General features: G+C 46.7%; 2 protein-coding genes across 2 annotated transcripts in view; both read left to right on the top strand.

Annotated features, from left to right (window-relative positions):
• Nucleotides 1-23,103: 23,103 nt before the first annotated feature.
• Nucleotides 23,104-142,691, top strand: LOC119383339 (peroxidase). The gene is made up of 16 exons (XM_037651417.2): nucleotides 23,104-23,363; nucleotides 93,039-93,227; nucleotides 95,146-95,234; nucleotides 97,020-97,122; nucleotides 98,524-98,741; nucleotides 103,753-103,923; nucleotides 109,990-110,157; nucleotides 111,261-111,362; nucleotides 115,164-115,286; nucleotides 116,990-117,231; nucleotides 118,726-118,858; nucleotides 123,341-123,468; nucleotides 124,636-124,838; nucleotides 139,359-139,528; nucleotides 140,885-140,993; nucleotides 142,308-142,691. The coding sequence occupies exons 1-16, from the start codon at nucleotides 23,305-23,307 to the stop codon at nucleotides 142,399-142,401; spliced, it is 2,301 nt and encodes a 766-aa protein (XP_037507345.1). The 5' UTR covers nucleotides 23,104-23,304; the 3' UTR covers nucleotides 142,402-142,691.
• Nucleotides 142,692-261,303: 118,612 nt separating this feature from the next.
• The window catches only part of LOC119383338 (peroxidase-like), a 193,382-nt gene continuing 189,965 nt past the window's right edge, over nucleotides 261,304-264,720 (top strand). Inside the window, 1 exon segment of the mRNA XM_049412480.1 lies at nucleotides 261,304-261,663. Within this exon segment, the coding sequence (XP_049268437.1) occupies nucleotides 261,653-261,663 (11 nt within the window). The 5' untranslated portion in view covers nucleotides 261,304-261,652.

Here is a 264,720-nt window from a genome sequence, read left to right as displayed (position 1 = left end):
GGGAAAGGATTGCGTTCTGAAGACTTCCGCCATGCCAAGAGCTTCTTTGTATCCTTGTGTACACAGCTGATGACTTTCTCCGACCCACGCCACGTCGACCATTGTAGGCGCTTTACACACACTGACAGTTTGGCGAACCGGAACAATCATTCCTTCCTCGTGCGGCTGCGTAACGCTCGGGCCGTACACGCTGACTTTCAGATACGCCCTGCTTTCAGATTCGGACGCGGGATGGCACAGGAGTCATCCTAGCGTGAGTTCAAAAGCGCCGCACACCTGGCGACAGCACGTACAGAACTCAGAACGCGAGCGCCTGACCTATACGGCGACTATGACTGAAGAATTTATAGCACAGAGCTCACTAAAGGAGGGTACGTGGTAGTTGTGCCATGCTTCCTACTAGCATACGAGTCCATGGCGTCATATTTGCGAGCGTGAGCACGAATCCAGGAATTATAAAGATAGGTCCGGGGTACAGTCAGGGTGGCACATAGGAGGCCGACTTTTTGGTGCCGTCAGGTCAAACCGCCTTGTCTGATGGATGAGTAGGGAATTCGCAGACTCGCACTAACGCGGGACACTCTCTATAAGCGTGTCACGTCTTGTCGTAGCGTGCTTCAGAACGCGTTTACGCCAAATAATAAGACTAAAAAATAATATACGGCTTATACCCTCTGTAGTACGCTCAAAGGAAAAATGAAACCGCATGCTATATTTCTGTTTTCATCGACTTACCTGTTTAAACACCGCGCTTTGCGCTAAACACCCCGGAACAGAGCGAGCGGTCGCGTTTACGGCATTCAGACCACTTGATACCAGCGTTTTCCTGAAGGAAAACGCTCCCAATCTTTCTTTTCGACGGCAATGTCGCCGAAAAGAGGGCGTCACCCAAATGTAGACCTTCTCTGCACTCACGACCAAATTTATAACCACTGTTGAAGAAATATGCGACAGTAAATGCGCGCATGCTGGAGCTAGCAGTATTTACCTTGCCTCGTCTCTCGTATAAGGTACGTGTCTCTGCACTTCACGCCCTTCGCTGGTATTTGAAAGCACGCGTAGTTTAGGGTTTTCTTTCAAGTGACTAAACGTCGTCGCGCGCGTATGAGCAAAATGAACGAGTCCCATTTTTTTCGACCTTCATACGTAGGAAAGGGTCACGTTTGTAAAGGGAGGACATGTCTATCTAGGCCGCGTGTACGTCCGAGTTAAGGTGTTTGCCACTTGTATTTCAATAGGTAATGACTTGTATTAGTAGATGCCACTGATACACCGTCACCACTATCACCAACAACAACTTCGACGACGACGACCACAAGAAACTCAACACTTCCTCAGTATTCGAACAACGCATACTTCAGAAATGCGTTTATAGAGATATTTTCCTTTACTGATGATTTTGAGAAGCTCGCGCGTTCAAGAGAGAGAGAGAGAGAGAAGTAAAAGCAAAGAAAATATTGACCAGAAACCATTTCTGCTTTGCTACCCTGAACTAGGGAAGAGCAATGGTAGTGAAAAATGAGAGAAAGAAGGAAAGAAAGAACAATGCAGAACTGTCCCTGTGTAAGCTGTCACACAGTACAATTCAAAGGCATTCAGCTCATTTAAACATAAAAAAAAGTTGAAACCCTGGCTCCTGCGACATTTCTTCTTCGAGAAAGCGTTCTAACGTGCTTTTCCTTTTTTCTTTTTTTTAACCGCTAGATGCAATGGCGTTGATTGGCTCCCAGCGCAAACCGGGCCTTCCCGTCTCACCATAGGCTCTGTTACAGGTGTGCTTGAAATGTGAGTCTTTTCTAGCGTTTGTATCCAGGGTCAGAATGCACATCTACGCCTGCAGCGTTGGTGTGTGCGCTGGCGACGTCTTCAGCGTGCGCATAGAGAGTAGGTATTAAATTTGGTTCACCTAATTCACGGGCACGCTGAAAGAAATGGAAAAGGTAATATTGATTTGCTTCACATAAAGTGGTGCCTAGGGATCGCAATGTTTTTAACTTTAAGGCGTATTCCTGGATACGACGTACACTGCTCCAAACACCGTCTCCGAGCGCTAATGACGAGTGACAGCAGTGGCAATTAGCTGAACGCGTGGTCAGACACGAGTTTACGAAGAGGTATTCTGATAGTTGGCTCGCGTGTCACCGCTATTCGTTTTTATGACCTTGAAAACGCGAACAGACCTCAAAAGTATTTCGTTTGATCTACCTTTCGAAAGACGCGAGATCGGCTGAACTGGATGAAAATCAAAACGTGCAGATAACCCCAAAATCTGCGTCTAATCACGTCGAGATGTCTCATTACAGTTTTTTTCTGGCACGCGCAAGTGGGTACAGTAGGACCGATCTTAGACTCGAAGAATTACGCCGCATGTCAAAAAGTGACACTTCCATTTGCCTTTAAGTTTGTCCCTCAACTCATCTGAGGCACCATCCGTGGTGAGTGTAAAGCGGAACCCGTTTGCTGTGTCTTCATTGGATAAAGGTGACCCAGTAAAGTTAATGTCGCTGCCGCCAAGTAAGTAGACCCCATGTATCCATGTCAGTTGCCGAGTTGCATATCGCGCAACTTGCATGGATACTTGCGTGTATTGACCACAGATCACACGAGACGTCACTTGCCAGTAAGAACAGGGTACACACCTTCGTTATACCGTAGTGCTTGTGTCCAGAGACTTCGTTTCAACAAGTTCATTACACTTGATTCTGTGTTAGAATGTGAGTGACGTACACAGTTTATTCTAGGTTTCCTAGATACGTTTGTGTTTTCGTTTACGGCTGAACCAACTGGCCAAACACCATTCGCGGGTACCGAGTTATCGCACAAATTCGACGCTTTTTTTTTTGTTTCGACTCCATGCCTTCTACATCTGCGTCACGAAGAAAAAAATCACAGCATATCCACGGAGTGAATGATGATGAGTGGGCGAAGCTGCGGAGGTTCATCGGTAAACCGTGAATCTTCCGTGAATTCTGCCCAGTACATCATCACCAACGTGAGATCGGGCGCGTTTATACTAAAGGTTCGATGAGTTATGACGACTTGCAGCTCACTTTAATTTTACATGTACGCTGTGAATTTTCATTGTTTAGAAAACTATTGCTTTAGAAAACATCTGGCGTCTTTCGTTAAGCAGCTGGCGTCTTTTCGTTTTGCTTTAGAAACATCTGGCGTTCTTTCGTTTTGCTTTTAGAAAACATCTGGCGTCTTTCGTTGGTTTATTTCGTCAATCAACGGCGTTTTGAACAAAATTTTTATTGTTTAATCGCGCACAGGAGAAAGCTCACGAGGCACTACCTTGGAGGTAAACAATGGCTGCTAATGGGAATGAGAGACAGAAGAAGTCGGCTTTTAGCTAACACTTACACTTCTACTTCTACTAACGTTTCCTACTGGAACATGCCAATGGCTGCTAATGGGGAATGAGAGACACAAGAATTCGGCTTTTAGTTAACGCGCACGCTGCGAATTTTTTATTGTTCAACAACGCACAGGAAAAATCTCCCACCGGCACCACGTTGGAGGTCAAGATCTGGTACTAGCGTTACGACTGGTTACGCACTACTACGAGGGACGAACGGGTGCCGCCTTAAGGAGCTTCGCCCCTAAAACTCTTTACCTCCTCTCCCGTCTCTACCGCAAAGCACACAGCGACGTTACACCTTGAAACCCATCTAGCCATGGTTCGAATCTAATGTTATCTTGCTCTCAACAGAAAAAAAGCTTTTAGCATCTTTCACATGAAATTTAGTTTTAAAAACTGTGAATATTGTTTATAGAATTTATAGCTGTATATAAAATAAAATATGTTTATATTTTCTGTGTGTCCCGTTTGTTTGTCCCCCTAGTTCGTTCCCTGGGACGCTGAGCTGCATAAAGTAGCGCTGCCTATGTTTTCCTAGCAGTAAGCACTTGTAATAGCTGGGGCATATTATACATACCTTAAGTTCTCCGCAGCTACCTAACTACTTGAAACGGATTCGATAATATGTGCATTTTTAGTTTGTCACGCATTGGCCACTGGCAAACAGACACAATGGTGCACGCTTTAACGATGTCGTCGCTTTGCATCGCTCTGTCGCGTTTCTGCCATTTTCCTCCTTAACTTCCGGCAGCACTGTTTCTCCTACTTGCGCTGTGCCCTGACGCCCGATGGCTTCGATGCGACGAGCATCACCACCTGTTAGCGTCAGTAGTCTCAAGTCGTAGCTGCAGTGCGCGATAGTGGCGATTCGGAGCGAGTGTTCATCCTTCGGTAGATTGCCCTCTACAAAGTGCTTATTAACTTTTCCCGAGTTCGCGCCAAGTGGGACACTCTATGGTAATCGCAGTCATATTGCTTGAATTATCAGGTATAGGCATTTTCTCCGGTTTACACGACACCAAATCTTCCTCTGAGTTGACACGGGCCTGACGGTGGTTCCATTTTCCACGTAGCCGCATTTTGTCACACATTACTTCGTCCACCACACGGCAATCTCAATGGCTCGGTTGTGTCTTATCGAGATCGAGATACGATCTCGGAATAGGCGGAAATGTCTTCGCGCTTATCTGATCTGCTCTCACAGTACGCCCAATTATTTTATTTCCTTAATATAACATTAGCAGGAGGTCTCTACGCTATATCGAGTAGAAACTGCATGTGCAGGTGACTCTTTCATTGTTCCTGAAGTCGGGCGCACGACTGACGACATCTCGCCTAATGTTCGCGATAGTTCGACTTTCCTCCGGCATACGATGCGATCGGCACGAAGGAAAACTTTTCAAAGTCTGCTTCGTTTTTAGATGCACGCGCGATTGACGGTGAAAGCTGGTGTAGCAACAACGGGCTGCGAAAGCTTCCGAATCTCTCCAATGCATTGAGCGTAAACGAATGCAATGAGGCGAAACACACCCAGCCATCCCCAGAACGTGGCTTTATCCTTTGCAATCGGCATAAAGACGTGTAAGTGTATGCGAAGTAAAAGTAAATACTCTTTTGTTTCTACGTTGGCCAGCGGTGAAGAAATGACAAGCGCGGCCCGCATTCATTCATCACGGTGCCGCCCCTGGCTCGTGGCTGCCGCTGCGGATGTAGAATTGAAAATGTTGAGACGTTCTTTTTTCTTTTTTCTTTATTTTGCGGCTCAGAAAAGCGGGGGAGCTTCGTTAAATCGAAGGTTAGACGAAACAAAGAGGGCTGCTTCGCTCAGGTCAGTCTCGCTGCCGTAATCGCAGCGTATGCTGTGGAGCAGCATTCTGCCTTTCTTGCTTAAAAACTGCAATAACCTTGCAATAGACTTTCAATGATTCGAGCTTCTACGTACGAATTCCTCTTTATTTTGATAAAAAAATCTATGTCTTTATATGTAGAAAGAATCATAGGCGTGCGTAGGGTTCTCAATTAGGGTGTGCCAAGTAGTACCGCTGCGCCCCTGCCCCTCTCCCGTGGGTTGAGTCCGAAAGAAAACAAGCTCCTCGATTATTGCAAAAATGAAAATGAAGCTCAATGACGTGTTTCGCATAAAGGCCTGCCATTGGTCCCCGGCTTTCCGGTGGTAAAGATGGTAAGTAAACACTTCTCTGAATCCAACATCAGGGGTGCTCGGTGACTATTATCGTGAAAAAAACATGCGTAACCATAACCCTGCCCAGTTAAAAATGACATGAAAGGTACGACTGTGTAAAGGTATCGGGCAGAATTTGCGCCCCCCTTCAGATGATTAGGAGGGGGGGGGTGCCCCCCCTTCCCCCGTGCGCACGCCTATGCAAAGACGCACACTATAAGAAAAAAAGAAAGTGTATGTGTTACTCTTTCTGGTGACTCCTGACTTGCCCCGTAGGTGATTCTCTTTAATAAAGCGATACGTTAACTCTCTTGTGGGTCACACGACTCTCCGGAGGGGGTATAATGATCTTCAAAGAGAGTTCACATGTCTCCCTAAAGAGAGTCATATGCGTGGCAAGGCAGCTGGACTTATAAAAAATGCACGCATTAATTTCTTTTTTAGAGTGCAGTTGTCCGCGTGTAATGACAAGCTGCATGCGTGCGAACTCTCCTCGTGTCCTTGAATGAAAATCGGAGCCGGACAGAAGGCGAGCACAGGGGTGGCATTCTCTTGATGGAATGGTTTGTGCTTTGTCATGGACGAATGCTAAAGCAAACGCCTCGTCTCGTGTGAGGCTTTGGTGCGAGTCGCTGTCGAATGCGTGAGAAATTACTCGAAGCGTGGGGAACGCAGTTGTGAGTAGGCGCGCAGCAATCTGAGCATTTAGCCTTGCGAAAGTTAAATAGTGGCAGTTGCGCTATCGCACGCGATTGCTAATGAACCTTCGACGAATTTCTGTTGTGCTTGGGAGATCGAGTTCAGTATGGTGCCTGCGCTCGGTAGAAATATTCATCAAGTGATGAGGATAGGATGAACGCTTTATATGAATAGGGAGCTGTGCTTGCATAAATTAGCGATATCGATGCTTCAAACAATATCTGTTTTGGGTGGGGGGCGAAATGTGACAGTGCCAGTGTGCTTAACTTTAAGTGCGCGTTAAAGAACTTAAGTGGTAAAAATTTATCGGGAGCCGCCCACTGTAGCGTGCCTATACTATAATTATGTATCGGTTTTCGCACGCAACACTCAGGAATTCAAAAACTTTATCGGAGGCTTAATGAAATCGGAAAGCCTGAGATGGGATACTCTTAAAGAAGTACTAATCCTTGTGCTCGTTTTTCAATACAAATGGCTGTTTATGATGTATTTTACTTTGTTTACCTTAATATGTGCGGCGTTATGCGCTCCTGTTGAATAGATTATCGCAAACCTTAGCTGATTTCGTACGCCTATTAAATTGTAGACCCTCAACCAGCCTCGCGACTACGGGCACAGACACTTGTATGGTATGATTTTAAGCACAACTAAGCACAAGTCCCGGAAAAACAAATGGTTATTGGAACTTTGGTCCGGAATCACTAGAGCTTGAACCATCAAGTAGGGTGCGTGCGTTAGGGCGAAGTACGAACTTCTCCACTCCTTTTCATCTTTCAGTCAGTTTTCCGCAGTGTAGGGTAGCCAAGTGTGTGCAGCCTGGTTAACCTCGCTGCTGTCCTTTCTCTCTCTCTTATTTCTGTCAAACTTGCCAATTTCTAAAAAGAATAATTGAACGGGCATGCGTGCGTTCCAATGTGAGTAAGTCAAGCCCGTCTGGGCCAGGCATTCATATTTTCGTGCCATTCGGTGATCTCTTTGATGGTACAGCAATCAGATCCGAAGATTATGGCTACTAGTTGCGAGGAGTAAGCTATAATGGGGTAACATCAACGTATCAACATCAACTTGTATCATCAATGCGCAAGTAATTTTTAACACGAAAGTGTTTTACGCAGGGGTGCAGCAAGACTTCAGTGACGTATTTCCGTCACGGATATGACGCTGTAAAATATACACTAACATATGACAAAGAAAAATAAGAAGTTCTGTCGCCGAAAATCTAACCAATCGTCGCGCTGGGAGATCCAGGCAAGGTGGTGAGAGGTGGCTGTCAGTTCTCCGTAATTCAGGCGAGCATGCGAGACGCGAAGCGGGGCATTGAGAAGTACGAATAGGCTTGAGCGAATAAACTGTCACCAATGTAGAAAAAGGAATCAAAAGCCACATAAGGTGAACTCGCGAGTAAGATTTACAAACTACGGAGCTATAAAGTAAGTAAAGCGAAGAAAAACGGATGTTAAAGCTAAACGACTATAGCGATCGACAGTGAGGGTGTATACTATATACCGAGGGTCTCAACAAAAGAGATGACGCAATGAAATTGCGGGGGAAAGTAACACCACATCTTTTGTTCGAACAGGTTTGAAAAACAAGCACGCACTGCAACGGCCACGGCAGCTTTGGTTTGCTCGTTGCACTGCGGCGGCGGCAAAAAGGGCGGAGGAGCGCATCGCGCGCGACGCCGCCGACGTCTGTATAACGCAGTACTAAGTGCTTCGGCCTTTCGCTAAAAAAAAAAATGAAACTCAAAATGAAATCTACGTTAGTGAGAGAGAGAGAGAGAGTGAGAAAGTCGAGAGCTGCAGTGAAAAGGACGCTGTCGAGATGAACAACAAGAAGGGGAGATGCGTGCAGTGAAGATGGGAGGAGACGGAGGCATCCGATGTTGTTCTTCTTCTTGCTGTAGAAGACACGCAATGAAATCCAGCGTCGGTCGCTTCACTCCCTCTCCCAGCTTGAAGTCAGCTGCGACGTCAAAGAGGGCGCCCTTGATGGCCGAGCGAGAGAGACATCATTGTAGGCATTCGCAGGGGCGACGTCGGTCACGAGGAGATCGGCGCGGGGTTAATGGCTCTCGGCTTCCCCGTCGCTGCAGAGGACCTCCCCTTACTCTCAGCTCATATCCTCCATTCACCCGCGCTTCTTCGCGTATAAAACGATGCAGTGTTGCCGAATGTACACACGATGTTCCGAGCGGATCAGCGAGTCTACCGTCCATCAAAAATAGTCGTATTCGTACGCGTGCCTCGCGGTAATCACACTTTCGTGCAGGAACCGGGAGTTTTCGTTTCGTGCAGTTTCAACCGGTTTAACAGTTCGCGTGACTCTTATACTATTCTCGCTCTTAACGACAACGGAAACCCGCCGCTATGGTCTACAGTGGTTACGGTGATTGACTGCGTACCCGAATGTCGCAGGTTTGAATCCCTGCCGCGAAGGCCGAATTTCGATGGAGGCGAAATGCTAGAGGCTCACGTACTCAGATTTAGGTGCACGTTAAAGAACCTCAGCTGGTCGAAGTTTCTCAAGCCGTCCACGACGGCGTTTCTGATAATCATATCGGGGTTTTGGGACGTAAAACCCCCAACAATTACTATTGCGGCAACAGAAGGCGTTGGCCTGATGCACACGCGGACGGATCGAGACATTACGCTTGCTCTCTCGACTGTTTGAATGTCAAGTGTAGCTTCTACTGTGCTGCACATATCTGACGAGACAGAGCGCAGAGGAGAGGCTCGCGAGGAGACGCTGGCGGCCGGAAACTTCGGCCCACGCGTGGTAGTACACACATGCTTCGTACTGCTTGCAGTTAGGAGCATCTGGTCGGGGACGCATTTGGCCGTCACAAGAGTTTCGCAACAGGTGTGCAAACAGTCCAAGGCTTTGTTGTTGACCTACAGTAGGTCCTTTCGAACGGTTAGTAAGAGGTATGGTTTAGTTGCGACAAGAAACTGCATGCTCCAGAACCAGCGTTCAAGGTATGCGAAGGAGGATGTGCGGCAACGATCGACATTGTCGCGGCTTGCTTGGGCAATCCAGAAGCCGTGGACACGCCGAAAACTTCTGCAACCTAAAAGTATTGAAACGACGGAGTAACGTAATCGTTATATAGTACTACCGTTATTAATTTCGTAGTGTTTAGCAAGTACACAGGCTCCATACTTCCATTTACACTGTGCTATGGCTCGAATGATCAAAACAATAAGGAGAACGATATAAGGGCCGCAGAAATTGCGTGTATTTTGTTGACAGTATAAACTTTCGGTACAGGAACGCAGAGGATTAAGAATATAAGCGAGCCAGTTTTCCATATTACACTTCCCATACATAAATAGTTTATTCCGAGCGGGAAACACTACCGTTATTTTCTTACAACCTCTCGTTAGAAACAACAGATCCAAAGAACAACCTTCATATTAGTTGAACAATTTTGCCAGTTCTGTCAGATGCGTTGACGCAATAGTGCATATCATAGTTCGTAGCTTCATAACGTTACGATTGGCTACAGGAAATCTTGTCAAATTAGTTAGTGTGAGAGCACACCCATCACTTTTGGCGCAAACTTAGAGCAACTTAGTGATGCTGTATATACCGCACGAAACTGCCGGTCTGTGATGTTTTGCGTGTGCTCCCTCTTTCTTTCTCTTTTTCTGTTTCTTTAATCTTCTTTCAAACTCCCCCAACCCTTTCCCCTGTGCAGGGTGGCATACCAATTGTGCTAAACTGGGTAGCATCCCTGCCTTTCTTCTCTCTTATGCTTTCCTCAGGTCTAACATGCCATATCCGACAGATCACACACCCGACGAAAGCCTTGAAACCTGCTCGCGTCTGGCTCATTCGCAGTGGTGACTGCGCCATTCCTGGAGGTGTCGAAACCTTATTCTGAAACTTAGTAGTAACATTGTATTTATGGATTGAAGGTAAGCTCAGGCAAGTGTTCATCTCGAATAAGTTTCTACCTTTCTATACGGCCAGTGTTTATCATTCACTGAACCGGACAGAGATGGACAAGCAGGCTCTTACTGTTAAAAAAAAAAGCCTCACAGGGCATTTTATGATTTCGCCTAAGACAACTCGGAGACGAAATCCATCTTATTTTTCTACTTAGTCGACGAAGTAATCGTCCCACTCCTCCGACAGCTTTCTGTACCTAACGTGGTTTTGCACTGCCTCCAGGATCTTAGGTATTGCAAACTTTCTGCATCTCAGCTGATTTTGCACTGCCTCCGGGATCGGTACACTTTTGATGATGCCATGCGATGGCGTCACAAATTATGGCTCTATGTGACGTCATCGCGTGATGATTTTTGCGTTACTCGTGTTGACGCCGAAGCCGCCAACGCCGACGGTCAATTTTCGCGTTTGACGAGACATCTAAGGCTCTCACCTTAATAATACATTCCACAGCTTCATGTGAACTGCGCGGAGCCCTAGAAGCAGTATTCTGCAATTTCTTTTCGCCTTCCACCACTAGCATTCCGGAACGGCATTTGCTCGGGGCCGTACAAGCACATCACATTGCCATAGATGGAGACAGGGGAAGCCGATCTCCACGGTCATGCCAGGTCGAGTGCTTCCAACTGCGTCGATATAACCACCACGCAGTCGGAGTTACCGGCCGTTGCCGTATAGTTTCAGCGATGAGAGATAGAAACAGGCCGGAGGCCGAAACCTCTTCTTTATTTTCTATCGTGGTTTTGGGACGTTAAACCCCACATATTATTAATCTTCTTTATTTTCCAGGTCCTCACCGCAAAGCCGCTCAAAAGGAGGAAGGTCTGAGCGACCTTTCTATGCGCTAGAAAGGATAAGATGGGGTTCGGGGGCGCGCGTTGCTTGCTTTGCCACAACGGGCGCTATATTCATGTATTTTTTTTCTTTTGCTTACTCTTGGACGCCTCAATTTGTTCGTTCGTTCGCGTTTGTCGCTTTCCGCCGCCGTCCCATCTGGCCGTTATTTTTTGTCAAGAGAAAAGAACAGAACCACTCTTGCCATCTGCAGCGGTCAGAACGACGGACGGCGTTGCTTCGTAACGTGCACACAGTACACCGGAAGGATTTCCCGCTACTCATCGCCGTGTTTCCCGGACAGATGAACAGCCACGCGAGCGCCCGGCTTAACAGAAACGACCACCCGCGGCGGGTCGTTCGTCAGGGGCGATTCTTTCTTGGCATGTAAGAGTGAAAAACAGTGCATGGCCGGCATGTCTCGTGGCGCCTGCCGGTACGGAAATATGCAAGCGACAGATGAATAAAAAAAAAGCAAGATATCTTTTTTTTATTATGAATCGTCTTGTCCTTATGTCGTTTTTCTTTCTTTTCTTTTTCTGCCCTTGCACGTTGATGTTAACGCAATCGTAGTCATCGCTTCCTCGGTTTGGATAAGCTGATGGCGCCTGTTACACAACGCGTAACGGTAGGGCTAGTAGTTCGTTGGTATTTTTATTGGTGATTGCTCATCGCGTTATTTTTATTGCCGTTAAATGAAAGAAAGATATTTATCCCCGTAAAATGTTGGCGGCTGGTCGTTTTAACGCAACTGGGATGACAAAATTAGGAAAAGCAACGTAAGGTATAAGAAGCGGCGCAAAAAGATTTGGAAAACCTATGATTTCGCTAAGCAGAGTAAGTAAAGTCCGCGGTTAGATTTAAACATAATAGAAGATAAAGAGACAAGGCGATGACTTTGAGCTACACCACATTTAGTCTTGAACATATATGCGCATACTACCTGAACGTTTCGAACATACTCGAAGCCATGAAGTGGTCTAAGATGAACGAGTGTACAGGTGAAGGATAGAGAATAGAAACATGACTTAACACACACTAAGACACAGCAATGAAAAGCGAGCTTGTACAAAGGTGAGTGCAGCACACAAAAGTATACGTACGTCGGTGCAAATGTTGAAAGTTGGTTGCGTGTAAATAAGTCTATACTCACTGCGACATCTGCGTAGTACAGGTTCAGCCTGTTCATAAGCTTGTTTCAAATGATTTTTCTTGTTCTATAATGCAGGACGCATAGGAATAGAAGGAATTCAGACGCTTTATTTATACTCAGCACCCCTCATTTGTCAAAAGAAGGGATAGTGGGCCACCGGTCGAGACCGCCCCCGCAGGGCCATTAGTGCTATTGAGTTGAGTTGGATTGGATTGGATTGGAAGAACTTATTAATTGAGTTGAGTTGAATAAACTTTATTTGCCCAACGGTTGTTATTGTGCCCGGGGCTAGGCTGCCAGGGATCCACATGCGAGGAACATCTTTCGAGGTCCGCAGTGACGGCCCTGGCCCGCTGGACGGCCCACTCCTGGTCTTCGGGGGCCTCGCTGGGAAGGGCGGTTCGCCATCGCTCAGCAAGACGCCCCGCCCCGCCTCAGAGGGTCCTTCAGTTGTCCTCGTTCTTCCTCGTAGTCTATCTTCATTTCTTTCGCTTTCCCAAAGTACATGGGCCATTGTATACCGATCATACGTATATGTTTCCACCGCAGTTACCTGCCCCGAACCATGCTCTGATTGTGTCCTGGCTACACCTCTGTTAAAAGTTTCGGTTATTTCTGACAGTGGCTAGATATAAGTGTATATATTCTCCGATTTTTCATACAACTTCCAGTCACGCAAACCCAGCACACTGTACCTGAAACTGAGACACGCTTAAATCGAATAAAACAATTCTAAAGAAAACACAGACAGACGTTGCGAGCATTCTTTGGAACTTCAATCACTTCTTCTTTCTTTTCTCAACTCCTCTTGTAACGTTCGCTTCCTCGTCATACCGCCGCACGGCCGCCATATAAACGTATATATTGACTTAGTTGATACACTGAGCAAATCACGACCTGTCGCGCGTACAGTGTCCTGCCTGTAACAACGCCCACGCCGCGATTCCTGGGGGAACGCTTTATGTGACCGTACATACCTTCAGAAGAGTCTGCGCGCACTCCCCGTCATAAGCCCGACCGTGTACCACACTTTATTCATTTCTAGCCTTCTTCTTTCCACTTGCACACACCTGAGCTGCTGCGCGACGTGCGCGACATTGCAGGAAGTTTCGGGAGCCCGCGCTATATCAGACCATGAAAGGAGCGTAATCAAAGTGACGTCTCCCAACACAACTTCCTTGATCGTGGCTTCTAGCTATACTGCTCCGCTCAGCAGGCTCCCTATGGCTGCCGCAATTTATTTTCTGTGTATCTTCAAGCGTACACGATGTACGGCCACTGTCCTACTAAAGGTGCAGGCGTTTTATGGATATCTGGTGGCTTCAGCGGTTGCCGTCTGAACTTTGGCGAGGAGTCGTTCCTCCGCAAGCATAGGCGTGCGCACGGAGAGGGGGGGGGGGGGGGCCGCATTTCTTAATCACCTAATGAGGGGCGCAAAGTATGTCCCGTACGGTTACTCAGTGTGACCCTGTCCCGTCATTGTTTAAAGAGCAGGGTTATGGCCACGCAGGTTTTTGCTGAAAATGGCGGCCGAAGGCCCCTCTACGTTGCATTCCAAGAACTGTTTACTTCCCATCTTTACGCTTTCAAAGCCCGGAAAATGCATGTAATCACTTCATTTGCATTTTTTCATCACCTGTGAAGCACGTTGTCCTTTGGCCTCTACCAAAAGGAAGGGGGGGGGGGCGCTCATATGGAACTTTGCCACGTCTTCCCCCTAATAGGGAACCCTGCGCGCGCCTATGTTCGCACGGATGTTGAGGTAACATCTGACCTGTGGGTGAAAGGGCTGAATTCAATTGTCACTTTGTGCTATGCGGCGTCAGCGAGAGATAAACTTAGTGTGTGCCATTTATTCAATGGTCACCCTATAGATGATACGAGCTCTCGCTAAGTATTGCATTGTGGTATATTAAAGCAGCTGCAACGTTCTAATGGCCTGAATGCGATCTCACTACAAACGTATAGTGTCCGTACGTCAGAACTATCAATGTTGCGGCTGAAAATATGCGTTGCTTTATATCTTTGTACGCATATTAGTGCTGCTTAAATAGCATAGGAAATCTGTCATATAACAAGTTAGAACACAGAATAATTAGTGGCGTGATAAATGCAGAACACGTGATACCGTGTTTACATCACGGCGACATAATCAGGACATTAGCTTATTTGTTCTTTGTAGCCGTCATTTAAATGCAACACGAAATTCAAGCGGAATTAAATAAAGATGAAATTTTCTGAAAATACTTTCTTTGAATACGTGAGAACGAAATCGAAGTAAGGTGACATTTTCCTTCTTGTGAATTCCGACAAATCCCCGGTGAAGGAGGATTACGTGAAATGTGGGCATTATTAGCGCTACGATTTCAAAACCAATACTTGTAAAAAAGATACACTAAGCATTTAAATAGAAACTTTGGAAGACACACTGAAGAAATTCCGTATAAAAAGTTTCCTTGCGCCCATCACGCTCGAAAGATCCGGGCTTTTTCAACGGCGCGTTTCAGTTCTTTGTTCCTCTCCAAAACCTGCTTTGTTTTCCGGTGCCGCGCGTTGACGAACCGGACACGGGAAACTATCACACGGGGCCAGTGAAACGCTCGACAACGATCAATCACGCTACTCACTCCTGACACAAGCCGTCAAGTCCCGTTTCGCGTTCCTTCAATCTCTCGCGTATCTTTTTCTTTTTCGTGTTTTCTGCCCTTGTTCTATGCCTCTCACGCTCGCGTGCTCAGGCACTTTGCCCCGCCCTGTCGTGTCCGGCGAGCCCGCATGGCGCCAAGGTTCCGCTCGCCGTGGGCGCGTGCTTCTCTCTAGACATTCGCCGCGTTCCTCGCTAACAAAAGCCTATTCCACGCAACGTTAGGCGTCAGTTCAAACGCGGCTCTTTCCCCTTGCGTTCCTTACCGCCTGCATCTCCCCATGTCTTCCACAATGTTTCACCCGTCTTCTTCATTTCTATACGTAGTTTTCCAACCCAATAGCTGCTTTGCACGACAGACCACTTTCAGAGCAGAAAATGCTACGGCCATGGAACGGCAGTGAAAGTTTAGAAAAACAAAGAGCTGAGCTAGTTGGCACATTCTAAAAAAAGAGTCACTTGACTTCTTTCGGCTAGTCCTGACTTGCCACGTATGTGACTCTCCTTAAAGAGGCACGTCAACTATCTTCGGAGGTCATTATACTCTCTTCTGAGGAGAGTCGTGTGACCCACAAGAGAGTTAACGTGCTTCTTTAAAGAGAGTCATATGCGTGACAAGTCATGGCTACCCGAAAGGAGTCAAGCGACTCTCTTTTTCTTAGAGTGTACGTATTCATGTTAGACAGGGCATGCAAACACGGACACAAGAGAAACATCAACACGTTTGTGCTGTCTTGACTTCTCTCTTGTGTCCGTGTTTGAGCGCCGTCTTTTAACATGGCAGCGAAAGCGCTCCGCGACCAATATGGTTGGTCTTGACTTTTACAGTGAAGCTTTATAAGGCTAGGTTCTGCCGGATCGCGTCCGCGGACAAAAGACGCGTAGAACAACAATTTTTGGCGAACCGATTAACTTGACTACTCCAGCGTTGTTGCGTCGAAATAAAATGGACATGGCGTAAAAGTGAAAGTAAAGGTGTACGATTTCGCCGACATGGCTGAACGACGTGAACGATTTTGCGTCAAGGACAAGACCACTTGCATAAGAAACGAACGTCATGCCATTTTTGTAATTTCGAATCAACGGAGGAAGGAAGGAGAAGGAGAGAAAGGAAAGGCAGGGATGTTAACCAGTTTAGAAGGACCGGTATGCTAGCCTACACTGGGGGAAGGGATGGGGAAGGTATAAAGATAGAGAGAAAGAGAGAAGGAGAGCACGCACGCACAGAAAGTCACACACATCTCACAGTCATGCTAACGTCGTTAGTCTATAACCGCCGGTGTAGGTCTGATGCCTTCAAGAAGTTGAGCACTGCCTTCGTCGCCTTCACCCGCAATGACCACTCAGGACGACATTCCAGAATGGTTTCTGCCTCATCGGTCTGGGATCTATGCGAGCAAGAGCGACTGCGAGGGATTTTCTCTGCGCATTGTAGCGAGGACAGTCGCAGAAGATGCACTGTAGTGTCTCCTCGCTACCACAGTTGTCACAAAACGGGTTGTCAGCCATTTGGATTCGAAAGAAGAATGACTTCGTGAAAGCCACTCTTAGCCATAAACCACCTTGCAACATTGCCTTCAGAAAGACCATGGGCATCGAATCAACGGGGTTGTACAGGATTTCATTCTGGGATCGCCGTTGATGAAATAATATGCGTCATGCGCAAGAGAAACACCGGGATATGTGAGTGTATGTCTCTTGATTCGTTCAATATCGTCAACTGTGATAATACAAAAATTCACTATAGCAATATTCACTATAACAGACGCACCATAGTCACTGCTTCGCTGGCTTCCGGCTTCACTGTAATGGAAGGCCTCTCATTTTTTTTAACGGAGAGTGGCTTCACCTCCGTGATTAGAACACGCACCACGCGCACTGTGACGTAGGTGCTGTTTCTACGGCAAAAGATGTATACGTATCACAAATCTGTGTACATATTTCTTGAACACTATAATCGACGTTATCCCTACTTCTCACTCTTTATTTCCCCTCTTGCTTTTCCTTACGCAGAGTAGCAGGACGGAGGCAAAGGTCCCCGACCGGTCTTTCTTCTTTACACGCATTAAGGCATTTTCCCCTCCCTTTATCGAACGCCACCTGGCGGCGTTGCTTTATCTCGACTTCTGGGCCACTATGACTCCTCCTCCTCCTCCTCACCAATGGGCAGTTTGTAAAAGGTAACGAGAACGCTTTCGCGTGACGACATACACATGTCGCTGCACGCGAATAGCTGAATGCGCACGCGATAGACGCCAGTCCCCATCGAGTCAATTGGTCTTCAATCACAGCAAAGCAGGGTCCTTTGGGCTTCGGAAGTGAGGACAAGAAACGGGGATAGCTTGATTGACACGAAGTGGGGTTGCCTGAAGTCAAACAGGCTGTCAGCATGCAGTGCAGTTGACGGCGGTGCTGAGCCCGCTGTGTACTTCTGCCGCTCCTCGTTTTATCTCGAAAGGCGGAGAAAGTGGGCAGGAAGGAAAATGGATCGTTCGAAGTGCGAGTACACGCACGTCGACGTGAACGCGAAAAAAAGCGATCACGTGATCTTACGTAACAATGAAAGGCAGCAAGCAAGGCTTTAAAAACTCACAGGGTCTCTTACGCGTTCGACGACTCGAAGGCGAAAGCCATATTCTTCTTTTGACAGTGGAGATGTAGAAGCCGGAGGCTGGGCCGTATCGCGTAGAGCAGGAACGGCGCCTGGCTATGACGTCACTGGGCGTTGCCTAGCGACCACTTGGACAGTTGTGCCTCGCTTCGCATAGAAAAGAGAAGCATATGCGTTGCTATGGGCGAGAGAAAGAAAGAAAGAAAGAAAGAAAGAAAGAAAGAAAGAAAGAAAGAAAGGAAGAAAGGAAGAAAGAAAGAAAGAAAGAAAGAAAGAAAGAAAGAAAGAAAGAAAGAAAGAAAGAAAGAAAGAAAGAAAGAAAGAAAGAAAGAAAGAAAGAAAGAAAGAAAGAAAGAAAGAAAGAAAGAAAGAGAAACAGCCAGAGAAAAGGAAGCACACAGAGAGACAACGAAAGCAAGAGAAATAGAGACAGACAAAGAAGGAGACAGAAAAACAGAGAGAGAGAGAAAGAAAGCATAGCATAGTCTTGTATTATTATAGCAAGTGGGTGGGAAAGGAAAGTGCGTGTGAGGGGGAGTTGTGTGAGGGTGAGAAGGAAGGAAAGATGGAGGGGAGAGGGTAAAGCATTACATAAGCATCCATAGTGCGGTATAGCAAGGTGTGGGAAAGGGAAGTGAGGGTGGAGAGGAGTGAAAGGAGGATGGTGAGGCCACCAGATGCGCTGTTTCGTCAGTCTTCGCACCACTTGTGCGTAGCTGTCCCATTTTTTTTTTCTCAGTCGATGCAATGATCCTCATCCGCATCCCTCCGAAATGTTTCTGCACTTCACCTGATCGACTGCCTCCGTGATCGGTCCACCTTTGAACAAGCGACAATGTCATGTGATGACGCTATGGTGACGTCACAAAATTTGGCGGCCTGTGGCGTCATGATGGCGTCATACTGTGGCGTCACGTCTCCCTGCCCCACCTCTGAGCACGCCTATATAACAAAAGCAAAACACCTTCCAACGCTGCAGGATAATAATGTAGAGGCGCATTAACACTGACCGTATACCTACAGCTTGCGCGAAGGCGTGTTTGGCAGCATCTCTTGAAAGAAATATAACGCACGCCGCAGTGGGTGACAGTGGATTACTTTTGACCAGCGGCAGTTCTTTAACGTGCGGGTACCTTTGCAGTTCGCCCCGTAAAAGTGCATCCGAACTCGGGTCTTCGAGCTTGGCAGCGTGTCAACGCAGACGCTAAGATACCAGGGTGAATACTTGCTAACCTTGTTAGATTAGCAAATAATAAACACACAGTTGTAGAGTTTGCTGAGTTCAGTCGAATTTTATTGCTGTGACATGAGCATCTTCACAGAGATCGAAAGAGATATTATATATAGCGGTTTCATTCTTTATACAAAACATGACTTCATTTGCTGCCTTCAATCGCCAGTATCCAGCTTACTTCGGTATCTCCTGAAGGCCATTTTACTGGCACTTAATGCAAATGTTGCCGTGGCAACTACTTGTCTGCCCTGCTTCCTGTTTCAATAGCAGAGATGCGCACGATGTGCTGAATGCGAGCCGGGCGAACTTTTGGCTTTGCTGCTATTCACTCGTGTGATGACGTGCAGGGGCGGCGCCAGGATTTCTTTACTGGGGGGGCACCCACGACAAGTGGGTTCCTTCAGGGGGGCAGGGAGGCTGGGAACATATGCATTGTATTTTGACTATGCTTGCTCTCGGGGGGGGCGAAGGGGGGGCAGGCGGAAATTTTGGGGGGGCTGGAGCCCCCCCAAACCCCCCACTGGCGCCGCCCCTGATGACGTGAAGCACATTCTCAGTCCCCCTTAACAAGTATTGCTCGTGCTGTTCTCCCCAACGTGGTAGAACCGTTTTACATATACACGCTGCGTGAAAGGGAAATTAATTCTCGCTCTTCTACCTCCTGCTTAGTCCCACAGAGGCATACTACTCTTTTAATCCCCTACGCTCAGTGTCAGTTGTTATGCTTACTCGTTCAACATCAGAATACAGCCCCAGGATTCTGCTTTTATCTTTACAAAGTACACAAACTTCAGTGGTGCACAGAGTTCTTCGTCATTTAACGCGACAAGTGAGACAAACCCGTCGTAGCAGAAACGCATATGTGGGCAGGGCATAACTGTATTGTGCTACGCGTGAAATGCGCCTGGCCAAAATGAACAACCCTCTGCACATACATACATACATACATACATACATACATACATACATACATACATACATACATACATACATACATACATACATACATACATACATACATACATACATACATACATACATACATACATACATACATACATACATACATACATACATACATACATACATACATACATACATACATACATACATACATACATACATACATACACACACATGAATGCGTTTGTGCACTCAGGGGCCTCTGTGTAAAATTAAGAATTGGAAAATAAGGTGAGGTCTCAAAGTCGCTGGCAAAATCATTGAACACACGAAGAAACCAATACAAATAATAAAATTGCATGCACTTAGCTGTTTGGAACGTCCGCAAATGAGAGGGTGTACACACTTATTTTTTGGTGATTTGAACCGTCAACATCAGCGCGTGCTTACTTAATTGCGTAAAACGACAAAGGAAGGAAAATTGCCCGCAAACGTTGTCCGAATGGAGCTTTGGCCACTGCGGGATGCCTCTGCGTTCCGCCGTTTCAGCCTTTAACCAACACCACGAGTGGAGAAGGGTTGGTGGTGGTTTCGCACCCTATCAACCTACAATATCAAAGGATAGTATCTGTATGAAGGGTACATCGCGCCTCTATTTGCTAACGTCTTAGATGAAAGGCCACGAACGTCAAAACAGCACAACCATGAAATGCGCGCATCAAATACCTCTAACGCGGTGATGTGCAAATTGCGTAGTCTTCGAAGCCGCTGACTGATTATCGGACCGGAGATTGTACGTGGGGGAGATTAATGAAGTGTTGTTTAACTGCAGGTCGCCCCACGAGTGCTCTCAATTCGACGCGTTAGGGCTCAATTAACAGTCTATTCATTAATTAGTGACTAGTATAGATAGAGGGAGTTTGCCAAACTGACAGCACATCTGATGAACGCGGCAGATAATACGTTTGAGGGCTGAGGCGCGAAAAGACAATAGCCTTCGGCGTAGCATCCGTGACAACTGAACGTTAGTCACGGCTTTTGTTTTTTGCCTCTGTCGGTCTATAGGATGCCGTCACGCGCGCCGCCACTATGGTTGCGCTTCCTCAATAAATCACGCGCGTCTGGCCTTCGACATGACCGCCGAGGGGCCCCCTGCGTGAAGCGAGTACGAGCGGTCTTTTACCGAGCTTTCGTGGTATGCAGTCGCCGCCCTGCCACTGCGCGTGCAGCGATTAACGACCGTTGGCATCGCTGCGATAGGTTAGTGCATCGCAGGGAAGAACGCGTTTTATTTCGACAATATTTCTTCTGTCGCAGCGGGAAGCTACTCAATACTTACTTAGCCTCTATATACCGATCGAAACCCCGGCTGTATGAATTGGTTGCCTCCGCTGTCGCTTTTTCTTTTTTTTTCACCAAACCTACTCGGGGATGCCGTTTAGAATGGCTGTGCTTTCAAAACACGCGACTGTATTTCTGATATGCAACTGAAATTGAATTCTCTAACCGAAACGTAGTCCCATGAACTGATATTGTGGCGTGTAAGTAACCTTGCATGCTCAAAAATAGCGGTACAAAAAGAAAAGCAAGGAGAAAGAAAGACACATAGAAAGTGTATGCGTTTCACCTCTTCTTAATCTCGTTTTTGTAGAGCTGCTGTCAGGCGTGCAAATGAACTTGCCAAAATTCATGCTGCAATGGAGCGGCAATTATTTAAGAATGACTTCGCATATGTTTATCGTTCTCGGCCTTTATGCAAAATGAGTAGCAAGGTTTGAGATATGCTGATATTTTGATAAAACTCTGGGGGACAGTTTTCTACTGAGGGTACGTTTCTGGCACCTGGGGAGCTAGTGCTTCCTAATTGATAAATGCGAATGCATTGTCTCGATTAAACGGCTATAAAAAGTGATGAGGGGCCGGGAAGCCAACCGGATTGAACGTGCTCGTTTGCTACCAAGTACATCCCTTCAGTGTAATGCATGTGCTGTAGTCCTTGTTCACGTTGTCTGTTGCGGTTTTCTCAGTTCTTTATAGGCTGGTATTAGTTTCACGCTTTCATGATTAGTAGGATAGGTAAAAAAAAGCGTAGCCTAAACTCGCAGATCTCTTTATAATTCAGAAAAAAAATGTCGAGAATAATAATAAGAGTATACGCGAATTATGATGCATTTTCATTATATTTAACATATCAGCAGCGTGGGCCTGCGCAGAGAAAAGTATATGTAGATTAATCGAGAAGAGACGCGCTGAGTATCTTGAGGATGTCAAAATCCTCAGCATTTCTGATGTAGTTGCTACGTAACGTATACGTAGCGAGAAAAGATATGGAAACAAATAAACAGCGCTGCGGTGACGGGAAAATCGCTGCCTGTGCCGGCTGCTGTTAATCGACACCACTTTAAATATTATGCATGATTTGTTTTGACGTGTGCTATGCAAGAATAGTAAAAGAGGACCTCTGGTCTACACTCGTTAGCCTTTGTATACGATGGGCTGACTGACATGACAAAAATAAAATTGACGGAGTTTGCTTTTTTTTTTTAATAGCAGCATCTTTTGTTTGCTGTAGTTATAACCCTTTTGTAACAAGCCTCGGCTGTTAGTTTCGCATCAACATCGCGAACACCGCCGCAAAAACTCACGTTATAAAGGCTGCTCGTTCTCGTTATATCATCGCCACAATGCGCTGACGTGAAGAAAACTATCGGAACAGCCGACAGCTCAGGTCGTCGTCTTATTCTTAACTAGGGGGACCATCCTTTGTTTACCAGTAACCCTAGCATAACTATTCTCGTTCAGACCAAGTTCGAAAACTGCGGACATCGTTTCGCCCCGAAAGAGCTCCAAGGCTCCAAAGACTCCCGCATCCCTTCCTCGCTCAGGGGCGCGCAACACGACGTCATGCCGCTCTTGTCTTCTCGGCTCAACCACCCAGGGCTCGGCCGAGACAGCCGTCAAACACGCCTCTCAGTTTCGTGGCCTTTTCTTTCCTTTTTTCTCGTTACTTCGCTCTCGAATAACGAAAAGCAAAAACGAAGAAAACACACGCGCGCGCTCTTCAAGAGAGGCCCCCGCCGCCGAACGAGAGTGTTGCGCGAAAGGGGGGGGGGACCCAGTGGGGGGGTTTCGTTTGAAAGGGGGGATCGAGTCTGGCGCGTCTTCTCCTCTCCTTTGTTTTGGGTCACGTGGTGGGGTCCGTTATAAAACGGTCAGTGACGACCAATCCCGTCGCTCGGAGCACGTAAGGTTCGGTGACGTGCGCGTTTCGTGGCCCCAAAGGCGTCCGCGGTTTCGGTTTCATTCTTTCCCGCGTCCCCCACCTCCGGCCGCCCGCCCGCAGGCGAAACCGAAAAGACACAAGACGGGGTTGGAGTTCAGTCGGACGACTACTGCCTACACGGCGACAAGCACCTCTCGGCAGCCGCCTTTGTGCGATTTATCGCCGTCGATAGCCGGCGTGATCGGAAACTTCGCGGGATCGTGACACCGAGACCCACTGACGGCGGAGAAGGGACCATTTCGACCCCTGTGCGCAGACGTCGGCAGCAGAAGCAGTCAGTATGAGGTGGTGTGAGTTTGACTGACCGCCGAGTTACTACCGAAAAAAAAAAAAAAGAACGAAAGTAAGGTGGCTTACGACGCGAGCTTACCGCGTTTTGGTATTGAGGCGAAGTGGTGGTGTTTTTCCGGCAAGGATTGCCCCCATCGGCCACACATTCTGCAGCCATGGAGTGTTTTGTGACAAAGACAGGACGGATTTTCCTGCTGGGTTGCGTTCTAACTGGGTGAGTCGTGCTGGTCGTGCCATATGGTCGTTGTCTGTGTGTATTTCATTTGCTTTATTTTTCGTATATATTTTTGCATTGTTTAGGACTGCTTGCGGGATTATGCGACGTATTTTAACCGTCTCAATTACATTCTTGTCTTGAGTAACAGATTTATTACCATCGCGCGCGATGAAAAGTAAAATCTGATAATTTGCCAACGATGAACACCAGCTACTTAAAATTAATGATACGTTTCTGTGGGCGATTTGTTTTCGTCTTTTTTTTTCTCAGTTTTTCATATAGGCAAATTGTGGTGACTTCTTAAAAATCATTTTTTTTCCATTCCGTCGATTATGCCAGTTGCATCACTCGTGCCACAAAGAATTTTTTTCGACATCCAATCACCTCCGAAGTTTCGCTTGTTCTGTAGTCCACGATCTTCGTTATTTCTGAAAAAATAGAGAAAAAAAAAAGGTCACAAGGAAAATACCGCCTTTATATACACTGGAAGTTTTGCTCAGCCATTGCCATCTTCCAATGAACTCTACCTGCCACTGCTGTGTTCTTCAAGAGAATGACCCTTCTGTAACCACGAACGGTCCTCAAATATAAACAAAGTATTCGAATTTGTGTGCTTCTGACTAAATTAGCCAAACATTCAACCGCCACGAACTGGTTTTGTCCGAGTATTTAGTGATGAATACGGTACGTCAGTGCGCAGTTCCCTAATAATTGAAGCCCCATGCATGAAAACATTGGGCTATACATATGCTCTTCCAGATTTGGTGAAACCGACTCTCATTTCAACACTGTGCTGATCGCTTCGCCAATGCGCTCACGTAGGGCCGCTAGACAAGCTTTTTGTTTTGTGCATTCTACTTTCTTATTACTGCTTTTCTTATTCAGGAAAATGAAATTGAGCGTCAAGCTTACCGAACGTTAAGCAGGAAAGCACGACATCTTTGCGCCTCAATATCTAAAGCTGCATACAATTCATGTGATCAAGCGTTAATTTTGGCCACACAGACGCACATTTCCATACTTTGCAGAAATAATGCGTCCCTTGTTCAGACGTTCCTAGCAAAGCGTACACGCGTAGTCGAAAGACTACAGGTGCTTCTCAAATGTCAAGTTTCTTTTCTTTTGCAAAATAGTTTGTTTTGTGGATAGCTACAAGCCGCTTTCGTAGATTCAATAAAGGAGAGTCTACGTTGCAGTAGATTTTCGCATTTGACACCCTACTTTTGATTAGGTCCGTAGTTCTTCGGTCATCATCAACTAAATGTCGAAGCTTGTTCATGAAGACACAAACTAAAAGTGCAATATTTTTTAACTAGCAACCTATAGGTTATATCAAGGGCAATGAAAGGAATATTGCAGCCTGCAAACATTTCCAATCTGTTGACGTCTTGTGCGGGTTATCTTTGTTTTTATTGTTTTCTTCAGACCTACGTCTTCCACTTCGTCAATGCATTAACCATGTTTGAGGCCTCCCGTAGCACTTTTTTTAAAATATAGCATTTGGGGAAAAACGTGTGGCTTCTTGAGGTTAGTATGTTAGGACATCAGCTATAGTATTAAGGATATCCAGCGACGCAGTGGCATTACTTTCCTGTATTATTTTATGTGATTTATTTTTCCGATAACATCAACTGCAGCTCAGTTTGGTTCACGAGCGTCGATACACGCGTAGGAAAATCTTCTCTTTGGGAAGAAGGTTGATAACGGAGTACTAAATGCCATAGATCGAAAACATGATAACGAAGGCACGGTGCACACGACAGGCATTCATGACAGGGTAAGCACCTGTCATGGCCACTGTGTTCTGTAGTGTAATACACGAGGTGCTGTGAAGAAACCGAGGGAGAGTGCACCGCGTTTTTAGCGCTACGATATTGCGTTCCCAATGTACGCGCGTTCGTTAGCCACATCTGTACGTGAAAATTATCGCATATCTGTGAATAGATGGTGCCAACATGCGATGTGCGGTCTCTGTTTTAGGGCTGTGCGAAATGAAAGCGAATGCCACTCTTACAAAGTCGCGCATGCTATTCAGTTGCATGTTAACAAAAATGTATATTGAATGCAATGAAAGTCAACAACAACAACAACAAAAACACATAATAATTATGAAGACTTTTGTACAGGTAGTACAAGCGAATGCGTTGAAAAAAGATGACTGACGTGTGGATGAGCGAGAAAACATCTCGTGGAGAATTCCACTATGATTTCTTCATATCTGATTAAATCTTAAAGCGCGCCGACACACAGACGAAAGGTTAGAAAAAAAAAAACGCGGACAGGACAGCGTTTGACTCCCGATGGAGACATTTACTAAAAACAAAAAGAATCTCTTTGCTTTCTTAGGTGAGTAAGACACCTCCTACGCAGTTGGTTCTGTTGAAATCAATCCGTATCTACGCTTTGCTGAGTGTGCATCTTGAAATCATCTTACTGCGTAGTATATACTCCTCCTTTTGAACAGGTTGAAGCTGTCAGCAAAGGGCTGTCCTTTCTGATCTTCTTAACCTTTGTTGTATGTTCCTACCAGCTTTAAGGTCTGTTCATGTACGAAGCTGAGCCACAAGTCGCCATCCTGTTAAAGTCTTGTTCGCAGAACATTACCACATTTCCCGCGAGTATGATGCAGTGATAAACACCGAAGCTATTATGGACGTCAAACAAAAAGGTTCAAGCGCACGTATTTGTCGTCAAAGTGAAGACTCGCTTGAGCGGAGCTGTAAAGTGCGCGTAAGGCGGGCAAGCAGGTTACCACGAGAAAAGAGCAAAAAAGTTATTTCCTTCCGACCCGTTAGCACCACGTCCACTTTGGCACGTTTCCAGCTGTTGGCGCGGTGATGTTTTGTAGAAAAATTACCGCTTAGCGCCACTTTGGCGTGCGACCTGTTGTGGGTTTGTGCGTGTTTTTAGCCTGCCGACTAGAAAACCGCCAAACCGAGCTGCGGGGAAACGAGATTTCAATGTATCGACGCTCTCTCGTGGCTTTTATGCGAGCGCTTTTGTTTTTCTTTGTACACTCACGAATGCCAATTGTTTATTTCAGATATTTTTCATTAAATGAACGTGCATTCATTTGAATTCATTGGGTTTTACAGTGATATATGTTTACAGAAGTTTAGTGTAGTTGGCACTTTTCGTTTCATGCTTTTGCGTTGTTCATTGCACCCATGTGCGTAATAATAATAATAATAATAATAATAATAATAATAATAATAATAATAATAATAATAATAATAATAATAATAATAATAATAATAATAATATAGCCATTTAGAAAGTTACGGAAATACGGTACGCATTACGCCGACACTCCTCCTTTCTCGCTCGTTATGCTTTTGTTGCTCCTAATTCCAGTGAAGGCACCGTAACACCACAAAAGCTTTTTGAAAAATTACTGCTGCCTCATTGTTACTATTCAAACTACGCATTGTTAACCAGGAAATTATCATTCGGGGGACGCACTGTCACTGAAACTGGGAGCGGTTTAAGCACAACAAGCCATGAAGGAGGAGCGCTACGGCAATACCGTACCGTATTTCCGTAACTTGCTAAAAGACTCTAGTATCCGAGGCTTTACATGACAAGACCACGGTATGATTATGACGCACGCCGTAGTGAAGGGCTACGGAAATTTCGACCATCTGGTGTTTTTTAACGTACGCTGACATAGCACAGTAAACGGACCTGTAGCATTACGCCACCATCGAAACGCGACCGCCGCGGTCGCGATCGAACCCGCAACCTTCGGGTTAGCAGCCGAGCACCGTAACCACTGTACCCACACGGCGGACCATCCACGTGCGTAGAAAAGCTGCTTCATTATAAAGCACACATACTGAAGCATTTCTTTGTAGCGAGTAAATTTCGATATCTCTTACAAAATCACTTTAATTGAAGCCCAACCAAGAACGAACACAACTTACACTGCGAAGATGCATTCAATCTGCTATTCATTCCGTTCAAAGACAGCGTGCGCGTTGGTTCTCGCATGTCGTGTGTATTCACGATTCGGAGATTGCCGCGCTGGGGATTAAAAAAAATGCCAATTTCTGGGCCTAACCAAACTTGGAAGCTTCATGCGCCTATGTATATTCACATATCCTTACCTAATCTGCCATTGCGTACGAATCGCCGTTTCGCTATCGAACGCTAACTTCGAGGAAACGATTAGGGCGGAGATCTTTGAAGGTAAGCCGTATGTATACGTACGATCAACCTTCCGGGTCTTTCGCGCATAGCCAGATGAACGAACAAAACGAAGCCATGCCTCGACGTCTCTTGCGGGGAGTGTGCAGTTCGCGTCGTGCCTGCATCGTCTTTAAACCGTCAATCATGCGAACCAGCCGGAAGGAGACAACGACCCGTTCGACAGCAAACGACCGCGTGGTTAGCGCGATCCGAGTGATGTGGCCGCCTTGAAACAGCCTCCCTTCTACTCCGGCTGTTGATAGTTAGAGACAGCGCGAAGCGGAACCGTGAACAGCGTGTTTGGCACGGGAGAATGCTACACGGTCACTTGTGCATTCGCCTCCAGGATAGGCGCACATTTAACCAGGCGACTATACCATGCGATGACGTGATAAAGTGATGTCGTCACGTGACGATGATGTTTTTAAACACGATACTCTTTCTTCGGATACTTGAACGCAGAAATTTTGGTCTTTCGGTCTGTCTGTCAGTCAAACGATTCAGCCACGCGACCAAAGTTTAAGCACTTGCTGAACGCCCAGCCATATTGAACTGGTAGCTACGTTCATGCTTTTGAACATAGTCGATCAAAAAGCAAATATTACGCACATCTGAGGCACAGCATCAATACGTAAGTGTTAGGTGGTGTGTTCCTTTACTAGAAAATACATAGATACGTAATTCTAAAGACCCTAGTGTTTCTTAGGCTGCGCCGAAAATGCGACGCTATGCACGAAAAAGCCCTCTGCCGACGATATGGTGCTGCCACCTGGCAGTGGCCCTGGTTTCTGCACAAGGTCATGTTTCCCGACGCCACTGGCAGATGGCGTACATATCTCACGCAGCGCCTCCTCTATTTTATCAATGCCAGCCAGATGCGGCCGATAGAGGAGGCGCTGTCTGAGGCAAGGCAAAACATGGCAGAAGACTATCGTCTTTCGACAACATTTGCAGCGAAGCACGCATATACGCGGCCTATTTTATTTTATTTATTATTTTTTTTTGCAACACTCGCGTTGACACCGCTGCCGCCACCGGTCAATTTTCGCTTTTGATGAGGCATAATAAGACAACAGAGTTTCTATGAATGGTGTAGCCGTACTCTATATATCAAAATGCTTGTATATAAACGAACTGCTATTGCGCCTTTGCAAGTACTGACGCTTAGAACGAGATAATGTGGATCAGGTTATTAGGTATTTATCGCGCAAGAAATGGTAATGACGTCGTGTTTTGAGTACCCAAGATTTGCCAGCCTCAGTTACGCAACGATAATATTTTATCTGTGTATGTTCCGCTCAGGTGAAGGAAATACGTTACCTTCGATCAGCCGGCTTCCTGGCAGCGTTTTGTCAATACGCAGCATGAAATGTAAGAATGAAATTGAGCCAGGGGGTGGCACACCTGGAACGTGCACCCCCCCCCCCCCTGAAATTACTTTCAGTCATAGTACAGAGAACACAAAATGACAGCTGACCACACGTGCCCGCTCTGCCCCGAGTGCAAATCAAAGACATGCCCCCCCCCCAAAAAAAACAAAAAAAAACAAAAAACAATCTTCTGGCTACGCCACTGAATTGAGCAAGTCGACCTCGCCACTTAAGATTAAAAAAAAAGGAGAAACACAAACGAGCACAAATGTTCGGTGTGTGGAGTGGTTCTTTGCATGTCCCTATAGCACAAGTCACAGAGTGGTAATTTCATATGCTATGTCCCCATATTCGAAGTCGACCTTGATGATCTTGCTACGTTTCAAATCAGGCTGTCGTTTCCACCTTGCCAAATTGGTTGACCTCCCTGTAAGCACTTCCCTTTTAGCCTCGCTCTTTGTTTTTCAGTACTTCATCATATGCATCGAAAGTCCATATTACCCGCCATGGCAGCTTAGCGGCTGAGGGGTTGTGCAGCTAAGCCCCAAGGCGTAGGTTCGTTTCCTTTCCACAACGGCTGCCTTTCTTAGGGCGCGAAAGAAAGAAAGAAAGAAAGAAAGAAAGAAAGAAAGAAAGAAAGAAAGAAAGAAAGAAAAAAGAAAGAAAGAAAGAAAGAAAGAAAGAAAGAAAGAAAGAAAGAAAGAAAGAAAGAAAGAAAGAAAACAGTGCACTTATATTATTGGTGCACTTTAACGAACTTAAGGTGGTGAAATTATTTAGGAGTAATCGGTGTGCCTAATCATATTGTGATTTTGCCGCGTAATGCCTCATAATTTAATTTAAAGTTCTCGTGAGATGTGCAAAGTTTAACGAAACATGCGACTAAAACCTGACCTTTCAGGCATTTGTACCGGAGTTGATCAAAAGATAAGGTAAAAGCAAACAAACAAAGGCAACAGTATAGTGTACAACCCGTGTTTTCCCAAGACCGAAGGACTACAGGTGCATGCTCACAACCAAACGCCTATAAAGATAACTGAACAGCAGCCCTGTTTTGGGGAGTTTGATGACTGACTATTCCGAAATTTAACGCGTCACTTTCAGACAAAACGAAACAAAAGGAGTGCCGGCATATTTCTGACTTTTACATAAATACGTAGCCCGCGAAAGAACAATACTTTTAATACGACTGCGGCGGCGGTAGCATCGTCACGGCTGCTGCACATACTAGTGACCGGTCTGTTAACGCATAGTTTCCTTGTTTGTATAACGCGCGGGAAGGCTTGCATCATTGAGAAACAAGGGGTAGTAAATGTTCTGCTTTCGTTCGCGAATCACACACAACCTCTTAGACGCCCTTCTTATTTTTTCACATCGCTTCTCACGGACACATTCTTCGGAGCACAAGGCGTGACCACCGAAAGGGAAAGCGAAATAAAAAAAAAACTAAAGAAACGTATAAATGCGGAACCCCAGAAACAACGTATATGCTGCCTCTTTTTTTTTTTTTTTTTGACTCTCTGATGGTACTTACTGGAGCGTGGAGCGAAGCAAATATTCAGCCAAGTCCGGGAACGGTTTTGTTCTGCGATACTATAGAAAGCTGCGAAAGAAAGAAACTGGCACAGTACGTATATAACGTGTATGTTGTCAGTTGGGTAGCAATTTGTCTTCGGTTGGTAGCGAAGTATCACAATGTATGTAAAGGAGCCAGGGTGCTAACGCATGTGCAGTAGACCGCGGACCGCGCCACTTGCCGATTCGGCATGGTGTATATAACGAACGCCAGGGCTTGCCTTCCTTCGTATCCAACTTGGCATTGCTGCTGCAATGGAAACCAAAGGAGACACTGGCGTAAAGAACACTCTCCTAACATCGTCGCTATTGGTGAGACATATCACATATGCATGTGTTGTAGGGATCCTGTTTCTGCAACGGTGGCTGTTCAAGAGGCTGCCTACATAGTCAGGTGGCGTAACACATAAGTGTGCACACCATGTTATATGACCTGCACTTTGTTCACGCTTCAAGGATGCGCGAGTTATTTCCCATAAGCCAGGTGAAGACGCGCGAGAAGTATAGATGCAACGCAGTCATTCTTGCGCTATGCCAACGTGAAGGGAACACGCACATAACGAAAAAATTTCATGTACACGACAAAAACCGAAGTCAAAATATTCTATCGATGTGTAGGATGAAGTGAATAGATGTGCGACTATAAAAGCTGAGTCAGCTTTTATAGTTGTACATCCATCCACTTCATCCCTGTACTATTAGCATCCCCGTATTCGCGTAACATGGCGACGTATGTGCAGTCTGTTTGCGGGTTATATCGATTTCTGAGAGCCGATATGTGTTTAAGGAGTCGGGCGTGTGAACAGACGTGTAGAGAGAGTTCGGCCGCATTATGCACAGCGAGAGCTTTGTAAGCTGAAAAAAAAAAAGTCTTTCTCACCCATGTCTGGAAGCCGATGCAACTACATAATCTTCCTAAGATATTGGAATTGAACTAGGCATCACCAACTAGCCTGCCAGCAGATCTTTCGAAAATTAGCAGTCGTTCTACAACGAAACCTTAGAAGAAGACTATCACATGAGAGCGAAATGACGAACTGATAATAAGTAATAATAATTAATAGTGATAATAATGATAATATATATATATATATAATGATAATAGCAATTAATAATTACATGCAAATCTACAAATAGTAAGACCCGGACCGACAACATCCAGAGATAACATTCGCACATTTACCTCAGTATGTCAGATTACATTTCATCGGAACACCCGCCACGGAGGTTTAGTGGTTATGGTGCTCGACTGCTGACCCGCAGGTCGCGGGATCGAATCCCGGCCGCGGCAGCTGCATTTTCGGCGAAGGCGAAAATGCGTGAAACCCATGTGCTTAGATTTAGGCGCCCGTTAAAGAACCCCGGGTGTTCGAAATTTCCGGAGCCCTCTACTAGGCGTCTCTCATAATCATATCGTGGTTCTGGGACGTTAACCCTCATCAATTATTGTTATTAATTATGCCTGCTTGTGACTGCATTCATTTGACGATTACAGGGATCCCAAACACCGTCGACGCCGCCTAGACTATCTCTGAGGCGAGCAACTCCACTGTGTTGCTTGTGGTTGGGCGTCGCTTTTCAGAACACCTGTTCTTTCCTTGTCGGCGTGACGGACAGTACTGTTTGTTGGGCGTCGCTTTTAAACCCTCGTTCTTTCCTTATCGCCACGACGGACAACAACAACAATGGCACCGAACATAAAGACAAATGCGCATACGCCAGGTTACCCGCACTTTAAAGGAAATATTTATTTATCCGGCTAACCTACGTGATACTTTCCCGACACCCCACAACACGGGGCACTTTCCCAGGTCTATCGACGACGCCTACGCGCCCAGCTTGCAGTAGTTGCACGTTACACGTTCCTCCAATGTGTACGCAGGACGCGTACGACGGAATGTGCGCGAGGTGGGTGAAGGGCATACGAACCGGAAGAATATCGGACGACGCCCACCGGCGGCCGGCCAGAGCATCAGTAGCTTTCAGTAGCTCAGCTTTCAGTAGAAAGAAAAAAAAAGACTGATACAGAAGCATGGGCGATCACAACGCCGAGCGGAGACACTTATCACCAGAATTGTGACCAGGATGCACTATTTTCTTTTACGACGTATAGCGGAGGGGGAGTCAAAAGTTCGTAGGTCGCTATCCCGCGTAATCCTATGGCATCACGGCCTGGGACTTTTTGGCCACCCCTGTATACATACACACACGCACTTCAAAGCCCTTTTTAACTCTCACTGCACGCTCATTGAGTGTGTCGTACGACAGATAGCTGGGTCTCAGATATCAGCACGGATAACAGCGCAGACGACGGTCGAGGTGCAAGTCACGTTGGTCAGAAGGAGCAGCCACCCACATCCAAGCGCACAACTGTTGCCGAGCGCGCGTGAGCGCACACACACCACACACCGTGCTTAAATGACATAATGCATGGCGCTCCATCTATAGATGGGATGAAATGGAGCAGTAACGACAGCAGACAGCATCACCAACGCTCGGTGATCTCATCGGCAGGAGCCTTGGCGACCTCCCCTTCAATCGTTTGCCACATACGGGCAGGTAGATACGAAAAGGGACGTGGTTGTAATTACTCCTGGGTGAAAGGTATGCAAGTGTGAGCTGGCAACTTCCTCCCACATGAGTGTCTTAATCTGTCTCAGGAAGTACAATCAGGGCCACGAGGTGTTCGTCATTGGAGACAATGCGACAAGTCACAAGTGAAGGCACGCCATTTGATGAGTTCGGTTGTTTGACGCAGTATTCAACACTTCGACCAAATGTAGTAAGGCCTGTGGAGGGGGGGGGGGGGGTGGCGTTTAGCTAGTAGAGCTGTAACTTGGGGCAGCGCGCTCGAACTTCGTCGTCAGTCATTTCGCACAAGCCTTGACGATGTTGGTCGTGGTGTTGCTGTTCGTCTTATTCACCACACAGAAAACTTAGAGAGGAGGGAAACGCAGCTGAAAGACTTGTGCCAAAAAGTAAAAAAACAAAACAAAACAAACACAACGCTAATGAAACCACCTAAGCTGTTTACAAAGACGGTTGGTTCCTACAGGCGTCAGCGCAACAGCCACATTTCAGACCTGGTGTAACCTCCTCGTTCCCTTTTTGTCCCGCTGTATACATCACGTAGTGGGAGAAAAAATAAACAACTAAAACTGAACGTACGAATAACCCCACGAGAAAGCGAGTAATCTTGAAAGGAGAAAGGAAGGAAAGGTATTTTTATGCTCGTTTCTTCTGCCCGTTTGTTAACACGCGAGGTGCCTCCGCGAAGGAGTGAGATGGCCCCGCAGAGGAAGAAGAAATGCAGAGAGAACGAAAACGTCAAGCTTGCTCACATGCGCCGCAAACAGTGCATGGGCGACCGCGCGCGCGCGAGTTCGCGAGCTGTCATCGTTGGCGAGACACGCGAGGCACGCGAGCCGTGCACGCACACCCGTCGTCCCACAAAAGCCGGTCGGGACGACGAGTGTCGGGCCTATTTCCGTGCCGGATTCGCCTGCGATGGTTCCTTGCAGAGAGAGAGAGAGAGAAGCAGAAATTTATTGGCGAGGAAAGGCGGCGGGTGTGCTTGTAGAACAGAGGAGCCGCAGCGGTGGTTGAAATCTATCCGGACGGTATTCCGAGAGGCTGGAAAGCAACCTGGATAGCCGCGATATGTTTGCACAGCATGCCGAGCCAAACGCGAGAAGCCCTCGCGTACAGGCGCCGCGGCGGTCAAATTTAAGAAATAAATACCATATAAAGAAACTCACAGTGTCCCTTATGTATCCGCCTCAGTCGACTCGAAGCGAAAGCCACCTTCTTTTTTTTTTCTTCGGGGTCGATGTACTGAACCTCCCGCACCCCCCTCCGAAAGCTTTCTGCAACTAACCTGGATTTGCAATGCCTTCAGGATCGAGGCATTGTAAGCTTTCTACACGTCGCCAAAGATGGGCTGATCCGTCGGGATCAGCCCATCTTTGACCAAACAGTGATGTCACGTGATAACTACAACATGTGACTTCACGTTATGTGACTCAGGGTAACATAATGATGACGTCATGATGACCTCGCAAATTTTGGTGATCTGTGACGTCATGATGACGTCATATGGCGAAGTCATGACGTGATGATGATTTCTTGCATCACTCGTGTTGACGCTACCGACGTGGGACGCCGGTCACTGCGCGTTTAATGAGGCATCTGAGACGGTCGGCTTAAAAAGGGGCAAGAAAAGAGCGAGTCGGTGCGCACATCGCGTGTGGGTGATCGATCCACCTATGCAACCAAGACGGCACCGTACTGTCTATACGGTTCTATGCTGCAAAGGACGAACTATAGTGGCTTCAATCGTTGGTGACGATGGTCGCGCTCCTATCGGAGTTTAATGCGACGACGCGCCCTCCTCATGTGCTTCAGTGAGCACACATATCGACGCTGGCGACAGAGGCCCTTGCGCATTGGCTGCACTAAGGGCTCTGCGGAGTGTCAATTTTTTAACCATTAAGCCCTCAATTTGAATATTGTCTAGCCAGTGCGTCAAGTCCGAGTTCTACTACGGGCGGCTAAATTCACTTAAAGGGCCAGTAAACAGGCTCCTAATTTTTTTTACAACCCCCAAACAAGCTCGCTAATTCGTACAGATAGACCGCAGCGATCACATTTTCCGAATATTACAGCGCTGCGCGCCGCGCAGACCTTCCATTTCGAAAAACAATTCCCGCGCCTCTTTCCTTCGACAGACCAATCCCCCTCGTACGCGTAGTGACGCAAACTTGTCCATGGGCAACTTGACGTACAACTGAGCTCGTCGGTCGGCGCAGCCATACGGGCTCCCAGTGCTTCAGTCTTAATGCGCAAAATATTTGCATACAGAGAAGCAACTTCATTCCATTACAAAAGCGTCGTTTACTAAGATTGACATAGCCATTTCGTAAGGTAGTAAGTTTGCTTGCATAAGAATTATTATATGCTCAGCACGCGTACATCTAATACCTTCCATACTGAGATATCTTAACGAGTACTAGTTGACTAATATTATGTATCTCAAATGAAAGAAACAAGCGACACCCCGACGCTTTTAAATTCCGATCCCGCTGCGCATTTTCTTGAGGGATTACCTGTCCGCACTCCTGCCTCGTTATTTTTTCTGAACATCGGCAACGGCGTGAACAAAGCTATCAACACCGATGAATGCCACAAGCTATAGCTGAAATGCTCTTTTCTTTCACGCGTAGCCACGGCATGCTTCACGAGCAGAGCAGCTATTTCGCAAGCATCGGTTGATCGAATGCGACGCTTCTGCAGACACCTAACAACATATGCCTCGCGTGCATTCCCATCCGTTCTGCTTGTTTGATTCCTATTCTACAGGTATCTAAACGCGCGATCTGCGAGCGCCACAACACACCATACGCGCGCTGGCATTGACGCATCGCCGCGAGCGGCGTTATCTAAACATCCAGGTAAACTACCGAACCTCGAACGCTAACTTAAATCACTTCCGCCTGTGTGTACCTCGGGTATACGCATGCGTTCGGTCAATAGTTAGGACGAGCGAGGCGCGCATCGCGCAACGCCTCGACGCGCACTGTGCCGGTCGCGTGCTACATGCCGCAGTAGCGGGGCGCACGCAATGAAAAGGTGGCTAGCAGCCGCGCACTTTCGACATCATTGTCAGCACAGATCTGCAGTCATCAAGCGAGGAGGTATTTGCAATGCAGTTTCACGGGGAGACGACGGAGGCGCCCGCGTTTCTCTCGGCTAACGTTGTGTGTTGTGTACGCGACAGCGCTCGCTCTGCTCTGCCGCGGCGGCAAACGAACCCGGAGATTGGGTGAACGTGTCAGACAATTCCTATATCGTATACGTCATTCGCCCCGTTTCTGCTCTCTATTTTCTCGTCCTCTATTCCGAGCCGCTACAGGTACCCTGCGGACGTATCGAAAGGAGCTAAGAAACAGAGAAAATTGCCCCTTCGCCCCTAAAAAAAAGAGCGGGTCTTGACGGCTGCCTGATCCCTCCAATCTGCAATCTCGAAATCGGCCGACCAAAACGAATGCCGCACTATGGATCGCGATTCTTTTTCGTAGACACGCCGCGAGAGAAATACAGACACAGACAGACAGAAACACCTACGGAGGTGTGTCAGCGCACCATGGCGCGATCCGAAGAACAGAACGGCAAGAGAATGATAAAACGATGCTTGCAGAGACGAACAGTGTTGAAGCAAGCTTGAAAGCTACAGTGCACAAACGATTCGCTCTTGTGTTCTTTTTCGTTCTCTTGTTCTTGTTTTTTTTTTCCACGCCTTCGATTTGAGTCGCACGCTGCTAGTTCGCACGCACGACTAAATGGACGACTGTTGGGGAAACGAGCGAGAGCGACGTTTATAGAGTTTGTTTTGTTGCCGGCCGCTAGTGTCGCGAGGTAAAAACGACTGAGCGCGTTCCGGTTATGACGGCGCAAGCGATCGCAAAGCCTCGTTTGCGAGATAAAACCAAAACCCCGGTGGCTAACAACCTGTCATTTATTCGTCAGTATACAGCGTACTGCTCTCTTTCGGCGTTTGTGGTTGACAGGAAATCGCTTGTCAGTACAAACAGCACTCACGAAAAATTTTGAATTCGTAGGCCATATCGCATGCTATCTTTTTTTGTTAGCTCTTCGTTCGCACACATCTCGACACCCGAAGCGTGATATTTTTTTTTTTCATTTGTAACTCGGGTTTCGGAGCTAAATAATCGAATGCATGTTTGCCACGTTTCATTATTCGATTTGGTTGAGTGATTCGCAAGAGCTCCTCTACTCTTCAAAGATTTTGGTTGACTGTACGGTTAGCTTGAAATTACACGACACGAACTCGCGCTTTTAGTTCACAGGCGCTCGTGAAGTCCGGTGGTCCTCAAGAAGTACAAGCATCTCTTTCTTACTCTTCTTTCTTCTCTACCCTTTCCTTTCTATTATTCCCCCTTTCCCCCACCCCAAGTGTAGGGTAGCCAACCGAGTGAAACCTTGGTTAACCTCCCTGCCTTTCGTATCTCTCTCTCTCTCTCGTTGGTTGACTGTCACTACGGAATAACAATCATGAATCTTCGGAACAATTGAGCGAGCGTCTGGTATTTTCAAAACAGTTTCGCTTTTCGTACAGGGAACCAGAACTGGTTACTTCGGCGCTAAAATGATCGCGTCTGATTGCTTCCTGAAAGTCATATACTGCCGTGAAATAGAAAGGAAAAAAAAAGAAAAAGAAAATCGGCTGGCTTAACCAGGTTGCACGTCGTGTGCACCACTGTGGAAGAGGAAAAGTGGGCAAAAACAGAAAAAAAATATATATTGGCCGCTATCGCACCTTGCGAACTTGAGTGGCCAGTGAAGCTGTATTAAACACCACACATGCTGATTGGGGGGGGCGCGTGGGGGATGATATGTATTATTATTACTTTAGAGCAATGGTAGTGATAGCCGCTTCGTGGTCGCTGTGGTAGACAGTGCTTGGTACCGCGACCATTTTCAGCAAGACGAATTTGTTCCTTTCGTCGAGCATTGGACTTAACGCTGTACTTCCGGTGTCTTTAATTTCCGTGGTCTTACCATGGCAGTCTTACAATGAACTGAATGAGTTGCTACACGGGTCTTCTTTTTATATATGAAAGCGGGAAACACGCGCGAGGAGAAGGAATGACCGTTTGACGTCATTTGGAGCCCTCGCGTGAAGTGCAAAGAGGCTGCAACCTAATCTTTACTGGGAACGCGTGGGACGGAGTTCCCATTGTTCAGAGGTGTCTTATTATCCGGCATGCGGTTTTGATGCTGGTTTTGTGGTTTGCTTTATTGGAACAAATTCTGAGCTCTATGCTGTATGCCTGATTGCAAAGAAAGATATGCCGTTTGCCTGCAATTGTTAAAGGGCCACTAAACCACCAACAGGCGCTCGCCTGCTCCTCTCCGTGCCTTTCCTCTATCGACAAACAGCCGTCATGACGTCACCTGTATGATTAGGTAACGTCGCGAGCAAGAGACGCTGCCAGTGGGCGAACAAGAGCCTGTTTTCTGCTAGCAGATGCACGCGGTTCTTGCGTTTCCCCCTCGAACGCTGAGGAAGGGCACTCGGAGAGGTGGATAGGCGAGCCGACGAACGCAGCCTGGCGAAGGAAAGAGCGAAACGAGAAAGCGGGTGCAACTCCGCCAGCGTTCGAACGCGTTCGTTTGCTCGTCTGTCCCCATCTCCGAATGCACTTCTTTAGCGTCCGAGGTGAAAACGCAAGGAACACGCGCATCTGCTAGCAGAGCAGCACGCGAGCGCGAGCGTTTTTAGCCCACGGAGACTAAATCGTTCCGGAGTAGAGGTATACAGCTTTGCTGTAAAAGGAAGAGGGAAGGATGGCTCTCCGTAAAAGGAAGAGAGAAGGACTGCTATCGTTCACCGGTGGTGGTCGGAAAGCTCAGTTGTCTTCAAAAAGCGCCACCATGCTCTTGTGGCCCACAGCGCGGATGACGTTGTGATTGCAGAGCACTGTGGAGGATGACAGGCCGCGCACTCAAAGAGAAAGGCACCTTACGCATGAGGTATAGTCAACGCGTATAGCTTCGTAATGCGGCGCAAATACGAGAACGGAATGACGAAACAGCGTGCGTTTCTTGTTTCGCTGCGTCAGCGCTGCTGTTGCGACGTCGTGCGCGTTGGTAAATACAGGGATATACCAATGCTGAGGAAGTGCAGATGCACGCGAAAAGGGAGCATCGATGCTCGCAATAACAATTGCTGGGGTTTAACGTCCCAAAACCAGGATATGATTATGAGGGACGCCGTAGTGGAGGGCTCCGGAAATTTCGGCCACCTGGGGTTATTTAACGTGCACCTGTATCTAAGTACACGGGCTTCAAGCATTTTTGCCTCCATCGAAAATGAGGCCGCCGCGGCCGGGATTCCATCCCGCGACCTTCGGGTCAGCTGTAGAGCACCATAACCAGAAGACCACCGTGGCGGGTAATCGATGCTCGCAGCCTCAAATAGCAAAGAAAAGAATTGAGTTGATGCGCCCAGGATGAGTGATACAGAACAGGAAGGAAATTTCAACAAGAGCATTTTGCTTCGGTGCGTACTGCCCACCATGAGCACAGGCACCATGAGCATAGCACAAAATGCACTAAAAGTTCGGTGTAACGTTTGACACTGTTCAAGAGAGTTGTATCGCTAATCCATGGAGTAACCGCCGTGGTAACTCTGTCCCTATAGAGGTTGCGCTGCTAAGCTCGAATGTGCGGGTTCGATTTTTCGAACGCGTAATTCGAAGGTCGCGGATTCGTATCCCAACGACGAAAATGGCGCTTTTTCGTTTACTTAATTTTCCTTCAGTTATCGTTATAATTATTGCACTACAGTTCAAAAATGAAATTACCGCACGCGTTTATAAACTTTATTTTGATGTATTCGGGTTTCAGCCACAAGGATTGTTAGCAACGCTCGGCGCTGACAACGCCGCAATGTGTGGGAAACTTCGCGATTGTTTGAGATCATTCCCTTAAGATTACGCGCACAACGCAAATATTAGAGCTTATTCTGGAACTCACGCGGCCGCTAGCGATAACGCTGGAATCTTCTATGACACGTTTATAAATGCCGACGCGCTTTACCGCTTGTCAGATCACTCAACGGCCGACGACTCTCTCGCCGCTTGCAGTGTGCAGCGTGTATCGCTTTTATTTTGAGTTCTCGTTTCCCGGGCACAAGTACGCCCAAGTAAAACGTCTCGTATTAAAAAAAAAATTCGTCTTGAACCTATACGATTGCTGCGTTTTTCAACGTCACGACCACGTGGCAATATATGATGTCACCAATGCATTCCTTGGCTTAATTATTTGTTCGATTCATTTCGGCCTAATTGTGTCTAACAAGCGAATGAAGGATGATTCAAGTGAATTGAGAGTGTCTCTCAGAGCGCAGGCTTTCGTCTGTAGTCTCTATAGCGTTGTCTAAAGAAACCTGCGGTGACTTTTTCCTGCCTGTATATAAGCAGGCTGTAGAGGTGAGCGCCGCTGCTGTACGCTGTGTGAAGTTTTCGATTTCTTCGTGCGGAGACAAAGTGTCACTGAGGTCAAACTAATGCATTTTTGCGCTAGCCTGATCGACCGACCTGGTGCCTCTTCCTGTTCTTATTCCTGAAGCTGCCTGTCGGAACCGTCCTGTCTCCGGCGCATAGAATTGCATTAAACATCACAAGCGGCATTTTCAAAATTCTCTTCCGTTTCGTTTTATTTTTTTTTACCTCTCGCGTACCTTGTTTTCCAATTACTGCCACGAAGCTTCTCTTCACACGAAGAATAACGAAAAAGGAGGTCAGCACTCTAAACAATACGGCTCCGAGGCCATTAAACAAGCCTCGAAAAATCAGTGAAAAACAAAAGAACAAAAAAATAAAGACCAAGAAAAATGAAAATGCTTAGGCGGAAAATTGACGTGGAATGCAAAAGCGCTGCGAGCCCCGGCTTCGCTGACGCCTGTCACAAGTCCGCGGTGGCTGAACGAAAGCGTTCGGAGGGCGAGCCCGCATGCCGGATCATGCCGTGCAACTTAACAAGCTGTCGCAAGGTTAAAAGCGCAAGAGCCTCGCGGACCTCGACGCCAAAGGAATACAGGCGAACCAGTTGAGCCTTACAAGCTAACCATCTTAACTACCGGCAATTTGGCAGCGATCAGGCGTTTTGCTGCATTGCTCCAGCTTAATTTGCGCGGCGCTCGCAGCTTGAGAAGCGGTATGCGAGAAACAAGGAAAAAATAAGATGTTATGTAACAAAGCCGGATGGCCGGGGCGGGGATGGATGTTGAAGGCGTCGGCGCGATAGCACTTCTCTCTATCTGCTAGCGAGTACATGTTTTCGGAGATTTTGAACAGCGCTGCTGTCTATGACGGCCGTAACAACTGTGGTGCCCGCAGAAAGCCACAGGTGGGTTCGCGCCACAGGAATTGGGCAAGCCCCACAACAGAGTACAGCAGGTGCAAGCGTTAATTAAACGAAAACTCTGATGTTTAGCACCTGAAACACGTGAAACAGAGAGAGAAAGAGAAAGAAAGTGTTAGGAAGAAAGGGAGAAAGAAAGAAAGCGATAGAAAGAAAGAGAAAGAGAAAAAACAGAGAGATATAACGGGAATAAAGACACAAAAAAGATTGACAGAGAAAGATATAGAAAGAGATAGAAAGGAAGAGACACGAAAGAGAGATAGAAAAAAGCAGAGAGCAAGAAAGAAAGAAAGAAAGAAAGAAAGAAAGAAAGAAAGAAAGAAAGAAAGAAAGAAAGAAAGAAAGAAAGAAAGAAAGAAAGAAAGAAAGAAAGAAAGAAAGAAAGAAAGAAAGAAAGAAAGAAAGAAAGAAAGAAAGAGCAAAAATAGAGAAACAAGGAAGGTCACCCAGCTCCGCTCTTCGTTCAGGCTTGGCACCATTAGTGCGAAGCTACCATAACTCTTTTTTTTTAATGCCTAACTTTCATAATCTATAAGTTCATCAGCCGGCACGTCACAGTACAAGCACACTTGTACAGCCTGATCAGTTAGAAACCGTCCTCATGCTTTGAGATTTTTACCTGGTCCTACCAATAACTTAACGAATTCTGGAATTTTGGACGGTATAAAGCGTAACTCGGCCGTTCTGCTACCACGTGCCACCCCGTTAGCTTAACTGAATATTTCTGCCGTAGAGTGGCCTCTCTACGGCGATTATGACTAAGAGTGACTTTCACAAAGTCATTTTCGTTTCTTACGGGGATGGCCGACAACGCTCTTATAGCGACGTCTGCGGTACCGATGAGACTTTGCAGCATATCTTCTGCGACTGTCCTCGCTACGCTGTGCAGAGACGATCACTCGCATTTGCTCTCGGTTGCCTTGACAACAGACCGATGTCGCTAACAACTATCCTCCAATGTCATCCCGAAAGGTCATCGAGGATTCCAGCAACTAAAACATTGTTAATATTTCTAAGGACAACAGAATTGCACGAGCGGCTGTAACTCGTAATGATGCCGTATACCGCACAAAACTGCCGCTCTGCTCTGTGACGTTGTGTGTGTGCTTCCCCTCTCTCCTTTTTTTACTCTTCTTTCAATCTCCCCCATCCCTTTCTTCTGTGCAGGGTAGCGTACCGGTTATGTTAAACTGGTTAAGAATCCTGCCTTTCCTCGCTATCCTTTTTTCCTTCCTTCCGCCGTGAATCCGACCCCCATTTCCTCACCGCTGTGCAGAATAGCAAACGAGTCATTAGTACCAGGTTAACGTTCCTGCCTTTACTTTTCATCTCTCTCTCTCTCTCACTCCACTGTGACGTATGCTACGACATATCGCACCGTCTGAGGCCACTAACTAAGCCGAGCCAAGTTAAAGCTAAGCACTTGGCCGCGGTAAATACTTGCTTTGATTTATGCGTCGGTTCCTGATCACGCGGAGTTCTAACTTCACGTGGACTTACCTTTACGCATTATTGCCTTTGAATTTCATACTCGGCCACCGCTTTATCAGGAACCATACGTGCGAGAATCCGGGAACCAGGGGAACAGCCAGAAATCTTTTTGAAGGTTGGAGCACTTGGGGGGTTCAACTTTTATGTATGTTCGTGCGTTTGTCTGCATGTGCGCGTGTATACCTACCCATAAAAAATTGTAAAAATTTGGGAAAGTTTCGACACTCACCCTCACCTCCCGACTACACGAATGCCAGGAACACACTGAAGTGTAATTGGGAGGGTTATGAAAGGTGTTACGTCCCTTTACGTCGCAAGGCACGTATGGAGTATACATCAGCGGATTGAATGGGGTGAAGAAAACGCTAGAGTTGAGATAGTAGCGCCATGGAATTGCACCTCAAACCTCATACTGCCTGCACGGCTGAGTGCGGGCATGCGATGTCTGTGGCACCGAAGAAAAGGTCGACCATTTGTTACGCCGCTGTGTTCGATTTGCCTGAGGAAGACAAAAACTTTCTAACGCGTTGCGACGAGTGGACGATCGGTCGTTTTCCGTGCAGGTCCTGCTAGAACACCGTCCCCATCGCTGGTTGGCCCACAAGGCAGTGAAGGCACTTTTGTGCTTCTTGAGGACGACGGGCTTGTGCGATGGTGCAATCCCACACGCGGCAGTGCATTCACCGATCCTTTCTTTCATTCGTTCCATTTTCTCTCTCATCTTTCTATTCTCCTTTACCGTTCCTCCAGCGTAGGGTAGCCAACTAAACACGGCTTCCCTGCCCTCTGCCTTTGCTTCTTCCTATTTCTTCTTCGCTGGTTTATCACTGGTTCTCGAGCGTTAAAGCTCTAACCTTGAACTATTATGCATGACTGTATGAATCCGAATAAACTACATAAGCCAAATCTCACAAATCTCGCTGGTAAAACGATGTCGACAGTTTCTTACTTCGATAGCCACGCGCAGCGCGACGTCGCGCGGGATAGCAGACGCGGAATAGGCCGTAACGACCGACAATTGTCCCGACTAACAAGGAGTGACGTGCTCCGCACGCTCGCGAGTGAATTCGAAGGAGGAGTGAAGGAAGGCCGATTTCCACTTTCGAAAGTCTACAGCCACGGCGCCCTATGCAAACAAGCGACGAGTCTATGCGTTCGTTTCGTTCCGCCGCGCAGACCACGGCGATGCCGGTTCCTTCTCCTCTAGAAGTACGGTCACTCTTCGTCCTGCAGTGGCCACGAGGGCGAAAGCGCTGCGGTGCGAAGTGACTGCATTATACTTGAACTCTCCCCTCCACGCTCTACCCCCTGCAGCAGTTGACGCGACACGCCCCGTCTCACGACAAATCTCGTCGCAAGCCCTATAACACACTTCTGACGCTCTGTTGTAGTAGGGAGACAGAGAGTGCGAGAGTGTCGGAGCGAGAGAGCGCATAGGCACTGAGTCGCGGCCGGCAAAATAGCGAACGGTGCTTTATGCCGTTCGGACTGCGGGATCGCAGAGAGAAAGCGTCCGGGGGCAGGCAACAAGTGCGAGCGGTGCTTTCCCACCGCCGCGTTCGCTCTTGCGAAGTCTGGCCGATCACGCGGGGAGGGACCGCACGGATGCGGCCTGGATTGCATCTTACCGCGCCGCTGACCGCGTCGATCAGCGATCGGACGTGTCGGCGGTGGCGGCAGCAGGCGTCGTAGGCGCCGACCGCTCCTGAGCCGTCAATGCTTTTGCCACCCTCATATAAGCGCGCGCGTGCAGCTTGTTTCCTGACAGAGGTTCCCCAATGCCTCGACGGATAAATACATCTGAACAGAGAAAATCTTTTCGTGGATGACACCATATCTCTATCCCGAAAGCAGTTACGTTTTGTCACTAGGACAAGTACTGCGGATCCAAAAAGTGGTAGCGGGTTCGTGGCAGTGTTGCCAACCGCAGGTTAATTACCCTATTTGTAGAGTAATTTAAGAATTTTTCGGCCAGCGTAGGCTAGTAGGGCGCTAATACAATATTCTTATAAGACGTAGGGTAATTTCCACATTTTGCTCGTCATCGATATTTGCGAAAACTATAAGCGATCTGCGCGACATGTCCGAGGGTTACATTCCTAAAGAGATCCGAACACTAAATGTTTGTTTGAATAAAATTGGAACTTTCTTCATTCACATGTTACCAGCATATACGGCACAGACGAAAGGATTGCTTTTCTTATAGATGGTCTTCTCTCTCCGTCGTCTCCCGTTCGTTCGTTGCGTGGAGGGTCTTTTAAATTTTGCGATGGCGGTCGGTTCCAGTTACTCAGGCGAATGCCTGAGACGCCTCATCAAACACGAAAAGTGACCGTCAGCGTCAAAGCGATTGATGCAAAAATCCATCGTGATATAACGATGTCATCGTGACGTCGCAGCTCGCGCGAATTTGTGACGTCTTCATGAAGTCATAGTGACGTCACTGTGACATCACAATGTGACGTCAAATGATGACGTCATCACATTACATCGTCATTTAGTCATAGGTGGGCCGATCCCGGAGGCACGTGACGTGCAGAAAGCTTGCAATGCCTCCGATCCCGGAGGCAGTGCAAAACCACGCTTGGTGCAGAAATCTTTCGAGGGCGGGGCGAGGGGGGGGGGGGTCAATGCGATTGGTTGAGAAGAAGAAGAAGAAGAAGAAGAAAGAGAAAATGGTTTTCGTTTTCCAGTCACCTTAGGCGATTGCATAAGGGACTATGCGAGTTTTTTCTATGAAAGTGGATAAATGGATCAAAGAACGTCCCTTTTATAACGGCTCGGTGACCTGCACTCCACCAAGCTCAAAATTTTATTATTATTATTATTAAAGACGATAGTCTTTCTTGGGGAACTTAAACGCAGAAATTTTGGTCTGTCTTTCTGTCTGTCTGTCTGTCTGTCTTTCTGTTTGTCGGCACGTCCCTCGATTCAGCCACTCGGCCAAAGTTGAACCACTTGCCCAAGGGCCAGCCGTCTTGAACTGGTACGGCTGTTGATACTTGTGAACGTTGTCGATCAAAAAGTAAATATCATGCATATCTGAGGTGCAACATCACTAGGTAAGTATTAGGTGGCGTGTTCCTTTAATAGAAAAAGCATACATACGTAATTTTAAGGACCCTAGTTTCTTAAGCTGCGCTGAAAATGCATAAGAATGGAAGCTTGAGCGAGTTGGTATGCGTTCATCTTTGTTGAAACAGCGCTCACTAGACGACGACGAAGTAAAAGAAGGCACAGGACAGGCAGCGCCTGTCCTGTGCCTTCTTTTACTTCGTCGTCGTCTAGTGAGCGCTGTTTCAACAAAGATGAAAATGCGACTGCGCTGAAATTTGCCTTCCTCCGTGCCCTTCGCACGAGCTCATTGTTGTGTTTCGGTTTCGGTTCTGTATTGCACTGTACGAATGCCATGGGTTGGTGTTGAAAAACTTTAGTTTTGAGAAGGCCAAGAAGGTGAAAAAAAATATTTAAAAAATGAAAAAGCAGCGTTGTGGGCGGCCTTCAGGCTGCCGGTTGTGGGCGCCGCTCTGGCGTTCCTGTTTTACCCAGGCGACGTGTAAATAAAAGAGTGTGTGGAGAGTACTCGTTGAGTGCGGACGTTTCTCAGCTTCAGCGCTTCGCGCCAAACGGCGTTTTCGGACTGGCTGGCGTCCCCGCCGGTCGCGTTGGTCACCGCCGGTCTTCGCCTGCTGCTGCGCCGGGACTACCAGCACGCAACACAGCACTCATGTTTCCCGACGTATTGCCAGATGGCGTCCGTATCTCACACAGCGCCTCTTCTATCGTCTTTACATGACATTTGCAGCGAAGCACGCAGATACGCGGCCAATTTTTATTATTATTATTATTATTATTATTATTATTATTATTATTATTATTATTATTATTATTATTATTATTATTATTATTATTATTATTATTATTATTATTATTGTTGTTATTATTATTACGGCCTTATCTTGTGCAGCTGAATCGAAATTCTCTTTCTATATATATAAAAAAAACCTAACAAACTCACAGTCCAACTTTCTGTGCTTTGTCACAGATTAACCTTAGTTTTCCTCCTCTGTTTTGGCTTTCTGCCGACTTTTCCGCCACCAATCCTCCAGTCGTCTTTTACATATTTCTATCGCTGACCTGTTTACCTTTCCTATGTTGTTCCTAAAACCCAAGGCTTCGTGTAGGCTATAGTGTCCTAACGTACACCAGAGTGTATATCTGCACATTCAATTAAAACATGCTCGGTCGCTTCCTTACGTTCTCCACGCATTTGCATTTCTCTGCTTTTAGTTAATCTCGATTTATAAGTAGGCGTTCTAAGGCAACCCGACCTCGCTTCAGACAGCAAAGCGCTTCCCCTTGAATTATCGTAAAGTGCATCCTTGCTTATTTTGTTTTTACTTTTTCGGTAGTTGCTCAGAGCCGGTTTCCTTTCCATTTCTGCTATGCAATACACCTTTTCCGCCTCTATATGACGTTTAACTTTATGCTCTTTGCCACCATGTCGCTTACACTGCCAGCCGTATATTGCTGATGAGTCTCCTTCGCATACAAATACCGGAGCGCCTTTTCTTCCCATCTGCTGTCTTTCATGTTCTTTAATCCGTCATGGAAAACCATTCTCAAACCGCTGAAGTCGCTACCGACTTCAGCGCCACCACACGTCTGCATGTCGGGCAGTTACTTTATTATTGTTGCATTGCGCTATTTTAGGCGTAGGGTAAAATGTAGCGTAACAGAAAAAAGCCGCCCGCATCTTCCCACGGGGGGAACTCGAGTAAATGCGTCGCAGAGTGGTGGGGGTATCGCGTCATCATCATCAGGGAGCGGGACGATGAGGGGAGGAGGAGAGGAAGGGACAGGAGAGGCTTGCTGCCGGCACGAGACGAGCCGAGCATGCGCAGTGGGGGTGTGGACGGCGCCGCCGACGCCGCAGGTGCGACTAATAAATGCTCCGCATTTAAAAGCTTGTGTAGGTAAAGTAGCGCAATTTTGACCGTGACGTAGTGTATTTTCCAAACATTGGTTGGCAACACTGGTTTGTGGTGCACTTCGAGTGACTCGTTGATTTGTATTTTGTTTAAAAAATGTCAAGAAGCATTGAAGCGACGTCACGATGTCAGTGACGCTGCTAACTCGCCAACAGTGCTGCCAAACTTGACATTATGAAAAGGAGCACATATCGCCATCGGAAAAAGCTATGGTGCCCAAGCACGTTAGTATGTTTACTTGTCTCTGGTGTTGATGGACATCAGAGGCACAATGCATTCCACGTCAAAACTGGCCTGAGCAATGGATTTGTTGATGCCGTGCTACAGTGAATTTCCATGAAAGCGAAATGCAGGGAATCCAAAACTACAGGTGGGGGAAAACATGTTCGAACTTTCTTAAGCTCCGCGGTAACGGAGAGCGTGTTAAACGCAACGAACTCTTCTTTTGCACAATGCGACGCACAGACTACCGGTAGGGGAACTTACGCAATAAAGGGAGCTAGCAATACGCGCATCCTGCAATGTTTCTTGCGTGACTATATCACAAAAGGCAATGCCAGAAAGACACGAGCCGCGATTCTTGCCAGATGTCAACATCATTCAAGTGCTGTCAAGACACTGATCGCACAACAAAGTACGCATGGGTGCGCACGCGAACTATTCGCATTCTTTCATACAAAAAAGAGAAAAACACACTACAACAATAAAACGTATGCACGCGTAAAACAGCAAAAAAGAGAAAGAAAAAAGAACAAATGAACAGAGTAATAACGCACACTTAACGCATTTCTTCCTTGCTCTCCCCCTTTTCTTCTCTGGAAATGCACCCACTGCGTGTCTCTCAACGTACACACTTCGCGCGCGCGCTGCATTTGACGCGTCGGCATTTCAGTACGGTTCACTGCGCCGTCGCGTGCGAAAGCAGCTGTCTGTCAACGCAGCGGCTTGCGTATTTACGCGCCCATTTATATTTTTCTTGTATCGCCACCGAGCAGCGAAGTTCGCGCGCTCCTCATTGACGGCACGCGTCAATTTTATATGCATTTCCCCAATTACATCCCGCGGTGACGTTTCGCCACGCGGGGCCACGCTGACACCCAGCGTATCGAGTGGGAAGCTGCATAGATCTTTACGGCTAGACGAAGAACGCAGCGGCACGCCACGCACGAGCCGTTGGGTGCCGGGTCTTCTTCACCCGCCGGCTTCTTCGCGAGTCTTCGTCGCAGCGCTGTTCATTCCGAAATCCGACGAGCAAGCGCAGGGCATGCGGAACGTCTTCTAAGAGTGAGAGCGAAACAAAATGTATATACGAGATGCGAGAGAGCAGGAAAAAGAAAGAAAGAAATAACACTGCGGACAGCTGACGCACGCGCGATCAGCCACAGGAATGACGGAACGAAGCCTACAATTAAGCCGCGTGTGAGCTGGCGATGCGCGCTTCAATTTTTGCATAGAGTCGCCGCCGCGTTGCGGGGACGCGCGCTCATTTGGAGCAACGTGTCGGCCCCGTGAAAGTGTGCCCCGCAGCGAGCCCGTCGCGCTGCCTCGTCCCTTTAGCGTCGTTCACGACCGAAGCCTTGACGTGCGGCCGCTCTCTGCCGTCGTCGGCATCGAGACATCGGCAAGCAGCTCTACGTACAAGCTAAATATATACGCTGGCACGCTTGCCGATCAGGACGAACGACGAGGACGGGCCGGGGGACAGCTACAGGCTACCCCGTGTGCGCGAAGAGTCTCTTGCTCGTGCGCCGTGCGTGCGTTAAGGATCGCTGACAGCGTGCAGCCGATCGCCGAAAGGGAGCGCACGGTGCAACGAAGTCTACTACGGCTCTGGCTTCATAGAAGCTATAGCTCTTAGAGGCGTGCGTCGCACTCAGTATGTCACTGCACAGTGACGATGCCTCAGGCGGCGAGTCGTCTTCCTTTGCATCTTCTTCCTCCGCACAACTCCCAATGCACATATTCTTGTTCGTATGTATAGGACCGCGACTCCTCGGAAGATACCGTGAACCGTATATCAGTACGTGAGTGAGCCATCTTATGAGGAATCGTATGCGCTGTGCGCATGCTCGCGTCCTGTCGTTAACGCTGTCGTTGTTGCATACGCTTCGAAGCATTCTGGATGATTCGCCGGTCATTTCGACAATACAGACCACTCGCGATACCATGTCACGTACACTTCCTCCTTTGACGTCTCCGTCTTTATCTTTCATGTACTCATCGACCGTTCAAAGCGAGTTACCTGTTTTTCGTTGATGACGGTGCTACCGCGCTGCGTGTAATGCCTTTTTTAGCGCTTAGGTCATACTCAATGCATGTTTTTTTCTAACCATACATCATGTGTTTGCCAATTTTAACTGTACGTTTGTTGAAATGGACAGATAGCCTCTTATAAACTAGACGAAACCGCATTGAAAGCCCCTCCTGAAACACTCCTGCGTTTCGTTGAAGGTAATGCATTCTGTCTGCGAGGCTTGTCACTATACGAACATCCTGATGGGGCAAGATGTTCAATCAGTACCGACTCACCGAAATGTCGATTCCCTTGCTACTATGATTGGCTTCGGAGATCGAGGACTTCGCACGTTTGTACCGGGCACGGAAAACAGCCTGGGCTAATATCGACTAAAACAGTGTGTATTGCACCTAATTCTGGTCCGAGTGAAAACGTGAATAAAGAAATAAGTAAACAATGAAAAAAAAACGAGATAGTTGAGTGCATTGTTTACAAATTATCTACAACGTTGCAAAGCAGGAGGTGAAGTTGTCTGGAAAACCCGCCATTGCCAAAATTTTCCCGTTGAAGGCAATCGGCGGAGATGTGGGTATATTCTGAGCTATAGCCACAGATGAACTATGCACGTTCTATGGCTCTAAAGAACGTATGTTCACAAATATATGTAGATAAGCCCGTGTACAGAGTATAGCGTGATAACGGATGTGAAATGACTGCAGAGAGCGTTCAATGACGATGAGAATGAAAAGGAGATAGAGAGAGAGAGAGAGAGGGAGAGAAAATAATAAGTTATAAAGAATATAAAGCAAAAGTATGAACGGAGGTTAACCCTTCGCTGGAAAGAGAGAGGTTTAGACGACGACGATGTCAACATACTACAGTCTGCTGCCCTGTACAACAGTAACCGTATTTGAGTGTCTTAAACACACAGCGTCATTATTATTGAGCCGCCAAAATAAAAATAAATATACACGAGAACATCTCCGCTAACTTCCACGTCAGCTGAGACAGCAGAATTTCACTTTTATTGGTAAAGAACTGCAGCATCTCAGGCTGCGTTTACCTCATCTTTCTATGCGGCACGCAGGTGTATCATCCAACGAAATAATAGTGTTTCATATTTCGAAACCACACATTGGGGTGAAGGACGCCGTTTTAGAGCGTGTGGAATGATTTCGACCAGCAGGGGTCTCGTTGTTGTTGTTTTGGTAATAATGAACAACACCGCTTTGGCTGCTAGTGGAATTCCGCGTTGTCGAATATGCGCAAAAAATTTGTTACGCTAGGGCACGGTTAGACTTCACTGACACAGGATGCGTAGAAATGTCGGAAACAAAAAAGATTCCGAACGGTTTCACGCTGCCCTGCAGTGCATTGTACCATTCCACACCCCCCAATTCAAAAGGCGTTGCCCCTCGCGCCAGGTGTGCACGAAACCCATTGCGTAAAAGCCGAACAGTCTTTTCTTTTTCATCGATACGGCCACGCACAATGCGTTTTTCGTGACGCCATTTATCATTTTCTTTGACCCGTTTAGCGATGCACCCCAGTGGCCGTGACACGTAACGCGAGCGTCTGCTTATTGTTCTTGAGCGAAGCGGGGCGTCTGTCCCACAAATGAAGTAAATAAGTATAAAACGAAAGCAGTTTAGAGCGCATCTGCTGCAGCAAAATTCGATCAACCCGCTCTCCGGGGTCCTGCCCTCACACAGCGCCTTCCCCCTATACATCACGCGATTGCGGGATAGACGCGTCAGCGCATGCTCCGCGGCGTGTACGGCACTAGGTCAAGTACACAGTTCACCAGCTTGCTCTCTCTAAGCGCAGACTGCGGCGTCGACGCCTGGGGGTAGACGCTTCCGAGAAGGTTTACTGAAACAACTGGGCTCGTATTCACAAACAATTCTTACATGCTAGAAGTGCGGTATCGTACGACATTCGAATGCACGCATTTTGTGACGGACATCGATACAGCGTTCAAAACACAAGCGCTCGTGACGACAGACCATTCTAAGAACACTTTAGTGTTAAAAATGTTCTTTAGAACGTTGCACTTGCAGGCTGTCACATCCGAGGAATACGAATGCTTCATTGGAACAAGCCTGCATGAAGGACTGCGGTATACACTGACAAATGTCGTCCTGCGCTGTGTACAACAGTAATTGTGCTGATGATGCCCTGTCTCTCTCGCTTCTTCTTCTCCTTCTGCTCAGCTTTGGAGTCCCTTGCCCTACCTCCAAGTTTAAGGCAGCAAACCGGATATGCGTTCTGGTTAGCCTACCTAACTCTCCCTTCTTTAACCTCTCCCTGTCTGCCAGTCGAGTTTGTAGGGAAACAATTGCGAAGAAAGTGACAGCGAGCGTATCATTAGCGAAAAACAGCCAGAAAAATAATAACGAACAAAATCCTTTGTAAATTCAACCCCTGAATATTTTGCCAGCACGCTGCCGGCAAGCAAGCGAATACATGGCAATTTTGCTGCAGACTTAAGAGTACGCCCTGTAACACCGATCGATGACCATACAGTTAACTGGTGAGATGTACAACGCTTGGTAAGAGTGCCGGGTTTTCGAACAGACGTGATATTTGGTGGCTTCTCGTTATAGATCACTTCGGGTTCTCGAACGTTTATACAAGGAAACGAGGATGTTTATGCATTATGTGTCATCATAACAATGACGACCGGGAACTGTACGAATCGCACCTGCGACCTCATGCTCATCATCAGGATGAGTTCGACGACAAAGCCACCGCGGAGACCAAAAACTGCGACATTGTCCATTTCCCTGTGAGGATTACATGCTGTAATTGATGACAAGCTTTTAATAATGACGAAATTTTGGCTCAGCGCATCACTGCAGTTACGTTTCTACAGCCTTGATACCTTATTCGACAGTTCATGTTGTTCCCATTTTTCCCTATTACGCTGTTGAGCAGGGGTCTCCAGCTTACCTCAGCTAGCGGGCCGCGGTCACGAAATTTAGTCCTACAAGGTCCGGGACATGGAAGATGGTGGGAGCGGATAGGGGGGGGGGGGGGGGGGCGAGAGAGAGAGAGAGTTTGAACTAAATGTCACCTAACGTTGCCATTTTAAAGAACGCCCTTCCCATATCCAATGTATATGTCATCTATGAATGGGAATTGACGTCAGGTTCCTAAAAAAACATATCGATACTGTTTTCCACAATTTCTAAAATCTGGACGCCGATTCTGAAATATCGAAGTTTTGTTCCATGGTGATGTTTAAACTCATAGTGACCGCATAGGGTGCCTTACGAAAAAAAATGCTTGAGACCAGTCATGTCTGTGTAGCTTGCCTGAACAAAGCGCTATTAGTTGCAATAGGAGAGAAAATACGGTTAATACTATTTAGCAAAGTCAGAAAACTTTATTCCGTGTGAAGCAGCGGCCTGCTAGCGAAAGGTCCGAGGGCCGCATGCGGCCTGCGGGCCACGTGTTTGAGACCTCTGCTTTAGAGTGTGATTTCGAGTACAATCGACTCTGCGTGTTCACCATACAACAAGACATTTTAGACGCCACGTACAACACTAAGAGTGCTGAATTCAAGTCTGAACACGAGATTGCACACCGGCTTGAATATTGAATGCAGAAAATAGGGGACATCCACCCAATAATAGCTTAGCCTACATCATTCGGAGAGGAAGTGTCCTCCCGATCACGCCTTCCTCATCGCCTTCCTGATCACGTATAAGGAGAGCCATATAAACACAAGTGGCATGAATAATTAATTGCCTGCGCTGTGAATATTATCTTGATATGTAAAACACTGGTACGTCTTCTTCTGGAGCTTGCTGCGGCGTAGACGACATTTAAAAAAAATGAACGCGATAAGAACGAGAGAATGCGTCGAATTGAGAACAACCGTGTTGACACAACCCAACTTCAAGCTGTCAGCGGCGGCGCTGTTTGACTGTGTCAGAAAAAAAAAAAGAATCGTGAGGATCATTATGTTTTCCAAGCGATGAAACCGTCCGGCAAGGGGCGTTCGTGTTTCGGCTTATTTAACTTTTCGTTTTCTTTTTTTTTTCGCCTTGTGTAAGAATTAATTTTTGGACAAAATAATACGCGGATGTCACGGATCTCACACGTTGTGGGTTTACCGAAGGCTTTGTTCATGCTTTCGTATGGTACTGGTCTTATTTATCGATCGACAAAGAATTAGAGAGACGTGAGGAAAAGACAGGAGGGCCAACTGAGATGAGATCGATTAGCTATCCTGCACTGGGAAAATAGGTGTACTGAAAGTTGAGGAGGAGGAGGGAAGGTAGTATTTTGCACAGATTCGCACATGTACATACACTACCAAATGTTCGCCACTCAGTCTGTGTTGGCGAACGCTGTCCTGTACACAGACTACATCAAGTTGGCCACATTCTGACTCGGAAGCGCCTATGTGGTTTGCGGAGTTGGCACTGCGTTGCGTAATAGCCATTTTACTTTAAATGCAGCAAATTTTAGTTAAATTGATTATGTGGTTTGCTTATAATACCATCTCCCATCAAACTGAGAAAAAAAAAAAACAGTTGAGCTTCTCGGAATGAGAAGTATTTTTTCCTTAGATGGCAAAAAAAAAAAAAAATATGGCAGCTTCGTACTTGTGCTGAAGGAAGAGCCTGAAGGAAGAGCGGAACCGGGTGGCCTTCCTTGTTTCTCTATTTTTTCTTTCTTTCTCTTTCTCTCTGTTTCTTGTATTTGTTTTTTGTACCTGTTGCTTTCTATTTCTTTATTTCTCTCTCTATCTTATTTCTCTCTATCTTATTTTTCTATCTTTCTTTCTCTCCCTCTACTTTCTCGTTCCTTCTAGGTTTTTTTTTTTTTTTTTTTGCTATCTCTGTCTCTTTCACGAGTTTCACGAGCTCCACTTCGCCGAGCAGAGTTTTCGTTTAACGCTCGCACCTGCGGTACTCGATAGTGGGGCTTGCCCAATTCCTGTGGCGCATACCCACCTGTGGTTTTCTGCGGACACCAAAGTTTTTACGGCCGGCTTAAACACCTCCACTGTTAAAGAAAACGGAAAGAAAGCGCAGATATCGCCAGAGTGCACTTCGAACAGGCAGGCGGTAGTTAGAGCTCACCTGCCAAGTTGTCGGGAGCAGGGTGTGAACGTTAATTGGAAGCTCCGAGATCCTGCTTCGCACTAATTATACGTTGCGTGTAACGGTCGCCAAAGCTGCCCCCCGCAATACGCAAATCTGTTATAATTGAACGTCAGGTCTCATATCCTTCGCCATACGAGAACAGCCCATTCGGACCTCGACACGTCTTGGCTGTGAACAGCGGCCCAGCCCGGCGATTATCGCTGACCTAGGTGTGATGCTTAACCTTGACACCAACGTTACATCACTGGAAGCCACTGTGAATGCTTACAGGCATAAGTTGATTGTGTGTGGCGGATATCTCGCAGGTCCGTTTCGAAAATAACATGTGAGCGGCTGCAACCGGTCATAGATCTCGTCATGAATCTTCGATAATAATGTTTATTATAAGGATATAAATTATTGAACCGGAAAGGAAGAACAAGAAAAGACCCGAGCTACGTAAACATGTGAGGACATCAGCTATATTATTCTAATGAGCCGGAACACCTTTTATACCTTACAGCATATGGATCGGAGAACCTAAATCCAATTGTGTGAGTGAGCGTGTACCTATATCCCGCAACTTCCCGGTCGTGAACTGTTCTCAAATTTCTTGATGGATTTCTTTCTACACGAACGTATAGGATGGTTTCCGATTAGATACACGACCATTTTTCGGATAGTCCCAACCGTTAACATCAGGGCATTCATAAATACACCTTCCAAAATTCTTGCGTTAGCTAATTGCGCACAAAGTCGGCTGCGGTAGTATAAAGTGGTTACGGGGCTCGGCTGCTTACCCGAAAGTCGCGGGTTCGATCCCGGCCTCGGCGCTCGCGTTTTGATGGAGGCGAATTGCTAGAGGCCCATGTACCCTGCGATGTCAGCGCACTTTAAAGAACTCCAGATGGTAAAAATTTCCAGGTTGCAACCGCTACGGCATGCCTCATAATCATATCGTGGTTTTGGCAGGTGAAACCCCAGGTATTATTATTATTATTATTATTATTATTATTATTATTATTATTATTATTATTATTATTATTATTATTATTATTATTATTATTATTATTATTATTATTATTATTGTTATTAGCTGACCAGAGAGAATAGACCTTTTCATGTAACCGCCTGCCTCTGTGAACATTCGACCATTGGCAGGATACAACGTCTTTACAATGCTTACTTTTTCGAGCTCGATGTTTTTCACAGCTCCCAGTCGTTGTTCTGCTCCGAGCTTTGCACTGTACTTACATAGCCTTGTACACTGTTGATATATTTTTTTCTGCCTGCGCATAGTTGTATATGTGCAATTTTGTAACGTTTTTTTATCCCTGATATTTTATTATGAATGTTTCCTTTGTTTTTTTGTTTTTTCTTGTTTTTTTTTCGTGCGCCAGTACAAAGACCTTACGGTTGTTCCTGGGCACATTAAATAAACGTTTGATTGATTATTATTATTATTATTATTATTATTATTATTATTATTATTATTATTATTATTATTATTATTATTATTATTATTATTATTATGTGACAGCGCAGCTTCGTCAGCCAACCGCGTTCACAGCGTCGATTCCCATATCTCTGCTTATTGTTTTCTTCCTTATGTTTTCTCTCCCCTTACTCCTTCCCCAGTGCAGGGTAGCAAACCATATCTTTACTTTTAGGTCAGCCTCCCTGCTTTCCACATAGCCTTTATTTCTCTCTCTCTGGAAATAACTACGAGAAGCGGTTCTTGAAGTAGCTGGGACATACATTGGACATCAGAGGTCAGTCTGTTTTACAGCCACGTCCACAGGAGCCACATCCAGCTGCATTTGTGGCACCGCAGACATTTCAGCTCCCGCCAATCGTATACGTACGTCGTGACCATTTCAGACTGCGCAGATGTGGATGTGTCTTGCTTACGAGACAATGTGTTTCTGAGATCCAAAGTCCAGGCAAGCTGAAATGTATTTCAGTTTTGTTTAATACTCAGGAACGTTCTACGTGCGCGTTGGATCACCTGTATAAAGATTAAGTGGCATTGCGAATGAATTTGGGTTCTGCAGTTGCTGATGACGTGGTACAAGAAGTTGTAAATTTACTGATGAACGGGATTCCTGCAAAGTCATTTCACTTGGAGAGATGCTTCAGAAAACTGAGCAGCCAACGTAGACTGTTTTCTCATAAAGGGGACGGATAGCGTGTCTTATTTAGGTAACCATCGTGTTCCAAGTTTCTTCATGCTAAGAGCAGAAAATTTGCAGTCAGTATGCATGCAGGTTGTAAAAAACATCTTCTTTTGAAGGTATGGCGTTTGAAGGCAAAGCGGCCATCTTCGGCAACATGCTGCCGTCACGTAATGTATACAGGAAGCGAGGCGGTTTGAACGAAGCCGGAAAAAGACTATCTGGCATCCTCCTGCAGTTAAGTTCCGCTACAGAATCATCAATAAGCTGTTATTACGCCAAAAAAAAAGAAATAGTCGTCAGTGAGACCCGACAGAGTTGAATGTTAAGAGTCTAAGAGGCCCGTATTTGAACTAGAGCACTGCACGGGCTCGGGCCTACCCAAAAACCCGGGCCCGGCCCAGCCCGTGGGCCGGGCCGGGCCGGGTAAAGTGCTTTTCATGGCGGGCCCGGGCCGGGCTCGTTCCTGAAGCTCCGGGCTTAGGGTCGGGCCCGGGTTTGAGGTGACGGACTCGGGTCGGGCCCGGCTTGGACTTTGTTCAGTACTTAAAGGGACACTAAAGTGAAATACTGAATTGGTTTTAGACTGATAAAGTGTACTCTGAGAACTCCGAATAAAGTGCACTCTGAGAAACACCATAAGTTTATGAATAGAGGAGAAAATCAAGGTCGAAGTTCCATTTTTAAATCCCGCGCTAAAAATCTCCGCGAGTGACGTCACGGATTTCAAAATGTATTTATCGTATTTGCGGGACATTGGCTCAAGAAAATTTCCTGAAACTTTGTATGTTAAGTCCATGGCCCCTTCAGACGTCGATATACTTCATTTTTACCGATTAGAAACTAGTAGGCCCCAGTAGACGCCGTCAGACTCTATGACGTCACGGCGTCTGCTGCGCGAATTTCAAGGTGGACCCACGTTTTCTGTATTCGCGTTTACCAAGAGTCTTGTCGCGGCGAGCGTGGTGATCTTGGAATTGTGAAAGAGTAATTTTCTGATATTAAAAAAAAAAATCCTCTTTCGTGTCCTTTTAAGTTTGTTCCACATACGTTGTGCATACATATATATTTCACATTTTATCTTGAAAAAAAAAACGCCTTTTTTATGGCGGGAAAGCTGTTTGGAGAAGTTTTCTGAGAGACAAGTACTGAAATTCTTTTGCTGCTTGCATATGGTGCTACTTGATTTATCTAAAACGGGCGAGTTAAAGGCAAATATTTCAGGCGTTTATATAGTTAACACCTCGCTGTTCTGTGCTTTATTTTCATATGTTATTATTTTATATCCGAAATGTTATTCTGTAATCGCGGTAATAAATGTGATATAATAAATTTATACATATAACTTATCATCGAAAGAGCAAACACAGAGATCCAAAGCGGCAAAACGTTCCTGAAAGTTGCAGCCCTCCACTAAAACGAAACGACTGCACGGCCAGAACAGTGACGAAGGCAGGAGCTTGGGAGAGGGGGAAAAAAGTTGTATCAAATGTCAGCTAATGTTGCCACTTGAAAGATATTTTCCATATCTCATATATGGGTCATTTCTGAAGGGTATTTGGCGGCAGGATTCCAGCAACATACCGATACCTACCTCCGAAATGACTAAAATCTGGACACCGATTCTGAAATATAGAGTTTTGTTCCACGGCTATGTAGCAACTCATGGTGGCCGCAAGGGGTACCTCACGGGAAAAAAGAGGATGCTTTAAACCTGCCATGCCTGCGTATCCCATGAACGTACTTAAAAGAAGAAAGAAATGGGACGAACACAGTCATGTGCGGGCCGCATGTTTGAGACCCCTGCGCTATACAGGGTGCGAAAGCTACATGATACTGCCGCAACAGCGTTGGATTGTGCAGGAATAATAGGTCCATTAAACAAGCCGTGGGGCAAAGTATATCCGCTTGACGAAATATCTCGCTTGAAAAAGAAATACGAATTCCGTGTCGGGTGATGTCCCTTTATCTCGAACAATATGCATCCACTGAGTAAAGCCCTAACCCCACGTACGCGTTACAACGCGTCAGCGCGTGGCGTGCCCTCTCCCTATGTGTGTCCTCTCCCTCCATAGGGAGAGGGCGCAGCGCTGAGTCTACACGCCACGCGCTAACGCGTTGTAACGCGTACGTCTGGTTAGGGCTTAAGCGTCGACAAGCTTATTCGCGCCTTTATTACCACACTGGAATGAACCCCGAAAATAGATCGAAATCGCTTCGTCCACCTCCTGCCGGTGCTACCCGCGTAGTCCAATGACCACCTTCTACCAGTACAACATCGTTAGGAAGGCATGTACCATGTACAAAGGAAAAAAAGTGTACGGTGCAAACCATGCATATCATACACTGCTGAAAGCTGCAAGGAGAAGCCATCACAAAGGAGTTTTATAGATGACATTGAAAAGTGGCCTGACGTTCGGGAACTAGAGAAACGAAGGGATGGCCTGGACAGCTATATGCATTCTACAAGTACAAAGGTCCACAAAGGCATCCTGCATTTGCTCCAGTGGCGGAAGTTTAGAACAATGACTGCCGACGCCTTCACAATTCGCAACGCAGATGTGTGCCCCTGCGGCTAGCGCAAGCAGTGCGATAAACTTCAGCGCGGCAGGATATGTGATGCTACAGCGCATGGCGTGCACTTATAGCCGGCATCTCTGGATAATTTGATTTTTTGCACAATAACGTGCGAAGAAATAAAACTATAAAATATGCAGCAAAGAACTTATAAGCTGTATGTACCAGCAGTGGTGTGATATATGAAAAGAATGCTATGACAAATATTTTTTTCTTCCTTTCGGCATGCTTATACGTATTTCTAAGAGTACACGTGGTGTACGCGGTTCGTCATAACTTTTATCTAGATTGGTGCATTTACAACAAGGTACTAAATTTGGCTTCCTTCCTGTATTTCTCTTGGTGTGGCAATGTGCCACTATGCTACATATCCGGGAGAGTGCACGATTGCCTTTGTCGTTAGGGTATGCTTTCAATTTCAGTAGAGCTCAATAAAAACAAAGTGACGAGAGCGTTCTGTTCTCTTTGTTTTTATTGGGATCCCTATCGAAATTGAACTTGTGCTATAATTCCCTTGCTATAATACCTAATACAAAACGCTCTTGATGATCCCCATTGTAGTTGCATAAAAAATTGGTACAGTATATCACTCCCGAAAAAAACATTCATTGTACCCAGTATGTCCGCTCAACTGTTTCCACCGTGAGCCCCTTTTTACGAGAAATTGCAGCAAGTTAAAGTATAATTGTTAGCGAAACATGCGCCAACAAAGCGTAGATATTTGCCAGTTAAAACACCTTACTGTCGATTCCATGTTCGGGCAACAACACCTAGATTACTTGGTCGGGCCGCAGTCGGGCCTGATCTGTGGTCGGGCCGGGCCGGGTAGGCGAAATTTTTTATCGGGTTCGGGCCGGGCCCGGGTATCGCTTTGAGTCACCGGGCCGGGTTCGGGCGGGTAAGCTAGAACGAGTTCCGGGCCCGGGCTGGGCCCGGGCCGAAATTCACGGGCCGTGCAGTGCTCTAATTTGAACTTCCCGTGCGATGAAGTGGTTGTCTTGTTAATGTTCCTCTGCACAGGCCGCGCTGCACTGCAAGGAGAGCCAAACACGATATGACGCCCACTAGTGTACCCAAATATTTTGAGGCCGACAAACATGCAACAATGCGAAGTCGTAGTTGGCGTCTTGTCTACGTCTCCCAGGGCCATCCACCTGCACAGACAACACAGAGACCATACGGTGCAGTTTCTCAGAATAGCGACACATCTGACACCTTTTCCATGTGGTGTCATTGCCCCGTAAGTGAACATCACTTGGGTGATCTCCCGCGTTGCCTTGTGCAAGGAGGTTAGGTTAGCGCCGCCAGCCTTGCGTGCACGTATTTAGGAGAACAAGACTTTGACATTCGAGCCATATATAGGTACGTCAGCTTTTCCCGGACCGAGAAGCCAAATGTGTGTGCGTTATATCCACGGTTGCGGGCCGTGCTAAGCCGCCATCCTTCCATACATATACGTGTGTGTGTGTTTGTTGTTTTTTTTTTTCGTTTCCCACAGCCGCTATAGATGGTGCGAGTTCGGCGACGGCTTTTTCCCTACGCACATTTGCCTGTACGCGTATGGGACGCCCGCGTTTGACGTAGTGTGAGCGCGGCCCCCTCTTCGGCGGGACGCAATGAGCGGCTGCAGCCGGGTACGCTTTGATAGACAAGCCAGGTCAGCCGGCGGGCGGAGGCAGACATTGATCTCCCGGGCGGCCTGTCGGGCGCCAAGGCCTCGCCACGAGTTCGATTAGACGGCGGCTCTGGGCAATCGAGCCTCTGGCCGGCAGCTAGCCGCACGAACAGAATAAAAATGTCAGCACAACGAGAAGGTAAGGAAGCGAGTGAAAAAGCGCAAAAAAGGAATGCTCGCCACCTTCCAGCGTTGCGTCCTGGACGGCTCAGCCGAGGATGACGACAAGAAAACAAATGCATTCGCTGCGGGTGTACACCATGGGAAACCCTTTGCTGTGGCGGTGGGCAGTCACCCTTCGGGAGCCGGCTTTTAGGACTTGACTTTCTTCCTCTTTAGCGTTTCTTTTTATTTTACTGTGTATCGCGCATTGATCTGTTCTTGGCTCGTTTGGCGTCTCGCGACTGACGCTTGCGAGGGCTCCGGATACCACGTGAGCTTGGAACCCTGTGGAGGCACAGAGCCTGAACGTATGCGGTGCGTGGCCTTGGATGAAGGCGGACAATTGTCTTAGCTGGGCCGGGCTGAAGACTACGAGTGCGTGGAACGAATGAGAGGCATCACGTCTGCACGCGTGCACCCGGATGAAAGAACCTTTTCTTGTGTTTTTTTTTTTTTTTTGTAAAGTGCGCTCGAGCCTGTCCTCGTGTAGACGAGGCGCGAAAATCACCGTGAACGTGGGATGGAAGCCATGACGCCTGCGATTTCCTCGATTGGTCACTCACGTTTGAAATAGCGAGCGTGGGTCATTCTAATTTTGCTCAGCTATTGCTACCGAACAATTAGTCGTAGGCTTGGGCTTCGGCGTTAGACAAATGATGGCTGGTTAGGTAACATAGATTGTTAACGGTGAAGGGGTTAGTCGCCAAGCATTGACATAATTGTTCTTTGTTTTATTGCGATAGCAATTATATGGACAGTCTCGGCTGGATTTTGCCGTCGCCGTCGCCGCCGTCATGCACCGTATATGTATAAGTATGCATATATATATAAAAGGCCCAAAGAAAAGTAATTTGGAAAAATGCTTCGGAAGCGCGGAATCGAACCAGGGACCTCTTGTTCCGCAGCGAGCGGCGCTATCCACTACGCCACGAAACGCAGATCCTCCACTTAGCTAACGGCGAGCGTTATATACACACCCTTTAGCGCTGGACGGACTCGGAGACAGCAGGCGGTAATAAGAGTTTCTTCATTACCAGCGAGATGGCGCTAGGAGCCCGACGGGCGTAGAGTCACTGTATATGCTACCTTTAGGTAGCAGAGTTGCGCATAGGTCCGGCTAGCAACCACAGCTATGCGGTGAAGTCGCACTTCATTTTTGCAGGCGACATGCCTACCGTGTCGCCGATTAACCTGTCTGGCGTGTCGAAGACCGGCGATGAACATTGGCTGTCGATGGCTAGTGTGAATTCAGTTCGCTGCAGCGGCGGCGTCAAGAAATAAAAAAATTGGCCCAAGCGGCAGCTTCTCCGCAATGCATGGTTGCTAGCGGCGTTGGAAGACAGATGCGCAACTCTGCTACCTAAAGGTAGCATATACAGTAACTCTAGACGGGCGCATTTAAAAGTCGTCGGCGAGCTCGCTCGCTTCTTATATTTGCGCATGGGAGAAGCTTGCCCTTCCGCTGTCTGCTCGCGCGGTTTTCTCGTGGTGAGGGTAGTGAGGGGAAGAGGGATGTTTCACGCTTTCACCGTGATGTCCGCGCTCATGTTACGGAGCGTACGAAAGTCACTCGATCTCAAGGGACGCCGCTAAACGAACAAACAGAAGATGAGCGCGAACTATCAAGTGTCACAGCTCGACACTTGAAGCACGCTAGTTTCCTTCGCTGCTTCGGCCGCGTTTGCAACAAAAGCGATCTTCAAACTGACAGTATCCATTGGCGAGCCTCACTTCGTATGGCATTAGTTCCTTGCTATCGCATTCATTGCTTCGCCCTTGCGGCGAAACTGTGACTTTTTTAAGTGCGAATGCACTTTATAAGCGACCCTGAATCCGCCGTCCCATAGCAACGGCGCGAGGAGCGGAGAGGAGCGTCTGTAGCAACGGCGCAGCGACGTCACGCCCCACGTGACTGCGCGCGCTCCGCCCTCCGCTCCGTGGCTGCGCGCGCCCCGCGCATTGCCTGTGGTGATGAAGGCCGGCGGCGAGACGCCGAACGAAAGCGTGCGAAGCGAGCCGAGCACCCCGAAGCCGATCTGGCGCGGGGACGCGCGATGCGTGAGCGAGCGCGGGCCCTCGAATTCGATCGGCCGGACGCGAACTTCAAGCGAGACTTCCTGGACCGCAGCTTCGGATATAGCTGCGCGGTGTGCGATCGACTGTGGTTCGACAACCCCATCTCGGGCGTGCGCAACGCCGCCAACAAGTTGAACGCGTTGCGGGTTCTTTGGAACGAGTTCGGAAGACAGATCATCATCAGTAAAAGTGCTTTTTCAGAAAGCACTAGGATATCCAAAAACACTGGCTCTTCCGGAAGACCAATGAGGACCGCTTAGTGCACATTTCGACTAATTTGTTTTCCCAATCTTCCTGATTACCTTCTACAAAATAGCGTGAGATATTCTTCGTTTATATGTGTTTTCTCTCCGGGCGGGGGCCGTATTTCCATGAATGTTGTCATGTTGGATGAGGAGGGCTCGTGTGGCTTTCTGGGTTGATGTGCTGTGAGGCCAGGCTCCCAAGATCTTTCCTTCAGAAGAGAACAGATGCAACCAGTAGGTTTCGACACCATGGAACAAATTAAACCTCTTTGTTTCATTATTTCCTTTTTCCCTTTGAAACAGGACATTTAGCTGTTTGCTTTGTTCGCAGCTTTTTGGTGACTGCTGACGCATGACGATAAAAGGCAAGCCGGGAGCCGTATGGCACTGGCTACTTCACTTCGCTACTTGTATATCCTCAGTCACAGCCACATTTTCATTCTCGCTTCATTTTCTCACGCAAGCCATGGTGCACTCCGGTTGGGGCACGTATCAGGAGAAAATACGTCCAGTGTGTAATGCGCAAAGGGTTCGATTTCAGCACGGCTACGCTCTTAACGAGGCCCTGGCTAAATGCTGGCTATATCGAGGAAACTTGCCGAAAAATGTCTGGTTTCCTGGCTGTATCAGCACTTTGAGCGGGAAATGATTAAAAATGTACAATCAATCCAAGCTAGCTGTGAAATGCTAACGCGAGAGAAAAAAAGTTGCAAAGAGGACAATGAGACGAAGAACGTCCGGTTTGCTACCCTACACTAAGAGAAGGGAATAAATATACCAAAGAGATAAAAAATCAGAAATAGCACTAGCGGCGTGGGCACCTGAAGAGCCGTACCACGCGCGTGTATCAGTGTGGAGGGCTACTTTTGCAGTAGAAGATAACGGGCCACTAGTCCAGATATTTCACAAGTTGGAAGATTACAGTTCGTTCGCAGTATCTTCGTCGTGTAGGCCGGAACACAAAGGTTTATGGGTCACCCAGTGTATAGGACCCGGATAGAAGAGCTCGAATGCAATTTTTCTTAGCCTTTGTTCTCTTTAGTGGTATGCGCTATCCACATGGTCACAGGCCGTCACCCTTCGCGCGTGATTGGCTCATTCGTGACGGAGTTCACGACGCGATCAGAGGTGAACAATTAAACCCTCGCAAAGCGGAAGCGTGTAGTGACAGTCCGACAAACGCATCTGACCCGAGCGCCGGGTTATCTCTTTTCCTTAGCCCCATTTTTTTGTCTCTCATTATTTGCGTAGCAATGCATCCTACCCACTGTAACGCCATAAGGCGTGTCGTCCCAACAGTGTTTACCTACAGCGCCACAACGATCTTCCGACGCGCTTCACGGATGTCGTGAACTTCCATGCGCTTGTACCGTCACTGATCATCGAGGTTCTCGGGGAAAAAAACAAAAGGGTCATGTGTCGAAAGGTTACAACGCGAACGACTGCAATTGCTGAAAGTAAAATTTATTGCGCTCCACGCCTGAACGGAACTGACAGCTGATGCCTTCTCTCGATAACGATAACGGCGCCGAGATGAATTGGTCACGCTTGCTATCTGAAGCCAGTCTCAAGCCGCATTCATCAAAGGGCATGGCGTGCGCGGTCAGTGCGCCAGCACAATAGTCCTTTGTCTCGAAAAATTGCCCTTAAAGTTACACATTGCCATTCGTTGCTCTTTTAAAGCGAAAATCAGTCACCGCCCTCATCACCGTGAAGCTTGTTCAAATGTATTACTCCGGCATCGTTGGGCAACGTTACATTGTATGTAGTATAATACCCACTGTGTTGTAGTACCCACTGTGGAACTGAAGCTTTACAACAAAGAGTGACTTTGGGACACGTGTTTTTGTTGTGTCTTCATGGTAAGAATAAGAAGGAAGCGCAGTTACGTTCAAGGCGATCACGAGGTGGGTCAGTGGCTCGTTGGAGATACTTGTGCCGAATATCTGGCAGCGTGTTTGAACCCCTCCATCTATACCGTATAAATTTTCGCCGTGTCAAGGTCTCTGAACTTTTCCTTTTTCGACGTTTTCACTACAGTTCTTTCTGTGCAGTCAGATTCTAGCTGGGGTCACGCGCGTTTTTCCTTTTCAAGTACAGACTTCTCGAATCCTCCCCGTAAAGCTTCGCTTCTGCGGATCATGCCCGTTGGCCTCCAGTTTTATCTTTCTTTCTTTCTTTCTTTCTTTCTTTCTTTCTTTCTTTCTTTCTTTCTTTCTTTCTTTCTTTCTTTCTTTCTTTCTTTCCTTCTTTCTTTCTTTCTTTCTTTCTTTCTTTCTTTCTTTCTTTCTTTCTTTCTTTCTTTCTTTCTTTCTTTCTTTCTTTCTTTCTTTCTTTCATGAAAGCCATCACACGTAGTCAACAACTTTGAAGACTGCAAGAGGGGAAAAAGTGCCAAGCTGCGAGCTGTCGTGGCACATATCGCCACCACAGATCTCATATGCGACGGCTCGAAATTGTTAAAAGGAAAAGGCTTCCATGAAAACTTGCTATAAAGAAAGTAATGTATGAAGAGTGAGAATGAAACAAAAATTAGAGAATAAAAAAAAACTGCGCGATGGTAAAAGCGCGAGCGACGATGGCGTTTGGAATGTAATTGTTCAGCTGGGTTATTAGAGTGAAGGGAGACCTTGTCCTAGAAAGGAACCTCGGGTGAAAGAGCGCCGACGAAAGAACGGGCCAGAGCCAGTAACGCCCCACCGGAGGACAAAAAAGACGAAGAAGAAGAAGAAAGAAAATAATAAAAAGACAGCGGCTACGCGGTGGGGGTTGGCCCTCGCACTGGAGCGGACTCCACCGCGACGGCGGCACCTATGCACCTACGCGATCAAGCGCGAGCCGCTCTCCAACCTGTTGCCAAAGCTTGAGCGCTGGTCACACTCACCACATACCCCCTTCTTTCTCACTCCCTCTCTCTTTCTCTCTCTCTATCTCCGCACCACCGGCCCTTCAAGCGGCTCTCTTTCAAATACGGACGCATGCACACACATAGCTCAGATGCCATAGCATAAGCAAAGCCCAGTTTATCCGTTCGCCACAGCGACACTCCAGTGATCAGGCTTCCGTTCTTGTTTCTCGAGGCTTGCGCCTCCTCGGCTGGGCCGGCCTCGTCATTGCCCCTATACCCCCGACGTCCCTCAAAGGTGTCCGCCTCCCTTCGTACACAGTCCTTTGCTGCATGCGCTACCTTGCGCTTTTTCTTACGGAGTTCCTGCTTTTGTCTTTGTAGTTCGCTACTAGGAGTTGTTTCGGTACTTTCTGGGCTAAAAGCGACACGTGTAGGACCCGCTTCTTACTCTGTCTTTTTTGTTTTCTTTTGCAAGTTTCCTGGCCACTCACTACCGGCGGTTTCGTCGACCCGCCACCCTGCTCTCAGCCAAGGATTTGAGGCCGTCAAGGGCCGCGCGAGCGCGTTGTTGCGCGATTTGGCCCCAAGTGAACCGGCAGAGCGTGTCGAGCGCGTTTCATCTTGCGCAGAGAAAAGCCGCTTTGAGAGCCTTTGCCGAGTGTCGCGTCCGAGTTACGTACTGTGTCCGGAAACGACTAGAGGAAACGGTAATAGATTATTGCGTCTTTCTACAGCGACACTGCCAACGATACAGTCTGTCACATCCAAAATGAACGGCGAGGAATTGCGGCTATTTTCGAGTTTCTAGTTGCGCGAAAGTTTGTCATAGCGGGATTGTGCCAGTACGAGGTTGCCAATTATTACACGCTTATTGCTGTTCAATTATTGAACGCCTTTGATTTGAGCATTTGTATCTTTTGACACTTCTTTTTTTTTATGGGTATGTTGGGAAAGGTTACACTGCACTTACTGTGCAATTACTCAATGTACCCAGAGAGGATAAAAGGTAGGCAGAAGGTAGTAACGTTGGCCAGCTAATTAGTGTCTGGTTGGCTACCCTACGCTAGGGGATTGGGAAAGGGGAATAGAAAAATTAGCGAGGGAGAGAAAGAAGAAAAGATGCGGTGAATTCACTCAGTCACATGGACGAGCCTACTTTGTCAGAGGCGTTCACATAGGCTAGTAACCCTCAAGACGCACAAGAGTGCTTTCCATGCATTGTGGGCCGACGAACGTTGGGGACAGTATTCGAGTAGCAGCTGCGCGGACAATGGCTGATTATACAGTCGTCGCAGTTTGTTGGAGAGTGATTTTCTCTGTCACCCAAATAGGAGGAGAGCAGTGGCAAATAATCGCCGGCCCAGATATCCACCGCAGCACTTTTGGTCATTCGAATAAGTGTTAGTATTCGTGAAAGCAACTTCCAAATCAAAGCCGACAGAGAAGCTATGCTTCACTTCGTTGAAGTCCGGATGAAAGTCAGAGCACCAGAAGAGGAAGTTGGACGAGTTGGTTTCAACCCACCACCTTTGAACGCCGTGGCCTGTCACTTATGAAAATCGGAGATTCGGCGAATCAAAGGTTCGGTTGTTGTCTGGTTCACCTTATAATTGAGGTGTTCCGATGCGTCAAAGAGAGACCACGTGTCAGCTGGCGAAGCTGGTTTGCAGAGTCTGTCCTGCTGCGCGGAATGCAAAAACCGTGCTCTTCATGTGATGCCTGAGTAGATTTATCTGTGTGATCACTGCCACTGATCACTCAATGATCATGCAACCATTGGCAATCAATCTTGTGGCCTTTCTGTTCGACGTGGTGGTGGAATTTTACAATTATGTACATCAGCTGTTCGTGAGATCTTCGTTAGAGAACTGATTGCAGTGAGTTCTGAGTCCGAAAACACGGCCATTTACTCGGCGACAGCAAATAGTAAAGGGAGTACTTGTCTTGGCCTTGGGCACAAGCCATTCATGAACCGACAAGAAATGAAAGATAATGACAGCTGTTCGCTGTCGGTCGGTTCATTTGAGCGAGTTATACAAATATGAGCGAGTCCTATATGCAGCTAAGAATTGCCTTTGTATTTTATGTAGGAGTAAGCCAGCACTGGTGTTGGCATCATGAGCTGTCTCTAATGATCAGCGTATAGTTTCCCTCCGCAAGACCAATATACCAAATAGCAGGAGCGTCATCACATATATATGATGTGCCACCGCTTTCCTACCATTTTCCTAAATACTTTCTGCTCTTTCTTTAGACATGGACAGTGTTTAAAAATGTAACGTCGGGGCCCTGGTAGTTCACGCTGCTGCGATGCTGTGCGGGGCGAGTGTCAGAGCTGTGCAATTCCGAGCATTACACTCGTGCACGTTGACTTCGGTTAGATAGCAATCACACCCTCAAGCAAGCCTGCCATCCTTGGATACCAGGTCCGAACGACTTGAGTTACCAAGATAATCGTGTCCTAAAGCCGTCTGTCTCTTGCATGACAACAATGAACGATTCAATGTTATGGATCGCTGGCGCTATGTCGTAAATTAAAAAAAAAAAAGAAGCACTAGTTTTGCTGCCTTGTGGCTTGTGGACTGTTCGTAGTGTTGGGCGGCTTGCTCACCCGATTCGACACTTTTCGTCATAAGTTGAACTTTCTTATGTAGCACCTTGCTTGTTACTTATTTTTTGCTACGTACACAGTCGTATAGTGTAGTACCTGATTGACCAATGTGACACATATTTGCATTGTACTGCACATATTCAGGTATCGCTGTACAAAACGTACGCAATCTCTCCGGCAGCACGAGTCACTAAAAAGTTTCATGAAGACTTAACTTTCATCATTTTCCAATGCGGTAACTTCGCTTACATCCATAGCGCTGCGCACAATTTACGGTTAGGAAAGGGGCTAGAACACCGTTTAACATTTGTTAGAGATTGAAACCTCGCGCACGATATGAAAGGGCAAACGGAAGAGCAACAAACGCTAAAGCACCGCCGTTTAGCGAGCCGGCGCACGCAGCTAACGGCCATTCTCCCGCACGCCCTCGCCATTTTCTAACCAGCGGCCAGCGAGTCGTGCACGATTCGTTCCGCTGGTTTGAGACGAAAATGCCGGCTCGTGTGGGGAGCACCGAGCGAGTGCCCGACGTGAACTTGTACGCGAAGCGTTTTGCGACTTGAGTAGCCGCGCGTGATCCCCATTTGTGTAATCCGAGCACACGGAGGCCGGTAAAGAGGGCCGCGCTTCTCCCCGCTAACCCCTTCTCCACTCCGCTGCAGTCGCTGTGTGAGTGTCGGTCGCTGGCCGGGCGGAAGGAACAGCGAAGCAGTTGTCACTCTGCGCGGCGGCTTTTTGGTTTTGTGCACGGGTGCATGCGCACCTCCGTTACGAAAGAGTTGGTGGCCCGTTCGAGTCGGCTGGCCCCTGCCGGCACCGGCCTTCGCTCACTCTCTTCTAAGCGAGGCCGATGCCTCGCTGGACATTGGTCCCGTTCTTTCCGTTCTTCTTCTCGCTCGACCCTTGCTTTACGCCTCGTGAAAAATATGTCCATTGTAGTGTTTGGTCAGCGGCGACAGTTTAAATGCAAACATCTTCAACAGAGATATATCTGGATGGGTGAAGAAATTCCACTGGACTGGCACTTGTACCTGGCACATCTGGCTGGCACATGTGGGTGGCACCTGTGGTTGGTGCCAGTTAAACTCTGGCTATGACCTGGTCAGCATCTGAAAGACTACAGCTTTCATGCATATTAATATAACTCGAAACAGTTAGCCGACGTTTCAATTGTCGCGCTTTCTCGTCTTGTATAGGCGTTTCCACGCCTTACGTTTATCCACGGTCCACGATACCTAGCAGCTATAGCTCGACTTTCTGTTGTGTAGGCAAAGACGGCCCACAGCGACGTGTTTATAATCGGAAACGTCGTAACCCAACAAAATACATTAAGGACTTTTTTGTTACGACAAAATATCCGTTTTTACAGCATATATCTATAACATCATAAATCACTGATAACTGCGGTGATGGAGAGTGCAGATTTGTATTTCTTGCGTTCTGAAACAAATGTGCTCACTTTGAGTTGTTAAACATTACGATTAAAATGAAAGAGGGTTGCACAACACTCGACCAGCTGCCTATCCCCGCGCACTATAAGGCATACGTAAGAAGCGCTAATAAGCTGTCATTCCTCTCGCGTTTTCGGGATCTGTCTCCGCAAGGTGCAGTTAATGCGATCACCGCAACCGCCTGCCACACGTGTTGTCATGAACCACTTTGGGGGTGAAAATTGCTTTCTATCATAACCACACGAGAAAGCACTAGGTAGAACGAAGAGACACCATAATTGCCCGCATTTTTAATAAATACAGGCGCGTTGCCGCGTCAAGTGTCTGGCCCAGAAAAACGACGTGAAAGAAAGGGTCCATATATCATGTTTTGACAACACAACGGAATGAAAATGATGCAACGTGATTGATCGACTTCTAATGAATAACGACGTTGAACGATGATTGTAAGTGTGCCCCTACTCGACGACAAGCGTTCGCTAAAAAAAGAAAAAGAACTTTCTAAAAATATGGTCGGTACTATCGACCCATAATACCACCGCAGATCTTCCAAATTTCTATTACGCAAATGCTGAAGTTTCTGCGGTCAACCGGCCTCGCTGAACGACTGTTACAACCCAGTGCTTGAAAGTGTGTATGTGGGTTTTTTTCGACTTCCCCCTTAAGATATATGAACTCTTTCTCTCATTCTTTCCTTTCTTACTTTTCTGTCCCCACTTACGCCTTTCGCACTGCAGAGTAGCAAACTGGATAATTTTCTTTTGTTTAACCTCCCTGACTTTCCCTTAACCTTTCTCTCTTTCTCCCCTTTATCTCTCTCTCCCTCCTTCTCCACGCAGAATGTCTATGGATGCCGTTGAGAGCCGTAGCGAAAGTTAACAAGATCACCCGGCGTGGAAGCACCTCCGAGCCCCGCATAACTACACTGGGCGAAGCGATTCGCGCGCGCCTAAGAACACGGAGCACAAAAGAATGAAACGTGGTACGTCAACGCGCTTTCTCCATTGCGTGTAGTGTACGCGATGCCTCAAGCAACAACGAAGCGAACAGTAGCTGCACTCAAACCGCAGCGACCGCCAAAAAAGCCTGTTGCTCCTATACCACCTCCTACACCTATACCACATCTACGTGCCTTCTCTGCAGCCTACGCAACACCTCAGGCAACAACTAAGGGGACGGTAGCTGCATTCACACCGGCACTGTGACAGCAGCTCCGTCACACCTGAGTTTAGCGGCACGCAACGGCGAGCGCGATGATTTTTTTTACCGACGAGGCGCCCCCGAAGCGGCTTGCGTATACGATAATTTCGGACATCGCGCGCAACACACGGTGATCCTTGAAGCGAGCGCGCCGTTCTTGACGGCCCGCTCGGTGACGTTTGTTATTTCGTCACATTGTTCTCGTCGAGCCTTTTCTATCAGAAGTTGTTGCCGTCACTTATTGGCCCATTTTATTTTCAGTTTTCATTCATTTTTTTTTCTTCGCGCACGTGAGCGCTTCCTTTGTTTTTGTTGTTTCTGCGACAGGCGGTGCGTGCAACGTAGACGCACCACGCAATTGATACAAAACAGGGCGCTTAGCAAAAAAAAAAAAAAAAAATAGCGGTTATCAGCTTATACGCTTGATGTATCGGATACTAATCTTCCGCGAGCCAAATATGTGATCACATATAGTTGGCGTACATCTAGTAATAAATTCTTAAACACGCTTAACTGTGGCTGCCCGATGCGATGGTGGCATTTTCAGATATGAAATCCAAGTCTGTCGGTGCAGTGGTCAGCCGCATTGCGTCGCGTTGCAACAGTGCGAAACTAGGTGAAATTACGAAGCTTATTTGCCAAGCATTCCCTCGAGGGTATATTTCAGGAACATTAAACAAATGCACGTTCAGTTTATTACCCCGCACCGCGAGAAGGAAATATCACGGCGAAAAAAAGAGAGACGGGAGCAAGAGGGACAGAGTTTTTCGCGCACATAATTAGTCTATACTTTTGCAGGCGGAGATTGATATATACGTTGAAAAGAAATGCATAGCAGTGTTCTGAAAACCGCCCAAGTATTTTTACTGTATTAGGTAAAAGAGGTTCAGCGCACGTAGCATTTGAAAAAAAAAGCGAGCTGCGATCACCATAGGCACCCCCCCCCCCCCAACACACACACACACACTTCTCTATACCTCGTCTTTGCAGTGCGCTCTGATCGGGCCCCAGTAGGCAGGGGTCGGGAAAAAAGCTGCGGGGGGGGGGGGGGGGGGGGCAGGTTGCACTGAATATACACCCCCCCCCCCCCCCTCTTCGAATGATAAACCCTGCGCACGCAGATGGTGTTCACCTTGTGAAGGAAGATTTATTACTTACAGAAACATTAGTATATATTGCGCTTTAGATGTGTCACCATTCGAAGCGGTCGTCTTTTCCAGAATCAGAATTTTAAGGCGAAAGCCTTAGATGCCTCATCAAACGCCAAAATTGAACGTCGGCGTTCCGCGTTGGCGGCGTCGGGGACAACACGAATGATGCAAAAATCGCCGTCACTTGATGACGCCACCATACGACGTCATCATGGCGTCACAGGTCGGCAATATATGTGACATCATTATGAAGTCATCATGATGTCACTGTGACGTCACGTGGCGTAACGTCACATGATGACGTCATCACGTCCCACGTAGTTTGGCGGGCCGATCACGGAGGCAGTGCGAAACCAGGTGAGGGGCCTGATCCTGGAGGCACTGCGAAACCACGTTAGGGGCAGAAAGCTTTCGGGGGATGACGGGGCAGGATCGCCAAATCTACTGAGAACAAGTAGACGGCTTTCGCCTCCAAGTCGTTTTAGGTGAATGCATAAGGGACCCTGTGAGTTTATAGTTAAAGAGCTTCAAATAAGAATTTTCCCCTAGACCCACGCGCACATTGTACAAACAAGGCGAACATTAAGTTCATTAAAATATAAAAAGAAAGCAGGAGAGAGAACATCAACCAATAAGCATCGCGTTAAATTTCGTGCACAAGTTCCATAAGAACACCATTAGCGCTTTACACACGAATGTCATTTTTATTATTAAAAGTTGGGTAACATTGCAATTATTTAAAATACAGAAAGAGGTCCCATAGTCAAATACTGTATTAAAGAATGCTCACAGCCCGTTCGAGCATACGGCCAACATATGGTAGCGTATTACTCGTCCTTGACGTGTAATACACCCTGAAGTGTCCGGTTCACATTCACGTTGAACGTGGCCTATATTCAAGCCGCCACTGTCTGAGAAGACGTAGTCCAACTGTCAGCGTTCGCAAATAGGCGCTAATCATGGCCACTCGACTGCATCTGCGCTGCATTTCTCCGAAAGCGCACTCGGTCAACTTCAGCCGAAGAACGATGAGGTCAAATGACAGATTGTGAGGACAAGTGCAAGTTCTCTGTCATCATTAGCCGAATCGACGAACGCCTTAGTTCCGTCAACACTTCAATCCCTTTGGCAGGTGCATTGTCTTCCTTTTGTATTGCGCACGAAAGCTGTACGTGCAGACATAGCGTTCACTCCAAGTCAATCAACAAAAGCGGTCTACTGAATCACTTGTTGTTCACGCTTGTTTTAAAGAATGAAAGCAACGAACAAACAATGCTCTATACTTCTGTTAGCTTGACATCTCAGGCGTATTGAGTTCAAACACACATTGTTTACGTTGCGCAGGGTAGCGAACCAGACGTCCGTCGGGTGGAAACTATGCTTGCTTTTCTTTTTCTCTGTTTCTCTCCGCTTTGCGCTCTACTTTTTTTTACTTTAAAAACGAGCGTAGGTTCATAGAAACCTGAAAAATGAAATGATGCATACTACACTTAACGTAAGCACGTGAATTTAGTACCTAATTTGAATCACAAGTGGATATCTATACGCGCATAACCGAACTATAGGCGAAGAGGCTTAAGCATTATACCGCGGAACAGAGCGTCCGATACCAGACACTGGACGGCGTCGTCGCACACAGGCTCCCCTGCTGCGCCCAAAAGGCTACGTAGTTATACATACCAGCACACCGAGCCCACACATCCAAGTCTGTTAGCTCGCGTCGTGTTCTACGTCGCATGCTGACCAACAAAAGCCCGTATACACGGACTTCTCGCTACAAGATGTATTCAGGGACAACCCTTCGTTTACGCGGACCGCGCAACAGACGGCTGTGACAGGTCAGGCACGCTTCTTCGGGAGACTCTGCTCTATCACGAACCCCCAAGGATACTGACCTCTGTAGTTACACAAGTCGAGTATACGGGAAGCCCTATATAGACTATAGGCGTAAGAGAACGCTCGGATATCTCTTCCGAATTCAGGGCCACGAGTGTCACCCGCACAACTGCAGAGCCAACGTTACGTGACCGAAGACGTGACCAGCCCGCCGTCGGCCACGAAGAGGCCACGGGCGACCGATGTCACCTGGGAGTCTCATGATCGAGCTTTATCACAGGCACACAGCGTCACGCGCAGCAACACGACGGGCGAGGAACCGCGCGACGCGTGCCCTGTCCGGGCGCCCCTTCTCTCCTCGCTGCAGCACGGCGACGGCGGCCTCCCGTGAAGTACGGGCGCACGTCCACGCGAAGTTTCGCTTCCAAAGGCGAAACGAGTGCGAAACGTCCCAGACGCAACCATGCAGCACGTGCGTGGCGTCTTTGTATATACGTAAGGTATACGTGCGCCAAACGGTCGACCAGCTAGCCGGTCTTCGGTGAAACGAGTGAGATCGCCCGCCTCCTTCGTCTTTGACAATGGATCTGCATACGATTGTCGGTTGCCGATGCCGCTGTTCTCGTTCCAGCGCGGCCACCGCGCCAACAGGGTCGGCGGGAGTCTGGCTGGGGTGAAGCCCAGCAGCGGGTGGAAAGGAAACTGCGTGGCGTATGGTTGTTGCAGCAACGGCCGTTTTCTCTAGCGGAGGTTGATGTTCAAGGGGAGGGCGTCCCTGCGAATCAGTGAAACAAGCCCAAAGAATAAATGAACACCGCAGCAAGGAGACCAAGAGAAAAGAAGGATGCAGCTGACACACGCACAGAGAGAGAAGGGCAACTTGTAACGAGAAAACGTGGACTCGCGTGAGACATTGGGAGGAGTGGAAACAGGGACCGACTGTTGGGTCGCAGACATCCGTGTTCGCGGTTCGGACACGCGTCATTGGCCGCGCCACTGCCCTTTCTCTACATCCTACTCAATTTCGTGGGCGCCGTTCCGAGCACACCCTTTTGTAGGTAGCACCACTCAAAAGGCAGTTAAAGAAAAAAAGCGATAAAAAAAGAAGGAAAAGAAAGTAAAGCAGAGGAACGAAAGGCGGTCTTCGTCCCGGTTTGAGTGGCGAACCGCCGCTGATGCCGGTTGAGCGCACGCCGTCTCCCCCCCCCCCCCCTTTTCCTTCTCCCCAGCTTTGCCTAGCTGAGCCTGGCGCGTTTGCTCCGTCAGTCAATTGCGTGAATCGACTTCACTCTTCTTTTCCAGTTCTCGTTCGTTGTTAAAGTAGCGTGAACTCGTCGCCAGTTCCTTGTACGTACTAGCGCACCGTCTGGCTCTCCCAGGTGCCGAGTAAAGAAGCGCCCGGTCGCGGGAAAAGGAATCTCAGGGTTCGCATGTCCAAGTAACGACGTTCCAACTTCTGGGTGCTGCAAATTATGGAGCGCCGTCTGTTTGAACATTTCCACGTCTACGCAGAACCGTGTAGCTTCTGCACATTTTTCAAGTTGCCGCCGCTGTTATCTGACAGGTACTCGTTCAGACTTCTCTTTTCTGGCGACATATTCCCCTAGTTCTCGTTGATAATAATGCCGGATGCATCCGAACCTACAGGGTCCCGATAAAGACTCTGCATCAAGAACCGCACCATGATGCACTAATCATTTTCCTATTGATCTGAAATTATTTTTGAATGGCGTACTGGAAAGACAAGCTACTTTACAACGGGCTGTTCTGACACATCTCAAAAATTAGTGGTATGCCTTTTTCTTTGCAACGTGTGCACACATACCACGGAGACACAAACGTCACAAACAAAAGATATATGCCCATATGCACAAAATAATAGAAGTTAAGGAAGCTAATTAGAGCATACCAGAGTAAGGAAAGCTTAGAAACAAGTATGCCAAAGAAAAAAAAAAGCACATGCGAAAGCATATAAGCAATCACACAGAATTGTGTTTCACGTGAAGACATTCGCTCACAGGAATTTTTATTTTAGCATGTTCTTGAACCGAATAACGAGTGACCACATCGTATATTGGAGTAGAAGAAAGCTGTTTAATAAAGAAGAGAGAAACGCAGCGTGTGTATCTGTGTGCATATGCGCATGCGTGTGTTTTCACGCGTACATGCATGTCAGTTAACTTCTTTTATGGGGGAGGGGGGGGGGGGCTGTAGTTGCTTCACCTGTCTGTGTGCGACATCATCTTCCGTGTGAGAAGTTATATCTCGTGATTCTTATGTTTACGTGATGCTTGGAAACGAATGAGCGAGCCATTCGCCTGTGATCCATTGCCACGCTGCATGGCAAAAAAAGTGTTCTTTCTTTTCCTTTTCCATAATTACATTTGTATACTGTGCAATGACAAACGTTGTTGTTTAAATGACGAAGGTATCATTTCATTCTGAAAGATCCTCCAATCTTTATCTCCCTCATTTTCAAGCAGCGCGTCAAGAGAAATTTTCAGCTCCACATCTTCAGGTTATGCATTTCACACCTTGCATAACGTGACCCCCGACCATACCGGATTGTGCCACACCTTCCCAGCGACGGGTGGTCTGCGCGCGGAGTTCGCGTTAACCATTCAGCCCGGCACACGCGCCGAGTAATGTGCAAAGAAAACCATCGTCACGCCTGTTAACCTAACCGCGATTGACGCAAGTGCACGCATGCCACGCGCCTCCCGGAGCAATCAGGAGCAGAGCCCGCTCGCCGGCAATTCATTGTGGGCGGGAGGCGAGCGCACGTAATCGCAGAAAAGGTGGGCGACTGAACGACGTTAGAGGGCCGCTATACCCAAGGACACGGCTTGAAAAGCCTACGTTTTTTCTTTCTTTTTTTTTCTTTTTCATTCTAGCCTGCAACGGCACGGCGCCCTTCTCTATCACGGCGGAAACAATTGTTCGTTCAATCGAGTCTGGTATTTACCACTGACTGCATGGGTGAGGTGCCGCATACACGCGAAGTATAAGGTGCCGTCAGTCACGCAATAACGAGTCATTGTTGATCGCGAGGCTTTGAAACGCCTGAGACGAGATCTGACGAGAACTGATACCAACTTTTTTTTTTCTACTTGTTTCAGCGGTTTAAATAAAAGTGCGCTTGTTTCGCACTTTCGATTAATTTCTAATTTACTACTTGAAGATACTGGATGCAATGTATCTGCTAGAGCAGAAAAAAAAAAATTGAATTACGAGCGCAGCTGCATGGGCCACCTTCCTTGTTTCTCTTTTTTCTTCTCTTTTGTTCTTCTTCGCTTTCCTTCCCTTTCTCTCTCTTTCTTTCTTTCTCTCTGTTTTCCTCTTTATTTCACTTGCTGTCTCGCTTTCTGTTTTTCTATCTCCCTTTTGTGTCTGCTTCTTCCTATCTCTTTCTCTCTTTGTCTATGTCCTTCTATGTCTTTTTATCTTTTAATGTCTTTATTCCCTTTATATCTCTCTATTTCTCTCTTTCTCTTTCTTTGTATGTCTTTCTTTTGCTCTATCTATCTCTTGGTGTCTGTCTTACTCGCTCTCTGTACTCGTTCGCTCGCCCTTCAGAGTTACTGCACCCCACGCCGGACAAATCTCGCGCTCTTCCTCTGGGAGGGAGGCAGAAGGTGAAGGAGAGGATGAGGAGAGCGCATGCCGGTCGAGTTATTGCGCCCATGATGATGATAGTTTTTGTGCACGGCCGACGAAGTGTCTCCTCACGAAGAAATTTGATTTCGTTTTACTTGTTAGTGGGGCTTGCCCGATTCCTGTGGCTCAAACCCGCCCGAGGATTTTTTTCCACGACGGACGGACTTACGCTCGGCTTAGACAGCAGCGCTGTAAAAAAAAAAGACAATAATAATGAAGAAAGTAAAATCATGAATGTGGGACTCAAATAACGCACCACGAATAATACTCGTGGATTCGAGCTAGTTTTCTGATTCACAAATGCAACCGCTTACGGGGGGGAGGGGGGACTGCACGGTAATGAAGGGCGTGGAAGAAAAAAAATTAAAAAAAGAGATAAGATGCTCGTTTTTACGAAGGCCTAAATACTCAGCATGATATATAATCATTTCGCTCCGTTTCACATGCACAGCAAAATTTAGAAACGGTATGGAAACGGTGTGGCTGAAACGGAATTCCGGCCGCGGCGGTCGCATTTTCGATGGAGGCGAAAATGCTAGAGACTCGTGTACTTAGATTTAGGTGCACGTTAAAAAATTACACCATCTCCCGCTAACGGGGACCATGAGGCGATGCGAAGCCGGAGCACTTGCACGATCGCGTTCCATTGGCGTTCGTTGGGCATGCTACCGACCTCGCGTCGTGGAACGCGAAGAGGGACGCTACGCGCGTCGTATCTTCCATCTAGCCTGGCCGTTAATTCTCGCAGGGCGAGCGGGGAACGCGGTCGACAGGCGGGCGAGAGGGGGCAGCGTGGGAGAGGAGAGAGAAGGGGAGGGGACGCGCATGTGCTCGAGCTCATCGCGGCGTTGCACAGGAGAGAATTTCGGCATGTCTAGCCCCCGTTTCAGAGGAAGAGTGGAAAGGGGGAGGGGAGAGAGGGAAAGTAGAGAGGGGAAGGGGAGATGGAAAGTGGAGAGAGAAAGTGGAGAGGGGATGGGAGAGGGTGAGTGGAGAGGAGGTGTGTGGAGAGGGTATGCTCATGCGCAGTAACGGTGGTCACGCCACACACCACCACCACCACCACAGGATTGAGCTCCGCCTTAAGATACTTCGCATCTAAAAAAACCCAGGGGGTCGAAATTTCCGGAGCCCTCCCCTACTGCGTCCCTCATAATCATATCGTTGTTTTGGGACGTAAAACCCCAACAATTATTATTATTAGAAACGGTATGGAAGAAGAAAAAGTAGAGTGAAGGAGTGCGCTTCAGCCACAGGAATATTTTTGATACTGTTTGTGCTTTCCTTCATGAAACAAAACGAATGAGATTTTATATTTCCACTTGTAAACGTATTCTTATAGTAGCAATGAATCAATAAAAAAAAATCAATAAAAAATCAAAGTACGTTGGCTTACACTTTAATTTTCATTATTCTAATTTCTAGTCAGGATTAGTAGTCTGGTTTGAACATACAAATAATTATTGCACTCATTATTTTATACGTTTGGTTCTCTCTGGTCTTTAATCATTAGTTATTGCTAATCACATTTAAAACTTCATATCGACAATGCTTGGCCAATCCCCCAGTGTGGTTATGAGACATATGTAGGGGCACAACAACGTCAACGAATGGGAATGAAGGATAAAAAGAAGGAAAGAAGAGAGAGAACCAAGAGTGACGCTTCACCCGAGAGTGCATATTGACACCGCAGTTTTTCAATGAAGTCTGAATAGGTCAGTTGCAGAGCTCGACGTTCGTATTCTTGGCATGGTCTCGGGAATCCCGTGGACGAAGCGTGCGAGGTCTAAGAAGAAATAAGCGAAGACGTTGCGGTCGAATAGTTTGTCAAGCAGTGCACCAGTTGTTGAAGGCAGTGGTGGGCAACAGTCGTATTAAAGCTGGTAGGTCAGTATAACAACCGATTTGGGAAGACGTTCGCATGTAATGATGGAATACAGTACACAATGGCCTCTGGCATTCCTCAGGTACATCGATACTGCTGTTCACGATTTCAGTGGAAGTTACAGAATCTATATATAGCTTGGTAATTCTCGGTATTCTCTTATGAACAGATTCGTTGCTTTAAGCATTGTTAAAGTAACTTAATTTATTTAGATATTCAGACTTGCGGGAAGTGTGCCACCAAATTTAACACGTTCAACCTTTGTTTTGCATCACCGTTGTTATGGTCGAGGTTTGCCATGTATCGTAGATAGAAAATGATCCTCATCATGAACCGGAACGCGCTCTCTTCATTCGCTTCTTCCTCTTCTGCTTCGCTCCCATAACACGTGCGCCGATCCGTCCTGCATGGGATTTGTCCTGCATGTCCTGCATTGGACTTGTCCTGCATGGAATTTGTCTGATGGGTAAAGAAAGAAAGAAAGAAAGAAAGAAAGAAAGAAAGAAAGAAAGAAAGAAAGAAAGAAAGAAAGAAAGAAAGAAAGAAAGAAAGAAAGAAAGAAAGAAAGAAAGAAAGAAAGAAAGAAAGAAAGAAAGAAAGAAAGAAAGAAAGAAAGAAAGAAAGAAAGAAAGAAATTCTTCGCGAGGGGAGATTCTAACCCGCATACCCTCGATCCGAAGACGAGTGCCGTATACTCGGCTATCCAGGCATTTTTTCTTTATGGCCTGTTTTTGACCTGTAACAAACAAACACATGAGCTAACGCTATTACAGTACAAACATTGATTGCCTAAAAAAATAGATAGGGAGATAAACAAAGAAAATGCCGAACTGGGACTAATGAGGACAGACTAAAGCTTATTCATTCGTCAAAGGAGCTCTACAAGACCTAACCAATCGGGAACATATTCAAAAAGTTTTTGTTGTTCAACAAAACGGGTTATGTTTTCTTTGAAGTATTTACGCGCCGGTCGGGCTTCCACGTCGGCGTGCCGTATGGCCATCCTGCATTTCCATACGCTGAGAGTGTAATCAACATTATTCGATCGAATGGTGTCCCGTCATCACTTTCAACACTGAATGCCAGGTGGCTCCAAGGGGAAGTCTTTTTTGATGGTACGCTGCAAGGATGTCTCATAAAAACACGGCGCCCCAGCAGTCAGTGAACCTGTGGATGCTAGCAGAAAATAACATAGCCTTGTATAGTATAGTGTAGAGGGGGTTGGGAAAGGGAATTGAGGGTGAGAAGGAGGGACAGCAGGAGGGGAGAGAGTTAAATCATACCACAGAAAGAAAGAGAAAAAGTGAAATAGAGACAATCAAAGAAAGAGCGAGACAGACATAGAAAGAAGGAGATTGAAAGAGGAAGCGAGAAATAGAGAAAGAGAGAAGGAAAGGGAAGAAAGAGAAAGAAAGAGCGAGAAAGCGAAGGAAAAAGAGAGCAAGCATAGTCATGTATAGTTTAGTATAGCAAGGTGTGGCAAAGAGAGGTGAGAGAGGGTCAGAGCCTAGCCAAGCCAGGACCAGCTAGGTGCACGACAGCTCTGCTGTGACCCGAGCCTTGCGCGACTTAGTGCAAGCTGCGCAAATTTTTTGTCTTTCTTTTGTTGTTTTTTTTTCCTTTGTTTCTATGAGGAAAAAGGAGGGGTTGAAGTTTACCCCACACGACTCCTAAGTGGCGTAAAGAAGACAGAAAGTGGACCGTTTATTTAATTAGGATTACAGGGACTGACTGCAGAAACAGCGGGGCTGGGGTCCCGTGTTTCCCTTGTGATTTTCTGTGATTCTGTGTGGGTGTCTGCGATTACGTTGACAGCACTCGTAAATGCGACTGTGCTCACTATATATATCCTAAAGGCAGGTCACCGGCGCGTGAAGAATTGGCGCCATTTTGACTCAGCAATGTGGGGTCATTATGTTTAACGGCTTGCTACTGCATTGTGACAATGGGGCGTGAAAGCGTACAATGTTTCTTTCCTGAGCGCGTTTAGCGCCAGTCGTTTTGTTGCCTATAGCATAGAGGATGCAACTTCAGGCCTGACCAAGGTACTTCGGTTTTAGTGCTCTTAATGTATTAGCACTGTTTTGTTTTTATGTAGTCGTTACTGCACCGTAGATTGCACGTGCTTGGGTTGGTTTGCAGTCAATATTTGTTTGCTTGAGAACCCTAAGGATCCTAGCGTGCATTACATGAGGAGCCAATGGACGAAGGTATACAGTTGAATCCATAAAAAAGATACATTTACATAAAACGTATATTGTACAGCAGTAAACGGGACATTAGAGCAATTGACGCACATTGTGAAATTTGTTCGTTCGTTCAACTATCACGCAAAAGTTTGCGAAAGTTGCGACAATCGTAAGAAGCAAAGCAGGAATAGTATTTTAGAATAACAAAGAGCTGAGTTAGTTGGTAAGTATTCATTCTAAAAAGACAGGGCGTGCAAACACGGAAACACGATTTGTGGTGTCCTGACTGCTTTCTTGTGTCCGTGTTTGCACGACCTGTCTTTTTAGAACGAACAGCAATAGTAGTAACGAACAGCACGCTGGAGCCTTTAGCAGTTAAGAACGATGTTGCTACATAGTACAGTCGCAGAGATCTAGCTGCGCTCATTCTTGCTAACACGATCATTTTTTAAAGCAGCAATTGCTCGCATATGTCGCAAGGCTATATCCGCCTTCTTCCTCCTTCATCCTGCAACAGAAACAGTTATCGTGGTAAAATATTGCGCGCCACAACAATGCATTTCTTAGCACACGTCGTAGGTCAATATATCTCTTAAGTGTTGTTAATATTAGAATTTCAAATAATCTAACAGCAGCGAGAAATACAAGGGACGTCGTATACAAAACTTACATAGGCATGTTCACCCACGTAATAGAAACACTGCCTGTATTGTTATCACGCGCGCCACCTGGTGTATCAAGCATATCAAGCATAAAATCATGGCCATCACATATTACGCACCAGCTCGTTTAACGCTCCATGCGCACCTGCACTCAAAATGCATATGGTTGTATTCAGAAAACGCAGCTTACTGAAGGCGAGCGTCACGACCTTCAGCATCCAGGCAGCGGAAGCAATTCACTTTAGACACAACAAGGACGCGAGCTGTAAGAAACAGTTACGATATACAGGGTGGCGCATTCTAACATGCCCACAACAAATGTCTATAGCCGACAGCCCGTAGGTGTGAGGCGTATCTGTCAACGCTTTTTGCTGCCATAAACAAAAGGCCGCCACTAGCCAATCGCGAGTCGATGTACAATTCACCATATCATATTGACAGAAGAATAAATGTTTTTTTTGCCACTGTCTACAGGCGAAAAGTTGAGGCGTTCTGTACGTCTCGTGCCGTCGGCAAGATGCCTGCCAGTGTTCATCAGGCAGCGCTAACTGCCCAGTAGACGTGAAAGTATGCGCGCCTTCTCTTTTCTTTTTTTTTTTTTTTTTGTGTGTGTGTGTGTGTGTGTGTGTGTGTGTGTGTGTTGCGTTTCCCGCGTGATTGTCATTTTCGCGCAGTTGCCCACTGTTGTCATACGAGGCGTTCTTATTTAGCGGTTCAATACGAGCTGTCACAGGGTGCGCCCATTCTATTAGCACGTACAGGAATTCCTGGATTCGAACCAAGTTTCATATCGCGTCGGGCCGTATGAAACAGGGCGAGATTTCTATAGGCCCTTGGCGACCTTGATACCATCACAAGGTCCCCGTGAAAAGTGACAGTAATATATGCTCTTTGTGAAAGGCCTCTAGTGATCGGACATGTCGGGAGCCAGCTTCCGCTCTCGGACAAACCGTGGCGCCCGTCACACCCTAATTGCTCCTTTCCCGAGTTCCTGCAGGGTGATCGAATTCTCGTCCAGCATCGCCTAAGGACAAACGCACCGGTCAGAGACAAAACGAGTCGGTGGGTGCTGTCTAACGAGGAGTCCTGACAACGTAACACAGACGGGAGTGACTCAAGCCGACCTGCGGCGTATAGGGCACGCCCTTACACCCTGTATAGTTCTGAAGCGTTAATGCGCTCTTAATGGGATCGAGGAATTAGCACACATATTTCTGGCAGCAAGCAGCTTTGGGGATAAATGATTAGGACGCTTTGAGAGACACAACGGATTCTTGCCTTGGCGCAATAAAAAAAAGGGGGGGGGGGGGGTACGTGCGCAACGATGACTCCATCAGTTGCCAATAATGGCTTATAATCTTCTTGGCGCTGTCAAATCGGTTGTGACATTGCGGCGTTCTTTGAGGCTGCGGATTCAGGACAGCTGCAGATGACAGAGCTGCAATAAACGTGGAATACTCCACGTTTCCAGACACGTATGTCTAATCCAGTGCATAGCCATTTCCGAATGGCACAGTTTTGTGACACAGTTCCTCGCAGTTACTTACGTGTACTTAACTAGTTCTGCTTTTTTGTAATGAGTTTCTTTTACTTTTATTGTTATTGTGGTTTATGTGTGACTTCAACTTACAATTGCTCTATGAGCATCGCACACTTTTTAAGTGCTTATTGTTTCATTCCTCTGTTAACAAACTTTAGTTCTGTTATATTGTCTATTTCCTTTCTTATTGCGATCACCAGTTTGTAGTCCCTCTTATACTTGTACTGTCCTCCTTATGTAACACTCTCAACTGGTAGCCTTTAAAGGTACAATAAATAAATAAATAAATAAATAAATAAATAAATAAATAAATAAATAAATAAATAAATAAATAAATAAATAAATAGACTTGTCAGAAATTAGGGCATTATAAGTACGCGAATATATCTATGTGGCGAGTATTCGTGAGAAACAACTTTCTAAACATGAAATGGCACGTGAATAATTGGGATCTTCACTTTCGCAATAGGCATATCATCAAATAAATATTGTAGCATTGTGTTTTTCACATGGACCCACGTAGAGCTCTGACGTACCTGCCCTTGTTTGGTTTGCTTATGTTTCTCGTTTATATTTTTTTGTAAACTTAGTGTATTATTAGTTCGAATAAAATGCTTATGTATTTATAGAAAAATGAATAGTCGAAACATTTTGACCATATATTCGGATAGCCCAGTCTACTTTATTCTACCTCCCCATAAGTGTGAAACTATTAAACAGCAACAACTGCCGACACGATTAAACAAAACTGATGCCTAAAGCGTCAGCAAGAAATTTCCACCCATCAGTCTATCGCTAGCTTAAAGCACCGATAATCTTTCTGTTCCGTATGAAGCAGTATAGAGATTAAAGACATGTGAAAAAAAAAATCCCAAGGTCATTTTTTAGTGGGCGCATTCAAAATGCGCCATCATTCGGGACGATCATGCAGATAGAGCGGCTTGTTGTAACCATTGCCGGTCGATCCTATTTCAAAACAAATACGGCATTGAGATCGCTTCTTCGTAATTCGAATACACTCTGATCTGCTGCGCTAGATCAGAGTGTATTCAAAGTGATATTTGCCGTAAAAGCTCACTGCCGCTCTCATGAAATCACGTGGTGTTTTTGGTACCTAGACCAAAGAGGCGGCGTACTTGTTACTGAAGAATTGCATCCCAGGTGCTTGATGTCGACAATTCTCTAACAGGCAGCTACAATGCAACATAGAAATGATGTACGGACTTTCTTCTTCCTTTTTTATAATAAATGTGTTTAAGGAGAAGTTGGTGCCTATGTGTGGCCCCGGCTACTCATGCATCTTACGTGATAGTGCTCTTCGTAAAGTTGTCAATTATCCCAAAACATTACAAATTTACCATTGGACGACATTCGCATGCTTAATCCCAGTACTACAATATAATTGTCAGTATACACGACATGGCGGGTGTTTTGGTAAGCAGAGGGCCCAACGTGATAACGCGGGCGCGCACACTTTATCAGGAGTTTCTGGGGAAGGATACTAGCTGAACTGCATTTAAAGCCCGATAACCGCATTTCCGGCCGTTCTCCTTCAGCGAAGACAAGCGACTCGGAAGAGTGTCAGCATTGTTTCGGAACAGGTTTCTTTTGACAGGAATGCGATCGAAGGGAGTGGTGGTGTTTGGCGGGTTCGATAATGCCTTTGTGCTATGGCCACTACGTCCTTTTTTGTACTTTTTTTGCGCACTTTTCGCACACTTCGATCAGCCAAGTGAAACTGAAGCTGTCGTGCTCAGCAGCGCCTGTAAATGCACCTGTGGGGCTAGAGAGTGTGGGCTGGCGGGCAGCCTTGGTGTGGATACTTGCTGTGTGCCTTAATAAAGAAAAAAGGAAAACAAGAGCCGAGCAAAATGCAGCGAAAACCACGCTCCTCGCTGGTGGTCCTAGCGTTACGAAAGGGGTAAGGAAAGGCGCGGAAACAAGTCACGAATCAAGTGTGCCCGCCTCTGATACCGAAGGAAATGAGAGGAAAGCGAAGAAATACTGGAATGGAGAAATAATAAGCACCGAGACAGGATGAACCTTGGCCACAGAACCTACAATTTAGGCGAGCTTCGAGGTATCGGTTCGACCGAAATGCTCAGAGCGAGTGGCGTTGCATACAGTATCCGCAAACGTCGGACCTCGGTAACGATTTGCCCGCGTTCCGAAATGTTCTGTGTGGATACCACGCTGCGGTACTTAGCATACGCGCGTTAAGCCATGATACCGTGTATTTATTTTAAGTGTTTAGAGAATACAAATTAAGGCGTCACTTCAGATAAAGAGATAGGTTCTTTAATGAGAGACGAAAACGTTTGCCTGGCGGCACAACTAGCCTGCCACTCACGATGGCTATGATGAAGAATGAAGTAATATACATAGCGCGTGACAGACACAGAACGTCCACAAAGCACACCACAACAGACAAGAAACTGAAGTATTTCAATGATGCCAATGTCCCTAACAAAGTTCGAAAGTGATTTCGTTGCGCGAAATGAACAGGCGATGTATGTCCATGGGTATACTTGTACGTAAGCAGTTAAGGCATGTAACGGTGTTTTAGGCTCCGAAGGTTTCGCAGCGCATACAACGAGGACGAGCAAGTGTGTGCAGCGCTGTGTGTGTCTCTTCTTGGCTCGTCCTCGTTGTATGCGCTGTGAAACCTTCGGATTATGCTGCACCACCTAGCCCAACGCTCAACCTTAGTTTTAGTCTCCCTAGAGAGTCACCATTACCCGGCAGAGAATCCGTCCGTTGCGTGGAAATCCAGGTATAACCTTTTCCTCGTGAGCACATATCGTATGATACCGGAACTCTGATCTTCTTCATTTTGATCCTGATCCACAGGAATATACCAAAGTGAGTCTGTAGTTCATTATCTTTTCTTGTTCCTGGCAACCCTTTCCACGCTCGTTCTAGAGTTGGAGGGTGGTCTGCTTAGCCAGTTCTTTCTATTTTCTTTCTGAGATCTTTTTCATGTCTTGCAAATGTATATAATGATAGCGTAGATATTTGAAAATACTAAATTTTAGTAATTCAAGCCATGTGACCTTTGCTTCTCAGTAGTAGTATTATACAGTGCGGTTAGTTCTTAAAACCAAGCGCACTAGAAGGGCATTCCGAGCAGTGTAACTCCACGTCAAAAATTTACACGATAATTTCATTACTATATGTCGGCGTCATTTGTCATATGGGCCGTAAAATCAGTGGAAATAATGTTGAAGTTGTTTATCCATAATACCAATTATATTATGTATATATGCATAGACTACACTATACATCTCCTTTGGTTGTTAAAAAAGTCGTTAGATTAGTGGCACGCAGAAGATCAGGCGGAACATTGGAATATATGGAAGACTGAAACGAAGCAATTTTTCTCGAGGCGTCCAGACAGGCCTCAGCGTTTTCAGAGCTTCTATTAACCCGATCATCTCTCATTCTTTTCATTGTTTCAAACAAGCTACTTTAGAAGTAAAGTTACGCACAAAAAAAGTATCTTGGCAGCTATCGTCAAAACCTATTATATGTGCTATAGACCCTCTCCTTTTTTTAATAAAGTAACGTTGCATAAACACTAAAAAACCTATGGAAATTGTTCCGTGGCACAATTTGAAGACAGCTTAGAAGATCACTCACGTACAGAACATATTTCAACGTCAGTAGATGACACGACAAGAAAAGTGCGACGATTATCTAACACAGGTGAGCCGTGATGAAGACACAGCGTGATAGGTAAATTAGCAGCCGGAAGAAACTGTACAGGAGGCAAGATGACTGCTGACGAGGGCTCAACCTACCTCATTACGTCGGCATCTTCCAAACCTAATCAAAACAAGATACAAGCTTTCTCTATGTGATTGTTGTTATTCTTACAGTGTTTTCTACGGAAGCTGTAATACCCCTCTACGACAACCATTTTCCTAAAGTATTGTTTGGTCTCTTCTCTTATTTCAACATCGTGCAACGGAGGCAACAAAACGAGGCCACACAATGACGTAAGAAGGAAAGTGGTTATTCGGGGTTACAAATTATTGCGTCCTGGTTATGCAACAATGTCTATTTCGTGTGAAAAATATTCGACAGCGAACGAGCAATCTTGCTTTTCGAAAAGTAAGTGCCGCGCATGGGGCAAGCAAACCTGCATTGCTCAAAGCAAAAATACACATTAATCGTGCAGCACGTGGGGATTGAAATATTTTCAATTATGACATATCCAACAATTCATTTGTCCAGCACGTAAGGCCCCCCTTTTTTAGTAAAGGTATCTACGTATCGACATGGAGTATTCGTCCTATATTGGACAGCAACGGCAAGGAAAAAGAAACCTAGCGGGTGGACTGCGTGAGAAAAGCGATGCCTCTTTCTTTTTTTTTTTTTTTTTTTTTTTTGCGACATAGACTTGCCCTTAAGGCATAATATTTGTTTTGTATATTTGTGTTCTGACGTAAGAAAAGGAGCACGCCAGGGTTACTTCACAGAACTCTATGTCGTGCAATTCTTTCAAAAGCGTTACATCAACCGATCGTGAAATACTTGACCTGTCACTCTCTTTCGTGTAATATACTGCCAGCAGGTGTTCTTTTTATTACCGTAATGTCTTCGGCTAATGAAAAGCTGGCACTTTATAACAGCAGAGCTTTTATGCTCGAAGTTTACCGTGTGTCGTAGATAGAAAATTATCATCATCAAGAACAGGCACGCGCTCTTCACCCTCTCTATCATCATCATCATCCTTTCTATGCTTCGCTCCCAGAGCACGTGGGCCGATTTGTCCGGCGTGAGATGCAATAACTCTGATAGGTGAGAGAACGAATACACAGATACAGAAAAAAAATAGGAAAAGAGAGGGATCAAGATATAGAAATAAAAAGAGAGAAATTATTGGCGACGAAGATTTCTTTGTGAGACGAGATTCTAATCCGCTTATTCACGATCAGAAGGCGAGCGTCGTAACCACTCGGCTATCCAGGCACGCTAGCTGAGCATAGCGTAGCCTTGTATAGCGTAGTATAGCAATGGGGTGGGAAAGGGAATTGTGGATGAGGAGGGGAGATGTGAAAGTGAGGAGGAGGGTAGAGAGTAAAGCATAGCATAGAAAGAAAACGAAGGAGATATAGAGAGAGAAACAAACGGGAGTAAGTCAGGAAGAGAAACAGACAGAATCAAAGAAAAAGGGAGAAAGAAATAGAGAGAGAGCGAGAGAAGTAGGTAGAAAGAAAGAGGAAGCGAGAAATAGAGAGAAAGGGAAGAAAGAAAAAGAAATAGATAGGGAGGGAAAAAAGAAATAGAAATAAATCGAGAAAGAAAAAGAAAAAGAGATCAAGCATAGCCCTGTATAGTATAGTATAGCATGGGGAGAGAAAGAGAGAGGTGAGAGGGTGAAAGCCTAGCCAAGCCGGGACTAGCTAGCCAAGCCCAGCAGCTGTGCTGTGACCAAGCCTTGTGTGACTTAGCTCAAGCTGCGCTAATTCTTTATTAATATTTCGCTCGTCTCCTACACTCGGCAAGACCTCGACGTCCCCACGTGGGAAGCCTAGGCCCAGCCAACTAAACTGCTGGTTTCAATAAAAGTCTATTTCTCCTCCTCCTCGTCATCTTGAAACGCCGGGGCATTATATAAAATAGGATATCAGAAAGTTGCTATTGCTTGGAGTTATATGGTGAAAAAATTAGTGAAAACAAACTACATTTTTCTATTCAATTTGTATTAGCCTACTGCGGAGTGGTCTAGCGCTTTTATTCTTGAATTTCAGCTAACGATCTCACGACCGGTGATGCGTTATAAGGTGTTAGTGAAGGCCACAAACCGCGCTTATTCCTGAAGTTGTTTCGAACGCAATGGTCTGGAACTAAACATTTATGGTATTGCACTACTCAACGCCTCCTCTATTTTTAGAGGAGGCACTGTGCTACAAAGAGAACAGTGTTGCTGATGAAGCAAACATAGGATATACATGAAAAAAAAAAAAAAACAAGGAAGACGACGTCTGCTTACTTTTCTCTGTTTCTACTTTGTTATTCTTTGTTTTTATGCTCACCTAACAAATTTACGTGCCCCTCCCCCCCCCCCCATTTTTTTTACTGAACGCGTGACGTAATAAACAAAGATAGTTAGCAGTCTCCGTGTGCACTGTGACCTTCTTCGAGTTGTTCAAGTTATTTTGAGCTGTTTGCCTCTTGCGTGAAATGAACCAGCTCGCCTAGCATTGCACTCTTTCGTACGCCTGCCTAATAACAAAGGATTTGGTGTAATCCAACCGCACACACTGAAAACAAAGTACTTAGTGTGTAACTGTTCTAATAGTCACGACGTGCGTTTTTGTACACATTCCTACGAAGTTTCTGCCTTCCATGCATCTGAAGCATTACTTTCGATATCGTTGTCGAATCCTTCGGAGGCCTTAACAGAATAGAAAACTACTTTAAAAACCCAATAGCGCATGTCGTTTGTCGTTGATGACGAGCTAAATATGCATCGTGAACTACGCGTTTAAAATGACAATGCTGTATAAAACTTCCGTGCATAGTGGGGCACATAAATGCCGACCTAAACAGAATTCTACATCATCATCACCAACTCGCACGTTGGCCATAGTGCTGGAATAGCGGTCCTTTCACACTCAAGAAATAAGCATTCACCACAGTGCAGGTAACTCACGAAATTAGTGTAGCCGCCCCGTTCTCGTGATGGGATATTAATTATCATGGACACCCTTGCGTCGTCATTAGTTGCTACGACGGCGCCCGAAGCGATACGGTGCTTTGAGGGCAAACGACACGCTAGATACGAATCGCTGCGGGCCTTGCGTCTCCATATCACCCACAGGGATAATGGTCATACATTAGGTATTCATTAGCGGTGAGAAAGACATCAGCGGCCTTATTGAGGTTGCCGGCGAGCTGAGCGCATCTGTACCGCATTTCACGCAACAGGTGATTTCAATACACATAAATGAAGAAATGAGTCGCCCGCAGTTGTCTTGCGAGTACTGTACAACCTTACTTTGACCATTTTGTAACGCGCGTTGCATCTGTGTAACGTGTCTTGCTTCCTGTATCTATACCATTTAGGGACGTTGAAGGGGTTTGCCATTCCGTGCGGCCATCGCGGGCGTCGGTGACAAGATTACGAAACGTTGCCGTTCCGAACAGCGTTTGTAATCATTGATTGTACTTTAATGCGCATCCACGCTAGGCGAATAGCGAACATGGGTTTTGTTTGTCTAGATGTTTGAACATGGTTGTTGCTAAACAGCTGTGGTGTTCTATCCGAGAGTACGGGAAAGAGGACTCGGTTACCCCGAATTGTATTTTGGGCTCAGCGAACAGTCGCAACTTTGTGACGTTACCACGCCAGTTAGTGAAACGCCGTTAAGAAAATAATAAATCGTCAGCCCTCACGTAATCGAACATGTCCCGAACTTTCATCTCAGCCGAAGCATTCGCCGTCCTTCTCGTTTCATTTGCATATGTAAGTTCAGTAAACATTCGCGTTAATATTTCATTTAGCTATTCCTGCTCTGCAGGGAATATTTCGTTAAAAGCGAGAATTAGGAAGATGTTAAACAAGATGTGAAGCGTGAATATACTGGAAGAATAATTTTTCAGCGCTTTTGAAAGGCGCCCCAGTTATTGTCCCGAACGAGTTCTGTGGTAAGCTGCACGAATTTAAAGAAATGCATGCGCACAATTTCTCTAGTTGCTTTTCATGGGAAGCCTCGACACAACCTGTCACAACCGGTCATTTCCGACCATGGCAAATGATGTTTCTCATCAATTGCCTTGGTGAAGATTTTTAAACAGGCTTCTTGTGCGTTTCTTTCCCTCTTGCAGATTTATCTTGCTACGGTGTCCACACGAAGCAGCTGGCATCGACATGTTCGGGGGTGATGGGAATTTCATCGGTGGCCATGTGACGCTGACGTCATCAGACTGTGCCCTCCTACTACATAGGCACTACGTGCACGGCGTCGGAAGGACGCCAGCGCTCCAGTTCAAGGATTTTTTCGAAGCATTCAAAACGTGAGTATGACAGTGGTTTCTCGCCTCTCCTTATGATTTTCTATCCCGAATGTTTTGAAAGTTCGATATAGCTCTCCTATATATTTCGCGGTTTTGCTGACAAATCTCACGATAGCAGACCAGGCAGAGAAAAGCAAGCCGACAGATTACCTTTTCCTTGAGGAATGTAGGTATGGCGCTAAAAGCACGAAGATGAAGTGAACACACGAACCGACAAAAATGTGTTTGTCGGTCCCCTTTGCCCCCGTCCTTTTAGCGCCATACCTATATTCCTCAAGTTATGGACCAACTAGCTCAGCAACATGACCTGTTCACGCTTTCCCCATTTGCTGGAAAAGGGGAATAAAAATTGGCGCGACCTTTCAGCCAAAATGCATTCGCTGGTTCTGCTGCTAGCTAAGGGATATAAATTAACTAAATAGTGGCCCCCACACTCAATGAAATGTTAGTACGATGGCGCCTGAGTGACGTAAGCTCTCAGGATGACAGGGTGGCATTGTTAAGCCTTTCTTGCAACAAGTGATTTGTGTAGGGGCAGCTTAGCCTAATATCAACATAGCGTGCATGCAAGCGCGCTCTGCTCGGTGCAAGGCTGCGACTGCTAACGATCGAAGCTCGGCCATTGCGTCATTTGCAGGCCGCTGAAAGACCCATCAGGTGACCATTGTTTCTTGCCCTTGAAAGGCCCAAACACAGAAAACAATGCCTGCATTCAATAATACGCAATAGATGTAGGTGTGAAAAGGGGCGGCTTGAGAGGGAGGGAGTAGTCGGCTAGTTATTCCTCTTACTAAATGTGTGCAGCCGTCGCCCAAACTTAGTGCCAAGTGGAAAACGAATTTGTAAAGCTGTAGTCAGGAAAGTGGGCAAGGGGAGGCGGGGGCCCGGCCCTCCCCCCTCCTGGAAAGCCTTTCTTTCGAACATTTAGGCCTTGGGACCCCCCCCCCCCCCCCGAGAAAAAATCTTGACTACGTGCCTGGCTGTAGTCACATAACGCTTCGAGATGATCCAGTCCTTCCTCTATATACTGCTGGCTTTGGTGACAAGGGCCACTTGTGCATCACCTCTGTGTATCTAGTCACTGGTGTGGTGGTATCACGAGCTGTTTTTGTACTTGCCCAAAAAACAATTATAACGTCCTACAAGCATAGAGCGCATTCGCTTCGTGCATATGAAAGAGACAAAAGCTTCCCGAAGCCAGACAGCGGAATCAGACAGGGCCATTCACCATGTTATATGCGAACGAAGGCCGCACTCTGGATTGATCATCTTGACTTGAGTCTACTCGTCGATTGGCTGAACAGGTCGAAACATACGTGGCGACGGGAGCCTGTAAGTGGCGACATCTACCACTGACGTTGTTACGTTGATGTGACGTAACTGATAAGTGCACTCACACGACGGGCGGCGGAAAAATGCTGGCGTCGTGATAGACCCGTGTAGCGCGCCTGCTGAAGTACAAGCTCTCTATCAGATTGTGCTTATGTAGGAGAGTCGCTAAGAGTGATTGATCGAAAATGTGGCTATTTGAAATCGGCTGTTGATTGGTTCACAGAAACGTGCTACACAGCATTTATATTGTCTCACGCCTATACGCAGTGCATCAAATAACAAAGTTGAACGCCCGATTTCATACATTGGCCGGAAGTGGTACTCTTCAGGCACAGCCGTCGTGCGTATCGCCCGCTAAGCGACATGACGTGAACCGCTGTAGGGCATTGTTAGGAATGAAATTTTCAGAAGCAAAAGCAAACAGAGAACTAGCGGAAGTGCAAGCGTGCAAGTTACCGCTGCTCTCGCCGTTCGCGTCTAATTTCTTTCTGTTCTTCGTTTCTTTAAGGCTTCTTTGGTCGCGCCAAAAGTGTATTGTGGAACGCCACTTCGCCCCCGAACGTTCTTTCTTTTTTTAACTTTTCAGGTCGTTCGTGAGCGCAGGTCCCCACGAACAGGTCTGCATCAAGTACTCGGACATCAACAGCGCCTTGCGAGAGGCCAAGTCAAGGCTAAGTGAGCGAAATCTTGTTTTTATTTTTCTTTCAGGCGGACACTTTCACTTTGACGCCTGTTTTCCGCTTTATATTTTTATTCTTTTCTTCCCTTCATTGGTATAAGCATGAGTCGCTGTGCATTACATTTTGTTTTACTTCAATACTCGCTCGCCTTCTGGGCTTTAACCTTTTACTGTGCGCGAAAAAGCGAGCGTACTCGAGTCAATAACTCTTTAAGTCTTCAAAGAGTCTGACTTGACGTCGAGTTGACATCAGTGACGGGGTCTCACCACAACGCACAGAAAAAAAAAAAAGAAAAACGGGGACGGGTGGAGTTCCAGGGGCAGTGGTTGCTCGTGGTTTATATGACGCGGCCATTGTGTATATTCTATTGTGTCTCCTGCGCTTAGAAAGTGACAGTTCAATTTACAGGAACCAGCGCACCTACCGACAAACTCTAAATAGGCAACCTTGGACCTAGCCTACATTTGTGAGCCCCCTCTGGTAGACAGGTGTGCAAGAAGGAATATGCGCAACAGAAGCTGTTTTCCACCTAAGCATTTGTGTCAAAGCTAATGCGTTATGGTCCAGTGTAGTGGCGACCACTGCCGTGAGCCGTACCAGAAAGCAATCAAGACAACGACACGGCTAGAGGAGAAAGACGGAGAGCTGGCAAGCCATGTCCCGAGCTTTCTGAACGACGTTTGCGAACTGTGACTGTGGTCAACGCTTAGGCCCTAGACGGGAGGCTGTCCCTAAGTATTTAGCGTGCTTGGTCTTTTATTGGATGTAGAAGTTTCCTGGCGTTAGCCCGATTTTCCCGTCAGGATTTTATATAAACGTTATCGCATGCGATTGTGAGAAAAAGTTTAATCCAGATATTACAGTAAGCGAAATACTTTGTAAAAGTCGTTTACGGAGCTGTCCATAGATCACATTGTTTTGCGAACGTGCTCGTCGTGTGCTTTCGTGATATTGCGACGCTGCATGTCACACTACAAGGAAATGTGATAGCGCACTCTTGCTTGTGAGCCTTCTTCTGCACTAATAATATTGTTCGTAAGGAAAAGAAAAAAAAAGTCCTAACAAAGTGCTTTATTGGTCCCGCAAAAATGGAAGCGCTCATTGCTGTTTTAGTGTCATTCTCTTGATTGTCATATTTAAGCTATCTCTTTTCTCAGATCATGTTTCCGGGTGCTCTTACAGCTTAATCGCGAGAAGGAACAGAGAATTTGTCCTCGGAAGTGGGAAATAGCAATAAAAACGCGTCCTTGCGAGTTACGAAACGCGGGCTGAATGATGTCACGTTCATTCCAGACACGACTGCTCTCGTTTTCACTTCCATATCCACGTACGCGTGCGAGGAAAGGAAGGAAGCCTGTTTGGAGTAGAAGTTGCTGCACGGATGTAGCTATTGCACGCGTAGAGTAACATGCCGCATTTTTTTTTCAATTTTATTCCGATAAAGCCAACAGAAAGCGGTCATTTCCTTATAGAAAGAAGGTAGCGAAACTACATTGATGTAATATGCAACTGCTAAAGAGTAAAATTCGCAACGGTACGACGGCAGAAGACAGGTGGCTACCGATGTGATTTTGACAATGTAACCTTTCGACGACAAGCCACCTAGATAAATTTTGCCGAACCTCCCGTTTCAGTGGTCGAATGGGTTACCGTAATATGAAACTGTGAGCTCGAGTCCGCGAATATCTCCTAGATATCTAACAAAAGCTGCGAAGACTCGCGACAGCGCAGGTTTACGAAGGTCTACAAAACGCACACTTTTTTCCCTTGTACTTTCCAGATTATATCCACCCGTACGCTGCGAATGACCCTTTGCCGGAGCCCAAGGACATTGCCCCCACAGCCGAGCTTACGCTGCTCGTTACCAAGATCTTGGCAACGCAGTAAGTTTCTCCTCTTGCGAAATAGAACTCAGTCAACAAGTCATCAGTAGTTACTGCAACTGCATCGTAACGTTTACGCACGCTGTGTTTATATGCACAGGAACACTCAAAAAGAATCAGTAATTGGACTTATTCTATTCAGCTGCAGTGACACATAGCGCGCTTATGAACCAACAGAGCATGGCTTGGGCAAAGTCTGTAAGCATTCTATCTACTCAGCTGTCAAGTGATTTCTTCGGGGAGTATTATGCACACACACTCGATTGCTCCTCAGCAGTGCCTATAAATTGAAATGCATGAATGCCTCCGATTTCGGCTCTTTTATGTATGTACCCAGTGAAATTTCACTCACCAGATCTCCCGTTTCAGAACAGAGCGGCCTGATAGAACTGCCCGCGGAGTCGCATTATTTCATTCATTTATTTGGATGCTGCTTTCAACTTCGTTTATCCACGGTGTTTAAAGTCCCGTAGCAACACTACGGCTATACGAGGAACGCTTTACAGTGAAGGCTCCGAAATCATTCTGACTGTTCAACTCGCAAAAGTCGCTCCTCAGTTAGAATTTCATTCGACGCGACACTGTCTCAGGTTCTGTAACGTATTAAGCACTCGAGCGTTCTTACACTACGTCGTCATTAGAATGTGGCCACTATGATCGCATAGTTTTCGCTAGGGTCTCCCTCACTAACTTTCAAGCTTTATTAAAAAGGCTGCGGTCGCAGGAGCTTTCCAGCAACTATATATATATTTTAACACAAACAATTCCTGGTTCGCCCTCTCACAAAGAATGCCTGCATGTTGACTGTGTGCGTACTGCAAGCAGGCCGCACAAACCAGTCTCTCCTACGTTATACGTGAAAATACAGTTTGAAAAGAAGAAAAACAGGAGAGAGAGGAAAGGCAAGGACGTTAACCACTTTAGCGTAACCGGCATGCTACCCTGCACATGGGAAAGGGAGATTGAAAGAAGAGTAAAGAAAGAGAGAAAGAGATGGAGAGAACAAACACACAACGCCACAGTCCGGCAGCCTTGTGCAGTTTACGGCATCATTATCAGTCCCGCTCGTGCAAGTCGGTCGTCCTTAGAAATTTTAACAATGCCTTCGTTGCTATAATTCTCGCTGACTTTTCGGGATGACATTCGAGGATAGTCGCTAGCGATATCAGTCTGTGTTCGAGGCGACACGTTTGAAAACCCTCTGATATAGTGCCGTCCTGTCTACTTGATATATTTTATTGTTTTTTTTTTTGCGTTTTCTCTGGGTGATCATCGCATCAAGAGCCTAATTGCAAGCACGTGCGACGTAGGGACTAGTCGAGACCCAGCATTACTTTTCACGCGTTAGAAAAGAAGCGGACGTGATTGCCGCTCAAAGCACCTGATCCAATGCTGCCGCAGGTTCCGCATGACGCACGACGAGATTATGAACGGCCTGCCGCTGATCGACACGTCAAAGACGGAGCTGTACGACCTGTGCCCTGCTCACGTGAAGCCCGTGCCTTGCACCGTGGAGCGGTACCGGAGCATGGACGGCCGCTGCAACAACATCAAACACCCGTCATGGGGTGTCACCAACACACCCTTTGTACGCTTTCTGCCGCCACTCTACAGCGACGGTGAGTCGGCTCCACTGCTGCGACCTCCATGTCACTCTTGTTCAAGGCGGCTAATGAGGAGACCACCTATGTTGCGGAAAACCGCCGTGGCCTCACTGCGGCGTCATTGTGATTTTACATATTATGTATGGCTATACTAAAGCGCGACATGCATGGGAGGCAGAGGTTTAGAACTGTACTTTGGTGACGTGAGTTCTTTTTGCATACCATTGTTGTTGTTGTTGTTGTTGAATTAGCTTTATTCTGGTTCAGTGAACACGCAGGAAAGACCCCGCGCCACACAGCTAGTCCCACGTTTGTATGTTTTTAAAAATTTTTGTGATTCAAAATATTTGTTTCAGGAATTTAGTGTGACAGAATCTGAGGTGGGCGCTCTGTCGCCAGCTCAACTGCATTTTCGGAAGAAGAGCAAATTATTCGCATGAACATCCAACATGGCCTGGTAGTTAATTAAACATATTTTGTAACTGCTATTTTAATTACTTACTTTGAGGCACATGTGGCAAGGGCAGAATTGAAGCTGAACACCAGCGAAGTTATGCTTGTATAAGAAAAATCGTATGACTGCAGAGCTTTCGAGGTATACAGTCTCATTAAGGTAAACTAAGTTAGACCAAGAAAGTCTCGCTAACAATACTCTGTAAACATTCACTAAGGAGGTAGGAATGATTATAGCTGAAACGCCGATGTATTCCTAAATATATCTTACATATGGGTTATAACGAAAGAAGGGGAATTATAAGGGTTTGTTTTTCTTTGTTAGACACAACATTAATGAGAACTAACAGGCAATCAAGCCAAGGAAAGTATAGGGGATGTTATTTGCAGTGATTGGGATATAAATGAGAAGAAATTGAAGTGGACGAAAAGATAACTTGCCGCAGGTAGGGACCGAACCTGCAACCTTCGAATAACGCGTCCGATGCTCTACCAATTGAGCTACGGTGGCGGTCATCCTCCCGTCCACTTTATAGCCGCTGATTAACTCTCCCAGGTTTAAATGCACAGACACGGGGTATGTCCGAAAAGTGTTGTCAATGAGGCTATTATAAAAAGATGTATTGATCAGATAAGTATAACACAGTTAAAGGTTTCAAACTAGGCTCCTCCTGCGACGATACGTCGCTTTCAGCGAGATTTCCAGCCATCGAAGGCGTCACGGTAGGTCTCCCCCGGTACGTTTTTTAAAGCCTTGGCGCAAGCATCTTTGAATTTATCAACTGTCCCGAAATGATGTCCTTTCATGGGAGTTTTCAAGCGCGGAAGTCTGGAGGAGCCATGTCAGGACTGTAGGGCGGCTGGGCAACCCTTGAATCCAGAAGGAAGCGGGTCAAGACTAAGGCGGTGTGCACTGGTGCGTTGCCATTGGTGATTGTTGACGGCCGTCCGGCGCCGGCTTCATCGCTGACCTCTTTACGACCTTATAAAAATGCCTTATGTTGCCGGTACGCTAGACATTATGACTAACAATTGCCACCAAAGGTCTTTTCTTATCATAGGAATTTTTAAAGACGATAGTCTTTCTTGGGGAACTTAAACGCAGAAATTTTGGTCTGTCTTTCTGTCTGTCTGTCTTTCTGTTTGTCGGCACGTCCCTCGATTCAGCCACTCGGCCAAAGTTGAACCACTTGCCCAAGGGCCAGCCGTCTTGAACTGGTGCGGCTGTTCATACTTGTGAACGTTGTCGATCAAAAAGTAAATATTATGCATATCTGAGGTGCAACATCACTAGGTAAGTATTAGGTGGCGCGTTCCTTTAATAGAAAATGCATACATACGTAATTTTAAGGACCCTAGTTTCTTAAGCTGCGCTGAAAATGCATAAGAATGGAAGCTTGAGCGAGTTGGTATGCGTTCATCTTTGTTGAAACAGCGCTCACTAGACGACGACGAAGTAAAAGAAGGCACAGGACAGGCGCTGCCTGTCCTGTGCCTTCTTTTACTTCGTCGTCGTCTAGTGAGCGCTGTTTCAACAAAGCTGAAAATGCGACTGCGCTGACATTTGCCTTCCTCCGTGCCCTTCGCACGAGCTCATTGTTGTGTTTCGGTTTCGGTTCTGTATTGCACTGTACGAATGCCATGGGTTGGTGTTGAAAAACTTTAGTTTTGAGAAGGCCAAGAAGGTGAAAAAAAATATTTAAAAAATGAAAAAGCAGCGTTGTGGGCGGCCTTCAGGCTGCCGGTTGTGGGCGCCGCTCTGGCGTTCCTGTTTTACCCAGGCGACGTGTAAATAAAAGAGTGTGTGGAGAGTACTCGTTGAATGCGGACGTTTCTCTGCTTCAGCGCTTCGCGCCAAACCGCGTTTTCGGGCTGGCTGGCGTCCCCGCCTGTTGCGTTGGTCACCGCCGGTCTTCGCCTGCTGCTGCGCCGGGACTACCAGCACGCAACACAGCACTCATGTTTCCCGACGTATTGCCAGATGGCGTCCATATCTCACACAGCGCCTCTTCTATCGTCTTTACACGACATTTGCAGCGAAGCACGCAGATACGCGGCCAATTTTTTTTCACTTCGGGTTTGTCGAGTTTCACTCAAGCCTTGAAGGCAATCCTTTCTTCCAACGAGCGCTGCATCGCTGCATTGTGGCTTGCACGGGAAATGAAAACGAGTTTCACGGAAAAGTATCTCCTTACTCTCCAAATGGTAGGACACGACAGTACGACCACACGTGCGTAGGTTAGCTTCCCCCTCCACCAATACGAAGCGGTCCTAACCTTGTTGCGAGGTATAAACACTTTACAATTTAATCATTGACATTACTTTTCGGACAAGCCCTATATACCCTATAAAGTGGACGGGAGCATGACCGCCACCGTAGCTCAATTGGTAGAGCATCGGAAGCGTTATTCGAAGGTTGCATGTTCGGTCCCTGCCGGCGGTAAGTTATCTTTTCGTCCACTTCATTTTCTTCTCATTTATGTCACAATTACTACAAATAGCATCCCCTATACTTTCCTTGGCTTGATTGTCGGTTAGTTCTCATTAATAGTGATGAAAAGTGTGCTAATATTAGCATTTCTTCTAGAGGGACATGATTTCACAACTGCTCGTTTCGGAATACTGCATTTAAAACATAAACAAGCACATCAAATAATTAGGTAACATTTTACCATGCACCCGGACATAACAATTTCTTGCCCAGGTAAAGCGTCTATCTAGTGGTCTAGTTAAGTACGCCGAACTTTGCTATATGCTGCATGCACTTGAAAAATATTTCGCTTGAATAAAGTGTGACACACGCCATTACCATTTATTACCGTTATTATATATGTTACTGTGGAGCGGCGTTCTCTTGAACTGCCATTATTGCAAGTGCAAGCACAACGACATAGCGTGCTACCAGAAACGCCCATTTAACCGAATGAACATTCTATACTATAACCTATGACTGAGGCTGCTCTAACGAACGCGGTTCTTCTTTTTAAAATTTGGAGCAGCGTCAAGCACGAAACTGAAGTACATAAGCCTTCCAACACGCTGCCGCTTACATGAGTCGGCATCGGATCAAAGAAAACCGGTACCTGCGACTGCACACTAAAGGTCATAGAGAGGAAACCACTACGTCACCACTTCCCGAGTTTTTTTATTATTTAGCGCATAAGGAAAACGATACCGATGTCTAGGTGGGATTTGTTTCCTGTCAGTAATCTGGATCACGCTAATCGAAGCCGCAATTTGCGTGACGTCCGTGTCACGATCTAGCGCCTGTCGAAAGCCGAAGTCTAGGCACAGACGTGGCGTCTACTTGTTGCAGCAAACGCCTAAAGAATATCAGAAAATGTTGCGCCACATTTGCCATGACAACACGCACGCGGAAATGAATGCCCCTACGTGATCAGAGATGACAATAACTGCGTTTTATCAGTAAAATTGGAGTTAAGTGTAAAAGTGGGGCAGCAAAATAGATATTTATCTTTCAGTAAGACCCCCCCCCCCCCCCTCCCTCCCTCTAAGCGTAAAGAAGTCATTATTAAGCGGTGCCTTCTAGCGACAACACGTAAAAGAGGTCGCCCGAAAAGGACATGAACAGCATTTACTTCCGGCTTGTAATGGATGGTATGCGAAATTCGACACGTGTACCTTCTCACACATCTCGCTTGACTAACATGCAATGGCGAAGATCACGCCATATTAAAAATAAGTGTAAAATAATGCATGCGCACAAGAGCTCATGCCGCTTTGTGTATTAGCCACAGTTCCTTTCCCATGTATCCTATGGATCAGGGGTCTCAAGCTCACCTCAGCTAGCGGGCCGCAGTCACGAAATTTAGTCCCAAATGGGCCGGGACAATGAAGATGGTGGGAAGGGAGGGAGCGGGGGGCGGGGGACGGAGAGAGTTTGAATAACGTTGCCATTTGAAAGAACTCATTTCCCACATCCCACATATCGGTCATTTGTGAAGGGGATTTCATGTCAGGTTTCGAAAAACATATCGACATTGATTTCCACAATGACTAAAATTTGGACGCCAATTCTGAAATGTAGAGTTTTCGTTGGTGATGTTTCCACTCATATAGTGACCGCACGGAGAGCCTCACAAAAAGAAAATAATGCTTGAGAGCAGTTCCGTCTCCGTAGCTTACCATAACAAAGCGCTGTTAATTGCAATAGGTGAGAAAAAAATGCGAGCACTATTTATCAAAGTCACAAAACCCTATTCCATGTGAAGCCGCGTCCGCGAGTGAAAGTTCCGCGGGCCGCATGTTTGAGACCCCCGCTGTAGATGCTTCAACCTCGGTTCAATGTTGCCGAGAGTGGGGGGTTGGCTACTTCACGAAGGCGAACAAACCTTTATGAACAAAACGACCAACACACGGTGAAGGAAAACGAGAAGCACCACAAGTGTGTCGCGGTGCATTTTTCTTTCGCTCTCCTTGCGTCCTTCCGGCGCTGTTTTCACCTTTGTGAACATGTGTAAGCAACTCGTCCAGCGTGTCGACCATTTCGGAATGCTCTCGCTTCGTGTTACAAATTCATTACGCAAAACGCTGACTCTTACGTTTGACGCAGGTGTGCAGGGTCCCCGACAGGCGGCCGACGGCGGTGAACTGCCAAAGGCCCGCGCCATCAGTAGCTTCATCCACCGAGATTTCGACCACCCGAACAGGCAGCTATCGATTCTGGTCATGTCTTGGGGACAATTCATCGACCACGATCTCACACTTGCAGCACCGCCAAGGGGTGAGGACTTGTATTCGGCGCGATCGTACGACGCCGAAACAGTCGCTCGTGTCCAAGATATGGCTTTTTGCTGTGTGCGCATATCACGAACAGCTGAGTGAATGAGAGCGTTTTCGTAAGTTCGTCTTGATCTTTACTGAGGTTCCTTCATGTTCGTTTAATTTAGGTTTTGAGAGTCACGTTAATTAATTTTGTTGCTCCAGGTGAACTTTACTAGTGCGAAATCCTGTAAGGCTTTGAGGCAATTTTCAGGTAGATGAAAATACTGCGTACTCAGACAATTTAAAAAAAAACGGTTGAAATCAAGCTTAGCCGCTGATTTGGCACACTTCGCTTTTATAGTAATCTTAATTACACTCGTAGTTCCAATGTTGATTATTTAGACATTTTGACAAGAATTTTTCGCCGCAAATTCGTCATACTACAAAAATAAGGCTCAGATACAGTGTACGCCACTCCTTACCATTGTTCGCTGCACATTACATAAGGTGACTCTTTAGTGCGCAGAAAGAGGATGGACCTATTTCTTGGCTAAATTTAATATATTACGTACGCTTAGTAGTGTGCATATTCTATGGTTTCCCAAGTTACTTACAAGAAGCAAAATGACACCAAAAAAATACGTAGGGCAAGATAATGATACGAGAACGATCCCTGTGCCACGCGTCTTACGGTACCGTTTTGTTGCTGCTATATATGAACCAACTAGCCTCAATGTACGTGCATGTTTTCATAAGTTACGTATGTTTTGAGAATTATATGACTCAATGAAGTGGTCGAAAAAGAAATATTCCAGGGCAAGAACGCGATACTCTAGAGTGAAGGTCACGAAGCATCTTCTCAATATAGGCTAAAACTGAAACATGCATGTGGAAGTGACCATTTCAATCGGGTTTAAATGACTGGGTTTCAATCAGGTTGAAATAATGAAAATGTTTTATTGAATACAACAAATGTAGTGCAGGATGACCCCCAAGTGATCTTAGCGTAATGTATTGCCCATCCCTGTGAACGCCCTCGGTATTTCTTGTGTGTACGTGCGTGCGTGCGTGCGTGCGTGCGTGCGTGCGTGCGTGCGTGCGTGTGTGTGTGTGTGTGTGTGTGTGTGTGTGTGTGTGTGTGTGTGTGTGTGTGTGTGTGTGTGTGTGTGTGTGTGTGTGTGTGTGTGTGTGTGTGTGTGTGTGTGTGTGTGTGTGTGTTCTGACTCGTCAATGGTGACTGATATATCTATTGGGACCGTCCAGTTCATCTGCACTTAAACGTTTATATGTTCTCGAAACATTTTGTAGGTAAACGGAACAAACGACTAAAGGGGAAGTTTTACTGTACGCGTAACTCGTGCAACAAACAAACAAACAAACAACAAACAAAGCGAGGGGAATCAATATATTCATTTCACAGACGAACACTAACATACTAGCGCACTTGGTGGCAGCGCGAACTTGACACAGGACAACAGAATTAAGGCACGAAGAAGACGCACACGTGTGGGACTTCTTCGTACCTTAATTCTTTTGTCCTGTGTCGAGTTCGCGCTGCAACCAAGTGCTCGAATGATCTACCAACAAGCCCGCTTCGCAACTCTGGTTGACTAAAACACTGATTCATCTCTGTATACCCAGAAGCAGACAAATTAAACAAACAGGGGACTGGACAAAATTGTTCACATATCGAAGACTGGCACGTATACACGAATAAAATAGTGGGAGGCTTGTAACCACAGAACCACTGGAGGCTCCAGCTGTCCCTTTCTTAATATGAGTAAACATATCTGCCATCGTCGAAGGGAAGCTTCTTAGCAACACAGGGAATCTTATTCGGTACTGATAACAATAGTTCACATGACCGTAACCGCATCCGGTAGCAAACATTGTACAAAGGACACGTACGCAGCTGTCACAGTTGTCATCTGTCCGATTGCACTATATGTCACCTTAGCAGGCTACCAGCAACTCATGCAAAAACAAAGAGGCAAAATTTAGACACCTACACTCACATCACTTGCATGTATACTCCAGCATGTGGTGGGCACGCGTGTTGCCACCTCAAGTTGATCTATACGAGCCTAGAATAACAGAGAGCTGAGCTAGTTGGCAAGTATTCATTCTAAAAACACTGGGCGTGCAAACACGGGCACAAGAAAGAAGACACCACAAACGCCGACTAACAAATGAAGAAGCGCACAGTGGCGGAAAATAAAGGCGGCACAAAAACTTACCTGCGATTGCCCATGCGATAGGCGAACCTATCAATGCGGCACGCGTGGGGGTCTACGTGAAACATAACTGTTCAAGCATTTGATTTCTTTTTTATGCAAGCTAATCGACGGTTGACTCACGCATGCGCTACAACAATTGTCGATGTGCCATTCCTCAATCTAAGACGTGCTTCTTCATTCCTGTGACTATACGAAACTGCGCTTCACCGAATTTTGGCGTGCGCTTACACTCTCGACAACGTATTGATAGATTAGAGGGTAAGCCTCCTGTTAGCGATCTCTTGCGTTCCAATAGTCTTTGGTTAACAGAGCGGCCCGTCTGTCCTACGCAGAAGCGACCGCAGCTAAAGGGAACCTTATACACCACGCCTGTACTGCAAACAGTGAATTTGTGGGTGTGCTTTACGAAACAAATGTCAGTCCACCTCTTGTCTATTGCCCGCTTATTCTTTCTCTGCACAGCGACACAAATCATACCTAGCTTATTGGCAGCCGTAAAAAACAACATTAACGCCGTATCTACATCCCCCTTTCTTTAGCCTGTGATATGCGTAATGAATGTAAGGAATACCTACGACATGATTCTTCTTATTGCTTTCTGCAACAATGCTCGGACTTAACGCAACGGAATTCTTTAAACGTTCAGCGACAGTGAACACTGCAAAACGAGGGTAACCTACACATGAAAGAGGCGTAACCTGTGCGCTAAAGCTATCATTCATTTTGTGCTTACACGACTTGGTGAGTGAAGACTTAAGGCGTGACACGGTTATACCCTTTTTTACAACCTTAGAACGCACTGACGAGGAATTTAAGAGCGGTTTTGAAAATCTAGGAGCATACTGCCTGCACACGTGGTTCTTCTTTCATTATTATGAGGCAATTCTTTGGTAAAGTTCAGCCCTCCTCTATTTAATTCTGAACTTTTCGCTCACTTAGGTCACCGCGGATTCGAAGTCCTCGCCATTACAAAAAAACGAAGTAATCGTCTACATAACAAAAACATTAATAATAGAATTACCTAAGGCGCCCTCTAAACGTTTGTCAATCTTGCTAAGGTATAAATCACTAAGAATCGGAGCAACCTTTGAACCAAAACAAATCGCTGATTTATGCACATAAACTCCTTCCTTTCAACGTACCAGAGTCGACTTTAAATACATGGAAAGGATTTCAAGTAAAGTCTGCGTAGAAACACCACATTTATCGGTGAAAACAATTTCCTACAACTGTTCGTTAATACATTCATTGACACATTTTAACAACCCCTCATGCGGCAAGGAGCAATAAAGGTGCCCAATATCCATACTAAAGCTTTACAACAGCCGGGGTTTTCCTCTGAATGAAACTAAACAAGCGCTTGAAGAGAGAGAGAAAGAGAAAAGGAAAGGCAGGGAGGTTAACCAGACGAACGTCCGGTTTGCTACCCTGCACTGGGGATAAGGGAACGGGGAACAGAAAGAGGAGGAGAGAGAAGGAGAGCACTGCACGTGCAAAGGGGGTACAACAATCAGTCACTGAGGCTGGAGCTTCTCTGACCTACATGACATCAGCGTCCTGAAATTCTATTGGGGAATCGCGGTATTTGAGAGGGCCGTGGGCGAGCCGTTGTGATTACTGCAGCGCTGAAGCCACTGGATCGAGAATCTCCAGCACTTGCAGGGCAGTTCGGGCTGACGGAGTGTTTAGCTTATTCAAGAGCATCAAGATGGTGTTCAGAAGAGAGCGAAGCATCGCAGCAATGCCCTTGTCTTTCTCAGGCAAGTCGTGGGGAACCAGCGCTGTCGTTGACTCGGTCTGTGTCTGCTGCGACCATTGGAGTCGCTGTGTAAGGTGCTGTGACTTTGGCTGTGGCTGTGGTTATGACTGTGGCTCTGGCTGCAGCTTTGGCAATGCCGGCCATGCTTCAGTGTCCATGTGCTCTGGTGCGGTCTTGTCCTCAGAAATCAACTCGGGCATGTCTAGTCTAGAAAGCAGAGTATGAGGTGTCACCTGTGAACTGCGCTTCGCAGAGTTCCTTGAACCTCTACGGCGTCGGGAGCGTCGCTTTGCGACGACAGCAACAGCTTCCCGACGAGACGAGCGGTCTCGTACCATCTGCTTTAGGATCTCGTTTTCCTTCTGTTTCTTGGGGCACTCGTTTGAAGAAGCGCTTGAAAATTACGCATACGAAAATGGTCTGAAAAAATTAGGGAGGCTAAGCAGTTTTGCTAGTAATTAGATACAGCGAATTTCCAGGTGTCATCTCTGAAACTATTGCTCGAAAAGGAATCTCGTTCTTGTGAGTTTTCACTGAAAAAAAAATAACAATTCTAAAGTATGCGATTTAGCCTTCTTGACATCACAAGCTATCCTCTCAAGATTATGTCTTAACCAAAGGTCCACAACACGTTGCCTAACTACCGATTGTTTAAGTTTCACCGTCTTAAAACTCTTCTTTACGGCAGTCAACGCTTTTTCTGAGAACATACTTACCGGCATAATTGCGGAATACCCTTCCTTATCTGAAGTTATTGGCCTAATTTTCTTATCCGCACAATAATTAGCCAAAGGCCGGATAGTATCAGGACTGTTCAGGTGCATATTAGATCCCTTGATACTAGCAACGCAGTCTGAAACGCAGTGCGAGCGCTATTCTTCAGCGACTAGTCTAGTGATAGTATGCGGCACGCTTAAAATGTCTATTTCTTTCAGGTTCAGCTGAAAACAAAATTTTGGACCTAAGGCTAGGGTTTTGCAGTGACTATCATCTAAGACACCGCCTCCGAGGACTAGTAAGTTATTTTGCGGTGAAACAGTAAAAAAAATCTTCCTCTTACATGGTTGAAGTTGCCGAAGTTTCACCCACTACAAGAATTCTGCATGCTGATTAGCTACCCTCATCCAATCGGCGTACAGCTGCTTCTGGCGGCGATCGTCACGCGGAGTAGAGCAACGGACCATGAGGCGTTCCTGGTAAAATATGACTTGAGGCCATGATTCTGCGGTTAGTATGGTATAAATCCTCCTAGCGTGTCCGGTAGATGGTTGCAGAAAGCCGCAGAAAAGTTGAACTTCAACAGGTCAAAGTTGATTCTTAGAAGACCACGACACAGTCCAAGCACGGAACAAACAAATGGCGATTAAAGAACCCAAGAAGCAGTATTGTTCAGATAAGTAGGAGAACATGGAAAATGGCCCAGGGTACTAGAAATAAAGCTTAGAATTACAGAGAGCTGAGCTAATTGGTAAGTATTCATTCTAAAAAGACTGGGCGCGCAAACACGGACGCAAGAAGGAAGTGAAGACACCACAAACGCCAAGACACCACAAGCAAGCTGTCGGCGTTTGCGCTGTCTTGACTTCTTTCTTGTGCCCGTGTTTGCACGTCCAGTCTTTTTAGAAGGATCTATACGAGATTTGAAAGTAACTCAATATTTTTTTTCTTACATGTGCCGGCAAGGTACATTTAAAAATGTCGCATAGGAAACTCAGTATGTGCTTAGAAAAAGAGTTTGACGATTCAGAGTACTATTACTATGGGAAAGCGATAGGCTGTCCATAATTCATCATGCGGAAACGAAGAAATAGTGACGCGGGCACTGAATCTCAGATATCCGCGTAACTTTTAGCCTACAGGATAATCGAATTTGCTCTGCGTTTTCGTTTTGTAACCAACATTTTTCTCAATATCAGCTGTTGACTCCAGGCATCATAATGACTGCATTAGCTGACCTTCCGGACAAATATGCTTCATGTTATGCTCCGACGTATTTCATACAAACCCATACCGCTTATTAGGGCATCTTGTTCATTCTAGGAAACCATTACTAACAAAACTGGGTCTAACCTGTCCGCTGCTTCTACAGATGAGAGAGACCTGGACTTCGAGTGCTGCAGTGTTCCGAAGAAGTACCAGCATCCGCTGTGTATGACCATCGAGGTGCCTCGGGACGACCCCTTCTACAGCCAATATGGCAGAGACTGCATCGAATTCAAGCGGTCCCTGGCTGGTCAACGTCCCGGTTGTGCTCTAGGTGTGTTCACTACTATACTTGCATCGATACCAGCGCTCGTGTGCGCGCGATATATGACTTTGAGTTATTCTAATTTTCTGTTTGAATATCTAACCTGAACTGTTCAGACGGTGCTCAGTGGAGTATTGCAGCGTAAATATCGCCGCCTGTCCCCTCCTTACTCACTAAGTCTCTTGACCAGCAAGTATAAGCTAACAGTAGATGATGTGAACGCGATTTGGAAGAGATTGTTTCTGGGTGTATTGGAGTACGCATCCTATAAATCATTAGCTGCGATTTACCCACATTGTTTAGTTGGGGTTTAACCAGTATTTATAAAGTTGAGCAAGTTCAGATGTCACTATTACTCAACAACACTGATATCATTCTGCCACGAGGAAAAAGACGATGCATAATCTCACCGAATGTCCCAGGATATCAGAGGAGAAGGAAACGAATGTGTGCAACAGAAGGTGAAGCTGTTTCGAAGACTTCCAACTTCCGTAACTTTTGGCTGTTGCGTGCGACACCTCGCACGTGTTGCATGCATCAGTATGTCACATGGCAACAAGTAACCGGTGCCAAAGGCAGAAGTTCAGGGGAAGATGGCAGCTAGAAGAGATGAAAAATCCTTGAACACGGGTGTTTTCTTGAAGGCTGTTGCAGCCTTCAAGAAAACAAGACCGCTTGTCGAAACGTTGACACCAGCGATACCCCGTGTTCAAGAGTTCTTCATCTCGGTGCCAAATTGTGTGATTTATGAGCATTCACCGCAAACAAGCCTTTTTGATACCGAAGAGGCATTACAGCAAAATAGCGACGTCTACGTACGTTTCATTAGCCCATTTTTTCCTATAGCTTTCAGATGTTACCGTTTGCCTATTGCGTTCGTACTTGCATCAGAGGGTGCCGGTATCGGTTTTCTACAGGATTTACGTGGAGCGCTTAGTGCAATGCATGACCCTTGTCGCCGTACTTGCTACAGAGGAGTACTCAGGGAGCCGCAGACAGTTTATTCCCGCAGACGATTTTATCTTTGTGTTTTCAGAGCCATCAATACGTGGGGACAACGGAGTTTCGTGTTATTGATGTTTAATCATACCGTCTCTTTTTTTTTTTCAAAGGTCCACGATCTCACATCAACATTTTAACGCACGCTATTGATGCCAACTTCATCTATGGATCAACCGATGCTCTTGCCAAGAAGCTAAGGTCTTTCCATCGAGGTAAGCGTTCACTGAACATTAAAGCGGTCTGCTGTAAGTACTGTACTATCCAACGGACCGTTTACTGCAATAGCGACGCGCGGATCATTCAAAAGTGCTCAGTGCTGTGGGTTATCACTGAAAACGACTTGAAAAAAGGGCGACGTGTGTGGCAACCAAGACGATTGGTCAAGGAGTGAGGACCAGCGCAACGTTTCAGTGGAGAGGAGGCGCGCGCGATTGTGACGTCGCAGTGCCGCCCTGAGCGGCATCGTTGGGTGTCTCACATTTTCCACTCATTACAAACATTTCCATAATAGTAAAAGAGCATATAAATCTGAGCTGCAGCGCGGGTTGCAAAGTACAAGTATTTCCGTTCTTCGTCATGATTTCCAACGGGCAAAAGAACTGACAGTTGGGCGAGTTGGTACTGATTCATTATTCGCTGCGCATCACTAGACACGGGCGAAGAGGAGACCAAAGCAACACCAGCGAAAACTCATAAATGGTTTATTAGAAACCAGAACAACATAAATTCGGAATGTCCGGCAGGTCCTTGCGATGGATTTCTGAATTTTTATCAGGTCGCAAAATATTCGTCCTAACGGGTGAAGGAAACAGTGCAGAACACGATGTCAAGCAGGGAGTGCCACAGGGAAGTGTGCTTAGCCCTTTTCTATTCAACTGCATCAAGGCTGATTTAGCAAGACGACTGCCATCTCAGTTACGATTCTCGCTATATGCAGATGATGTGTGCATTTGGACATCTGGAACTAATGTTCGATTAATTCTGACGACACTACAAGAGGGCATAAATACCATCAACAACTTTTTAATAGAGAGAGGAATGGCTCTGTCACATGCGAAGACAGCTGTGTTGAACTTCAGCCGTAGGAAGTTAAAGAATTTCAATCTTAGTCTGGAAGCACGACCTTTATTGATTGGGACACAGCATCGATTTCTTGGACTAGTACTTCATCGGCAGCTATCCTGGACACCACACATAAAAAAACTCGAAAGCTATGTTAATGCAATAGTGAATATACTTCGCAGAATTGCTGGCACGTCGTGGGGTGGATCAGTGTCGTCCCTACTAACTGTTCACAATGCTTTAATAAGACAAAGAATTGCGTACTCTGCGGCAATCTTACACGGCCTTTCACCCACGTCAGAACAGAGACTTCAAAGACTTTTAGCTAGGGGATTACGCATATGTCTCGGAGTTCCACTTGCGACTTCCAGTTCTCTTGTAATAGCAGAGACTCGCCAATCTGCCTTTACAGTCATGAGAAGTATAGAAACATGTCGGCATTTTTTTCGTCTTCAGACGCAACATAAAAACCACCTATTGGGTCTGGAGATATTACAAAGGAATAGAAGCTGTGTTCATAAAGAAATTAAGGAAAAAGCCAGTATATTGCCGAGGAATTAATTTTTTAACTCAGACGTTGATCATCCTTCATGGCTCCTTACGCTACCAAAGGTCGAAGTGTCGGTGGATGACATAATCAGAAAAAGTGACATGTTCATTCGAGCCGGCCAACAACTACCACTTATACATATATATACATATATATATATATATATATATATATATATATATATATATATATATATATATATATATATATATATATATATATATATATATATATATATATATATATATATATATATATATATGCGATATCCCGTCTAGATGTATGTCTGTACAGATGGCTTCAGTGTACCAACATCTTCAACTTCAGCATTTATTGTACCGCACCTTAAGGTATAAGATTCATTTAAATTATCTCGCGTGACATCGTCTACAACAGCTGAACTATTCGCTATTCTAAGTGCTGTAAAATTTATCAGTTCTGCAAGGGATGATCAGAAATGGGTAATTTTCAGTGATTCGCAGGCGGCACTAACATCACTCTGTAGCACAAAAGCAAAAACAATGAATAATAGTCTGATTTACGAGACACTTAAAGAGCTCACCAAGGCAAATCAAGAGCATCATGAAATAATGTTCCAATGGATACCGGGACATTGCAACATTCCTGGCAACACAGCAGCTGATGAAGCAGCACGACAAGCACACCGCAAAAATGATATCGTTTCTATTCCAATATTGAAAAATGAATTGCGAAGCATTTTAAAGACAAAATATTTCAATATGTGCAGAAATACGTCGTTCGACGAAAATTATAAAAGCTGTGATTTATATCAAATATATCCACTTATCGAATTTTAAATTCCGTTATCTTTAGGCAGAAATGTGGAAACCCTTATTTACCGATTAAGGTTAGGCACTGCCTACACCAAGCATTTTTTACACAGAATTGGCCGCGCTGAAACTCCTGAATGTGATTGTGGATTCGTAGATGAAGACATATATCACCTCCTTCTAGAATGCCCACAGCACGACGCACCAAGACGCCGACTAAGTTTAAGGAAACTTTTGGGCCCGTGGCCAACAAGAGGTCTACAGAAGTGTGCTTTAAATGCATTGAAAATTTTTCTTGAAAACAGCGGCATTCTTGGCCATTACTAGCGCATTTAATCTTTGTTTTGTTTTAATGGCAGAGTGTATATTTATGTGCTTGTTGACTATTTTTGTCTTGGTTATGTTATGCAACGGTTGCTCTTAATTTTTTTTTTACCATCACCATATGTAGACATATATGTGACTGTTGAATATGTTGTTTTGACTGTTATGTTATGTCCTGACTGTTACGCTAAGTTGTATATTGTATGTACTGTGGGTTAATTGTGATTAGAAATTTGGACCCTATGTAATTCATGTTTATGGACCCTATGTACTCCAAGAGCTAAGGAGTAGTCGGCGCCTTATTTGTGCGCCAACATCTCCTTACATCATGTCAATAATAAAAAAAAGACGACACTTAAATACATCGTCGTCGCAAGCACACCTGGTGGCAACTAAACACGTGAACTATGTTGAGACGCTGTGATACGCGCTGGTGTTGTTTCGGACTCCGTTCATGTCTAGTGTTGTGCAGTGAATGAACTTGCACCGGGCGCTCAGATGAGCTGCTTGTTTCATTAATAGTTCTTCTAGCAACGCAGTGTTATGTCGCACTTTCCAGTTACAAACTTGTTTTAGAAATAAGATAAGTGAAAATGGGCGGATTGCGGCTACATAAATGCTTTAATGACCTGGAATATTCTTAAATGACCTTGACAAAAAGAAAAGTAAACCTTGGCTTGATAGTTACATACACGCCTCCAATAAAATAAAATGTGTTCGCAATTCACTTCAGCAAAATTGCTGAGATTACTTCGGCAACTTGATTAGAACCTTGAGTGGCAACTTCTAAGAGAATATGGTCATGACGTTTTGCCCAACACTGAGGGCAAAAAGTATGCTCTTCGTGCTAAAGACGACTGCTCTAGGCGCTCATGTGCTTTGCCTTGCTTTGCAAATAGCCTGCAAACAAATTTCTTTTTTGTTTTACCTTGAGGTGCTATACAATACGAGTGAATAAAATGGATACAATTTTGTTTTCTTGTTTTTTTTTACGATTACAATAGCAGCTCGTCACCTAGCTCTTTAGAACTAGTGTTTGGGTCTGCAAAAACATTTGTAAACGAAATGTTTAGTTGACTACAACTGCATCGAAATTCCAACTTATTGCGTCGAAAGTCGTAGACCTTTCCATTTGTGAAGGATGCTCACAGTGTTTTTTTTTGTTTTGTTTTTTGCATGTATTGGTGAAATTTAAAATACAACATTCAAGGAACAGCATCTTATTCTCATTTCTGCGGTGTTATTTATGTGGCTAAGAACACTGATCATTGATGTCTACTCTTTAGGACAACTGAGGGTCTGGGATCGCTTCCGTGAGCTGGGATTGAAGCCAATGCTGCCTCCGGAGTCCGAGAACCCAGAACGAGATTGCATCGCCCGACCCCGGCATCTTTTCTGCTTCCTGGCTGGTAAGGCAACGGTTTCCTCAGCACTTTCCTATAGCCAATGCTGCATGAACAAGCCCTCATCTTAAATGCAATGGCTGCTGTAAGTATCGCTTGATATATTCAAGAAACATATTATCCAGAGCCAAGTCCACAATACAAGCGTGATTTGTCTGGCTTGTACTAATTAGGTTAGATTGGGCGTTATTATACTCTTTAAGTATAAGTAAACCATTGTACACGAAAGAGAATGCTGGCGTCATCGAAATATGAACAAAATGTTATTGCTATACGAGTTACACGGGCAGCACTCTTTTATTCAAAATCCCATCTGCCCCTTTACTTCTCTCAGACGTCCCAGGACTATTGGAGCATAATTGTAAGCAGCGACTAACGTGGTTTTCCGGTTTCTCTCGGTCGCACATATGCAGTAATCATAACGAATTAATGCATTTCGGAAAAACACAAGCCCGAAATATCATCCGTGATTTATTGAGAGCTCCATTTGCTAGTGGATAACGACATCACTGCGCCGCTGTGCTGGCTCCCAATATCAGCCATCTCAAGGTTATGCTGGTACCAAAAGCTAATGATAATGTTCTGAAAAGCGCAGCTGTCGGATTGTAGCGCGTGAGACGCAGTTAAGGACGAAGTAATTGATGATGAAGTACAAACCGAAGCAGTGAGCAGAAAAGGAACCGTGGAGCCCTAGTTTTCTTTGCCACAACCAACATGACGCCAATCATGATGAAGCCAACGAAACTATACAGAACGTTATTAGTACTTTTGATTGAAGTGTAGAAGTAAGCGAGGAAAGTGATCGCAGACAACAACAACAACAACAACAAAAAAAAACACTTGATGGCGGTAGGTGGGATCCAAACACTCAACATCTGCAATGACAACCTAACATCTATTCACAGATTTGCCTTTTATCTAAAATTAGTTACGCGGCTAATCTTAACTGCCTGTCTTCGCTTCGTAAAATGTAACCTAAAGCCACAACTTGCTTTATCTATTTCCCTGCCGTTGACGAGTATACCCGCCATGACATTTTATACCAAAATGACCGATGACGACAACACTCGTCATCAACAAAGATTGGTCCCGCATGGAACCAATGACGACTATACTCGTCATAGTTTTCTTTCTTGACGCTAGATGACGACACTTATTCGTGTTGTGCCACTGGTGTCTCTGCTTTCATATTATTGCCATCTTTCATTGTATTGCCATGCGGTGAGGCCATCTTCGAGCTATCTTTTTTTATGTAATTAGTGAAATAAAGGAATTCCATTAGATTGAAAGAATGGTACCGTTTTATTCAGAAAGAAAAGTCTACAAATTGAACGAAAAGGAATTTGAGCTAAATTTGCTAACAAGGCTGCAACAGGGGCTAGTTCGTACATCTTCACTTTGTGATGTGCGGCCAAGTATGGCAGGGACCGAAAAAAAAAAGAGAGACAATGTAAGGTCATGCGCAACTCCGCATTACCCTGTGTTGTCTCTCGTTTGTTTCGGTCCACGTCATACCTGGCAGTGCATCACAAGATGGAGACGGTAAACTTGGTACAATTTTCTTCTTTTTTCACCGTAGGGAAAGGGCTATGATGCAGCGTCTTCTTGAGGTGTGAGGCGCACAAATATGAGCTTCTGGTCGCAGATGAAGCTGTAACATCTCACTCTGCGATGTGCTAAGGCGTGCTACTTTGTTTCCTGACGTGCAGGCGACGAACGAGTCAACGAACAGATCCACCTGACGGTGCTGCACACATTCTACGTACGAGACCACAACCGCATGGCCGATGAGTTGGCGCGGTTGAACCCGCACTGGGACGACGACCGACTCTACCACGAGACGCGGCACATCATGGCCGCCGCTGTCCAGTTTATTACCTACAACGAATTTCTACCCATGGTGGTCGGCGAAGAAAATATGGTTCGATACAACCTGACTCTACAAAAGCAGGTAAGGTGCTATGTGCTGGTGTATGAACGAGGTGAGGCGAGTTTGTACTTCGGGTGTTAGCACTGAAGTGTTTGGAAAGTCAGGAGCCATTTCAAGGAATGAAAGCCCGGTTAAACTTCAAGCGCGCTCCCACTGGCGCCTAGATTATTTTCGCTTAATTACAATCCTGTAGCCCAGAATTTCCATGTAATAACTTATTGTCCAAGTAAACAGCGCACAAAAAGAGTGTTATAAAATAGATGCGTATCGAACACCGTGTAAGTATCATAACCATGTAGAGCTGCAATTTTTCTTTCTTTCCGACTTCTGTAGATTTGGCTAACGTCAGCTGGGACACCACCCGTGTGTTCGCTACTTACTACCACAATCGCTGGATGTGTTTCCGTCCAGCGGCCTTGTTACTATAGTGTATACACTGATAACCACTCCTAAGTACGCATGTGCAAGTGTACCGATGCTACGTTTTGTGTATGCGAGTCGCAGAACTTTTTGTGTGTGCGAGTCGCAGTCGCAGGCTCGTGCTCGCAGAACTTATGCTACGTACAAGTGTTTTCTCCTTGGCATAGTTTGCGGGGTGCACCATTCATTAAAGCATTCATTCATCAAATCTACTGGCAATGAGACACGGCCGCTGAGGCAGCGATTAATCGTAGAAGGGAAATTCCTAATGGACAGTTCGCGAATACAGACCTGGAATATTTTGGGTGACGTGAGTAAAATTTCCCGAGCTAGCTGCGCATGTTTACTCTTAACTCTATCTTCCAGGACATTGCAGGACGCAATTTAAAATTAGCCTTCTGCTATTCCACGTGAACCAACCAAGATCGCAGTTTTTTTTTTATTTCGAACCTTACTTCTGTCTCTCATGTCGTTTTTGTTTAAGACACTTATCTGATCTTACAAGATGGTATAAACTGTGTAAGCTCTGGAATCTCCGCACAGCCGCCAACACTATGAAAACTGGCGAATGAGAGGCGTCTTCTTAGCCCTTCTTAAGTTAATTCATATCAATAAAAAAAATCACTCAAGCTGACATGTGGAAAACGCGTGCCCAGGAGGCAAACAAATAATACGTAACAATACAAAAGAGAACCATTGGCGGTTTTCAGATAAAGTCGGACCCCTTGAGTTATGCTGCCAGTTACACATGCGTAGTCGCATAAAGTAGCCAGTGGTGTTCACGTCCGTTCAAGAGTGCATTATAGCGTTTGCAGTACGGGTACAACTAATTATTTGATGAACCTATCTTGCTATAAAAGTGACGACGGCGTTCTAGGAAGTTCTTTTACAGCCAGCGCGTCTTGCTCAATAGTGATGCCGTATTAACAGCGATATTTCGACGAAGGAGATATGTGCCAAAAATCAAGAACTAAGACGTTCAAAATATTTTCACGAAGTTTCCACGATGTTTTTACAAGGCCAAATGAAGTGGATACTTGACACCTAGACTGTGAGGCAGTGGTCAGTGAGCTGAAGTCTTTATTTACGTTGCAGGGTTACTGGCACGGCTATGATCCTGATGTCAACTTGGCGCTCTCCAACTCCTTCCAATCAGCAGCGTTCAGGTTTGGCCACACGTTCATCCAGGGCATGGTCAGGCGCTACAACAAGTACCACGAGTTCATCGGTAAGAATTACACAGGCTGCTCTTCAAAAATATCCCTGTATAGGAATATACAGACATCCGTTTCCCTTGTGGAAACACCAGCACCATCACTCATAGCGTTGTCGTTATCGCCGGAATCAACAACATGACGCCATTGGTGATTGTTAAATATACGGTCGCTGTCTTAGGATTGGCTGGCTCATTAACTTGTTCAGTAATAGCCAAGTCTATGTTCTAATTTGCGAAATTTTATCTCCGTGGCACAGTGATGAACGCAGTATTTTACATCCCCGCAACACAGCAAAATGGCTGGAAAAAGTTGGAGAATAGGGTTGCTGCATTAACCTTATTCTGCCATTTCTCACACGTTATATCCAGAGACATAACAAACACGTTTTACAACATCAAGAGCGAAATGTTCATAAAATTTGTTTAGAGTGACGCGTCATTTTTAAGACACAAATTTAAAGCGGAAAAACGTTGCAAGATATTTGTATATTTCCATACCAATAACATAACACGGCTACTGTGATAATAAGGCAGTGAATACTGGGCAAAGCACTGTCAAATGACGCAGAAACAAGTTTTGTACAAATGTGTGTGCGGTCTAAGATTCCATTACAAGATTTTCATTCACCATTAAGGATTCGAAACAACGCTTTCGTAAGAATCTCTAGTACATGGACAACTTACGCTTGCGAGCACGTATTGGGTGTACGTGTGCGTGAGCGCGTTTGATCAAGTGTTTTTCCTGCATAGGAGCTGCCCAGTGTCAGCGACATTGAACTTTCTGAGTATAAACCAGGCAGAATCGTACACTTGCAAGCCCGAAAGCAAATTAGAAACCAAGTACAAATATAAGATGAGGTTCAAATGGCGTGGTCATAATAATAGTCGTCGGAATATCCTGATAGAGTTTGAATATCTTGTCTCCATGGCAAATATTCCGCCAAAACTCATTGGAGTATGTTACAATAGTTCCAGCAAACTAGCCTCATCTATGAATGCAAAAAGATATAAATGGTTATTCCCAAATGCTGGAGACAACGCCTGCTGCGCCACAGAAAGCGTGACAAATAATGACTCTACGTATTGCGAACATTGCCACTGACAGGACAGCGGCTTTCCACATAAAATAAAATATTGTAAGCTTTCGTAACAGTGCCTCAGTTAAAATCGTTCTACCCGCTAAGAACAATCGTTGCTGGGTTACATAATCCTAAGCTGTAAACTTAGTCATTAAGTTGTTTTGAGCTTTAGCAGAGAGAGAGAGATAATATTCTTTAATGAAATGCCCGGAGAGGTTAGCCTGGTTTGTCGCCTGGCTTGCTACTCCAGGTGTCGGGTGATGACTATGGTATATACTATGATCACAAGTCATTCAATGCTACTTATGGTCACGAAACTACCGCCTCAGTTTCATATGGAGCGACCGGCGCAGCTGTGTCTGAGAGGGCATGCGAACCCTGCTATCACTGTGGTTGTGTATGGGACAGCCTCGGTGTTCTAGCTTTCTAAACTTCCGCGACGGTCGCTTTACTTTCACGTAGCTACTTTTAACACACAACTAGCGTAAATGAGTGCCAGAGTGCGTCGTAAGTCCTTAAAATGAGCACCCGGGCGACAAAAGTAGCCGCTCAAAACGTGCAGCTCGCGGTGGTTTCAGCCTAAAAGACACAAGAGAGAGAGCGAGAGAAAGAAAGAGAAGAGGAAGGCAGGGAGGTTAACCAGAATTTTGTATCCGGTATGCTAACCCTGCACACTGGGGTTGGGGAATAGGGAGTTGAAAGAGAGAGAGAGCAAATAAATAATAAGGAAAAAAAAAAAACAATCACAACCACACACACACACACACACACACACACACACACACACGAGAGCGTTCCACTCAGAGGCGTTCTGACGGGCCAGTAGATCGCAGGAAGTAGCGCTTGTAAGACCTTCTTCTGCGACGTTATGTCAGGACGATGGCGCTGTAGTCTTTCTTCTGATAGAGGCCGGTCGTTAACTTGTTGAAAATCTAAAAGGCACAAAAATTCTGGATTTGAAGCGCTATAATCATCATGTGATTATGAGGCACGGCGGGGAGACTCCAGATCTATTTTTGGTCATCTATGACCTTTAACCAAATGAAAGTACACCGTCATTTTAAATGCGAAGCATTTCTTAGCGAACCTATGTCACTTTGAGCGCTTCTATCTACGTATCTATCTATCTTTCTATCTGTCTAGCTGCCTACGTCTGGGTGCTCTCATGATCGCCTCCTTAACTTAGTGTAGACCAAAATTTGCATGGGAGGGTAAGAGGATTTTACGAATATGACTGCTGGGTCATGACATAAATAACGTTAAAATACGGGCGTCACATCAGATTGACGTCTGTATTTCCAGTGTTTGCTCCGCTTTTATAGCAGTCTAATAAACATTGCGTTTATTCAGCATTACGTTTAAACATTCAGCAAGCTGTATTGAAGCATTGCTCGACCCTGGAGGAATACATTAACGAAAGTTACATATGACATCCACATCACCGCATCATAAAGTGCACTTCGTCCACCAGAACGACGAAGTGTCCTCTTCATTTCTTAAGAGGCTGGGCGATGGCCTCATGCTGACCGAGGATGATGTCAGATTGACTGACAGCCATTTGTAGACTAGGCTACGTAGGCCACATACGCCCAGGTAGTCTGCGAATAGGACAAACACCATCCACCGATGTTGGTCTACGTAGCACTATCCAGGCCTACCAGCCTCGACAGCATATGCCTCACCAACGTGAAAGGTTGCTTCAGGATCCGACATGTCGCCGGCTCTGTCGACAGACAATTTGTCGCCGAAATGACCGAGGCATCCACGAATTCCAACAGCTCTACTATACCACATACTTCAATACATATGGACCCCTCTTCACCACGGTCACGACCGGATCCTATAACAAGTCATGACCAGCTGCTGGTGCTCACTAATCAATGATGCCCTTGTTCAAGAACTGTCAAGAACTTCTTGCACACATGCACACGGGTTCGTGAAACGAGCGTGCGTTCTCGGGACACGTATAAGCACTACATATCAGCTTACCGCTTCTGGTGTTGGTAATACCCACGTTGTCATTAGCAGCGTTACCCAACCGTAAACAACTGCTTATATAACACATAGGCAGCTCTTCAACACATTTATGTGAGCGTATAAAATATATACAAATCTTTAGTGTCATTTTGTAACGTGTCGCTCAGTAAAAAAAGTTACGCCACAGTCACCTACCCACCGCATGCTTCGCATAACATCGACTCCCACGGTACGTGGGATCTGCCGAATTTTTTTTTAATTTTTTTCTTTTCACACCGAGCGAAATTCTGCCGCGGTGGCCTGATGAGCGCCGTTAGTCTAGACGTTTTAATAGGTTCTACTTTCTAATATTTGCTTAAAATTAAATGCTGTGCGCTCACAACAATGATCCAGTGGTGCCCCTTGTAAAAAAGAGGCAGACATCTGTGCTGTTGCATCCGCATTCACCGGTAAGAATTTATTGATTGCTCGGGGAAAAAATTGTTCGCCCAGCATGGCTGTTCAATTTTCTATTAAAATGTGAGAGGTATTTCAAGAAAACATAAATCATTACTGCAAGGACTGTTTCTGGAGATAGCCTTCGTCTAATGACCAAGAAAGTGAAACTGAGGTGCTTCGCCAGCTACAAATTTTTCGCCGACGCTCTGCTACTTCTGAACAAGATTAAGGCCATTGAGATCGGAATCGCAGGCAGCGACGATGTCTGAGGCATCAATGTGTTTCGTGCACATACGCGTGCACATCGATTCGAAATTGGAATCCAATTGTCTAGCAGCGGTAAAGCCCCCTTTCACATCTCGCGCTGCTCCTTGTTACTCGGTAAACCAAACGCGCCTTTTGGTTGTTCTCTTATATACGGAACCGCCCGCTGGCACGCATAACGTGTTCACAATCGTCGTCCCACTCCCCACTTCAGCCGTCTCACAAAAAAACGCAGCAGGCCCGTAGCCAGGAATTTTTTTCGGCCGGGGGGGGGGCACTTGCTGAAAACCTTGGCTATTTGAGAAAAGCACCTATTTTCATCATTTATTTTTGGTAAAAACACGTACTTCACCAAATTATCGGAGGGGGGGGGGGTTGCGGTCCCCTAGGATGCCCCCCTCCCCCTGGCTACGGGCCTGGGACGCAGCAGATGCACAGAAAGCACCAATGTCATCGTGTCGCACCGCGCGAGCATTTCGGCACGCGAACGATGTCCTCTGTGGCACAGTGGCGCCGCGTTGCGGCAGCTTTGGGCAGCGTATGGAGCTGCCTCATAGCATGAGGGCGAAGTTTCGTGACCATAACGAGCATTGAATGACTCTGGCTTTAGCAAATATGAAAAGTTGCATACGCCTTCGTAGGGTTTGCTTTTTGCCTTTCTTCTCCTTAACACGGCGCCATAATCCTACTGGGATATCGCCACTAAGGGCTAATACGATGGTTTATTTCCCTGCAGGCGAGGATTTCCTGCGGAACCTACTGCGGCAGCCTTTCATTGTGTACCAGCCTGGCAAGCTCGACGAATTGGCCGGAGGCCTCATAAACACGCCAGCCCAAACTTACGATCCATTCGTTACGCAAGAGGTATGGCTTCTGTAACTCCGCAGTGGCTGCTGCGTTCGTCTCTTTCGATAGACAATTAGAATATCGTTGCAGTAAAACGATAATGTACATTGTGCGCAAGCAATGATGTTAAGTTGACTCACTATTAATGTGTAAGATGGATGAAAGGGAATAAAGTAAAAACATATTCCTCGAAGGATTACTCTTTTTCTGTTCTGAATTCGCGCCATGCGCATTCTTCTAATCCCAGTGGTTATGCCATCGGTCTTTATCCTCTAAAGTTACTACAGGCATGTGCTGCGTGCTTATAGACCACAAGGACATACAGCATGAAGCTGCCCTTTAAAGAGGCTGCCTCTGAATTATAAGTACAGGATACTGTAGCACGCAATACTTCACGTATATAATCTGATTCGTTAAGCCTAAAGCGCCAATGGATTTCATTACACGTGCTCGTAGTTCAATATATTGGTCGGTTTATCTACGATTTCTTTTGTGGTAAAATACCTAATCACCTTATGTTGACAGTCGAAGTGCTTTTTGGGCATTTCATGCGCCGTGTCATCGCACACAGGCGTCCGCAACCAAGGACGCGGCTACAGTGCAGTTCGATGACATTGTTGCTTTTGTGGAATGCAGAACAATCACTCTTAGCTATGTTGAATACATACACGAGGTTGGCACACATGCGTTCAGCACGAAAATACCAATTTTAATGTTAAAAGCAGTCAAGGCGGAAACTATAGACCCCATGAGCGTGAGCCTGAAGTTATTTCTCCCATAAGTCTAGGCAAGTTCACATCAGCGTGTTTCCCGCATTTAAAGTTGCAGTAATCACTATTCCGTGCTCACCGTGTTAATGAAAAAAAAAAAAAAACGAATGAACAACGGTAAGTGAAGCGGAATGACAGATTGTTCGTTTTAGTTGGCCTTACGAATTTTATAATGTTAGCCACTCGGGAACCAGATATGTTAAATTTAGGTGTTGCAACGAGCGTATCTTAAAGATGTTACCTTAAAGGAGATCGTTATGAAACAAATTTTACATATACAACTTCTTTTTTTCTATTGTTCCTCGTGAACTTGTTCCAGCATTACAGTTGATCATAATCCAGTCGATTCACGTGAAACTCACTGTACCGTCACTCATATTTAATTGGTTAATTTTCTAATATCTGCTTGTTTCAGGTAACGAACCACCTGTTTCAAAATCCCGAGGAACCATTCGGCAAGGACCTCATTGCCATCAACCTTCAGCGGGCCAGGGAGCACGGAGTACCGGGTTACAACTCCTTCCGCGAGTGGTGCGGACTTCCACGTGCGCACACGTTCGCCGACTTCGAACCCTGGCTTAACAACGGCACGGCCTTCCGTTACTCGCAGATCTACAAGTAAGGGATAGGCATAAACTGCTATGTTTGTACCACGCTGTCGCAACAGTGATGTCTATAGCGAAGGTTGACTTGCTGCCACACATTTAGCGAACTACGTGTCCACCATGGTCGGGAAAAGAAAGAACTGTTACTGTTCCACCGTTAGCCCTCGATTTCTGTATCTTCGCATCTGTCAAGCCGGTATTTGGACATACAAATGACACGAAGTCAGGAATAGTAGTAGTAGTAGTAGTAGTAGTAGTAATAATAATAATAATAATAAAATATAATAATAATAATATAATAATAATAATAATAATAATAATAATAATAATAATAATAATAATCAATCATTTATTTAACGTGCCCAGGAACAAGCGTGAGGTCTTTGTGCAGGCGCACGCAAAAAAAAAAACAATAAAAATAAACAATACAATACAGACAGTCTTCAGAAATAAAAAGAGCAAAAACACGTAGACAAAGAGAAATGAACACAAAAGGGGAGGAGTAAAATAAGACAACATGAGAAATATTGAAGTGGAATAAAAAATTAGATTCCATATATACAACTATGCGGAAAGACGGAGAAGGGAAGACTACATTGTGCCATACTATGTCAAAACAGTGCAAAGCTCGGATAAAAACAGTGATTGTGGACTATGAAAAACGTCAAGATCAAGAAAATTAATATTATAGACTTTGTATTCTGTGAACGGTAGAGTGTTCGAAGAAGCAGGCGGGTACATGAAACGGTCTGTTCTCTCTGGTTAACTTACGCGGAATTCGAAAATTAACACAATTGAGAAGTACAGGGCAGGATATGATACCGTGGACTAGCTTGTAAAGAAATAAGAGATCAGAACGATTTCGTCGGCAGTGAAGTGATGGCAGTGATAATGATTCAGCAGTATAATAATGATAATAATGATAATAATGATAATAATGATAATAATAACAATAATAATTGTTGGGGTTTTACATCCCAAAACCACGCTATGATTGAGGAACACCATCGTGGAAGGCTTTGAAAGTTTCAACCAACTGGAGTTATTTAACGTGCGCCTAAATCTAAGTACACGGAACTCTATTGGCCGCGAGATCGAGCGGAGTCGCCGCCTGGCGGCTACTGGCTGAAGCGCGCCTAGTGTGGATTGCTCCCTGCGTCGTCTGCTAGCCACGTCGGGTTTGCATGTGCGCGTACGTCATGCACGTTCGCAAAGGGCGGTTTGTTCTGTTATGTTAGCACGAGTTTAACTGCTCGTACGCATACCTAACATGGTGTACAGAAGCAAATGGGCTTGCTCGGCTGCATGCGCATTGTAATAAGATCAGTGAGTGCGACTTTCGAGAAGGCTGTGTATTGGTGTCGTACCCTTCGTTCACCAGAATAATTTCAGTGTTGGTGCCGCTTTCTGGTTCAAGCACATCCTAAAGTGCGCTTGGCATAGTCCCAAACATGAGAAGCATTAAATAGTGTGCGAATGCAGCGTTTTAGCGACTCGGTGGTAAACAAAAACGACGCTCAAGCACTTCCGCGTTGTTGTTAGTTGTATAACTGCGGCAATGTAGTTCATGATGAGCTGTAGTTGTACTTAAGATGTCCTTTTATTCTACGGTCGTGGTCCGCTACAGCGAAATACTTCTATTAAGTGAAGTCTGACACTTCGGTACTCACACTGTCCCCTAAAAAAAACATACAGTGGAATGACACGGAAGTGATAAAACGGAGTTGCCGCGCGCAATTTTAACTTGGGGCGAAATTTATGTAGAACCACCCGTGTGCTTAGATTTAGGTACGCTTTGAAGAACCCAGATGCTAAAATTAATCCCGACGGCGGCCCTTACATTTATGTCGTATAATTTCACGCCAAACCTCATCCTTTTTTTACATTATCTTGAGCGTTTGTGTGGAGTTGTTATAGATTGATGGAAGGCAGCGGACATTATTACTTTAAAAAAATACACTTATTCCATAAAATAACCGGACGTTTCTTGCATCCCTGTCGTGCATGTAATCAATCGATGAAAGATCTGTGCTAAACTCTTACCTGCGTATGCGTATTTGCGTGAACAGCGCTATTGAACTCATTGCGCAGGAATATTGGCTGGTATACAAATGAACAAGAAGTAAACACTTTATTTCAGTCGTGCTACAGCAGTGCCTAGTACACAGAACACAAGCTAAACACGTACAGAGAAAACAACCAAAAACGTCAATGCGTAAGCGCAGACTGTCAACCAGGGCGACATCCCTTTCATCGGCAGATTGCGCTTCTCTCACTAGTAACAGTAACATTGGATGATCTTCGTGCATCGATTCAACAAGGAAGAGCGTGTATATTACCAGTAAGCTGCAGTCAACGGATTTTATTCGCCGACAATAGGCTCAAACCGCTCACAACAAAGCGCCGCTGTGTACATTTGTATACGCGCCGCCGACCCCCTCTTCACACTAACGCGGCGACGGTGCTGCCACCTATAGGTCGATCTCGCGGCCAATAGATAGCACTTCGCCTCTACAGAAATGCGGCCGCCGAGACCAGGGATACCAACCCGCAACCTTCGGGTGAGCAGTGATGCACCATAACCACTAGACCACCGCGGCGGGTGTGGAATGATATTATGAAAACACCAATATACGCTAGACTTTACTGCACAAAATAAGACTGACACTAGGACACGGGATCACACACCGCATAAAAGGTTAATGCAAAAATCCTCACTTTGAAATGCGAGTAATTGCGTTAGCTGCTCGCTCTTTTTTTTTTTTTTTCTCGTCCGCTATTAAGACAGAATGAGTCTATTTTGTTCCCAACTGCCCAACATAATGATATCACAAAAAGAAAAAAAAAAGAGGAAAACATAATACAAACATCAGCCACGAGGCTGCGCTACCCAAGCCTGCTGTAAAGGAGTACAAATTCTCAAGGACACGGAAGAGGAAACAAGAGCGGAGAAAAATAATGGAAGGCATAAAACAATGACGAGTCACTTTTTACGACCTTAAGAAGGACTTGCAAAGAGAGAAGGAGCAGAATGGGACACATTATCATTCAAGTGACGACCCGTGCTCCGCAAGCTAATGCGGTATACTTAACAGTAATTTCGGCCCCCGGATATGTTGGCTAAGAACGAACAAGCGCGCGCAGAGATGTCGTGCACGCACGCGTCGTAAGGAAGTCGGTGAGAAATATTCTAGAAAAGGAATGACGAAGCAAATAGTAGTTTGGCCCGTCTGCTGATGAGCTTCGGACTTGATCGTCATGGTCATGATGCGAGATTTCGGTACCGCGATGTCTAAGAAAATCTGGCTTCATGTACTTCATTATGTAATATAATTTTTTTTTTTCGTCTTTTGCCATGTGTATGCGGAGATTACGCGGACCCATCAGCAGTAAGTTATGTACAATCGTCCAGTGGGGGCGGGAAAAAATCAGCCAAATTATTAATTTCCTTCGTAACGAACGTAGCGATTATGAAATAAGAAACACGCATTGCGGCCGTGTCTGAGATTGCGCGTAGGCGTGACCATGTAATACATAAATTATATATTTAACGCTACGGGCCAGAACAGCGGCCGCGTTTTTTAAGTTATTCGCAGGGCGATGCACCCATTTAAATGTTAGGAATCGGAGCGTTGAATCACAATGAGAAAAATAGTTGGTAGCAGTGCACTGGTCTGGGCTTCCAGAGCAACCGCTATCGACAGGGAGAAATTCTTTGGCACGTCGCAATTTTTAAACGTTCAAAGAACCGCGTTTTACCGCAGCGCCATCTGTGGCCGTACCTTCAAACCAACGCTATAAACGGGAGCGGCAAAAACCGGTCCACCGAGGTTACATTGGCCTACACCTCCTATAGACGGCGCCGCGGCATCGTTCGCGTTAGGGTGCCTTGATGCCCGCCGCGCCCCCCGCTTAGGGTGGGCCACTCTTTGACGGAGCAGTTGCTCGCCACAACCGGTTCTCGGGAGCTCCGACGCCATTTTTTCTTGCTTTCCGCTTCGCGCCGACTCTCCCGCTCGACACGGAAAGCACCCACTCTTCACGCCGTCTTTGCGCAGAATGCCTTGTGTGCTGCGTTCCACAATGCAGTAACAGCGCCTATAAAAATGGCTGCCAGAATGTTTTCCTTTCCCACAGACCAACAAGACGTGTCTCCTATGGACCGCTAAATCAAGCGGGACAGTGGCAGCCGACGAACCATACCTGTATATGCAATGTGAGTACCTGATTCATAGCAGTGTGAAATCCATATGCCAGCGGTGTCTGCACCACTCTTTCTAAGACGCAGACTTGCATTTTATGATGTTCAGATTGGTGGCAACGTAGGCCTCTTACGCGGGAACCAACATATGGAACCTTGGTGCGTTTACAGCTCCTTTTTTTTTTCACTTGATATAATGAACTAATGCACAGGTTTGGAAAATACGATCAATCTTCTGAACCACGAAGGCTGTAGCTATCTGGAGGCGCATCGCGCTTATTTTAACGAAATTGTTCACTACCTATCTTTGCGCCTACACAGCTTTGTGAGGGAGTGAATCTGAGAGCTCAAACATGTGAAGCGCTATGCTTGTGTTTCGCAAGTGTGTTTATAAAGGTATTTTATACGGTATGTCGTGCAGGAAAATTATTATGCTATTGTGACAGTTATTCTAGCTCGAAGAACAAATCACGTATATTAACAACGTCAATTTTCCGTACAGGTTCACTTTGAAGAATGCTGTTTTGAACAAAAGCGGGCAGATGGATGGAAGAAGCTGAAGCCAAATGCTACATACAAGCTGAAGCCAATGCTACATTTCTACATACACCGCGGACAACAAGCTATGAGCTTGATGATCGAGACTACCTCGTCGACTCCTTTCTCAAGCGAAGAAGCAACACTCAGAAAATTTGTATGAAGAATAGACGACTCCGAGATTTTGTTCATTGAGGAGCTGACGGCAACGGAATGCTGCATTTTGTACTATCTTGGAGGCTACATCCTGAAAAGCGTTTTGAAGTCCGTATCCTGTTCCCAGTGCAAGGATGCCCTCCTTGGTGCAGCCAGCAATGAATATGCTTCTTTAACAGTTCTTAAGGAATATGTGAGTGATGGACGAAACTTGATTTATCCGAGCAGGGAAGTGATCCGCACTCTGAAGAACTATGAGGAGCACTTCATGGGCGTTATTGCGTGGTGTACAAACAATGTACACACAATGAAGTCGCCACTACGCTCTCTGACAGAATACCTTGCGAAGGTAGACCGGCCATGCCTGAGTACTTGCGCAGAAACATAAGGAAGAAATAGGGCAAGATGCTGGTAGCCCCTACACAAGACTGGGGCTACGCATCCATTTACGTCAGAAACATCCACACATGCCGGAGGTCACGGAAGCAAACTTGTGCTGGTGTTAGTCTACCTTAACAGCAAGGCCTTTTGTATCCTATATGCACATACGCATGAGAAAAAAAAACCCTCGACGGAATTAAGCACACAGTTCATAATCATCTTGTCCATAATATATTTTGCGTAACGGTATTAAATGATTGTACTCCATCGCGTGTCTTTGTTTTGATTACCTAGTGCATGACACAGTTTGCCACCATGTAATCGTGTAGGCGGCGCGTAATAGTGACAATGGTAGTAAGGATGCCGGGCAAATTCGTACTTATATACACAGCAGCTATCTACTTTAGCATATTTCTCTTACTTTCCGCTATGTCCATATGTGAGCGCAACGACAGAAAGCTCGCGGCGACGGTGCAACTACGAAGACGAGCAGTTGCCCGCCGTTGTCAACTGTTATTATAACAGAAAGAATATTAATCTCTATACCTTCGCTAATCCTCTCGAACTAGCGGACGCGTCACTGAATGTTCACTCTCGCTTATCATCTACTCTGGCAAAGGAATGAATATCGAAGCTAAAGTAGAATGCAAGCGCCTACTGCAAGCAGGAGCCACAGCTATCGAGGCGCTCCCCGCGACCGGCGGATGCAAGAAAATGGCGGTTGCGCTAGCAGACGACGCGGTTGTCCTCACCCTAGGAGGGCGCTCGCATCGAGGCACCCTAGTTCGAGTGAAGAGAGCAAGATCGGGCTTTCTGGAATGCGACCGCCATATGGAAAGGAAAAGCGCTGGGACCGCTTGTATTGCTGGGAAGCGTAAGCCGTGAAACCATATTCTTCTAGCTGCGTCATTTCGTGTTTTCCCACAAATATTCTATCATTTCTTTTTTTTTTCTCACCGCAAGCGTATTGTGCTGCGCCAAGAGGCCCAACTACAGGGTGGCCTTTAGCGCTTCAGGAGATAATGAACACCATCAGAAATTATAATTATTATTATTATTATTATTATTATTATTATTATTATTATTATTATTATTATTATTATTAATACCGTAGGCAACGTAAAATGAAAGAAGATAAAAGGTTTGCTAAGAATCCATTGGGCAGAAAATATAATCTGCATGAATCACGTGCCGAAAACGAAACAGCTATTTGATACGGATAATTATGATATTTTAATAATGCGCCGCTTTCCCATAATCCCCTTTCCAATTATTTCTTTAAGGCTGACAATGGCGATGCCTAAACGCTCGAGAATAACCTGCTTAAACAGCCCTACCAATAAATTTGTTTTCAGAGAACTTTTGAGGCCGAAATTATCTCTTGGGAAATTCGCATATTCGTTGTATGGACATTAAAAGAGAAGCAAGAATGCCTTTTCATTTTGAATAATTATTTTCACAACTTCGTCAGCTGACCGTGCGACGTCTTTTCGGAATGTCAATCAACAAATTACAATGTTTGAACCACGTCATTGTTCAGTCGCAATAAGTTGCAGTGGAGTTGTGTGCTTTACTTATCTTTTTCACGAGAATGTATACGACTTCCTCATTTATACCCAGTTAAAAATAATTGCTAGTCATCAGGGAAGAATACCATGCAATTCTCACTGCAATTAACTTCCCACATATGCAAAGAGCACCAAAAATGATAGGTACCTTAGACGAAAACCTTAGTCTAACATTGGTGAGATTGAACTGCCGGAACATCACACAATAGCATGAAACTATGAAAGGCTCCGTAGTGGGGAGCTCACGAATGATTTCGACCACTTTGTTGTGGAGAACTTACATATGAACACATTACCGTTCCCGCATTGCATTAATCGGAAAAGCAGAAGCCGCGGCCTAGTTTCAAGCATTCGACTTTTATGTTTAGCAGCCTAAGGTCATAGCCACCGAACAACCGCGACGGCTATGACAGTCTCGATTAACATACCACAGCTTCGGCTGTTATATTGGAGTTTCTATACTTACGGTTCATTAGTTCTGTGTATTTCCCTCCTCTCACATGTTGCACATCCACGCTCTAGCCTACTGCGATGACGACGGCGTTTTATTATCGCATACTGAAGTGAATGCATTGTGTTCACAGCCGTCACGAATCTACCAACGATCCCAGTTTTCAGTTCTTAGATCAAGTTTCATGAAATAGACAAAATGGCATTGGTTCATACTGGACAAAGATGGAAATGTGATAAGAGAAATGCAAGCAGGTTAACCAAGCTGTACTTTCTTGGGTACTCTGCTGTCTGGGAAGGCGGAAAGGGTAATGAAGGATAGGAGGGGAACGCGAAGATTACGGTTGTACATACACACGCATAGTATTCGTTTTTCGGTTTACCAGAAGCAGTCTGTACAGGCTGATGCATCACACTAAGCTTCCTCTTCGGAGTCTTAGTAGGCTGGAGGGTCTTTTACACCATCTGTTATCTGTGTTCGGAGATCCACAAAAGTAGACTAAGTAATGTACCATAAACCCGTAAATGCTTGGTTTCTGCGGGGGTGTCGTATCCTCGACACCTGCATTGGCTACGCCCCGAAACAAGGACTATTGACTTAGTACCTCAAAGGGGTCATGGCAGGGTAACCCAACAATTTGTGGTTTTCAGCGATAAATAGAAGCAGAGGGTCTATTATGCCTCTACATACATGAAAAGTGGACTGTAAAAGAATATTTAATTGCAAAACAAGCCCTAGAAGTCGCCGGCTTTAAACCCCGCCCAACGCCGGCGACCGCCGTCGTGCTATGGTGTCCGTGACGTCATGTGCTGGATGAAGCGGAGCCGTCGTCTTCTACCAAAGTTTCAGCCGCTGCAAATCGTTCAATTTCAATGCCGATATTGTTCGCCGGAATGCAGACGCTCGCACAGCAAGCTGCTTGTTACGTCGCGATGATGGTGATGATAATGATAACTGTGGCCTTGCCCTTTGTAACGGGCGATCAACGAGCATATACAGCCCGGATCTGAGCGTTAAAAGGAAAAAGTTCTATTTGTCTGCACTTTTGGGAGGAGCTGGCGGATTTCTGGTGCGCCACCAGTGCTCCAGCCGTCGCTTCGTTAATTCCACCTCTTTACAGTTAGGGGGCGCACCCTGTTCGTGGAATCCCAGCGCCGTCGCCAAGGCATTGGGGCAACTGGGGTTCGTCTGCTCGCGCGGAAGCCCGGGCTGCAGGCCAGTGCATTCGAGCACAACGTGCTTAATGGTTTCCTCGGCCGCGCTGCAGCGGTGGCAGGTCGTCGACGTGCTCGGTGTGTATTTGGCCTGCAGGGAGCGAGTTCGAAGGACACCCCCACGGGCCTCCGAGAGGAGACTGCTTCCCCTGGAATTGTCGAAGAACCGTTCTGGTTCAATGGCTTGTTTGTTTGCTCGGTATACTGACAGCGCCGACTTTGTCTGAGCCGAAGTCCTCCATCGTTCCAGTTCAGCGGCTCTGACGCGCTCCCTCACTTTGTGCCTTTGGCCAGCTTGTGGGGCGGTCGTGAGCTGGGTGGTTTCGACGCCAAACCGTTCGGTAAGGATTTTTGTTCGAGTTGCCCACTTGGTGTTATGGGATGGTAGGTAGATGTACTTGTACATCTGCCGGGCCCACCGGTCATCGGACATCCCGCTTAATCTACGCTCGTAGGAGATTTTTGCCACGGCCTCTCGCGCTTCAAAGGAGGACCAGCGAACATCGCCCTGTACGGCTTCATTTGGCATGCTTCTCTGTGTGCCGAGAGCCATGCGGCCGACCTCCCTCTGTCGGGTCTCCAGAGCCTGTCTTGTGCCAGACGACAGGCACAGCACCGCATTTCCGAACGTGAGGCCTGGCACTGCGACTCCTTTCCATAGCGCTCTGCACACGTCGAAACGGTTGAACGACCACAGTGCCCTAGAGCCGAGAAAGGATCGTCGGGTCTTCGCCTTGGCTGCTAGGTCTATCTCACAGCTCTGCAGGTAGTTAGGGGCAGATGTGATTGATATCCCCAGATACTTGTACTCATTGGTCCAAGCTAGGGGTTTTCCTTGGATGGAGAGTTCTGGGGTCTTAAGGGGGGCCGCTGGTCCATAGGTCATCACCGCTGACTTTCTGACACTGAAAGTGAAGCCGAGCTGTGTGCCCTCTTCGCCGCATATGTTCAGGAGATCCTGCAGCTCATCAGGGTTGTTCGCCAGGAGGACAATATCGTCGGCGTAAAACAGCGCCGGGATGCGTCGTACATTAGTGATACCCTCCTCCATGTAGCTCAGGTCAAAGCCAAGCCCACTTTCTGTCAGACGCTGCTCTAAACCTGCAACATAGAGCATGAAAAGCAGCGGTGATGGGGAAACCTTGTCGCAGGCCCCTAGTCACTGTGCGAATTCTTCTGACCCCACTGTACAACTGCCTGAGTGTCGGTGTAGAGTGCCTTAAGCAGTGCCACCACTTCCTCTGCCGCACCTAGTTGTGACAGTGTCGACCACAAATTAGTCTGCTCTACGGCATCGCATGCCTGTGAGATGTCCAGAAAAGCCAGAAAGACCGTACGGGATTCCTTTAGAGCGACTTCCATTGCCTGTGTGACAACGAAAAGATTGTCCTCCAGGCATCTGCCAGGCCGGAAACCGTTTTGTAGTTCCCCTAGGACCTCAGCCTCGGCCCACCGTTGTAGCCTTGCTCGCACGATATAGGCGAACAGTCTGTACATGGCCGAAGTTATTGTGATGGGTCGATAGCTGTCAGGGAGAGACTTGTCAACCCCTTTCTTAAGGATGAGCCTTATGCGGGCGTACCTCCATTCCCTCGGTATGTTGCCAGACTGGATGACATAGTTGAGGGCGTCTCGCAAGTGCTCTCGAGTGTTCTTCCCAATTCGTTTCGGTAGCAAAGGCGGAATTCCATCCAGCCCAGCCGCTGATGCACCAGACAGTCGCTTGAGGGCTCGGTCAAGCTCTCGCTCAGTGATACCATCGCACTGTGCCAGGTCAGGAGATTGAGGCCTCTTATCCAAGCCAATACTGTGCCCAGCTTGCGACCTGAGCTTTCCTGCCATGTGTTCTGCGATGAAGTGGAGGCATGCCTCACCTCTGTACTCCAGCCCCATTTCGGGATCCTGAAGGCTGTCTGTGCATGGTTGGGCTGTCGACTTCTGACCCTGTATGTGCCGCCAGAATTTCTTCCCTGCATCTCGACCAGCCTCTTTTATTTCCTTTAGTATCTTGCTGTTTATGGTTCTCATGCGGTCTTGGACCAAGGTAGACATTGAATTCTTGGCCCTCAGATAACGAGCCCACAGGTCCTGGACCTCCGCCGCATCAGCACCAAGCCGGAGCGCACATCTATGCTGTCGGCAGAGCTGCTTACGTGTAGCTAGGGCCGTTGCCACGTCGTTGTCCCAGTGCGCCAGTGTTGCCCGACTCTCAGGCCACTCGCGTGTTTATAAAAATATTCAATTATAATTTAAGTGCTCGACCAAATGCGCTAGAATTTCGCCAGCTTGCTTGTGAACGCAAAAAGATTAATCCACGTAACGCGAATTATGATGGAAAATTGGGTGTCATGGCCTCTTTAAGAAGGGGTGTGCTGTCACTAAGAATAAGTATACAAACACACAGCTGCTGTTTCTACGCAAACTGCGCTTACAAGCTTCTTAACTTGATTTCTTTTTATTGCCCATATCCCCTGTGACAAATTCTCCACAAAAAAACTAAAGTCTGAAGAAGACTAGCAGCGCTTCTATAGCATTCCATACTTGCCTCTGACGAAAAAAAAATATCCTGGAACCGTACTTCAATTAGGAAAAGGGGCGCACGATAAGGCCCTATGCGAAAGAGAAGGTGCCCAGCTGTTGTATTTCTCGTATGCCTGCCTCACGTTTTGCGCGCCTCTTAAGACGTTAGCTTTGTTTAGACGTTCCGCGCAACGAATTTTAAAGATCACGCAACCGTCCCAGAACGGATGTGGTGGTTGTGAAACCGTCGGTCACCGTGAAGGGATATCCTTTTACGCACAACACAAAGGTAAGTTCTGAAGAACATCTCAAGGTTCCAACACTCATTAGACAAATACGTGGCGGGAGGGCGCCATATTTTGAGAAGCGTATTAGTACTCTGTTTTCGGAACTATTTCCTCTTGCAAGATTGAAGACTATAATGCTAATTCATAGACCAAGGTTGTTTTTTTTTTGAGCAAACCTCTCCTTCTCGGTTTTATAAGGACCACGGACAATCCTGGCATTGAAATTATACTCTGTGGCTGTGCGAGAGTTACTTGATCATGAGAAATCCAATGGTGTTTTTTTTTTAAGAACGTGTCTGCGTGTAATTAAAAATAAAAAGGTGGGCAATAATATTAATTAAATGCGAGAGCGAGAAACGTCTCCTTGTCAAATCCCATACCTCAGACACATGGGATCTGAGATGGTTGAACAGTGAATGTCGCTGGACCGAACGTTTCGACAAGAAAACTTTTTCGTAAACGCAACCGTCTATTAAAACAAGGGCTCTATTCAAAGTTTTAGTTCCAGCAATATTCCCTGTACCTTGATTTCTCATCTCTTCAATTCTACATCCTCCCCTAAATTTCGGCCTTGTTTTGACCTCACATGCATGAAATATTGAAATCACCTCCATCGACTGAATGAATTCACTTGACCAAAGTGCTGACAGCGCCCCCGTGGGCGCTGCATACTTCCGTTGCCTCAAGGAACAGTGGCGGCGCAGTGAAGCGGACTTACGGGCCCGCGGCCAGGCACGCCGCGAATGCTCAACATAAAATTTAGTTTCTCGCCAAAAACAAAAAACACTCCGATTAAACTTTCACAAATAAATCTCCTTTGTTTACTCTTCCCAACGAAACCAAGCGTGCATTTTTACTTGGACTGCATCACCACTCTACATGTGCCTGAACGTGGAGCATTTTACACATTTTTCAATGTTTGCGCCCCTTCCACTTCGAAACTACTCGGTCATCGACTTCAATACTTTTTTGACACGCTTACTGGCAACTATCCAGCCATGTGATATAGTCCTATTTTGTCTGTAACATTCGTAGAATTTTTAAAAAATAATCAAAATTGGCGCAGAATTGCAGCATTGCTTCACCACAAAGCACATCGCGAGACAAAGTAGTGGTCGTCAATGGGCGATAATAAGGTAGTGCCATTCCTTTTCAAGTAAACAGTAGATCTTTAAGGCGTTCCGTAAAGTATTGTATTTTTAGAGTATTTTTTCGCAACCTATGTTTCACCCACTACGGCAGAATTCAAATCCCTGTGACAGACAAGAAAAAGTATTTTTCCAAAATATACATTCCGAGGGCAAATAGTGCACTGATATGAACGTCCGCAATTTTTTACAATACAATTGGAGAGGGTCGAGCGCAATGTCTGGGACGTTTGGCGTGGAATGACCGATATATATATATATATATATATATATATATATATATATATATATATATATATATATATATATATATATATATATTGTTTCAAGAAATGTGTCCAAAATCCTCAAAAATTAGGGAGATGCGATATTTGTTTGTTCGATGCCTTCACAATTACTCCTTCTGTAGCCGCAGGCGTCTTAGGATGGCTAAAGACACACCATTTGGGACAACGATTAAAGAAAGTTAAATAAATTAACTTTTTAATTAGTGGAGTTAGGCGGTTGTCAAAGAGGGGATTTGAAGTCCTTCATGCGAAGAATCCATTGCAGCTTTGATATTTCGAAAAAAGCGGCCTCTTATAATAATTGCGAAGTAATGAAATTCAACCAAATTCAGCGGCGAAAGCGAAACTGAAATGTGGTAGGGCGCAATGGCCATATTCTTATCAGACGTTCAGAATGAGTGAGCATCGTTATGTCAACCATCAACCGACTTCGTTGTGTGGGTGTACGGGCTGCGCTTGCAATTATAGCATGCATGACGCGCATACGTTAACGGACGCGGAGGAACTACACCTCTGTTATATTTGTCTTGAACAGAGACGTCATTCTGGTCGGCGGCTTGTTGCGCTCATTGGTGCTTCGGTTTCGGTTTCGCCGTTGGATTTGGTTGAATTTCATTACGCCACAGTAATTACTAGAGGCCGCTTTCTCCATATCTCAAAGCTGCGATGGGTTCTTCGCATGAAGAACCTCAATTCTCTCATTTGACATAACCGTCTGTCTACACTAATTAAAAGGTTAACTAATTTAAATTTCTTAATCATATTTCCAAATGATGTCTTTAACCATCTTGAGATGCCTGCCGCTACAGAAAAAGCAATTGCGAAGGCAGCGCGCAAATATCGCATTTTTCTGCATTTTTTTCAAGGACACATTTCTTGAAACACCCGGTATATATCTGCTACTGAGACATTGGACATATGAAAGTGTGAATGTCCGCTAGACAACATTACAAGGGAAACTGTCAATTTCCGCGATAAATGTTCTATTCATTCATTCATCATGTCAGACAGGGGTCTCAAACACGAGGCCCGATTGTTTTGGGCCGCGCCCGCTCATGACTGTCTTCGTCCGATATTTTTTTTATGACTCGTGATTGAAATTTTGTGACTTCGCTAAATTGCGCTGTCATTGTTGTCTCGTCTATTGCGATTAATAACGCTTTGTTCGTGTATGCTACGCAGACGTGACTGGCCTCAAGCGTTTTCCTTTTTTTTCTTTTTTCGTGATGCATCCCATGCACTGGAACAAATACTTTATGTTACATAATCGGCGTCCAGATTCTGCAGATCGGTATCGATATATGGTTCGCATCCTCTGACGCCAAATCCCCTTCAGAAAAGACCGATATATGAGATGTGGGAAAGGCCTAGCCTCTTTCAAATATTATGTTCAATTCCCCTTCCCTTCCCTCCCACTCCACCCCCCCCCCCCCCTCCCAATGTTCCTACCCTCATCGCTGTCCCGACCCTTGCGGGATTAAATTTCTTGAGTGCGGCCCGCTAGCTGAGGTGAGTTTGAGACCTCTGATGTAAGAGAAGAGGAGCAGCTGGCACCACACAAAGGCCCTCGTATGCACAAACCCATCCGTATGCATTGATTAGGAAGAACGAAAGAGGATGTCAACTGAACAGGATCACGTGAAACAGAACTAAATGGCCGTGTCATATGTATACAAAATATTTCTCCCTGGAAGAACTAACGTTTACAACGTCCTTACACTTTTGCACGCACAATAAAATATATGGATGCGTCTAAGAAAAAAAAAAATGGCTTGTTACTCAGGCACCCCGACGACGTGGATCTGTGGAGCGGTGGCATCTCTGAGAGGGTCATGCCGGGAGCGATGATTGGTCCCACTTTCGCGTGTATCATCGCAAGGCAGTTCTCGAACCTGCGGAGAGGCGACCGCTTCTGGTTTGAAAACCCTGGCCTGCCGTCGTCCTTTACACCAGGTGAGTGGCAGGGACCATTTCCAAGGATCAAAAAAGTAAAAATCATGGCGGCAGTTACGCCACACAAGATCAAGATCAAGACGTTTGTCTTATCGGCCCCGGTGTTTACCACTGGGTTTATCATGTAGCCAAGCGAAGGCTGTGTAGCACACGGTCACGGTGTAAGAATATACTCAGGTGATGACACTCTTCCCCCAACGCATGGGAAACCGCAATCCACGCGCGTCCAGATAATGTTCGGTTTCCTATCAGATGACTTGGAGGGCGCTACGAAAAGCGGGGCAGTCGTCCCCATAGCAACGCGCATGCTGCTGATAACGTGCATTTTTCTGTGCCATTTTGCTGGATAATGTGCATCCGCCAAGCGGCGTCGAGGGGCGAAATCGAGAGAGCAACAGGAGAGGGCACGGCGAGCGCGGCGGCGATGACGTAGCACCACCGTGATTCGGCTACTCGCGGGCGCTCTCCGCCTCAAGCCATTAGATGGCGCACCGCTCAACGGACCGACGACCGAACATTTTCTGGCCGCTTAGGCGAGCGCAGTGTCAACACCTGAATATTCTTACACCGTGCACACGGTACAGAGTTCATACTGAACTTTGATAAAAGGTACAAAGGCACAGGATTTTCGTGAAAGGTACAGAAAGTCCCTCTTGAATGTCGCGCACGCTCCTTTAAAGTTTTCCATTTGAGCCACATGCGTCTTTTTTGCCGCGTCATGCGTTGTCTTGTGCGGTTTGCCGCATGCGCTTGACGTATCGTGCACAGTCCTGAGGAGCCATTTCAGCAGCATGAGTATTTTTGCCGCATTCTCAGTTTCGTGGCACTTTAGTGGGCCAGTGATGAGTAGTGGGGTTTGCCCGATTCCGGTGGCACATGGTAACGTTCGGGTATGCCATGTCGCACTGGGACAAATGTGGCTCATCTGTTTAATTTTTCCGCCCTCTCTCGCTGGCTAATCCACTGATATACCTCAGTTTCTGTGCTTTGAAAGGGTCTGTATGTATGCAGCTCTACACTCTAAAAAGAAAGGGCATATTTGGGACGTTTTCTTGTCCCAAAACGATAATCATCATCTATCTCGCGTACCTTTCGTTGTTTAAACTTCGTACGCCCATGAACGGCACGCGCACAATAACAAGCGTGACGTAGTGGTCTCGCTAGAAAAGTGGCGAGCTTCTCAAGAAAGGAAAGATGCAAGAAAGCCAGTTGGACGATCATTTTTGCGGGACAAAAAGGCTCCCCAAAAGATGCAAACCGGTTTTAGGGTGTATGAAATTAGGAAGACTTTACAGATTTTATAAATCAGTAAACTGAGTGCCCCCTTCCATGCAACGACTTCTTCTTTACCTACAGAGCAACTTCATGAGATCCGCAAAGCCACGCAGTCCAAGATCATTTGCGAGAACGCCGATGACATTCCCACAATCCAACTCTGGGTAATGAGGCTGCCGCACCCAATTTAGTAAGTTCGAACTTTCCTTTGTTGCAGTCTGAACTGTTATGTTGTCCAATCGAATGAACAAGGATAGTCAAGTGGACAAAAAGGCTTACACAAAGCTTTATTGAGCGTGCCAACGCACTGCGCCAATTAGTGCGCCTCCGTAACACGTGATGTCAAACACGATCAAGCGTTATGGGTAATGCGAATTATAATGTTCAAATGTGACAGAACGACCTAAAAACATTTTGTAAGCATTTCTGGCTAGAAAGAGGCAAATGTTCTCAATGTATTTGTTTACCGTCGGCAACTTTCGCTTAATCAAGCAAAATGTATACTCATAAGTAAATCTTACCGCACATGATGGAAAAAAAAAACGGAGTCTTGCTAAACGATAAGGAACGTTGTGGTCATGAGATTTCCGGTCAGTCAAGTATGACGGGTGCTTGCTGGGTTAACGTTTAACAGACGAAAACTATACCACAACTAAATGAGAAAATTGAGTCAGCCAGGTGATTAATTATGACACTGTATGACACTGAAAAAATCCGTAAACAGGGGGTGGGGTGCTCGAGCCGACGTTTCGACAAGTGGACTTGTCTTCCTCAAGGCTGGAACTGAAAAACCAGTTCTAGCTTTGAAGAAGACGAGTCCACTTGTCGAAACGTCCGCTCGAGCACCCACCCCCTGTTTACGGATTTTTTCGTCGCAAGCTTCCATCTTCCACTTCCTGCCGTTTTTTTACTGTATGCCACCGTACGACACTGTATGAACGAAGCTGTATGACACTTCTAGCAACGCAAATAGCCCCCCTCCCCACCCCCCGCCTGCCTTACCTATGGTCTAGTCCGAGAGAAATCGAGCTCAGCAATGGATGCAGAAATCAAAATGAAGCGATGACGTTATCCTGACAAACGAGGACGTGCTTCTCACAAAAGCCTGCCATTGGTCCCTGTCTTTCCGGGGTGAAGGTGGGAAGTAAGCAGTTCTTCGAATGCAGCATCAGGGGTCCTTGGTCGCCATTATCATAAAGAAACATGCGTAGCCCTGCACATTAAAACTAACGTCAAAGGTACGACAGAATACAGGTGTGGGGCAGAATTGGCGCCCCCCTTTTGATGATCAAAGCAAGACCTGTCGCCCCTGTGCGCACGCCTAAGGCTGTTTCTGCACCGTTATGGCGCCTATTTCACAATGAATAGAATAGCTTCTTTATTGAAAGTGATGGCAGACAGGCCTAACATAGGCAAGCTTGAAGGATAGTAGACAAGCGCTCGTGAAAACAGCCCAGCAATAAGTGCACGTGAAACTAAACCTTTCGTCATTCCCTCATTCCAGCAATCCAAGGTTCCGGTGCGAGGATATACCAGGCATCGATCTTCGCTACTGGCAAGAGGACCCCGTGCACGGTGGATACTCGTTCAAGAAGTAGTGGCCCGTGTGTGTGGTTGTGCCTACATTGTTTGGTTTTTGCCCGCTCGTTCGGCCTTGAAGGGGCTCAGTGAAGTGCGTGTGACACCGCCCATGGATACGCTGCCACCCATTTGGTTTCTCCCTCCCCTGGAGAGGATACACTCACCTGGAAGATGCCAAGTGTGACACGACCTTCGTGAATGCCCGCTACGTGGTGCGCGAGCCGCGTCAATGTTGCGCTTGCGAACGACTCAAGACGACTACTATCAGCGGGTTTCGAAGAAGCCGGATAGAAAATCGATCAACGACCACGCCAGGCCCCCACCCTTCCCCCCACCCTCAATTTTTTTTATACCTTTCAGTGTTTATGCTTGTGCTTTTAACGAATCTGCAGATCTACAGGTTTATATTGCGGCATGAAGGGTTTTTTTTTTCTTTTGCCAAATAGCTTCACAATATGAGAATGTAGACAACTTAAGTGGGGCTTAAAAGAGAAGCAGTCGATAACGGCTAACGTAACTATGCTTGAATTGGTCGTAATTCAACGACAGTCCCTGAATTGCCGCCCGGACTGTCAGGTTGATACATCACACGAAAGCCTAAACAAACGGCACCGCGCATTCTGCCAACTCGATGATGTACTGAGCGTAACAGAAACTTGCTTTATCGTGCCCCCAAAAATGTGGATAGTGATTGGGGCGCCATCTCAAAGCAATACTCAGTAAAGTGCGCCATCGCCACAGAATTTTTACTATTTGTATATAGTAATAAGACCACTGCGGTCATGTACAGGCTATGATAAATCTGAAAAACAAGAAGGAGCATGAATGCCGCCGTTAAATCCTCACGCAAGATTGAGCAATGACCCACTGTTTAATCTATTCGAATAAATCAGGCAGGCAGTAAGCAGGCACTAGGGGAGCAAGAAGCCTGCGAATGTATTACGGTCCGACCTTGTATATTATCTCAATTGATCTTTTTGATCTGAAAGAAGTTAGGCGCAAGAAGTTTAAGACGTGGCGAGAACATTCCTTTTCTTTGTCTGTTTCTCTTCAATCAGCAGAACGGGTACTGAAGTGGTTAGATACGTCCAAGGGCCCGTTGTATACAACTTATTAATTTCGCCGGGCGTAATTTCCTTGTTTCACGTTATTTCTATAGATATTTCCCTTCCTTCTCATCAATTTCGCGCGTTCACGAACATTTTCTTCCAGCAGGTTAGGACCTAGCTTCGACGATATGTTCGTGGTAATCTTAGAACTGCTTCGGGGACCAGAGTAACGCTATTTTATACTTCTAACATCTTTGTTTTCCACTTGGGTGCCTTTTTTAGACCCTGCTACTAACACTACATATCTCACACAAATCAAACCAGACTTCTTCATCACGAGACTCATCTGAGACTTCTATTAAACCGCTCTTTATGTATATTTAAGATTTACTTTGTCAACGTGCGACGACACGCTCTGGAATTTGTATTATTCATTACTGAGTCGTCGCGCGTGCGCTCGTTTGTTTCTCGGCAATTTCCTCGTGGAATAACTCATCAGAGCTAATCGTACGTTCTGCTTTAGACAGCATTCGTACATATAGATTTATTGCTGAGCGAGCGAATGCCGTTTCGTATGCTGTGTTTATGTTTCCGACGACTGCAGGTAAAGTAATGAGTCAGTTAGTATGTTTAGAAACGCTGGGGCCAAGTTTGTGTAAACATTTTTTTTTAGATTCGCATGCATAAACAGCCTAAAATAGGCAGCGAAGGCAATTTAACGTTGCCGACAGTCCCTACAGTAAGGGCTTAAACCTTTATTTTCTTTATTTTCTTTTAAGTAATTTTATTCTGCCCAACACCATTTTCTGTCCCTACAGTACTCACAGATTGAAACGCGAACAGTTATGGCTAAGACTAAGTAATGCTCGTACTTTCGTTTCCAGCATCTCCAGTTCGTGTCGTATCGGCGATATTTTGAGTCGAACGCTTACACCAGAGCCGACATTATCTTCAACGGCCAGATCAGCATCGAAATGACGCGGTTATCAGGAGCAATTGCTCATAGCATTCGATATACTAAAAAAAAATGTCGCGTTTCAATTCGTGAGTGCTGTACATCAATAAACGGGGCAGTTAGCAAGCCGCCAAGTAGATATTTCGTAAAGGAATTCGTAAGCTGATGAGCAAAATCAACATTTGGTATATCCGAACCTTGCGGCTACCAATTAGACCATTCTTATGCCTTGCCCTCACAGATGACATTATTCTTCTTCTGTGCACCAATGATACTGGGCGCGATGTAATATCTATGAGAGTCTGTGATCGGTGACAAATTTCCACTCTCTCCTGCGGCGAATTACAAATTTGCGAGCACCGAGCTCTTAAAGTTGGGTCGTTGCGGAGGGAGATGTGTTTTGCCAAATGCGACAGCGTCGGACGGTAATCGAGATAATCGTGAAACGTCATCATGCGCACAGCGGTATACTTGTAGAGAACTTTTGTAATAAATATTTTCCTACTTGACCGTGACTCGAAGTGAACGTTCCCCTTCACTCGCTTTTTCCGCCAAGACCAAGACCTGCCGATAAGAATCTGGACGCTTCGTTCTAAGGTTGCACAAGCATTTGACGAAACAAGTCAAGAATTAATCAGGCCCGTATCAACATTACGTCACCTAAGACTATCATATGAGTGCTTTTTTTTTTACAGAAGCGATCGGAGACACGTAATCAGGTGAAAGCAGCTTACTACTTACGAAAACTTAAGAAAAGAAATGAGGAGAGACATTCTTTTCTGTTTGGTTTCCTCGATAAGGAAGTAAGAAGGATGTTAGTGAGCACGACGGTAGACACCCAGTGTCAACTAAGTCTTACAGTTATCACTTATGATGATAAGTTTCAAATGATCAGTTGCGCCGGATTATCGGCGCAACTGATCATTTGAAACTCGTGGGTGTTGTCGGTGACGACGACAACCCACGAGACCTGCAAGTATAGAGGCGTCTGCACATTATGCACTGTCTGCACGGTGTATTTCGCAAGTTCGTAGCAAAATCTGTCATGTTTGGAGCTATTTCATTCCTTCGGCGATTTTCAAAGTGTCTCTCGTACGACAAGAACAACAAGCCATAAAAAGATTACTTGTTTGTTTTCATTCCTCGGTCACATGCAGAGATGTGTACCGCACTAATTAAGGCCCGATTTTCGTTCGTCAAACAGACATTCCGATGTGGCCTACTTGCGGGCAATATCTCAATCCCACACGGACACACATACTGTTCGTTGAAAGTTCTACACAACTTTCAGACGAAATTATAACAGAGCAAATCACAAACACAAACAAGGACGAAGTGCTACGGGAAACTAAGACTCGATGTTGCGGCATGATGTGACGCGGAGTGCGCCATGAATGCAAAGTGTTTGGGAGTTGTACGTTGCTGAGAGTTGTGCCCAGTGGGCCGTTTGCATGCATGCGAGAAACAAGTAGCCGCGCGTCGTTGAACCAAGAGTCATACAGCGCATACATGATGCGGCCGACGAACACGGGTTAGCTGCGAGCCACGGTGAGGTCGTAGTTTGGCCGGCCATGGCGGCGGTTTCGTTGTTAAATGAACCGCGAAGGGCTTCTCGCTACGGGATTACACGGACAAGGCTTCAGCCACGGGTAACAAGTGACGCACAGTGGTGCGGCGAGGGCACTCACGCCTGTCCTCTCGGCCGAAGCCGGTGCTTGCTCACTCTATACGTTGGTGCGACTTAATTAGCCTACTGTTTTCTCGTTTTGTACATGCTAGTCTGCGAATCTAACTAGGTTTCAAAGCGTAGCATGGAAATCGAGTCGGTTAGATGTTTAATGGTAAGAAGACGTGTCCAAATGACTCGTTATGCACAGTTTTCTATTAGAATACAGTTTTAGTGCTACTTTTAAAGTGCTAGCTTTGGTTTACAGCCCTTTAACAGTAGCTTATGTCCAACGTGTAATGGCAAAGAAGGAAGAACTTCGGACTGTGAACATTTTGCGCAACTCTCTAGCGAAAAATGGATATCAGACGCGGTCACAGGAAGGGCTTTGCCTTACTCTCCAGCTAGTACGAGGGAAAACGTTGCGAAAGGCTATCTCGTATCTTTTAATTACGCTGCTCGTAAAACTGCCTTTCGCTTCCGGGGATGAGCGGTGCAGGCGCATGCCTTATTGCAATTTCAGCTCGCGTGCAGCGCTGGCCATGAGCACCACCACATTATCTTCGGGAAATATCATACCTTGTCCACTGTTCGGCACTCTTCGGTAGGCTTCTTAGTTGAAGCCCAAGCCTGTAAACACGTTTATTACTCGCAACACTGGTGTACTCGCACGCAATTGAGGCGACTCAGAGGTCACATGCACGCACGTGCGCATGGGCATGTGGCGCAAGGGTATAAGAGGAGTCCACTGCAACATAGGGAGTAATTGATTCTTAATAATACTTCCTTTGTCAGCGCAGTTCCTTCATACCTGCGGCACTTACCTCCCGAGTAAATGGAAATTGAGAAACAAAAGAACCCGCCTGGATTTAATGCCCTAGCGCTCAAGTTCTGAGCATAGGAAGCAAGACCACATAAGTGCTTGCGAAAAGCTTGCATGACTAAAGCTCTGAGCCCATTACGCAGAGCAATACAGCTCGACCCGCTATTTTCAAGTTCAACGCGTTATTGTAGAAGAAAACAACAGAATATACGCTTGATGAACTTATATTACAGAATATATGAAGCTCTTCTGATTCTGAAGCCGAAGTCATTTAATGGTAAGACAGGTATTATAAATCAACATCTAGAAATATGTTCCACGTAAGCAGTTTATTTGGTAAACACAGTAAATTATGTACTGCTCTTCAAAAAAGGTGTCCCATGCACATCGGTGTCCGTATTTAGAGCTCTTACACCATTATTTGATGTAAGAGAAAAGGTTAGCCAATCCTAAAGCCTTACGCTTAATTAATTACCGAAGGCAACCAGACAATTGTAAAGAGCACTTTAAAAAGAAAACCTTTTAAATACGTACGGCCTCTGCATTTTTGTCTGTTTGGCTTTCGTCTGCCACGGCATAAGAGAAATACTGCACGCTATACGCGACTATACTTTCTCGAACTGCCGAGAAGTCCAGAACCACTAGCAAGGTGGCGATTATCGCATTCCGTGTACGCGCAGAGAACCTATCACCGCCGTCCTTCGAGCTCGCTCTCCTTGAGAATGCGTTGTGTGCGCGCACCGTCAGATGAGAAACAAAACAAAGCAACTAAACAGAGAGACAAGCGACAAACACATAAATTGGTCCTGGAGCGCAAATGCGCCCGAAACTTTCCACGGCAGTAACAGATTGTCTCACGATACGACGTGCGAGTGTGACCGGCCCTATATAGGAGCCATGAACGAGCAGTGGCGACCATTCTGGTAGCCGTCCCCTGCGCTCTATTGGCCGGACATTCTCAATCACCAGAACAATCAGGGCTACTTAGCGACCTTAACGCCAGCTCCGTCTGAAGGCGCGGGAGAAATAGCTCTTTACGCTTTCATTTTGTGTGTTCTTAATCCTTAAAGCGTCCGTTATGACGGGCGAGAAATATTTCCGACGCTTTTATTGAACACGCTAATGCTTCGCATTGAGGGGCACGTGTGATCGGTAGCACACGCAATCTGCGATCCGGGTGCTCGTTTCATTCGTGCCGTAATTAATTGAAACTGGGGTACCTCCTTTCGTCTGCACGAAAAATAAAAATAAAACGCGTTCATTAAGGCTTCACCGCAGGAGGTGGGCTGCGGTTGGCCTTCACACCAATTGCCTTTCGGTGCGTATTATTTATTTTTGTTTCGGTGGCGCTAATGTGGTCCGGGTTTTATCGTACGTGCCGAAGTGGCGAACGCCACTAATAGTCCTAATAGCCTTCGTATAGTGCAAACACAACGACGAGCTTACTTTATCTCATCCGTAAATTGTGTCATGACAGCGATATCGTTGACATATGTAGGTGGAAAATTTAGGGCAATGGATTCGATAGATGCGTTTCTGATTTCTGGTGCATTATTTTGTTCCCTTATGAGGCCTCACTTTTAGACAACATGTTTGAAAACGCCTTACTCGGTTCGCTGAACGTTTACACGGCGTTATATTTGTTTTTCTTGGCTCATGCGCATTTTTAACAGCGAAACTGTTCTAGCTCGGCGCGAAGTGTGTGGAATGTGTGGCCGTGTCCGAAAACTATCATCATAGACGGGTATGTGCCACAGAATTTGGGTAAATCCCACTACTCAGCACTACGGCGTGGCCTGTACTAACCCTGAGACCGAGTACAGAGAGAGAGAGAGAGAAAAAAAGCAAGAAAGAGAGAAACAAAAAACAGAAAGACGGAAAGAAAGAGAAAAATTCTTGCCGAAGAAAACTTGCTCACAAGGGGGGATTCGAACCCGCGTACCCTCGATCCGAAGGCGAGCATCCTAACTACTCGGCTATCCAGGCACGCTAGCAGAGCATAGCATATAGCCTTGTATAGTATAGTGTAGCAAGAGGGTGGGAAAGGGAAGTGAGCGTTAGGAGAAGAGATGTGGTAGTGAGGAGGAGGGAAAGGAGGAGGGGAGAGAGTAAAGCGTAGCACAGAAAGAATGAGAAAGAGAAATAGAGACCGAGGAGGAAGCCGCGCATCTCGAAGCTAGACGTGTCGGTCGACGGGGAGCACGAGCAGCGACGGGCCCATGCTTGACTGTGCCGAGCTTCGCGCCACTTAGTGAAAACTGCCCGCCACTTTTTATTTTATAATTGCATTTTTAAGTGTATTGTTAGAAATAGCAGTCGTCCTCTCCACAGAGTTCTTAAATTTAATATTTCAATCTCAGCGACAAACACTACCGCTTTCTAGCAGTTGTGTTCATTTATGTTTCACTCGATACATAAAACTCCTCTTGCAATTGTGCACGGTTTCCAGAAATGCCATCCTGCATTACGAACGCTCCACATTAAGGTTTCTTGTCGAAAAAAAACCTTATTTGTCCCGACATGCCTCTGAGTGATGTCACATAGGCTGAATCATTAAATTGTTGGGATGACATAAGCAGCTCACACACATGTAGGGAGGAAATTCAGCATCCTTGTTACTTCTTCATTTACCTTAGTGCCCGTCTGAAATGTGAGCCATTGTCGAAAAGCACCGTTATCCCGGCAGGCTTGTTGCTATTTCTGACTGCCGGGATAGGCTCTGAGAGAGACCCTGCGACTTAGAGGTATAAAGGTTGAAGGTACGATAAGACCTAAAGTATTTGATAGCCTCCATTTTCTGTTTGTGTGCATACGCCCCTCTGTTGACATGTTTTAGTAATGTTCGCTGGGTAGCATTCTTGGTTCGCGCCGCGCAAGTGCCATCGAACGGATGTCATGCCGAAATCTTGATGCCAACGTCTGATGCAGTGTGTTTGTATGCACTGCTTTATACAGAAAATGCCTATTGTAGACCGATTGGTTCACTTGGCAGCTGCTTTACTTGTACTGATCAAACTTGTCTGCTATAACGGCATTGCGAGAATGAGGTAAACAGGAAAGGCGTACGGTCATGTAAAATGTTCACTGCTAAAATGTAAGCTGTCATCGTCGGAAACATAGCTATCAACAACTACAACAAACACATTCTCTGGTTGGTGTTCTTACGACAGCATCCATCCAAACAGCCGCGAGCGCTAAGGCAGAGCGAAAATCGGCTCACTATTGACGACCGCGAAGGATCAAGATCAAAAACAATGGCGTTTGCATACGAGCGAGCGGGCGTCGATACTTTTCGGGCAGCTCCTCGATTCGATCAGGTGTCGTGTCCCATGCCGCCCTTCTCAACGGTTCACTGACGTCCTGACGTTTCTATACGCCGAACGAGTCATACTTTGCAATCGAACCAAGTTTCGGCCAAACAAACAAACAAAAACAAACAAACAAACAAATAAACAAACAAACAAACAAGCGAGGGAGAGAACCGCTTCAAATCCGGCACGCGTGAACGCGGAAGAGTGACCGACCGCCCGCGAAGGCGAAGTCATTCCGACCGCGGTGGGGAGAGGACGGACAATGCAGGACACGGCACCACGCCCGTTGCGTGCACAGCGCTCCCGCTGCAGCGTCATAACTCACGTCTCCGTCAAGCATTATAAGAATTCTGAGCGAGTTCTTCCTGCGGGGTTCGGTCGCTTTTACGGCATTCTTTTTTTAATTTCTTTTTCCCCAGCTTTGTGTATACCCTTTCCATACGCGCCTCTCTTTTGTGACCTGCCTTTGGCGCACGATTGTTCTTGCGTAAGAGCAGGGCAAGGCGTGTACTCTCCGTCTTTACACGTAGGAATGAAGAGAGCGAGAGAAAGCAGAAAAGAGATAGCTGGTGGTGTCAGAAACCTGCGCGGATTAACGCATAAAATGGCCCTCCTTTTTTTCTCTCTCTCTCTCTCTCTCTCTGTAGCGGCGAAAAACGGTGGCGCCAGCCTTAGACAATGACCGAGTGTTCGGAAGGTGTGGCCACGGCTGCACGCGGATGTGTGGAGACAGAACAAGGGCGGCTCCAGTTTTGCCAAAGCACAAAGCGCTCCAAATGAAATGCAGGGTTACCCGGATGCCGCATTCGGACCCTTCGTATGTGTGTTAATAACGGTGACGCCGGTCGCATTCGAAGCAGCTTCCTGCTGAGACGAGACGTTTCTTGGCGATTGCTATAGTGTTAAGCGGACTTTTAAGCCCGGCTCTCTCTGTAAAAAATAGCGTCGTCGTGAGCGTAACGCCTTTCAGAGCTCTTGGAATTGGAGTAATGACGGTGGGATCATGAAGGCGCGTTGAAGTCATTGTTCTTTTAGAGAATAGGAAAAAAAAAAACGATTTCCACTATGAAGTGACTGAGTCACTTTGTACGTGCGAAGACAGCCTCAGTGAACATTCTTCCTTGATACAGATGCTGGCTACTTGTAGTGTTTGTGAACCACGTGGAAGGCATTAGATGCAATCTAGCTCGTTGATGAAGTGCATGTGAACCATGCATGTAGTGGGCGATGCGCTATCTTTTCCCGTCTAACTGTTATACCAAAATCTAAACAAAGTCAAACAGGTCATTAGCATATTTTCGTATTGGTACAATTGTAGTGAACGCTGAAGAAGTAGAATATTGCACAACTTTGTTTCAACGAAACTAACGTGACACGGTGTTCCGTTATCAATGTAGGGTCGTACGTTGTCACATCTGGCGTCACTCTTGAGAAAGGTGGAATCATTCTACGGCCTCTGTGATGATCGCAAGAATTTAGCCATCAACTTGGGAGCCATGTCAACAACGCTAGCCGTAGGGCAATGAAATGCGCAAAGTTATGTTTCGGAAACAACACGACTACTCCACGTACACAGCTTTGTTATTTCTCAGCACATCAAAGGACGCATCAGAGTACTCGATAAAAGTACTTTGAAATAGTTAACTGTCTTTTATTTCATACAACGACTATTTCAACAGCTCTACATGACCTCCTGGTTTCAATAGAAGTTTAGAGCGTGTCATGCCTTTTTGTTCGCTTCAGTGCTGCGGATTGTGTTTTCTTTTGTTTTAATGTCAACCAGTACGGTCAGTCACTGACTGGAACTTGTTACCCCCTGCCCGCACGTGTTAGCGATCTGGCCCACACACAAGTTGAACCACCGTCCCGACCCGAAACAAAACAACTCAACTACGCGCCAAGTAACCCTTTGGCAAATGAATTAATAAAGGAACGCGGAGGAAAACAAGCGGGACTGCTACACAACGACACTTGTGCCGTAACCACGTGATACCACTAGTTACGTGTTACGCAATCATCCAGAAGAACAGTGGACGGTGCGTTGCGCTTTCTACGCCTTGAGCGTTAGGCTCGAGCACTACCCCCCCTTCCCCCCTCCCCCCCACACACACACAGTTGTGTCTCTCACAGGGCACGACAAGAGGAACAAGTACTTGCGTCCTGCTCCACGTGAGAAAAAAAAAAAAGCCACGGCGACACTAGATGGCGGCGGCTGCACAGCGGGTCACCTCTGACCGCACAGCGACCCGTCTTGTTTTCGCCGCTGCCGTTGGATAGACATCGCTCCAATTGTGCGGGCGCCCGCGCACCGCGCTAGTTGTCCCCACGCAGCCCACCAGAATGCGTAGGCAGTGCCGAGGCTTTGCAGGCTGCCCATTGTTGAGTGGTGCGTGAGAAGTCGCGGACCCGACAGGCACATTAACCCCACACTGGCAGGCAGAAGCACCGTGGCCGGGCTACGAGGTATTGGCTGCGTGGCAACTCCGAGACCATCGTTGTGTGGACGATGTTCTTGATGTGCACGTCGCTTAGCCTTAACAACGATGGAACCCGCGTAACTGTAGTTCCATTATTAATTTGCGCTGAGAACAGACACGATTACGTAGGCTTCATAACAAGGCACGTATTTGATAGTTTACGCACAAACTATCAAATACGTGTCAAGACGCTGTATTTGCAGAATACCTCGTGGTTATTAGAAGAAAAAGAAACATGCCTGTTGAACACTCATCTGCAAGGCAGTGAGTTGATGAAAGTTTGCTGAAGTACCCGTAAAAGACGCTTAGGGCGGAAAAGTTAATGTTAAGACCCATTGGAGTTGCACTGCCGGGCGCAAGATTTACACCACCACCATCACACAATGTTCTGAAGATTCCGCACCTTTTGCAAGTGTGCCGGCAATTACTGGATCGTGTCCAGAAACAAACCAGGTGGCCCCAAGCTCGGCTTTTGTGATAGTAAGTTACGAGCCGCTGCTTGTGTTCCACTGGCGTGCTTGTGTTCCAAGTGTGTGCATCGTTAACCTCCTGGCCTTTCTGTCTGGCCACAGTGAAGCACATGGAAAATGCTGTCTCTTGAATATGGATTCAAGAGACATCTAGCTACTACAGAGCACATTTTGAAAAGGTTCGTAAAAGCAATTTAATGAAAAGCTTACTACTGAATAAATTCAAATTCTAGCAGTTTTCAGCACACATGGTTCTCTCTAACACGAGGCCGCAAACACGCGGCCCCTGGGCCGCATGCGGACGGCGGCTTCAAACGCAATAAAGTTTTGTGACTTTGCTAAATAGTACTCGCGTTATATTCTCGCTTATTGCAATTCACAGCGTTTTTGTTCGGGTAAGCTACAGACGGGACTGGTCTCCAGCATATTTGTTTTTTTTTTTCGTGAAGCACCCTATGCGCTCACTATGAGGTGAAACATCACCGTGGAACGAACTCGTATTTCAGAATCGGCGTCCAGATTTTAGTGATTGTGAAAATTAGTATCGATAGGTTTTTCGAAACCTGACGTCCAATCCCACTCAGAAATGACTCATATATGAGATATGGGAAAGGCGTTCTTTCAAATGGCAACGTTAGGTGACATTTTGTTCAAACTCTCTCTCTCCCTCCCTCCCCACCCCCTTCCCACTATATTATATGACCCGGCCCTTGTGGGACTAAATTTCGTGACTGCGGCCCGCTAGCTGAGGTGAGCTTGAGACCCCTGCTCTAGAAAGTCACCGAAAAAGAAACGCATGAAATTTCGCTGTCGTGAGCATAGTAATATAATACGGCCGCAATTGTCCTAACTGTCATTTCTACATCGATTACAAAAAACGCACGGTGTTTGGGCGAGAAAATGGGTGAGTAGATTTGAATGATTGGCGTTGCCTTCTTCTGGTTCTAAAGTAAACTCTTAGCTGTATTGCTTTGTTTTTTTTTTTTTTGCGGAAGCGTTACGAAATTATGTAACAAGATATACGTGCCACTCAATATACGCCACCTGCTGCAAAACATACCACCTGAATAATGTCGTTCTGCATTCCCCCACATGCCCCCACCCCACGCTCGTCCCCACATACATATCGCATATACGCGAACAAAGAAGTTAGGAAAATGGTTCTTCATTCCGTTAGCACGCATAAAATGAGAAGGCGTGTAAAAGACAGCGTGGCCTTGACTACAGTTACCGCATTGAAGAAGCGTAAGTAAACGTCGTCAGGCTTGCGCCCATCACATGACTTGATGGGCTTGCACTGGCAGCGCGCTGGATAAATCTCAATTTGGGTAGTTTCACCTTTCTCTTCATTTTCTTTGTCTTCCAGTCGGTCACGAAAATTAGCCGAAGCCATCGCACTAGTTCGTGGTTAACAGTTTCAAATGTTGCACATAAGCAAAAGCCTGCACTCTGTAGCTATATAGCACGAATGCCGCATTGACGAGTTGTATAAGCTTGGGCTAATGAAGTATTACGCTTGACAATCCCAGGTAGCCTAATTCTTCTCAACTTTCCGGAGTGCTATCGTTTGTCTTTGTACCAGATACAGCGCACGTCCCGCCGCCCTTTTTGATAACGGAATCTTTAAGAACTTGACGACAGCTTATCGATGTGCTCCCCCTGAAGCGGGTTCTACCTATGGCAAATTCAAATTAGGTTTGTACGCCTGGTCAGCCCACACGTTCGCAAGACACGTCGCAGCCAGCTTATCAAACAAAACCTAGCTGGCCTCTTGCCACAGCCTTGGCGCGTAGTCGTAAAAGATAACGGACGCCACCTGCTGGCGTTTCAGTCAAATTAGGTCGGGCACTGAGCAGTAGAGGAAAACACGAAAACATCCCGCGCAGGACCGAAGACTGTCGACGTGCACAAACGTTGCTCAATCTCTTTTGCTTTTTGTTTAAGTGGCATTACGACTTGTCACTGCATGCGAAGGCGATATCACCCGCTCGGTCATCTGTTACGCCCGAGAGACTGGACCAAGGCAGACGGTTAGGTTGGCGCTAAATAGTTTTTTGCAACTAACTCAGAGTGGGATTTAACGACGAGCCATTAGTATACGAGACGGGCATGCGTTAGAGCAATGGACACAAGCGCGAAACGCCCGAATTAAACGACGGAGGCAGGCCCTTGCCGAAAGGCACTTAAACTGAAACTTCGCAGCAAATGGCACGATACAGGTGAGAGGAAATAAAAATGAACTGTCGGCGTTCGGACGACGGCGTGGCTTGTCGCGGCAGTGGGATCGCCTTCGGCCTCCAGACAGCGTGGCCTTGCCGACCCGCCGTCCACAGGAGAGTGAGTTATCTCATTTATTATAACGATGAAGGAAAACGTCAGCGGATGGACTCAAACATGTAAGAAGAAAAGAATGTGGTTGATCCCTCCGTCATAGGAATCGGTATAACACGAAAATGAACCGAGTCTTCACAGAAATAGTTGATTGTTTATTGTACATTGATACATGAGAGTTTGCACAATATCGATTGGTGTTTGGCAGCCATAGCACCGTCTATAGATGGTCATGATGAAACCTTTGTATTAGCTGAAGCAGTTTACACATGGACACAGCATATGATGAATCCCGCGCAAAGATAGCACCAACAAGCATATAATAACCACTGGTACTCGATAGACAGTCATTCAAAGCGTCGTCAATCGAGGAGAAAAACGCCAAGGTGTGCGCTCCCCAGTAATAGGGTAACCGATACTTCTGTAGTCATGCACATACCGCATGTTGGAAGCCGTCTCAAACACAGAGACCTGAAGTGGCGCTGCCAAGAACATTACTGAAAGAGGGTGTCGCGACCCATGAAATAAGAACAGGACTATAAAGACTATTGGAGAGCAAGCGGTGACCACGGATGCTCCGCTGCCGTCGATTCATCAGCATCGAGCAAAACCATGGTTGTCTCCTTTCCAAAGGAATGACCTATTCTAATGCTGTTTAGATGATAGGCAATAGAACAAAAACGTGTGCACCGAGCATTGCACGGTCGACGGAGAGGACGCGTGCAATCGGCCTCACCTCATATGCTACCAAGAGGGCCGCAGCGTATCTCATCACGATATCTTCATATATAGAAGAATAAAGTAAGTACGGAAGTTAACCTAAAAACAATATCATGTTTACTACTCTGTACCACAGGAATGAGGAATACTAGGTTGAGAGATAAGGAGTAAATAGACACGCAGTGTAGGCACACGATCGAAGATAATCTTAGTCACAGCATAGAATCACATCTAACGCCAAATAATAGTCAAATACGTCAGTGCATGCCTGCTGCAAGAACTGCAACAATGTCCGTAACTGTGTCTTTGTCAACATTCTTCTGGGACTCCAGATAAGTTCGCTAGACTTAACATCATAGGCGTAGTAGCGTCCCCCCCCCCCCTTCGCCCTCGCGTTGGGCGATCCCAAAGGACAACATGCTTCACAGCGGATGAAGAAAACAAACATGGAGAGCTGACGTGCTTCTCAAAGCCTTCGGAATGACCCGCCTTTGGTCCCCAATTAACAGGCAGTAATGATGAGAAGTAAATAGTTCTTGTAATACAACACTAGGGACCTTCGGCCGCCATGATCGTTGAAAACCCGCGTGGCCATAACTGAGTAAACGTATCAGGCAGACTTTGCGCCATCTCCTTGTTGATCAGGAGGGCCGCCCCCCATCCCCCCTCCTGCGCCCCTCGTGCGCACGCCTCTTCCTTCTAGTTTAAGGAAATATGCCTCAATGATTGCGCATTAGAGCTTATCACGAGCTCGTTGAAAAAATGTCGCGGTATGAAAAAGAGCAGTGCTTTTACGCTGTTCACGATACAAAGGAATATCCCTACATGTTTGTTCCTAACGTCCAGCTTGTGTTCACTTGCACGCTGCTCTTTTGCATAACACCACGTTTTCGAATCGGCCGCATGATAGTCTCGGACGGCATAATATTGAGCATGTTTGATTAACCTTTGTACAAGTAAAGTCAGAACGCCATGACTATCACAACTGAAGGAGGATGTCGATTTCTTGGCAGATTTCGGCTGATTTTCGGGTGGTGTGCGCAGTCATATATGCGCCACATTTTTCTCAAAGAAAAAGTACATTCAGCGTAACGTCAGCGCTCGTACCGTTTTTATGTGTCTCTTGTATAGTCGTTCTTTGTTCGTCCTAGCGCAGTTTCTTTGCGAATGGGGGTGTACTTTTGATCAAAAAGGTGAGCCTATATCCTTTTAAAAACCGAAAAACACTATATCTTCAAAGTTTCATCCAATTTGTATGAAATTGATCTTGTGTCTATTTTCGGCCCTAATTGGTGAGCCTAAAGCCTTCGGAAGTCTAGTAGCTTGCGATTTTTCAAGTCTTCATCGAATTTGGATGAAATCAATTTTCCCCCCGTTTAAAGTTTTCTCTTCGTTTAAGACACAAAGGTTAGTCTTGGGAAATCATGTTTTTTTTTTTTTGTCGACTTTTCAATGTTTCATCAGATTTTGATCAGTTCGGTTTTGAGACCATTTTCGCCCCAAATAGAAGCCTATAGCCTTTGGAAGTCTTGTATTTTTGGGTTTTTTAATGTTTCCTCGAAATCAGATGAAATCGATCGAGGATGATTTTCGGCCGAAATAGTGAGCCTAGGACCATTTTCGGCCTAAATAGTGAGTGTATAGCCTTTGAAAGTCTTGTATTTTTCGATTTTTCACAGTTTCGTCGAATTGGGATTAAAACGATTTTGGGTCCAGTTATGTCCTAAATAGTAAGATTACAGATGTTGGAAATTATTGTAATTTTTTATTTTAAAAGTTCGTCAGATTTTGATGAAATAGGCCTTGGGCTTATTTAGTTTCTCTACTTTGCAATGTTTTGTTCCATTTTCCTAAAATTGATTTGACGGGTATCTTCCAACCAAGAGTTGAGGCTATTGGCTTGCCTATTTGGTAAAAAATGCTTCTATGATACGTTTTATAGTAATGCATGGATATTTCGAATAATCTAAAAATAAAAGACTTATAAAGGATATAGCATTAAGTCTTCGTCATTAATTACACCAAAATATTTTTGAAGTGGCACCTGCAGCGAGGTTTGGACATACAACCCCAGCATTAATTTTACGATTATGCGTGGCAATAATGCACGGACCGACTTACGCGCACTGTTGGCACTGCCGTTCCAGAAGCCGAGTGGCTAAGGCATTAAGCTCGAAAGGGCGGTGGTTCGAATCCCGGTGATGGTATCGCTACAAAGAAAGGTAAGGCTATAACCTTCAGAATTCTTAATGGATGCGATAGCGGCCGGAGGGCTCCTGGAATAAGGGACCATCCAACCTAGAGTGGCCCTGAACTTTATTTGAACCATTCGATTCTTTTAAATTTCGCCGCTTTATCATGAAGCTGATATCTTGCACGTTGTTTACTAGAACCCTCACCGCAGCGGTGGCGAAACACTTGGGCGTCAGCTTCCACTAGGGGAGGTACCGGGTTCGATCCCCATTGCCGGCCGCCCACCCAGCAGTTTCCAATGGGAACAAGCGGGCTTCGTGGTGGTGCTACAGTGGCGCAGTGGTGCGAAGCTTAAGACGCTTAGGGGTCTCCCAACTTGCTGCATGGGACCAGTGGCCACGTCCTGTGCAGTGAACTGGGGTCCCCCCTTTTTTTCCTCCATAATTCAAGTAAAAAAAGCAAAACAAAAACCCCGGTAGTTCTTTTGAGGCCCGGTCTGCTCCAATGGTTGGCGTGTCGGCGGGAGCCTCGATACACCCAAGACTCCATCATTGTATTCTCAGGAATGCCGGCAGTGCGATCCGCAACCACCAGTCCTTGGGGCGCGAACTGCGTCTCAGCCACGGTAACCGCTTCCCCGTATGGCTTTTCCTATTCTCAGCCAGACCACCAGCAGGATTCGAACCAGCGCCCTCTCGGTTCATGATTGATGCAGCGCTAAAGACGAAGACGAAGACTAAAGGAACACAGAGTGCACAGGACAGCGCCCGTCCTGTGCACTCTGTGTTCCTTTAGTCTTCGTCTTCGTCTTTAGCGCTGCATCAATCATGAATGCATTCCAACTAGCCCAACTTTCCATTCTACTGCCCTCTCGGTTCTGAGCTCAACACTCTACCATCTCGGCTACAACCACGGCACAGGAAACCGTGTTTGGGAGTTGTTCTGCATATTATTGTAACGCATACGTGGAACATAAACGCTGTGCTTGCGGGTTTATCCCTACGTAAATTCACAGCTTCGCAACTAAACTCTGGTGTTTTGTGACCAGACCGGTATAAGGATATAGCGTCCGGAAATCCTAAATTTCTGGATTTTTGAAAGTTTCGTAGCAACCAAATAGAATATATTGTTTGCGAATTCTTGACCAAAAAGATAAGCCTATAGCCTTTAGAAATATTTAATTGTTTGATTTTTGAAAGTTTTGTCGCATTTTCAGGAAATTGATCTCAGTTAAAAGAATCTCGGAATTGTCTAACTGGTTCGTAGCAAATAAATTCTGCAGCGCCAACGAAGAAGGGCTAGATGAGACATATAAATGCAGGCCGATCGCTGGCTTTCAACTGAACGTTTCATCACAAAATTGGACACAAGTATGTTGTAGGAGCCACGCCCTCACTGGCTGGCTTGATAGCGCCACGTGATGTGTATATAGCGATGCGCGTGTCCCATCCTGCGCCCTTAAAATGTTGCCGCCATCGCGCAGCGATGATCGTCTGGCTCCAACAAGAGGATCGTCTGGCTCCAACAAGAGGATCGTCTGGCTCCAACAAGAGGATCGTCTGGCTCCAACAAGAGGATCGTCTGGCTCCAACAAGAGGATCGTCTGGCTCCAACAAGAGGATCGTCTGGCTCCAACAAGAGGATCGTCTGGCTCCAACAAGAGGATCGTCTGGCTCCAACAAGAGGATCGTCTGGCTCCAACAAGAGGATCGTCTGGCTCCAACAAGAGGATCGTCTGGCTCCAACAAGAGGATCGTCTGGCTCCAACAAGAGGATCGTCTGGCTCCAACAAAGAACCACACGCTGCCTGGAGTTGTTGCTCGCCTGCTTCTCGCTTCCTACCTGCCCTGCTTTGCGCGCCTTCGGTCGTCATGCTGACGCGTGAGCGTTAAAGCGGTACTGACACAAAATTTCGCGGCCGAGATAGCCTGCTGGATCGATTCCCGTGTACGTGCGTGTACCATCTGCAAAATATCGGCAGCGAATAAAGCTTGGAAGGTATTTTATATGAATTTTGAAGTTCGCGAGCGCGATCCAGCATTATAGACCGTTTTCACGGAGAGGAGGAGCGTAGCCTCGAACCGGTTCATTTTCACCGCTCTCCCCCTCTCCACCGCGTGTCCGACCGTCCGGTCACTGCCGCTGGTGTGTGCGGATTCACGCGTTTTGCATTGCGTGGCGCGTGAGAGGTCAGTGTGTTTCTATTTTTCGACGTGCTAAAGCAATTGTGTTGCCGAAAATCGAAATGTTGGACGATAACAGGTCAACACGTCACCACTGCGCTGTGTTTGACTGCGACAACAGCCGTCGGAAGCGTAAACGACTGGCAGCCTAGGCATGCGAAGTGCACCATGGCTTTCAATGGCTTCGCTTCTTGTATGTCGCCCGCCTTCTCCAACAAACAGTATATTCTATGTGATGTCTGCACTTATGGCTATTTCTTCAAGTCATCACACCAGCTTGTGATTGTGCTTGTGTGTTGGTACACTTTATCATCTGCACGAAAGAGAACCAATGTGAAAGCTGACGATTAATACACAAAATGTTTGGACAAGAGTTGTTCTCTCATAACATCAACATCTCTGATTGCTATGCTACAGCGCATGATTTACAATGCCTGCGGCTAGAAAATATTCCATCTTAGTGCGTGCAATTCCGAGATTATCGAATTAGCACTTTCCAATCGACATGACAGAAAGGTCCGCATGACATGTGTTTTTTGCGCAGATACGCACCTCTAACATTTCGTCGAGAGCCCGTCCTTTCTTGACTTGTCACTTTGGTGACACTAACTGGGGTAGCGTTATGACAACCGTACTTTTTTTCTTTTTCCTTCTTTCCGCGCGGCAGCCCCGGTGTCGTGAATAATCGACCCTAGTTCGTTAAAGCCAGGTCGTTAACTGAACACGTGCGCTCGTCGTAATGCTTCTCGAATACTCGCAAAAAGAAAAAAAAAACCTGAAAATAATGTTACTAAAAACGGGGCGCCATTTCGGCGTATCGCTGGCTGCTCGCGCCGAAGCGAACTTACGCCATGCCGTGCGCCCAGTTGTACAAGAGGCTTATTTTAATTTTATCGCCGTGTTGTTTCTTCGCCGAATTTTGAGCTCACCCATCGTACATCTGTTTCTTATCCTGCGCAACGATCAGAGGCCACGAACTTTTAACTACGACGACGACACAGATCAACACAGGCATCGGTGTTTGTGCTCCCTTTGTTCAATGAACTTTGTATTGCAACGTGCCAAGCGGAACCAAATGGTCTGTTAGGGATTAGAGTTACGTTGAACTTGAATAACCACGGCAAAGAAACCCTAGAGTCACCATGAACACTAGCGCACGCACCTAGCGTGCAGCCAGACAATAGCCTACGTGTTCGCTCGTCTCCATTTACGTTTCACCGACTACTTCGAGAGTTGTCCTAGAAGTTAACGCTATTTTATAGTGCGTATTCCAAGAACCCCACAAGGCTAGCTATAACAAATCGTGCAACGCAATTACCAATTTACACGTACTGCTTTACACAACTTTTACACAACTGCATTGGCATTCTACTCATCGTCGGCGCTGCTGCGGGAACGTCTCGTGGGCCGCCGCTGCTTGCTGTTTCGGCCCCGTTTTGAAGCTGACAGCTTAGCCATTACTTACTAGCGCCTTTACACTCACGAAGCGTTGCTGTGTTTTGCCCGTGTACCGCGAAGAACAGCAATACCGTGTGAACTGAGCGTATACGCTGCATACACCGCCGCGGAACCCCACACACCGGAAGGGCCGCGAAACATCGCAGACGCTAGACGGCGCTGCGGTGGTGGAGAACTTTAAAAATGGCAGCCTCCTTGTGAAATTGGTGTATAGGCCGCACCTAGTGCATTGACACCCTCGGAGGTGACCCGAAGTGACCCCCCTACTTCCCCTACGTAACCGTTGCAGCCGGTACAAGTTACGATGACGTCGTAGCCGCCATTTCTGTTTTGACGCGCTTCCCGACGAATCGCTCCTCGCCAGCGGGTCAAACATGAAGTGATTCGCCACGTCGAAAATTCCTTCGATCCCCGCCGCAAGAAAATCGTCGCCATCAGACGACGATGAGCCCGACGACGACAGACTGCGCGGAAATGCGTCACTGTTCTGTGTGCTCACGTGACCGAGCGTTTCACTCGCTAGGTGGTGATAGTTGCACCCGGCGGCTTGCCGTTTTTGGAGCTCTGTCAAACCGAAACTGAGACTGTGTCGGTAATGAGGAGCGTGTAATTAATTATCTGTCGCGCGCTGCAGCAAACAATGTGCCGTGTTATGACTAACAGGCCCCCAGCAACACATTGCAGCAAGAAAACTCGGGGCGAAAATTTTTGTCTCAGGACTCCTTTAAGTAAATTGCTGTCCTGTAAAGCCTACTTCTTCCTTGGTTTAACTACGGACGGGATGCAGCAAGCCCAATACCCACGATGTGTGCCCTGACAGTGATGAAAGTTCCCCATTAGGGGGTGGCGGGTGCAGGGGAAAAGTTTCATAGTAGCGTCCTCATCCCCCCATCCTCCCCCCTACCCCCCCCCCCCCCGTTGGACGAGCCCAAAGGACAACACGCTTTACAGCGGATGAAAAAAAAAATCACAGTTTCGCCGCAAGGGCGAAGCAATGAATGCGGTAGCAAGAAACTAATGCTATACGAAGTGAGGCTCGCCAATGGATACTCTCAGTTTGAACAGCGCTCCTGTTACAAAGGCGGCCGAAGCAGCGAAGGAAACTAGCGTGCTTCAAGTGTCGAGCTGTGACACTTGATAGTTCGCGCTCATCTTCTGTTTGTTCGTTTAGCGGCGTCGTTTAGCGGCGCTCCGTAACATGAGCGCGGACATCACGGTTAAAGCTTGAAACATCCCTCTTGCCCTCACCACGAGAAAACCGCGCGAGCAGACAGCGGAAGGCCAAGGTTCTCCTTGCGCAAATATAAGAAGAAGCGAGCGAGCTCGCCGACGACTTTTAAATGCGCTCGTCGCGCTCCTAGCGCCATCTCGCTGGTAATGAAGAAACGCTTATGAGCGTCGGCCATCTCTGAGTCCGTCCAGCGGCAAAGGGTGTGTATATAACGCTCGCCGTTAGCTATGCGGAGGACCTGCGTTCCGTGGCGTAGTGGCTAGCGCCATTCGCTGCGGAGCAAGAGGTCCCTGGTTCGATTCCGCGCTTAGCAATTATATGGACAGTCTCGGCTGGATTTTGCCGTCGCCGCCATCACGCACCGTATAAGTATGCATATATATATATATATATAAAAGCCCCAAAGAAAAATAATTCAGAAAAATGCTTCCGAAGCGCGGAATCGAACCAGGGACCTCTTCCTCCGCAGCGAGTGGCACTAGCCACTATGCCACGAAACGCAGATCCTCCACGTAGGTAACGGCGAGCGTTATATACACACCCTTTACCGCTGGACGGACTCAGAGACGGCTGCGCTTATACGCGTTTCTTCATTACCAGCGAGATGGCGTTAGGAGCGCGACAGGCGCATTTACAAGTCGTCGGCGAGCTCGCTCGCTTCTTATACTTGCGCAGGGAGAACCTTGCCCTTCCGCTGTCTGCTCGCGCGGTTTTCTTGTGCTGAGAGGAAGAGGGATGTTTCACGCTTTCACCGTGATGTCCGCGCTCATGTTACGGAGCGTACGAAGGCCACTCGAGCTCAAGGGACGCCGCTAAACGAACAAACAGAAGATAAGCGCGAACTATCAAGTGTCACAGCTCGACACTTGAAGCACGCTAGTTTCCTTCGCTGCTTCGGCCGCCTTTGCAACAGGAGCGCTGTTCAAACTGAGAGTATCCATTGGCGAGCCTCACTTCATATAGCATTAGTTTCTTGCTATCGCATTCATTGCTTCGGCCTTGCGGCGAAACTGTGACGTTTTTCCGAATTATTTTTTTGGGGGCTTTTATATATATATATACATACTTACATATTTTCGGTGCATGGCGGCGACGGGGGCGGGCATTTTCCAGCCGAGACTGTCCATATAATTGCTATCGCAATAAAAAGAAAAACATCGAATGATGACGTGCTACTCACAATTGCCCGCCATTGGTCCCTAGTTAACCGGCAGTAAAGATGAGAAGTAAACAGTTCTTCGAATGCAACACTAGGGGCCTTCGGCCGCCATTTTCGTTCAAAACCTTCGAGTCGTCTTAGGTGACTGCATAAGGAAACTTGTGAGTTTTTTGTTTGCCCAGAAAACAGGTACGCTCACTGGCATTACTTGGCCGGTGTACGTTGACGGGGGCATTCACGGGTGTAAATAAATGTATTTTTCTAATTATCAAGGCTTTTATTAACCATGATTGCGCTGGTAGCTGAACGGGACGGACGACGAACGACTGCATAAGTCTCATAACCGTTGTTCTGAGTATCGTTTTTCTTTATCTTTCCAATTAGGTTTCACTAACGTTAGGCGGAACAACCCGTATACGTCAGCTACCTTTTCAATGAGAAACGTTATATGAATACACCAAAAGACAAGAAAGGCTTCCACCTAAAAAATGAATAAAACAAGCAAACCTAGCACGAGTGTTGCAATACCGTTAGAGGCACGAAAGCCCACTAATTTAATAAAGTGCAAGGAGCAAGCGCGCAAGTTTACGGACATGCGCTCAGTCATGCGTGAAGGTTACGCGAGTTTTGCATACGCAGCGCGCGAGCGCGCACCGTTCTTTTTTTATTGAAAAACGGAGGTATTACGGCCTTACTTTTGCAGACGTAAAACTGTGACCTTGCTGAGGCGCTAGAGGGCACTGTTCACTATCGTGCTGACGAAGGTTCCTTGGCTTCTCGGAACAGGCTGTGTGCAGAAACCTTATGTGGCTTACTCGGTATTTCCTAGATTAAGCTAATCTAAAATCTATAGAAGCGTATACAAACGTCGGTACATGATTTAGGAAAAAAATTCTGTATATGAGGTAAACTAGGCATAAAGTTTTCTAGAACAACAGAGCGCACACTCTATTCCCTATTCTATATCCTATTCTATAATGATAGAATCCGCGTAATAGAAGACTACGTCACCAACCTTCTAACGAGGACGGATTTGCTTGTCTGCATGTGTCGCACTAGTGTAGAGCGACACCACGGCTGTAGTGGATGCTCTTCGTTTTGATGTATTGATGAAACATAAATTTGACAACTCTATTCGCCAAGAAAACACTGCAAGTACAAGGACAAAAAGATTTGAATTTATCAAACTTTGAAATGCTGCGACTGAATGAAGCCTATGCCGTATTATCAAACGTAGCTCTCTTTCTCCTATCCTATGTAGAAAAAAAGTGTGCCCAGTGTAGCCGGAAAGATATTTACAGCCCTGCACCACCTCAAATACGTAAAATCGCGCCGGTTGAATAATAGAGAGAGAGAGAGAGAGAGAGAATGTTTTAAAGAAAAGCTGGAGATGCTAGCCTGGCTATTCGCCAGACATAATACTCCAGCTGCTGGGTGATGATTATGATATATACACTGGTAACTACGTAACACATAGAGCCTCAAACACACACGCGGAGACTATGCTGTTTACAAAGTTTCATTTAGGCTCGTGGCACGCAAGAAAGTCAACAGCGCTTTCGTGGCGCGTAACGCACAGGTGCTGCTTTTGCCATGGGCCCAAAATATGTCTCAGAGACTATATAAAATGCGTTCGAAATATTTTGTGCATACGGTTTTCTAAAACTCGCAGTAAGTTACCTGCCAGCTGTACGTCGTGTTCAATTTTTTCCATTTCTTTTTCCTTGGTCACGTCAAGCGTGAGCTTAGCGGCGGCCGTGCGCCGGCAATTTGTACAGTAACGCGATGTATTGAGTGGTCGTTACGCTGCAGCTCGGGCGGCAAAATAAAAGAATTTAACCATCTAGAGCACTCTTGCGATCAGCAACTCCGTTCGTCGACATTCGCCTAATATTAGCAGTAATTTATGACGCAACACATCACGAATGACTGCCCCTCAGCGCACTCCATTGGAAAGACGCTCGAATAAATGGGGCACCGCAGATTACTACATCACGCTAACACTCGAGCTCGGCGAAGTGCCACCGCAGTGGCCTTCGAATTCCTATATTAAAGAAAACAAAACTAGGGTAAGTTTTCTACCTATCACAAACAACCCGTGAACATTTCAAGAAGATAAACACTTGCTGATGTCGAGGAGAGCTGGAGTCTTTATTTTTTCTCTTGTAAAAAGTCTGCATAAGGAGAGCCATAAAAAAACAAGGAATTGAATCTGGGCCATCCAGCAGGCCCGCGCAGTGGCGAATAGGCAAGGCCTCGACGTCCAGACGTGGGAGACCTGAGCCCGGGTCATTAATATGCCGGACACTGAATAAAAGTTTTTTGCCAAACAACCAATGAATCAATTTTTCTTAGCCTGTACTGGTAGTGAAGAAATACTTTTTCCGGGCCATTTAAGGCGCATCTCCGATCTCGAAGGTGAGTTTTACCAGGCTGCCGAATAAAGAGTCCCTTTTCTCTGTACACAGAACAGTCATCCTTCGCTCTGCCATTTGTTCGCGTTGTTTCATTCCACAGTTATTTACACCCGCCACGGCGGTGTAGTGGTTATGGCCCTCGACTGCTGACCCGAAGGTCGCGGGATCGAATCCTGGCAGCGGCGGCCGCATTTTCAAGGGGGTAGAAAATGCTTGAGGCCCGTGTACTTTTATTTTGGTGCACGTTATAGAACCCCGGGTGGTCGAAATTTCTGGAGCCCTCCCCTACGGCGTCCCTCATTATCATATCGTGGTTTCGGGACGTTAAATCCCGGCAATTATTATAAATTATTTATGCTAGTTTGTCGATATGCTGCTCCTCAACACGGACACGAATTATTTTCGTTGTTTGTCTTCAACATGTAGCAACACGCGCCTGTCCGTTATTCAATTGCAAGCTCTCACAGGCGATGCCATAATATTTTAGCTGTGAGCAAGTCCGCTAATTCAAAATCTAATTAGACAACGTTAGAAAGTTTGCATTCTAGGATTTTACTTTCCAAAGCCAAGATCGAACTACGAAGCACGCTGTATCGAGATAATCTGAACTGATTTGGCCACCTGGAGTTCTTTCACGGGTGCCTAGAGCTAAATACACGGTGTTTCTCTATTTAGCCTCCATCTAAATGAGGCCACGGTAGCCAAGGAATCGAACCCACGCCTTTCAGTTTAGCACCTTAGCCACAGCAGGTGCGATTAGCTGATGTCAACTGTTGCTTCCAGAGCGATGTTCGATTTTGCGGGCTACAAGCTACTTCCGCTGATATTGAAGCGTGCTTGAACACAGTTCAGCAAGGATAAAAGAGCGAAAGGCCGGCTTCGGGGAGACACTGACCTGAGGCCACAGGAATTAGCAACCTTCAGCAGCGAGAAGGCCTGCGCAGCACCCTGGGAATGATAAAACAGAACGGGAACGTAATTAACGCCGTTTCGCGAATGCCTTCGACTGTGCGCGGTAAATTTCCACGAAGAGGAGGCGCGCAGCTACACGCAGACACGTGCAAATAAGGGCTCGAAGGCGGTGTTCCGTTGTCATTACTATATTTTACGGAAAACGACAGTCATGGTTCATCGTGCCACTTTCAGAAAGCATGGCTTACGTAAACGCCATCCGGGTTATATAGGGCAGCCTCGTAACTTGCTGTTTCTTGTCGCTTGTTTGTCGGAGACACCAGCAACTTGGTAAAGCCGCGCATTGCTGTCATAGAACAGCATTACTTAGATGTATCAAGTTTAATAATAATATCTGGGATTTTACGCGCCAAAACCGCGATATATATGATTATGAGGCATGCCGTAGTGGAGTGCTCCGGAAATTTCGACCCCCTGGAGTTGTTTATCGAGCGCTGACATCGCATACCACACGGGCCACTACCATTTCGCCTCCACCGAAATGCAACAGACGCGGCCAAGATCGAACCCACGACTTCCGGGTCAACAGACGAGCACCACTGGTCCACCGCGGCGGACAGCTGTATCAATTTTAGAAAAATATCGCAAGTGATTAGCAGCGTTTTAAGTGTCACCGAAAAGAAGTAACTAAATACATTACTCGTTACGCTAAAGAAAAAGGAACGCGTTTCCGCCCTACGTTACCCATAAAAAAAGTTAACGCGTTACCGTTAACGTTACCGAATAAAGTAACGGACGTTACTTCTGCCGTTACTCCATGGTCAGAAATCTTAATCAGTGCATCTTCGCAGCAGGAAACTGCAATAGCAACTTCATAACGCTCATATTTATATTTCACATAAAAGTTTTAGCCCAAACAGCAATTTTATTCGAAGTACTGATTTAACGAGAATAATTCTTAACATTGCGCTGTTCCTTGGCAGTACTATAGTGGCCTAAAGTTGCCTGTGTACATGGACAAGCCATTTTTCGCAGTGGGACATTACACAAAAAGGGTTCCATTTCATCATCAACGATTCATCATCAATTTCATCATCAACGTGATTATGAAGGCGGGATTCTACTTACAAAATAAATGCGTAAATTTTGTAGCAATAAATAAATGATTAAATGGCATAAATCTAGGGGGAAAGTATTTTCGTACATGAAATATTTTTTTTTCAATTTAACCTTTATATTTACCGCAAATATAGCGACTGTGTATGTGAAGGTGTTCAGGGTTAGCCTCCTTCGTTCAGGAATTCAATAACCAGAAACGTAATCGCAGTTGCAGATAGCAAGAAGGAAAACTCATTTTGAATACTAAGTTTATTAACAGTGCTAAAATACAACTTCCTCACGTAATTACAAATTGCTGATTGTAAGCAACAGCTGCATTTCAAATCTGTCATCGGACAGCTTCACTCGCTTCTTAGAGAATACATCCGCACCTATACGCTAAATAGGAACTCTACGGATCCGTTATGTGGTACTCGTGTATTCACTTTCAGGAAGAGCTGCTGGACGCGCGGAAAGTTTTCCTTGAGGCCGCTAATCGCGATGTCGAGCGTAACTAAAAGTACCGAGATAGCTGGCGAGGATGTCGAGAAGGCATTTCCGAAGAAGTCATCCTTCGTTGTGTGGGAGCTCACACCGAGTCTTGATGTCCGCAAGCCAAGCAAATCTCGACAGCTCGCTTTCGACGGTTACGAGGACTGCATTTCGCTTCACTTCATCGACAATCACGACAACTTGAACCTCGATAGCAAGGTAGCCGAAACTATAGCAGATTCATTCAAGAAATTTCGGTAATTCGCTCCCCATTGCGATTTCTACAAAGGACCTCGCGCAGGGTAACTTTGTGAACGTTTGGCGGGCCGACAGCAGTCCGCCGCAGTGACACAATAACGTCGGGGCGAGCTCTGGGAAAGTGGCTCCTAGAAGACGAATGAATTTGGTGTAAAACTCCCGGGATAATTCGAATAAAAGAAATTGGCGAAGCCTGCACTCTGCACTAAGCCACGCAAGCCTTGAAACAGCGAGAGTGGACGATTCTGAAGACTAATCTGGTTGCGTCTGAGTTGTTTCTAGGTTGCTTCTAGGTCGTTGCTAGGCTTTAGCTAGTTGATGCTAGGTTGTTTCTACGTTGATTCTCAGCGCAGAGAGGTTCGAGTTAAACCACACACAGTCGCAGACACGAGACGGATGTCCAAGCTCCAGAGAAAGAAACTTACACTGAAACCAAGCGTTTGCCACCTCTCACACGTCGTCATTGGCGTAGGCCTTCCATCGCTTCGGGGTATTCTCGAAGCCGCCGTTGTCTCTCCCGTTCCCTAGTGTTAGGCTAACTGTTGCCTTCTTTCAAGTGGACCAGTGGTAAGTAGTGGGGCATACCTGATAGGCCACGCAAGGAAGGCCACACAGGATAGGCCGGGAAAATTACGCCTGCCTTAAACAGCTTCGCTGTTAAAAGTAACGAGTAACGCGATACCTCGCCTTACCGAAAAACGGTAACGTAGGTACGGTACCCGTTACCGTTCCAAAATAGTAACGAGTACGTCACTAAGTTACTGAAAAAAGTAACGCATTAACGCCGATAGTTGCAACGCGTTACCGCCAACACTGGTCATTAGTAAGTAAGCTCGGATTGAGATAAGTAAGATTAGAAGAAAATAAGTCTTACGTTATAGGGCTGTGTAGGAAATTTGACGGCAGACAAAATTAACAAGAAGAAAACACCACAGCGCAGTAACACATACCTTATACAGCTAGACTCAATTTTTCGACTTAGAGTAGCATGAATAGAAAAAATAATATGACATTGAAAGTAGGTTTATTCGCGGTTGTGTCTAACGAGACCAGCTGCTGTGGTATAGCTTACCGGCCGCTGTGTTGCGCTGCTAAGCATTAGGTCGCGGGCTCGACTTCCCATATTTTGATAGAGGAGAAATCCAAGTACACTCGCGCATTTAGATTTGGGTGCACATGAAAGAACCTCAGGCGGTCGAAATTAATCCGGAGTCCCCCGCCCTACACCCCCCCCCCCCTCCTCTAAGCACACACACTACGGCGTATCTTATAATAATATCGTAGTTTTCGCGCGTAACACCCAAACATTATTACCACAGCAGGGGCAACTCAGGGAGCTACCAATTCTTGAATAAAATGAATCGTTTCACCCAATTTCACATGTCGATTTTTTGTTTTGTTTGTTTTCGCGCTAACAGAACCGATGAACGCATGGGGTACACAAGTACGATGCCCATTGATGATCAGTACACTTAGTACTCATCGAAAGTGCAAGCGTCTTCGTAATCTCTGATAGTTAAAGGCAACGACGAGGGAGCGAGATGGCGGCACTCCCGTTGCAGTGCTTTCATCGCTTCCGTACCGGCGCATTAATTTTCAGCGTGCGTGTTTGGGCTCAATTCGAAGCTGGCGGTGTTCATTCAAGAACTATGTACACTGGAAAAGATTATAATCTAATGACTGTATAAGTAAAAGCCTGATGCGCTTACAAATCCGGCTTTCTTCCTCTTATGAGATGTTTCACAACATCCGTTAGCATAAGGGATGCTGCGGCAGACGCCGTTCACGGAACTGGCGCCAGATGGTATACCATACGTCACGTGCACACGGGAAACGCGGGACGCGTCGCCGGCGCACTACCATCGGGCGTGGTCTGGCGGTAGCATTAGCATTTAACGGTACGCGCGGAAAGCATCTATATCTACATTGTGCTGTTTGTGATGAATAGCGAAGCTGTGCGCACCCTTTTACGCTCTGGCAGCGAACAAGATGAAGGTGAGAGAAAATGACGAGCTTCTTGTTTTTTTGTTTTTTTCTTGTACGTCTTCGTTTTTATACGACCCGATTCTAGTTCGCGCCCCGCGAAACGCACACCACCTTTGTTGCCTGCCCATTTATGATTCTTGAAGCTGACGCCTATATCCGATGTGTGTACATTAGTAACCGATAGTCGCATTGTTCGGTGCCTGTAACGGACGTGTCTTGTATATCGGCACAAATCCGAAGGTCATCCGGTTCGTATAAGCATGTAATCACAGTGTTTGCACGCCGCCGACATCGTACACCTGATGTAAGCATCTCGTTTGCATCATCGAGGGTGCTTGAGAATGGAGCGAATCAATCTATAAAACTCATCGCCCCAATCTCTTTCTCTTCGAAGCAGATGACATGTGCGGCATCCAATCACGGGTTGCGCCCGGTCTGTGTGTGTGTTCGGGGGGTTCAACCGCTCCTCCTCCCCCTGAAAATTTTCAATTTTGCTTGCGTATATATGCAGCACGCGCACATACAAACGCACACACGAACACACATAAAGTATAGTTGAACCCCCACCCCCTCGAAAAAAATTTCTGGCTACGCCCCTGGTGTGTGTGGGTGGGTAGGGGTATGAGCGTTTTCCCAAAAATTTCGTCTGCCCGTCCCCACTGTCCCATTTAGCCTCCCCAATAGCAAGCATTGTCAAACACACCTCAGAAGTTCCCCGCCTTCTCCTCCCCACCCCCCTCAGTCCCTCCATAAGGAAATGGTGGCGCCGTCCCAGCATCCAGTCTATGGCACATTGAAAATGTGTGACCGCGATATTACCGATTCTATGCATAACATTGTTCAGACCACTTACAGCACCAAAGAAATGGGGCTGTAAATGCAAGCGGATAATACACGGACATGGACAGTCATCCTTGAGAAATGTTTCGTAAAGTGCCTTTTAGAACGTCAAGCTGAAAAGCGCAAGTGAGTGAGTGACAACTTTATTCATCAAGGGGTGTAGGGGTACAGTTGGGGGGGGGGGGGGTTCAAGCTACGTATGCCGTTAGGCCTGAAGAGCGCGAAAAGACTGGTATCTGGAAGAGAGTGGTCAAGCGGTGCCCATGTGTTGAGTGAGTGATAACTCTTCTGACCACCGCGAGCACAGTGCGTGACTGCAAATATTAGTTGCTTAGGTTTTTTATGTTCAGAAAACACCGCTTACCGTATCGCTCCTATCCACGCTATTAGCGCGGATTCAGCTTAACTACCCTGCTATGAAAGAGGCTTTCGCGCTACCTTTACTAATTGGTCAGCAAAAGTAACCGAACAACCACATGTTGCGTAGTTCAGCATGCAGGGTACGCTGCAGGGCCAGCTTGCAAGGTCATTTCTAATTTTATGAACAACGATGTTCTACATAATTCGTTGCCGTACTGTAGGCGTCGTGTCAGATAACCATGCTGAGACAAAATTCGCGACCCTGTTCGCCTTTCAAACATTTAGAAACTTACTGGGCGGTGCCCTAAACGACCAACCACAACAATCAACGTCACGATAGAGCCACTGCCTATCCGGAAAGTTGCCTCAGGTCAGTGGACGCTTGGGCACTTCCGTCAAAGGTTCCTCTCTTCCGTTCATGTTTACTTCTTATCATCCCACGCATGGAGTGGTCTATTTCGCCGATAGCGAAAGCGTGAATTCGAACGAGGCCAACGTCGAAAGGCAAACATTTTTTTTTTTTTGAAAATAAGATGTTGCGAAATAAGCCGCCAGATCGTTTGACGCCAGCACCACCTTCGACGAGGCAGCACCGTTTCCTTTTTTTTTTTTTTCGTGTAAAGGCAATGTTCGGGTCTTCTTAGCGTCCCAGCCATTCGATAGACTAAGGTGCGATCGACGCGAGCTTTCGCCTCGCCGCATTTTCGCGTTCTACGCATTCTGCGGGGCGCCTTATCGCGCAGATCGGCATTGGGGCCACCCTCGCGGCTCTCTGCATGCGTCCGTTCGGCTCGGCTCCCATTTGCGCCCATTTTTCGCTCACAACTCGCGCGTGCTCGTACGAGGCTCCGGGGCGTCCGAGAAGGAGACCTCGCCTCGGGGGCTCCACGACTGGACCGCTGCCGTCGCCGCTGTCCACCGGCATCGAAGTCGGGTGAGGACACCCGCCGCGTGGCCGGCTAAATGGCCGGACGCTGGCTTTGCCCTTCTCCCCCGTTCCCCCTCTCCCTCGCACTCATTAGGAGCAAGGCCGAAGCCCCGCTTCGTTCAGAACTGCGGGACGACAATTATACGAACCCACCCGACTCGCGCAGGTTACGTACTGCACTGCGCGCTGCTTTATTAAGCTTGCCGATGGCGAGGAGCAGGCGCCCGCATTTGCATACACTGTGTGGAACACGATAGGTACAAGGAGAGAGAGGGAACAGAGCCGGCGCGTGTATTGCCAAAGATAACATCTCCGCGAAGCACTGTAGCCGGCTTCTCGTTGGACAGGTGATAACAAGGTGAGCGGACTTTTTTCCACGCCCGATTTGTTGCGTTTTGTAGATGAGGTATAGTTAACAGCTGACACCAGCATATGTTTTTTTTTTTTTGTTTTTCACAGAGACCTTATGCAGCAGGAAGCGATACAGGTCACAAGCATTCGCGTCGTGGGAGGTACGGCGTATCATAGGTCTCGGCTACGGAGAAATGATGCAGAATTTTCTTTAAAGCTTTGTATGCATTCCTCGCGAGTTATGAGGAGCAAGTAAACAAAACAGAGGCAGGGAACTAAGGCCACGTGGGCCCCGCCCTTATAGAGTGAAGGGTTTCCTTCATTGACTATGCGTTGTCGTAGGCTTGACGTTTCACGTTTACGTAATGACTGCTCGCCATAACCTCCGCCGTGGAACTATGCAGGAAATTACTCGTAGTCCTGAAACTCTGTTACATTTTTTATCTTCTTTGTCGCCGATATAACCAAGGTTTCAATGTATGCTTACAGGTTTCCACGACGCCGGTGGCAGGAGAAATTTAGCCACCAACGTGTCCAACGTTATGGCTCAATGAAAAAAGCCTAGTGACTTCGGGAAGGTCATTGAAGAGGGCTGTCGCAAAAGAACCTAGTCTGCGATGTGCAATAGTACGAGAGAGTCCCTGTGCTTCTTGAGACGCATCAACATGTGCGAACGCTTGTGACGGACGGGACGATGAACGTTTCTTTTTTTTTTTTCTGAATGTGTACGTGTCTGTGCAAAAAGGGGACTACCCTTCCTCTTTCAGTCCTCTTTCCCTTTCACTTCACAGTAGCCAAACGTCAACCTCCCAGCATTTGTTACGTCAGCGGCAACAATAGTGACCTTTCTCTCCCCCTTCTCTAGCTTTTCTTCCCCTCCCCCTTCCCCAGTGCAGGGTAGCCTAGCGAGCTCAGCCCTGGTTAGCTTCCCTGTCTTTCTGTTATCATTATTCTGCTCTCCTCCTCCTCTCCTTTATCTCTCTCTCTATCTCCTGAATGACCCACGTGAGAAGATGTAGCATCCATTCGTATGAGATGATTGTGTATAGTCTTTCTCATCTTCCTATTCCTTTTTATCTCTTATAGTGTGTAGGGCAGTTAATCAGCCGCTTTTCCTGTGAGCTTCCCTATACTCCCCTCTCTTGGTAAGCTCTCTCGCTACAGTGCAGTATATGGTACAGGCTGTTTCACGCTTAGGGGAAAACTCAGAGCGCACTGCAATGTGCTCCGCGTTTCCACCTAAGTGTGAAACAGCCTGTACATCTAATATCAGTGCGAAAATTCGCAAACGTCGCCAAATATACGTCTGCAACGTCAGCTAACCGAGATCATGTGCCGCAGATGCAACTCAGTGGTGGCGCGATGCATATACTGTGGCAGTGAACCACTTAGCTGCCACGCAGGGACTAATAGATGTCCTCAAAAGTACGCCCGCGTGATAGGATTGCGAACGCACTGTTCAAACACGGCAACCTATAACTACAGCCATCTATGGCGACGCCCTCATTGCTTCGCATTGCAATGACGCTCCGTAATGTGGTTTCATGTTGTTTTCTTGAGGACAGCGATACGAATACCATTTAATCAAATGTAGGCATGTGTTGTTGCAAGCGTTAATCGATCCCCTGAAAGATACTCGTCTTGACTGCTGTAAACGTGCTCCCTTCCCAGCAATATTTAAGTTGGAGGACTCCTTAACTGAGATAAAGCACTGCCCCTGATTATATTTTGGGCAGATGCTTACGGCAGACTTTTTGCCCTGCGATAACGTGTGCAGCACGCTGTCCGTGCCAAATTTTTGCCGCTTTTCTACAAAGCTATATGAAACGAAACCTGTCTCGAAGTCACACCATGCCCAAATCCATGATAAATGGCTTTCATGCCCGGATGAAGGGGATACTTGCGAAATGGCCCTTGCCCAGAATGTTTTCGGCGCATGGATTCATTACCCGTCACAATAACTATTGCACTCGTTGACAAGACACCCTTACCGTGCACCTTTGCCATGCTTAAAAAACTCGCATTCTATGTCGCTTACTCGCGGTCGAGCCTTTTGTCGTTACGGTTCTGCGTGTCATTACTTTTGCACGCATCTGTCCGTACACGCGGCAACCAATAAATCAAACCCGGGTAACGCCCAGGGCGGTCAACGAGCCGTTTCAAGGCCTCATAGGACTGTTTGCGAAACGTACGTTACAGCGTGTAGCCTCATTTGAGGCGACAAAATACGCCTCCTTCATTTGGAAGCGGCGGCGTGCATGGAGACAAACGAGACAGTCGACCGACAAACGCAGCGCCTGCGGGACAAATTGGTCCGCATGCTTGACGTGTACAAGCACGCACGTACACGCTAGCACGGTAGTCCCGCTGACGTGACCATGGCTCTGACGCTTGTCTCTCTCTTTTTTTTCTCTCGAACGGGCAGAGGAATGACGCACGGTAAGGCTTCGCATTGCTAATTATTTGACAAGGACATACGGTAGGGCGGAGTGAGACAAGCGAGCGATTCATGTGGGTCAACTCGTTCGTATATCGGTCTCATGGAACACCGCTCCTCGCATGCGGGACCGTGGCAACGCCAGAGCGGGCCGCGGTTGCTCCGAGAGACAAAAGAAATAAGGAGGAGGGGGGGGGGGCGACATTATTGCGGTCGTAAACCGCGCTCGCACCCACTAGTGCATGCGTGAACGTTGGGAGTACCCGCGCAGTCCAATGGTAATCAGTGCCCCCAAAGTGCGCGCCCTGCAACGGTGAGCGCGTAGGTATGCACGCTGACACTGTCCAGGTGGGAAACTTACCTTAGCTCTTTTGTTTGCGTAATAAACACGCGCGCACGAAAGCGAGCCAGAGGGTGCCCCCACGCGTTGTGCTGTTTGCTTGGTTCTGCTCTCGGCTTCCATTCAGCGTGCAGTAATCAACTCGACGCGGAAGAGGAATGTTTTAACGATGGAAAAGCTACTGTATAAATTAACGGGCTATACGTGACATGTTGGATGGGTTCTTTGAACTGGGTTGAAGTTCGACACGTCACCTGAACACTTCTTTAGCATTACAGGAAGCCTGCATAGTTTTACGAGCCGTGTAATATGACGGGAAGTAATAAGTGACGCATAGAAGAGGTGGTTGGCAAGTGTTTTAAGGCAAAGCCATTTGTTTGTTCGTATACGGGTACACAGTTTCTTGCAGTCAGGCTAAAGACGATCTTCTGCATCCTAAAATCAGGTCTGTGCCGATTGTTGATTGAAGTGGCTTTTAGAAGACGACGCAGATCACTTGATGATAGAGAATACCATCTCTCAGGTGTGTTTCGCGTGTTGCTGCAACGGCTATAGTGTTGATTGACTTATGACCTATAGCTTAACTACGTGGAACCCACTGGAACGTCATTTTGTGTCACTTCGCCAGAATAGTTCAACTGCTGTAAACCGACACCTTATTTCGATTCGTTCAACATGTTTGGTAAAACTAACGGGATAGGAATGTGTATGTCAGAACTTGAGCACTGACGAACACTACACACCTGGAGGGCTTCGAGGTTCGTGTATTCGGTACATTTCCATATTTCATACACACAGGCCGCGTTTTCTGTGGCTTAGGGTGGAGATATTATACCGTGAGTCTATGTGTCCACCACATAGCGGTGCTGTGAAAATGACAATAGACGGCTAGCTCTCATTAATGCTCAGTGCACCGTGCCAGCGCACAGCTTCCAAGGTGACATTGCCGACGGCAAACACAGTGCCACACCCATACAGCGTTAAAATAAAAGCCACGAGAACTGCTACACAGCAGCACCGGGCAAAGCAAGAGTAGTGGCTGCTGTCATTTGATGGACGTAGGCGTCGGCATGCTATATATATATATATATATATATATATATATATATATATATATATATATATATATATATATATATATATATATATATATATATATATATATATATATATATCACAGCTGATGGAGATACGGGCTAGATATCTATCCTCGTTGAAGTCGACACTCTAAGGTCAGAAGCTGCAGAAGTAGCAGAGTGTAGCGTACAGAAAGCGGAAATTGCAGCCATGTCATTGCTGAAAGCTTGCAATGAATATGTCTCTTCAGACTTCCACGGCAATAATTTATGACGCTGAAAGTGGCGTAAATGTTTCGGCATCGCTTTATACGACATCCCACGGACGTTGTCCACTCATCATGAGCGCAGGTGGGCCTTCCATTTTATGTCTACGCGGCGCAACTAATCAACGTTGCATGAGACATATGTTGCCCTTGGTCGTCAGCGTGGGCAGGGCGAAGTCATCGCCCAGCTCTCATTCAAGGCCGTGCAAGGTTGTCCTCATTATTATAAATTCTGCGCGAGTGATTACGGCGTCAGAATTGTCCGATTTTCCCTTTCGATGGGATCAAAAGGCGCGTACTTTTGCTGGGATATGCTTCGAGGTAAATCACTTAATTACTTCGGTTGGAGACACATGCACTATTGTAGAGCCAGCAATACTATGGTAGCGCCTGCATTGTATTATTGGTGCTTCAATTAACGTCTCTAGTTAAGAGTATTGATTAAATTCCATGCTACGGTGGCACGGCCACGACAAGCAAGAAGTGCGCATAAAATGTTTTCATACTTTAGTTTTTCACCTACAGCATTCTGTAACTCTTATTACTGCTCTTAAAGGTTCGATATGACGACGGAGAAAGAGAGAAATACTCAATCGCGCAACTGGCGACGTAACGGGTGTCACACCTCGTTATAGGCAGCAGCCTTGCCCTCCATACGAACAAACCGTCTTTGTCCTCTGATCCTCATTCTGGTCTCGTTCCGCGTCCTTCCGTCACCGTGACCGTCGACGCTTTTCAGCCTGTTCTCTTCTTTTCTTTTGTCCGGCTGTCTCCCGAAACGTCTCAGTTACTACAACAGCGGGCACGCGTATACGATCTTCAAGAGCAGAGCCCCCCACCCCCCTTACAAAGAAGAAAATGAAAATAAAAATAAAAAGCTCCGGGCGCCTTCTGTGGAAGCCCCGCATAAGCGGCCACCAGTCTTTCAGTGGCCCGACTCGAATGGCGGGCTGGGCAGCTGCCGCCTCACTTTTTACGCACTCGTTCGAGTCGACCTTGTTGGACTCGATTTCCACCCAAGGCAGCAGCAGCCCACGAAAGAAATAAAATCAAACAAAACAAACAACAAGCCAGAGAACGGAAAGAAAGGAGCGCGCAATAAGTGCGAGAAACCAAGCCTGAACAGGACAGGAGCCGCCGTGTCCTTGTGACTCCGCGCTCCACCCTGCCTCTCGGAACGCACCGCGGGCGCCGTCCGGCGCTGTTTCCGCCGGCCGCACGCATTCTATCGCGGCGCGCGCGACGAGCAGCATTTCGTTCCCAGTCGAAGCAAATATCCGCCGGTAAGGCGACGACGGCTGTTAGCGGGTCGCACCGTGTACTGCTAATACACATATCTCCGTAAGAGTTCCTAACGGCGCTGCCGATGAAACAACGCTTTCTTCTCCTTCCAAAGAGAGTCTGCTGCCCCTCGTAAAGAGGCAGCAGAAGCGGACTTGGAAACGTGATTCGCGAGGACACGTGCGCCCTCGTTAACATTTTAATTAGCGATTGTGCTCGTTGGAGCATGGAGGTGCAGGCCGCAGCTATGCGCAGGATGTCGATCGCAGTGGTGGCATGCGACCTTGGTCTGAATAATGTAACGACGTTTCGGACGGCGCCGGAGACGGCGGCGCACCACACTATAGTCGAAGCCCGCGGCGCAGACATGCTTACGCCCGACTATACGTCCATCGGCCGTTGCTTTTGTGGCATACGGCTATACGCTTCATCTTTTATTCACTACGCGTAGCACAGCCTATATAGAGTAGAGCGCGTAGAAACAAAAGACGGAATTCCTGCTGAATATCAAGAGACACGCGGCGTGCGCTTCCGTATACGCCTTGCGTTTCATGGCCTGTGGGGTTTCTTGAGCGCGACTGCTCACGAAAATGGCACGCCCTTTGCGCCTACTCCGCAATATGTTATTGGAACGAGCACCAAACAGAACAATCACGTTTCGCTCATAATATGCTGATCTCATTGTCTCTCAATCTCTCATATAATATCAAATACGTGAGATACTAACCGTGAGATATTAACGGTCAGCAATCGCCGTCAAGGTAATGGATGGATGGAAGAACTTTATTGTTTGTCCGGCAGATTAACGGCCCGGGCTCAGGTCTCCCATGTCGGGACGTCAAGGCCTTGCCTCTCCGCCGCTTCACGGGCCTGCTGGACTCGCATTCATAGTCGTCCAGCGTTATCGCTGCTGTCTCGACCATTTCCCACGTGCACTGCTCTTAGAACCAAACATTTATGCGCCTACATGTGAAGTATATATGCCTATATATGTGGAGTCTAATTACGAAGCGACTCTAGCGATTATTTAGTGGAACGGTTAAATATATGTGCGACGAAAATTTAACTTCGATAAAGACGGCGTGATGGTAGTTGTTAGGGGAGCGTTGCTTTGGACAAAAATTTCAGGTCTAGCGCTTTATGATCACCTTTAAAAAACGGAGGCACATCCATCTTGCAAACTCATTATTACCTTGTATTTATACCTTCTAGAAAGAAACGTGTGAGTGCGTGTACCTTTGCAATCGAGTAAGTAGTTTTTGATCAACAAAAGTACGTTTTCAACATTTATTGATTAGTATGAACTGATCTGCTGTTGCTTCTTTTGTGTCTGTTCAAGCGTATAGCAAGGTTGCTATATATGCCAGGACAAGGGTAATTATATGACAAACTATGTTGTTAAGAAAACCACTTATATTACCTTAAAACTGATGTTTTGGAGCAAATACATTTGTTAAACTCTAATCTCACTAGGTTTGCCTCTAACAACTTTTTACTACCGCGTGTACCTGTTCTACAGCAAACATACAGCAACATTTGCAGCGATACAATTACCACTAGGAGCGTATAAAAAATAACTTGTTCATTTTATTTTGCACTCATACGCAATCTGTATTTCTACATCTGCATGTCTCTAGATTTGCAACCATTACTCAGCGAGCTATTGTTACATTTATTACTCATACACGTTTGCAGCGTTTCTACAGCTGTGAATAATTAATTGATGCTGTTTTGTCGCCATTTTTTGTACTTATCATTATGTAATTTTAAAACAGGACGTCTCCTTTCAGCCTTGTGCTATGGGACCTCCTTCTGTATATTCTATCCCCATGTGTTTATATATCTGTTATGAATAAAGATTTCTTAATTCTTTTATTCAGAAGCATAGAGAAACCAAAAATTGGTTACGTACTCAAACTGTACACTTAGGTCTGTCTCTCAGCAAGACAACAATCCTCCAGCATGCAGATGCTGGCATATATGGGGGGTCACACTGTTGAGTCGTATTTCGAGCGAATAAAGCTCCTTTCGAAACCGGCGATGTCCATAAACGGCGATTCCTTCTTGGGAATCCTACGCCTACAGATTGGTTATAACTTCTTGTCACGGCTCTACTTTCGTGCTAATCCACGCAACTGACACAGCCATCAAGTATCATCAACCATCAGTATCAAGAAGCAACGCTGCTGCTTGATACTGAAAACAAGTTACACCCCCCGGCTGTAGTAAAATATCAAGAAATATCCTCTGTTCTTTTTCTTTACGAAACAAGTCGACCAAATGTTTTTTTTTTTTTTTATTTTTCTTTATCGCATACGCTATACCACGAACTAAACAGAGCGCGACGTGGGACTATCATGTGACGAATAGGGCATTAAAGACGAATAAACGGCCGTGTCACGCTTTAGGGAGCAAAGCTCTTGAGCGCGAACGAGTTCCTAGCAATTCTTGTTTACGTAAGTTTATTTTCCTTAATTTTTTTTTTACGAATAAAAACGTTCTCCCAACAAACACATATAATGGAACGTCACACTTTTTCTCGGCCACCGCGATGGCGACGCTAAAATCGGTCGCGCAACGTCGTCGGGCTGCATCTCTTTTAGCGCCCCCTGGCACCTGGCAGCAGCTCCTGGTGTATCGCGATGCCATTGGTGAGGACCTTTTCTTTTTGTTTAGTTTTTTTTCTCCCCGCACCGCACTTCCTGATGCCAAAAAGCGGGCCACTTTTCCAGTAGCGCGTTCGGGCGCTACAAGGGTGCACAGAGGGGGAGCTCTTCCTTGTTGCTGAAAGTGTCACGACAGTAAAAAATAAAAACACAAAGAAAAGCTATGAGAAAGCAAGAGGAGCGGCTGACCTTGCCCACGACACGTGCGAGAATCAGTGCTTGAGGGAGGTGCGCCACAGACGCCTCTGGTGCCGTAAGTTTCGGTCTCTAATCTGCGCCCGTCGTACGCCACCCTAAAAAAAGAAAAAAGATTAGTCGTATGACAAAGACTGCTTTTTATCTTTGTATATGAGAAACATGGGAAGGTAGGCAGCGTTAAAGCCGACTATTCCGCCATCATGATATTATTATTGAAGAAACGCGTAACAGCAAGAAAACCAAGAAAGAATAAAAGAATACAAAAAGAAAACAAGACCACCGGAAGTACTATATACAGGGTCGTCCACATGTCAAGTGAACACCTCATCAGTATTCAAGACGGTATACAGCTAGAGCGTTTATTCTACTTACGCCTAATCATTGTGTCCATAAACACAATAATATTTCCAAAAGCAGAGCTGTTTAAGCCGAGCGTTGTTCCGTGACGCGTGAACAGAAATGATCATCATCACGAACCGGCACGCGCTCCCTTCGTGCTCTTCTGCATCGCTCCCAGAACAGGTGCGCCGAGGTGTAGTCCGGCGTGGCGAGTAATAACCCTGGTGGGTGAGAGAACGAGTACAAAGAGAGAGAGAGAGAGAGAGAGAGAACTAAAGATACCCAGAAAGAAAGATAAACAGAAAAATTCTCGCGAAAAAATTTCTTGCGAGGCGGGATTCGAACCCGCACACCCGCGATCCGAAGGCGAGCGTCCTAACCACTTGGCCATCCAGGCACGCTGGCAGATCATAGCATAGCATTATATAGTATCGTATAGTAAGGAGGTGCCAAAGGGAAGTGAGGGCGAGGAGGAGAGAAAGTAGTAGGGGAGAGAGTAAAGCATAGCATAGACAGGATGAGAAAGGCAAGAAAGAGAAAGAAAGATGGAAAGAGCAAGAAGGAGAAAGAAATATATAGAGAGAAATAAATGAATAGAAATGAACAGAGAAAAAAAGGCATAGAAAAACAGAGTGAAGAGAAAAAGAAAGAGAGGAAGAAAGAAAAAAAAAAGTCACGGTTCTGCCGCAACTGCGAAGCAATGAATGCGATAGCAACAAATTGTAATGTCACGCGAAGAACGACAAACAACTCGAAACTTGCAGCGCGCTGGTCAAGCACGAACGTTACGCGAAGAACACACACAGGACGAGCGCGAACTTACAACAGTCACAGCTCGACACTAGCAGGGCGCTGCTCAAACACAGAGAAGGACGCACGAAACGAACGCAACGCACAGGTATATGCAGGACGAGGGCGAACGAACAACTGTCAGAATTGCTACTTCCTTGCGTTTGAGCAGCAAGCTGCAAATGTCGACTATGCACAACCAACTGCCCCTACTTTGGCTTTTCTAGCTAGCAGCTCACTACTTTCGCAAACGTGGCCGCTGCAGCGAGCGAAGTGACCTTCGTGCACTCTTTAACTTCAACGCAATCTTTGCGGTGAAACAACAGTATGTACAAACCGCCCCTCTAACGCGATAAGCACGCGCGCACTAGCGACCACGCCCTGTTGGGCAAGATACAGGGGGTATGGGTTGTATTTACTGAGGACACGCCCACACTGGCGCGCGGGCTGATGGGAAGGGCGTGAGCTGCTTCCGCTTCCGTCGGCCATGATCCAGGCCAATTTGTGAAGCTCTTTCCGTGCGCGTGGATGTTCTATGCCTCAGTTTGCGAAGCATGCAGCAGCTGACCATGTTCTGTTGCTGTCTCTGAAATCATGGTAAATTGCGCCGTCTATTGACGTAGCAATAGGTCACGGCGAAAAAAGAGCGTCAGCTTTTATGGACTTCGTTCAGCCATCTACAACCAACGCAAATTGTTGGAAAGGTGTTGTACCGAGTGGTTCGCCGCATTGTTCGCTCTCACATCAACAAAAGTTGGACTAACTACGAAGTGTGCAGCGCTCATTTCATTGCTGGTGAGTACCAATTTAGGTTCCAAATGTTACACTTGACGCATTTTATGCTTCAGAGCGTCCGTGTTCGTTGTCCCGTTACAACGCCGCTTGGAGACGGGCAGTTAAATTTCTGGTTGGCTGGGTGTTTACGTTTACGTAGCCGCATTTTTATTGTAAACGATAATGTCAGCGTGCACTGGTGCAGTTGCATTTTTTCGCTACGCTTGCGACGTCTCTCCTGTAAAACGTTCGCTCTGAGATTTGCCTCGGGGACTGCCTCTCACTTCAAGAGGCGGTGCTGGCGTACTGCAAGATCTGTAATTACACTCGTGTTACTCACTTGCAGGAAAGCCATCCTATTTGTTGGACGAGACAAAACCCAACTAGGCCCGAAGTCTTCGGGAGACTACGAAAGCAACCCTAAAGAATCCTTGATGTGGGAAATTTTCACCCTCGGCACACGCTCGACGTCGAAGTGCAACTCGTCCATGCCCAGGAACAGTGGTTCAACGCCGCCGCAAAGCTTGAATTTTTCCACGTAGTGCTCCCTTGCCGTCTCGTCCAAGTTTTTGCGCATATGCGCTCAAACTGATTAAAGGCGTGTCGCCCATCACTTCGCAGCTTCTTCGACCGAGTCCGTCTAGGGTTATCCAGCGGTAGTTGCCAGTTAACAGCAAGAATTCCTGTCCTATAAGGGCCGCACCTGTCAAATCCCAGATAAAGCAAAACACACATTGTGGGACACTACGGCACAGATACCATACAGTGGCCAGGATCATGGCGGACCTCCCGAAGGACGGCGTCGCCATAGTTGCTAGCGCTGCTCACAGCACCGTGGTGACGTCATGTGAATACAACCTATAGGCAGAAGGCGCGCGTGCATCGCAACTTTGGTGAGAAAAGTGCGTGGCAACGACCTTTGAAGGGATGCTGAAGTGGTTTTACAATTCGGTAAAACTTTGTTTTTAACAAGGACCAACATTATTGTCGATGACAGCGTAATTGTTTTCGTTGTTGTGGCAGCAGGAGCTTTAAAATACGCGAAAGAAAAGTTCGTTTTGCTCCCCCCAAGCAAGCGCGCCAAAAGTGTGGGCGTGGAAATGAACTAACCGGAACTACGTCATAGTCGGTAGTTTTGGCCACGGTGGTAGAATAACAGGTGGCCCGACGCGCCGCTCCGCCAATGCACCGCGCGTGTGACGGTGCTCGAGTTGCCGCCTCTTTTCCGCAAGGTGGCAGCAGGTATACTCTGGGCCGATATCTCCGCTCCGGCGCATTTGAAAGCATGTGGCCAGCGTGCGTCGTGAGCATTTAAACTGCAATTTACATCTTTAACTTTTGAGAAAGGGATCCGCGGTGTATTTATTACACCAGAGAGGCCTTGAGCAACACTGAAGAGTTGCCGTCGCTTAGAACGGACGCGCCACTAATGAAAGCATGCAACGCAACCAGCGTTGCAGCGGCGTCTCTTCCTTTCTGCTTGGTCATCTTCGATAAATGCGGAGGCGTCCGTGGGTGCAAGCGTCCGAAGAGCAAGAGCGTCCTTATGCGATGCAACCAGTGTCGCAAAGTCGCAATCAGCCTTCGAGTCATGATCATGGCCAGACCACGGTGGTCGTGATTAGGTGATCCCACGGCTTGAGATCCGCTCTGATGCGTCGCGTTTATTGCGCTCTGTCAAACCAACGCGCGTGACCGCATCGGTGTTTCCGCTCACTTTGCAAGCTGGAACCACGGCTGAAACCACGGTGGCTCGATCTGTGCCGCTGATGCGGCGGCCACAATGGGAGGAAAATGCTTCGCTCCAAATTGCAAATCTGGCTACAAAACGTGCAAAGAAAAGCTGTCTTTTCTCCGCGCCGAAAGACGAAAAGCGATTGCAGTTGTGGAGAAATGCAATTCCACGAAAAGACCGCCAGCTACAGTCCTCCGACATACATACGATAACGTGAAAACCAAATGCTTTTTTTTTACTCTGTACACTCGCCGGTAGAAATTTCATGCTTTCGATAAAAAAAATACGTGCGCGTCTCTTGCAATCGGCACCCTGTGACAGTCATATCGGGACTACCCGCGCCGATTAAAAAAATTTTAAGCTTCATAAAGCCTGGCGCTTTTACTTTTGAGGGTCCAAGCTGGCAGACAGCCACTACAAGCTAGTAAAAGCACAAACAACCGTTTAAAGCCACAAAATTAGCTAGAAAAAACCGGTTTTTACAGCCCAGCGAGAGCTTGCAATGCGCGTCTTTCGGCCCAAAAACTCGTCGCGAACCTAGCGGCGGCCGCGAGCAACTCGAGCAGTACGGCGACGCGCTCGCGGCGCTCGATGGGCCACCTGTTTTATTCTACCACCGTCGTTTTGGCGGAGCCGTGGCCTCCGTGACTACTTCAGGCTGCGCGCGTTGGTGGAACTTATCGCGAAGGCCATGCTTTTATAGAGATGATGGCGCCGATGACGCGGCACACCGAGTTGACGTCACCGCCTTCGCTCAGCAGTTCAAAAAGCCCTGCGGCTGCAGCCGCTCTTTTTTTGCCAAGAAATGCCATTTGCCTTCACTTCTGTGAACCCTTACATTGGTTTTCGAATTAAGCAAGGATCAAAGTATGATTACACATTCTAAAAGTCATTTTTTTTAAAGTGCTTCAGCTTCCCTTTAAAGCGCGCCCTTCGCGCCATCTCGCTGGTGATAAAGAAAGAAACACGCTGAAGTGCCTCCGAGCTCTGCGTACCGCCAACGGTAAATGGTATATATAATTAGCTCGCCGTTAGCATGCAGAAAGACGTATGCTACGTTGTATCCGAAAGACGTATGTACCCGTTTATGAGGATGATAGATTTTTTGGTACGGAGTGAACAAGGAACGATTTGCAGAATAGCTTCGCTGTTAAAATAAAAGGAGAACCATTTTTTATTTTTTTTACGGAAGGACAGTGGGGAGGGGGAGGTGGGCGTCGACAGGGGAAGGCGTGGTAGCATTTCGTCGGAATACTTTGACAACTGCATCGGCGGTTAGGGACGCGGCATGTCGACGTATATTAATTGAGGTGGCCTGAAACACTGCCTGGAGCGTTGAAATGAGCGCGCTGAATGAGTCCTCAACACTAGGAGCGTAGCCACAATTTTTTTTGGGGGGAAGGGGAAGGTTCAGTTAACATTTACGTATGTTAGTGCGTGTGTTGTATTTGTGCGGGTATATATACAGATGGAAAATTGAAAAAATTCAGGAGGGGGGCTCGACACCCCCATCCCTCTCATCGCCTCTGGCCACAGCGATGCTGAACACGGACTTGTACTCTTTGTTTGCGACACGAAACTTGCTGCTTTGTGGTAGCGTAACGTAAACCATTTACTGTGAAACACATAGTGATAATGTTAGCATTAAAAAGCTGTTCTGGCTCCATAGCGCTCGCTCGTACAGATCTCACTGAGTACAGCAGAAGCGCGGCAACTATGTTCGAAACGTAACCGATTAAGCTTCCGCAGCTTCAGCGTAATTCAAGTTGAATCGTGTATCGTGCGCTTTGTTGATGTAGGAGTTTTTTCGATTACAGGAATGGCCGATAGTTGATGAACCTACGCTTTGTCTACTTACTGAGAAATTGCGGTGATGAACCATCCGCCTTTATCGCTTACTTTTATATCCGGAAAGAAAGCAAGAAAAACAGTATAAATTGCGAAAATTAGAATATTGCGAACACAAGAAATTATCATGTGTATTCTCATGTCAGAGCTACATGTAATGAACAAGGTGCGTACATACGTATGAAGCATCTACATTGAGAATGACTAGGTACAAGGGTGGTGAAAAATATCACACCATCTCCCACTCAAGGGAACCGTGAGGGGATGCGAGGCAGCATTGGGGGCGCACACCAAGTTTCCGTTACGTTTACTCGGCGTTTCCGTTAGTGTGGGAGGTTTGTATTTAGTGTTTGTGTTATTACGTTGTGTTTCTGCGTTGCTCTACCTTAGCGCCAAGTGAATGAGTGGCGCCGACGTTGACGTTACAACTCATCTGAACGGGAGCGAAGCTAGAATGACGCTAGCCGAGTGAGCGCACGCGCTTAATACACATGAAAGGGGGAAGGGAGAGGAGAGTGGGTTACAGACTCAATCTGGCTGCGGCGCGGCTGCATCACGTGGGAGGAGAGGCTGCGCCGCGGCTGCAGCGCGGGGGAGGACAGGAGAGAAGGCGACCGAACCGAACGCCTGCGTAAGGGAGGAGAGTGGGAGAGAGAGTAGGCGCATGCGCAGTGAAGGGCGGACGCCACCACCGACGACGGACACAGCCTCGAGCAAAAGCTGCTTCACATCTAAAATTCCCAGGCCGCTATCTTATGTATTTCTATAGCAACGTGGTCAGGGATCTTTTGACAGCCCCTGTACCTATAAAATTCCTATTTTATAACTCGTTTATTAGACTCACGGGGAGCAAGAACTTTCGACAGCGACTTATGGGAAAGTCAATGAAAGGGTAATCGAATCTCGTCTGCCAAAATCTTCGAAAAAAAACGAATTCCGATAGTTTCATTCGTTTTCGACTCCCTCAGGCGCGAAGGAAACGACACTGGATCCTACTTGCAGTAAGTACTTAAAAGTTCGAGCGCCGCCGGCGCGCCTACTTCGAGAGGACCATCAGAGCCGGGCACTATACTCCGAGAACAACAACAACAACAAAAAAAGAACTCAAACCGGGCTTCCTCGCATTGGGTCGTGAAGCGCCTCTTTCCTGATCCAATTTCCTTCACTTCGCTTTCCACTCATTTCTACGCCGTCTTTGCACTCTTTCGTTTTCCGCTTTCGTTTCGTGTTTGCTTGTTTTTTTTTTTCTTTTTTTCCTTTAAGCTGACAGGGCAGCCTTGCCTTCATGGCATCACGTAAATCGTCTCTCGCTCAGCCGCTATACCTTCCGCAAAGTATCGGCAGCCACGGAAAGCGATAAACTGTTTACCGGGCGTCAAACGTGCGCTCGAGGGACGGTTGCGAGTTTCCGGACTCGTTGTGTCCGGGGCGCGACGCGACTTGCCCGAACGTGTGGCATGGGAGCGCGTGATACATCGCGCCATCGGCGGAAGGACTCGCTCCGGGAGAGCTCGCTTAGGCCACTTCTCTGGCATTCGCCGCAAGTTACGTACAAGCCTCGCCTTCTGCGCCGACAAAGAGTTCATTTACCTAGATTCCCGAAGCCGACATGGACCACAACGCCCGCCTCGTCGGCGGCGTTTTGGGTTCTACTTGAGAGCGCGCGTCCGTGCTGCTGCCCACTCACACCAAGCGATGCAGGAAAGGCAACGTTCAGGGGCGCCCAGCGGTGTGGTCGGTTGGTGCGCGCCTGATCGTCAGGTTAGAGAGTGAAGACCCGTAGGTAGGGAGGCGGGGAGGGTTGAGCGAAAGCTGAAGCCATCGTTTCTGCGAGCGCGCTGGGCTTCATGAGGAAGACTGGTAAGTTGGGCGAGTTGGTAATGATCCATTATGTAACTGCGCAAAAAACGGACGGTGACACAAGAGGAGAGGAAAGCACAAACAGGCGCAATATTGTGCACAATACAGTCGGCTTTGCACAATACATTGTGCAAAGCCGACTAATGTGTAAAGTACACCGCAACTCAAACTTCTGAACATTTTACAACATTGCTTTAGCGAAAAGCAGGTAAAAACCATGATGCATTACACTAACCCGGCGGTGCATGTCGGAGTAGGGAAACTATTCCGATCAAGATAGATCTTTTAACATCAGGACCGGATGAGTCGGCCTCTGCGTATGTAAAGCTTAAAATACCCAAGTTCTGGCTGAACTCATCCTAGACGTGCAGTATACTGCTGGAATGAGCCATACTTGCGTAAGTAAACTTCAAGTTTGATCATAACGATGATTTATTTTCTGTACCGCCATGACGCCACTTCGGCTGTGCACGCCCCTTTCCGAGCATCGACGTCTGGTTCACGTATCCCCCCCCCCCCTTCGGGAAAATGCCAAACGCCCATGTTCTCAGGCAGCTGTACCAAAAGCTCTTCACGAGCAAACGCCATCCAATCCTTATGGTGGACATAATACTGGCGAAGGCGGGCAGGCTAGTCTGTAAGCCCACTAACAAATGAACACCTCCGCGAATTCAATTGCGCCTGGCTTCCAGCTACGCATGATGAAATCGTTCGCATCAAGACAATAATGGTAAATCGACGCCGTAGGATGACCTGCTGCTGGGAGTGTCAAGTCAGGCATCAGTTCCCCTGTGAAGAGTAGCTCCTAGGTGTTACTTCGGTAGCTCTTACCTCTCTCAGCTACAAAGTAACAAAGGCAGCGACCTTTTTTTACTGGCCCGACCTGTATTTGTGGTGTTTCCTCTGTCCGTCGTCATTGTTCTCTGAAACGAGGCATAATTTAGACGACGTCGTGGTTCTTTTTTGCATTGCTGCTAAATATTGGCCGCGCATATACAGCATGTCAACGCCCTCCTCAACAGAATTTCGTTTGGTTTGTTTGAACGTGAGGTAGCGTAAAACTTAAGGTATGGGACAAATATTAATATCGCAAACTGGGGCTACGCGACAATGCAGGGCGAAGGAAATGTAATCATGCCCGTGCCTGCCATCGGACGAGCGTACCACAGTCTAAAATAGAAACTCTTAATCGCTTCGGCGACAATTCTTCACCCTCTGAGCAGCCTTAGCAGCAGAAATGTGGTTGCGGATAAGAGGCTCAAATCTCGGCTGTTTTTCGCGCGGGAGTGTTTATTGGTTAACGCTTCTTATATTTATCTACCCACACGCGATAGCGACAGATAATTGAAACAAGCCCAAAAGGAAACTTGCATACCGTGGTCATTTTCGTCGGTCCAGCAACTTCTCTCAGCCCAATGTTTTTTTTTTTTTTTATCTATCGCCTGCAAGCGCGCCGCACCGCGCTATACGCAAAACAAAAACAAGCCAACAAATAAGAACCGGCCGGCCGGCCTTCTACAATCGCTCCAAAAATCTTTGGTATCGCTCGCGCACCGACTGAAGTGACCAGGCGACGTGTCGACACCGCTACGGCGCCGGCAGGAGCAAGAAACGACGCGAACTAGCCGAGCTTATCAAAGGAGGAAGAAACTGAAACCAATATGCAAGAAAAGAACGAAAAGAAAATGTGAACCGCTTCCCCCACAGCAAGGCGATCGGGTTGCAGACCTGCAACACGTCGAAGTGAGGCCCACATAGACGCGCTACTGCAAAGCCAGGCGTGAGCGACTTGCACTACTTTCCCTGGCGTTAAGTGCTAGAAGCGCGTGCAGTAACAGCTAACCGAAACGTTTCTGACTCTACTCACCAGTTTAAACGTAAAGCGGAAGAAAAACTATAATCAAGGACGCTGATCCGTGCGCGCATGGATTTGTTCCTGTAGGGTCGCCATTCGCAAAGTGCCCTGAGATCTGCGTGCAGCATTTGCCCACGATATAACACTAAGGAAATGAAACCGAGGTATAGGGCTACTGTCGACGTAGTACTTCTTCCATCAAAAGCCTTCCCGTGAAGTCACTTGCTCAGTTTTTGACAGTGCTGAGGCCCAGAGATGGCGATCACGATTACGTCAATGCATTACATTATCACGAGCACACAGTTTTACTTTTCGAAAGTGACCCTTTCTTGATATCACTTAGCGAGTGGTCGCTTGACGCAAGACTCACCTGTCGCACTGCCAGTCTTACCCGCCACGGTGGTCTAGGGCATGGTTATGGTGCTCGACTGCTGACCCGAAGGTCACGGGATCGAATCCCGGCCGCGACGGCCGCACTTTCGGTGGAGGCGAATATTTAGGTGCACTTAGATTTAGATTTAGGTGCACGTTAAAGAGCCCCAGGTGGTCGAAATTTCCGGAGCCCTCCACTATACGGCGTCCTTCATAATCATATCATGGTTTCGGGACGTAAAACCCCGACATTTATTATTAATACAGTAATGTTTTTCGTTTATGCAGCTTCTCGACGAGCCATGGCAGGCGAAAATGGCGACTACTACGACGTCATCGCCTGCCTCCGTGGTGCAGTGGTTATGGTGCTCGACTGCTGACTTGAAGGTAGCGGGTTGGATTCCGGCCGCGGCGGTCGCATTTCGATGGAGGCGAAATGCTAGAGACCAGTGTACTGTGCTATTTCAGTGCACGTTAGAGAAAACCAGGTGGTTGAAATTTTCGGAGGCCTCCACTACAGCGTGTCTCATAATCTTATCGTGGTTCTGGCACGTAAAACGCCAAATATTATTAATACGACGGCCGCGATAAACAATGTACACGTGTTAGTACGCACATAAGAACTGTGCGCCCAGTTACAGCAGTTCGTGCAGTTTGTAGCATTTGTGAGCTCGAATTCTCACTCGTCTTCGCCGTAATCTCATTTATCAAAACGACTGCTTACTTCCCTCACGGCCACGGTTGACCTGCACGTCTTTCACTCTCCTTCTGTGCTCCCTTTTGTATCTAGAATGCTGCCCTCTACCGTGCTAACAGCAGCGGGTTACCTTATATATACCTGTCAGCGCAGATCCAGCCAACGGCAAAATCGCTTCGATGAAATCAGAAGTGAAAGTCTGAAACGAAAGACAAAAAACAACACAAACAGAGTTAAGACGCTCATGCGGACAGATTATTCTGACCTCGTCCTCGTACTGCATAAAGCTGGAAAAATAGACCGGCGCTTTGTCTTACGCAGCGCCCGCAATACACAAATTGGCGGGGCAAGTTACGCGGTCGCTTGCTGTCCAGCAGAAAAGAGCGCAGGGGTTAATTGCCGCCTCATTGTACACATATCGCCTTTCATCGGGGCCCCCATCGTAAATATTTTTTCTCTTCATTTGCTACGGTGTGCAGCACCCTTGACCAACTGACCACTGGGCAAGCGGAGCGCCGACTGAGAAATAAAAACAACCCAGCTGAAAAAGAAAGAGAGGTAAAAAAAAAAAAACAGCCGAGGAATCCGCTCGGAAAAAGTAGAACACGCGCTGTAAGACAGCTCTCTCGTCGGACAGGACGAAGAATTCGCCACTCCATAATGTCGCTGCATAGACCGTCGGCAATTAGGCCTGACATCTGCGATCGATACATATAATGCGGTGTCCAACACGAACAGGTCTTGTGCGGGGGCAATAAAACGCTCTTTCACGCTGTCTCTCACTTCGCCGCAAATGACAAGAGCCTTCGCCTTCTATAAAGAGCGTCTACTTACGCGAAACGTCTGCGTCATTCGCCGGGGGCATTTTTAGTCTCAAGGACTGACGCATGACTCTGCAGCCTACGACAAGGACTCGGCAATCAACGCTGCCTCGTCAGGAGACGTGTAAAGCTTGCGAGGCGATTGTGGTTGAAGGATATATTACACGGCGACAGCGACCATGCTCTGCTTTCCCTGTACGTCTTACGTTGTTTGAGAAACGCGGCGAGGTCCACAGCCACACTTGTTTTGTAATAGGTTATAATTTGTCATGGTTAATTGTTTTAAATTATTCCCCTTCCACCTCAACCCCTAAATACACTCCGTGCCCGTAAAAATGTTCTCCGGCAGGATACACGCGCTCTTATCCCACCGTGTGTCTGCTCTCTCCCCCTTCACCTTACTAGGGCGGAGGAAGTTGTGCTTAGGAGGCTTCGGGCAGGGGTGGCCCTTACACCGGCTGTTATTTCAACATGGAACTGGTCGCATTTACCAGTTGGTTCTACATGCCCGTACTGTTCTGTTCCGGTTATACAAGCAGATGCATACCACCTTATATGGACATGCCAAGGATTACAGTCGGAACGCTCCCGTCATCTCCTGCAAGCTGGTCTTCGCTACAGTGACACAAACAGTTATGACCGATGGATACATGACAACACATTCCACAAGACACTTCTTCACTTCATACACAACACCGGCCTAACGGCGCACATTTAACACAAATATACAAAACAAATATTATGCCTTAAGGGCAAGTCTATGTCGCAAATAAAAAAAAAATTGTTTTAAATTAAAAGAACACCTAAAACCCGGAAGCTTACAAGCGAGTCACTTAATATTTGTGCCTTTCGACGATCTGTGTACCAAACCTGCAGCTCAGCATGTGCTTTCTTAGAAGAACCACTGTCATGGCAAAAGGGTGGTTCCTTCGTTCTTCCTTGCATGGAACATGCGGCTATACTGTCCTTGTGGTGTTGAAGCAGGCGGGATTAGCCTGGCGTAGGTATCCGGTGAAAATCACGCATGAGCGCCTGAGCATCTCATGCGTTGATAGCAGGGGCTTGTCACCACGCGCTGATTCTTCCCGCATTTGCAAGAAGGGCAGTGAACAGTCAAACAACTCTCTCCTTCATTGCCGTGGGCCTGTCGTAGAAAACGACGTCGTCGAAGCTTGCGTGCGCAATTTTTTTTTGGAAGCTGTAGAACAGCGCTTTTTTCCCCCTGTCAAAATGTGTGCAATAGTTTGGTTGGTCTGTGGGGTTTAACGTGCTAAAGCGACTCAGACAATGAGAGACGCCGTAGTGGAGGGCTCCAGATAAGTTCGACCGCCTGGGTTTATTTAAAGGGCCCGCAATATCACTACGAGTTCAAAGGCGAGAGAGTGCTTTCTTTCTCGCCTTCAATACCCTTCCTATACTGGCGCTTATCTCCTCCTTGCCACTTATTTCTTCATAAAACACGGGAACAATGTGAGCACTAAGCGTTGAGCGTATAGCAGAATTTCTCGTTATTCGTCTACACGCTGTTATCTCTCCGCTTGCGCAGTCCAAAACGCACACAACCAAGCGAAATCAGTTGATCGCGCACGATAGTCATGCGAGACAAGGCAGAACGGGAGTGCGACTGCTTGGAAAATCAGGGTAGGAGACATTTCACAAACGATATTCCTCGCAAATGGACCAATCAAGAGCTTATTTTCTCATGACGTCAAGTGAACAGACTGCTGGCGTCACTAATTATGACGAAAAGACGGGAAACGCCGCAAGAGAGAATAGCGCGGCCTTTCTTCGTATTTCCAGAGGCTATTTAGGGGCTCTTCAACGTGCACTGAAAACGCACAGTACACGGGCCTCTAGCGAAGCTTCGCCTCCATCAAAATGCGACCGGTGTGGCCCGGATCGAACTCGCGTCCTTTGGGTCAGCGGCCGAGCACCGTAACCACTGGGCAACCGGGGTGGCAAACTGTACGCCTAGCCGGATGAAACGTTTCTGTGTGACAACTTACAAACAGCGAAGAAGGGCATCTCTCTCTCCCTCTCTCTCTCCCTTGCTCTCCCCCTCTCATATGACCAACTAGCGAAATAAATCGTTGTTGTGGCTCGCCGTGACAAGCGGCTATGCTTCACGTTCGTGTATTTCGGTTGGGCGTGTCCCGCGGTGGGGCGTGAGAATAAGTAGGCCTGCTTCGAAACAACTCTGGTTATTTTAGAAGCACATTGTGAGCTTTATTCTGTCGTTTACGACTCAGTAGGCGAAGGTCTCAGCGTCGTAAACCTTTATGGCCGAAGACGGAGAAGTAGCTGTCTCGGTCGTCAGATGTAGTGCAGCGCCTCCTACACAGCCAAGTGATCAGTATCGCCACACGAGAAGCACGCCTCTGCATAATAATCACATTGCGACGCACAGATTGAGTGAATTCACTCGAAAAAAGTTTGTATCGTTGCCTCGCTATTATCCGTAGTTATCCTCTCACCGATATAGTGGTGCGCGTGCCTGGTCGTATGGGTAAAAACCAAGTGGATCGTATACCGACGCCAAGAGCCAGGGCAGACCACCGAAATCGGCAACCCGAAGGAAAGGATACACGCATAGTCATGACTACCCTTGGCCCGTAAAGTGCTGATACTGAATACGGGCCTTCCGTTTCGAAATGACGGGCACGCCTGTATTTGAGCGGTGGTCCCGTAATGTACAGGATCAGTTTACAGACGTTTATATCTTCTAGATACGAAGGCACTCGTAATTTCTTCGACGCGTTTTATTCTACGAACTATCCGTTCTGCGCAAGCTCGTAGAATAAAAACGCTTTTCGTTCTACGGAAAGACTGTTTTTATATCGCAGTGGAGTTTTCGGCCACAAATTACTAGCAGAATTGGCCGTAAAGCAGGGCAAATTTTTTTGTTGCAATGCACATTAGCAGTGCACGTGAAAATCTCCACTTTCACGCGCCGAAGGATTTTCGTACTCATCACACATTCAGTGCATTTGTCTTTGTTTATTAATTGAGATAGAATCAGTAACCATAGCTGCTCGAGCCATCAATATCACACGGCGATAAAGGCATCTGTACTTATTTGTGTCAAGCGAATGAAAAAACAAAAGTAGCATATAAACGTTGAATATGCGCAGCCGGTTTCTGAAGTGTTGCGTTTCCGTGCTTTACAATGCACGCCCTCAGTGGTCAGAAGGGCCCAAGGTAAGATCACGTATTGTTCGCTCAGCCGCGTAATATAGCAGTGCATTTCTTGTTCGTTTATTTGTTATTCTTTATCAAGCGAAGCTTTTATTGACTGATCTGTGAAAGCTGGTGATGCTATACCAAAAAAAAAAACCCTCCTCACCCAAAGCCGGCGCGCACCATTGAAATAACAAATAAAACCAAACAAATTTGCTTTCTGGAGCTGGCGTTTCATCCTGGTCTTGACCACTAAGCCACGCGCCCATGCTTGCCCAGTGCGAGCTGAACTGAAGCATACGAATGCGTTCTACCGGTGACGAAAAAAAAAAAAAAACAATTCGGAAGCAGTGCGCTTGCTATGGGCTCTTCATTGAAATATTTCGTCTCGGCGGACTAAAATCGACCTGCTGGACGACACGTAAGGTCGATATAAGGAATTGCACATTTCAGGAAAATGCCCACTTCGAGAAAATTGGATTCCTAACCCGCGTTTCCATTATCACGTGATGGGCCTTTCGTTGGGCCGTTCTAGAGGCTTACGAACGCTGGAAAGGACATGAAAAACGCCATGCCGCCTCAGTCCGACAACAGCGTTCCGGAGACGGCCGCTAGCTGCGATAAAACTGAGCGCTTACGTTAGAAGGGAGCATTGCGCAATGAGAAAGAAAGAAAGAAAGAAAGAAAGAAAGAAAGAAAGAAAGAAAGAAAGAAAGAAAGAAAGAAAGAAAGAAAGAAAGAAAGAAAGAAAGAAAGAAAGAAAGAAAGAAAGAAAGAAAGAAAGAAAGAAAGAAACTCTGAGACAAAGCATATGCTGCAATGTATCTGTGGCGAACCCTTTCTGAACGGGTTTACTAAATGCCACGCAAACAACTGCGGTGCATACAACTGTCTTCATTTTCAGCCTACTAAACATGCTGTGTCACAACATGCAGTTCATATGATGACGCAGATGCTATGCTATGTCGTGACATGCAGTTCACATGTGATGGCGCAGGATGCTGCGTGGAAAGAAGCACATATAGGAGGCTTTTGCAGGCTGCATTTGCATTCGGTTCACAGTGCAAGATGGAGTCGTTATTTTTGCAGCCTATTCTTCTTCTGGACCTCTGACAGTGGCTCATAACCAATACAGGCCATTGGATTGGCCAAGTAGTGGATGGCACCCCTTACACAAACGAGAAATCTTCGTCGTTTTGCCTACGCTGCGGACACGTATTTAACGCTTCTATGCCATTTGTTGTATATAACTCTTTGGAGAATCAGCCAAGGCTCGGCACATACCCAGGTTCCTATACACCGTATGGTAAACACAAAGCGGTACAACTAAACGACAGGTTTTCGTGGAACAAGCAGCACAGTCACAGTGTAAGCTGAAGGAAAGGCCTCCGAGTCCGTTGTGAACACTCTTGGGTGTGAACATTATTTAAATACAATATGACATGATTAGAAAAAAAATGGCGACGATTTGGAGCACCATATTCTACAGAAGAGTGGTAAACTCACCCTAGATTTTACTGCCAACCTGCTGTCTCGCTGGACTAATTACTCAATAGCTACACATTTCAAGCATCGTTTAAATAAAATGATGGGCTAGAAAAAAAATTACACCATTTCCCGCTAAAGGTGACCATGAGGCGATGCGAAGCCGGAGCACTTGCACGATCGCGTTCCGTTGGCGTTCGTTGGGCATGCTACCGACCTCGCGTCGTGGAACGCGAAGAGGAACGCTACGCGCGTCTTGTCTTCCCTCTAGCCTGGCCGGTAATTCTCACAGGGCGAGCGGGGAGCGCGGTCGACAGGCGTGCGAGAGGGGGGAAGCGTAGGAGAGGAGAGAGAGGGGGAGGGGACGCGCATGCGCTGGTGCTCATCGCGGAGTTGCGCAGGAGCGAATTTCGGCATGTCTAGCCCGCGTTTCAGAGGAAGAGTGGAAAGGGGAAGGGGAGAGGGAAAGTGGGGAGGGGGAACGGGAGAGGGGAAGGGGTGAGAAGAAAGGGGGAGGGGGAAAGGGGAGAGAGGAAGAGGACAGGAGGAATGGTGAGAGGAGTGGAGAGGTGTGTAAAGAGGGCATGCGCATGCGCAGTAAGGGTGGTCACGCCACACATTACCACCACCACCACCACCGGATTGAACTCCGCCATAAGATACTTCGCATCTAAAAAACTCACACCATCTCCCGCTAAAGGGGACCATGAGGCGATACAAAGCAGCGTTTCGGCATGTCGAGCCCACGTTTCAGAGGGGGGAGGGGAGTGGCGAGGGAAAGTGGAGGGGAATGGAGAGGGGGAAATGAGAAAGGGGAGTGGAGAGGGTTCGCGCATGCGCAGTAAGGGTGGTCACGCCGCACACCACCACCACCGGATTGAACTCCGCCATAAGATGCTTCACATCTAAAATGGGAATGATGCAGAGTACGTTACAGTACTCTACTATGCGAGAGTGGTAAGCTGTCTCTGGATGCTGCAGAATCAGAATACGCACACACATAACACAAACCAAAACACGATTTCCAAACGATATTGATACATGAACTCAGCCACCAGTGCGGCCTGTGCCATGATTCACAACCTCCGTATATGCTCCTACATGTAATAAGGTTTTACTTAAAATTTTCCCCCAAAATATATACAGTAATTTAAGCAACATTAACTCTGACATAACGATTTTTGGAACTTACGTCTTTTTATACTTGCATCGCTTCAAGCACCAGATCATATGTAAACACAAGATATTTCAGACTTCGAATATTAAGATGCAGTCAAAGCGTGTTATTCACTCTGTGAGGACTCTACCAACGGCGGGTGGCCACAGTCAAGTCCTCCTTGGGTGCAACGCCGCGGAAGCTATGCAAGAAGTTCGGTAAGCAAAATGTATAACTCCGCGCGCCTCGTGGCCGGCTTTTGTGGTTGTAAACGCTCGCACGAGCCGAGCCGCCGAGCACGAGCCTCCGCGCGACGCGTCGCGACGGCGCGCGAATGAAACCCAAAATCGAAAACAATTACACTAAGTGAACCAGCCGTATCATAACAGCCGTATAACAGAGTTTGTTTATTTCTAAGGCGCAAAACATCTTTACTTATTACTCAGTCTAAGAACGAAATGAAAAATCTATTCTGTGTAATAAAAAACATCGAACTATTTCTCAAAGCGAACGCATCTACTGCAAGAAGTGTCGCTATAGCCTCCACAGCGTCGCACCTGATGTGTGAAACGGAGTATAGGATTTTATCATCACATGCAGGCAAGGTTATAGCAAGTTGCATACGTTGCACACGTTACGCAGTGTCGTGATTACTCTTCTGTGGCAGAAAAAAAAGAAGAATCCGAGCGGTATTTTTTCTGGGAGTTGTGTAAGTTATGTATAAGCGTAGAGTTTAATTGCTGGCTGCAGCCTTCACCGGAACATTCCTTCCGGCGGCATCGGCATGGCGTGTTTCGTCTGATTTCTAGCGTTCGTCAGCGTCTGGAACGGCACCATGGAAGGGGCATCTTGCCACCACCGAAACCCGTGTTTGGCATCGAATTTTTGCAAAGTCAGGATTTCCCTGATGTTTGCAATCCTCTATGTCGGCTTTACATGTTGTCTTAGGGAGGGCTTCTATCCTCACTGCTACAAAATTCAACGAAGCCTTCGTATAAAGTGTTCCCTTTTGGCATTCGTTTAGCCCCGCGGTGGTGTAACGTCCATATGGTTCAGATATACAGTTAAAACTCGGTCTAACGAAACCCGATTTTGCGAATTTGCCAATATAACAAAGAAATTTCCATTCCCCGGCAGGTGCCCATAGGGTTCAATGTTGTGTGTGTGGTCTTGGGGCTTAAAACTCCGACAATTATGATTTATAATTAGGGTTCAATGTTGTCATCAACTCGAATTAATGAAGCTTCAAGTCATGAATCCGAACTCGATTTAACGAAGCTTCTGCGGAAATAAGGGAGCACAAGTTCAGTTATTTCTTTATAATTTTTACACAGACGGCTTTTCTTCGGACATGCACTGTAACGCTATCGCTTTAAAACATCTAGCCACCCTAGTCACGGCACTAGTTTTATTTTGACGAGGCTGCACGCCGCAGTCGGTAGCGGTTTTACATGTCAAATGGCACTGGGCGTTAGTGGTCTGTTGTCCCTGCAAATACTCCCACAGGAACACACTTGTTGCTTTCGTTATTTAATGGCTTATGCGAGAGACGGCACTGATCGCCTCCCAGGAACTTCCATGCTCTGCCTGAACGCACATTAACTGCACTCGTTCTCCCCGTCTTCGAATATGGCCAGTTTATCGTAGCTTCACGTGACCGTCCACCTCGCCTGTATCGCCCGGACATGGGAGGAATTCATGCTCGGGCTACCGTCGCGCACTTTTCACACGCGCAGGCGTGTATTAGGGGCACATAAAACGCCGCGGTCGCTTTCGGACGACGCTACTTTACAAATTTAGATTTCGAGAAACCGAAAAGTTTATTCCTCGATTTTACGAACTTTCCGACTTAACGAAACAATTCGAGCGCCCTCACCACTTCGTTAAATCGAGTTTCAGCTGTATTCATATTCTGCAAGTATGGGTGCTTACCCAGTACAATAAAGAAAAAAAAAACAGCGGTTGTATAGCTCAGTGACCAAGACGCTCGCCCATGAAGTGCGAGGAGCTGGGTTGACCCAACCCAGCCAAGAAAACTCTTGTTTTACAAGTTTATTTCTGTATAGCGATGATCGTCTTGCGTGAAAGAGGGAGGGACGGTTTTTCATTGAGTCGACATAGAAATTCTTACCCATTTAAAATAAAGAAATCCCCTTCAATGTAAGTTGAAAACAAAAGTTCACATATTTATTCTGACATTGAGCATGAGAGGTAACTTCCGGAATCCCTGCTACGCGAAACTTGATGGAGAATATAGCCCGATGAGGCAAACGATTACAACCGGAATAGACTTTATATAGCTATTCCGCACTGATGGAGGACAGAAGAGGAAGTAAATATTACAGGGACAACAGAACTAGAAAGGAGAAAAGAAAGCATCAGAATTTTCCAAGAGCACCAGAGGTCACCGCTACTGAGAAAACATCGCCTGTTATCAGGGGACTGCAGCGAAACTAGGGCATGAGTTCGAAACGTCGGACCACCCACTAATATCATCATCAACCACCCAGTAGGCATAATTTAAGCGCTTCGTCTTAACCTTAGCACAGAGGAACTGTTTTCAGCCATTATCAGCAAGTAGACGAAGAGACAATAAACCGATGGACCTCACGTTGCCTCTATAGACTGCGCGGGTCGCAAGCAAGGCCGAGCACCGACTCAATTAAAAAGATATTTCTGGTTATAATTGGGCCCGCTTTGCGACGCAAAGGCCTGCGTGCTGACGAGGCACCGAGCTCGAAGAAAATCAACTTCATTTTCATAGCAAAACAAACTGACCTATTGTACGACTGCTCAGACGGCACACGTGGGGTAATTAAGCGAACCTTGAATTGTCAGTCGAAGCGGCTGATAATGTAACTGTCGCTCCAAACAATGTGCACCCTCGGAATGATTTCTGCGGAGACAATGACACGACCGTGACAGCCGCAAGATTTATGACACGTCGAAGAAATGCGTTTCCGAACTGTGAGTGGCATGCAAAATCGGCCTGGCGGCCGTGAGCGAGACGCAATGCAGTTAGCGCGTTTGAATCGCAGCACTTAAACGTAACGGCTGCAGTTGTACCTGTGCTGGTGTTACTGCAGCTGCAGCTCTTGCAATTCATGCGGAGGCATGACACGATAGACAATGCAATGTTACGTGCTGTAGGTATTATTTCAAAATGTCCAATACACGCCCGTGAACAATTTACCCTCGAAAAGAGGAGCACGCTTCGATTGTGCTACTCAGATATTACCAGAACAGTAAAATTCTCCGCTCCACCATTAAAGCATCTGTGCGCCTATCGAAAAATCTCATGTAACGCATATCCGATAATCTCGCATGATCATAAGAGAACACAGATGATTCTTATGTGTTATACGAGCTTATTGGATATGTTGCATATGTGCCATATGAGATTTTTGGGAGCTCGCCTAACGCTTGTAGATGACATGTTGAGATTAATATTTGCAAAACGTGTACTACACGTTTATTCGCTCTATAGACTGTATAAAACTGAGAATTTGCCTTTGCCTCGAAATAGACCATAAAGTTCCCATCAGAACCGTGTTTCTCGCACCAGTTGGCGCAGTAAACAGAAGCGTTGATGGAATGAGAAAGATACAAGGTTCAAAGCAACCAATACGCCAGGAAATGTTCCTCCCGGCGAAGTTCACAATTCCTCGTATCACGAGCTCTGCCAAGGTCGTGATGCGCATATCATAGTTTGAAAAACGAACAAAAAAAAACACACACACACACACACGAGAAAGCGAGCTTTCGTCAGAGAAGTTCAACTCTTCTTTGTAGTGTCCAATTCGTGCCTCCCTTAGTGCCGTCGTCGTAAATCTGTAGCCAATCTCTCATTAAGAGAAAATGCAGTTACGGATCGTCTAGCCACATACGTTTCATTGTCGTAAGCGCACGTTTCAAAGTAACTGCAGCCTCTTGTTGTCTTTATTTTCCAATTTAATTATTTAATCATTAAACTCCGCATCCGTGAGTTCCGCTTCTGTGCAACTGCTAACAAACACACAGAACGCATGTATCCAAAACCTCAGACCGGAGTTGTGGCTGATCTGGCGCTCACCCTGTCCTACACCTTGTGCGTCTGATGCACGAGTTGTAGTAGCAGTACGATCGAGTTGCAAGAAAAGCGAGTGAAAATCTGGGCGCTGCTACGTGTTCGAAACCCTGCAGAGCGACCTGACCGGCTGCTCGCTACGAAAGCCTCGCTAAACTTCAAGCTGCGGCTACGGGCATTCCAGGCAAGCACGTCCCTTTCATAAATGCCTTATCACGTGCGTAGGCAGCGCAACAAACCTCAGGGAGATGTGCTCAGAGTGGCCACTTAGAAAAAGAACACAATGCAACACGCGAAGGACCGAAAACACCGTTCATTAAACTCTCTCGGCCGAGCTCTCTCTCTTATTTTTCCAGCTCTTCGCCACCCCAAGAGAAAGGTCGAGGGTCATGGCACACAAGCATGACATGCACCTTTCGTTGTATGAAAAACTTGACCAGTCGAGACAGTGGGCCCGAGGTGCTCGAACTTGCCTTGACCAAGTTTACGTAACGATGGTGCGGCATGTTTGCGCTGTGGCCCCCGACTGCTCTGCACAGCCTTTAATGGCTCCAGCCGAGAGCACCACGGCTCGGGGCAAGCCAATTGGCTAGAACAATGAGGAACCACCATCGGCAACAGATGCCTTCCCCTCCTGTGACGCTCCCGCGCCGGACAATGTGATATTGTTTTCCGCGGCGGTAGGTGTGACAGTTCATGGGTCTCTACGACAGCCATTCGAGGCCAGCTACAGCTAGGGCCAGCTACAGCCAGCGAGGACAGCTAGGTGTGACAAAATGTCGAGAAGAAAGGGGATAGGGAGGGAGGGAAGAGCTGCCTTGACCGTAAGCACCATAGTTCGTCACACAGTCATACTCGGCCATACAAGTCGCCTCTTCGGCGAAGTTAGAGATGTAAAAATATAACTGATATACAAGATCAATAAAGATACAAGAAAGCAGAAGAGAGGTGGGTAAGTGAGTGAGTGAGTGAGTGAGTGAGTGAGTGAGTGAGTGAGTGAGTGAGTGAGTGAGTGAGTGAGTGAGTGAGTGAGTGAGTGAGTGAGTGAGTGAGTGAGTGAGTGAGTGAGTGAGAACGTTTTGCGTGCGTGCGTGTGTGTGTGTGTGTATGTGTGTGTGTGCGTGTGAGTGAGAGAGAGCGTTGTGCGTGCGTGTGTGTGATTGAGTGAGAGAGAGCGTGGTGCGTGCGTGTGTGTGTGTGTGTGTGTGTGTGTGTGTGTGTGTGTGTGTGTGTGTGTGTGTGTTTATGCGTGTGCGTGTGTGCATATGCGTGTTAGTGTGTGCGTGTGTGTGCGCGCATGTGTATGAGCCAATGGTAGCAACAAGGATGTGCTGTAAATAGAGCTCAAAATGTGCATCGCTGCCCTTTGCTCGATTAAATGCGCATGGTCATAGTAATGGTCGTGGAGGTTGCGACAAAGAGTTGTTTGCACCACTGACACTCGCTAATTCGTTCGAATAGACACTACCCTAAGTCTCTGTCAATTAGGGCTTCATATTTCAACACCGCTATTGAAGTAAGACATCTGCCGAATTAATCAGCAGAGCGTTGGTTTTGGACATCGGAATGTCCGAGTAATCAGCTGCGCGGTTTTTCAACTTTTCAAACGATGATGCGTATCTTTGGAAGACTGAAACGTCCACTTTGCTTTGTGTGTTTCGAATCACCAATAATTTGAGTCGCTATTTAAGAATGCCTCTATCATTACTCCATCTTCGCTTTTCAACTCATCCGTCTCTTCCGGGACACTTTGCTCATTTTTGTGCTTTTTTGGGTTCATGCGACCAAAATAAACTTATTCTTTACTGTCGTGGCAATCACGAAGTAGGAATCACGGCACCGCAATAAAGTTTGACGCTAGACTTGCCGGCATTGTAATGCACGTTCGAAATACGGTGCGTGTTTCCGGATGGTGGTTCGCACACTAAAGACGTGCTAATGGCTGAATTAAAGCAGTTCGTGCTTTTGGCATGAAGACGCGACGCCTGCATATATTTAGCGGTCATTTCCTCTTAGCTAAGCAGCTATCGCTATAAAATTCCCACCTCTCAGCTCGCATATACCTAGCGGCACGTGTCGTAAAGCTTCCTTCTTTGAGCTTCTCGGAATAAAGCGCACAAAAGAAAAAAAAATGGACGAGAACCAAGCTCCTTCCGCGTCATACAACCAGATCAACCACTAGGTTGAGGCGCACTTTAAACTGACTAACAGCACGTGTTTGAGGGCTTCGCCAGTGTATGAGCACTCTACCCTAGAAAGAAAGCTCCGTTGCTTGCGGCTGCGAATGAACCGTGCGAAAGTTCAACATGATCGGCTTAGGCGTCGTTTTCCTCTGGAACGCGGCCAGGTGATATATATGCCGACTTTGCTTAGCGCATTTATATTTGCCGTGCCAAGCTTCACTCGTATGTTGAGCACGGCTGAATGCACCACATTAAGCTTCCCTTTGGAAGAAAGAAATATAACGAGAGAGAGGGAGAGAGCAAAAGAACGGAACAAGTTCATTTCCTCCTTGATGCAGCGCTATTAATGTTCTCTCGGTAAGTAACGCTCTACCCGCACGACTACATGCCCTGCTCATCCAATTCTGTCTGCGCTTCCTCGTTTCAAGCTCACGTTTCTGTTGCGCAAGGATGAATCGATTACTAATCGACGCACGTTGCAATATTGATGGTCAATACATTAACCTGGTCGGTGACACGAAACAACGAAGACCACCGTGTCGCTTGGCAATGATTTTAGATTCTGCGCACACAAGTTTCCGGCTTTCGTCTTGGCTTCTGCTGCGTAACATAAATTCAGAAAGCGTCGCCGTGTTATTGAATGAAAGTGACTTTTATTACCTGTTTTGTGGATCGGTGATACTGCTACAGCTTGACAGACTTGGGAATGGAGGCTTAAGAAAGAAAAAGAATGAGTTCTTGTTCCTGTATCATTGATTATTGTTTAGTAGCGTTGTAGATTACAGCGGTAACTATTATGACTCTTCCTTCGTGCTGTGCAGCCCAACCGAATAAACTAACTACAGCAGCTTTCCATGGAAGCCCAGCCGTTAATCTTATCAGTAGATACACCAGTGTTTTTTCATGTTCGCGGAACATTCTTATTTTGTGGAAATTGCTGCAAAACGCTTTACTGTGAAGTTTAATTTGTTTATATTTGCCATAACGTTCTCATGTGAGATTTCTTTATCATTCTTGTGCCACCCACTGACGATAGGAGGCTGATATTTACCGCCTGTAAGTTGGATAATCTACGCGACTGCAGTGCGTGCTGTAGATATTGTCTGCGTGATAAATAGCGGTAGGCAAGTCCGCAGAAACGCTGAACTGTATGAAATTGGCTTATACCGCTCGTTTTACAAGCAACTTCGCAAAAGATAAAGTTTTCGCAGGCTACTTTCAGACACGCCTTTTAATGTGTTCACACAAGCGGAACCTTTAGCCAATAAAAAAACCGGGTAGTAGTAACGGTAACAATAAAAATAATCGGCAGCAGAAGAGGGCATTGCTTTCGAAGCAGCTATTGGGTCAAAACTTTATGAGCAATCTTTACTGCAATCTCCATGCTTTCTTGCCTCTCAACGCTAATGAGTGGCGAGCAATCGCGCTACAAACACTCGGACTTCCAGCTACCGATGCCAATAAACCCCTTGCGTAAGTATACAACGCCCCCGTGGATACAGTAATACATACATCATTCCTTCGGGAATACGGCCGTGACTTACTCTCGCAATCTGATGTTCTACCGCACACTAACCGCAGCGAAATAACCCCGCCATTCTATTCAAACCCAATATCAACGAAACTATCCAAAACTAACAATTCAAGCGCGCGCAACAAAGCTGTGCTGGTTTATATTCAACGATTGAATGCATACTGAGCGGCGCACCACTGTTAATGGGCGCAAGGCGTTTGAACTGTAGATACCAAAACAATGAGTGAAATGAAAACGGTCCGATACCTCCATAACGCCCACGGAAACGCAGAGTGCGAGCGTTTCGTTCACTGTTCCGAGTGACACAGAAAGATCACCATCGAAGCGTTCACTCTCGTGCGCCATCTTTGAGAACTTAGGCAGAGAAAAAGAAGGCTCGCTTAGTGTCGTAGCCTAAATGATCTACAGGCATACGGCACGGCGCCAACAATGGCCTCTCTGTACAGTTCAGCCCGTGCCACTTTCTTTTTTTGAAGCGGCAAAAGCTTCTTCCTTCCGTTAGGAAGTTAAGATAAAGAAGCGCAGAGGAGAGAGTGGTCGAAGGGTCAAGAGAGGAGTGGCGACGCTGGACGCGTGCGACCCTCTCCTCGCGACCCGGTGGACAATGGGCGTTCTTAATACGACCGTCAGTAAACGAGGTCCGGACGCCCGACTTACACCAAAGCCTGCACAATGAATACCCGTTCGTGCGTTCGCGTGCAAGCGTGCATTTTTTCTTCGCGGCTCTATGAATGGAGAACTTTGAGATCACGCTGTATAGGAAGGAAATGCACTGTGTCCGCTCCATACAAGGCACAATAGACAGTTAGAGGCGCCCCATGGGTCCTTCGTTGGAGTTAAACGAAGACGTCCAGATTACGCGCAATCATGGCAGCTGCCGCAGGCGGAACTCCCACGACGCAGTAGAGTCATCAAAAGCAGCCGCAGCTTTCGGCGTGAAAGGAAGAAAGGCGTTACCCCCGTGCCGGGAGTGACAACCCACGTCTTATTTTTGCTGCTAGCCGTCATAATAGACCTTTGTCGGCCTTTCCTCTAGCGCTGGGAGCCTTTCGAGATCATGCGGTCGTGCCATACCACGCAGCGACGTTTCCCGCGCGCGAGCTTTCAGCGGCGGAAGTAACACGTGCGAGAAAGGAACGGCTTGTTCTTTTCTTGCGCAGCGACACTTTATCTACACCAGGAAGTAAATAGTAAATCAGGGCGGCTTTTACCAAAATAAAAGACGTAGCGAGTTAACCTCGCACTGCATGAGAATTGTCAGTTGGTGACAAGATCTCTCGACCTATGGGCGTGGCGCGCATTATGCGCGGCATCTACCTGAAAGCAGAGGAAGGGATATACGCTTGCGCCTATACATTGCACCGCACTTAGGCTGTGAAAGCCGTGGTATCTTACGTGAGGGTTCTGCAGGTGCAACGAATGAGGAAATGCTATGCTGTAGACAGCACTTCAAACAGCGCGTGCTTTCGGTAGTAGATTATTACCGGTTACTACGACGCCCACGTCATGTTATAAAATGAAGCACTGCCACATTAAGAAGGCATGCTCGGGAAAAGGGAATCAAACTGCTGAAAACAGCTAATGAATTCATGACCCGCAATGAAGTGAACAGTGGAGTTATTCTTAGAATAACAGAGAGCTGAGCTAGTTGGTAAGTATTCATTCTAAAAAATACAGGACGTGCAGACACGGACACAAGAAAGAAGTCAGGATACCACAAACACCGACTAGGGTGTCTTGATGCCCGCGCGCTCCGCTGAGGGTGAGGACAGGCGCGTCGTCTGCTACGACGGCCGCCATTGCGAATCCCGCTGCAGCTCGGCAGCATGCGAAACGCGCTACACAAAGCGCTTGCGGTGCGCGGATACGTCCGGAAATAAGTGCACGCTAGTGAGCTTTCTCTTTTTCTTTTCTTTTTTGAAGCTTGGACAGCTTTTATTGCGGTTGTTGCCTAAATGTTTATCACGGAAGCATGTAATTCATGTAAGCTGACGGCCTGTGCATGTGTTATGCGCTATACGTAGACTCTGTGATGTTGAAAACGAATCCTCTTCCTTACGCCGGAAACGACAAACTCTAAAGCCTTACTTAATTTTCTCGCAAGCTCTGCATTCCAAATACACAAATAATCGTTTAAAGTATTTGTATACATGTCAGCAGCAGCAGCAGTATATGTATCTGAACACACACAATTTAGTGTTGCGAAGCTACCTAAGCGCAATTAAGGTGGCTCATTTTGCTAAGTTTGCAAACAATTTACTCCTTTATTATAAATGGCATCATACATATTGTACACAGAATAAAGGGCCGAGGGGAAGCATGGTGCGAATATCGTGCTAAAATGAAACGAAAGCTTCTTTATCATTATTATTGCTGACATTTCTTGCTCACAATCTGTAGCCGCTACTGTATCGGCACTCGAGTTGCACGAGTCCTTATCAAAACGATGAATACGTTGTTGAGTAGCATGCCGTAAAACTTTGCATGCGCGCAGTATCAGTGCGTTTTTCCTTCTTCTTTTTGTATCTGTAGTTTCTTTTTCTGTATCTGCAGGTTATCTCGCGTGCCCAATTGCATGCACATATTATTGAGTGTTTCCAATACTGTTTTACACTTTGTGCGGCAGATGCACGACGTCGTTTAATTGTCTCTTTTATTAATATTAATATCTGGGGTTTTACTTGCCCGAACCATGATATGATCATGAGGCACGCCGTAGTGGAGGGCTCCATGAATTTTGACTATCTGGTCTGGTGTTCTTTAACCTGCACTGACATCGCACACTACACGGGGCTCTAGCATTTCGCCTCCACCTAAATGCGACCGGGATCGAACCCGTGACTTTCGGGTCAGCAGCCGAGCTCCGTCTATACCACCGTGGCGGACGCATTTTTTAAGGCGAAAGCCTTAAATGCCTCATCAAACGCGAAATTTGACCGTCGGCGTCCCGCGTCTACGGCGTCAGCGTACCATGACGCTGGGGACGAGGGATGCAAAAAATCATCGTCACGTGATGACGTCACCATATGACGTCATCTTGTGACGTCATATGATGCCGTTATCACAAGACATCGTAGCTTGGTCAAAAGTGGGCAGATCATGGAGGCAGTGCAAAACCAGGTGAGGTGGCTCCGATCTTGGAGGCAATGCAAAACCGCGCTTTGTTCGCAAAAAACTGAGAAGAAGAAGATGGCGTCCGCTTTCGAGCCGTCTTAAGCGAACGCATAAGGGAGCCTGTGAGATTTTATTTCATTAACTGGTTTTCCATGACGTACTCATTGTACAACTTGACTTTGTTTCTTGTATTTTTTTTACTGACATAGCGTGTCTACTGTACACAATGCTTCCCCGTCTTCTTGTTGTTTTCATGCGTCTTCTTTGTATAGACGCTTCGTGAGAACTGTTTGTATGCGCATTCCTGTATGAGCCTTCAGGGCTTACACGATTAATAAATAAATTATGCTTACTCAAAGTGTCACTGATCCCGTTAATCGGGTTGGCAATCGCCGGGCGGATCCTAAGGGCTGGCGTCACGGCCCTCCGAAAACGCACCACGAAAGCGCGGACAATTTAGAGTTGGTCCTTTGGTGCGCCAGCGAACGCCGGTTGTGGTCCAAAGACCGAGTCAGAGCCGAGAGTCGATAACACAAACGAAAACGAAATATATTCTCAGTTAAGGCAATACAAATAATACAAACACATGCACACTCGGCTGGTACCAGTTACAACTTCACAATATAACTCAGATGGTGTTTACACAACGGGAGCTAAACAAACAGATCACACGCTACGAATGCAATCGCATGCATTACAACTATTCAACGACAGTTAAAGTCCTGAATAAATAATGGCGTATCCAGTCCACAATACTTGGACGGTAATCGAATGCTTCTCTTCAAGGAAACACTCACGCCAGCTCCAGCGTTGATCGTCGTAGCTCAACCGTCGTCGTGACTTGTCACGGCTCACACGGCGTCGTCATCGGATTCTTCCAGATCGACGAGCGACTGACCGCACACCATCATAAACACGTCTTCTTTGGCTATAGCGAAGCCACACTTAGCGTAACTTCACCATCACCGGGCCGACTGACTCGCTCACTGACTTCACTACCGTCGATTGCACGCTTTTATCCCTTCTCCCCCGGGTTCTAGAAGCGTCGGGATGTTTCTTCTGCGTGCAGTACAGCTAAGCCTGGGGAAAGGGCGAGAGCTTTCTCGTAGGTTCGAATCGCGGCGGCATCGCTCGCGGATGCGTCCCCCCTTCCTTCTAGAAACGTCCAGGATTTGCCGGGCGTTGGATCGCGTCGTCTGCGCCTGGCTCGATTGGGTGAGGAGGATGCGGCGCGCCGGCGTCTTTTGATGCTTGTTTTTTCGTCTTTTCGCGTTTCTTGGCGAGCGGTTCGCGCCGTTCTGTCTCGTAGCAGTTTGAAAGCGGCCTCGCGCGCGCTTTATAACCCGCTAATTTGTGACACAAAGAAATAAAATACTGAATGTGCGTGTGTGCGTTAATATCCAGTGTACAGGCCATTTATTTGTGTGCATTAACGCTGCGCTGACAGAAACAATTACACAAATAAAACGCAAATTACACAATAAAACACAACTGCCACTAGTCTATTCACAGTGATCGTAAACGAATAAAAATTCAGGAACTGCGTAATTATTTAAGACAGGACGAAAATGCAACATTGAAACACAGAAACAGGGAAGGATAAAAAACATGTAACTGCACACATACATACATGGGCATCCCACCAGCACAGAAGGCGTACTTGAAACACGGAAAGAAATATAAAAAACAAGAACCCGCCGTGGCTTTAGTTATGGTGCTTGACTGGTGCCCCGAAGGTTGCGGGATGCAATCCCGGCCGCAGCGGCTCCATTTCGATGGTGGTGAAATGACAGAGGCCCGCGTACTTAGATTTAGGTGTACGTTAAAAAACAGATGGTCAAAATTTCGGGAGCCTTCCACTATACACGGCGCCTTTCATAATCATATCGCGGTTCTTGGGACGTAAATTCTCACAAATAATTATTTTTAGGAAAAAAGAAGGATCTGATCTGCAGACAAACACGCATAATATATTCCATGATACATTTCAAATCCCAAAAATAGCGAAAGCAAAAATCGAAGGCAGATACAGGATCAACCAAGTGCAGTAAAGAATGTTTGCGAAGTGAAATGGAGGATTCATGCACACGTGAACCAAAGCATTTTAAACATGTGTCCATTCATTACGCAAGGTTAACACCGGCAGAAGTTATGCTTGCATGTTCATTCGAAATACCGGCCGGAAACTTACGCTGCAAGTGCATAATGTGTTCTTCGCATGCCGCTTGTCACGTTTTATTTTTATTGTACAAAGAAACCTCGTATCCTAGGATACGAGGTTACGCTGGGAGCTGTATCGTTTTAGAGCTCTAAAACGATACAGCTCCCAGCGTTTCTGGAATGATCGGTGCACTGCGACACGCAACACCCGGCCATGGTGACGGTAACGAGCGCATAAAACTGGAGGGAAACGAGCACCGACCTACAAACAGCACACGCGCCACGCACAAGTGACCGGGCGGGGGATTCAAAATGGCGGCCACGCTGCCGCCAAGGCCGAGGAGGCGGCACCTGCCCTTTCAAAAGCTGACACCACTCAAAGCGGGGGCGCGCGCATCGAGGCACTCTAACCGACTAACAACTAAAGAGACGCACAACGGCGGAAAAGAAAGAAGGCACGAAAACTTACCTGCGCATGCCCATGCAATAGGCAAACCTATCAAGTGGACGATGATTGTTGAGGCATTTGATTTCATCTTTATGCAAGTTCTTGTGTCCGTGTCTGCACGCCCTGTCTTTTAAGAATGAGTTATTCTCACTGGGAAATTCCAACCCTTATTGATTGTCCTCACCATCAGCGCAGAGGTTTATCCGGGATCTGAGGGGGAGGGGGCGAGGGTTGTCAAACTGTGGGGTTGAGAATGGTGGTATGCAATATATATCGAGAGAGGTATTTGGGAAATAATACAGAAGGGGGAGGGTAACGTTGGAGGGGGGGTGGGTAGTGTACACTATAACTGTTTAACCAGGGCTCCATGTGCAGCAAAGCGGCAGTGAAAGCGAGACTATAAGAATATGGATATAAAAATAAGTAAGCCAATCATGCAATCATGTCGAGAAGCACGAAGTAAAAAAAGAATGTCTACGTCAAGAAAGCGCGATGGTTTAAGGAATTTATTACACCCATTATAATTTAAAATACTTGTTTTATCACGGTGTCCTTCGTACACGGAGTCAAAGAAATGACATGCTTGTCAATCTCCTCGGTCTTAATAAGTCTCAATATTACAAGACTTCGCGCTAACCGCCTATGTGTTTGTGCTCATGTTTGTAGTGGTATTACATTTATTATTGCCATTGTTGAACACCCATCTTGACGTATTCGTTCCCATGGTTCTCAAAAACAAATATAAAACAAAAAAAAACTCGTGCCATTGTATATACCGTCCCATTTTCAGGGAAACGACCTTCCGTCGAGATTTGGTTTAGTAGCTGGGAGGCGCTTTTTCAGAAGGAGATTCACAGGAACAGAACATCAAACAAATTTAGCAGGCGTTGCTTACAAAGCGTTTCTTAGTGTAGTGGCGCAGTTCAGTACTCCTTTCAGTGTTTCCGCGCAACGATTTCTGCATGCGTTACATCATACACATGTCTGCGTTCCCTGAGTTTTCTTTTAAGTGCGACTATGGAATAAAGTGCGGGATTGGACGTGTTGTACGGACACATTGCTTGATGTAAACACAGAAAGCTCTGGCACGGCCAATGTCTCATCCTAAATTTAGCCAATGTGTTATCACAACCAACGCTTTACCGTTATTAATTTCCAATCTGCAAACTGTTCTATTCATAACTTTTTATAGCCACCCGACTCATGGCCAACTTCACACAGTGGGTGCGAACTCCGGTTGATTGGACAACGACAACACTGCTGCAGCAAAGAAAGAAAGAAAGAAAGAAAGAAAGAAAGAAAGAAAGAAAGAAAGATAGATAGATAGATAGATAGATAGATAGATAGATAGATAGATAGATAGATAGATAGATAGATAGATAGATAGATAGATAGATAGATAGATAGATAGATAGATAGATAGATAGATAGATAGATAGATAGATAGATAGATAGATAGATAGATAGATAGATAGATAGATAGATAGATAGATAGATAGATAGATAGATAGATAGATCTACTCTCCATCCACTTCGTGACGATGGTTGTACAGTGAAACTGTGTGTGCGCGATGATGCCCCTTGCGGCAGTCCTTGCATCCTTGCAATGTCCCTTAGAGCCAATATCTAGCTGTTATCGACTTGCAACCTGTAGACTGTCTTATAACTTTCAAACGCGAAGCACTTCTTTGTGAATCAAAGGCCCTTTGAGCGTTTTTATCTACCTGTCTATCTTGCCGCCTACGTCTGGGTCCTGTGCTGGTCGCCTCCTTAACTTGGTATAAACCAAAATTGGCATAGGATGGCATGAAGGTATGACGAACATGACTGTCTGGTCATGACATGAATTACGCAAAAATCCTGTCGTGTACGTCATCAAACCATTTACTCCTGTGCTCCTGGAGTAAATTTACTCCTGTGCACAGGAGTAAATGGTCATCAAACCATTTCCTCCTGTCGCGTGTGGCACACATATACGCGTATACCACAATATGCGGGGCCACGGTATGCGGATATGTGCCAAAGGTGATCCACAGATCTACCCAGGAACGTCGAGAACAGAGATTGGTAATTTAAACGCGGGAGCGTTAATAAAATGCGGCATCGGCCGCGTTGACCTTATGCATGGAATAAAAATCAGGATCCCAGCAGGAATCGAACCCAGGAATTCCACGTGGCTGTCAAGTATTCGACAACAGAGCCACGCCAGGTCTTGAAACAGCTTTGGAAAAAGATCCTATGCCGGCGTCGTGTCGATGCAACGTCAGTTGTGGTTGTTGCGTTGGCTATGTAATTTATAACAAGGTAAAAAACATTGCATATGTATTCCGATGATACAGGCGTCATGTCATGTCGGCATAACGTGTATTGTGGTTCCAGCGTTGGCTCAGCTTTTATAACAGTCTAATAAATATTACATATCTACCCCTATGACTCAGAGAGCTATATTAAAGCTTTGTACGACTCCGGAGGAATACCCTAACGAATGCTACGTATGATATTTACATTATCACATCGTAGCATGTACTTCGTTTCGATAAAACTGGCGTCAGTGCTCTAACATAAGTACTAACGTTACGTCAGACCATAAGTTACCCTTTAAACGCCAGCGTAGTATACGTGCCGGGTAAGCCCACGATGTGCACAAAACTACTCTATTTACAAAAACACGTCCATCCACCTGGTAGCAATTGACTCAAATCCAAAAATGCAACACATCTACTCGCTAACTGCTTCGCATGGAACCGATTCCCACAATACGTGGGAACTGCCGAATTTTTTATAACCACCCAATCCGTGGCCAATGCCCCACAGTGGGTGCGAACCACGGTTGATTAAACAACAACAACAACGGACGACACTCTAGAAAAAAAAAACGAAACGGTCGCAAGAGCAACAAAAGCATGGCTTGTAAATCATGCCGCTCATGACATGCATGCCGCGATTTTCATGTTGTGACCTGTCATTTATGTTCGTCTTGCAGTCATGTCGTGTCATACTAATTTTGGTACACATCCGATAAACGAAACGGCCAGGAGAGCACAAAGTCGCTGGCGGATTAGATAGATAGATAGATAGATAGATAGATAGATAGATAGATAGATAGATAGATAGATAGATAGATAGATAGATAGATAGATAGATAGATAGATAGATAGATAGATAGATAGATAGATAGATAGATAGATAGATAGATAGATAGATAGATAGATAGATAGATAGATAGATAGATAGATAGATAGATAGATAGATACGCTCAAAGTCGCCGAAGTTCGCCAAGAAATGCTTCGCATTTAAAATATAAGCAAATGTCTCCGCAAGAGGCGACATCATCGCCGGAGGTCAGCGCCCGCTATAGACGTCACGCTTTCACTGTCGTTACGACCAGCGCGAACGACGCACCACTCGCGCTGCCATTTCCAGCGAGCCATCGGGAGCGCCATCAAGACCAGGTCCCACAGTGTACAGCTCCGGTCTGACAGCCGGGAACCTGGTGTCACCAGCGTGCAAGGTCTCCCGAAGCCACTCTGAAGTAGCGAGGTGCGTAGAAGAAATAAAGCGAGAGTCCCGAAGTGCCCATTGTTACGTGCCGATACGAGCTGTTCGTCTGTCTGTGCCGCCGTCCAGACGACACGCATCGTCACCCACGGAGGCCATGCCGTGAAGAATACAGACACTCACTATACGACGCGGCTGAAAGCGTCTATGACCTCCTCTTCCCGACGCCTGTAGCCGGCGGGTGTACTATTCAGACGGTGCCCGACTGCTACTGGTAGGAGAGACTTGCTTTTTTTTTTCGTCACTTCTGTCTTTGCTGCTGCCGAAAAAAATGCCTGTTTTTGATATGTGCGCGGTAACTGTCCTTCTTGACCTTCTTGCTTGTTCAGCCTACCCACTTCGAAGCGAACCATTTGTGCCGTTCTCCTTCTGCCACACAACTGTCGGTTTTCTTTTGTGAGGAAATCGAAATCAGTAGGGCTGCCTTGACCTACTTGCCCGTTTTGTTTCTACAGACTCGAGTTTTCGTTCACCCACTGGGTGCGATTGTGGTATCAGAGAAAATTAGCCTTTTTTTTTTTTGCTGTTTGTGTATTCAAGGTGCCGCGTTTCGTTGGCGCTTCCCAAAGAGGTTTAGAAAGAAGCAAGTTCTCTTGCAAGTTCTCTCCCTCCAAGTTAGTTTTTCACTACGTCAAAGCCATAAAGGCGGCTTCGAAAACCTAACCATTCATTTCTTTCTGTTCGAGTGACCTGCTGAAGTTTTCTGCGACAGGAGCTGCTCTTAATTTTTTAACGCGTTCAAGTCAACACCTTTAGAAATCATGCCCACACCACAGTCCCGCGTTTAGCATCTACGATATGCAGTCAGGCTCATTACTGTAAATAATAAGTATTTTATTGCGATAGCAATGATATAGACACTCTCGACGGGTTTTGCCGTCGCCGTAGCCGTCATGTTCCGTATAAAATTCAAATCTATAACATCGCCCTGCGAATAGTATGTTCTACCCCGAAAAAAAGCGCGCGAGCGCTGGCGACGAACGCGGCTGAAGCAGAGATGAAACGAGCCGGCCCATCTCTGTCGCACGGAAGGCGCATGCGATATCAAACCGCGTGCGAGGACTGTCATTGCCTCAAGTAGAGAGGAAACGTCCCGCCCGACTTGAAGGGGTATGAAGGGACGGCGGGGAAGGGGGGGGGGCTGCTTCGCTCAAGCAGCAATTGTAAACTTTGATCACAACAGAGCGGTCGAGATCCCTGACGCGCACGCTATCTCGGCAGGCATCAGCAAACTGCTCGTATACCCTTCTACGTGTCCTGCTCTCAATGCGAAGAGACTGCACGAAGACCGCTTCTCTCCCTGGAGCGGCCGCATTCCCTTACACCAGCTTTTTGTAGATTTACGCGAGATCAGATTCAAAAGAGTTAGCTGCTTTACTTCGTATAACATTACAGTATGTTGCTATCGCATTCATTCCTTCCTCTTTTACGGTGAAACTTTGATATTTTGTAGGAAAAAAATATATATGCGCTACCTACCCACGCCCGTTTTCTACTTCTGGATAGAAAGTAAAAATTATAGGTTAAAAAATTTAATTTCATCGATATACTAGGTAAACCTCTTCAAAAGACACATGCTATGAACCAGTTAGCCTACCTTCATCCTGTATCCAAGGAAAACTTCCGTTGCTGCACGTTACTGGACATGCAGACAACTTCCCCCACCGCAGCTGTCTACACTCGTAATCACGCCCCGCTTAAAGTGCTAGATATATCCAGGAAACCGGACATTTATTGTCTGATTTTCTGGATCATAGGCAGCATTTAACCAGGACCTGATTAAGCGTGTAGCTTCGCTGTAAAGTGGACTGAAAATGAAAATAATAAATGTAAGAATAAGTACGATTCGCACAACAAATGCTGTAACGAGAAGTAAAGAAATTGCAAAGCGTCGTCGTAGAAAGGTGCCGGTTACCGGCCGGAATTGACGCCGATCCAAGACGAGTCGCATGGATACGGTCACGTCGACAGGTCCGAGGCCGACAGGTGCAGGAATGCACCCGATACTTCGCTGACAGGCGCCAGAGAAAATAGTATGTAAGTAATAGCGTCTTGGGCGAAGCCACGTGCCAATATTTATTTGGTTCGTTCGAAAAGATCATTGCCAAGGCAAAGCCGCCCTGCCGCCTAGTGAATCCGGGACGTTGGCTCCTATGCAATCAATTGTCGCAGCACTTTCATACTGTCGCGAGGAAATACATTCGCCTATGACGACTAGGAGGCAAAATTCATCCGTGGTGGCTATATTAACGCGCGCTGTATATCACGCGAGCGCCGCTTCTTATATTTTAGCCGAAAGGCTTAGATTCCTCATCAAAAGCGAAAATTGACCGGCGTTCCGCGTCGGCGTGCACACGACTCATGCAAAAAATCATCATCGCTTGATGACGTCACCACATGAAGTCATAATGACGTCTCAGATCGCCAGAATCCGAGACGTCATTATGACGACATTGGCGTCACGATGACGTCGCTTGTCATGATATCACATAATAACGTCATAACATGCATCTTAGCTTGGTCAACGATGGGCCCATCACGGAGGCAGTGCAAAACCAGGTGACGTGCCTCCGATCCTGGAGGCGATGCAAAGCCCCATTAGGTGCAGAAAGCTTTCCGAGGGTGGCGGCGCAAGAACAATACATCGACTGAGAAGAAAAAGAAGATGGCTTTCGCCTTCCAGTCGTCTTAAGTGTGTGTGTAAGGGACCCTGTGAGTTTTTTTTTTTTAATTCACGCGAACGGCGCAGAGACGAAGTGAGCACTCAACTCGCACGCGCGGGTGGTCATGTGACTTTTTGTACCACATGCCTGCTTTTCGCACAAGGTGACGTTCGCATGAGGCATAGAAGGCTTTCGCCTTAAAGAGACGAGAGAAGACGAGAGGCAGTAAACAGCACCTTTACTTAAAGCGCCCCTAAACAGCCTTTGAAAACACAAAAAAATTGCAGTGGCTTAGCTCGGCTATGCCAGGATATACGTAGCGTTAGCAAAGGTTCAGCTGATTATTCTTAGCTTTCCAGATTGTCTAGGATTATTAGCCTTCTTCTGTTCACTCTTCGTACGCTGAACCGCTAACTGCCAGGCAATTACTTCGGGATCCGATGAGATAAGCTTCTCGGCTCCTGTGCGCCATCGAGCAGCATTTGCGCTCTCCTTCTCCATGGCGTTACCCACCTGCAATCGCTTGTCAGAGGCGCTATCAAGCGACCCCAGCGCAGTGTCAGACGGCGACTGCACAGCAAAGGCGAATAGCTGCGCGCGCGCTGGTGCCTCTTACGACGTCACTCCTCTCGAATGCGGCGCAGATCAGCAGCGGCGAGCCGCGCGCGGCGGTGTCGGAGAGCGCGTGAGATGCCAGCTCCGGTGACCCAGCTGTGTGACATCACTGATCCTCGCGCATGCGCAGCACGGCTCATGGCGCTCCACGCGAAATCGGCTCCGGCTAGGCAAGTCTAGCTAACGCTACAAAACAAGAGCGCGATAGTCTCGCCTGGCGTTTGTCTTTTCGGCGCGATTCGTAACGCCAGAAGGGTGATTCACATGGCGTAATGAAGGCACAAACTGTCGAATGATTCATATACGAGGAATATCAGTTATGAATTATTTCCTACCGTCCTTTGCCATGCAGTCACCCACCCGTTCTTCCTTGTCTCGCATGACTATCGTGCGCGACCAACTGATTCCACATGGTCTTGTCCGTTTCTGACTGCGCAAATAGATGTAACAGCGTCTAGCCGAAAGCGCAAAATCCTGAACGCTTAATGCTGACATTGTACAAGGAGGATGGAAACAAACACGAGCAGAGCGGTGTCTACATTCTCTGTTGTTTCGCATTTCTTTTCAAGTGGTTGTAGCCTGAATGGTAATAAAAAGCCACTAGAGTCATCCATGATACAATCAAGAACCATTCTAGCGTCTTTTTATTGCCACCAAGGTCAGGGCGTGACGAAAACAGAGCGCCGCGCTGTTCGCGTTTCTTTCGATCACTCCAGTACACGTTCTTTATGAAGGAATAAGTGGCGATGAGGTGATATCGCTGTAGGAATGGTAGTGAATGCGAGATAGAATCCACTGTTTCGTCGTTGAACTCAGAGTGGCTTAAGGGCCCTTTAAGCGAGTCCAACCTTGTTCACGTCTTCTAAATCTACCTTCTGAATGTGGATGGCCGCTATGACTATGATGATAGTGGTTTCACGCGAAGAACAATCGTGGCGATATGCAGTAAAACGCCTTGATAAGAAGCTGTTAGGTACCTTAAACATATTTTTAAGGTACCGAGCAAATTGATTAGATGTAATGGCCGCGCACTCTAAAGCTCGGAAAATGGTCCAAACGTAGAAAATACTTTCTGCTCATTTCAATTCGTTATAGATGCGTTTGTGGTCGAGGCACTCCGCCGTACATGAACGTGGTGAAATATCGCGGAATTTAAGCATCCAACAATTCAATTACTCAAAGTTTCCAGAAGAAAGTTAATCCCATCTTCTGTTCTTTTTTTTCTTCGCACAGAATACTGCTTGAACGGCCAAGTTTTAGGTTCGAGGACGTGGTCCTACTTACTAGGCACAATAGGTAGCAGAGAATATTGCACGGTGGTCCAGTGGTTATGGTGCTCGACTGCTGGCCCGAAGGTCGCGGGGTCGGAATCCCGGCCGCGGCGGCCGCATTTTCGGTCGAGGCGAAAATGCTTGAGGCCCGTGTATTTAAGTTTAGGTGCACGTTAAGAAACGCAGGTGGTCGAAATTTGCGGAGCCCTCCTTGCGGCGTCCCTCATAATCATATCATGGTTTTGGGACGTTAAACCCCAACGATTAATTAGTTGTTACACCTATCCGCGACTTTGCCATCAACGCTGGAGACTACGCATTTGTCTTCTCGTGGAGTCCTTAAACGCCATATTTGATCTAAATGCACGAATGTGTTCTTTTTTTTTTTTGCTTTTGGACTTCATTGAGACTCAATCCCCGCGGTCAGGACACGAACCCGTGACCTCATTTTGAGCACTTGAACACAATAACAAGTAAGTCCCGAAGCAGCGGGTAACCGTCCGAAAGTGCAACACTGTCTAATGTGCGCTGGTCACGCTTGTAACCTTCATAAAACCCACCGCTTTAATTATGGTCCCGCAGTACACGCCGAAACGCCCTTTCGAGAGTTGGTCGTGCAGCAAACAGTGTCACGCATTGTTATCTTGGTCGCCCAAAGAATGCTTACTAAAGCCGTTTCAAAACAAAGGAGCGCGCAGGTCGAGAATGGCGTGACACGGTGGTCGCTGATAAGCTATTCCGCTTCAGTCCTGGACCGTATCGAGCTAGACTGTAATAAGCAACGCCCTTTGGCGCTGCTATATATCGTCGCACACCGTGCATGGCCTTCACGTCACCGACTTCCGATACTGTTGATACGATTCGTTCAAGGGTGATTTATATGTTCCCGAGCAACCAGTAGCGACTATCCAAAGTAATTGCATATTGTATTCATTTGATATATTAAACATAGAGCGCCTGTTTAGTTTCTTACGAGTCATATGTAATATGAGCGTTATAACGCCCTTTCTACAGGCTATTTTACTTGCTTGTACAGGCAAAGTAACCGAGAGCGTACATATTCCCCCCCCCCCCCCCCCCCCCCGCTGACATGCAGTCAATTAGCTATATATCTGCTTGAAGCCCGTGTTAGGGCCTTTAACTTCGGGTCTTAGGCGTTTGTGTGTGGTCCCTTTCTCTGCAAGTAATATATATCCCACACACATGCCTACACAACGATGAAGAGCATAGCATAGTGACTGACAAGCTATTTAGGCAGCAGCTGAAATCTGATTTATAGTATTATTTTAGTAACTTTTTAATTCCCAATATACGTAGGCTGTAGCTCAGCGCGATGACTACAAATATCTTTTTCCCAAGCTACAGATTTCACTGAAAAATTCTCTTTAATGGCGTTATTGGGCAAAAACACGCGTTGCTCACTCCTGTCCAAAGTTACTCATTTCCTATTCGATGCGCCGAAGGACAACGTTCTGTTTTATTATGCGTAGGTTTCTGTGTATAACGTACTGACGTAAAGAGTATCTCGGCTATTGCGTTTCCCTGTATGTTAACCTTATGTAGTGCCGAGGCGTGCTATAGCCGGAATATGAAACGCGCACGAAAAAAAAAAAAAAAAAACAAGAAAAAGAGGGTCTCCCTCTGTCTTCTGCTGTTCATCGAAGGCCAGCCTTGACTTTCGTGCGTTCGAAGACCCGTTTTGTCAGGCCAGCCCTCATGAATCAAGCCATTGCCCGCTCCGCCCAACGGATAGCCAGGTCCTAACGCATACGCCGCAGTGGTCAAATAACAAGAACGCAAACTGCGTGCATGCGCGTGTGCTTGTAGCAGCTGCACACATGTAGGTATACCATGCGAGAACAGCCCCGTAGCATGTAGCGCTGTAACTGCCTTCAGCAGTTTTGGAGCTGCCGCTGCATTATCTTGCAGCGCGCCTGCGCGCTAATGCGCGCGAGGCAGGCGGGAACAGTTTAGCCTTAGGCGATGAATGTAATGGGCGTGAAAAACGGTACTGTTGTGCGTGAGGCCCTTATACGTCGCCCGTGCCCATGATTGAAAGGGCTATACATATTGCCGTTGTTTGTAGACCGCGTGATCCGCGCCCGCGTGTTTTCTTTCGCACTGCCAACGCACAGGTGCCGCACTGCCCGGAAAACGCCCAAGGCCTTCGTTTCGCTCAGGGGACAACCAGCTGTGCAGTGTAATAGCACGCGACGCCCTTTATTTTACGGACAGTGAGCGAAAGGGTTTTGCAAATTTGCATAGAAGATGAGGCAAAAGGGCTTTCTCGCCTCATCACATACGGGACTGCGAATTCATAAGTACATGGGGGAAGATACTTGGGCCTATAGGAACAGACACACAGTGAAGAAAAAACAAGCAAATACCAAATCTTTAACGCTGATTGTCGATTGTGCTCGCCTCGTTTCCGTCTCTGGTACGGCCTCCGCGGTGGTACAGCTGCTCGGCGAAAGACGCGGGCTGGATCCCAGATACGGCGGTCGCATTTTCGATGGAGGCGAAGATGCTAGAGGCCCGTGCACTTGCACTTAGGAGCGAATTAAAGAACCACATGCGGTCGAAACTTCCGGCGGATACCTCCACTGTGAGTACCCAATCACATCCTGGTTTTGGCACGCAAAACCTTATCAAAGTGGTAAAACCTAACCGTTAAATTCACTGAGAGCATGAAACAGCTGTAGGACACACACACACACACACACACACACACACACACACACACACACACACACACACACACACACACACACACACACACACACACACACACACACACACACACATTTCGTAATGTATACGTAATGTAGATTACGAGAAAGATTATGCAACGTATAACTTTACGAAAAATAGAAGGAAGTCAATTACCACGTGAGTAACAAACAAAGCAGAAGTTCAGGGAAATGTCGAAGCTTGAAGAGATGTAAAATTCTTGAACATGGGTTGTCGCTGGAGGCAACGATTCACGTCACCGTCCTGTTATAAAGGCGACGCTCATAGCATCCATCCATCCAACCATCCATCCATCCGACAAGCTTGTCGAAACGTTGGCTCCAGCGACAACCCATGTTCAAGAATTTTTCGTCTGACATGAGAAACAGTGGCTTCAGGTGCAGGTTAAGAAGTGAGCAACGCCACGACACACAACGAGGCACGTTTTCGGCCACCACGACGAAGTACAAGAAACACCTGTTGCTAGAATTCTAATGGTTCTTGTGTTGAACTGGCGCGCTGCTGCAGGAGCTGGTCCTCTGCCACCCAGAGTGCGGCCCACTTAGATAGAAACTGGCATACGAGCTCTGTGCCTTGTTCTTGTACCTTTGCGCGGTGGTTCGGTGGTCAAGGCGATTCGCAGCAGTACCGTAAGATCGAAAACACGATCCTTGGTGGCCACCATGGCGTTTGTACTTCGATATGCCGATGGCGCGGCACTAAGCTCGGGCGTGCCACTCGTGTGGCCCGAGATATTGGCGAGAGTATTCATCACCAGTGTACGCAGGTCCAGAGACAACTCCCGCACTATTCAGCACAACAACGCGTAGACGCCGTAATGCCTGGCTTTTGTTTAAACACGATACGCCCATTCCATAAGAAAGGAAAGAACCGTCCTGTTTTAGTCGCTGACAAATTGCACACGTTCGTATAACAATCGGTAAGAAAGTACGCGCGTTGTGTTCCGCGCGGGCTTTCATATCATATTGCAGAGGCAGACAACAAAATCGAACGGGCCGACGTAGTGGGGCAACGGAAATGTTCCACTCGCAATTGGTCCCTGAGAGAAAGAATGCTGGTAGATACGACGCTTGATTGCGCTCGCGCAGCGAATTTCACGCGGCAACAGGCAACAAGGCAACAAGGCAACAACGCAAAGAAAGAGAGAAAGAAAGAAAGAAAGAAAGAAAGAAAGAAAGAAAGAAAGAAAGAAAGAAAGAAAGAAAGAAAGAAAGAAAGAAAGAAAGAAAGAAAGAAAGAAAGAAAGACTCAACAAGGCGCCAACAGCTTTCGAAAGTAGATCGATTGACCACGCGCGTTTGCCAGCCGACAGCGTGGCAGCGTTTCGTAGTTATTTCCAGCTGGACAAATACCGGCTAAGCTGTTTCACGTTCAACGAGAGGAATAGATGTGGCTATTGCGAGGCGTACGCTCAAAAATGCTGCATGGTTACAAACGGGATATAGTCGCGATTTGTTCACGATAGCTGCGCCCGTGAAAACTTATCCCGTGCACGTGGAATGTGCCATTTTATGTTGGATAGATTTATGAAGTTTATTCAGGTGCACACAATGTTAAACTGATAGAGTTAAATAACATAAATACCACCTAAAATCGATGCACGAAGCAATGACAGCATTTACAGTTGCGTTCACGACGCAGCTATAAAACCGAGACGCTTAATTGCCTGAGACGCTCTCTTTCGTATTCATTCCCTCACGTCGTTAAGCCTTGGTGAGTACCATGAATTAGTTTTGATACTGTTCTTAAATATCTCCTTTTTTGGAAGCGGAATCATAAAGACAATTACGAATATCCACTTGTTTTCTTCGGAAGGGTGCAAATGTGTTAATTAGTACTGTTCCATCTATAATCAATTAAAAGAAAATCATGGTTATGTGTACAATGAAAAGAAGCAAAAGGTAGACACGCAACAACAAACTTCATGAGCACACGACATATCCTATTGGCGATGTATGAAGCATCACGGACTGCGCGCCCATCAGTCTCGCAGCTAATTCAACGTAAATGCAGGTATCACTTATACACGCAGCCATAATATGTACAGAATATAGATACACAACAGATTTACATTCCAACACATATGTAACTTAATACGCGCTTGCCGCATTCCCTATGCACAACGGGCTCGCATAAAATTCAATGTAGCTGATACATGAAATAGAGCAATGAACGTACGTATTCGCTCATTGGAATTATATGCGCATATTTAGCGCGAGATAGCGTTGATGTGCTTTTGTTGGCAGTGGATACGCATGCTGTTGTAGTCGCATTTGTTCTACTTTTGCTTGAAACGACTTTTCTTTGGACCAACGTAAAACAGGCGCTTGCTCATTAAAAAGGCCCGAAAATGCAAGACATATATCGCGAACTGTTAGCCACTCGTAGTGGGCATTGCTCAAGGGCGAGATCGAAAGAAAAAGGGAAAGAGAGCGGAGGCCGATGTAGGACAGCGCGTTCAGAGCGGCGTAATCGGCCCACCACGCAATCTGCGGGGACTCGACGCTTCGAGCGCGCGGAGGCGGCCATCGATAGAATAGCACAGCGGGTGTATACAGCTCATAAAACAAACCACACGCTGAGCGTATCGAGCGTGATACGGGGCGGTCGGGTGCCTATGAGCGGCCAGGCGAACGCCCGTTTCCTTTTCGTGACGCTACGTACGACGCGTTTTTTAAAGCGAAGTTGTTTAAGCCGGCCGTAATGTCGACTCTGCCGCAAAACTATCATCATCATAAACGGGCATGCGCCACAGATTTTGGGCAAATCTTACTACTCACGGCTACGGCGTGGCCTGTAATAACCATAATTGATGAGAGAACGAGTACAGAGAGAGCAAGAGAAAGAAAGAAAGAAAGAAAGAAAGAAAGAAAGAAAGAAAGAAAGAAAGAGAAAATTGTTGCCGAAAAAAACTTTTCACGAGCCGGAAATCGAACCCACGTACCCTTTATACGCAGGCGAGCGTCCTAACCACTCGGCTATCCAGGCACGCTAGCAGGGCGTGGCAGCAGACCTATAAAGTCATGGGGCATCCTAAGAAAGTGCGTACTCCAGAGGAGGAAGCCGCGCATCACGAAGCTATAGGCGTGTCGGTGGACGGGGTGTACGAGCGGCGACGGGCCCACCCTTCGATGTACCAAGCTTTGCGCGACTTAGTGCAAACATTAAAATATTTTGTTAAAGTTTATGCAGTTCGGATTCAGCTGGCTGTTTCTTCTTTTCGCAGTGTTCGAACTATTGCATGAAATCTTTAACCCTTTCAGACGCCACCTAGAACTGTCTGTAAATGCGTCAAATCGATACGTTATTTCAACAAAAATGATGTCATAATGCGTTAATTTATGTGCGTTGTAGTAACTGATTCTAATTCAATTGTCGTTAAATATCTATTTATTGTGAAGTCATTCATGCTCCGTTTTTGCATTAATAGAATGAAATCTTACACAAGAAATATAGTGCAAATTCGTTTTCGGGTGCGTCTATTTGGAGCAAAGAAAAATTTTACTTTTGACGTGGCTCGCGGGAAGGGGCACGTCAAATGACTGGTCGAACAGTGCAGTGCCTTCAGCAAACTAATCATATACAACAGTACACTGCAAAATTAAGTTAAATGAAGACAAATTTATTATGCAGGAGGTTCATTTCATCCAAAGCTTAATGTATCTTGCTCTCTAGTCGTTACAAATCGAAAAAACAAGCTGTGTGCACAATTGCGTACATAGCGTGTCAAAGGGTTAAATGACGAATCTGCGCTGTGTGTGCAGACGTCCTGAGACCATCCGCAGTATTTTCAGGACGGATTACAAGGAGATTTTGCTAGTTACAAGCCGAACCCGCCGGGGAGGTCTAGTGGTGGTGGTGCTCGACTGCTGACCCGAAGGTCGTGGGATCGAGTCCCGGCCGAGGCGGCTGCATTTCGATGGAGACAAAATGGTAGAGGCCCTTGTGCTTAGATTTAATAATAATAATAATAATATTTGGGGTTTAACGTCCCAAAACCACGATATGATTATGAGAGACGCTGTGCTTAGATTTAGGTTCGCGTTAAAGAACCCCAGGTGGTCGAAATTTTCGAAACTTCCCACTACGGCCTCTCTCGTAATAATATCGTGGTTTTGGGACTTAAAAGCCCTAAAATTATCACGTTATTAAATGCGAAGCATTTCTTAGCGAACCTTTGGCACTTTCAGCGTTTCTATCTACGTATCTATCTTTCTATCTAGCCACCCACGTGTGGGTGCTCTCATAATCGCCTCCTTAACTTGGTGTAGACCAAAAGTGGCATGGGAGGTTAAGAGAATTTGACGAATATGACTGTCGGGCCATGACATGAATAACGTGAAAATCCTGTCGCGTACGTCGTCAAACCCTTTCCTCCAGACACGTGTGGCACATACCCGTTTAAAACGGACCGCGGTGTACGGGTACGCACCAAAGGTGATTGAAAGTTTATATTTACCCAGGAACGGCGAGAACAGACATTGGTAATTTAAATGCGAGAGCGTTAAGAAAAACCGACATCGGCAGCATTCACCCGACGAATGGAAAGAATAAAAATCAGGATCCCAGAAGGAATCGAACCCAAGCATTTTGCGCGGCAATCAGGTATTCTACCATAGAGTTACGCCAAGTCCGTAAACTGGTTTGGAAAAACTGCTTATGCAGGCATGATGTCGATGCAACATCAATTGTGGTTGTGGTGCTGGCTACCTAACTTTACAAGAAAGCAACAAACACTACAAATGTACTTCTACGATACAGGCGTCACATCAGATTAGCGTCTGTGGTTCCAGTGTTGGCTCCGCTTTTAGAGCAGTCTAATAAACATTACATTTGTACTCCTATGATTCAGCAAGCTACATTGAAGCATTGCTCGACCCCGGAGAAATACATTAACGAAAGTTACGTATGATAGTCACGTGACTGCACCATAAAGTGTACTTAGTTTCGATAATACTGACGTATGTACTCTAACGTGAGGGCTAACGTTACTTACCATAAGTTACCCTCTAAACGCCAGTGTTGTTGACGTACCTGGTAAGCCCACGATGTGCACACAGCTACTACACTTAACAAAAACACGTCGATCCTCCTCGTAACGCTTTGCTCAAAGCCGTAAAATACAGTATAGAAGTACTCGCTGACTGCTTCGCATGAAACCGATTCCTACAACGTGTGGGATCTGCCGAATTTTTTATTTACAAGCCGAGCCGGCTCAACATTCTGCCGTAGGGTCCTCGTCTTACCGAGAGCCTGACACAGTTAGCAATGCTTGATTTTGCTTCAAGTTCAGGCGAGCTCCCTCGAACACCTTGTTGCACGAATATTTTTTTACTGACAACCACTTATTCCGGATGCGATTCGTCGTTGGAAGAATAGGAGAGATGGTTTGTTAATGTGTTTCTAAGGAAATGACGGCGACTGTAGGAAAGTAACAAGCTTTCTACGGCATCATGGGCGACGAGGAGAAAAAAAAAATTGCAGGCATGTAGCGAGGTACACAGACAAAGCATAACACTCTTTCACGGACGGAGGCTGGCCGAGTAGGTGGGCACCGCGCCACGGCTTTCAACGCGGTACTTCTAAATAGCAATCTGACACGCGTTACATATTAGCTTTACCTACTCGAAGAACAATCGCGGCGCCTACAGTTTCCTGAAACGTGCACGGCACCAGTGCAGATACTGAGATCACGTATAGCGAGCTTTCACATTGCAGACTTGGAAGCGAACGGTTCCTTGAAGAGGAGCACGCGCGCGGGGCCTCGTCCGCGCGCGATACTCAGTACGAAGCGTTACTTGTACCCAAAACGCTGCTGACATTGCGTAGACGCGACGCCCGCGCTCGAAAGGGCTTTCTGGGCCAGCCGAAGATAAACGAGGAAGATTCACTTCGGTTTGCTTCTTACAGATCGTTGTCGTGCGAGTCTGGCATAGTCCCACTGTGTAGCCAGTAGGGAGATAGTGCTTTTTTTTCTTTAACGGCGCCACTAATGCATACTTTATGGTATATCCTATACCGGTGCCAATACTGAACAACCCGTTTCGAGGTGGGCTGGGTTAAAGCAGAATGCCGCTGTTGAGTGCAATTTTATCCGACAACGAGAAAGAAAAAGAAAGCGAAGCGTTAAAGCCATAAATGCGTATACCACGTCGGCTTTCCGAAACCATTCGCGTTTCTTCTTTCACAGTGGTGACATGATATACAGTGTATACTGCTTTTTAAGAAGGCTGTATTAAGTATTTCGCGTTCACGGAAACTCGGCAAGACGTGCTCGCTTCGTGCAAGGCAACCAAGTGCGATCGCTGAAGAAGGCTGTCTGGAGGGTGAATGGGAGCTCGGAGATATGAAATAATTTTCACCTCATGATCGATGGCGTGTCAAACGAAAAACCCACGCGACTTCCCCGTCGAAGCTCAGCGATTTCTACGGGAGTGAACGCGGCCATTGATTTTGCTAAGCAGAGCGCTTTCCTTTTTTCTTTCTTTTTTTTTCTCCGCCATTAAGAGGGGAGTATAGGACGTGCAGTCCCTCCACTTCCGGTGCCGGCAACGCAGAAAGAAAGTCGGCACATTGACTTCTGTTCTTAAGGAGAGATTGCGGGTATTGATCGCCTCATTCATGCCCGGCACGGTGACTTCAAGGAATTTGGTCGAAAAAGATTCCGCTACGGAAGTGTCACTTCGATTGCGATCTGTCGCAGCTGTTGGCGGCGCCATTGCGCAAACGCCGCGATGACGGCGAACCCTCACTCGCCATGCTTTCGTCTTCTCAAAGTATTTTCCGCTATCTTTATCTTTAATTATTGTTTTTCCCAACTTGGCCCCGTCGTGTTATCTCTTCGGTCAGTCTCTCGCCATACCGATATACGCGTAGCGTTCGCACTGCGCCCGCCCGAGGCTAAACATTTAGCGAATGCCGAGGTATATCGCACTTGTTCTCTGGTATAAGCAGGCTCCGCCTTCGCTTCGGGCAACGCTGCAAAACAAGGAGAAATTGCAACAGATACGCCGCGGCAACAGCGCAAAGCAAAACGGCCGCAGCGGGGGGTGAACGGAGAACGCAAAATGATAAAAAGGCGCCGCTTTGCGCGGGCTCCTAGAAAACAGCACTGCGCCTGCCTCCGCGCATGCACTTACACAAACCGTCGCCCCAATGCCGATGAAGGGCACCATTTCTTCTTGGCGACTGCGAGCTGGTAAACGAAGCAAACGAAATAAATAATATAAAGACAGATACGCTGGCATTAAGTCAAATCAAGCACCTCACGAAGGAGCAATAAGGCTCACGTAAGGCGCGCAGCAAGAAAAAAAAAATGATAGGAATAAAAAGCAATACTTTCTGCTGTGTCTCTGAAGGTGGGCTTTCCGTGTCGCGCAACGTGCTCAGCAAGACAGAGCACTGCTACGTAGGCGCTGTTATAATTAACGGAACTCCCTTCCAGCCACGGTCCGGTGCATTATGCGTAACGAGCTTGATGTAATTTGCCTGCTGTAGGCGCTTAGCACGTGACCAACACGAACTGAAAACGTCAGAGAGCAGCGCCTTGACTATTCTCTCTCACTCTCTTATTCTCATACCCCTTGCACAAATGAGTGCATAATGAGTCTGGGCGATAATTGTATTAACGGCTCCTTTGCTACATCTGCAAATTGTGGCTACACTGGTTAGCCTATAATGACATATATTGGTTGCCGAAGCGGGAGAAGGCAAGAGTGAACACTCCGAGTAAAATGTCGGGCTCTACGACGGTCGCTCTAACCACGCAGCAGCCTCGCACACGAAACGACGAAACAAACAAACTAACAAACGAAAAGATCTCATTGACATTTGCATTCTACATACTTCCTTCAATAGTAATCCGTGAAAGATAACAAAAAGGCTACGTTTCAAATCACGCGTTCCTATACCAGTGCCCGCGATTCACTTTCTCTTCCAATATCAATCTTGCCAGCTGTCATGCATCTACTATCCAAAAATAAGCAAGCGCTCAGTTCTCCTTCTTCTAGCGCTTTGGGGAAAGTGTCAGTAAGAAAACACGAATGGTTAAACACTGGCCAATACCAGCAATAACTCGAATCGAGAAGCAGTTCGTCCAACTCTAAAGAGAGCCGCCTGTACCATTTCGGGTGTATAGAAATCTTTTGTATGGCGAAAGAAAAAAAAAGGAAACAAAGAGGAATGCCGCAATCTTGGAGCACCTGGCTCTCCGAAAGTTACCGCAAGCGGATCATTTTCACTTTGAGGCGTTTCTGAACACGGCCGCAAGCCAAACAAGAGGAAGTCCATCCGTCACCATCATCCGCGATTGCAGCGATTCTGAAAAACCTTGAGAAATATTGCTCGGTGGGCGGCAGCTTTCGGGTTTCTTTTGTGTCCCTTTCTTTCTTCTTCATCGCGGACACGAGGATGACCCGTCCGCTGGAACTGAAGCATCTACGCTTCACGCGCACGTTTTCGTTGTCGTTTTGCCTGTAGTATTGTTAACTTGCCCATACATATAACCAGCTTTCACGACGCCCCTACAGCGGCCGACGTTCCTCCATAGATTTTGAGAAGTATTCGCTTTTCACGGTCACACCACAAACGAACGACAAGTCTGATATAAGGAGGAAGCGACGAGCGGCCAACAAGCCTACGCTCGGGTTGAAGACCGAACGCCAACGAACCAGATGCCAGCTGTCAAATGGAAGAGGGGGGAGGGGGGGAGCAATCAGATGCAACGGACCTATACATGGCAACCCGATCCTTGTTATGCAAGAGGAAGTAGCACGCCGACCACCGCTGCTCGAAGGTCAGGAAGAAATGTCACGATCCCCAGCCACTACGTGCACCTCCTGCAGAGCTACCGTGCCGAGACTGACGCCCCTTCTTCTTGTGATGGAGCGTGAAGAGCTTCGTACGTCTCGCGTTACGGTAATTCCGTGAGAGTTCTACAAAAAACCGAAGTACTAATGAAGGTCAGAGAGAGAGGAGGAAAAGGAAAAAGCGGGAAGGTCGACAAGACGCACGTCCGGTTTGCTACCCTGCGCAGAAAGAAGGGCGATATGTGACAAAAAGAAAAAAAATGAGGGAACACGAAGAGTACCGCTCCATCCGAAAGTTTATGTTGACAGTTTAGAGGTATGCAGAAGTTGGTTTCTGAGCTTCGGGTGATTGGGAGTTTTAGATTTAGCGCCTGCACAATCCGCCACGGTTGTCTAATGGTTATAGTGCTCCACTGCTGACCCGAAGGTCGCGGGATGGAATCTTGGCCTCGGCACCCGCATTTCTATGGAGGCAAAATGATAGAGGCCCGCGTGCTTAGATTTAGGTTCACGGTTTAGAACCTACAAGGTGATCGAAACTTCCGGAGCCCTTCACTACGGTGTCTCTAATAATCGCGTCGTGGTTCTGGGACGTAAAACCCCAACAATTATCATGATTAGCGTCAGCGTCATCTGAGATTAGCGTCCCGATCCGTGTATTTCTTCTCTTCTAAACCGACTTCGCCTCAATCTTGTTCCTGGCGGTTAGCCTACTCTATGTCTTGCGTTACGCTAAGAAGATGTTAAATCTAAACATCACCATTGTATTGTCGGCATGAGGCTATAGGTAGGCGAGGTCCGCGAAGATATGAAGGCTGGTAGTGCGCACAAAGCTAAGCAGCTGGTAGGTTATCGGTAACCGCCGGGCCGGCGTCGACCTCGCAAAGAACTCGCAAGGAACATCGCAAAAAACTGAGCGTAAGTATGCTCAGCCATCAGTGTGGCCTGGCAAGCGTGGGCGAATTCAGCATGCAGGCGCTGGCCGATATACATTGCGAATAAAGAGAACGGAACGGAGAGATAACGCGAAGTTGCTAGGTGCATAGCTCGACAAGTTGAGGTGCTGTTGGACGCTGGGCGCATACGTCGGCGAGCTGTTGCAAATAGGGTAAGTGAGCAAGGACACGCTGCAAGCGAGAACGCGCTACACAACTGGTCCGCCTCGGGTGACCCTGCGTCGGCACTCGCTATCAGTCCCTAACAAGCGCCATGGCCGGCAAGACTGCTGCTATACGACAAATAGCTTTCGGCATTTATCAGTCCCCTCTCATAATGACAGTGCTTAAAAATGCCGCTAATCTGAACAATGTTACCGAACTGAAACACAGTGAATACGCAAGCACACGCCGGGAGTTTCTAAGGTGTCACTTAAAGGGGTGCTGACAACATTTCTTGGAGGGGAGTTTACTGTGTCTTACAAAGCTCCTGAATACAGAGATGGTTCTGAGCAAATGTTAGGCTCAGCAAATGCTGAGAAGATATTTTATTTTGATATTAAACTCAATTTCCCCGTGGCGCACCTACCGACGTCGACACTAGCTTGACCTCAGGTCGCAATACCAATTCTGGTGACCTCACGCAGCAGTCTGGCTAGTTGTGATGACGTTAGGTACCAAAACTTCCAAAATGGCCGCTTGTGCGTCACCAAAAACATTCAAAATGGCCGCTTGTGCATCATCAATGGAGCCACCGAGCGAAGCGGCCGTGGCAAAGTCACGATATCTCGCGCGAGCACCTGACGAGAAGCTCATACCGTGTTGTGACGTCAGGGTACAGTAGAAACTGAAACTTGTTTTTAAAGACATACTGCAACTACTTTTTCCGGGTACACTCACGCTTAGCAGTACATTTTCTAGGCTCTGGAGCACTTGGCCTTTCATTTGACGCAATAAAATGACAATTGAAAATTTTAGTGTCAAACGAGATCATACCTATCACGGGGCCGACTGAGCCATTACAACACAGACATCACTCCCCAATGTCCAGATTACAGAGAACTCTATTGTTCACTCTCCCACATGCTATGGCAATGTCCCGCGTTGCCTCAGGGACCTCTCACCAGTGAGTCCGACCGGGAAGAGGCACTCAGGAGCTCGGCGCTCCACCAACAACTCAAGGCAGTCCAGAGGGCCCAAGAACTGGCGGAACGCCATCACGTTCCCGCCCCGACTCGGGCGTCGCCTACGGTAGCGGCTGCTAGGGTGTCCCCCCTGGATCCCCCGGCGGCTTAAACTCCTCAGAACCGATGAATAAAGTTCTTGACTGACTGACTGACTGACTGACTGACTGACTGACTGACTGACTGACTGACTGACTGACTGACTGACTGACTGACTGACTTGACTGACTTGACTGACTTGACTGACTGACTGACTGACTGACTGACTGACTGACTGACTGACTGACTGACTGACTGACTGACTGACTGACCGACTGACCGACTGACTGACTGACTGACTGACTGACTGACTGACTGACTGACTGACTGACTGACTGACTGACTGACTGACTGACTGACTGACTGACTGACTGACTGACTGACTGACCCTTCAAGGCGGCCGGACCTACAACACATATTCGCGTTCCCTCAATTTCTTTGTTGCTTTTTATCTAAAGGCGCAGCTATGAAAGTAAATGTTGACCCCAGGATATGTTGCCGACGCAATGGGGCTTCTTGTCGTATGAGGAAAATTAAGATGTATAAACAATGTCCAATAAATGTCACGAGGTTACAAGCAAGCCTGAACACATGCGCGTTGCGTTCCCGACAATGGCTTCCTAAAGCCGTATCGCTATATTAATAACCTCCACAAACGCGCATCTTGCCATATAGAAGTCATTACATATACTCTTCCAAGCGCATACTAAGTTAAATACAGGCTAGAAATACCACTGGCCTCCAATAACTCTCACAGACGTCGCGGAATACAATTGTTGTTCGCGCAACTAAAGACTTCCATAGGCTAATCTGTATACCGTCCTCACTGGTTAGATTCAGCGCAAGTTGCCTGAATGACTCACCTTGTTTACAGGACGCTAACGGAATACATACGCGCGTTCTCTCTCGTCTCACCGCAATCACTGAGTATTTCAAAGCTCGATTACCCGGTACGGTTCGCGTGCTGCTGATTTGCTTCCTGTCCGTCGCTGCTATTTAGACGCGCACATTAAGCGCGTATAAGCCTATCCCCAGACAAAACTCATCAACTCGAATGCACCTTAAGACCATCGTCGAGGTAACGGGCGCGCATCTAGCCCACAATTTCTATAGCGCTCGCCACTTGGAAGGGGGGGGGGGGAGGAGTGTGACATTGGTGATATCACAGGGAGAACGTCATTTGTTTACCTTGTCGGCTTGTCGTACACTGCGAGCATCCCCTCCCCACCCCCATCTCCCCCCAGACTCGATTAGCGGTAGCCATTGTAAGTAAACAAAGTGCAGTTGGGTCGGCTGCGTATAACAGCGGTTAACGTCAGTTGAGGCTGGTTACGTTACAACTACGTTTATGCCGCCCCGGTAATAGGGTCGTTAGAGTGCATGAAGCGAGAACCTGAATAACCGTGTTACATGGGAAGTCTGTAAACAGCTGTTAAGGTAACCACAGTTACGCGCTAAGAGCAGTAAGTAAGAGTTTCCGGTTGTGCAATGCCGCAGTACGTTTGTTACCTGGCACGTCACAGACGGAGCTGGGAAACCTCACCAGTTGTAAACATCCTCTCTCCTTGTCCTCTTTTTTCTGAACCTTTTCTATGGTCACTCATTCAATGAATGAGTACTTGCGAGCGGCAGTTTAGCACTGTTATAGGGCAAGCGATTGAGCGAGGAAAGTATTAATGGCGTCTGACAAGCCCTGTATACCTTTTTATAAAGCAGCCAATCTCGCTTCCATATACAGCTAATTATCGGTCGTGGTGGTTGCATACCGAAGTGAGTATAGTATAATCTTTATCATAATGTGGCTTTTATAAGGATCCAAGAGGTAGTCAGATATAATTAGCATGACCCCAACACACCGCGCTCGTCGTAAACCATGGGTAACTCTTGCGACGGTTTAAATGCCACATTGTAATTATTTAGCATTTTTACGTTCTGTTTCGCTCTTCCATTTACCCATCGTCTCTATGGTGTTTCCTTGTCTCGTCTACGATGACTGACTCTAGAGCGCTTTGGGTGTGAGTTTGCCGAATTTGTATCGCTATATGCGCTTAAAAATCTACCGCGTTGAGGTTTTCGTGTGTCTAGTTCTTCAAAACATGTTATACTACACCAGACAAGAGTCACTGTCTCGAGCCTCAACACCAAGTTACACTCGCTATTAAATTGTTTTACGAAAGTGAAAGTGCGAATTCCTGGCGGAAGGCGAACGGACCATTCTCACGCAACAATCAGTAGTACTTGTTAGCTGCGCCACGATCCCACGTGCGCCCGGGCCATGCGTGGTGGCGATGAGAGAAAGCGGCTGGTTGTTGCACACTGTACAAAAGGCGGCGCAGTAGGTCACCCAAGTGCCCGAGCGCGAATGACTCGGGTTTCGATAACGAGCACCGAGGCGCCGCGCGTACACGAAAACACAATGCGTCGATGGCGGTTGTTGTGCAGCCACAGCTAGGGGAAGCTGTCATGGCGCGGATAGATGGGCTTCGGCAGGTTTCATCACCCTGTAGCCTCTTCAAAGGGGGCGACCCCGTGAACCCTATAGCTTAGCGAAGACCAAAGCGGCACGAAATCGATCGCGCCTTCAGCTGAACGCGTCACGAAGGCGGCGGGCGCTGTGACTGCGGGAAATGATACATTGACAAACCGCCGCTAACCATTTCGCCAGCTCATTTCCGGAGGGACAGTATGGTATCGTGCCTCTTCATAACTAACGATAGTTTCACAACAGCCCGCATAGGCATTAGGCTTATATAGGCTTAGTAAGTGTACTAGTAAATTGATAGTGTCTAGAATCGCACGCCTGCTAGAGAAATACGCTTCGCTTTCAGTAAGTACGCTTAAGGTGAGTGGCGGGGACGCGAAGCTCCCACATGCACCTGTGCACGGCGCACCGGTGCGTGCGATTACGGTGACAATCAACTTCTCCTTCCCGCGGGCACCCGTTTTGCAGCGCTGAAGCATCGAGCTCCTGTGGTTGATGGTCATTTCTGAGGTATTACGTGCCAAAACCGCATCCCGATTATGAAGCACGTCGTGATGAGCCACTCCGAATTTATTTCGACCACCTGGAGTTTTTTAAAGGTCATTCAAGTCTACGTACATGGGTGTTCGTACATCGAAAAGCGGCCTCCTTGCTCGGGAATCGAACCCGCGCCCTCGAGCTTTCTAGAGCTACACGTTAACCGCTAAGTTACCATGGCGATATGCTGCGTTTGACAAAAACTCCTGTGACGCGGGTTTGAAACTTCCCAGCGCCCTACAGAGTAAAGACACTCGGCACTCATACGAAATATCTGCGGCTTCTTTGTGTCCGTAGAAACAACGCAGTTTGTTTCATCCGATCCCCCAGTGTGGGGTAGCAAATCAGACGTGAGTTTGGTTAACCTCTTTCTTTGTCTTTATTATCTTCGTAACAAGAATACTATAGTTTGTTTTTTGTTTGTTTTGTTATGGTTTAAATTTCTGTACATGTTACCTTATTCAACCAATACACTGAGAGGCCTGTGATATACGCTAGTTTTTGCCGTCAGTGACACAGAACCATCCATGGCACGCAGTCTGCGCAAGAACTGACATGTTTGTTTACGCTTAAATTTTAGCAACTGACAAACAACTACCCTGTTTTAAATTTGATACGGTATTTCAATTCATACTTTCATTGCTTTATGCCGACCTCTCCAGACTGTGCTCCTCCTTTTTTTTTAAATACTCATAGGTTACTTTCTGTCGCAACGAAATTTTAAACGACAGCATTGGCCGAACCGAAAAAGAGGACCGAGCCGCGCTCGCGGACGACCGCAAGCAAGATTCGTCGCGAGCGAGTGCCGCAGAGACAACGTCTACTGGAGAATTTAAAGGCTTCGTTTTTCCCTCGAGGAAAGTCGCGTGTCGATCTAGTGAGCCCAGTCGTGCGCCGGAGTCTCTGGGACAAGCCTTGACGCGTTTCCTTCTATCCGCGGTTTCCTCCGGCCGAAGCCTCCCCCAACGTGGGTGTGAAACTTCCGGAAACACCGGACAATGCTCAAGCGCGTACGGCGCGCCGAATGAGAAACGAGCCAACGCGGGACACAAGGCTGTCTTGGCTGCTTTCTATATCGGCGCACGCCCGACATGCAGGATTCGTGTAACTCACTTAAGGCACAGATGAAGTAGTGTGGGGATTATGGTGGTGGTAGGGATACAGAGGCAGATCTGGGACTGAATTCACAAAACTTCTCTTTCGTAAGTGCTGCTTCCCATTGGCTAACGAGCTTCGCCAATGATATGTCCAGTATAAGAATTGGTCGAAGTATTCTCTTATAAACATTTTTTTAACGTGAGATGGTTTTGAGAACACGGGCCCTGCTTCGCAAAATAAAGGTTCAGCTGTTGTTTACTCTTGCTTTCTACTTGCGAAGCAAATAGAAAGCAAGAGTAAAGTACAGCTGAACATCGTTATAACGAAGTAGCATCGGGGATATAAATCAGTTCGTTATATCCAACATTTGTGGCAACAGTACAGATAAAAATCGGCTCTAACAAATCTGCACTCTGGCTCGCGCAAAAATCGTACATACAAACACGCATTACTACAGGCATCAAACCCACTATGAACGAGGTAATTTTCACAGGTAATTTTCACCTCTCTCCCTGTGGTGTTTCAAGCTAAGTAGACCGGAATATGAAAACATTTCCGCACCTTTGCAACCATATTTTTAATCTCAATCACATTAAAAAAAGATAAAGTGGTTGTGATTTGCCTTTCAATATTATTTTGCATTTATGCTATCTTTCGAGTTTTGAGCCACGCGCCAACCAAAGATTTCTTCGTTACAGCCGATATCGCGCCGGCTCTCGCGTTTTCTATGTTAGAGAAAATAAGAAGAATAAATGTCCCTGAAATCAACTGTGACCAGCCAACGTTCGTATTTAGTTCTTTATAACCTATAATTCGCTATACCAGCCATTAGTTATAACGAGATCCAACTGCATAAGAAGTGCATGCAAACGAGTGTCCGCACGGGGGTGCACGGTACCCGCTTTTAGAAACTACGAATTGTCAACGGTCTTGGGATCTACCACTACGCGCAACAGACTGACAATTGCAGAACTTTAACTATATGTTCCGAAACACTCGGAACAGTCTTCGCAATCATGGGCGCGCCATATTAACTGACTTCATGCAATACTTATTAGTCCTGAGAGACTTACGAACGTGTCAGGCGGCACGAACGGGTAATCCGCTTGCGGAATAATGACGGCAGTGTTCACGGCAGCGACCGCACGAAGTGCAGGACAGTTGGCATGACTGGACAGAGCACGCACTAATAATATGCGCGCATATCACTTTGCAGTTGCCTAATAGAGAAGCCAACAACAGGTACTTGCGAAACTCCTATGTACTTTCACTCGACAGGAAATCGGAACTCTTACGTGTACGCAGTATGGCAGGCATACGCAGTTCAGACTACATGTATCAACGCTCGCTTTGCACAAACAAAAACAAATTGCAGAGCAAAGCAGGAATCAAATGAACTAAACAAAACATATCTGCGGTTAATAAGTGCTTCAATAAAAGGCTTTTTTCTATTGCCTTTTTTAACGAAGCTAAACGAACATCTGATATGAATGAAAAGGGCTAGGGCCAGTATTCACAAAAAGCCCTTACGGTAACGTAGTTCGAAGAGAATGTTTCGCCCGACCCTGATGCTGAACGTATCATTAAGCAGGAGGCTGAGCAATATATAATAGCACTTAACGAAATGAACATTTTGCGAATTTGGTCCTAACTTGTTTTCTCCCTCTGTTATCTTACTACCAAACAACGACAACAGAGGCGTAGCCAGAAATCTTTTTTTCAGGAAAAGGGGAGGAGGGCTGTTGGACCACCCTTTATGTATGTTGGTGGGTGCGTTTGTATGTGTCCGTATATATACACACATGAAAAATTGAGAAAGTTCGGGACCCCGCTCTGTATACGCAAATGAACAACAACGACAACTCTGCATCTGGGCGAGCGCCAAATCTTAATTCCCCCTCCCGAGGCTACTTTGAGTTACTACGCCCAGCAACCTAAAGCTTATCTACTCATACTTGACAACGCGCAAGATCAAAGGCCAGGTCGAAGTTCCCTGACTAACCCCCACGCAACAGTGCTGTCATTCCACTCCCGCAACACTGCTTCATACGAAAACAGCCGCAGCGGTGCAGTCAGCGAGGGCCAGTCCGCGGAGAGAAAATAGAAAAGAAAGTTAAGGCTCACGGATTGCGAGGTCACGACGATGATTACTCTTACGGCGGAGGCATAAAGGCATCTCAATTCCGCGGCGTGTATGCACTCCACATACTCCCTTGATGAGCCATCCACGAGAAGCATCGCAGCTCGTGCAACAACAAAAGAAGCAACGACGCGAAACGAATGAAGAAGGCACGCTTATATGGACGGCGAACGAAGCAGGGATAGAAGAGATTGTAGAAATGCGCTTCCACACAGAGGCAAGCATGCATGAAACGAACGAATAAAACGGTAAAAAAAATTAAACCTAGAGAGAAGGCATACGCATACGCGAGCACACTTTTTTTTTCACAGTGACGAGCGAAAGCATAAAAGGAAACGTCCAGATTGCGTAACAGCGAAATGGGCGCCCCGTAAGAGAATGCGCTCTTCTTTTTATTTTAGAAGGCCTTCTGTTTGCTCCAGCCGAAACGTCTTCTTTACTTCGTAGCAATGCCATATTCGTGTTGGCCAAAAGCACGTCGTATAAGCAGCGGCTGCCTCGCAACACTTCAGTGTCTCTTAAGCTCAAGCCCTGAAGGCGCAAGAGAGAGAGAAATGGAAAGCGAAGTGGTGAAGTAGTTCCTCGCGTCCAGGGAAAGCGACCACTCTTGGTGCGAGAGAGATACTGCGCGTTTCACGTACTTGCAGCGGGGACGGCGTGCCTAGCGCGCCACGGCGCAGCAGGAACGGTGTGTTTTATGTAGCATTTCGGCCATTCCTCTCCTCCTCCTTTCCTTCCCCTTGGCGGCACGCGATAAGTTGCCCGAAGCGCCGCTATATAAAGAAAGGTCGCCTTCTTCGTCTTCTTTGGGAAAAGAAAAACGAGCGCTCATTACACGCTCTTCTTTTAGCGGCGCGCCAAGCTGCATCGCATACGCCTCGTCCGAGCGGACACGCCCCACAAACCGCCGCCGACGACTACGACGCGTTGGCCCCGAAAAACGGGAGCACGCTGTACACGTAAGGCGGCAGCACCCGCTCGCCCGCTTGCTCGCGATCGCTTCTCGTATCGGTCATTTTTATGCGACGGCCATGCAGGCAGTTATTTACTTTTACGGAGATTGTTTTCTTCGTCAACCCGTTTTCCCGCTTTTTTTTGTTTCTTTATTATCGGTGGCTCTGCTGCGACGCAAGAAGTCGAGGGTGCGATTTCCGGCCTCGGAGCAGCCGGTGATCACCATCGGTCTATTTTACGCCCGTGGCGCGAAGAAAGCTCTTCTTCGAATGAAATGGTGTTACATGTATACGTTAGCTTATCTTTTCTCAAAGTCATTATATATATCATCGATGAGAGATTTTCAAGGAAAATGGAATACCGAATATAAAAAAGCTGGACGAAAGTGTCCTAACTCGTTGAGATTTCAGTAGCCAATAAAATGCAGCCAACTCTCAGAAATGAAAGCCTGAAAAAATAAAAAAAGCAATGAATCAATACTTAAACATAAGCGACAAAAACCACTAGGCGCACCAGTAGTTCAGTTGTCTCGGAAATAAAATTCATCCACATTGCAGAAGCGTTGGCGATTCAGCCTGTTGGTACATTTCATTGTCAGTTCTGAGAAGCGATGTTGGCGTGAAGTACTCTTGGCGAAGAATATGGACAGATCCTAGGTCTACAGTACCGTTTTCATTTGGCTTCGCCGACTTTAAGTGGCGATGTCGACTGCGCTTTGGCAAGGACAATATAGGGGTCAGTGTCTCTTGCATTGTCACAGTGACAGTTGCTTGAAAAACATATTTTTTTTCATAAGCAATTACGCACAAAACGCCAGACTAACTTTGTATCCATACGCATAATGTTCTAGTTGATATCAATCTTCGACACGTGCCGCGATAAGAGAAAATATAATCAGCTTCGACAGAATGGTTGAACAGGAGCACGCCGGTGATCTGACTGCGTCTATAGCGCTGAGTATACGATACGCTAACATGAACGAATGCTTATTTGCTTTTCCGTCGCTTTGACAAACGCACGGTCGCACGGAAGTGATTAAGACTGCTTTGTTTTCCTTGGTTTTTAAAGCACGTACTGCCGCCGACGTGCAGTAGTTCAAAGAAGGATATGCGGCTGCACTCAACCATGCACCTAAACGAGGTCCTTCCCAGGAGTTCGTATAAACGATATAAACTATCTCAACCAGTTCACCGATTGGAAAGAGACTTCGCGTAAATCAAGTGATCGTGATCTGTGCAACTACCGCGATATTTCTACCTCTTTCTTTCTCTAAATTGCTTTCCGTCCAGTTTATATAAATGCCACGTCGTTACTCAAACTATACCGCAACCTTTTTTTTTTTTCCTGAACGCGTGAATTTCGCTGAATATTGCCCACATCCTTGTCGGTCGTCAAACTTATAGTTAAACAAAAACAAAAAAAACAAGGCGTTGCAATCTGTGACGGCACAAAATGCTCGAAATGAGGCTTCCAATTTTATTTTTCATCTCCTGTACATGCTGACGGTTGATGAGAAGAATGTGTACGCAACACGGAGCCGGCTTAGAATGCGTTGCTCTGGCGGCTATACGATCGCACACCCGAAAAAAAATTATTGCTTCAGAGCCGGACTGGCTCAATCTAGGCACTGAAAATGGGCATGGCATTAAACTAAGAGCCGATAGTTTACGTCGTTAGGTAGAACACCAGCAAGCTATAGAGGGTGTCTAGATAAATACAGAAAAAAAAAGCGCTTCCGAAATGTTTTAAATTATACCAGCACTTGTACTTCGGCCTTGTCATTGCATTGTTTGTTATAATTATTACCACGAGGAAATAGATCGACGGTAAATATATAGAGAAAAGAAAACCAGGCCGACGATTGTCTCCTTAAGAAGTCATCTCGTTCGCTCATTGGAAAAGGTAACAGCAAAAAAGAAAAAAAAAGACACAAGCGAGACGAGTGAGCCGCACAGTATACGTGTGAACATTGCTGTCGAGAATTGACACTCTCATGCGTAAATTTTGTATTGCTTTACGGTTATCGACAACTTCATGACGCAAATTATTAGTAAGAGAAGAGGAGAGCCGTACCTTGGCACTAACTTCTTCTTAAACACATTTAATAATAAAAGAACATCTCATCAATGAAAAAAAGTTTTCATTGACATAGCAACACGGCTACGAAAAATTGCATTGAGTCTTCGCTACGGGGGCGTATTGTTTACTAAGATTGATTCGAAGCAGTCATTACGTCAGACGGCCATTTAAAGTAATTACGCTTTACTAATATTATTGCAGTTCTAACTGTAAGTCCAAGGGGCCTTTCGCCACTCTGACTTCAGCATAGACTTCACACATATGCTCAACTCTACGCTATCACGGAGCGCAGTTTCTCTCGGACCTTACGTATCAACACATAAATCCATTAAATCTCAGCTAGTGTTGAAAGCTTCTCAAAGAGCTGATGTGATGGCAAAGCATGTTGATTCTTATTAGAAAACACGAGGGCTAGTGAAGAGACTAAGTTCAAGGGCATCAACAACGTTCTCTGATAGCAGAGAGGATCAATGCACGACTTGTGTAGAAAGACTGCGGAAACATATCCCAGAAGGAGGTGGTATGGTATACCGTAGTAAGTGCGTGCTTTTAAATGCGAAGCATTTCTTAGCGAACTTCTGCGACTTTGAGCGTATCTATCTATCTATCTATCTATCTATCTATCTATCTATCTATCTATCTATCTATCTATCTATCTATCTATCTATCTATCTATCTATCTATCTATCTATCTATCTATCTATCTATCTATCTATCTATCTATCTATCTATCTATCTATCTATCTATCTATCTATCTATCTATCTAGCCGCCTACGACTTTGTGCTCTCCTGGTCGCATGGTTCATCGAATGTGCACCAAAATTGGCATGGCGTAACATGACTGTATGACGAACATAAATGACAAGTCATAACATGAAAAGCATGACACGCATGTCATGTACAGCATGATTTAAATGCTACGCTCATGGGGCGCTGGCGGCGGTTTCGCTAGATTTATATACACCAAAATTGGTATCTTGTGACGTGACTGTGTGACGAACATAAAAACACGAGTTAACATGAAAATCATGACACGCATGTCATGTACAGCATGACTTACGTGCCACGCTCATTGAACGCTGGCGGCGGTTTCGCTAGCTTGACCTACCCCGAAATTGGTATTGCGTGACGTGACTGTGTAACGAACACAAATAACACGAGTTAACATGAGAATCATGACTCGCATGTCATGCACAGCATGACTTACGTGCCACGCTCATGGGGCGCTGGCGGCGGCTTCGCTAGCTTGACCTACCCCGAAATTGGTATTGCGTGACGTGACTGTGTAACGAACACAAATAACACGAGTTAACATGAGAATCATGACTCGCATGTCATGCACAGCATGACTTACGTGCCACGCTCATGGGGCGCTGGCGGGGCTTCGCTAGCTTGACCTACCCCGAAATTGGTATTGCGTGACGTGACTGTGTAACGAACACAAATAACACGAGTTAACATGAAAATCATGACACGCATGTCATGTACAGCATGACTTACGTGCCACGCTCATGGGGCGCTGGCGGCGGCTTCGCTAGATTTATATACGCCAAAATTGGTATCTTGTGACGTGACTGTGTGACGAACATAAAAACACGAGTTAACATGAGAATCATGACTCGCATGTCATGCACAGCATGACTTACGTGCCACGCTCATGGGGCGCTGGCGGCGGCTTCGCTAGCTTGACCTACCCCGAAATTGGTTTTGCGTGACGTGACTGTGTAACGAACACAAATAACACGAGTTAACATGAGAATCATGACTCGTATGTCATGCACAGCATGACTTACGTGCCACGCTCATGGGGCGCTGGCGGCGGCTTCGCTAGCTTGATCTACCACGAAATTGGTATTGCGCGACGTGACTGTGTAACGAACACAAATAACACGAGTTAACGTGAAAATCGTGACACGCATGTCATGTGCAGCATGACTTACGTGCCACGCTCATGGGGCGCTGGCGGCGGTTTCGCTAGATGTGTATACACCAAAATTGGTATCTTGTGACGTGACTGTGTGACGAACATAAAAACACGAGTTAACATGAGAATCATGACTCGCATGTCATGCACAGCATGACTTACGTGCCACGCTCATGGGGCGCTGGCGGGGCTTCGCTAGCTTGACCTACCCCGAAATTGGTATTGCGTGACGTGACTGTGTAACGAACACAAATAACACGAGTTAACATGAAAATCATGACACGCATGTCATGTACAGCATGACTTACGTGCCACGCTCATGGGGCGCTGGCGGCGGTTTCGCTAGATTTATATACGCCAAAATTGGTATCTTGTGACGTGACTGTGTGACGAACATAAAAACACGAGTTAACATGAGAATCATGACTCGCATGTCATGCACAGCATGACTTACGTGCCACGCTCATGGAGCGCTGGCGGCCGTTTCGCTAGCTTGATATACACCAAAATTGGTATCTTGCGACGTGACCGTGTGAGGAACATAAATAACACGAGTTAACATGAAAGTCATGACACGTATGTCATGTACAGCATGACTTGCGTGCCACGCTTATGGGGCGCTCCATGGCGGCCGTTTCTCTAGCTTGATCGACCACGAAGTTGGTATTGCGTGACGTTACTGTGTGACGAACATAAATAATAGGAGTTAACATGAAATCCATGACACGCATTTTCTTCAATGACGTACGAGACGATGTATGCAGCTCTTTGCTGGCTGCTTCGCATTACATCGATTCCCACAATGCGTGGGATCTGCCGGCTTTTTATTCTTATATTTCCCTGTGCGTTGTTGCTACGTAAGTCGTGGGCCAACCAGCCCAAGCGCATACCATTCTGCAATGCGGGGCGCTACGTTTGACGTCCACGAAGTTTTATAAACCTAAATGATGGATACATCACATCTAGCATAGTTTCCCGCTGTCCACAAGTAATCCTTTCACACTAGGCCATCTTTTAATCGGACAAATACCACGATACTGCTTATCACTCATATTTCTCTGAAGCAAAGGCTTCTGTGCTAATGTAGTCACAGTACTCCTTCTTTCAACATCCGTGTCCTATTTTTAGACGAGATCCTGATTCTGTAAATCATTATAGGTTTTGCTCTCGCTCACGCTCTTCGGGATTCCGACGTTGTACTAGCGATAACGACATAGTTACGCTTTTACCATCAGCGTAAGCGTCCAATACTACCCAAGACCACTGCAAGAAAGCCATTAACTACTTTATGCCGCAGCGAAGCCAAGACTAAACCTACATCATTGACGCAACTCCGCCTCGTAAGAGGAAAGAAACATTAGAAAAACGCCACATTCCGGAACGTTGCGTGGACGCCTGTCGCTATAGCTAGAAGGTCTCAATCAGGAAGAGGATTATTCTTAGATTTCCCTTAAGACAGCCCAAAGCGTGCTGCCTGGAATGCCACATCCAGGTCGTGCAGTGAAGGGTCTAAGAGAAACTGGTTTTCCCTGCAACACTTCTCCCAAGTGTCTTCGTCTTTCTTTTTATCGACGTGGTAGAAGATGGCGCACATGTACGACACCGGCGAATGTTTGGCTGTTGGGCAGCAGGCGGAGAACTATTCTGCAAAAGTTCCACTTGACTTTTTTTTTATTATGCACAGTTTCAAACATCGCTAGTATCTCAATACCGCTGTATTATAACATAATGAAAAGGGGAAGGCTAAGAAAAAAGAAAGGAGTTCTTTGACTCTTTTTTACGAGTTCTGACTTGCCACGCATATGACTCTCTTTAAAGTGACACATGAACTCTCTTTGGAGATCATTATACTCTTTTCGGAGAGTCGTGGGATATAAAAGAGAGTTAACCTGGCTTACTTAAAGCGGGTCGCAGGTTCGAAGGTCGCAGGTTCGGTCCCTGCCGGCGGCAAGTTATCTTTTCGTCCACTTTACTTTCTTCACATTTATATCCCAATTACTACAAATAACATTCCCTATACTTTCCTTGGCATTATTGTCTGTTAGCTCATTAATATTGTGTCTAACAAAGAAAGACGAGCCCTCAAATGTAATCTTCTTTCTTTCATTCATAGCGAGGGTCTCGTTCCGGCAGACTTGATGCCTTCAGGCAGTATGCGAGGGATTATTGGTCAGCTGCCAGCTCGTAAAAAGATCCCGTGTTACGTGACGCCAAAAGGCAGAAAAAAAGTGTTCAACCCTCGCCGCTATGGCTGCGATCGGCGATGACTAACACTCCTAGGTTTAAATGCACATATATACCCTCTAAAGTGGACGGGAGGACGACCGCCGCCGTAGCTCAGTGGTAAAGCAACGGACGCGAATTCGAACGTCGCAGGTTCGGTCACTGCCGGCGGCAATTTTTGCTACAAATAACATCCCCTATACTTTCCTTGGCATTATTGTCTGTTAGTTCTCATTAATATTGTGTCTAACAAAGAAAAACGAGCCCTTAAAAGTAATCTTCTTTCCTTTACTTAAAGAGAGTCAAATACGTGAAAAGTCAAGAGACCTGATGCAAAATTGCTGCTATCTGTCGGAGGTTTGACGAAGCTACTGATTCGGCGCCATGTTGGAAGCTTGTGTCCAAATCGTATCGATCTCGCTGCAATGACTTTTTGTTTGTATCTTATTTGATAGCAATCAATCGGGGCATAAAAATGTCAGGCGAGTGCGTAAGGGCCTGTAGACGTTACCGGGATTTCCTAGTCACTACTTTGACTTTTATTACGTGCACATAACTGTCTCACAACGAGAACGAAGCTACAAGTTCGTCACATGTAGCCCTGCCGTCGTTGAGAATGAAGCTATGCGCTAGGTTATAAATTTTGTCTCCCTTCTTTCAGTGTAGAGAATAAAGCGTCGTTAGCTGGCCCAATATCCTGTGTGTAGTGTAGGATAATTGGGAAAAGGGTCTAGCGCGCGACACGACTAGGCACAGCGATGACGGTAAGAAAGTTCTGTGGACCCATTTCAAAGCGTATTTCATAAGGGACAGCCTACGTCCTTATAGTTGTAAATAAAGCATTGTCCTTTTATATTTTTGAAATAAAACTTTTCCGCTGTTGTAGTCACCGACGTAAGTTAAGTATAGAACTTCTGTACGATTAAAATGTAAAAAAATTACGCATCTCACGCACGTGAAAAGTGAACACGAAAAGTGTTAGTTGCTCCGAGAAGTAGGTGCCGATTTGCTGGTGTTTTATGCAATCTCCATCCGACATGTGCTCGTAAATAACACGATACGCCAATAATATTCGCCTGCACATCGTCCCTCTCGGGGCCTACTGGCGCCTTACAATTTCAAGCCATTGCAGCAAGACCATGTCAGTGCGTAACCAACGATAGCGCACCCACAGTTGAATGTAACACACCTCCCGGAACACCATTTTTTTCAGTTTCATATGAAAAGTGCCACACACTTGAAGCACCTATTAACGTTTCATTGCACAGAGAGGTGGATACAGGATTTTTCCGAAGGGGGATCAGCGTTTAGGAGAACCTGTTATGTCCTCTTCATGGGGTATATATTTAAGAAATTAAGAGGGGGTCAGGACATGCGGGCTGCCCCTCTGAATTTGGCGGTGATAGCACATGAAATGCTTGAAAAATACGCATAGTGAAACAATACGCGCGAACAGCATTCAACCAAACACTACCTTGTTAAACTCCATAATCGAAAACTAACTACAAACAACACATTCCAGTACGTTCTACTTTTATTTTTCTTAGAGTGTATGTGGCAGCACCATACCCCGATCCTTAATATGATTTTGCCCACCCCCAGGATAACACGTAGTTATTATAGATATGCAAATTAGGCTGGAATGCGGAGTACGGGGATACATCTTGAACTGGTTTGGCAACACGCCTGCACTCTCAAGTATACAAGCAGAAGGATAAAGTACACCGTGTTGAAACTTGCGCGCTTAAAATATATGTATGCAATAGAAGTACGACAGATTAAGGTTTCAGTAAGTGACAATGACGGATGTCAAATGCTGACATACTCTATTCGCACGTGATAGCCATCTTAAACCGAGCTATGGACGAGAACCGGCTGAGTGTCTAGTGGTCACAAGTACTGCAATGTCATTATTCACGCTCATTTTATTACTCTATTTTGCTCCATTACCTACAATTCTCCTACACAGTGTAGCCTATCTGGTTGCTTATCTGGGCGCTTATCTGGTTGCTTCTTCCCTCTATACCATTTCCTAGTGCGTCTCCGCATCTTTTCTCACGGATAGCATTCATTCACTCATTCATGCATTGCACAGCACGGCAAGGCAACCTGACAAAGCATTTTCTGACCGCTCTAGCAATTCAGGCCTCGGGCAGCATCCATCAGACGCATTCCTCGCCGAAAGCCAGATTCCGCGCACCGACGAAAGGACGCGTCCGAAGAGAAGAGGAAGCGAAATGTTTGTCCCGCGAGCCAGCCGGGCGTTATGGGGTCGAGAAGGGCCGGTATTGCAGTTCCGAAGGGCATTAGGCAGCGCATTAAAACTGCACATACGCTCAAGACGCACCGTCGTCCTCCTGCGCGCCTCGTCGGCGCTTTGCCCTTCGGGGGCAGAACGCTGATCGAACTGGGGCGCGTCAGGCCGCCACACACACGGGAGGGAGGGGGGGTACAATGCATAACGGCAAATTACGAGTCTTGCCTTTACGACCACTGCGAAAGGACCTTCGTCGGCATCCTTCGCACACTAACCTTGGAAAGGGGCGCATCAACCACGGTCGCCTATTTGTGAATTAAAGGGAAGAAAGAGCAGGAGACTACCGTACTCTCACTTTCTGTGCGAGACTCGCTTGAAAGCGTTTCGGCAGCTGTAATTCTACAGCGGCCATCTTTTGGATGCATACAAGTCGCTGTAGACGCCACGGCCGATGGTGACGTTGTGGAGAGTGTTTTGATTCCTTGTCATCTCCGCGATCTCCTCGCGGAAGAGAGTTCGCGTTGAATCACCGCCCGTCGTTCGAGCATCATTTTGGCGGCGGGAGCGCGCTTCCTAGTCATAAAGCTTTATTTTTTTTTTAGCTGTCACGGGGAAAGGAAGAACTGAGGTTGTAGTGTTTTTTTGTCTGGACATACATATACATGCAAGTGGGGCTCTCGAAGACAGAACATGTATGCAGCCGCCGCCATGCGCCGTATGGATTTGCCCTTGCTTCGGGTTGGGAAGCGTCGTGTCGAGGACGCCCGATGCGTGGTGGCGGTCGAGCGCTTTTCAGTGGACGACAATTAGGCGCGCGCGTGGCAGTGACGAATTAAGCGAAGTGACTGTAATTGCCCAAGGATTATCTTCAAGCTACAGACTGGCATTATACCGACCTCGGTTATTCCATCTTCAGTAAGGGACGTGCAGGCAGTGCCCCATTATAAAGGCCAGATAGATAGGGATGTGGCTAACGCTGGTTAACATAGAAGGACTTAGGTGCATGCGTTTCTTAACCACGCATTCATGATCGGCACACGCGCATTGCCTGAATGTCATCCTGAGTGAACATCGACCACAATAATATCGCATGCACAGCGATGCAATACTGGACTGACGGCCCATGCAACACGGCTCCGAAATACGAATGTGAGGTTCTAGCCCAAGACGGAACTCCTGCAGTCTGACTCGGCACGTTACCTTGGCCGCGGATCTTTTTACCACTTATGTGATGCTTCCGCCTGTTGGTAACTGCCGATTTATACATGCTAACACTGCGCTATCAACGCACTGTACAACCACGCTTCTCGTAGCGTTCTGAGGAATCAAAATGGCTCACTGAAGTATCGACGAAGTAACCTGGAGGAGTCGTATACGTACAAGTGCTTTCTCCGCACGGCATGGGACTTTGAAGCGTAATGAGGGGGGGGGGGGGGCACCCATATAACAAGACAATAGTACAGCGTGTGAGAAAACAAAGACATGCAAGACGGCACTCGACGTAACGAAACATGACACCACGTCATGTAATCGTGACGTTTCGGCGAATTCATCCTTATACCAAATGGCTTATCTAGGGCACTCCTGCGCGTATTTACATTTATCATTCACAGTTATGTTGAATCCTATGCTTTTGAAGAGCTCGTCTAAATTTACACGAAGCAAATTGCATCTGACCTATATATCGTAGTTTAATGCTCTACGCCAACATGACTTGTCTGCTGCACTGACATGTTTGTTTGAATACGCCTTTGCTCTTACCGTTGCTGACGAATGGCACAGCTTTATAGTCAACTTCCTCTGCATTGCAGTAGAGCCAACTCAGTGAAGTTTGTTTCCAGAAACGGACAACGCCTCACAACTTCGTACGCTCGCAGGATTCACACGAGCAATACCACTTCGTGCTTGGTCGGCTATTAATGCAGCATCGCTAATAGCAAACCTGCTCGGAATCTCAATTTATTAGGAAAACCAACAGCCGCACTGAAGAAACTAGGCAATATTTTGAAACTGTCACCAAACACAACGGTCTTTCAATCACTTCTAATGAACTTCCGTAGATTACGACAGAATCAGTGTGTTATTTGATGCAAACATTGGGCAGGCGTATATATAACGGGCACAAAGGCCTACACGAAACGAACAGAGTTCATTAATTGCGCAGTGCTCCTAAGCTCAGCCAATATGCGTGTGTACGTGTTCCTGTTCACTGCCCGTCTCAGCACCCCGGTATTGCTAACTGTGGCATCCACGAACCACATGTGTGACTAGCAAAATAAACAGGAAGAGTTGCCGGGCGATATGATGAAGCAAAGGTGAGCGGTAACAAATAACAAAGGAAGAAAAATGAATCCGAGGACAAATGGGACTCCGGGAGCTAATATCGCCTCCAGCGTTCCGGTGTGATCATTGAAATGCAGCTGACGTGGCGTGTCCGTGTACATACAAGGCAGCTTGCGAGCGTACCCCCGGCAACAAGCAAATCTAGACCGTCACATATGCTCACTCCATCTCACTCTAACGACTCTTATCGAACGCGCGCGCGACTAATCTCTGCCGCAAGACATACGTATGCATATATTCAGTCGTCAGATCCATTCCGAACAATAAATCGGGCGTGTGCCCTTTTAGCATCGTAATGAGCTCACCCTTTGAGAACAGGGCACCTTCACGGCATAAACATTGCAAAGAGGAGAAGGGGACGATCCGCGTTTTCTTTGTATACTCTCCTCGCTGCCTCGCTACCCCTCGCACTCTGCCAAGATGAGACTCACGAAGATCACGTATACGGCTTAGCATACAGAGACATTCTGTGATCATATGTCTTAGTAGCAGGATTAGATAACACAAGGGCAACACGTACGTTTGTACACGTGCCAAAGTACTTAAGTGAAGCGAACAGGCAATGAAATCAAGGAAGGCACGGAGGCCATTATTTGTTGTTTTTAACTGTAGTGTAGTAATTAAAACATAAATAGGATAATTGAAGTGGACGAAAAGCATACCCTTCCATCGGTCGGGCCCCGCCGACAGATACCCGACTTAAATACCTTTGTTATACATGAACGTTGTTTAGGTTGGTGCTGCGGAAACAGTCATTAAAATAAATATCAACGACTGAAGTTTCAGCACTTCGAGATCATGGTGCAGAGCTGCACTAGCAGTAAAGTAGTAGTAGCAGTAAACCCCCTGCACTAGCGCTTTTCTCCTCGTTTTGTAAACGTTTAGGCTTCGCTCGGTAAATATTTTCTGTTGGAAGCTGCGCTTCGTCGCGTCGCGTTCTTTTCGTATGCCCAGCCCACACTGGCAGCTTCCCTAAATACGTACAGTCGACCACAAAAGTTTACGGGACAATTAATAAGCTAGCAAGCCGCGTCACTTCTCTTGACGATTCTCGTTTGCCGTAAATCCCATGTCTCGTAAACTATGAAAAGCGGAAACTTTGGCCCGTCGATAGCACATAATGAATGCAAGAACAGCACTGGCGAATAACGCTGCCTCTGTGTGTGTGTGTGTTCTTCGCCAGCCCTTGTCTGTCACGTAGTTCTTACATTCGCAAACTATATTGTACAACGCGCGTTCAGCCTAAAAGCGTCCAACGACGTTGCTCAGAGACTGTCTTCGTTTGCGGGAATGTTGAAACAGGTGACAGGGAAAGCAGGGGTCGATAAATGCAATGACAAAACGGCGACACGCGCCACGGCTAATACGGACAGGACAATTTTTCAGCGGCGACAGCGGCGAGAGTACAATGGCAGTTAACCGGTGACAACGACGCAAAATGTGACGACGACCCTGACGACGGGTGTGCCGGTGTCAAAACGGCTCCTTTAGTCGACAAGCCGAGCCACATCGACTCCGCTGCCGGAGTCGATGTGGCTGCTCGTCGCCCTGCATGCTGTCGCGCGTTACGCTGGTGTGCACAATGCACGCAACAGGCATTGTGTCTAATGTTTGAACATCGAAAAATCACGAATTTGAGAATATAGCTAAGGTAATTAATCTGACGTAAGTAAATAACTTCGTTGTGAAATAATTACGTCAGCTAATGCTCGAGTTACACCGAAACTGGTGAAAATTTTCCTAAATTTATTTGTGACTGCAATGGTGAACTTTACTGCATCGACCTTTAGAGGGGTTTTCCTTTGTTGTTTTCGAATGTCTTATACACCTTTGTTTCGTGGGCGCCGCCATATTGCCTTGCGGGCGGCGCCGTCTCTGGTCTGGCAACCCATTGGCATGTGCGAAGCTCCGCGTTTGTATGGAAGGTATGCGTGCGGCTGCAGTTGCAGCCGGTTTTTCTTTTTTTTGTTCTGGCGCACTGAATATCGTATCAAGTGATGCGGTCTACGTAGGAAATGAATCTGTGAGACGTCCTGAAACAGTTTGGTCCGTTCAGGGTCAATGATGTTCATATACGGCGACGCGAACGTGTCGCAAGTGGTCGATATCATATATTATCGGCATTGTCTGTTGGAAAACCACGTAAATATTTCGACCTGTTCTAGCAGGGCAAGCAAGTGCCGCCACTCTTAGCAGGTAGAATGGATTTTTTTCTTGAACCGTAATCTTTCAGTTGTTTTCTTTTTTTTTTCATTCACGGTGCGCTTATGCTGTCGCACCGACTACCGCTCGTACATGTGGCTGTGCGTGAGCACGCAGTCTCGATTTCGTGGCGCGGACGGCATCTGTTTGTTGCTCGCGAACAGTTTATGCCTATCTTGTTTCTCAACTTTTAAGTGGCCGCTTATTACTCACTCGTTTATCTCCACCAATGTGGACGAAGTTAGAGCTGTTTACAAGGATGTGCTGGTGCATATAAAAACGATGCTAATGTTGACATGCCAGCGCGCTTCTTTTTCTTTTTTCTTTTAAGAGTCGTGATATTTGACTGGATTTCGGCGGCGGTAATATGACGATGGTTAGAGAGTTTCTTCTGCTGGTGAGGCACGAAGGGCACCCGGGCTCGAGCCTTTGATCGGCATTGGAAATGATTCGCGTTATTTTTTTTTTTGTAACTTCATCTACCAGATGTACTGTTTTTGAAAAATTCTTGCTGTCGTTCGCAAAGATAAGCAGCGAAACTGGCAGTTCAAGAAACACTAGACATGCGTAACAACGTGGTTTTTGTATCGCGTTTAGAACAGAACTAACTTTGTTGTATATTACTGCGCGACTTGTCGGACACGGTTCTTGACTACGTAAAAAATTGTCTTCCTGAGGTAGTTGTTCTACACACGAAGTGACAGAACTCTTTCTTTTTTTTACTATTCGGCTTTCATATGGCTCATCGTATACGATACACCCCGCTGTCTTACGGAAGTCGTAACCTCACGTCGAATATCTCGCAACATCCTTTTCATATAGCGTTCAGTGAATTTTCGGGTGTTACAAGGCTGGCACAGAGCACAAATTAAATGTATGATGCCGGTTACCGCGCTGCGAAGCGAGGGATCTCTCGTCCGTGCTAATACCGCTATACATCAACTGCAGCGATCACCGTGCTGAGCCGAGCTACGAAGCTAATTGTTATACCAAAGACATCATATTAAAATAGATAGATAGATAGATAGATAGATAGATAGATAGATAGATAGATAGATAGATAGATAGATAGATAGATAGATAGATAGATAGATAGATAGATAGATAGATAGATAGATAGATAGATAGATAGATAGATAGATAGATAGATAGATAGATAGATAGATAGATAGATAGATAGATAGATAGATAGATAGATAGATAGATAGATACGCTCAAAGTCGCAGAAGTTCGCTAAGAAATGCTTCGCATTTAATATAATAATCAAACGAAGCGAAAACAACTAAGGTACTCGAGTGGTGCTTAGATGTCTTGCACTTTGCCGGACAGGGCCGCACTTGACCGCTTATGTTTGTTTGCAAATCTGGCCATATCCGATTGACATTTGACTGCGTGGAACCCTGGGAATTTCGGATATATTGCGGCACTTGCCGATTTAGAACCAGTAACGCAACACAAACGATGTACCTTGAATAGTGCACACAACTGCAAACACTCCGCGTTTGGTGATGCACGTCGCATACTTATTCTGATAGCAGTTTCCTTTTTATAGTTGTTAGAACGACCAAAAACTGCACAGTGGTTTCCCGTTGACCTTCCGCTGGCTGACATCGCAATAAAAGAGAACAAAATCCGTAGGTCGACCTAAAACACGCAAAAATTGTCCGAAAACGCCTCTCATGTGCGCACCAGCCCGCACACTCCGCGCCGTCGCGCACAAGCCAGAAAGGAGGAAAGCGCTGGTTGCCAGTCCGGTCCTCCTCGCCCGATGCAACGGTCTATACTGATCGTCAACTTACTTGTTTGTGTGCTCGTTAAGATAATTTTTAATTTGCTTGTTTGTTTGCTTAAGAGAAAGAGAGAGAGAGAGGGACACATTTTCTAATCACAACAATACAAAAAAATCACACCATCTCGCGCTAAAGGGGACCACGAGGCGATGCGAAGCAGCGTTTCGGCATGTCGAGCCCGCGTTTCAGAGGGGGAGTGGGGGGGAGGTGAAAATGGAAGTGGAAAGGGGAAAGGGAAAGTGGGGAGGAAGTAGAGTAGAGGGTGAGAGGGAGAGAATAAGGGGGAGAGGGAAGTGGAGATGAGGAAAGGAGAGATGGAAAAGGGGAGATGAGAGGGAAATGAGAAAGGGAGAGTGGAGAGGGGTAAAGAGAGAGGGAAGTTGGGAGGGTGAGGGGAGAGGGGAAGTGGAGAGGGTGTACGGGGGAGTGGAGGGGGTGGAGAAGAGGTGTGTGCAGAGGGCTTGCGCATGCGCAGTAAGGGTGGTCACGCCGCACATCACCACCGGAGTGAACTGCGCCATAAGATGCTTCGCATCTAAAAACTAACGTAGCTTGCACTGGAGGCGCAATGCCAAAGAGAAAGCGGAGCTGATGGGCACCTATGTAGTCATGGCTTTTGCAGTTTTGCTCAGTTTTGCAAATGTTCTCTTTCTTTCTTCCTCTATTGCTTTCTTCTTCTCTATGTTTTTTCTGCCTTTTTATTCTCTGTTTATTTATATTTATTTCTCTGTCTCTCTCTCTGTTTCTTTCTTTTTAATTCCTTCCTTTGTCTCTCTCTTAATTTCTCTGTATCTCTTTGTTTCTCTCCATTTCTCTCTTTCTCATTCTTTCTATGCTATTCTTTACTCTCTCCCCATCCTCCTTTCCCTTCTCTTCACCTTCACATTTCTCCTTCTCGCACTCACTTGCGTTTCCCACCCCTTGCTACACTATACTATACAAGGCTATGTTATGCTCTGCTAGCGTGCCTGGATAGCCGAGTGGTTAGGACCCTCACCTTCAGATTGAGGGTACGCGGGTTCGAATCCCTCCTCGTGAAGAAATTTTTTTTCGCCAAGAATTTTTCTCTTTCCCTATCTTTATACCTTTCTTTCTTTTCCTCTTTCTCTCTTTCTTTTTCTCTCTCTCTGTACTCGTTCTCTCACCCACTAGAGTTATTACAGGCCCCGCCGGAGAAATCGGCGCACGGGTTCTGGAAGCGAAGCAGAAGGGGACGAAGATGAAAAAGAGGAAGTAGAGGGCGCATACCGGTTCATGATGACGATCATTTCTGTTCGCTAGCGACAAATTACGGCGAGCTTCGACAGCTTCGCTGTTAATGAGGCCCTTCTTCCAAGGCTGGCTATAGCGGCTCGCCGGGCTTGGCCAAGGGTCGCTTTTGGTTTCCCAAGGTCCGTTCAGCGAGTCGCGCCTCCAACGACCACGAAAGAGAAGCATGAAAGTTAACTGAAAGAGAGTGTGGGGGATGGGGGGCGGGGGAACAGAAGACACGAGTTCTAAGTGTATGCGCAAACGAGGCAGATGCTTAGAAGATTGACCAATCCCCTTCCCCACGCAGAGTAGCAAGTCAGCTGTTTGTATACGCCGGCTAAATTCTCTGCATTTCAATTATTTTCAGTTCTTTCCCTCTCTCTCTTTCTCTGTTAGAAGACGGAAGCTTGAAGAGACGAAAAATCCGGGGCCATGACACCCAGTTTTTTATCATAATCCGTGTTATGTCGGTTAATCCTCGTGCGTTCGCAAACAAGCTGGCAAAATTTTAGCGCATTTGGTCGAGCACTCAATTTCTAATTGAATATTTTTTTAAACACGCGAGCGGCCTGAGAGTCGGGCAACACTGACGCACTCGCGAGCCGTGACGTGACGAGCTGCTTGCATTGCGAGCGTCTGCACTCTGGCGAACGATTTTGTTTCGTGGTCATCTGCGCGTTCAATCGAGCTTTTTCATCTTTCTTCAACTTGGCATTGAAATTGAACGATCTTCAGCGGCTGAAACTTTGGCAGAAAACGACGGCGCCGCTCCGTGCAGCAGTTGACGTCACACACGCCATGACATAATGGCGGTCGCCGGCTGTGGGCGGGGTTTATAGCCGGCGACTTCTAGGGCTCATTTTGCATTGAAACATTCTTTTACAGGCCAATTTTTAAATGTGTATAGGTATAATAGACCCTCTGCTTCTATTTTTCGCTGAAAACCGCAAATTGTTGGGTGACGGTGTCATGGCCCCTTTAACAGGGTGTGTCGCTAGAGTACGCTTCGACACGCGGTCTTGTCTTCTTCAGTGGAGCAACGGCCTACCTTAGCGGGTGTAACTGTACATGCGGCAGCACTGGACGTTGTCCACCGCTTATATGGTGGTGTGCTCCAATTTCTTGCCTTCTGATATTGAGGATTATCTCGGTCGGCTTTTTAAGGTGATGCATTCGGAATTAGCTCCCTTGGTCTCTCGCTAAATGTATTCGTATGGCACGCATATGATAATGAATCTTTGTCAAAGAGGGAACACTGCCGTAGGAGCTGATCTACAGTTTATTCGCATTTGGCCCTAAGCGCCCATATATGTAAGCCAGTCACTCAGGCATGACAGCTATATGATTTGGTGAACGCTACGCCCAAACTCATAGACGATTAAACAACGTTGCGTCACGTCGCCAGAGTAGCCGTGGCGACTTCAAATATAATGAGGAATTAAGAAGCACAAGTTTATTTCGACTTTTTAACGTGCTTGGTCGCGCCAGGCTATGAAAAAAACTATGAAACTTGCCACTTCTTTTCTTCGAATATAACTTGTCGCTGTTATAGATCACTCATCTGCGGACGCTAGTGGGACGTTTTCATTATTATATCCGCAACTCTGGTGCGCGCGCGCATTGACATCACTGGGTCTTATTTACAACGCTTCTATTTATTTGAGAGAGAGATAATAATCTTTAATGAAATTTCCAGAGATGTTAGCCTGGTTTATCTCCTGGCTTGCCACTCCAGGTGTCTGGTGATGACTGCGATATATACAATGATCACGTGTACACACAAGTAGTACGTACAGTCACAAACGCAGATATACAATACACGAAATAGTGTTCTTGAGGAACGCTCGACTTAACGAAAGTTTGTGAATGACTACTTATTTGTGTTGTAGATCTGTATGTGCAAAACAATAATGTCATGTTTTTTTCAATGAGTTGCTGTGTTGGTATCAGCGGTGTGATTAACCTCGTATTATCATTTCACAGACTCAAACAATTATCCTTTAGCAGTATACAAATATGCCCTTTTTCCACTTCTCAAGTACAGGGTAGTCAACCATACATGTGCTCTGGTTAGCCTTCATATCGTTCCTTTTCCTTGATCTCGCTCTATTTCTATCTCTCACGACTATCGGAACGTTTATAACACGGTCCGAATAAATAAACAGATTTCTTCCTCACACAACGTGGGGAGTGGTCGCTGCGTTGGTTTCTGCATCAGATAGCACCTTATCACATCTTTTAACGCAATATCCGCGTCTATGAAATGTGCGCATTAGACTGTCTAAATAAGACAGGCAGTTCGTAGAAGAATGGATAATGGAATGATATATCTAAGTGCGTATAAAACTCTCTGTACAGACTCTATTCGCGGTGTGACCACACTGCATGTTGTGGACTATGCCCCTAGACTGTGCTTATTCTTTATATGCCGTATATTGTATATGCACATGGTGCTTCTGATTATTTTCTATTTTCTTACTGTTTTATTCGTTCTACTTTCTCTTGTTTTAGTGTGTCTGTTCAATACTACTGTCATGTTCATGGGATGGCTGGCTCTGATGCAGCCTATCTCTCCATGTTTTCCATGTATAAATAAATAAAATAAAAATACAATGGATCATTAATCCCGTGTGCGAAAGCATGACGATGACGACATCCCGCTTCGCGATCTCCGCAGTGCGGTCACGCGGAGTCAAGGGATACCGATCCCAGCGTGTGTCTCGATGAGCGTTCAAACAGCAGCGGGAATTCTCAGGGTCTAGCCGCGTCAATTTCTGCCAGTAGCCGCGTACACCTTCTGGGTGCTTTCGCGTTTAGAGATATGGGTGCCGTAACTCTGTAGCATGTATATCTAGATTCAGTGTCCAAGACAGTACAGCAATGAGGGAGCTACTAAGAGGCCCATAATTAAAATTCAAAATTAAGTGGATAAAAAAAGCAACGACACTCATTAGCTGTCCGCTAAAATGACCTAACGAGTGTTTCACAGTCCACTATATGAGAGAACCTGATGTGAGAGCACTCGTTCTGAGAGCACTCGTTCTACAAACGATAGAGCGCCGGCAACTGCTAGAGACAGAACAAATATGAATGTCTTCGGCAGATGCCAGGAGCCACACAAGTAACTTCTACACCTGATCGCTCGGAGGAGGCGGTGAAAGCGGCGGCAAACGGCGCTCGGCCCGGCACGCAGCGTTGCACGACGCCTCTCCGGTGCAACCACCGGCACCCGCAACGCGCGCGCGCGCCCGCGCTCGCGCACGCGGCGGAACTGGGCCAGGCGAGCGTGGTCGCCGTCGGCAGCCGCCGGTGGAGTCCCGTTAGCGGAGAAGTCCAACGGGGAGCAGAAGGAGGGGGGACGCCCTTCCCCTCGCCCCCAGCTGGCCTCCGCCAGCAGTCCTTCCTCGTCCCGGAGCCCTTGCCGCCGCTGTTCCCCCTCGCTTATATATAAAAACAGGTCCCCTGAATCTAGACCGTTTCCCAAGAGTCGGCCATCGGACACTGAGTCTGTGCGACGTGCATTCTCTGCAGTAGCAACACTGCACGCTTCGACGTGCGCCCAGGAGTCCACGTCGTCGCGGCGTCCCTCCAGCGAAGGGCAGCGTGGGTGTTTTGTGTGCGCGTTCTGTGGTGGCCCCCTCTGACCAACAACAGTGCGTAGCGGCCCGAAGCCGTATAAGCGACCGCGCCAAGCGGACTACCCATCGGCACCGTCCCTAGACTGTGCCGCCGGCGTGTTACCACTGCCCTCCTGGTTGTCTTGAGCGTGAGAGGAAAAGGATCCCGTGTTGTCAGCGACGAAGAGACAAGCCGTCCACGATGATACTTAGGTAGGTGTCACCCGCCAAACCCGGGGTTTTTATGTGACCCGGAGACCGGTGAACGCAAGTCGTCGGCGGCGATACCGGGGTTCTCCCGAAAGGGAGAACCGTCTCGCACACTTTGGAATAGCGGTTCTCATTTTTTTCCCGATGCGTCTTGCCCGACCCTTTGGATTACAGGACGTTCTGTGGATTAAGCACGACTCGTGTGGTGTATACGGTAGGTGGTCGCGACTCCGAATCAGCTGCGCGATCGTCGTCGCGTTTTGGACTTAGACATCAGGTGACTTGCCTTAGCGACGATACGATTCGACCTGCGCGTCGCGTGAAGTGCGCTGAAATTTCGCGTCCGCTCGTTTTCCCGCATGTGATACCTTGTCAGCAGAACGGTCCACCTGATGTTGCCGTCGTACGACTCCTCCGAGAGAAATGTTCCCGCTTATTCCTCACCGCGTCGCCTCGTTTGCATACGCGGTCAATGTTCGTGCCGTGTGCTGAATCGTGACGATGTTGACTCTCTTCTTTGGTCGCGCTGCCCATTCATAACACGGCAAGGGTAACCTCCGTAAGCTTGGCGAAGAAAGCGATACAGTCTTTTTTCGTTGCTACAGGGTTTGTTGTTTTTCGCCGTGTCCTGCGAGGATCGCATTGGCTTTTTCCTTTATAATTCGGCACGAACTGGAGTTATCGTGTAGCAGACAGCAGGTATTCAAGGAAGATATCTCCTTCTTCGAATGACGAGAATTTACGAAAAGGATAACCCTGAAAGATGTCATCGTTCGCACGTAATCTGACAAGTCAATGTAATAAGCCAAAGCGCGCAAAATGTAGGACTGAATACAGTTCTTACGTCACGTTTGCTTCGTTGCAGCTGCTAAACCTGGATAATGTTTGACAATATTAAAGTAATGCTTCAAAGTTTCATGTGAAAGCTCTTCTACCGATATTTTTTGCAGCTGAAGAAAAAAAATGTAATAGACGCATCGATACCACAATGGTTGAGGAAACATCTACCGATCATAGTAATCTCGCGCGTAGAGAAACCATGCCAGGAAAACGCCGCGACTTTTTGCCTAAGCTCCCAAAATAACTGTTTCTTTCCGAAAGCAAGGAGCACATGAAAAAAGGTGTGCCTTATCTCGGTTTCGACGACCGGTAGCGTTCGATTTTACGTTAGTTTCCTTAAGTCTTGCAACACGATTTGTAACAGACAGTGAGGATGCACTTGCTAAAAAGCAATAGGAAACTGATACGCAGTTATAGGACCCCGATTTTACCTTACTCCATTTCTATTTCGTGCAGTGGAAAAAAAACAAAAAAGCGCGCGCGCGCGCGTTCGTTGTTCGGAAGAGCTTCCACATGCACGCACGCAGCTTGTCTCATTTCGTCATCGCGCGCGGGGTCGCAGAGTGGTTCACCTTTTCGACGGCAGCATTTTGCGTCTCCGCTCTTCCCTCTCGAAAACGATCGACGCCAGCCGTGCGTCGATGTTTCAACAGGTTCCTTCTCTGCTTACATCGCCGACAAACGACGGCGCGCGCGCGCCGCGCAAGCAACAACGAATGACGACGACGACGACAAAAGGTCCGGGGTGTATAGCGTAGAGAGGCGGTCGCCAATTGGCGAGATTCGTATTTTTCTCCCGGCGTTATTTCGCCGATCCGGTCTCGCCGCGAAGGAAACACGAATATGTAGCTTCAGGAAGGCAGGAACGAACGAGGTAGCGAGCGTCGCGTGACCCTAACGTCATCGAAAAAGATTACAGACCACCCGTAGCCCGTCGAGGCGAGAGAGCCGCGAAGAAGACGAACGAAATTGCGAGTAAGAAGAGACCAGCACGCTGCAGTCGTCGGCACGAAGTGGGGAAAGACGCGCAGGTAAAAGGACGGCGTCCGCGTAGCTACGTGGCAATGACCGTGACCAATCGTTCGAATCATCCCCGTGCCGCCGCCGTGCGCTGACAGCACAAGCCAGCAGCAACGTACCGCCCGCTTCACCGCAGTGACGACGAGAGGCGATGCAGAACCGCGCGCTTGCGCGCGTAGAAGACAGCCTATCCGCGTGCCGCTCGGTCGGCGAGATTTCGAGGGACCAGAAAGAGCATGGCCACTGTTATTTGGCGCGTGTGTGCGGCCGAGCCGACGCCGAGGAGCTGACAGGATGGGCGGGAGCGAATCCGGGGAGGATGTACAGAAGCGACGGCGCGTTGAAAAGTTTCGCGCAAGCTGTCTTTATGCTGTCACAGTCGCATGTAGACAGAAGAGTCGCTTGTACTCGCTAATCGCTGCCTTCATCGCGGTTGTCTTGTGTTGTGGAAATCCCTGCTGGTTTTCGAGCAATTTTCTTACTTTGAAAGATGCAGATGTGTATGCAAAACTCGAAAGCATTCTTCATAGAACGGCGACTGCGTTTCAGATCGTGCGCTTCAGCAGAGAAACGCGACAGAAGATTATACTCTAAATTTGCGATTACCAGAAAGAAAACGTCCTCGCGGCAGTCGCGACAGAGAAAAATAGCGATCAACGTCAAAAGTACGTAGCACAGGCTTCCATGAAAAATCACTGGCGTTTTATATGAGTATTTTACAGTGCACAGAGCTGGCAATAGCGTGAATTGTAGGCTCGCTAGCTAGTGCAAGACTAACGGACAACAGGAAGTTCCAGAACAGTGTACAGCGACTAGCGCCACCATAAAATAAAAATAAAGCAAACCGTACATCGACATCGCGGACGTCGAGCACCAACGACCATTTCTGTATCAGAACGGCCCGCCCGTTTAGCTCCAACAGAAACGCTCACCTTGAAATGTAGACCATTGTTTCTGCATTTCAAGAAACAATGGTTCTGTATCAGAACGGCCCGCCTAGGTAAAGCCTACCTTGAATATACCGATATGTAGGCCAGGAGCGAGAGGAATGACGCATAAAGCGTAGGGTGCCTGTCGAAATACAGCATGCGGAAATGCGTCAGCAACGCTTTCCCAAATCGAACGTTGAATGTGTACTTTTTCGGCTCCACTTTCTTCTCAGAGCGTCACTAATGACCCTCCCAGCGCAATGATACGCGC

This window comes from Rhipicephalus sanguineus, chromosome 2 (assembly GCF_013339695.2).
Source record: "Rhipicephalus sanguineus isolate Rsan-2018 chromosome 2, BIME_Rsan_1.4, whole genome shotgun sequence".
Lineage (NCBI taxonomy): Eukaryota > Metazoa > Arthropoda > Arachnida > Ixodida > Ixodidae > Rhipicephalus > Rhipicephalus sanguineus.
The sequence above is the reverse complement of the archived record's forward strand: the minus strand, read 5'-3'. Positions and strand labels throughout refer to the sequence as shown.

What these genes read in the sequence shown, in the direction of transcription:
- LOC119383339 (XM_037651417.2), top strand. Translation starts at nt 23,305, where the DNA reads ATGGAGTGTTTTGTGACAAAGACAGGACGGATTTTCCTGCTGGGTTGC. An exon ending in ATCCATTCGTTACGCAAGAG is followed by an intron (nt 123,469 to 124,635) that starts GTATGGCTTCTG and finishes TGCTTGTTTCAG; the next exon opens with GTAACGAACCACCTGTTTCA. An exon ending in AGGCTGCCGCACCCAATTTA is followed by an intron (nt 140,994 to 142,307) that starts GTAAGTTCGAAC and finishes CCCTCATTCCAG; the next exon opens with CAATCCAAGGTTCCGGTGCG.